Source organism: Canis lupus, chromosome 6, assembly GCF_011100685.1.
Source record: "Canis lupus familiaris isolate Mischka breed German Shepherd chromosome 6, alternate assembly UU_Cfam_GSD_1.0, whole genome shotgun sequence".
Classification (NCBI taxonomy): domain Eukaryota; kingdom Metazoa; phylum Chordata; class Mammalia; order Carnivora; family Canidae; genus Canis; species Canis lupus.
The window spans coordinates 5,404,498-5,642,713 of NC_049227.1; the positions used below are offsets into that span (position 1 = coordinate 5,404,498).

Genomic DNA, 238,216 nt, shown 5'->3' on the forward strand with positions numbered 1-238,216 from the left:
CTGTGCCCACCTTGCTTGCACATTTCTCCAGGACCCAAGCGCTGAACACCCAAACCCCCTCCTTCCCACTCTCTGGCATGTGCCTCGTGCCAAGACTCTAGCAAGTTATTGCTCACCGCTGTACCTGCCCCTTTCTCTCCAATCACCTACCTATGCTACAGTGATGCGATATAATAACATCCACTGGCAGGTGAGGAGCAGGACCCCAATCCTAGGGCTGGGGCAGGGGTGGGGCAAGGATGCAGTGTCTATGAAAGAGTCTTAGCCCTAGAGGAGAGACTGTACTGTCATCTGGGGTTCAATGAGGACATAGCACAGGCAGGCTTGCGGTAGGGATCCTGGGGTGTCTCGGCACTAGGCTTACTCAAGATAGGTATGGCCCAGGGGTGGGACATGGAGAGCATCTCCCACCCTTCCTGCAAAGTGGAGAGAATTGGCTGGGGCAGGAGCCAATGAGAAGCATGAGAGCTCACCTCCACCTGCCTCCTTGCTGGTCACTTACGTGCCACTCTGTCCATACATATACACACATGTCTGTGTGTGCATATTTTTTCACACAACAATGCCACTTATATTGTTCATTTCAGCACCCCGCTTTTCTCACTAAATATATTTGGGGGATTGGCTTCTGTGTGTGCAGAAAGGCTTCCTCATTTTTTTATGGCCATACGTTCCATGGTCTGATGGACCATAATTTATATAATGTCTCCCCTTTGGATGGAGAGTCATTTTCTTTTTTTACTACTACAAGCGGTGCTGCAATAAATATCCTTCTACGTCCTATCATTCCTTACATGTTTCAGGACATCTGTATTCTAAAGCCCTAGAAATTGTGACCCTGGGCCAAGTTGCATATGCATTCTCAGTGCAGGTGGAAGCTGCCAAACTGCCCACCATTCGTACCAATGTACCATGAGAGAGCCTGCATCCCCTTGCCGATGCAGTATGTCAACACGCAGGCCAGTCTTTACAAAAATGCCCCAGATTTTCAGGACATCTCCCATACCTGGGCTCTCCATGAGAGAGAAGCACCTGAACACCACGTCAAACACCCCTTGGGGGTAACCGCCTACACACTGACCCCCGTACTAGCCACCGCCTCCGGCCAACCCTGCCTGTCCACTTGCTCTGCTGTCCCGGACTTCAAAGACTCATACCCCTCGCTTGAGTCCCTGCTCCTGCAGGCTGGAGGAGCCCGGCCCTTCAGCCTTGAAACTGAACAAGAAGAGAGTTCCAACAAAGTGCTTCAATAGTCCAGAGGCAGGACAGAGGGGAGAATGACGTTGAGCACTTAGGATGGGGGGAGGGGGTGTGGAAACCACATACACTTCTAAAACCCTGCTCCAAGAAAACCTGGAAATACTCAGGAATCCATTGGATTATTTCTCAGACATTTACTTTTCATAAATGCTGCCCTTGTAGAGACATAGAGCAGCCCCCAGGGGCCGGGAATATAGTTTGTGAGCCTCATAAGAGTTTTCTGACTGCCTAGAGCAACCCTTCCACCCCGAGGCTTAGAACGATGCCCAAACACCCACTGCCTGCAGACGGCACCCCCAAAGAGGATGTGTTTGACCAGGAGCCCCAGTGAGGACCTGCCAGAGAAGCGGTGTTAGGAATCCCATCCTGGGGATCCCTGGGTGGTTCAGTGGTTTAGCGCCTGCCTTTGGCCCAGGGCGCGATCCTGGAGTCCCGGGATCGAGTCCCATGTCAGGCTCCCGGCATGGAGCCTGCTTCTCCCTCTGCCTGTGTCTCTGCCTCTCTCTCCTCTCTCTATGACTATCGTGAATAAATAATTTTTTAAACATCTTAAAAAAAAAAAAAAAGAAAAAGATAAAAGGAATCCCATCCTCCTCCAGCCAGGAAGTTCTCAGGGCACATGAAGCCCCACTCCTAACTCTTTTTTGTTATTGTTATGTTTAAACAGCTTCATTGGGGGAGCCTGGATGGCTCAGTAGTTGAGTGTATGCCTTTGGCTCAGGTCCTGATCCCGGGGTCCTGGGATCGAGCCCCGTATCAAGCTCCCTGAATGGAGCCTGCTTCTCCCTCTGCCTGTGTCTCCACCTCTCTCTGTGTCTCTCATGAGCAAATACATAAAATCTTGAAAAATTAACAGCTTCATTGAAGTATAGTTGGCAGACCATAAACTACATATATTTAAGGCAGAGGATGTGGCTGGCTTTGACACACATAGACACACGTGAACCCATCACCCCTCAAGACAGTGAATTTATCCCTTATGCCTACATGTTTCTTCATGTCCTTTGCAATCCCACCCTGTCCCTCCTCTCTCTCCATCCCTGTCCCCAGACAACTGTTAATCTGCTTTCTTTTTTTAAGATTTATTTATTTATTTATTTATTTATTTATTTATTTATTTAAGAGAGAGAGAGAGAGCATACTAGCAGGGGGAGGGGCCGAGGGAAAGGGAGAGAATCTCAAGCAGGCTCCGACTCCTCGCTGAGCATGGAGCCTGACGTGGCGCTCAATTCCAGGATCCCAAGATCATGACCTGAGCCAAAATCAAGAGTTGGCCGCTTAAGCGACTAAACCACCCAGGTGCCCCGCTAATCTGCTTTATAATTCTACAGATGCGCTTGCATTTTCTAGAGCTCTATGTAGGTGGACTCCTACTGCTTTGCTCTCCTTCATCTGGCTTCCTTCACTCAGTATAATCATCTCAAGATCCTTCCTATGTCTGGAGCACTGGGGGGGGCCTCAGTTGGTTGAGTGTCTGACTCTTGATCTCAGCTCAGGTCTTGATCTCAGGGTCGTGAGTTTAACTCCCATGTAGGGCTTCACACTGGGGGTGGAGCCTACTTTTAAAAAAGAGGAGGGAGATCCTTCCATGTCATTATATGTATCACTAGTGTATTCCCTCTTACTGATCGGTAGCCTTCCATTGCCCGATGAAACTACAATGTGTTTATCAGTTCACCCACTGAAGACCATCAGAGTTCTTTCTAGTTGTGGGATATTACAAATAAAGCTGCTCTAAGTGTCTGCATATAGTCTTTGCATGGACACTGATTTCTCTTTCTCTTGGGTAAATAAATACCTAGGAGGGGAAAGTTGGAGGGGTATGCTGATGCTTTCAGAAATTAACAGAGCGGTGACATATTTTACACACCCACCTTGCAGTTCTAGTTCCTCCACAACTCAGTACTCGTTTTATTTTACTCACCACCCCCCTCAACCACTCTGCAGCTAGAGGCCTTGTCTATCCCCAAGACAAATCTAGAAATACCTCAGTAGTTTTTCAGAGGCACCAAGGATGAAGCCCCATGGTTGAGAGGCTCTGAAGGGGTGTTTGGAATTTCCAGGATGGGGATGCAGGGGGTTCCTATCTCATGGGCTTTTAAAACTAGTACCACTCACTCCTCCCATCAAGCATGTGCGTTCAAGTACAGCTGAGCTCAGACATGAAAGGTGGTTTATCCAAGAGTCTCCTCCCAGATTCTTCTTCTTCCCTGCTCCAGCTCAGCCCCATGGCCGCCTAGATTGACACATGGCCCACAAATCCACGGTGCCTCCCCCCTTGGACCGTTTGGACTTGATCTCTGCAGACAGACACACACACACGAACACGTATGCACGCACACATGCACACATGCACCCACGCACTTCTCCCCTTCTCTGCCCATCAGATTTTGTCCTTGCTGGAGTCCTAGCTGATCTGTGTCACCCCAAAGACAACCTGTTCTACCTCAGCTACTCTGAACCCCAAGTAGACGCTGGTTCCTTGCCAGTGCCAGCAGGTCCAGCTCTGCTTGCCCAGTGCCCCCTTGATTCGCCTGGAGAAGAGGGAAGGAAAAGGCAAGTGGAAAGGAATTGGAAGCCCATCCCCATCCAGCTCTGAGATGGGCCCAGGAAAAGTCACTTTGGGCTAGAGAGAATCCCATCTGCTCCCACCCTGCCCATTGGCTCTGTGGGGCCTGAAGACTCTGAGAATCTCCAGATCTCGCCAAGACCATCCCATCCAAGGTTTTTCAGGTTCTCGTTTAGCAGTGGGGCCTATTTTTTTCCAAGTGAAATCTTACCCACAACACACAAAACAGTTCATTATGGGGCTACACCAAGTGAGCCCAGAGCCCAGTCTACTCAACCTTACCTCCCCTCCCAACCTTGGGTACACTAACTCATTCCTTGGAGGAGCCCAGTTTGGACAGCACCAAACCAATGCCACCTTCTGAAGTCAGCATAATTCTGAGATGAACCCTGCTATGGGTTGAATTGTGTCCCCCCAAAACATATGTTGAAGTCCCAACTGCCAGTAGCTATGGATGTTACCTTATTTGGATATTAGGTCTTTGTAGATGTAATTAAGACAGGGTTAGGGTGGGCTCTAAATCTTACCTGACTGGTGTCCTCAGAGGAAGAGAAGGGATGCACATACAGTAGAACCCAGGTGACAACAGAAGCAGAGATTGGAACCATGTGTTGACAAGCCAAGGAAAACCAAGGATTGCCAACAACATCAGAAGCTAGAGAGAGGCAAAGGAGTCTTCCTTAGAGCTTTCAGGGACAACGTGGTCCTGCTGGCACCTGGATTTGAACTTCTAGCTATCAGAACTGTGAGAAAATATATTTCTGTTGTTTAAAGCTACCAAGACCATGATAACTTGTTAGAGCAGTCTTAGAAAATGAACACAGTCTCCAAGATACACCAGCCCATGGTGTATGAGCTGTATAATCCCATCTCCCTGACTATCCCAAGGCAATAGTCACCTCGTGATGTTAATGGCTTGGTTGACCTTAAGAGAAAAAAATTCTGGACAGCCCAGGTAACTCAGTGGTTTAGCGCTGCCTTCAGCCAAGGGTGTGATCCTGGAGACCTGGGATCAAGTCCCATGTCAGGCTCCCTGCATGGAGCCTGCTTCTCCCTCTGCCTGTGTCTCTGCCTCTCTCTGTCTCTCTCTGTGTCTCTCATGAATAAATAAATAAAATATTTTTAAAAAAAGAAAAAGAGATTCTCCTTGGTGGGCCTGACCTAATCAGGTGTGGTCATTAATTAGACATCTAGCCAACTTGACTGGATCATGGGATGCCCAGATATCTGGCCACACACTATTTCTGGGTGTGTCTGTGAGGAAGTTTCTGGAAGAGATCAGCATTTGAATTGATAGACTGAGTAAAGCCTATGACCCTCTTCCATGTGGATGGAGACCATCTAGCACATTGAAGGCCCTAAGAGAACAAAAAGGCAGAGGATAGAACAATTCTATTTCTCTCTGCCTGACCACTCAACCTGGGACACTGGCCTTCTCCTGTCCTTGGATGGGGCTTATATCCTCAAGGCTTCTGGTTCTCAGGCCTTTGGACTCAGGCTGGAATTTACACCACTGGCTTTCCTGAGTTTCCAGCTTGTGGATGGCAGATCAGGGCACTTCTCAGCTCCATGATGCAATTAGACAATCCTTATAATAAATCTCTCTCTCTCTCTCGATATATATATAAAATATATATATATATTATACTTTTCTATTCCTCTGGAGAACCCTAAATACTATGTCAGGTAATCCCTTTAAAGGGACAAGACTCTCTTCCTGGCAAGGACCTAAGAGCCACCTCTAAGAACTGACAGCAGTCCCCAGTGGACAGCCAGCAAGACAGCTGGACCCAGTCTTACAACTACAAGGAAGCAAATTCAGCCAACAAACTCAAGGAGCCAGAAGTAGATCTCTCCCCAGTCAAGCCTCCAAATGAAAATGCAGCCCCATTGACAGCCTTGAGCAGAGAACCTAGGTGAACCCTGCTGACTTCTTACCTGCAGAACTATGAGATAGTAGATGAGTGTTGTTTTAAATGCAGCAGGTATGTAGTAATGTATTAAGCATAGTAGAAAACTAATGCACTCCTCACCATCTGGATGGGACAGCCATACACTGGCCACTGTCTTTGCACTATGCCTCCGAATGAAGTTGTTCCAACTCTGTCCAACCTTTGGCAAGTCTCTCCCCTCCTACCCGAGGTCACACAGTTTTAAGGGGGAAGACCAGGATCTGAATCCAGGAAATCTAATATCAATGCCCACATATCTCACACATCCACACCTCACAGTGCTCTCCCAAATGCCTTTTCTCTGCCCCCCTCAGGGAGCACACGATCCCTGTGTCACAAAACTCCCTGTCCCACCCCTTCCACATCCCTTCACTTATTCCGGAAGATATGCCCAGGCCAGGGTTTAGACTTGGCCTCTGAGCTCAAATCAGGACGCTCACTTCACCTGCCTGGAAGTGCAACACTGTCCCTGGATATCAAGGATGAGCAGAAGTTGCTCTGGCACCTTGCCGCTATAAGCCCAAGAACCACAACTTCAGAACATATCAGCATGCTGGTTCTGTATCTGTTTTCAGATTAAGCAAATATCAATTAACTTGAATGCATTTCTGCTTCCCATTTTGTCACGGCTGTCACCAATCCTGTGACTCCTGTGACCTCTCACAGCACAGGACCTTCAGGCAGTGAGATTGATGAGGGGCCTTCAGGGAGAAACAGAAAGCAAACACTGTTTCCTTCTGGAAGTTTCAGCCTGTGACTCACACATGCCCTGTGGTGGCTGCACTCAGGCATTAGAAGAAGAAATGACAGCGGGATCCGAGGTGACAGAGTGGCAGGAAGGTTAAAAGAACAGCTTCTCCTGCAAATCCATGCAGAATCCTGCAAGGAAGGGTGAAAGAGGGGAGGGTGGCTCCAGCTTCATGCACCAAGCAGGGTGAAAGCCTCATCTTCAGAGTTAATGAGTTCAGCCCACGGAGCACCTGGGTGTCTCAGTCAGGTAAGCATCAATTCTTGATTTCAGCTCAGGTCATTATCTCAAGGTCGTGAGATCGAGCCCCATGGCAGGCTCCACGCTTAGTGGGGAATCTGCTTGAGATTTTATTTCCCTCTCCCTTTACCCCTCCCCCTGCTCACATTCTCTTCTCTAAACTAAATAAATTAATTTTAAAAAAAAGTTCTGCCCAAGGCTAGATGCAAAGAAAATCCTTCATTATGAAAACCAAGGACCGGAGCACCTGGGTGGCTCAGTTAGTTAAGCGTCTGACTTCAGCTCAGATCATGATCTCAGGGTCCTGGGATCAAGCCCGGCATCAAGCTCCTGCTTCTCCTGGAGCACCTGCTTCTCCTTCTGCCCCTCTCCCTGCTCATGCTCATGTGCGCGCTCTCTCTCTCTCTCTCTTTCTCTGTTGCTGTGCTCTATCTCAAATAAATAAAATCTTTAAAATATTTATATTAAAAAATAAAAACCAAGGATCCTCTGCTACAAGTGTCCCAAACATTTATTTATATTTATAGAATACATATGCATATATGTATGAATCATGTGTATGTATATATAATATATATGTTGTACGTATATTGTATCCCTATATATATGGATACATACATATATACATATATAGTTTGTATATATAAAATGTATCATATAATGTATGCATAATATATATTACATGTCATATATATAATTGAGATTTTTTTTAGAAGTTGAATTCTTTTTTTTTTAGATTATTTATTTATTTATTTATTCATGAGAGAGAGAGAGGCAGAGACACAGGCAGAGGGAGAAGTAGGCTCCATGCAGGGAGCCCGATGTGGGACTCAATCCCGGGACCCCAGGATCACGCCCCAGGCCAAAAGCAGGCTCTGAACCGCTGAGCCACCCAGGGATCCCAATAAATGAGATTTATTATAAGGAATTGGCTCATGTAATTATGGAGACTGGAAAGTCTGAGGATCTGCCGTCCACAACTTGGAGACCCAGGAAAACCAGTGGTATAAATTCCAGTCCAAGTTGAAAGGCCTGAGAACCAGGAGCCCGGATGGTATAAGTTCCAGTCCAAAGGCAGAAGACCAGGGCCCCGGCTCTACTCAGGTAGAGAACCAATCTTTCCCTCCTCCACCTTTCTATTCTCTTCAGGCCCTCAACAAGCTGGTGGATGCCCATCCACATTGATAAGGACCATCCATCTGCTTTACAGTGTCCACAAATCCAAGTGCTAATCCCATCCAAGAAACACCCACACCACACACACACACAGAAATCATGTTTAATCAGGCATCTGGATGTGCTGTGGCCCAGTAAAACTGACACACAGAATTAACCATCAGAGCTTCCAAACATGGTTGCAAAACAACCTCAAGACAGAGCCCCTCCCTCTTCAGGGTCCCCAGCTCTGCTCTGGCAAGCTGACTCTGCCAGCAGTATGCATGCTTCCCTCTGGCTTCCGTCAGGCTGTCCCATCCACACGCCTGTAGGGGCTTGCATAGGCTGAAGACAACAAGCCAGCAGCAGTGAATGCCCACAGGTGCCCAGCCCACACGGCCCTGCCACTGCAGACAATGGCCTGGAAGTGACCACCTCTGCCCGTGACAATGAGCCATCTGAATGAAACCTGTCACCAGCTGGGTCTGGGACTGGTTGTGGGGAAAGGATAGGAAGAGAAAGCAAACAGCTCGTGAGTGGTTGACAACACAGGGACCTTGTCCAGGAGTAGAAAGCAGACACTGGATGTAGTTCAAATCACAGACCCAGAGCAAATCTGGAAGTCGGGGGACATAGCAAAGATACCAACCAAGAACAGCCAGGTTGTTTTCCAGCCACGAAGGAAAACATCCTCCCCAGTACAGCGGTCTGCGCAGCCAGACTCGGGGATGTCCTGATGGCCGTGCTGTGCCATGACCCTCCCTGTTTTACCTCTGTGACCTCTTCAGGGGCCAGGAATGCCTCTGACCAGTGAGGCCACATGTGTAGACATTGCACCCACGAAAGGAGTGGCTTCCCCAACATGAGGGGAGAGTTCACCAGCGGTCAGCAGAAAATGATGCCCACCAGACCCAGCCCCTCCTCAGGTTCCCAGAGGCTGGTGACCTCAGTGTCTCCCTTGCACATTTCAATCCCAGATTCTGTAAAAGCAACAAAGGCAACCCTGGGAGGGCAGGCAGCTTAAAATCCAAGTGGGTCAAGTCCAGGAACTGTCCCCACAGCTCACCTCATCTGCTGCAGGTGAGCCCGAGTGCCCACCTCTCAGTGCAAGACACAGACTCACAGGTCTCAGAAAAGGTGTCTCCAAATTTCACAACACCAACAAGACACCTGCATCATGCTCCTCTTTACCCTGAGAGCAACTCTGGAAATAATGTAAAATTATGTGTAGATGAGTATAAGTCAAACACCTCCCAATGGCTTTTTTTTCCCCCCTAAGAGTCTTTGGCCAAATTTATTTCAATCTGGACTCAGAATAAAAAGTCCAAAATAGGAAGACCCCTTGGAGATCTTCTCATCCCTGCCCTTCTCATAGAAGAGAAAACTGAGGCCTACAGAGTCCAGGAAATTTGCTGGGGGTTCATCCAATTAGGTGATAGGCTGATAAACATGTAAAATCATGTGTTCTTGATTGCTAGGCAATGTGTATAAGACACCTCTCCTTTTCCATCCACAGCCCTGCCACTCTGTTTATTCCCAAATCTTACCACATTCTGCACCCAGCTCTTGAATTTCACTCCATTCCTAGCCCTCTTCTTCCCTAGCCTGAAGAGCTGGGTTGACCATAGAGTACGACTCAGAGATAGAGTGAGATGCTTGATGGGAACATGTCTTTATTGATGACTTCTCAAGACATAAACATCCATGGGTACAAATGAAACTCCCCTTAGGGCCAAGTACATCAACCTTTCTACCACCAACAGAAGGTACCAGTGGTCATTCTGGGCTTGTGCCTGGATGGATAGGGTCCATCTACCAGAAAGTGCTTCCACACTCAGAAATTTAGAGTTGAATGTTTAAATTCTTAAAATTAAAATAATGCATGCAAAGGAATATATATGTTGTCCGTTTTCTAGGCCACATCAACATGGCTGTATCAAAACCTTCATTAAGACATGACAACTAGGGGCACCTGGGTGGCCCCGTCAGTCAAGCATCTGACCTCTTGATTTCAGCTCAGGTCATAATCTCAGGATTGTGAGATCAAGCCCTGTGTCAGAGTCCACACTGAGTGTGGAAACTACTTAAGATTCTCTCTCTCCCTCTCCCCATACCCCTTCCCCACCCTCTTCCTCTCTGAAGGAAAAAAAAAGACCTGACAACTAAATGCATGTGGGATCTTGGACCAGATAAAAGACATGAGTGGGAACACTGGTAAAATTTGAATGAGATCTATACCCTAGTTCACTGGATCATACCAATGTTAATGCTCTGGTTTTGATCATTAAACCTTGGTTATATAGGATGTTAACATAACCCTAGAGAGGCTAGGTGAGAGGTCTACAGAATCTCTCTGTACTACTTTTGCAACTTTCATATAAGTTGAGAACTATTTTTAAATAAAGGGTTTTTTACACATGAAAAGATGCTCATCATCACTCATCATCAGGGAAATACGAATCAAAACCACAATGAGTGGTTCACACCTGTCAGAGTGGCTGAAATCAAAATCACATAAAACAACAAGTGTTGGGGAGGATGTAGAGAAAAAGGAACCCCCCCCCCATGAATTATTAGTGGGGATGCAAACTGGTGCTGCCCCTGTAGAAGACAGGATGGAGGTTCCTCAAAAGTTAAATATAGAACTACCGTACAACCTAGAATTGTACTGCAATCTAGTAATCACAAAAACACTAAAACCAAGGGGACACGTGCACCCCAATTTTACTGTGGCATTATTAGCAATAGCCAAACTATGGTAGCAGCCCAAGTGTCCATCGACAGATGATTGGATAAAGAAGATGTGGTATAAACAAACAGAAAGATAGATGATGATAGATAGATAGATAGAATATCATTAAGCTGTAAAATAGAATGAGATCTTGCCACCTGCAACAACATGGATAGATCTAGAGAGTATCATGCTGAGCGAAATAAGTCAGAGAAAAACAAATGCCCTACACTTTCTCTCATATGTGGAATTTAAGAAACAAATGAGCAAAGGGAAAAAAGAGAAAGACAAGCCAAGAAACAGACTCTTAACGATAGAGAACACATGGGTGGTTATCAAGGGGAGAAGGGGAAGGATGGGTGAAATAAGTGATGGAGGTTAAGGAGCACACTTGTCATGACGAGCACCAGGTGATGTATGTTAAATCCATTGCACATCCAAATTAACATAACACTATGTCAACTGTACTGGAATTAAAATTTTTTTAAAAATGAATTTCTTTAAGGTTTTTTTTAAGATTTTTTTTTAAGCGCTCTCCAACAGAGGCACCTTGGTGGCTCAGTCAGTTGAGCGCCTGCCTTTGGCTCAGGTCGTGGTCCCAGGATCGAGCCCTCCATCAGGGGTCCCTGCTCAGTGGAGAATCTGTCTGTTCCTCTCCCTCTGCCCCTCCTCTCACCCCCACTTGTGCTCACTCTCTCTTCCTCTCTCAAATAAATAAATAAAATCTTAAAAAAAAAAAAAGGCACTCACAGCATGAGAACTGTATTACCACCCTCATCACCACCCTCATCATCACCACCTGGGAGAGAACTTGTGCGAGAAGCCTTCTATGGAGCTTGGGGTTCACGGGGTTCTGGCCACCTGCTACTGGGAGGGCCTGGAGGGAGCTTTGCTCCAAAGGGCAAATCATTAGCCAAGGCTTCTGAAAATCACAGCTGAAGGTAATCTTGCCAAGAACAAGCCCAAACTTCTGGCCTCAGGGTCAAGGTGGTCAGAACCTTTGACCACAAGCTTTCAGTTAGTCCACAGAGAGTGAGTTCTCCTGAGTCCACAGCACACGATGGGGTGAATGCTGTCCTTGCCTCGGGCACAACCTTTGCAGGGTTGCCAAAACATCCAGGGTGCTGGACTGAATTATGCCCCTGAAGACACCCAAGTTCTAATCTCTGGACCTGTGAATGTTGCCTTAGGTGGTAATATGGATTTTGCAAGTGTGAGTTAAGGATCTGGAAATGGAGAAATTATCCTGCGGCCCTGAATTTAATGGCCAGGGTCCTCATAGAGGAGGTAGGGGGGTGTGGGCTACAGACAGAAGAGAAGTGGCATGAACAGGCATTGGAATGATGAGCCTTGAAGGTGGAGGGAGGGGTCGCAAGCCAAGGGAAACAGGGGACCCCTAGAGGCTGAAACAGACAGGCTCCAACTCTGCCCTAGAGGGGCTGTGGTCCTGCCAACACCTTGATTTCAGTTCAGAGAAACTGAGTGCCAGCTTCTGGCCTCCAGAGCCAGAAGACCATGAAGTCATGTTGCTTTAAGAAACCAAGTTTGCAGGGATCCCTGGGTGGCGCAGCAGTTTGGCGCCTGCCTTTGGCCCAGGGCGCGATCCCGGAGACCCGGGATCGAGTCCCACATCGGGCTCCTGGTGCATGGAGCCTGCTTATGTCTCTGCCTCTCTCTCTCTCTCTCTCTGCGACTATCATAAAAAAAAAAAAAAAAGAAGAAACCAAGCTTGTGACATTTTGTTAGAGCAGCCGAAAGAAGTTCACATGCTGAGTAATCAAGAGAAGTCATATTTAGGGGCACCCAGGTGGCTCAGTGGTTGAGTATCTGCCTTTGGCTCAGGGCGTGATCCCAGGGTCCTGTGGTCGAGTCCTGCATTGGGCTCCCTGCAGGGAGCCTGCTTCTCCCTCTGCCTGTGTCTCTGTCTCTCTCTGTGTGTCTCTCATGAATAAATAGATAAAATCTTTAAAAGAGAGAGATAAGTCATATTTAGTGTTGTATTCTCAAAAATCCAAATTAATGCAAAAAAATCCATAATGGACAAAATATAATTTTAAACAAAGACAGACTCAGTATTACTGACTCTTCCTTTGGCCTCAGGCACAGGACTGTGACTGATGCTGTTAAACCTTCTTGACTGTGGTCCCCAGTCCAGCGCCCAATATCACCAGCAAGGCTCCTGTCACTCTTCCCCTTGGCACCCCCTACCTGGAGCTGCCCAGCCCTGGCTGAGAAAACTGCATGGTGGTTGGTGGCGTCTGTGTGGCATGCCCAGGGCAGCACTGAAATCACCACCCCTAGCAAAGTCTGAAGTGGTCCACACATAGGAATGGGGTTCAGGGGACATCCTGAAATCTAGAGCAGGAACAACCAGCCCAGTGCCTGGTGATGCCAGTAACCCAGACCTCCCTTAAGTCACAGCCCATCCCCACCCACCACATCCCCTTCCCTTGCCTCTGACATAAGACCAAAGAGCCTCAGCCCGTACACCCCCTCCCTGGGGATCATAGCATTGCCACAGGGTCAGCAGATGTTCGCAACTGTGAGCCCTGCGGCTTCCAGGACTTTTGTCCTGCTTTGAGTCCTATCTGGCTGTTTTTGTCTTCATTCCTTTTTTAAAAATAGCTTGACAGGGGGGCACCTGGATGGCTCAGTCGGTTGAGCATCCAATTCTCAGTTTCAGCTCTGGTCATGATCTCAGGGCCGTGAGATCAAGCCCCAAGCGGAGTCCAAGCTGAGCAGGGGGGTCTGCTCAAAGGTTTTCTCCCTCTGGCCCTCCCCCAGCTCTCTAAAATAAATAAATCTTTAAAAATGATAATAAAATGGAGGTTGGGGAGCACCTGGCTGGCTCCATCAGTAGAGTGCTCAACTCTTGATCTCAGGGTTGTGAGTTTAGCTCCACGTTGGCTCAGAGATTACTTTAAAAAATAAATAAATAAAATGAAATCTTTTAAAAAGAGAGCTTGGAATAGCTCTTCTGATACTGTCTGGAAAATGCCAAATCTTCAGTAGCTACAGAGAGATACTTGAGGGCTCAGGAAGCAGACCTCTCCTGAACAAAGTTCCTGGAAGACCTACCATGGCCATAGAAAGCAGAAAATAAAATAAAGAGCTCGAGCATGAGCAGTAAAAAGGAAAAGAAACCAATGGAAACCCTGACCCCGGTAGAACTTGGAGGTAAGTCTAGATGACCTTGTTGATATGGTACTAAGACAATACAAATCTCCAAATCCTTTAATAAAAATTTATACAATGTGAATAATTTAATGGCAATCTTTAAAGCCCTTTATAGATCAACAATAGCTCAGCAATAAGGAGGAGAAAGGAAAGGAAAATCTATTATAAGGGTGCTTCAGTGGCTTAGTTGGTTAAGCATCAGACTCTTGATCTCAGATCAGGTCATGACCTCACAGTCGTGAGTTCAAGCCCCATATGTAGCATGGAGCTTACTTAAAAAATATTTTTAAAAAGCTTAGTATAAATAAAATCTTAAAAAAATAAAAAACAATAAGCTTTAGGGACGCCTGAACAGCTCAGCAGTTAAGTGTCTGCCTTCAACTCAGGTCGTGATCCTGGAGACCCGGAATCAAGTCCCACATCAGGCTCCCTGCAAGGAGCCTGCTTCTCCCTTTGCCTGTGTCCCTGCCTCTCTCTGTGTGTCTCTCATGAATAAATAAATAAAATCTTTAAAAAAAAAAAAAAAAGCTTAGTAAAGTTTTGTTTATACTGAGAAGAATCAACAGATACTGTTTCCTTTATAACTTTGAAGCATAAATAAACAGGGCAATCACTGGTAGAATTCTTGCAGGAAATATGTCTTAGGATGAAAATATAAAAACAAGGAAAGCATAGATTCTATGGAAAGAAAGTAAAGCAAAGAAAATCATGAGAAAGCGTCAACTTCAGGAGCTGATAAAATAAGAAGGGTATAAAAATCTACTCTTCACACATGGCTGAGAAAACAGGCTACAGGACAAAGTTTACAGAGCATTTCGTTAATATTTAAGAGGGATTGTAGTGGGAGAGAAAAACCCAAAAGTATACACCTTAAAACATGAATGTAAACAGTGAGATCTCAGGGCATGTGGTGGCATTACAGGTCACTTTTATCTTCTCATGCATATTTTTTTCTGCTTTGCTACAAGGCCTGGAAATGAACATGAGAATTCTCTGATGAAGGGATGCTGTGGATGGAACGTGTGTGTCCCCCTCTGCCCCCCAAAATTCATATGTTGAAGCCCTAACCCCTAATATAAAGGTATTTAGAGGTGGGACCACTGGGGAGTTAGTAGGGTTAACTGTGGTGGTGAAGTGAGTCTGCGTGGTAGGATCAGTGTCCTTAGAAGAAAAGGCACCAGAGAGCTTGCTTCTCCCTCTGCTCTCTCTCTCCCTCTACAAGCAGAGGGCTACAGGCTGCAGACCAGGAAGCCAGCTCTTATCAGCAACTGAGTCAGCAGGCATGTTGATCTTGGAATTCCAGCCTCCAGAACTGCAAGAAATAAACACCTCTTGCTCCAGTCGCTGGTCTACAGTATTTGTTATAACCACCCAAATGACCAAAGACAAGGAAAAAGCATGGTTTTAAAGATCAATATATACTACTTGGGGAGGGGGGGGGAAGCTGTCAAAACCGCAATCATATGCAAGGACAGACAAGATGAGGTCCTATCCACAAACATCTGCTGTGTGTGCCAGGCTTTCTGCTGGGGTGGCTTTGGGATGGAGGAGACAGAGTCCCCATCAGGTGGCCCTGGTGCTAAAGAGATAGCTATTTGAGAAAGGACAGCACAGCGTGTCGTGTAGAGAACAGGCGAGCATTGCAGGCCCAAGGGAGGGCATGGAGGGCTTCATGGAAGAGGGGACATGTGAGCAGCACCCTGAGATCCCCTCCAAGGGGGACACCCAGGTGGCTCAGTGGTGGAGCGCCTGCCTTCAGCTCAGGGCGTTATCCCGGGGTCCTGGGATCAAATCCCACATCGGGCTCCCTGCATGGAGCCTGCTTCTCCTTCTGCCTGTATGTCTGCCTCTCTCTCTGTGTCTCTCATGAATAAGTAAGTAAAATCTTAAAAAAAAAAAAAAAAAAAAAGATTCCCTCCAAGGCCAAGGAGGAGGCCCAGAAATAAGTGTGTGCAGAGGTGTCCGGGCATCACCAGGAGCCCAGGATGGGACAGAGTCCCTCACATCTGACCTGGGAAACAAGCAGCAGTGACTCTTGCCTCTTGAGTAATGAAATAATTCCGGAAGCACAGGCACCCCAGAGGGTATCAGCAGATCTGATCAGCCCTCCCAGTAGCGTGGAGATGAGGCCACGTGCATCAGCGGCCCTCTAGCACCCACAGTCCCGGTTCAAATCCAGACTCACCTCTTTAGGACGGAGTGAAGCCACTTAACTTCTACATGCCTTAGTTTTCCTGTCTGTAAAATGGGGATAATAATAAGATGTATCTCCCAAGCTTGCTTCAGTGATTAAATAAGACATATCTATAATATCTACTACTTCAAATAAGTGAGATCCAATTAAACTCAATTATATGATTATATATTTGAGTAACAATGCCAATGACCTAGTAAACAAGAGCTCAGTAGAAATGAGCCATCTTTATGGAGCTGGGGACTGTGACGAGCATGGACATGTTTCACCATTATTATTATCCGCACTTCACAGAGGAAACTGAGGCACAGAGAGGTTAAGTGCTCTGCCAACGTCACACAGCTAGCAGGTGGAGGGGAAGGTGTACCTGACTTCCAACCCCACCACTACCCCCTTTATCATGCCACCTGTCACCAAGCACCAGTCAAGATAAGAGAGCCCTGAGTTTGTCCCCCACGACACATGCAGGAGGCCAATACCTCTCCTCCAGGAACCATGATCACTGGACAGACCCAGCTCATAAATTCACCAAGCATCGGAGCCAAGAGGACCTCAGAGAGTATCTACTCTTAAAGCTTTGAGGAGGGGATACCTGGGTGGCTCAGTGTTTGAGCGTCTGCCGTGGGCTCAGGTCATGATCCCAGGGTCCTGGAATCGAGTTCCGCATTGGGTTCCCCATAGGGAGTCTGCTTGTCCCTCTGCCTGTGTCTCTGCCTCTCTCTATGCCTCTCATGAATAAATATATAAAATATTTTTTGAATTTTTTTAAATAAAAAATAAAAGCTTTGAGGAGGAGGGTTGGTGACACTTCTGTTGGGTCTAGATGGATCAGTCAGCATTTCCTGGTCAGACAAGGTGAAGCAACAGTCCAGACAGAGTGAATCCCATGTGCAAAAGTTCAGACATATTGAATCCATCAGGAAGTTGGCTGTGAAGTGCAGAACTCCTGGCGTAAGTGTAAGCACAGGGACAGGATTTAAGACAGCCAGAGGTAGGTGATCAGACAAGAATGAGCTTGATGGCATCAGTGCCCCAGGATCTTTATGTCTGCCCTTCAGTTTGGGGCATTTCATATTTCCCCTCTTGTCCTCATTGTTCCAACGTGGCTGCCACAGCTCCAAACATCATGTTCTCACACAACCCTGTTAGAAGTAGGAGGCAGGTGGCAGTCAGAGCCCAATCGAGCTCTCCTCAAACAGCTTTCTCCTTTATTGGGAAAGAAAATCCTTTTCCAGAAGCCCCAGCAGACTTTCTCTAACATTGGCCAATCCCATATCAAAAGCCCAATCTTGGACAAATCACTGGCAAAGAAGAAGAATGGGATTGCCGTGGCTGATTCAGGTCAACCAAGAATAACTCTTAGAGCTAGTGGAGGGTTCCAAGCTCCCCGAGGACCTGGGGCCCACCCCATATGGGAAGAAGGGATGGCCCAGCCCTCCGGGGAACTACGTGGCTACTGTGTGAACATGAAGCTGGAGGAAGAGCCAGGGCTGGGCGAGCATGATGTGAAGGCCCCCGGGGCCTCCAGACTGGGGGAGTCCTGCACCAGGAGTCTGGGCGGAGTAGGAAAACCTGCCATATTGGAACCTGACCACTCCCCGCCCCCACCGTGGGCCCTTGCAGCTAGACAAAGTAGTTCACCCTGTGTCCTCTGTACACAGGATGATGGGGTCATCCTCGCTCCTTTGCTCACCTCACCCTCTCCCCCAGCCCAAGCCACCTCTCCCCAGTAAGGTCACAACCCCCAGCAACCTCCCCAGATCACCCAATGCCCTCTCATGTGCCTCATCTTGTCTTCCCGACTCTACCCCCTTGAAGGGGAGTCCACATCTGTCACCCATCCTGATGCACAGCTGCCATGCTGGGCCAAGCCTGGTGCTGCCGCTGAGAAAGGGTAGACATGGGTCCTGCCGCTGTGGACCCCAAAGCCTGATGGGAGGGCAACAGGGGCATGAATAACCACAGTGTGAACAGGAAACCGAGAGCATGGAAATATGTGCACAGCACAGAACCCTCTAGCAGCTCAGGATAGGCTTCAGAGAAGAAGGTTTTGCAGTGTTTATAGGAGTTCACCTCAGGGCATCCTGGCTGACCAGAAACTCCTATTTCGTTGTTCAGCAGCCAGTGGTTCCAGGCGCTCCCTGGCCTGTGGCAGCATCTCTCCACTCTCGGTGTCTGTGTGCGCATGGCCTTCTGTTCTCCCCATGACTCTCTCCTCTGGGTGTCCTTCTGTATGCGTCTGGGGACACTTGCCATTGGACTTAAGTCCCACCCAGTTCGTCCAGGATGGCTTCATCTCAAGATCCCTGACTTAATTACATCTGTTTCCAAATAAGATCACATTTACAGGTTCTAGGGGTTAGGATGTGGACAAGCATTTTGGGAACCATCGGGAAAGTCATCACTGTGCCAGTGAGGGAAAATAAAACATGATAAAGAAGGGATCAAGGGTTTTGGGGAGGGACTGGGATTTTAAATGAGCGGTCAAGGTGGACTTCATTGATCAAACTGACAATTGAGCACAGAGTTGATGAGAGAAGAGAGTAAACCGGGCCAATATCTGGGAGGAAAGCATTCAGAGATGCAGGCCAGTGCAAAGGCCCTGAGGCAGAGAGTACCAAGGAACTTTCAGGAACAGAGAAAAAGTCCATAAGACAAGAACAAAGTCAGCGTGGGGCAGAGAAGTAAAGTCAAAGAATGGTGGCCAGGTTGGAGAGAGCTTTGCTTTTAGTCAGAGAAATGGGGAGCCACCAAAGGATCATACCTGACTTCTTCCTCAACCCTCCAAGGTGGGTGACAAGCTACCCGTCTTCCCAACCTGAGTTGCTCACGTGCCTATCACAGGATGCCACCACTTGGAACTCCTAGGACATTCCCTAGGGAGGTTCTACCAATTGAGTCCAGGAAGGCACAATCTTTTAACCCAGTGCATGAATGCCTGCCTCACATTTTGGGCCAGGATGAGCCCATCAGAGCCCTGGAGGCAACTACCAATCCGCCCACCCCGCACTCAGCCCCACGTGTGGGTGAAGGCCTGCTAGGTCCCAGACATTTTCATACACACTATTTAATTCAACCCTGACAACAACTCTTTGGTGAGGTATGATTAGCCCCATTTCATGGACATAGAAACTGAGGCCCAGAGACAGGAAATGACCTTCTTGCCGTGGCTTTAAAACAGGGCCGCAAATGCCCTTGAGTCTGGGGCAATCTTAGTAATAAGACCGGTGCGTGAGTAGGGCAGAAGTGATGCTAGCTCTCTAGAACATTTTCACTGCAGCCCTGAGCTGCCCTGTGAGCAGTCCGACCGCCCTGAGGACACCATACTTTGAGGAAGCCCAAATGCATCCTGTGGATTTGCCCACATGGAGAGACGTCCCGGCCAGCCCCCAAGCTACCCCAGGCCCCTATTCCTGCCCCCTCCCACCCCATCACCCCCACTAGCCCCCAACCTGCCTGAAGCAGCAGGAAAGACCCCCTCACGCCCAGAACCAGCCGGCCAAGCCCTACACTTCCAGAATTCCTGACCCATGGAAATCACAGGCACTAAGTCTGGGGTGACCCAGTTTTCACCACTACATTCTGGGGCTTCTTTGGGGTTTGTAGGAGCAGCAAGAGATCCCAAACACCTGTCAAGGACACACCGTGGCCAAGTTGCAATTTGAAGCTGACTCCACCCTGCCTCCTGGATGCACAAGCAGGGGAGGAGAAATCCCAGTTTAAATCACCAGCAAGAATGTTTAAACCATTGCAGATCACGGGGTCACATGCCCCAGAAAGAGAAAAAGCCCGTGGGGCAAGGAGAGTAGGGAAGTGGCGGGGAGGGAGGGGAGAGTCAGCAGGAGGACACCGAGGCGTGGACGCGGGACGTGCGAGCCCCGGGGGACGAGCTCCTCGGGATGAAACACTACGAACAGCTGCGGGCTGTAGCCTCAAAAGTAGATTAATAAAGCTGATAAATGCGAGGCAGTTCTGAATGCATTGTCCCATGAAGGATGGCGGCTTTAATAGGATAGAGGCTGGGCAGAGGCGGGAGGGAGCCCCGTTGACAGGCCCCGAGCTCTGGGTCAGCGTCAGCCTTTGGAGGGAACCGAGGCAGCGTCGAGGTCTCTGACCCGTGTGTTAATAATCTGTGCCTTCTGTCGGGAGAGGGTCACAGGCTGCCCGGTCAACAGCAGGCGGTGGCAGGCCTAGTGAGGAGGAGCGGGACAGGCCGCGGCCGCAGGCTGGGCCACAACAGAGGGCGCATGGATCACACCGACCACATGGAGAGCCCCATGGGGTTAAAGCCTGCTGATAGCTGAGGAGTTCACAAGATCCCCATTAAGCCAGCCCCATGGAGAGCAAGAGAGGGATGAGGGGGGCCTCATCTCAGCATGCTACAGCCGTCCCCCAGCTCACCCCTGGCCTCGACTTTCTCTTTTTCTTTGGGTCCCAGGCTCAGCCTTCCTGGTGGAGCCTGGGGGCTGCCCAGCTGGAAAGCTGGAATGATGTTCTCTGCGTGCCGAGCCAGCGAAGGCAGCTGCAAATAAGCAAGTACCCATGGAGTCCAGCCCCCCACTCGAGTCTTGGGTTCCCTGCTGGAAAGCTCTCTCTAAGCCCGCTTTAGTGTCTGCAGTAGCTTTTTATTGTTGCTGTAACAAATTACCACAAACCTGGCGACCTATAACAACAGATATTATCACTGAAGACAGATAAATAAATGCTTGATCCCAAACGTTCACTGCAGCACTATTCGCAATAGCCAAAAAGTGGAAACACCCCACGTGGCCAGCAACTGATGAATAGGTCAACAAAATATGGTACATCCGTACAACAGAAATATTATTCAGCCATTAAAAGGAACAAAATATGGTTGACCCTGGATCATACAGGGGTTGGGGGCACTGACCCCCTCACACACACACACCACACACACACACACACACACACACACACACAGACAATCCACATATAACTTTTGACTCCCCAAAAACTTAACTGCTAATAGCCCTTAATAGGAAACCTTCTCCATAAAAGAAACAATTGACACATATTTTGTATGTTATATGTATTAAAGGCTATATTCTTCCAATAAAGGAATCTAGAGAAAAGAAAATGCTATTTTTTAAAGAATTTATTTATTTATTCATGAGAGACACAGAGAGAGAGAGAGGCAGAGACATGGACAGAGGGAGAAGTAGGCTCCCTGCGGGGAACTCGATGTGGGACTTGATCTCAGGACCCTGGGATCATGCCCTGAGCCAAAGGCAGATGCTCAACCACTGAGTCACCTGGGCATCCCATAAAAAAAAAATGCTATTAAGAAAGTCATAAGGTGAGACGCCTGGGTGGCTCAGTCAGTTAAACATCTGCCTTCAGCTCAGGTCATGATCTCAGGGTCCTGGGATCGAGCCCAACGTCTGGCTCCCTGCTCTGCAGAGAACCTACTCCTCCCTCTCCCTCTGCCCTCTGCCTTCTTGTGCTCTCTCTCTATCTCTCAAATAAATAAATAAAATCTTTGGGAGATCCCTGGGTGGCTCAGTGGTTTAGCTCCTGCCTTCACCCCAGGATGTGATCCTGGAGTCCTGGGATCAAGTCCTACATCGGGGCTCTCTGCATGGAGCCTGCTTCTCCCTCCTCCTATGTCTCTGCCTCTTTCTCTCTCTATCATAAATAAATAAATCTTTTTAAAAAAAAAAAGGAAAGAAAATACATTTATAATACCATGCTATAGTTATCAAAAAAAAAAAAATCTGAGGTGCCTGGTGGCTCAGTCAGTTAAATATCTGACTCTTGATCTCAGCTCAGGTTTTGATCTTAAGGTCATGAATTCAAGCCCCGAGCTGGGTTCCAAGCTGGGTGTGCAGCCTGCTCAAAAATAAAAAAATAAAAATAAATTTTAAAAATCCATGTATACATTTGCTTCAATGTGAATGGAACTGGAGGATATTACGCTGAGTGAAATAAGTCAATCGGAGAAGGACAAACATTATATGTTCTCATTCATTTGGGGAATATAAATAATAGTGAAAGGGAATATAAGGGAAGGGAGAAGAAAAGTGTGGGAAAGATCAGAAAGGGAGGCAGAACGTAAAGACTGCTAACTCTGGGAAACGAACTAGGGGGTGGGGGTGGGGGTGAATGGGTGATGGGCACTGAGGCGGACACTTGATGGATGAGCACTGGGTGTTATTCTGTATGTTGGTAAATTGAACACCAATAAAAAATAAATTTATTATTAAACAAAAGGAAATCCTTCAAAATAAAAAGGAAAGAGCTTAAAAACAACAACAACAACAACAAAAATCCGTGTATAAGTGGACCTGCACTTCTCAAACCTATGTTGTTCAAAGGAAACAACACACCACAATGTGGATGACCCTCGAAAATATTATAGTCAGTGAAAGAAGCCAGACATAAAAAGTCACAGATCGTATGGTTCCTCTTGAATGAAGAGCCCCAAATAGGTAAATCCACAGACACAGAAGGCAGATTTGTGGTTGCCAGGGGCAGGGAGGGGAGTAGTGAGGATTTTTCCTTTATGGCTGATGAAAATGTTTTGGAACCAGATAGAGGTGGGTTTTGCACAACAGTGTGAGTGTACTGAGTGCCCCTGAATTATACACTTTAACATAGCTGAATTTATGCTCCATGAATTTTCCTCAATATTAGATAGATTATGATGATGATGATGATGATGATAGAGATAGATAGATGATAGATAGATAGATAGATAGATAGATAGATAGATAGATAGATAGATAGATAGATGATAGATATTTAGATAATAGATAGATTTTATCTTAGAGTTCTGGAAGCCGGAAATCCAAAATCAGTCTCGTTGGGCCACAGTGAAGGTGTTGGCGGGGCTGGTTCCTTCCCAAGGTTCTAGAGGGGGTCTGATTGCTGGTTCTCTTCAGCTTCTAGGTGCCACCTGCATTCCCTGGCAGTGGCCTCCTTCTTCGTCTTCAACTCCAAGAGTCTGGTGATCTCTCTGTCTACATCACATCATCTCTTCTTGACTTTGTCCCTCTGACCTCCCTCTTATAAGGACCTTTGTAACTACATAGGATTCATTTGGGCAATCTCCCATCTCAAGATCTTCAACTTAATCACATCTACAAATCCCTTCTGCCAGGTAAGGCGACATTCACAAACCCCAAGGGTTAAGAAATGGTTTTCTTTAGGGGGCCACTAGCCCCTGATCGAAAACCTCATGGCCAAAGGTATTTTGGGATTCAAAACATTTTGTATTTTAGAAAGATTCATGTATTGGGGCGCCTGGGTGGGTCAGTCAGTTAGGCATCCAATTCTTGATTTTGGTTCAGGTCATGACCTCAGGGTGGTGAGATTGGGACCTGCATCCAGCTCCATGCTCTGTGAGGAATCTGCTTAAGATTCTCTCCGTCTGCCCCTCCTCCCCCAACTTGGGTTTCTCTCTCTCTCTCTCTCTCTCTCTCCCCAAAAAATAAAAACTAGGGGTACCTGGCTCAGTCAGTTAAGTGTCTGACTCTTGATTTCGGCTCAGGTCATGAGCTCAGGGTCCCAGGCTTGAGCCCCACATTGGGCTCCATGCTCAGCAGGGAGTCTGCTGCTCTGCTTTTCTCTCCCTCTGCCCTTCCCCTGGCTCTCTCAAATGAATAAATAAATCTTTAAAAAATAAAAAATAATTAATAAAAAATAGATGATGATAGATGATAGATTACAGAGCACTCCCAAGAGTCTAAAGTGGCACCTTGTAATCTAAAACATTGATAATCCTGCAGCAAAATGGATGAATATCCACATTATGTGGGGTACATAAGGACTACTAAATAGCTTCATATCAGCCCTACTCAGGTTTTAAAGCAAGATGAGTAAGAAGAAAATGTGGTGTTTAAAGAGCTTTCTGAGTTTCAGAAGTAAAAAGTGATCTTAGACCTATAATATATGTTCTGTAGTATCTCTTAGAGATTTAATTTAAAATATCAAGGGGAGTCCAAATAATACTTGCTAGAAGAAGACAAAGAATGCCTCTCTGGGGCATCTGGGTGGCTCAGTGGCTGAGCATCTGCCTTCGGCTCAGGTCGTGATCCCAAGGTCCTGGGATCGAGTCCCACATCGGTTTCCCCTCAGGGAGCCTGCTTCTCCCTCTGCCTGTCTCTCTGCCTCTCTCTGGGTGTCTCTCATGAATAAATAAATAGAATCTTAAAAAAAAAGAAAATAAAAAGAACACCTCTCTGAGCAACTGCTTTGGAAAACATGGAGTTTCCCTAAAAAAAAAAAAAAATTAAAAACAGCAATCCATATGATTCAGAAATTCCACTTCTGGGTATTTGCCCAAAGGAAATGAAAGCAGGGACCAAAGAGACATGTGCACTCCTGTGTTCATCGCACAATTGTTCACGGTCAGTTGCCAAGACATGGAAACAACCCAAGGGCCCACAGTTGGATGACTGGATGGAGAAGATGTGGTGTCTATATACACAATGGAATATCATTCAGCCCTGAGAAAGAAGGAAGTCCTGCCATTTTCGACAACACAGATGGAGCTCAAGGGCACTGTGCTCAGTGAAATAAGCCAGATAGAGACAAATAGGGGTGGCTTCACTTGTATCTGAAGAATCTTTTTAAAAAGGGGAAGGGGGGCGGAATTCACAGAAACAGTAGAAGACTGGTTGCCAGGGGCTGGGGGTGGAGGAAATCAGGAGACATTTGATCAAAGGATACAAACTTTCAGCTGCAAGATGAGCAAGGTCCAAGGATCTAACATATAATGTGGTGACTGCAGTCAACACCATATGTATAAGTGAAATTTGCTAAGAAAGTAGAACCTAAAAAAAAAAAAAAAAAGAAAGTAGAACCTAAATGTTCTCACCAAAGAAGAAAAAGAAAAAGAAAAAACAGAAGGTAAATATGTAAGGTGATGTCTCTGTTAATTGACCAGATGGTCGGAGTCCTGTCACAATGTCTACATGTATCAAATCATCACCATGAGGGCACCTGGGTGGCTCAGTCGGCTAAGCATCTGCCTTCAGCTCAGGTCATGATCTCAGGGTCCTGAGATCGAGCCCCGCATTGGGAATCCCTGCTCAGTGGGGAGTCTGCTTCTCCCTCTCCCTGCTGCTTGTACTCTCTCTCTCTCTCTCTCTCTCAAATAAATAAATAAAACCTTTTAATAAAAAATAAAAAGTTATAGAGGTTGGGAATTTGGGGGAACTATTTTTTAAGGCATGTTTTACATACTTTTTAAAGTTCTGTGGTCCTGGGCAGGTCCTTTTACTTCTCTCACCTCTGTTTGCTAGCCTGTAAAATGGGCGCAGGAGGCTCCCCAACTCCCAGATACAAGCGAGGATTGAATGAACCTGGATATGAAGGACATACTCCACACCCACTGCTGTTTGAACTGTCAGACCCCAAGCAGAGTGACACGGTTCCCAAGGCCCTGAGTGGCCTGGGCAAAGCCGCCCCCCTGCCACCCCTGCCCTGTCACCCCTCTTGTACCTCTCTTTGTTCCAGCCTCACCAGCCTCCTTTGGGGCTCTGAAATTGCTGAGCTCCTCCCTACTTCAAAGCCTTTACATAGATGTAAAGCCTGGTTTCTTCATATCATTCAGGTGTCCACTTAAACGTTCCCCCTTTTCCTGTAAAAGGCAGAATTGTGGAGCACCTGGGTGGCTCAGCAGTTGAGTGTCTGCCTTCCACTCAGGTTGTGATGCTAAGATCCTGGGATCAAGTCCCACATCAGGCTCCCCACAGGGAGCCTGCTTCTCCCTCTGCCTGTGTCTCTGCCTCTCTCTGTGTGTCTCTCATGAATAAATTAATAAAATCTTTTTTAAAACACAAAAATAAAAGGCAGAATTGTAAATCGTTTACATAGGCTTTATGGCCCTATAGTGTCTGTCCCAACTACTCAGCTCTGCTTTTGAAGTACAGAGGCCTCCGCAAACAATACAAGCAAATGAGCTAGTTTATTTACAAAAACAGGCTGTGGGCTCGGCTTGGCCCACGCACCACAGTCTGCCAACCCCGATCTAGATATCAAGGCAAGGAATTAGGTTTTATCCCCAAGTACAGGATTCTCAAGATCCAGGTATGCAGAGAAACAACAGAAAAAGAGGAAGAAAGACAAAAGGAGAAGGGACATACAGAATCGGAAAACTGATGGAAAGATCTAGATGTGCATTACATATACATTAGGTAGCATGTTGCAGGCCTGCTCACAAGCATCTTCACTCCATCTACTGGGCAATTTCTTTTGTGGTAGACTAAATCTTATTTCAGAATTATGTTAGAATTTGATAGGAAGATGTGATTCCATTTACAGAAACTTATTTTACAGTTGACTTTGTTAAGAGCCATCACATCACAGAACTGAATTTTCAAGCACCTTCAAAATCGATCAACACTTAAATCCCTCCTATATAATTCCTTTTTAAAAAAAAAAAATGATTGAAAAAAAAAAGAAAGAGTTCTCTGGTCATTTCATAAAGAAGATCAGCAACATACATTTCCAGATTCCTGTCTAGAAATGACATGAGCTGCCCAGTAAAGCAGTAAACTTAGCATTTCCAGAAGCATTTAAGCAGAGACAAGAGAAGCATCTGTCAGAGGGTGGTGTGCAGGGTAGTGCTATCCTGAGCAAGATATTTGTATTAGTCTGTATTACTTATCTACTACTGTGTAACAAAATATTCCCAAACTTAGTGGTTTCCAACAATAAATATTGGCTTGCTCATAGTTTCTGTAGGATAAGAATTTGGCTTCTAAACAACACGTAAGTCAAAGAGGAAGTTCAAAAGAAATTTTAAAATATTTTGAACCAGGGGAGCCTGGGTGGCTCAGTCAGTTAAGCCTTTGCCTTCAGCTCAGGTCATGATCTCAGGGTCCTAGGATAGGGGCCCCATGGCAGGCTAGTTGCTCAGCAAGGAGTCTCCCTCTCTCTCTACATCTACCTCACCCCCCTGCTTGTGCACATGCTCTCCCTCTCTCAAATAAATGAAATCTTTTAAAAAATAAAAAAATATTTTGAACCAAATGAAAATAAAATAGAAGTAAAACTGTCAAAATTTGTGGAATGCAACAAATGTAGTGCTTAGAAGGGAATTTTTTTAAAGATTTTATTTATTTATTTGACAGAGAGACAGAAAGCACAAGCAGTGGGAACAGCGGGCAGAGGAAGGAAGGGGGAGAAGCAGACTCCCCACTGAGCAGGGAGCCCGATGCCCAAGATCATGACCTGAGCCAAAGGCAGATGTTTAACTGACTGAGCCACCCAGACACCCTGGAAATGTATAGTATTAAATGCATATACTAGAAAAGAAGGAAGATCTAAAATCAATAATCTAAGCTTTCACTTTAGACAACTAGAAAAAGAAGAACAAATTAAACCCAAAGAAAGCAGAAGAACAGCAATCAGAGCAGAAATCTATGAATTTGAAAACATGAAATTAATAGAGAAAATCAGTAAAACCAAAAGTTGGCTCTTTGAAACGATCAATAAGTTTATGAACCTGTAGCCAGGTTAACTAACTGAAAAAGACTGAAGCACAAATTACTAATATCAGAAATGAAAGAGGAGCCATCACTACTGATCCCATAAGCATTAAAAGGATAATAAAGAAATTTTATGAACTCTATGCCCACAAATTTAATATCTTAGATGAAATGAACCAAGGCCTTGAAAGACACAATCTACCAAAACTCACTCAAGAAAAAAGAGGTATTCTGAATAGACCTATATCTGTTACATAAATTGAATCAATAATTAATCGCCTTCTAAAACAGAAAGCACAAGATCCAAAAGGGTTCACTGATTAATTCTCCTGAACATTTAAGGAAGAAATTATGTCAATTCTCTACAATCTCTTCCAGAAAACAAAGCAGAAGGAATACTCTCTAACTCATTCTATGAGACCAGCAAATACCAAAACCAGGCAAAGACATTACAGGAGAGAAAAACTATAGACCAATATTGAACATAAATGCAGAAATCCTCAACAAAATATTAGCAAAGCAAATCCAATAACACATTTTAAAAAGTTATATATCATGACCAAGAATAATTTATTCCCAGTCTGCAAGGCTGGTTCAACATTTGAAAATCAATTATTGTAATTCATCACATTAACAGATGGAAGAAGAAAAATCATATGATCATATCAATAGATGCAAAAAAAAAAGGTATTTGACAAGATCCAATACCCATTCATGATTTAAAAAACTCTCAGGCAACTAGGAATAGGGAAAACTTCATCAACCTGACAAAGAATAACTACAAAAAACCTACAGTTAATGCCCTACTAATGGTAAGAAACTAGACACTTTCCCACGAAGATCAAGAACAAGGAAAAATTGTCTCCTTTTACCACTCCTGTTCAACATTGTACTGAAAGTTCTAGCTAATGTAATAAAACACAAAAAGGAAATAAAAGATAGATTGTGAGGGGAAAAGTAAGACTGTCTTCATTTACAGATGACATGATTGTCTATGTAGAAAATCCCAGAGAACCAACAAAAACCTTCTGGAACTAATAAGTTACTATAGCAAGGTTGCAGAATATTAATATACCAAAATCAATCACTTTCTTTCATATCAGCAATGAACAATGGAATTTAAATTGTTTTAATTGAAATTGAAAATACAATATCAGGATGCCTGGGTGGCTCAGCGGTTGAGCATCTGCCTTTGGCTCAGGGCGTGATCCTGGAGTTCCAGGATCGAGTCCCACATTGGGCTCCCTGCATGGTGCCTGCTTCTCCCTCTGCCTATGTCTCTGCCTCTCTCTGTGTGTCTCTCATGAATAAATAAATAAAATATTTTTTAAAACACCACAATTTCATTTACATTAGTACCATGATAAAGGTACTTAGGTATAAAACTAACAAAATACGTACAAGATCCATATGAGGAAAACTATAAACCTCTAAAAAAAAAAAATCAAAAGGGGCACCTGGGTGACTCAATTGGTTAAGTGTCTGCCTTTAGCTCAGGTCATGATCCCAGGGTCCTGGTATTGAGCCTCACATCAGGCTCCCTGCTCAGCGGGGAGTCTGCTTCTCCCTCTCCCAGTCCCCCTGCTTGGGTGCTCTCTCTCGCTCTTGCTCTCTCTCTCCCTCTCTCTCAATTAAATAAATAAAAATATTTAAATACAATAAAACATAAAAGAAATCAAAGAAGATCTACATAAACAGAGAGATATCCCATGTTCATGAATAGGAAGATGAATATTGACAAGATGTCAGTTCTTTCCAAATGAACTTATAGATTCAATGAAATACCAATCAGAATCCCAGCCAGTTATTTCATGGCAATCAATAAATTGATTCCAAAGTTTACATAAAAAGGGAAATGAGGGACATCTGGGTGGCTCAGTGGTTGAGCATCTGCCTTTGGTTCAGATCGTGATTCCGGGGTCCTGGGATTGAGTCCCACATCGGGCTCCCTGCATGGAGCCTACTTCTCCTCCTTCTACCTGTGTCTCTGCCTCTCTCTCTGTATCTCTCCTGAATAAATTAATAAAATCTTTAGAAAAGAAAAGACATTTTAGATAAAATAAAAATATGATCCAAAAAGAAAAATTGATAAGCTGAACTTCATTAAAATCAAAAACCTCTGCTCTGCAAAAGACATTGTTGAGAGAATCAAAAGGTAAGTCACTGCCTGGGAGAAAATATTATAAAATACATATCTGATAAAGGACTACTATCCAAAATACAAAGAACTCTTAAAATTCAACAATAAAAAATAAATAACCCAATTTTAAAATGTACAAAAGAGGGCAGCCCAGGTGGCTCAGCAGTTTAGCGCTGCCTTCAGCCCAGGGTGTGATCCTGGAGACCTGGGATCGAGTCCCACATCAGGCTCTCTGCATGGAGCCTGCTTCTCCCTCTGGCTGTGTCTCTGCCTCTTTCTCTCTCTCTTTCTCTCTCTCTCTCTGTCACTCTTTCAGTATCTCTCATGAATAAATAAATAAAATCTTTTTAAAAATGTGCAAAAGGTCTGGACAGACATATCGCCAAAATGATATACAGATGGCAAATAAGCATATGAAAAGATGCCCTTCATCATATGTCATTAGGAAGTTGCAAGTGAAAACAGTAATGAGATACTATCACATACCTATTAGAATGGTGAAAATCCAAAACACTGACAGTACCAAATGCTGATGAGGACGTAGAGCAATAGGAACTCTCATTCATTGCTGATGGGAATGCAAAATGGTACAGTCACTTGGAAGACAGTTTGGCACTTTCTTACAAAACTAAATATACTCTTACCATACCATATAATCTAGCCAATCGTACTCCTTGGTATTTACTCAAATTAGTTGAAAACATACGCCTACAAAAAACCTGCACATGGAAGTTTATAGCAGCTTTATTCATTATTGCCAAAACTTGAAAGCAACAAGATACCTTTCAGAAGGTGAATGGATAAACTGTAGTACATCCAGACATTGGACTATTACTCAGCACTAAAAAGAAATGAGCTAGCAAGCCATGAAAAGACGTGGAGGAACTTTAAACCCATATCGCTAAATGAAAGAAGCTAATTTGAAAAGGCTACATACTGTATGATTCCAAGTATATAATTCTGGAAAAGACAAAACTATGGAGACAGTAAAAAGATCAGCGACTTCCAGGGTTAGTGATTCTCACTAGGGAGTGATGAATAAGCAGAGTACAGAGGGTTTTCGGGGCAATGAAACTATCCTATTCAATTTCTCTATAAACCTAAAATTGCTCTAAAAACTAACCTATGTTTCATTTTGTTTTGTTTTTAATGGAACACTGAGTTTGGGCAAGATGGGTTAGGGAAGGAATGTGGAGGATATATGTCATTTGTGGCTGCCCAAAATAGCTTTTTTAAATTTTATTTATTTATTTGAGAAAGAGAAACAGCACAAGCAGGGGAAGAAGGGCAGAGGGCAAGGGACAAGCAGACTCCCGGCTGAGTGGGGAGCCTCCCATGGGGCGTGATCCCAAGACCCTGAGACCACAACCTGGGCCGATGGCAGACATTTAACCAAATGAGCCACCAGGCGCCCCTGCCCAAGATATTCTAAACACCTTCCCCAAGGTTTGAGCACTGCTGTGCCCAGTTCTTATCACTAGAACTACATTCCCCAGCATGCCTTGCTATGGGAGGAGCATGTGACTGGACTCCGCCAATCAGCTGTAAGTATGTGAAACTGAGCAGGCAATGGGTTGGGAGAGTAGCTCCATGGGTCCGGAGGTGTTCCCTCCGCTGACCTGCAGAGGCTGCACGGCTAGAGGCCATTGGCAAGGGCAGCAGATTCCTGGCGGTGGCAGAGGCAGCCTGGCGTGGAGTCCGTAGTAATAGCAGCTCCCTCCTGGGCCAGTCTGCCATTCCGAAACTGGCCGTGAAAAGCCAGTGCAGACCTTATTGTGAATCCCTTCCAAAGATTCTATGAGCCCTGTAGTGCCTTGCAATAAATTCTATCCTGCTTAAAACCAGCTAGGGAGAATTTTGTTGTCTGCAACTAGGAAACCTGACTGATACTATGTAGTTTTGTCTCAAGTTTATTTTGCTACTAAAAGTAATTTAAAATAGAGAAAGACAAATATCCTATAATGTTTTACGTGTAGAATGTTTTAAAAAAAAACCTCATAGATACTGGGAATTGCTTGATGATTGCCAGAGGTGGGGGGGAGGGGAGGATAAGAGAAGTGAGTAAACTGGTTGTTTTAGTTTAAATAAATTGAATAGGGATGCCTGGGTGGCTCAGCCGTTGAGCGTCTGCCTTCAGCTCAGGGCCTGATTCCGGAGTCCTGGGATCAAGTCCCACATTGGGCTCTCTGCATGGAGCCTGCTTCTCCCTCTGTCTCTCTCTGTGTCTCTCATGAATAAATAAATAAAATCTTAAAAAAATAAATAAATAAAAATAAATAAAGAAGTGAATAAATAAATGTAGGAATGAATACATACATACATAGAACATTTTTCTCCCTAAATTTTGCTGGCATTTCTGTTTAGTCCCAGAATTACTATGAACCCTAGGAAATAAGTTATGAAAATCTTTTGGTCTTTGATCCACAATGTCAAATGGCTTTCAAGAGAGTTGAAACCAACTTACAGTCCTGTGAGTGTTGCATGAAGGCCTGTCTCAATCTCACTTCCGCCAGCATAGAATGTTTTCATATTTATAGCACAGGAGTGCAGGGCACTATGGGATTCAGAGTTAGGACAGAGAAGAATCTGTCTTTTCTTTCCTAATACCCTCAGAGAAGGGTCCAACAAGCTCAGACCCTCTGGACTATTGGAATCCAAGGTGACGCCAAGGTCTCTGCTCTGGGCTTGGTCACAATCCAAGCAACGAAGGCCAGATGGCAGATTTGGGGTTGGAGGGGGCTCCTGTCAAGAAACTCCAGGGTTTTGAATTTGGAGGCAGCCAGTTCCTTCTGGCCCCACCTCATGACTGTGGATTTTTCTCCCTTTACTACGATATTTAAATTCCTGGTTTCTGGGGATCCCTGGGTGGCTCAGCGGTTTAGCGCCTGCCTTTGGCACAAGGTGTGATCCTGGAGTCCTGGGATCGAGTCCTACGTCGGGCTCCCGGCATGGAGCCTGCTTCTCCCTCCTCCTGTGTCTCTGCCTCTCTCTCTCTATGTCTATCATTCATAAATAAAATAAATAAATAAATCTTTAAATAAATAAATAAATAAATAAATAAATAAATAAATAAATAACTTCCTGGTTTCACAGAGATCTCTATTCATTCTGCCTCTCTACTTAGAATGTTGCATAAGTTCATGTTTGTTAGAACACAAAAACAAAAATAACCTGGACCTACAGAAAAGAAAAAAAAAAAAAAAAGCAAAAGCCAAATTGTGGAATCAGATGTTTGTGGTTTGTGTTCAAACTCACCGAGAATGGGCTGTGTGATCTTGAGCAAGTCTCTTAACCTCTCTGAACCTCGTTTGCCTCTGCCACAACAGGGGGCAGTTTGGCACTTTCTGGTGGAAGCATCGGGAGCAAGGGTAATCACATCCGCTCAGAAGCTGGCACAGTAAGGTGCATGGAGATTCACGGAAGGTCCACACCTTCTTCTCTCTCTCTCTCTCTCTCTCATCTTCCAAAACAATCTTCCTCCACATAGTCCTGGGCTCACTACCATGGATGACAAGGGTGGTGAATTCTTCTGGACGTCACCTTCCTGGGGGTTACTGGAGGAATGTGGGAGTCTGGGTCCTGGGCTGTACGTGTGTGCTCTGATGGGGGCCTCAGTGTCGCTCTCTGCACAAAATGCCTCGTGTGGACGGTGCACAGCCTGGACCGGGGCATTACCCACGCAGCACACGCGAGATGGCACACAGGTGCAGGCTGTCTAGCTGTCCCAGGCCCCTTGTTCTCCGAACCAATGGGAAGCCCCTCTGGGGGCCTTTGCAGAGAAGCCCTTCTTGTGCATCGCATGGCCTAAAGCCACCTGTAGAAACCCTGAGGAACATGAAGCAGGCTACCCAGCCAGGGCATGGGGGCGGATTCTGAGACTGTTGTTGTTGTTGTTGGAGCCTACTTAACATCAGCTGGGAATTTTGCCTTAATGTAATGTACTCCTATCTTTTAAAAAATTAAGATCCGGGGATCCCTGGGTGGCGCAGCGGTTTAGCACCTGCCTTTGGCCCAGGGCGTGATCCTGGAGTCCCGGGATCGAGCCCACGTCAGGCTCCCCGCATGGGGCCTGCTTCTCCCTCTGCCTGTGTCTCTGCCTCTGTGTGTGTGTGTGTGTGTGTGTGTGTGTGTCTCATGAATAAATACATAAAATCTTTAAAAAATAAAAAATAAATAAAAAATTAAGATCCTTGTAAGTTACAAAAAAAAAAAAAGAAAAGAAAAGAATGTTTCAGAACTTTCCAAAGGGGGCCACAGACCCATTTTGTGTCTGTCTGAGTGGCATCAGCCTGACAGAGAAGGACATCCTGTGTGGAAGGAGGAGGCTGGGCAGAACCTTGACCTCCTTCATGGACCTGTGGTCAGTAGAGTCACGTGACTGCTTGGGATTGGTGGGGCAAACCACAGAGGGTGCAACTGGACCAGGCCAAACCTACTACTTTAACGATAAGTTTTTTGCTTCCAGTAGAGGAACATCCCCTCAGAAGGGCCTAAACAGTCAGGGGTTGTTATTCCCATTAACAAGAAGTTCAAAATCGGGGGGTTTTGAGTTATATCTGTGGCTTAATGATATTATCAGAGATCCAGGTGTTTTTTGTCTTTTCTTGCCATATGTCTGCCCTCATGGTCACCAGATGGCTGCCACTGCCCCAGACCTCACACACAGGCACCACTGTGTCCATTGAAAAGGAGGAAAGGCTTTGCTTCCTGCACTTCTCTTTCCCCCCTCTCCCCATCATTCTGCCCCTCCTCCATCACACCCCTCTTCCTCCCTCTTGGCAATAATCACCATTCTGTCTTTATGATAATGTTTTCCTTGCTTTTCTGTGTAATTTCACTATGTTGTCTATGTACACATTCTTGAATAGTATTTTTTTACCTGTTTTCAACTTCATATGTATGGAACCACGCTTACATATTCTTCGCATCTTACCTCTTATCTCACCATTGTCTGCAGGATTCACACATAGTCCTGCATGCGAGAGTGGTTTGTTCTTTTTCAATCAATGGGAAGAATATACCAGAATGCATTTGCCCACTGTCATGCCGGTAGATGTTTGGATCTTCCTGGGGCCACTATGAGCAACGTTGCTGTGAATGTCCTTCTGATGTGCACATGCATTTCTTTAGCACATGCACTGGGAACCGATTTGCTGGGTCGTAGGGTCCCTGCAGGGTCAGCTCTAGTCCTGATGTCCTGATGTTTGTACAACATCCATTCTCTCCAGCACGGAGGAGAGTCCTTCGCTCCTTATTTCTGCCAACACAATGCTGATGAAACTGATTCTCTGAAACTGTGAACCAGATCGTGTCATTATCTTGCTTCAGGTCCATTTTGCTTAGAATAAGATCCAAACACCAGCTCCCTCTCTGCTCCCACCTGTCGCTGCTAGCAAGGAGCCTACCAGTGACCATGTTCCTGCCACATGGACTTCGTTTCTGTTCCCCCAGATTGCTAGGCTCAAAGCAGCACATGAGTAGGAGTGGGAATAGATGAGGCCAGACAGGAGGGTTGGGGGAGGCTCAGGAGCTATGCCAGGACACCTTCGTGAACTCTCCACTCTGCCTCTCAGGGAATCACAGGCTCCTCGGCTCTTGAGCATATGGACAGAGCCAGTGAAAAGAGGAGAAGGAACCGATGAGGACACTGTGAAAGTAGAATTAGAGCATAACAAACTCCAGCAATTGTTCTTCCAGAGCATGTCAGAATCAATTGCTCAAATCCCAGATTTCCAGGAAATGACATTTGTCAACCCTCTGGGAGGTCCGCGTAGCCTAGGGAGGAAGATGAAGAGCTATCTGTTTTGGTTTGTTTTGTTTTTTTTTAACCAGAGGTGAAGTGACAAATATTAAATTAGGTTACTAAACAATGCTTCATCTTTATCCTAGCCACTAGACCACCAGGGAGTTACAATGCTTCATCTTTATAAGAATCCTGAATTGGAAATAAGAATCCTCTCCACAGGTTTTGTCTGACTAAAAATGGAAGCTATCCTCAAAGTCAACTGAAATGAGTGGAAATCTTAGAGGAGCTTGACCAAATACCCAGCCTGAGGCTGGAAGAGCCAGCAGGAACCAGAAGCTTCTTTGCCTCATGCCCCGATCATGCAGTAGCAGGTGCAGATGAGTTAGGACAGGCCTTAGGCTAGTCTAGGTGTGCATCTCCCAAAGATGGCCATAGAGATGTCTCCCATCCCAAATACCCTTCCTCAATGTGGCTTTGCCACTCCTCCATCAAGAGGGGGCTGTTCAGGTCCCCTCCCCTGAATCTCAGCAGGCTCACGACTGCTTTTACCAAGAGAGTATGGTGGAAGTGATGGACTCTCTAAGGCCTCGTCAGAGAGAGCTGTGCAGCTGCCACCTCTCCTTCTTGGGTTCCTCACCCTGGAGGAAGCCAGCTACTAGGGCAGAAGTCAACCCCCTCCAGAGACTGCCACATGGGAGAGGCCGCTGCCAGTCAGCATCAACTGCCAGCAAGTGAGTGTGCTATCTTGGATGGCCAGCCCAGTCGAGCCTTCAGATGACCCACAGCCCACAGTGACCTCAGCCAAGTGAGAGCTTCCCTACTGAGCCTTTCCTCAATTTCCATTCTACCAAACAGCAAACAACATAAAATAGTTACTTTAAACTGTTTCGTGTGGGGGTCATTTGTTATTCAGCAGTAATGACCCAAACCAGAAGGACAGGAAGAGAAAGTGAAGTTGCAGTGAGGAGACACTGGAGAGAATGTGGGCCATGGCAGCTCAGAGGACTTTGAAGGAGAAGAAGACACAGCTGGAGGTAAAGAAGGTGAAGATAAGGAGGATGGGGAAGAGTGAGAGGAAGGCAGATGGATAAAACACTGATTGAGTCTGACCCTCCTTTTTTGATTGGTTTTGCTAATTCTCTCCCAGCCCTGGCAGCAAGGGGATGGTCTGTTAATTTCTCTTATGTCACCGAGCTCTCCTGAATCTCTTCTGACCTCTTTACAGCTTGATCTACAATCTATTTGGGATGGAGGTGGGGGACGTCTTCTGTCTCCAGTTCCTTTCTATCCCTTCCTTTTTCATCAGACCCTTCCAGAATGCACACACCATTGTGCTTGAGGGTAAAAGACAACCATCCCTCCCCTGGCCCTGGTGGCCAGGAATCTGCCAGGAGGCAGGCAGCAGCCCAGTGATCCTCCTTCTTTCCCTGCATTTGTAGCCACAAGAATATGGACAGCAAGCAAACACCAACACATATATGTCTACTCTCCATATAAAATGAAAACAAAACAAGCAAAAAAAAAAAAAAAAAGCATGATTCAAGAAGGTTGGCAAAGGGTGGGTTGGAGATGCTTGAAAGGGTTAAATGGGCATTTTGACAATATCGCTTCCCCCTGGGTGATGTTTAATGGGTTCTCTCATCGCATAAACTGTCACTGTAAAAATAAATTCCTCTTTTAATAATGACTGGAGCCCTGCCACTTGACAGAGAATCAGCAGAACGTAAAGGAGCTTATTTGGAAACGACATTCTGTATTGTAATTCTCCTTCTGTTTTATTTTTAAATTTTCTTTTTATGACATGTCTTTAAAATATTCCAGCCAAGAAAAAGAGGGGATGGGGAGAACTTGATGATGCAAGATTGGCGACATGGCGACCATGCTTTAAGCTGGGTGATAGGTCCGTGGGGGTTCATTGTACTACTCGCTCTACTTTTTTTGCAAATGCTTCAAATTTTTCCATTATGAAAAGTTCATTGTTTTTCTTTTTTGTCTCACTGGAAAGGAAAAAAGATGTTCCATCTTAAGTGTCAAAATGTGCAAGTTGCCTTGTGACAATGAAAGCATATGTGTACGCAAAGATTTTGTTGTTCTCTCTCTCTCTCTCTCTGAACATATACTTCAGACCTTCTCGGTGTGATTCACCTGATAAATCTACATCAACCTTACTATCTCCAAATCTAGCACAATCTGCCCTATGCTCATTGGAGGGCCATATGGATTGATCTAAATGCATGTCATCACCAGCCATGATGTCGTCATTAACACAACCCCTGGGGAATATTACACTGTTCAACATTTAGTGTTTGATCTTTATATTTAGCTTTTATCTCAATTTCGTTGCTTGAAAAATGGGCCACCACATCCATGGAGATGCTAAAATCGGCCACCAGCAGTTGGATCTTAAGGGTTCTAATGCCCAGTGATAATCAAGGTGTTTGCTGGCATGCCTTCCTCAAGCAATAAAACGTGTCCAAGGAGATGAAGAAGCTCTCAAGAGCAAGAAGTCAGGGCTGGTGGAATTTGGGTAAAGGGTACCCTTTTTTTTATGTGCCAGCCATAAAGCACAAAATAAAGCCAAATGGAACTCATCCCAGTGACCTGGTGGAGGTGACGGCCCCTGCTTGATCTGCTAAAGACGCTACCGAGTGCATGAGCTTTGCAAGCTATAAAATTGAGTAGCAAGGGTTCAAGGCCACTTACATTAGCGATGTGAATTAATGCTGGTAGGCTTAAGACTGCTATGGGCCTGGGTTTATTTTCCCAAAATTTTTATGTTGAAGCCCTAATCCCCAATAGCTCAGAACGTGACTATATTTGGAGACAGGGCTTTACAGAGGTAATTAAGTTCAAAGGAGGTCTTTAGTGTCCTAACTCAATATGACTCGTGTCCTAATAAGGAAAGGGGATTAAGACACAGACGTGCACAGAGACGAGAGCATGTGAGCACACAGGAAGACAGCCATCTACATGCCAAGGAGAGAAGCCTCAGAGGAAACTAACCCCTACCGACACCTTGATCTTGAACTTGTAGCTTCCAGAACTGAGAAAATGCATTTCTGGTGTGTGAGCCGCGCCCCAGCCTGTGGTTTTGGTACAGCTGCCCGAGCAAACTAATACCGAGGCAAAGTCTCTTGATGTATAAAAGTTAATAAACATGGATTGTATCAAATGTTCCTACAGTACTGAAAATATTTTCTCTAGTAATCTGTCCATGTAACAAATTATGTGGATTAACTTCTTGAACCATACTTACATTCCCAGGATAAACATCACATGTTAATAGTGAATTATTTCGGATAAATTGCTAAGTTCTATTTGCCAGTATTTAGAAATTTTGCATCTTGATGTATGTGTGAGATTGGGATGTATTTTTCTTTTTGATACGTTATCGAGTTTTGCTATGTAAATTACCATGACTTCATATAATTAACAGGGGGTACTGTTCATCATTTTCTTGGCCTTGGAATAACCTCAGTAACCATGTCATGTGTTACTTAAATCTTAAAGCTTATTCATGAAGCAAAACAAAAGCAAAAACAAACAAACAAACAAAACAAACTTTAAAAACAGGACCTATTCATCATCAAGAGGCAAAATACTGTAACAGAATCTTCTTACGTGGATAGATGGGACTTCTCTACATTAGTCAAGAATTTCAGACCTAAGGGATGCCTGGGTGGCTCAGCGGTTGAGCATCTGCCTCCAACTCAGGTCATGATCCTGAGGTCCTGGGATTGAGTCCTGCATTGAGATCCCCGCAGGGAGCCTGCTTCTCCTTCTGCCTGTGTCTCTGCCTCTCTCTGTGTCTCTCATGAATAAATAATTAAAATCTTAAAAGAAAAAAGAGTTTCAGAACTAAAAAGATAATTAATTTTAAAAAATAATTTTGGAGATATTGGGAAATTCTGAAAATAAAGGAAAGGAATCTTTTTATTTGACACAGAGAGAGCACAAGCAGGAGGAGCGGCAGGCAGAGGGAGAAGCAGACACCCCACTGAGCAGGGAGCCAATGCGGGGGCTCAATCCCAGGACCCCGAGATCACGACCCAAGCGGAAGGCAGATGTTTGACCGCCTGAGCCACCCAGGCGCCCCAGAGAGGGATCATTTTTTGAATCAAGTTTAAAATTTTAAAAGACAGCAAGTGCAGCCTTCCTTCAGCACTTGATGGCGCTCTGGGTTTGTTCCACATCTCTCACCACTGTCTCAATGACCTTATTTATGTATTTGAACTTTTCTGCCTCCAGGACAGCGAGGATCTTGCCTGTCTGTCCACTGTTGAAGTTCCAGTGCCTAAAAAGGCAGCAAGTTGGCTCTCAATAAATATTTGCTTAGTGAATGAACCAGGCCAGGGGTTAACTCTCTGAGGCAATGCTGTTCTATTTGGTAGGTGCTAGCTCCATGCAGCTATTCACACTTAGATTGATTGAAATTCAATTTAATTTTTTAAAATACTTTATTTATTTATTCATGAGAGACACAGAGAGAGGCAGAGACACAGGCAGAGGAAGAAGTAGGTTCCATGCGGGGAGCCTGAAGTGGGACTTGATCTCAGGACCCCGGGATCATGCCCTGAGCAGAAGGCAGACACTCAACCCCTGAGCCACCTAGGTGGTCCAATTTAATTTTTTTAACTGGCCATACAATTTGAGTGCTCAGAAGGTGTGGGCCACATGTGGATGGGTGGCCAGCATATTGGACATGACAGCCATAGTACATTTCCCTTACTGCAGAAAGTTCTACTGGGTAGCACTTCTCTCAAGGATCCAAATGGGGCGGGGGTGAGGAGGGAGCAGTTGGTCATGGCAGCAGAATCTCTCAGAGTCGCAGAGGAAGCAGGGAGATGGGGAGCACTGTGATTAACACCAGGAACCATCAGTGCCACCTCTCACTGAGCACCTGCTACTTGCTGGGACTGGCTGAGATGTCTTAGCAATACTGTCCCTTCTGACGATTATGCAGAGCAAGTGGTATCACCACTACTAATGGTCTGCTATTCCCAACACTGTAGTATAGGCAAGTGGCCACAAAAAAGAGAATTCTGGCTCAGGGGCCCCAACAAGTTGGCTATATCTTAGGGAGGATCAACAACCCCAGTGGGGAGCTAGAGCATGGGAAGGGAAACTGAGGCAGGAGCTGCACTCTGTTGTTGAGGGTACTTGGCAAGGGAAGAGGACCACACATAAGTGGGTCCATAGGTGCCCAGGGCGCTGCCACCCACTGGATCCAGGCCTGAGGTCATGAGACCCATGCCAGCCTCAGCGCCCGAAGAGCACAAGCCACTGATCCATGCTCTGCCCCGGGGCTAGGACTGGGCTCAGAGTCCCAACCCCACAGGTGACCCTGGCTGCAAAGGGCTAAGGAACACTACAAAATAACAGAATGGGCAAAATGCCAGGGCACCCTAGAGAACCCAGGGTAGCAATGGCTGTGCCCTTCCTGCACCTGCTGCCACACTTCCCGGTTGGTTTGCAAAGTCCTGGAGCAGACAACCTCGTGGAAGCAGAGCAGGGAGGGTACCTGGAGCCAAGGGGTCTCTGCTCTGAAGCAGGGGGCCTCCCTCTGATGGCCTCCAGGCACCTCTCCCTCCCAGCAGGGTGGGTGGCAGGTCAGGAGGCATGCTGCCTGCCCTCAGAGCAGCCCCCTTGCACTGATCCCCACCTCTTCTCTGGGGCCCTGGGGAGCCAGGCAGAGAGGCTGAGGCCCTTTATGTGCCAGACAGGACTGCTGTCAAGGGACTGCAAATCTGCTTGAGGTGTCACATGTCTGTTTTTAGAACAAGAATGTCACATCAGCAGGAACCAGTGGCCAGAGATGGGCGGAGTGTGAGGGGGCAGGTAGTACCAAAGGGAAGATTAGCTAGCGTCTGTCTTAAGAGTTTCGGGGCTGCTGCCCCAGGATCTAGGGCACATTTGCACGGCACAGAGGGCAACCCACCCGCCTCAGCTTTATGAAGGAGGCTTTCTGCATGTGTTAAGTTGCAGCATGCTCACTACAAAGCGACAGGCAGGCATTGTCCCTGCTTGGCAGATGGTGAAACAGGAGCTCCAGCGTTGGGGGTGGGCTGAGAGGCTGCCCCAGGCTCCCCTATTCCAGGGCCCAGGATACAGCATCTGCAGCTCTTTGCCAAGGGATTTCTCTCATCTCTGAGATTGTTCCCCAGTCAGGCAGGGCCAAGGGCCCGGGAGGTGACCCTTCACCGGTGACTGATAGGAGTTGGTACCTAAACCCTTCGGCAACCACACCTCGCAGGAGGGACAGCTCTGAGAGCCCCCACGGGATTCAGCTCGGCTGCCACCATGGCAACTTGCTTGCTAATGTCCTTTGTTGGCTGCCTTCCTGTCCCTGTCTCACTTGCCCTACCTGGGCTTCTGAGACATCTTGTATTTGAATCTTTGTCTCCGGGCCCACTTCCGAGGTTATTCAAGCCAAGCAGAGAAAAGGAGGAGAAAGCTGGCCACTGGGGCCAGTTCACTGAATGGATCCAGGGGTGGGGGACCCAGGCTCAAGCAGGCTGGCCACCACGGTGTGTGGCCCCGCAGCAGAGTCTCTGGGGAGGGAAGCTGCTCACATTGGTTTTGGCACAGGATTCTATTCTGAGTAACCTGTCCAGATTACAGCAGGACCTGGAGACATGGAATCAGGGTCTGGCCCTGGGAAAGGCAACTGGCCAGGCCTGGGTGGCTGGGTCAAAGCTTGAAGACCGAGTTGTGTAGCCACAGTGTTCACCCCAGCTGAGGCAGATGCCCCGAAGGGTTGACTCAAAATACCCAGTGGGGGGCAGCCCCAGTGGCACAGCGGTTTAGCACCGCCTGCAGCCCAGGGTGTGATCCTGGAGACCCAGGATCGAGTCCCACGTTAGGTTCCCTGCATGGAGCCCGCTTCTCCCTCTGCCTGTATCTCTGCCTCTCTCTCTCTCTCTCTCTCTCTCTCTCTCTCTGTGTGTGTGTGTGTGTGTCTGCCTGTGTCTCTGCCTCTCTCTCTCTCTCTCTCTCTCTGTGTGTGTCTCTATGAATAAATAAATAAAATTTAAAAAACTAAACTAAACAAAATACCCAGTGGGTCAGAGGTGAGGCTAATACTGGGTTGAGACAGGATTCTTGGTCTTGGAGCCCACAAGATGACTGACCCACTCGAGACCCCATCCCCAGGAGACAGTGTGCATTAGCTCAGGCAAAGAGCAGGTGAGTTCTGGGCAGAAAGGTCTCACCTGGACAAGGATAAGCAAGGCAAGGGTTTGCACCCCAACCTCTGTGCCCCCCTTACTGCCAGCAGCCTACCCCTGTGCAACCCATCACATCTGGCTTGGGTCCCAAATATGTCTCCCTTCGTCTTCTCTCCCTCCTCTCTCTCCATCCCCACTGCCACCTCTCTGGTCCTGGCCACCACCACTCTCTTGCCTAGTCCGGAGTAGCATCCAGGCTGGTCTCCTCTCTCTTGTCCTTGACCTTCTCCTGTCCTCTGCTCCATAAAGCAGTCAGAAGGAACTGCCAATGGACCGAGTCTTTTCTTGACCTAAAGCCTTTGGTGGCTTCCAATTTCCAGCCCTCCTTTGCATCTTGTGTCCTGTACCTTCTCCTCCCAGGACCCTTCGCAGACCTGGGACGGGTCTCCATTACCCTACATTCCTTTGTCCCTAAATGACATCCTGCCAGGGCCTTCAACATTCATCCAAGAGAAGTTTCCAGGAAAACAAAAGGAAGAAACAATGGAGAAGCAATATCTAATGGGATAATCGATGAAAATTTTCCAGAGCTAAAGGTAGATTTTGATTTGAGATCTCAAATCAAAAATGCACTCCAAGAACAGAAAACATGGATTAGAATAAATCCGTATGTGGCTGTATGATAATTAAACCACAAAAAATCAGGGTGCCTGGGTGGCTGAGTCAGTTAAGTGTCTGCCTTCTGCTCAGGTCATGAACTCCGGGCCTTGGGATGCAGCCCCCACATCGGGCTCTCTGCTCAGTGGGGAGCCTGCTTCTCCCTCTGCCCCTGCCACTGCTTGTGCTCTCTCTCTCTCTCTCACTCTGTCTCAAATAAATAAATAAATAAATAATCATTTTTTAAAAATACAAAAAATCAAGGATAATGAGGAAATCTTAAAAATCATTGAAAATTAAGTGTAGCCATCAAAACAAGAAAGAAATATGAGCTAAACAATCCAAACCAGCAAAGTTCTAAGTATACTTCAGAATATGCATGTACATACGTGTGTGTATATAGGTGTAGCCAGTAGAGGACAGAGAATACAAAAGGGAGAAGGAGAAGAAAGTAAGGTAAAAACATACAATGAGATGGTGTAGAGTCCAAATATATTATTAATCACATGTCACTTAAGCAACACAGTTACATTTAATCAGATGCATACATGTATATGTATATGTATGTTTGTGTGTGTGTATATATATATATATTATAAGGCACTCAATAAATTGGGAATACTTATGATTTTTACATACACACTCACACAAACACAAATCATGTATTAGGTCATGGGGAGAATTTTGACAAATTAAAAAGAATGTATAGACTATGGACCACATCCTCCGACCACAATTCAATTGAAGTGGGACTCAGAATCACAATTCAGCTCAAAACAGATAATAATAAGTGCATGACTTTTTTAGGTCATCAATAATTTTAAGCGTCTATTATAGCACTTGAATTTATATCCTATCCAAATATAAAGCCACAAGCTGGTTCTTTGGAGGAAAATGATAAGATTAGAAAACTACTAGACCATGCAAGAAAAAATATATAAAGGGCACAAATAAAGAAATAAGGATGATAAGGGGCGGGATACCTGTGTGGCTCAGTGGTTGAGCACCTGCCTTCGGCCCAGGGTGTGATCCTAGAGTCCCGAGATCAAGTCCCACATCGGGCTCCTTGCAGGGAGCCTGCTTTGCCCTCTGCCTGTGTTTCTGCCTATCTTTGTGTGTCTCTCGTGAATAAATAAATAAAATATTTTTTAAAAAAAGATGATAAGGGGCTCTCTATTCACACAGTAACTACACTAGTAAATATGCTAAATCAATTCAGAAGTTGGCCTCCAACATCCCAAGCCCACATTAGCTCAGGAGCAGATTTTTCCAATATGCTGAGAACCAGAAAATACATACTTTATACAAAACATCTCAGAGGATAGAAAAAGAATGATAGCTTCCTAATTCATTTTGTGAGGTCAGTATAACCTTGATAGCAAAAGCAGAAAAAGATAATTTTAAAGGAATTATAGATCTATCAATTATACATTTGTGAGCATGTATTTTTAAAAATTTTTTAAAGATTTTGTTTATTTATCCATGAGAGACACACAGAGAGAGAGGCAGAGACATAGGCAGAGGGAGAAGCAGGCTCCATGAAGGGAGCCTGACGTGGGACTCGATCCCGGGTCTCCAGGATCAGGCCCTGGGCTGAAGGTGGTGCTAAACCGCTGGGCCACTGGGGCTGCCCTGATAACACAGTTATTGATGGGGACGTAGAAAAATGAAACTCCTACACACTGGCAGTAAAGTGTCAGTTGGTATAAACTGTTGGAAACCAAAGTGAAGATGTTCATACACCTTGCCCCACCTGTTCCATTTACTATCTTCAGTAGGTATCCTAGAGGGAAATCTCAGCACCTGTCCTCCAGAATACATTTGTTAGAATGTTTATTGCAATATTGTTTAACACAGAAGAAGAAAGCAGACACAAAGTAATATTTACCAAAGGAGAATGCATAAATAAAACAAAGTACAATGGATCGTGGAATATGATATAGTAGTTAACGTGGATGAGCAAGAGCTTCATGTATCATTATACACACAGTGTCAATTTGTATAAATCTCAGAAATTGTTAATGGAGAACAAAAGAATAAGTTGCAGAAGTATACATACAGTATCATACTATGTAACCTAAGATGCTTTTAGGTTCAATATTTTTAGCCTAGTTTACTGAAATACAATTTATATACAGTAAAATTTACTGTACTTAGTGTACATTTCCATAAGTTGTAACACAGGCATAAGGTATGTGATCACCGTCCCGATCAAGATATATAACAGTTCCGTCACCTACTGAAATTCCTAGTTGCTCCTTTGTAGGCACCACATCCTGCTCCCCACCCCCAACCCCTGCAGTCATACTCTGTGTAGCCTTTTGAGCCTGGCTTCATCCGCTTACCACAACGTGTGTGAGATTCATCCATGGTATTGTGTGTAGAGACAGTTTTTATTGCTAAATAGTATTCCATTGTAAGGATGTGCCGATGTATTTATCCATTCACCAGTTACAGCGCAAGTGAATTGTCTCCGATATGAGCAATTGTGAATAACTTGTCTGTAAACATTTCTGGACTAGTTTTTGTGCAAATACAAGTTTTCGTTTCTCCTGGATAAACACCTCGCAGTGGACTTGCTGGATCATCTGGCGAGTGTATATTCAGTTTTATAAGAAGCCATAGAACCATTTTCCGACGTCTCTGCACGATTTTGTATGAGCGTTTTAGAGCATCCTCACCAGCATGTGGTATTGTCAAGTTTGTCTATTTGTTTGTTAAGTCATTCCAACAGGTGTCTAGTGGTAGTTCATTGTGTTTTTAATTGCATTTTTCTATTAGCTGAACATCATTTCGTGTGCTTGTTTACCATCCATTTATCTTCTTGGCTGAGGGTTTGTTCAAATCTTTTGACCATTTTTAATTTGGTGGTTTACTTACAGAGTTTCAAGGAATCTTTATATTTTGGATACAAGTTCTTTATTGCATTTTTTTAAAGATTTTATTTATTTATTAGAGACAGAGAAAGCGAGAGAGAGAGAGAGGCAGAGGAAGAAGCAGGCTCCCTGCAGGGCGCCTGACTTGGGACTCAATCCTGGGTCTCCAGGATGACGCCCTGGGCTGAAGGCAGCGCCAAACCGCTAAGCCACTGAGGTTGCCCTATTGCATGTTTTAAAAATATTTTTCTCCCAGTCTGTAGCTTGTCTTTCCATTTTTATAAGTGTTTTTTGAAAATCAGATGTTTTGGGGGCACCTGCCTGGCTCAGTCAGAAGAGCATGCAATTCTTGATCTTGGAGTCATGAGATTGAGCTCCGCGTTGGGTGTAGAGATTACTAAAAAAAAAATAATAATAATAAACTTAAAAAAAAATCAGGGACACCTGGGTGGCTCAGTCAGTTGTGTCTGACTCTTGATTTCGGCTCAGGTTATGATCTCAGGGTCGTGAGATCGAACCCCTTGTTGGTCTCTCTCTCTCCCTCTGTCCTTCCCTCTACTCATGCTTACTGTCTCTCTCTCAAGTAAATAAGTAAATAAAATATTTTTTAAAAATAAGATGTTTTTAATTTTGATGAAATCTAATTTAGCATCATATTATTATTTAATACCCTGTGGATATAGAAACTATATTTAAGGGGCATCTGACTGGCTCAGTTGATGGAATGTGGGACTCCATCTCAGAGTTGGGGTCTGAGCCCCACATTGGATGCAGACATTACTTAAAAATAAAATAAAAAAAAAAAACCTATATCTCAAAAACTGTGCCAAACCAAAAGTCACAAAGATCTTCTCCTTTGTTTCCTTCTGGGAGTATTTTAATTTTAGGTTTTGCATTTAAGTCTGTGATCCATTTTGAGTTAATAAATGTAAGTTGTAAAAAATAAAAAAGTAAATGTAAGTTGTGAGATATAGGTGATCACAGTTATTTTTATTCCGCCCTATATTTTTTTTTTGTACAGATGTCCAGTTGTGGGATGCCTGAGTGGCTCAGTGGTTGAGCATTTGCCTTCCACTCAGGGTGTGATCCTGGGATCCAAGATCAAGTCCCACATCGGGCTCCTTGTGGGAAGCCTGCTTCTCCCTCTGCCTGTGTCTCTCCCTCTCTCCCTCTCTCCCTCTCTGTGTGTGTCTCTCATGAATAAATAAATAAAATCTTTAAAAAAAAAAAAAAACTTCAGATGTCTAGTTGTTCCAGTATTATTTCTCAAAATGATGACCATTTCTCCTGTGAATTGTTTTTGTTCCTTTGTCAAAAATCAACTGACCATAGTATGTACCTGTCTAGTTCTGGTATACAGAGTTTCAAAATGTGGAAAACAGGATAGGGCTTTACCCGCTGGGGAGAACGAATGAGGAATTTAGACAGATACAATTATGTAATTTTTTCAAAATATTTTAGCCATTCTAGCGGAGCTGTGGTTGTCAGAGGTGAGGTTCCCCAGGAAACAGACTCAGACATGGCGCTCAGCATGCAGAATGTTCATTAACGAGTGCTCTTGAGATCAACATCTCTGGTCAGGAAGGAAGTAGGAGCAAGAGAGGGAGACGGTGTGCCTCCGCTGGTCTCAGAGGGAGCATCAGAGGTGGAATGGCCCATCAGATTTGTCCCCAGTTAGCCAAAATGGCAGATGGGACCACATACAGTGAAGCCAAAATGCTTGCAAGGCAGTCTGAACAACGCACCTTTGCAGGTAATCACAGCCAGGGGTATGCTTGGGGTTTTAACTTGCATCTCTCTGCTAATAATGAGGTTGAGTCCCTTTTCATATGCTTTTTTTTTTTTTAAGATTTATTTATTCATTCATGAGAGATGCACAGAAAGAGGCAGAGACATAGGCAGAGGGAGAAGCAGGTTCCCTATAGGGAGCCTGATGTGGGACTCCATCCCAGGACCCAGGATCAAATCCTGAGCCAAAGGCAGACACTCAACCACTGAGCCACCCAGGTGACCCCCTTTTCATATGCTTATTGGCCATTTTGTATGAACAGTCTGTGAAAAGGTGATGAAGCGGCAGGGGGCCTTACTGAGACATAGAGGGACCCCTCTGGAGCATCAGCCTCTGCACATAGCACAAAGAAGCAGCCTGGAGAGCACTGGAAAATCCAAATCGCAGTCTCCCATTTCCTAGCTTTTCCCACTCATAAAATGACGGGGATTGTGACCAGGAGTGGAGGCTCAGAAGAGAAGAGGAGAAGATGTCCTGGCCTTAATCTAAACCCTGGTCCTCCAGAACAGAAAGATACCTACCTAGTCAATTCCAGAGGACTAGTGAAGTTGCCCCGAGGGGGCTCAGTGAGACAGACCCAAGAGCTTCCCAGGAAGAGATTCCTCCTGCAGGAAGAGAAGTGTCAAACCCAAGTGGATGGAATCAGATCAGTCCCTCAGGGTGACCCTGGGCTCAGCCCCAGGGATCCGGATCTGAGTCCCAGGGAAGGAGAATGGGTGAGAACTCTGGAAGAATTCTGTATCCATTGCAATGAAGCACATCATGCCAAACTCAGGGGCTTCAAACAACAAAACATTTATTTTGCTTACCAACTTGGGTTTGGGCAAGGCTCAGTGGGGACAGCTCACCCCCGCTGCAGGTGGCATCAGCTGGTGGACGTTCCCCTGGACCAGCAGCAAGTATGAATTTCCTTCCAGAACTTTGGGTCTTAAGGGTCCATTTCACTACCCAATAACGACTTCCAATTATCGATCATCTACCAGCACGATCAATAATTGGAAGGTGCTGTCCCTGGTCCTTATCACGCCCCTGCCATGGTGGTGTTAGCATCCCCGTTCTACAGATGATGGAACTGAGGCTTCAGGAGAATGATCTGCTTGTGGATACACACACGGAAGCTGCAAGGTTGGGGCTCACCCGAGGCTGTCCGGGGCTGCATGCCACCTCCCGCCGGAAGCTGAGCAGTTCCAGTGGAGAAGTTCATGATAACACGCCAGGCGCACTGGGCCTCCTGAGCCTTCTGTCTCTGGGGGCCCTGGGGCAGGCAGGATGCCTGACCCGCTCACTCTGTTTGGGAGTTGAACAGTAAATTAAAGGGCTTCATTATCTCATTTGAGAGTGCCATAAAACACTTTGGAAAGGCTGGTGCATTAACTGCAATCAAGTTCTGAAAGGCTCTCGATCCCTGGAAGGAACATCCCCTGATAAATTGCTCTTTTCACTGCGAAGTGGCTAATATGTCACAGGCCACCCCAGCGGTGTCCACTGCAGATTTCTCTGCATCTTCATAAAGGATTTTAAAGAGACCAGAGTTCCTCCCAAGAGAGAAAATCCTCCTTGCAATGTCCTAAAGGATGCCCTGGACACAGCTCCCTCTCCTACAATCTGCTGAGAAGAGTCTCTGGGGCTGCCTTGGGTCTGGGGTCACTCAGGACCCACCAGTTGCCAGTTGTAGTTCATCCAGTCTACAAGCCTTGGATGAACGTCACCGTGAGGAAAGCCACACACTGTCCCAACCCTGCCCTCCCTGACTTTACAATCTCAACTTGGTTGCGTGTGAGTTCCCGGGGACTCGCTGATGATTTTCCCCACAGCCAGCCTGGCCCAGGCAGCCATCCAGAGGCTTGCAATTTACTGATCACGAAATTGAGGCGCAGTTTCCTCAAAATCACTCTGGTGATTTTAAATCATCTTTAGAATCTCAGGCCCTAACTCTTTCTGGAATCGGTTCCCAGGATACCAAGAGCTGGCCTCAGGAGCAGGCAAAATAATCATCATATTTCTAAGTACCTCTAGGAGCTTAGTCCTGGCGTCAGCTCTTGGGAGACCCAAGAAAAGCTATATCCAGAGCTTCCTCTTCTAACCGCCCCTAGCCTCTGCCTTCCTATCTGCAGAATGGGCACATGAATCCCAACCTCTCCGGAAGGTCCAACGTAACAACACACGTTGTTACGAGCACCGAGGACAAGCCCTGGACTCACCCAACCTTTTTCTTCCCTCCTTCACTGAGGGGTGCCATCAGCTGGGGAGGAGTAGAGAGTAGGGTCCACAGAGGGGGTTCAGGCTGCCAAAGGGCTGCTCCCCCATGCATTCATGCATTTATCCATTGGACAAATATTCCCTGAGCATCTCCTGTGTGCCAGGAATAGCACTGGGTATCTTCTTAAAGGCATTCTTTCATTGAATCCCCCACACACATGCACACACCTACACTCTGTAACAGAGGCACTGCTATGCCCATTTTACAGATAAGGAAACCAAGGCAGAAAAAAAAGATGTAACTAGCACAGCACAGAAGAGCCAAAATCCAGCTCAGCCTGGCTCTCTAAGATGCAATACTGGTTGGTGGATTGTTTGATCGTTGGGTTGGTTGTTGGGCTGGTTTTCAGTATCCCATACTCTACCATGCTGGAGCGGAGTCATGCCTGGCATCTAAGTACAGGTTTGCAGCAGAGAGGCTGGCATCTGGTCCCTTGGGCTCCTGGCCCTGGGCGAATCAGGGAAGACTCTGTCCCCAAGATCAGGATAATGGCTGGTGAGTATTAAGCTGTGACTGTTTACATTAATCCAGTCTACTGGGGATCCCTGGGTGGTGCAGCGGTTTGGCGCCTGCCTTTGGCCCAGGGCGCGATCCTGGAGACCCGGGATCGAATCCCACGTCGGGCTCCTGGTGCAATGGAGCCTGCTTCTCCCTCTGCCTGTGTCTCTGCCTCTCTCTCTCTCTGTGACTATCATAAATAAATAAAAATTAAAAAAAAAAATCCAGTCTACTGCCCTTTGGGGACCAGTAATCCTTTGTTGTGGGGGCTCGAGGGAGTGTGTGGAAAAGGCATCTCTAGCAAAGAAACAGAGCAAGCTCTTCTTCCTGCGGCCCTTTGGAAAATATGAGAAAGGGAGGTGGCTGAGGCCTGGCCACCCTCAGAATAGGCCAAGGGGACATCCATTTGATCAGCCTCCTCTTCTGCTCAAGAACCCTCAGTGGTTCCCCATGGCCCTCAGTGTTACTTATCAAATGCAAGGGAGGAGATTCAAGGTCAGCTCACCTAGGGACTAGAGAAGGATCTAGAAAGAGCCTGAGCCCCAGAAAAAGATGCCTCTTGCCCACATAAAGTTCTCTTGACCCTCCTTCTCTTCTTTTTTCCACCTATCCCACTTAGGCAGCTCATAGCCTCCACGCCAGCACTCACCCCTTCCTGGGACCCTGAGTACGTTGCCGGGGGCGGGGGGTGGGGGCGGGATCTCTGGGCTCCAGGGAAAGTCCAAACCTAGGCTTTAAGGAGCCCCCACACTTGGCTCCAGTCCCCAACTTCCCAAATGCAGCCTCCCACCAGAGACCCCCATACAACTCCTGGCCATCTCCCGGCTCATGTGGCATCCTTCCGGCCGTGGGGACTCCCTGCCTCAGAAGGTAGCCAGGCCCCGACCTCTAGGCCCGTGGGTTCGCCCTGCATTCTTCCTGCGGGCTCTTCTTCCAGACCTTTGTGGGGGGTGGAGGGGCTGCGCCTCCCGACCTAAGAGCATGCCATCTGCGTCGTATCATACTGGTGTACCGTCTCCAGAGAGCCTGTGCATCCTTCCTTGTGTCTTGACAGTGACCTCCCCCTCCCAACCAAACCATGTGTCCTACTCATCTGAGAGCCCCCGGCAGGGCCTCGGCCCAGGACTTGGCCTGGACAGCAGCCAGCTTTGTCAGAGGAGCAGACACACCTGAAGAGGGCCTTGTCGATGGGTCACCTCTTGTGTCACTAACCAGGGTGGCCACATGCCTTTGCACTTAGCAGATGCGCACAGGTTACAAGGGCTCCTGCCAGCACCCCTTTCCAGGAATGTCACTCCAGCTCTTTGGGGTGGCACAACTGTCCCCGTCTCAGAGACATGGGAGCTGACGCCCTGGAGGCGCCCCACTGACAAAGAGAACTCTAAAGTCCAAGGGCACAGATTTGCCTCTCTACCACACCAGCAGACGTGCAGAACATTTTGTTGTCTGTTTCACAATCCAAGCCACAGACGGGGAAAAGTCAGAGGCCATTTCCCCCTCTGAGGACAAATCCCCAAAGCTCAGGTCTGCTTTGAGCAATGGCAGCATGGGATCGCAGACCTGAAAGAAGGGCGCAAGATCTTCCAGGCCTCTCCCTTCCATTTACAGATGGAGAAACTGAGACCTGCCCCACCCCCATCAGCAATGCTTCTCCTCACCTCCATTCATTCATGACTTTGTTCATTCAATAAACACTTAGTGGGGCCAGGACCTAGTGTTCTCGGCCCTGGGGACACAGCCCCAAGCCAGGCAGACAAAACCCACATCCCCAGCCCTGAGCCAGGGATGAAGAAATAGGTTGAATGGGTTGATGGGCAATGAAAAGGTCACCTTCTCCTCTCAGGGCTTGGGCACGTGTGAAAGGAAGGGGTGGGTGCAGGGTAGGGACAGGGAGAAGGCAAAGCTGGGTAACCCAGGCAGAGCCCCAGGGCCAGTGACACTGTGTCCCATGTCAGCAGAGCCAGCCCCGGGGGCTCAGGACCTATGCAGTCACTCGCTTGGTGTCAGGCTCTACTCTGGCCATTTTGAAATCTTTTTTTTTTTTTTTTAAGATTTTTTTTATTTATTCATGAGAGACAGAGAGAGGCAGAGACATAGGCAGAGGGAGAAGCAGGCTCCCTGCAGGGAGCCTGATGCAAGACTCAATCCCAGGACCCCAGGATCACTATCTGAGCTGAAGGCAGACGCCCAACCACTGAGCCACCCAGGCGTCCCCTTCAAAATAAAATCTTAAAAACAAAAAAACTAGGAAAGTCTAAATAAAGCATGAGCTTTAGTTAATGGTAGTGTATCAATATTGGTTCATCAGTTTTAACAAATACACTGTACAAACGTAAGATGTTAACAACATCCTGTGTGCAGAGTACACAGGAATCCAAGTGCTATCTTCACAATTCTCCTGTTATTTCAAAACCGTTCTAAAATGAAGAGTATGATTTTAAATTTTAAATGAAGGGGGTCCAAAGGTACAAACTTCTGGTTATAAGACAAATAACTATGAGGGATTTAATGCACAACATGATGTGTACACCACCGCTGTGTGATACATAGGGGAGTTAATAATAAATCCAAAGAGTTCTGATCACAAGGGAAATAACATTCTTTCTCCTTTTCTCTTTTTGTATCTATAGGAGATGCTGCATGTTAACTAAACTTATCGGAGCAATAATTTCACAATATAGGTAAGTTCAATTATTATGCTGTACACCTGAAACATATATACCTCTCTGTACATCAACTCTATCTCAATAAAACTAGGGTAAATGGGCACCTGGGTGGCTCAGTTGGTTGAGCATCCAACTCTTGATCTCAGCTCAGATCTTGATCTGCATTGGGTTTCACACTGGGCGGGAATCCACTTAAAAAATTTTTTTTTCAGGGGAAAAGAGTACATTTGGAAATATTGAATAAATTGCATAGAACTAAACACACACGATTACATGTAAAATTGTGGAAATCTGAACAAGTTGAGTGAATTGTACCAGTGTCAATTTCCTGGGTGTGAAATTGTACTGTTGTTTTTAGAAGATAGGACCATTGGTAGAAACTGGGTGGAGGATACAGGGGACCTCCTCATAATATTTCTTTTTTTCTTTTTAAGATTATGTATTTATTTCAGAGAGAGAAAGAGAGCAGGGAGAGGGGCAGAGGGAGAGAGAATCTCAAGTAGACTCCTCATTGAGCTCAGAGCCCAACCCAAGGCTTGATCTTACAACCTTGAGATCATGACCTGAGCCAAGACCAAGAGTCCTAAGCTTTCCCAACTGAGCCACCCAAGTGCTCCCTCCCCATATGATTTCTTACAACTGCATATGAATTGACAATTCTCTCAAGATAAAAAACTTAATTAAAAAAATTCAGAGCAGGGGCACCTGGCTGGCTTCAACGGAAGAGTCTACAACCCTAATCTTGGGATTGTGAATTCAAGCCCCACATTGAGTGTAGAGATTACTTAAAAATAAAATCTTAAAAACAAACAAAACAAAACGAAACAAAACAAAAAGATTAAGAACAGAATCTTTGAAGGAGCCGGAGAAACAGGGTCTAGCCTGAACTAGCAGACCCTCATCAGTGCCATGGGGCAGGACTCCCACAAGGCACACCTTCTCCTGGGGACCTCACCTTACTCAGTGGCGAGTATTTCCAAAAATGGCTGCATTGGGGTACCTGGGGTGCTCAATTAAGCATCTGACTCTTGAATTCAGCTCAGGTCATGATTTCAGAGTGATGAGGTTGAGCCCAACATCAGGCTGTGCACTCTTCATCTCCCTCAGCCTCTCCCCTGGCTCATCCTCTAAAGGAATGAACAAGTAAGTAAGTAAATAAATAAATAAAATCTTTTTTAAAAAAATGGCTGCACTAATATTCCATCTGACCCGCTCTTCAAGGTGACTTTGTCACCCCTCCATCAAGAGGTGGACCCTATGACCCTTCATCTTGACTCAAGATGGGCTTGTTCCTGTTTTGACCAAGAGGATACCACAAAAGTGATGCCATGTGACATGTGAGGTTAAAAAAAGGTCATATAGGGGGTGCCTGGGTGCCTGGGTGCCTCAGTGGGTTAAGCGTCTGCCTTCAGCTCAGATCATGATCTCAGGGTCCTGGGATCGAGCCCCATGTTGGGCTCCCTACTCAGCACGGAATCTGCTTCTCCCTCCCTCCCTCCCTCTCCCTCTGCCTCTCCCTACCACTCATTCTCTCTCTCACTCTTTCTCAAATAAATAAAATCTTAAAAAAAAAAAAAAAAAGGCATATGGTTTCTACCTCACTCTCGTGGTGCACTGCCCCTGGAGACGCTCCCTCTGGGAGTCTAGCTTCCATGCCCTGAGAGGCCCAGGCCACACAAAGGAGTGATCCAGGTGACCATCCCACCTCAGCCCATCCAGGCACTAGACACGTGAGGGAGCAAACCTCCAGATGATTCCTGTCCCCAGGCCTTCAGGTCCCTCCCAGGATCCAAGTCCTCCAGGTGAAGTCCAGCTAGATACCATGGAGCCAAGCCTAACTGTCCCCACAAGCCCTGTCTGAATTGCCAACCTGCAAAATTTATGAATTCATAAAATAATTGTTGTTTTCCTCTAATAAGGGTGGGCTGTGTGTTACATACCAGTAGTCACCAGGACGAACCCCACTGCCTTCCTGCAGCTGTGCACACATCTGTTGGGTTTCTGGGCCCGAGTCTTACCTGGTCTGATGTGCCGTACCGCGGCCATGAGGGAGGATGTGGAAGCTTCTACTTTGTGAAGACAGGACTCATAACACAGGAAACCATCAAAAGACAGGTTGGGTGGCCACTACGGACAGACGACCACTAGGTCCAGCCGAGGAGGTTAGGCTAAGGGTAGCCAGTGACAGACAAGACCTGACCCCTCCTCCGTAACGTCTACAAAGACTCCAGACCCTGCCATACTGTTCCTGTGCTAACTTCACTCTTCTTTTAAGGGCGTAGCTCTCCAACTTGAGATTATGTCAGCATCTACTGAATGGCTTGTTACCCAGATACCTGAGGGCCCCATCCCCTGGTTTCTGACTGAGCAGGTTCAGGATGGGGTCTGAGAGTTTGCATTTCTTTCTTTTTTTTTTTTTTTAAGATTTTATTTATTTATTCATGAGAGACACGGAAAGAGAGGCAGAGATACAGGCAGAGGGAGAAGCAGGGTCCATGCAGGGAGCCCGATGCAGGACTCGATTCTGGGACCCCAAGGATCACACCCTGAGCCAAAGGCAGAGGCTCAACCACTGAGCCACCCAGGAGTCCCAAGTTTGCATATCTAACAAGTACCCAGGTGCCACTGCTGCTGCTGCTGCTGCTCACATGGAATTTGAGAAGTGGGTGTGGAGGCTTCGGGGTGGTGGTTTTCAACCCTGGCTGCACATTTGTAAACACGGGAACTGGGGAGGGGGGAAAGCCTGATCCCATTCCAGATCAATAGAATCAAAAGCAGCCCAAGTGAGCAAGGGGAAAGGGGCCAGAACCTTCTCTGAAGTGGGTGGACATTATAGGTGTTCATCTTCTGGAGAGGAGGTGGCCTCCTCGAGGTAAATGCCATGCTAGGCCTCAGCCAGGCAGAATGAGAAGTCCTTTCTTGGGTCCAGAGACTCTAGACTTAAGTGGACAAGGGGCTCCTGGCATCCATACTCCTACACCCCACCCCATCACAGAGGGGCGACTGAGGCCTGGGGATCAATAGAGAACAGAGGCCCAGGCTCATCTAAGCAGGAAAAGGCCTGGGCCTGGGTATTTCTACCTCCGGTGATTCTGACACCAACCACAGCTTAATAACTGCTATTCTAGAAAAAGATCGTCCAAGAAAATATAACGTAAGCCATATGGCATTTGGAAGTTTTAAAAAGTAAAAAGAAACAGATGAAATTAATTGTAATAATATATTTTATTTAACCCACTATCTAAAATATTATCATTTTGACATGTAATCAATGTAAAAAATTATGGAGATATTTTGCATTCTTTTTTCTGTACCGAGTCTTTGAAACCCAGGGTGTACTTTACATTTATTGCACATCACCATCCAGATGCTTAACTTTCACCTACAATACTTCATGTGGGTTTTAGATTTCATAGATTTCCATAACGAAGTGGTTTCAAAGTAGTGTGATCAACATGTCCTGGTTTACCCCAGTCCTGGCTTTAAAACCCAAAGCCCCAAGTCCTGAAATCCTCCTCAGTCCCAGAAAAACCAGGACAGTTAATCATGCTGTTCCAAAACACACTTGAATGTCTTTTTTCAATTTTTTAAATGTTTATTTAAGTACTCTCTACATCCAAGGTGGGGTTCAAACTCACAACCCCAAGATCGAGAGTCACACACTCTTCCCACTGAGTCAGCCAGGAGCCCCTTGAACATTTTCGAATAACGGAATCCAGTAGCAGTTTTAAAATTTAAATTAAAATGAAGTGAAATTAAGACTGGTTTCTCATGGTGCTAGCCACATTTCAACTGCTCAATAGCCAGTGGTTAATGGCTACAGTATTGAAAAGCATGCATCTAGAAACCTTCCCTTTTACACATGTGAAGGATCTAAGCTTGGTTTTCTTAAGAGAGCTGTGGTTTCCACCCTGCCTTAAAGGGTGTTAGGCAGAGAAGAACAGTCACAGAGTAGAACAGCTACCCTGGCAACACGAGGTAGACAGAATGGGCACTAGGAGCTCTAGGACAGAGGAGTTATGATCTGATTTGGGATCACGACGGTCAAGGTGGAGAAAGAGGCTGGATTAGAGATATACGGTATATAAAATCATCGAGGACTTGGTGACTGATCAGATAGATAGAGGTATGGGGGGCTGGTGCACCTGGGTGGCTCACCGATTAAGTGTTTAACTCTGGTCATGATCAGGTCATGATCTCAGGGTCATGAGATGGAGCCCCGCATCGGCCGCCCGCGCTGGAGTCTGCTTAAGATTCTCTCTCTCTCCCCCTCTCTGGCCTTCCCCACATTAAAAAATAAGTAAATAAAGATACAGGGTTGGGGGAACAGGAAGCAAGAGGTAGCAATCTAGGATGATTCCCCAATCAACTTCCTCCATCCCCCACCCTCAAGTTGATTCCAGGGTGTTCTAGTTGCCAATTGCTACTTAGCAAACCATCTCAAAATGTAGTGACTTAAAGCAACAATACGTATTTTATTATTACCTCTCAGAGTTCTAGAGGCCGGGCCTAGAAGAGCGGGTCTTGCTTGGGGGTCTCTCATGCATTTGTGTCATACAAAGTCTTCCTCACACATCTGGTAGTGATGCTGGCTGTCAGCTGGAACCTCAGTGAACACTGCTATGGGCCAAATCGTGTCTAGTGTCCCCAGAGCTATTATATGTTGAAGTCCTAACCCCCAGAATCTCAGATTGTGACCATATTGGAGGCAAGCCCTCTAAAGGGGTGGTTAATTTCAAGTGGGATCATTAGGGTGGGCTGTAATCAATATGACGGGTGTCCTCATAAGAAGAGAAGATTAGGATACAGAGATACACATAGAGGCAAGACCATGTGAAGGAAGAAAACAGACATCTATAGATAGCCAAGGAGAGAAGCCTCAGAGGAACCAAACTTGCTGACATCCTCATCTCAGACTTTGAGCCTGAGGTCTGTCAAACAATACATTTTTGCTGGTTAAGCCCCCCAGTCTGCCATAGTTTATTACACGGCCCTAACAGACCAATACAAACGCTTACCTGTGGTCTGTGTGGCCCTTGCTTCCACACAGCAGAATGGTTCCAAGAGAGAGCATCCCAAGAGGACCTGATGCAAACCCTGTCACCTGTTATGACCTTGTTTCAGAAGTCACAGGCCTGCTCAAATTCAAGGGGAGGGAACATACAGACTCACCTCCTAACAGGGTGATTAGCGAATTGCAAGAAGAACATGGAGGATGGAAGATCCTATTGTCACCATCTTGGAAAAACCCAGCATGCCACACCGGGTTGGCAACTTGAGGCAACAGGCATGGTGCGCTTAACCAAGGCAGAGATTCCAGGAGGAAGGGGAGAAGGTCGGAGGTGGGTTAGACAGTGAGGTAAGAAGGTTCAAACAGGTTGGGTTGGCAGAGCCTGTCTACATTTAGATGGAGGTAGCCAGATGCTAGGAAGTTGGATGTGTGAGTCAGAGCCTCGGGAACATGTTCTGACGGGGAACTGTCAATCTGGGGAGCATCGACACATTAGAAACCAGAGACTAAGCACACCCAGAGAGTGAGAGAAGATGAGAGTTACCCATTACTATATAATAAGCCACTCCAAATCTCGGTAGCTAAAAACAACTATTTATGATGTTTTGACAGGTTGGCCGGACAGTTGCTCTACTGGTTTCACCTGGCTCACTCATGTGGCTGCATTCATCTGGATGGTGAGCTGGAAGGGCCAAAGAGGCTGTGACCCTCATGTCGGCAGGCAACAGCTGGAGCAGCTGGAACACTTGGGCCCCTCCTTCCCTGTGGTCTTTCATCCGGGCTTCTCCACAGTGTGGGGGTCTCAGGGAAGCATTCTAAGTGGGCGACTCCCAGTGTACAGGACTTATCAAGCACATCTGCTAATACCTCATTGGCCAAAAATGTCCTATGGCCAAACACAGGAGCCATCCTGTCCTCCTTACCAGGAGGCCCGATGCACTGGCAGCCATTACTGTAAAAATGCACTACAGGAAGGAATACCAAGTGGGCCTCCATGCAGAGAAGAACCACAGATGGCAAGATGGAAGAACCAGAGGAGGACCAGAAAGATACAGTCCCTAAGGAATCAAGGGGGAGGAGTGAATTCCCCTGGGAAAGTACCACGCCAGCATTTGCGTGACCTCCAGAGTGCGTGTCTCACCCTGGCCCCTGCCTGGAACCATCCTCTGGATTGGGCAGCCCACAGGTCAGTCTCTTTAACACCTCAACATTCGTTTCTGTATTAGTTTCACAAAAATCATAATCACCAAATACAGCTCAATGAAAGCAATTCTGCAATACCATCGGCATCTGCAAACTTTATGATGGCCTGGCTCGACTAATAGAAAACCCACAGGGCTGTCAAATGCTTTTGATGGAGACTACAGTAAGAAACACCTTTGCATCAAGATCCAGCGCATGCACATGTATACACACACGCCTGCGGACACACACTGACACGCATGCCAAAATTCAAGCGTCCTGCAACTTAGAACACATAGTAGTAACTTACCCTTGCTACATGCAAAGCTCTGTGCCATGTCTTATTCTTGTTTTGGTTTTAAGATTTTATTCAATGGGGAGCCCAGGTGGCACAGCGGTTTAGCGCTGCCTGCAGCCCAGGGCGTGATCCTGGAGACCCTGGATCAAGTCCCACGACAGGCTCTCTGTGTGATGCCTATGATGAATAAATAAATAAAATCTTAAAAAAAAACTTTTTTACTTATTTATTCATGAGAGACAGAGAGAGGCAGAGACGTAGGCAGAGAGAGAAGCAGGCTCGCTGCAGGGAGCCCGATGTGGGACTCATCCCAGGACGCTAGGATCATGACCTGAGCCAAAGGCAGACGCTCAACCACTGAGCCACCCAGGTGTCCATGTTTTGTTTTGTTTTTAGTGCTAGTCAGCCCTGCTAAACTGATTTCACCATCCGCTCACGGGTCATGGCCCAGATATTAAAAAATACTGAGGCCATTCGGTGCAGAAGTCAGCACGCTGACCGAGCCCTACCCTTAGTCTCGTTTGCTTGGTTTCACCTGTTGGTAGTTTTGTGTTGTTGTGTTTTTTTAATTGAATATGATGCCTTCAAGCAGGCCTCCCTTTTCCTGTTCCACTTTTGACGGTCTGATACCCATTGTGTTCACACATCTCTGTTACTTGCCTGGACCCTGAATGCATTTCTGTTTGGGCCTTCTAGATCCCCGGACTTTAAAAGGATAGGGTTTGCATTTATGCACTCCATGAATATCAAATGCCTGTCTCTCACATGTCACGTTGCAGGCACTGGTAATATAGCAGAAAACAGACAGAAATCACTGCCTTCATGGAGCTCAGATTCTACAGGAGGCAGACAGAGAAAAAAAAAAAAAGTAAATCTATTCTTTATTAGAGGGTGGTTTATTGTTTAGTGAAAACAAAGTGGGAAGGGGTTCGGCCTGCTTGAAGAGCTGCCAGATTGCAGGCTTCACACTCCTTTCTGGAAATAAGGGAGCCTCATATGTTCCTACCTAACACAGGAGGACTCAGAGAGAGAATGTGGGAGGGCAGAGCCGGTTTTCCCCAAGAAGAGCCCTCCCGGACTGCCCCACCAGGTAAACCTGACCTACCCTGCCCCCGGATTACTCTCCCAGAGAGCGACGCACCAGCAACTTTCACCTAGACCTTCAGCCTCGAGGCAGCCACATAGGGGGTCGGTGGCAGGCAGGCAGGCAGGAGGCACGGCCCCCCCGGCTGCGGGGTGGAAAGCCCTTGGGACTATTTCAGACCGTCCCCTAAATCGGCCAGTCGCAGTCCCCGCCACCCTCGCTCGCTCGCTCGCGCGGGCTACGCGGCCACCTCATTGGATCTGCACACATGACCCCTCTCGACCGGACTCCTGGTGATCCGCCTGCCTTATCTCTCGCCTCTCCTCCCTCACATTTTCCGCTCCGGCAAAGCCAAACACAGCACAGTGGGGGCTTTCACGCTTCTGTGCTCCGGACACGCTGTTCCTTCTGCCTGGAAGGCCTCGGGCCTCCAGCCCCGAGCCCCGCCCCCGTCCTCGGCGAGCTCCCATTCATCCTGCAGAACCCGGCCGGGGTGCCCCTTCCCCCAGGAACCGCCCCCCGACGCCCCAGGCCCCGCTGGGTCCCCTGCTCGGCCCGCACCTCGGGCCGCAGCACCCATGCCTCCCTGGCTGCTCTGCGCGGTGCGCACCCATTTCTCCGGATCGCTCCCCTCCCAGACCCGGGCCTCCTCCGGCGCCGCCGCGGACGGGGGGTGGGGGGGAGCCGTGCCGCGGGAGCGCCGGGGCCTGCGGTGGCTAGGCCCGGGCCGGCCCGCCCTCCCCGCCGCCGGCCGCCCCGCCGGCGCCCGCGCTCCCGCCTCGCAGCCCCCGACGGCCCCGGCCGCGCGCGACTACAAGTCCCGGCACGCCCCGCGGCGGCCGCGCATGCCCAGCGGGCCGGCGTTTGAGTGGCAAGTTGTTTGTTACAGCGAACACCAGCTGCTCTCCGCGCCGGGCGCCGCGCGCCGCCGCTCTGCCAGCGCTGCCGCCCTCGCCCTCGCCCTCGCCCTCGCCCTCGCCCTCGCCCGCGCCCGCGCCCGCCGCCGCCCCCCGCCGCCGCCCCCCGCCGCCCCCTCGCGGCTCGGCGGGCCTCCCCTTTGTCCGCCCCGGGCCGCCCGGCGCCCGGCGCCCAGCTCCCGGCCCCGGCCGGCCGCCCGCGGCGCTCGGTGCCGGCTGGGCGCGCAGGGGGCGGGGGCCGCGGCTCGCCCCCCGCCGATGAGCCGCCGCGGCGCGCGGGCGGACGATGGAACTCCACATCCTGGAGCACCGGCTGCAAGTTGCCAGCGTCGCCAAGGAGAGCATCCCGCTCTTCACCTACGGCCTCATCAAACTTGCCTTCCTGTCCTCCAAGACCAGGTGAGCGCGCGGGGACGCGGGCCGGCCGGGGACAGACAAAGAAGCGCACCCGGGCCGCCGTGCTCGCCGCGGCGCCTCGGAAAACAACTTGGAGCCCCGGGGAGCGCCCCCGCCCCCGCCGCCGCCGCCCGCCCGCCGCCGCCGCCCGCCCCGCCGCGGAGCCCCCCGGCCTGCCCTCGGGCACCGTCCTCCCGCGCCCCCGCCCCCCGCCCCCGAGGTACCCCCGCCGCTGCCTCCGCCGCCAGCCCCCGTCTCGGTCCCCTCCCTCCCCGAGACAGATCCGGAGGGCCGGGGAGGCTGCGGTGACGAATCCGTGAATGAATGAGCGAGCGAGCGAACGAATGAATGAAAAACAGGTGTGGGGACGCGACGGGGGAAAACACAAACTAACGCCCCCCATCCCCCAGGCCCTCGGCCGCGCCGGCCCGCGTCGCCGGGGCCCGGCCGGGATTGTGCAGAGCGCGGCCACCCGGCGCGGAAAATCGTAAAATCCTTAGTGGGTGTTGATCCCGAGGTGCCTGCGGGGACCGCCGGGGCGCGGGAGGCCGGGGGAGGGTCCGGGGTCGCGGCGCCGCGTTCTCCTCCCGGCCCGGGAGGGTCGTGGGGGCTGTTGCCGAACCGTGGAAGGGGGAGGAGCAGGCGTGTTTATGGCTCAGCCTCGAGGCTGGGCTTGGATGCTGCAGGGGGAAACATAGTTGAAGGCCTCGGGAGGTTGGGGAAGAAACAACAGCAACAGAAAACCCAAGTTGGATTTTTCCCACCACCAGGTCAAGGTCTGACCCCGCGGGCCCCGGTGGGCGTTCGGATTGGGGCGTGTTTTTTTTTTTTTTCCAAGGAGCCCGAGCCCAGTGGAGTGTGAGCTCGAGCTGGCCGCTGTAACTTAAATGCCTTGTTTGTCCACCATAGTGACTGTTCAAAGCGATGAAGTTGTTGCCGGCTGGGTTTTCAGGGGTTGGGGCGGAGGTCGTTCTCCCTGGCTGCAAAATGAATGAATGCATTGCAGGTCAAGGTTAACGTTGCAAGGACGGCCCCTAAAGCTGCCCCCCTCGGCCCTGAGCTCAGGGAAGCTCTGGGGATGCAGGAAAATAATTCAATCCGAGCTTCTTATCTGCCTGGTAAAGTTCTTGCCTGGAAATCTCACTTTGATGTGTGTGTGTCTGAGCGGGCAGCTCAGTCCCGCCATTGTTTGCGAGATGGAGCGAGATCCGCTGGTGGCATCTTGTTTACTTTCTTCTCCGGCTGCTCTGCTCTGCTCTGCTCTGCTCGGTGGGGGTATGGAGGGTTGAAATCCTCTCCTTCCCCGAGCAGAGGCTCCTTTGATTCCAAAGGTAATTATTAAACAGGTCATTTGAAAACAAAAGCCAACAGCTCCAATTCTAAACCTTTCACCAGCACCACCTCCCCTCCGCCCCCCTCTGGCTGTTGACACCCCCCCCCCCCATCCCTCCTGTACCTACCACCCTCTGTCCGCACCCTCAGCCTGTCTTGAGCTTCCGAGGCTGGAGGTAAAGAGAGACTAGCCTTGTTTTTCCAACCCGTGGCCCTCAGCCCCAGGCAGCCCCCTGGCTGATTTGTAGGCTACCATTCAAACCAGGATGATGACTCAGGCTGCGGCTGAGCGGGGCCTGGGTGGGTGCTGGGAGGAGGGGGCATCTGGGGGCTTCTTAGGAAGGCAGCAAAGAGCCACTCCCTCTGCCCCTCACCCTTTGTGTAGGGACCGGCCCTCTTCCAGCCTCTATCCCGGTCCAGTTTTGAAAATTCACAGGTAATGGGAGGCTCAAGACCCCTGCTGAGCTGTCTGACCATGGAAATCACCCCTCATTGAGTGGCCCTTGCTCTGTCCGCTGCTGGAGGCCGCTGGTCTGTGGCCCAGGTGTCCAGTCCAAGCTCAAGATGACTCAGAGGTCAAAGGTCATATCCTTGTCTCCTGGGTCTGGTGCTAGAAGGTGCTGAGTACAATTGCCAGATAGCTGAAGGCCTGCCTTCCCTTGCACTCGGGGGCTGGGATGCTGGCTTCAGGCTGTGGTCAGCCCCGTGCCCAGGGCAGGGTCCCTTTCCTCCCCCGGGTTCTCACTGTGTCCTCCTGTAATGAAGACACCCCCCACCCCCCATTGTCACAGAGCTGCTGTGTGTGGCATGTAATGATCGTGGATGCCGGCTTTGTCACAAGTAGAATGGGTAGTTGGGTGTGGATATATTCCTGAAGCTATTTCAATAATCAGTCCTCCAGGGCGAACTTTTCTCCCCTTTTGATTCTTCCACCAGCACCTGCCCCCAGTGGTGGCCCACAGCCCTGTCACTTTCCCCACCCCCGACCTAAGTTTAGCTCAAACTAGTGCGGCTGGGCGCGCGCGCATGTGCACACACACACACACACACACACACACACCACAGTGTCGCTGTGCTGCCCAGTCACAAGTTTTCAGCCGCTTCCTATAGGGCCGTATCCTTGGCATGGCATTAGAGGCCCCTGGCATCCAGATCTAGAATCCTCACCTTTAGCCACTCAGGCAGATACTCTGGTGACCGACGATTGACTTACCCTTCCCTTCACACCTCTGTGCTTTCCTACTTCCCATTCGGCCTGCAAACACACCCCTTTCCTGGTAAATTTCTGTTCACCCCTCAACATCTAGTGATCTCACCCTGAACCTTTCTTGAACCACCTCCCCCCTTCCCTTTGCCCCCAGCAGACTTAATCACTTTTTCCCTCTTGTTTCCACCTGGGTGGAACCTTGGAGGAGGACTTGCCATTGGTAGATACTCGCTGAGGGGAGGGGGTACAGCTGCATCTAAGAGTTGTTAAGATACTCTGCTCCTCCTTGTTCCAAGCCTAGAGCCTGATGGAGGGGAAGGAGGACACAATTACAGTCGAGTGGAGTCAGGGAAGGGGATCAGCTGGGGAAGCCGACAGGCCTGGGAGGCTCCCTGTAGGAGGTGGCACTGGATCTTAAGGGTTTGAAATAGGAATTAGCTAGGTGGGAAAGGGGCCCAGGCCCAGATCCTGCACACACCATCGTACAGCTCTGTGAATTGGGTTTTACACCCACTTTGCAAAGGAGTCTGAGGCTCAAAGGTTAAGTGACTTGCTCAAGGTCACACGGTAAATGGTAGAGATGAGATTTTTGAATCTGCATCTTACTGACTTAAGCTCAGAGATTTGCTCTTACAGGTGCAAACAGTACCCGTGTTCAGCTGTTATGTCCAGCTCTTCTGTTAGCAGCACATGGTCCTAAAGGTTTTCGGGGGCACAGAGTGGAAGGTGTAGGCTTCCTGGATCCCTTCTGTCCTGCTTCTGCGGACCTTTCTCTCCTGGACCCATCCTGCCTCACCTACCAACTACATTTTGTACTTCCTCGCTGCCCTGATCAGGTGCTCCCTCCCTAGAACCTTTCATCCCTGCTCCACAGTTGTCCATCACAGCATGCTGTTGGGTTTCTTGTCCCACCCGGATGCTAAACCTTATCCCCAGGAAGCTTTTTGAGTAGTTTCACCTACCCCCGACTCCCAGTCAGTACCAGAGAGAAGAGGGCCAACCATTGATTTCACTCTCCCTTACAAAAAGGTAAAGATGCTGGGTTTGGAGAAGGCAAGTGGCTTGCTCAAGGTCACGCAGCTGGGAAGAGACAGAATTGGGATTTGAACCGGGTCCTTTCTCCACTGTGCTTAGCACACTGCTTTGTCGGCACTTAGTAACTGCCTGTTTGATGGATGTCCGACTCGTGCACAGAGTGACCCAGATTTCAGCCAGTCTCTTATGAGTGCCCTGGGGGCTGGAAGAGGCGAGGCAGGCAGAAGCACACCTGGAGAAGCGAGGCCCAGCGCCCCTGCCCCCTGCCGAGGTTCAGGGCAGCATCTGGGGGTGGCTGGACCGGCGGCGTGCACTTATTCCAGGCGCAAAGAAGGAGAGTGAGACCCTGGGTGAACAAAATCAGAGCCATCCACAGAGCCTCTCCTCCACTCTTGTGATAAACTGAGGTTCTGTAGCCTGGCTGAGGGCCCTCTGCAGCCCACCTACTTCTCTTTCTCCAGCCTCACCTCTGCGGGCTCCCAGCCACACAGACTGTTGCTCCTGCATGCACGCGCGTGTACACACACTATGGCATCTCCAACCTCAGGCCTTTGTTCTTCTGTCTGTCTGGAATGTTACCCTTTGCCCTATTCTTTTTATCTGCATGCTCATTCTTTTGGATCCCATTTTGGCCTCACCTCCTCCAGGAAGCCTTCCCTGAGTGCACAAGCCAAGCTTAAACCCTTCTGGTATGAAGGGCTTATTCTCAAGAAGATGAAATGTGATCAACCACGGGATATCAGCAGGATGCTTTGGGTTGCAAATAACAAAAAGCCTTGACTCAGCTGGCCTAAACAATGATAGGTTTGTGTGATAAGAGTTTGCAAGACCGGCTGCTCCACGGGTGGTAACTTTAAGGCTTGATGATGTCTTGAAGGACCCAGGTCTTCCTGCCTTTGTATTTGGCCATCCTTGGAATGGCTGTAGGCTTTATTGGCAGTCAGGAGGAAACCCAAGGTTGGGAAAGGCTCCTTGCCTCCCGAAAGTCTCAGAAACCTGGAGAGGTTTCTGAGAAACCTCTCCACCCCGCTCTTGCACAGACTTCTTCATCCCATTGAGCAGAACTGGGTCACGTGAACAGGCCTGCACGAATCCCTGGGACAGGGGATGAGACCATCACAGACCAATCAGGATCCGCCGTGACCAGAGGGGCGTGTCTGCTGCGGGTGGCGTGGGGGGCGGGCAGGGGGAGGCCGAAGCTCCTGCAGCTCTTGTGGGATTCAGATTTGCTGTGTGCAAAAAAAAAAAAAAAAAAAAAAAAAAATTTTGCTCTCTACGGACACCTTACGGCAAAACGAGGGTCAACTAATAAGTCTGTAGTAAAAATGTTGACAACTCCAAGTCAGAGTTGTTCCCATTTTACAGATAAGGAAAGCAAGGAGCTTGAGTGCCCCAAGACACGCACAGATGGCAGAGCTGGGGTTTGAACCCAGGGAGTAAGGCGGTAAAACCTGGCCTGATGACCACTCGGCCAAGCCTAAGAGCCCACCAGGTTGGCTGCCCCATGCTCAGGGGCCACTTAGAGGTGTTGCTGAGAGGCCCTAGCCATAAAAGGGGACACGGGCAAGGTCATTATCCTGAAGTGCGTTCATTCAGGTGGCCAGACACTGTGACTTTTTTTTTTTTTGTCCAGTAAAATACCCTCATCTTTAAATTCCACCCAAAGTCCATCTCATTTGATTGGGGGAAGAAAAAAAAAAGCACCTAGGTGAGTATGAGGTAAGCGTGTACCCAGAGACCTGCGCTGGCCACCTGGGCCTGATCCACAGCCTGTAGATCTCTGGTGTGTTTTGGCCTGCATGTGTTCATTCATGTTGCTGCCTGCTGGAAATCTTGCCAACAAGCCCTAGCGAGCGCTCAAGACTTCAGAGGCATTTATAGGAGAAAAGCTCAAAATTGCAAACGGTCCTTCCAAAACCCTCACTGGTTTCCTGAGTGCATTGGGCTGAGGCCACGTCTTGATTGCAGTTTAGGGAAAGACAGGCTGGCAGCGATGTGAGGGCCCAGGAACCCTCGGGCGGAATCCTAGCACTGTGGCTTCCTGGCAGTGCAACCTTGGGCCAGTTGTTTGACTTAGCTGTGCCGTCAGTTTCTTACCCCTGAAATAGGAATAATGATCGAGCTCACTGCCTAGCCTGTTGTGGGGACTTAATGGGACATGACAAGCACTACAGTAGAGCCTGGTCCACTAGAAGCTCCAATAATAGTTAGCTGAGAGGAAGTGCCATGGTTAAGCTGGCCAGTGCCAGGGTGGAGTTTAAAAGGTTAGGAGACTTTTTTTTTTTTTTTTTTTTTGGGGGGGTTAGGAGACTTTATGGCTCTGTGCCTGCATACACTCTGATTCTAGCAAATGGAGATTCTTAGTGCCTTCCAGGAGCCTACCTGGGGACGTATGTCACTTAGGACCTCTGCAAGAGGCAACCAAAATGCCCTGGGACCCCAGGGCTGCAAGCAAGTAAGGCTTCCCAGAGGAGATAGCACCATTTGAGCCGAGTCTGGGCAGAATGGGAAGACATCAGGAGGTGGAAGTGACAAGGATGAAGGAAGACAGGTCAGGCAGGCAGGCAGCAGGAGTGGTGGGCACAGATGGGTCAAGGGAGGGTGTGGGTAGAAAGCACCAAGGTGAGCCCCAGAGCCATTTCACACACCTGCCCGGGGCAGCCATGGCCTGCCACTGCCCCAGAGGAGGGGGCTGGCACCAGGCGGGAGGGCACGGCATCGTCCTTGGCCTGCCCCACATCCAGCAGCTCAGCATGGTCTACCCTTTCCTTGTCCGCGCCCACTGCCTCTGCCATGGCCAATCCCCCTCATCTCTCCCCAGAATTTACCGAACAGCTTCCCCACCAGCCCCTCTGCCTCCAGGGCAGTGCAAGTGATGAGCACTGCCAGAGCATGCTGGGCAGGGGACACAGCACGAGCAAAGGCCCAGAGACTGGAAGGAGAGGAGAGGTGTGCCCAGGTTGCAGGCTCTGGTTTGGGGCCGGCATGACCACAGCTTGGGGTTGGTGCACATTGCTGTTTTGTTCGTGCAGAAACCCTGTGGTGTGCACCTGCTGTGTACAGGGCCCCCCGGGAAACACAAACAGAGCTTCTGTCCAGTGGGAAGAAAAGGTGCATTTTCCGACAAAGATAGAAGGCGGGGGCCCCAAAGACCCAGAGGGAGGGGCCCGCTGGTCATGTGGGGCCGAGCGGAGGCCGTGTGACCCCACTGGAGTTTGGTGCAGGGGCAGATTTCATGGTTCACTCTGCTCAAAACCCTTCTCAGACTATCCTATTTCTCACCTGGTGCTGCGACTGTTCCTTAATCTGCTTTCTTCTGTCCTCCCTGGTTCTGTCCTGTCTCCACGCCACACATGCCGTATTTCAGAAGTGATAGTTGTGAAATATCCCAGATCCCTTGACATCTTTCCCCCCACCTTCAGGTGGGGTCTGGACTAGTGACTTCCAACGAGCAGAAGGTGGCAGAAGCAAGGTGTAAGCCTCAGAACCTGGGCCTAAGTGGATAGCTTCTGTCTGGCTGTACCTCTCTGTCTTCTGTCTCCCTGGCTTTCTCAGATCCCTTGCTCGGTGGGGGCAGCTGCCATGGACATGGCAGCGGCCTTGTGGAGAGGGATCAAGGCCTCCCACCGACAGCCAGCCTGTGCATGAGCCACCTGGAAAACAGATCCTGCCGCCCCAGGCAAGCCTTCCAGTGACCGCAGCCTTAGCCAGCACCTTGACCATGACCTCCTAAGAGATCCTCAGCTCCCAGCACCCAGTGGAGCCGCACCCAAATTCCTAACCAGGAACTGGGAGAGAGAGAAAAGTTTGTTCTTTCAAGCCACTGAGTTTTGGGGCAATTTGTTATGCAATAGGTAACTAACACAGTGACTACGTAATTTATCATTCACATGGGGACACCTCTGATTATCACAGGGAGCGCTAAAGATAATTACCCTGGACAACAGGGCAAACCAGAACATGTGATCGCTACAACTTTAGCCCTGTCTGACAGCCTTCACAGGTGTTCAGACCTAACACGGAGTTCACTTGGAGAGCTGGCTCAAGCATCACCTCCTCTAGGAAGCCACCCTGGGGCTGGGTGAGGGGTTTCCTGGGATCACTTGTATCCCGGGATATAGTTTAGGAGGACTGGTCCCCTCTGTCCTCACTCCACATGCGTGTCTGGGCCTTAGGACCAGTGCTATGTGGTACTGATCTGTCTCCTATCAGGCCAGAGAGGCAGTTGTAAAGGAGTGAACTGGTCTTTCTAGAGACTGCACATGGCTGGCAAGGTCTTTTTTCTTAGCATGACCTCTGGTACAAGGAACCAGCCTCGGATGCACCAGCCCGGTCCTACCGGTGTCTGGGACAGTCAGACTCTGGTTGTCCAGCATCCAGGCAGGCCCACCGAGATATCCAGCAGCTGACAATGCACCAGTTTGTTGGGAGTGTGTTTTTTGGGAGTGTGTTCAATTAAACCTTTAAGGGGGCATGCCCCTCTAGAGGCATCTGTCTTCTACTCATCTTTGCCATAAATAGAATCTGTTGGACACACTCCAATCCCTGAGATCTGTGCTTAAAAGCTTGGGGTCTTGGGATGCCTGAGTGGCTCAGTTGTTCAGCGTCTGCCTTTGGCTCAGGGCATGGTTCAGCGTCTGCCTTCGGCTCAGGGCGTGATCCCAGAGTCCCAGGATCGAGTCCCGCATCAGGCTTCCTGCATGGAGCCTGCTTCTCCCTCTGCCTGTGTCTCTGCCTCTCTCTCTCTCTCTCTCTCTCTCTCTCTCTCTCTGTCTATCATGAATAAATAAATAAAATATTTTACAAAAGAAAAAAAAAAAGCCTGGGGTTTTACCTGTCCACTCATATTTATGGCTATGGTATTCAAAGTAGCCCAAAGGTGAAAGCACCTCTGGGTGTCTCTGTCCAGGGCCAAGCATGGTACATATGTACAGTGAAATATTACTCAACCTTCAAAAGGAAGTACATTTCACCAAGTGGAATAATAAGCCAGTCACAAAAGGACAAATACTTCATGATTCCACTCAGTGAAGTATTTCAAGTAGATTTGTAGACACAGAAAGCAGAATGGTGATTGCCAGGACTGGAGAGAGGGGAACTGAGTGGAGATGTTGTTGTTTAGTGGGTACTGAGTTTCTGTTTTGCAAAATGGGAAGAGTTCTGGAGATCAGCTGCATGACAGAGTATAATACAATTAACACTACGGAACCGTACACTTAGAAATGTTTAAGATGGGAGGCCCTTGGGTGGCTCAGTCAGTTAAGCGCCTGCCTTTGGCTCAGGTCATTATCTCAGGTCCTGGGATCGAGCCCCACATCTATCAGAGGAAGGAGCCTGCGTCTCCCTTCCCCTCTCCGTCTTCCCCGCTATTCGTACTTTCACAGGTTCTATCTCTCTCAAATCTTTTTTGAAAAAAAGAAATGGTTAAGTTGGTACGTTTTATATATGTATGTTTTACAAAAAAAAAAATTAAAAGAAAGGCCCCTATAAACTTAGAGAGCATGTGGAAACCAAAGGGCAATGTGGCAGTGGAAAGGTAGTGAGCCTGGGCAGCCCAATGGCAGATTCAAGCCGAGGGAAAAAGCTGGCACCTAGAGAGATAACCACTCGGAGCAGTTCTATCTTAGCTCACTTGGTCCTCGCCACAGCCCTTACCATGTGTGTGCAGTGACCAGCCCTATTTCACAGAGAGAACGTTGAGGTACTACACTGTTCAGTTCCTTGTCCAAGATCCCAAAAACCCAGTAAGGGAAGAGTAGGGTTTTTTTTTTTTTATGACAGCTTTATTGAGATATAATTCACATACCATACAGTTTGCTGTCTTCAAGTTTGCGCTTCAGAAGCATCTGGTATATTCACAGAGCTGTGCAACCATCACCCGTGTCTACTTCCAGAACATTTTTATCACCCAAAAGAAACCATACACATTAAGCAGTCACCCCCGGGCCCTGGCAACACCAGTCTACCTTCTGTCTGTGGATTTGCCCCTTCTGGACATTTCATTTAAATGCAGTCATACCATATGGTTCTTTGTGACCGGCTTCTTTCACTCAGCATCATGTTTTCAGGGTTCCTCCATACTGTGACATGTGTCCGGACGTCATTCCTTTTTACGACTGAATAATACTCCATTGTGTGGAGTATACTGCCTTTTGTTCATTCATCCACTGATGGTCATTTGGATTGCTTCCACGTTTTAGCTGTCATGAATCATGCTGCCGGGGACATCTGTGCGCAAGTGTTGGCGTGGCTGTATGTTTTCATTTCTCCTGGCTGTGTGTATTCCGAGGAATGGAGTGGGGATCACATGGGGTCACATGGTGACTCTGCACGTAACATTTCAAGGAAGCGCCAGGCTGTGTGCTACACCAGGTGTACCATTTAACCTAGCATTTCACATACCTGAGGTGGAGGGATTTGAACCCGGGGCCACGGGCTGCACTGCTACAGTCTTAAGCTACCACATTAGCTTCGTATGGGGAGGAGCCTGGAAGCCCTTACTGGGTGACCACAGCCTGGGCAGCCGAGCTTCAGGAACACCTTGTTGCTTTGTGGGCAAACAGGATTATGGGGAAACAATGGCCTACATCAGCACATAGCCCAGGGCGGGCCTTTCCCGGAGGACTCCTGGTCCTGAGCTTGTGGGAATTTGGTGCCACCTACGCAGGTACACCTGTGAGGGGAGGCGAGGGTGTCCCCTGTGGGTTCCCATGCCCCCTGGGGCCTTCCGAGATTGCTCCCACATACCTGCTGATTGTCAGGGGTCTTCAGTAGGTGGGTGCTGGAGTGGTAGGCTTCAGGAGGGTACATCGGTACTGAGGCGGCCTCACCTGGAGGCCCTGGTGAGGTGTCCATGGATGAGGCTGGAACTACTGGACCTGAGCAGCCCTGGCAGGGAGGGAGGGAGGGAGGAGGCTGCTGATAGGCCGGCTGTGTCCTGGGCTAGAACTAGGTGCTCCTTTCCTTTCCTTTTTTCTTTTTTCTCTTCTCTTCTCTTCTCTTCTCTTCTCTCCTCTCCTCTCCTCTCCTCTCCTCTCCTCTCTCTCCTCTCCTCTCCTCTCCTCTCCTCTTCTCCTCTTCTCCTCTTCTCCTCTTCTCCTCTCCTCCTCTCCTCCTCTCCTCCTCTCCTCCTCTCCTCCTCTCCTCTTCTCCTTTCTTTTCTTTTCTGAGATTTTATTTATTCATGAGAGAGACAGAGAGAGAGAGGCAGAGAGACACAGGCAGAGGGAGAAGTAGGCTCCCAGTAGGGAGCCCGATGCGGGACTCAATCCCAGGACCCCTCAGGGATCACAACCTGAGCTGAAGGCAGACACTCAACCACTGAGCCACCCGGGTGCCCCAGGTGCTTATTTTCAAGGTAGGGTGAATTTTCCCTCAAAGGCTTGCTCTCCACTGAAACCAGGCCAGGCCTCCTGGACGCTCCCCTGGACTTTCCCCTCCACCCTTAGGGCCTCTGCCTTCCTGCTGATCCCTCCCTACCCCAGGGTTGACTCCCTTTCTCGAATAAGAAAGACAGTAGGTGGAAATTTCTTCTCAAAGTTCAGTCTTTTTCCTTCAGAGCTCAAAAGTCACTGATGCAGTAACCGATAATGGTGAACTTACAGCAGACAAAGCTTAACCTCAAAGTTCTTTCTCAAGAGCCGACTATGCAAGCTTTCCACCATTTACCCTTACCGAGGCTCTGTCGGAAGGAGGGGGTAACTTGCCCTAGGTCACACAGCAGACATGTAGCAAATTGGGGCTCACGCCAGCTCCCCTACTCCCGGCCCTCCTCTACCTGGACCTCAATCCACTCCTTCCCCCCACCCCTTTAACTCCAGATGGAAGACCTTATGTGAATGGCCATTTCTCAGGGGTGTGCCTGTCACGGTCAGTCCAAGCCCACCGCTTACCAGCAGTGTGACCACAAGCAAGCTGTTAGCAACCTGTCCTCCTCTTTAAAATGGGCAGCATGGGCGCAGTGGGTTCAGATCATGATCCCTCTCCCTGTCCCTCCGCCTGCCACTCCACATGCTTGTGTTCTCTTTCTCTCTCTCGTTCTCTAACAAATAAATAAATAAAATTTTAAGAAATATAAAACGGGCAGCATGGTATCAGCCTCTCTGAGTTGTGGTGAAGATCACGGGGAAATGTTATGCCAAGGACTTAGGTGCCCACACAAGGCAAGCCGGGTATTCGAAGGAACCCAATGAATGTTTGTTGAGGACCGAAGAGCCCTGGGCTGGACTGCCAGCGTCAGCAAGTGGGTGGCTGCACAGAAACCTGATCCCTTCCTGCACGTGTGTCGCCTGCCCTGGAGCTGAGTGTGGCCCCCCAGAGGCCCTGGCCTCTGCACTTGGCCTCCAGAGGCCTCCTTGCTGCTTCATTCACGCTGCCTGTCCCCCAGAAGCACCCGGTTCTCCAGGTCCAGGACAACCTCTAGTCTGCCCTGCGTGTTTCTGCCACCTGCCAGCCCCCTGCCTGGCCCTGGGTTCTTCTTCTGAAAGACGGGTCAGTGGTAGCACAAGGCAGTCATGTTCTACATGGCCTAGAAGGGTCAGCCCCAGTGGGGGTGGGGGGTTCGGAAGGCTCTTTGGACTCTACCGCCCTTAACCACCTTGGGTGAGACCAGGGCAAGACACTGGGGGACAGGAGATGCCCCTGGGCCTCCCAGCCAAGAGCTGGGAACTATCTCTGGTGCTTAGCACCAGGCAGGTGCAGCTCTGGGGAGGGGAGGGTATCTCTATGGTGCACTGCCTGGGAGAACTCGTTGGCACCCACCCAGGCTGGACCCAGCCCCATCCCCCCCAACCCCCACTGAGTGATCCTTTGGGGACAGGTCATCATCCATGCGGAGTGTCGCAATTGGGAGTGAGGGGGTTACAAGGGTCACCAGTAAATGACAGGGTGGCCCCCTCAGTTCCTGGAGCCGGCCTCTGAGGGCCCCCAGTGGGTGGCCCAGATGTCGGGAGTACCCGCGCTTGAAGGCGGTGAAACCGTGTTTCTTTTTTTATCTGTTCTTTTCTAAATACTCTTCAGAGTAGAGCTATTCAGAGTGATTCCCCCCGTCAGCGTCCCTCTGGTCACCCCCCCACCCCCCCAGCTCTTCAGTCCAAATGAGTCTGGTTTAACTGCCTCTGGTCCGACTCTGCTGAAAGACCGAGAAGGCGCCAGCACCCACATCCTGGGGCTGTTCGTGGGGCTCCCTGACATCACGCAAGCCAAGGGCTTCCATGGGGCCTGCTCTGAGGCTGGCGCAGTCACGGTCATGGGGCCTAGAGATGGTGGCACTTGTCAGATCCCACTGCATCTGCCTGTGCTGTGGGCCTGCCTTGCACGCCCATAGTGCCACTAGAGAGAACGTCCCGGGCAAGTCAGGTCAGAAAGATGCCTTGTGTTAACACCATGAGGAGCACTTGTCCCCAAAAGCCAGGACCCCTGCGTCCTCCTGTAGAAGGAAGGTTCTTGTGTTACCCCCTCCCCACACACAGCCATCTGTCTGTCCCGAGAGCACAGGTTTCTTCCACAGCCTTGTCCCTTGTCCCTGGAAGGGCAGGGACAGAAGGAGGCCCCATGGGAGTAGCTCGGATGAGCGTGCAGTTGGGGAAGCCTGTTCTCCAGCCTCCCAAAGGCTTGGCTGTCACCCTGAAGGGGCATTGGGCCTTTTGGACAGTGGCCGGGGAAGCCAAAGGCTGCCAGGTGGGGAAGGCTCATTCTGTCTGGAGAATTATTTCACATAAATCTGTGTTTTCTTCTCTGGAAGATGAGGGTGATCTGCTGACCCACCCCATCCCCCGCCCAGGGTTTGAGGAGGATCCCATGTATTGTGTGTCGAGGGCCCAGCAGCCAGCAGGGACTCAGCCAGCATCGACCATCACCAGAGAGGCTTTCTTGAGCCTTTGCCAGACCCCATAACCCTTGGGTGCTCCCCAGAACGTCTGGAGCTTGGGAGGAAGCTTATCCCCCTCCTCCCCATAGGCGGTGTCTCCTGGGGCGTTTCCTACCGGGCCTGGTGCTCTGATCTTGACACAGGGGGCTGAGCACTAGCTAGGCCCCAGAAAGGCTTGTGTGGGCTGTTTGTCTTCACACGCAGTCTAGAGACCTCAGATTTATGGTTTACCCCTGCAGGGCCCAAGCTTACCAAGGAGGGACACCCAGCAACTTCTACTGGGACCCTGGCAGGGAGAGAAAGCAAAAAAGCACCAGGGTCAGCTTTAGGATGACAGGTCACACCTGTTAGGGATGTCTGAGTCCCCCTGACCAGAGAGGGTCATAGATGAGAGAGAGGTGCTGCACCCCAGCCTAGGAGAGGCAGGGAGCCCTATCCGCTCTCTTGGCATCAGCCAATGGCTGGGATGGCCCTGGGCTTTGGGCCGGAAGTGACTGCATCATGGTGTAAGTAAATGGCTGACTCCTGATGCCATGCCCCTAACCCCCACATTCTCCTTCCAGCACCTTCTCAGCACCCCCCACTCTTACTCTCTCCCTTTGCAGTTCGCCGAGTCCCACCTCCTCCTACAGGAAGGCCTCCTGACCTCACTGTTTTGTCATCTTTTCTCACTTTCAATTTTTGAGTGGATAATAAATTCACAATGCTTTAATAATTCCAAAGATACACAAAGGTGCCCAGCGAAAGCTCCCTCCCACCTGTGTTCCTGTCCCCACAGACAAGAGTTGTGTGGATTCTTAGGGAGATTAATGTATGTAAAATTGCATGTTTATTATTAACACCCCCCCCCCTTTTTCTGTTAACATAAATGGGTATTAAACCACACTCGCTGCTTCCCGTTCCACACCGGCCTTTTCAACTGACATTCATCTTAGCATAGATCCTCCCAGAGATTCCTGTCCTTCATTTGAACTGTTGCACCATGAGCCACGGAACAGGTGACTGTCATATCTCTGACCTGTCACCAGCTGGTGCACATTGGTTCCCGGCCCTCTTTTGTTGTTGTTGACAGTTAATGCTGTAACGTTACCATTCGGGGCATAGACCTCACTCTGCAGGCTCTGGGCTACGTTGGCAAGCAGAGGTCTGGAAGCCAGAGCCTGGGTCAGAGCATCTGTGTGCTGGTGAGGTCCTCACAACACAGTCCTTCCAGAGCGGGGTTTGAATTCACGCTGCCACCATGGTGCCCCGGGCCTGCTTCTCCCCGCCTTACTGCCCACCGTGTCATCAGACAGCCTGGCAGGGGCAAGGCCCCCCTTTATGTCACCTCCCATTTTGGGGGTGCCTTTGTGCGTACGCATGTGCGTGCAGGGTCTAGAGTGCTTGGGTACCTCTGTTCATCTTCCCTGTCCAGCCAGCTGGCAGGACCCCAGTGGGCTGCAGGGTCTTAACGTCTCCTGGCCCATCCTCACCCACCCCCCGAGTATCCAGCCTGAGGTCAGCCAGCATAGTTAAAGCCCTGATTTTATTTGCTCCCATGGGTAGGTGCTCACTCATCTACATGGCCACCTCTCCCTCCATCCCCCGACGTGCAGTTATGGGTGCCAGGCCCACACTCAGCCATCCCCAGTGTGCCCAGCCCTCGAAGCTGGGTCCCTCCAGATCCTGAGCTCTCTCCCTGTCACAACTGTTGGAAATCGTCCCAGGTACCAGGACCCCAGCCGTCCCAGCCTCTTGCTCACATCGCTGATTGAGAGGCTCCAGGCTCTGGGACCAGCTGGGCCCTGAGCAGCACCCTCCCCAGAGCCTGCATGGAGTTTACAGCTGTTTCCAGAGGTGACGGCTGCCAGCCCCTATGGAAACACCCTCCCACCCCAGGCCAGTGAGTAGGAAGCTCCTGGCTCCCTTCATCCTCATGGGGCTCACTCTTGCCAAAGAGGATTAGCCCTGGGTCACCCACCTCCTGGCAGGCAGAGAAGGCACTGGCGGCACGGGGTGGGCCAGAGGGTCTACTGACCCCCCTCCCCACTCCTCACGTACCGGTCACACATGGCAGGGCATTGACCTCTCCGAGCCTCGGCTTGCTTCATCTGCAAGATGGGATAACGCTGGCCCGGCCGGCGCCGCAGTTTTTCTGCCATGGTCTGTACTTTCTCTCCTTTTTCCTATCACTACTATCTCCCTCTCTCGTCTGGGTGACTTTGGCAAATTGAACTCAGCCCCAGGGATGTTGGCCATAGCCAACAGCGAGAAGTTTTAATAAAAGCGAAGCCTTTGGCCCAAAGCCCGGGGACAGCCCTCAGGGCCTGGACCTCCTCATGTGGGGCAGGGCCGCCCCAGGCAGCTCGGAGAGGTGATGACAGGCGTAAACCAAGCACAACCAGAGCTGCATCCAGGGGTAGGCGTCATGGTTGTGAGGGGGTGAACTGTGTTGGTTTTAGACTCCAACGTGACCCCATTAGCCAGAGCACAGGGCAGTGGGGCGGCTCGGCTGGGAGTTCTGTAGGCGTGTTTCAGCTGAAACTGGACCCCCCCAGGCCAGGTGCCTGAATGTTCTAGAGGGTTCAGGGGCTGGTGACCCCCGCCCAGGGAGTAAACAGAGCCCTACTCTGACTGGGGCCCCCCGGCCAGGGCAGCCGGAGATCATGCCCATGGGCTGTGTGTGGCGGGGCAAGGAGGTACAGGGCTGGGGCCAGAGGGGTCACGTTCACCCGTCTCCTGTCTCCTCCCCAAGGCCTTGCCCCCGTCATTTGGGTAAGTGCTGCCTTCCTGGTAGAGAAGGATAGCACAGTGAATCCCTCGCTCTTGGCTGCTCTGGGTTGGGCCATCTTGGGTTCAAATTTTATTTCATGGATTTGGGACTGAATCGCAGAAAGAAAGGCCCGGCCGTAGTACACGATGGTGGCACCAATCCCCCAGGGCCAGAGCCTTGCAGATGTGTCCCCTGAGAGATATGAGGATGGATGTCATAGCCAAGATAGCGGGGGGGGGGGGGGGGGGGGAGGGGACAGGGGGCCACAGCCTTGGCTCCCTCTCCCTGTGTGCAGTCATGATTCTCCCAGTTTCACACACTGTGCTGGGCCCTTCCTGGGGACCCCTGCCTTCCCGGTCTGTCCTCCTAGCCCTTCGGGTACAGCACAGAGGCCCCATGGAAGGGGATCCCCTCTGGCAAGCCTCCCCCGCCTTGTATACCGTTGATGTGGCTATTCAGATGGCCTCTCCTTTTCCTGAGCTTGGAAACCGTTCCATACAATTTTTCAGGGGTTTATCCCCATTTCAGCCTTTACCCTTAATCACAGTGCTTCTGTCCGGTTCCTTCACAGACATCTTTTCCCAGTAGCCCACAAGGCCTTTGTGGGTGCTGTGGGCTGGATGCTCCTGTGCTAAAGCCCTAACCCCAAATGGGGACTGTACTTGGAGATCAGGCCGTTAGGAGGCAGTTAAGGTCAAATGAGTTCAGGAGGGTGGGGCTCTGACCCAATAGGCTTACCGTCCCCCTGAGATGTGACACCAGGGAGCTCACGGTGGGCCACGGCAAACCAGGAGAAGCCATCTCTCCAGAAACCCTGCCGGCACCTCGATCTGCCTCCAGAACTATGAGAGGTAAATCTCATGTTTCGAGCTGCTCAGTGGCTGGTGCTTTATTCGGGGACCCTGTGTGCCCCCCACCCACCCCGACCCTCCCAGTCCCCCAGCAGGGAGGACCAGGGGAAAGAGCCCCGACTCTGGGCTTGTTCAGACCCTCTTCCTTCGCTGACAACACTGTGTCCTGAGCCATGGTGTACCCACCTTGGTAATGGGAGAGGGTGAAGAGGGAGCCCGGAAGTCAGGGCTCAGGGGGCTCAGCACACAGTTTTCCTGCCCTTTCTTCCTGGGTCAAGGTTGAGCTCATTAAAAACGCTCAGTGTCGTTCTGTCCCATGAGCTGAACAGACAAAAGGACTTTGGTGGGAACAGTAGTGGTAACGTGAGCATCATACTCCAGACCCCACATCATGCCAGCATCGGGTCCTTTGTTCCTAAGGGCCACACCGAGGATCCCCACATCATGGAGCCAGAGGTGGAATCCGAGCCCAGAATGGTCCCGGGGCCGATGGCGTGAGGGTTAAAACCACCGCAGGCTGGTCCGGGACCCTGCTCCAGGTGGAGGCAGCTTGCATTTGAGCGAGTGAGAGACTGAGAAGTTCTAGAACTATGCCCAGTCCAAATGGGTAGCTTCTAGCCACATGCGGCTATTCAAATTCAAAGTAATTAAAATCAAATCAAATAAAGAACTCTTCAGCTGCACTGGCCGCGTTTCAAAAGGGCTCAGTAGCCACATGCGGCCAGTGGGTATTGAACTGGACAGTGTGGGCACAGAACATTTCCACTATCCCGGAAGCTCTCCCAGGCAGCACAGGTTTAGAAGATGCATTTAGGCAGAGAGAGGGACAGAGAGAGAATGAATGTGAATGCCAGGTTCATTTGGCAGTGGCCGTCCTGATGCAACGTTGGTCTGAGTGGGGTCGCTCCTGGCCATATTCACCATCCCTTGAAGGTAGATGCTGGGGGTACACGCCGTGGGCCTCTAGACAAAACAGTTGTCCGTGGTGTTGGGTGCCGTGGCTGGGCCTTTGCTGGCAGGGCTGGCAGGAATTGGTTCCATTCTGAAACCCCAGCCACTCACAGACTTAGCTTTTCAGCTTCGTGCTCAGGTATCACAGCCTCCAGGAAGTCTTCCCTGAGCCCCAGACACCCCCCTCCACTCCCTGCCACCCCAGCATCCACCAGTTGCCCGTCTCTGCTTATTCCCTGAATCATCCACCACCACCCCCTTATATATAAATACATCATCACATTTGCATCCCCAGCAGACAGCACTGGACCCATGCAGCCGTGGTGGGCAGGCCACATGTTCTGACCTGGGGCATGACAGGGTGCCAGCCGAAAGTGCAGGGAAGCATGGGACATACCCAGGGTCACCCAGCTTGCTGGGGAGTCAGAGCTCATATTCCTTCCTGATGGCCCCTCCAGGAGGTGGCAGGAAAATGAGTCCTGAGATGTGACTGCCTGGGCTCTGGGTTTGGGCAGCAGGGACTTCCAGAGGGAGGCAGGCAAGCTGGGGCAGCAAGCTTAGTGTCCAGAGCCAGTAGGTTGGCACAGGCCACACTGTTTTATCTGGTTTACATTTTGCTTCACCTACTGCTGACCCCACCTCAGCGGCAGCCCCCCGCTCAGTGCTCCAGGCACAGATCCCACAAGCGGTCACTCACGTGGGCACCCCTTGCCATCCGGGAAATTGATTCCCCCTGAACCCCAGACACTTGAGAACTTTCAGGGGTCTGGGAAAGGGAAACGAGGTATTTGGAGGCCAGACGTGTTTTCTTTGGCCCGCCCAGTGCGTTTTTAAAAAAAATTAGACCAACGTTTAAACGTGGAGAGAGATCACAAAGCTCTGGATTTCCCTCTCCTCTGGAAAAAATGGGAAGATCTAATCCTGACCCAGGACTCATAGAGTAACAGTTTAGCAGAGCTGAGTTGCAGCCGACCCCCTTCCAGCAGGGAGGGAGCCTCCCCCGGGGCCCTTCACACTGAGACCAGGTGCTGGGCCCCATTTGTCAACGTGTTATTAGGTGAGTTTCTTGGGTACAGAAAAATATGTCTCAGTTCGTCTTTCCCAAAAGTGCAAGGAGGAAAAACAGAGTGAGAGGACCCCCAGTGTATCTTTGGTTCAAATGAAGCCTGCTCCTGGATGTTTAATATGCAAAGCACATCTTACCCCGGGTTCTCCTCACCTGAGGATCTCAGCTGCCTGTCCCTGTGGGCCTTTGAGCATGTCCTCTGTTCTAGACATTTCTAAGCTCTTCCTTGATTGAGGGCCTCCTCCTATCTTCCTTCCCACTCTTTTGTTTCCTTTCCCTGGAACCCCTGCAGGTACATCTGTGTCTAGCTCCTGATCTTGGGGGGCTTGGGCAGATCCTGCTGACTTGGTCAGGGCAGTGGTGGCTGTCTACAGCTCCTCCTGGCACTCCTGAGCATCCTTCGGGGCTCCCAGCTGGAGGGACACAGGAGCTGGGGGCTGCCTCAGTGCCTGTCTGATGTGGCCAAACTCACAGGCTTCTGTTTCTGGGTCCTGCAACCCAGAATCCCCGAGGGTGCCCACTGTGGACTGTGACAGATGGAGACTGAGCCCAGCTCCCCACCACCTGAGGGAAAATGGGACCCAAAGCAGGAGCAGAGAGGGATGTGCAGAGATTGAACAGGGAGATTGCTGGGGAGATGCAGGAATGGCTGTCCATGCAGCCAGAGTGAGCTACTTAAAACACAGACCCGAGAGGCGCCTGGGTGGCTCAGTAGGTTAAGCGTCTGACTTCGGCTCGGATTCCTAGGATCAAGCCCTGCATCGGGCTCCCTGCTCAGTGGGGAACCTGCTTCTCCCTCTGCCCCTTCCCCCCCATCTCCAGCTTGTGCTCTCTCTTACTCTTTGTTGCTCTCAAATAAAATCTTAAAAAACCCCACCGACCTGATCTGTTGCCACCCACACCCCTTCAACCCTGCCTCAAACATCTCAGAGCTTTTTTTTTTTTTTTCAATGGACCTTGGGTGCACAGAATTTGATTACTCATCATCCTTGGTCTGTTACATACTTATTGCTCCTGCTTTTCCTTTACCTTTGTTTACTGTTTGAAGAACAGTACCCCCCACTGCCGTCTACCGTCTACCCACGCTTATCTTTCCCTTGACTTCTACAAACCCTGTGGTTCGCATGTATCTATCTGAAAAAGCGAATCTTGCTGTGCATCGTCTTCTGTGGCTTGCTTTTTCCCGCTCAACAATGTATTCCAAATGTAGGAGATACTCAGCATTTCCATGGGTGTAGACGGTTCAGCCACACTGTGGTAGACTGTTTCTCTTCCTTGCATTAGGGTCTCTGCTTGCGGGGTCCCTCCATGTGCTGTTTCCCTTGCCTGGATCTTCTTCCAGGCCTCAGCCCATCCCAGGCACCCCATCCAAAGGAGGCCCCGCTGCTCCCTGTCCCTACCCTTCCGTGTCACAACTGCAAGACTCACCCATGGAGAGGGCAGGACTCGGGCAGGATGTGCAGAGGGAGTTCCCTGGGCAAGGTTGAGCTGCTTTTGTGGCATTACAGGACTTTGGGGCATAGGAAGCCAGCCTGGAGACGATGTTGTTGTTGTTGTTATTTTATTTTTTTTTAAGGTTTTATTTTTTAAGATTTTATTTATTGGGATCCCTGGGTGGCGCAGCGGTTTGGCGCCTGCCTTTGGCCCAGGGCGCGATCCTGGAGACCCGGGGTCGAATCCCACGACGGGCTCCCGGTGCATGGAGCCTGCTTCTCCCTCTGCCTGTGTCTCTGCCTCTCTCTCTCTGTGTCTATGAATAAATAAATAAAATCTTTTTTTAAAATTTTTTATTTATTTATGATAGTCACACAGGGAGAGAGAGAGAGGCAGAGACACAGGCAGAGGGAGAAGCAGGCTCGGCTCTATGCAGGGAGCCTGATGTGGGACTCGATCCCGGGTCTCCAGGATCACACCCCAGGCCGCAGGCGGCGCCAAACCGCTGCGCCACCAGGGCTGCCCTGTTGTTGTTTTTAAATAAAGAGGTTCATAGTATCTTTACCTATAATAGCAAAAACCCGGAAACAACCAAATGTCAACAATAAAAAAGACAAATAAAAATATATCATAATACATCGTAGGTATATATAAACATACATATATTTTCGGCAATAAAGATAGTCACATATTCTATCAAGGGAAATGGATTGATCTCAAAATACATTGAACAAAAGGAGGCAGATACAAAATGGTACCCACTGTAGGATTTCACGGCGATGGAGCACACCAAGCACTGACCCGTGCGGGTAGGAGGGACTGACAGGAGAACACAGAACACCCTGCAGCGCTGGGGATATTCGTATGTCGTTTGGGGTGGTGCTTCTGTGGGGGTGTCCGTTTGTCAAAACCCATCCAAGTGTACACCTGAAATCTGTACGTTTCATCACAGTAAATTATGCCATGGTTTTGAAAAAGTTCAGGCTAAAAAGAAAGAAAGAAAGAAAGAAATGATGATCCAAACCCCACTTTGATCTCATTAAAAGTATTTCTTGCCCCAAACAATGAGTGCCATTTGGGAGCTGCCGCTCACCTCGGGGGCAGTGACAGGGACATCACCAGAGGGGTTTTCAGAATGTTTTCTCCTCATCAGCACATCACCTCCTCACTGCCTCTATCCCCTTCAACCCTTTTTTTTCTGGGGGATCCTGGAGGCCCACCCAGGGGTGTGAGCCACTTGGCCACCTCCACACAGGCCACTCAGCACATCTGCTTGATCGTGGCAGGAAGAAGACCCAAGGGAGACCCCAGGAAGAGAGGCAGCTGTGTCTTCTGGCCTCCACCCAGCGCGCCCCCCATGACTGTTCCTCTTTGGTGGCAGCTGCGTGGGGCACCATGAATCAGACACATGTGGCTTCAGTGAATTCCTATAACCTGGCTACCCCTGGGAGCCACCACCCACAAAAGACCCGGCGTTCCAGAAGGGTACCCCCATCACCCCTGCCAGTGACCACGCCCCTGTCCTGCCCACTCACTGTCCCAACTTCTCTTGCCTCTATGTGACTCTGCCTATTTTGGAAGCATTTTTGGTGCCCAAACTGGGACAGTCCCAGGCAAACCAAGAAAGTTGGTTTCCCGAGTCACCTCCCTGCTGACACACTACATGGGCCTTGTGTGTGTCCAGCGTAAACAGGCAGCCCGGGTGGGGCGAACAGAGGCTTCTTGAGTGAACTGTGCTGCCCTGCAGGTAGGCACTCGCCCAGGCTGGGCCACCCGAGCCCCCGGCTGTCTTGACCAGGGAGGTGTTGGCATCTCACAAGGGAGGCCGGGCCCCCCATCTCTCTGGCTTTCCAATTTTGGCCGTATGGCTTCAGCAGGCCCACTGGGTGCCTTTTAGAGCCTGACAGGTGGGTTCCAGTGCTTTCAGCAGTGAAGAGCTGGGGTTTGTGCAACGTTTTTGCCCAGAAGCCCTGTTCCCACTGTGGAAAGAGATGATGGTCCTGCTGGACCCCTTCCCTGACAGTTTTGCAGCTGGAGCAAATGTCCATGGGTCCCTGGAGGGGACGAATTAAGACAAGCTGGGTATCGGTTAACTGGAGGCCACGTTGATAGAGCCTTCTAGAAATAAGCTACCCCAGGATGGAATGAATTGCCTCAAAAAGCAGTGAGTGTCCCCTACCCAGGAGTATGCAAATGGGAGCTGGGCTACCATCTGTACAGATCATTACCGAAAGAGGTGGCACACAGTGGCCTCCCTGGCTTGATTCTGTGCCTCCCTTTGCTCCGCCTCCTTCTTGCCCGGGAGATTTCAGGAGGGTCCCTGCTTTGTGGTTTCAGTGGGGAACCTGTCAAAAACTGTCCCACAAATCGAAGACGCCCTCACAGCTCCCTTCACTGATCTGGTTCCTAGACTGGATCTCTCAGAGCGGGTCTGCTAGACAAGTTTACCTGGAAATCTGGAAATGGCCCTTCCTGGCTGCAACACCCACACACACACACTCCACCCCTGCCTCCTGCTTGAGGTCTGTTGCCGGAACAGGGCTCCGACTGGCCAGGGCTTGCCAGGATGCCTGAGGGGAGGCCCGGGTGAGGGCCTCGCTCTGCCGGGTTAGGAATCCTGAGAGTAAACAGATCAAGTTTCCAGTGTCAGCTGGGCCTTCCATAACAGGCACCACAGCAGTGGAAAATGAGAACGTTCTCTGAGATGACTCAGCCTCCCGGCCCCCAGGTAGGGGCAGCCCCTGGCCTCGGCTCTGCCCTGGTGACCAGCTGTTGGCCGAGCCCAGGGGGACGGCAGAGGGTCTCTGGGGCTGAGGACTGGGGTGCAGTTAGGCCTCGCTGTCAGGATGAGGGCATGTGTGGCCGTCCTGGCTCTCTGAGAGGTGGTTGTCCTCGGTTTTCCCATCTGTGAAATGGGATCAGCAGTTCTCTCCTCAGGGGTGGGTGTGGGACCTGAGTCCAAGGCAGTGTAGGTGGAGAGGTGCACGTTGGACACATGCGGAGGAAGCCTGGAGCACCACACCAGGAACTCTGACAGTGACCGAATCGGGGAACCCCCAGAGGAGCCACTTTCATCAGGGAGGAGAAGAGGGGAAATGAAACGACACGGGCGTCACTGTCAGAGAAGTTGAAGGGGGGCGTGTTGCCGGTTCCAGGGTCCAGGGGAAGGCCTTGGCCCGCTGCATGGGGTGCAGCTGACCTAGGGCAAGGACAGGAGGCCGCCGGGGTGTGGCCGGGGGAGGTCATTGCAGAGCCCAGCAGCGTCCTTCAGAGGGCAGAGGCTAGTGGCAATAGCTGGAGGGTTGGGGTGACCGGCTGGGAGGGGGCGGAGGAGGGGAGGGAGGAAGGTGGTGGCCTGGGGAGGACATGGGGATGAGGGAGACTTTTTTTTTAGGATGTTGGAAACTTGAGCCTGTTTGTAGTTAAGACCAGGAAGCCAAGAAGAGGGGGAGTCCTGAGTGGAGTCCCAAGAGGGAGGGAGGGAGGCACTTGTGGGAATGGGGAGGGAAGCTTACCCTGGGGCTGGTTTTCTCTGGCCAGAGACAGGAGATGAGATGGGTGAGAAAACAGATGTTTTGAGAAGGGGTCCTCCCCAGCTGGCCTGACTGTTAGGAAAATGGGGGTACAGGGTAGGGGCAGACCTTGGTAGGGGGGGAGGCTGGGGGAGGAAGGGCTGAGCTGAGCCTGCAAGGGTGGATGGATGGGAGCCAGGTGGGGGGAGGGGGACCTTCAGGCTGGAGGTCATTGCCGAGAAGGTCGGTGCTAGATAGAGGTCATGTGAAGATGGGGTCAGCTGAGCGGGGGACGCCCAGGACACTCTGCCCCCGAGCCGGCAGTGGATGGCACAGAACCGAGTGGCCACAGGAGCTGAGAGGCAGGGTGACCCGGGAGCCAGCGGTGCTCAGGGAGTTGCCAGGCAACAGGACAACAATCCCAGTTTGGCTCTACAGCCCTGCAGTAGCAAGCCCTCTAGGGACTGTCATTTCCAATTCATAGTGTCCAGGACTTGGGGGGCAGGGGGCGGGGTGGCGAGGACGACTACTATGATTGCTTTAGGGTCCAGTATTCTCACTATTGTCTCCAGCATCCTGACAAAAATCTGGAAGGGTAGGTAGAAGGTTGTGCATGTGCGTCCTCCGCTGCAGTGTGGAGGAACAGGGATCTTGAATAAGCTTCTGGTTGTGTCAGAAAACCCACATAAAGGAAGGGAAAAACCAGTGTGTTCTGAGCAACTATTGCAAACCTGGTGCTTTTATCCAAAAGGGATGCTGACCTCTCACTCTGGTGCCGGCGGCGATTGGGGTGGGACGGTGGGGATGTTGCCCCTCTTGATGAGTGAGGAGACAGGCTCAGGGCCGTGTAAATGTCTTAAGGCCACAGGGCTGGCACCACGACCACGACGAGGACTCAGACCAGGCCCCTCCACTCCAGAGCAGTGCTCTTGGCAAGCGTCAGCAGGTGGCACACAGCACCATCGGAGGGGTCACAGAGACTGTAGGGACCGGGTTGGGGCATGAAGATGCATCCATAAAGACGAAGTGAACCCCCCAAATCACTGACCAGCCAAGGCCACACGGAATGACCAGATTGGGGGAAGTCGTAGCCCTAGGATGGGTCCCCGTCCATTCTTGCCTGATTCTAGCACCGGGCCCCCCCTCTGGCCACCTCCCCTGGATGGCTGTGAGCTGCACTTCCCACATGGCTGCAGATCCATGGCTGGGTCCTCCACACCCTTCTGCCGGATGGGTGGGTTCCGGAGGATGGTGTCTGCCTTCAGGACGTGCCTGCAGCCCCTCACCTTTGCCCTGGCAGACCTCGGCTCATGGGTATCACTCTGACCCCCGTGGGTCCTTGCATGGCCCACTTGTATTCAGTTACCTAACTCCCCTTAGTACTGCCAAGCCAGAGCAAAAGAAGGATCCAGACCTGTGTTTGACCAGAGGTCACCCCTGTCCCATACGCCCGTCCCAGGTAGTCCCGTCTTCTTCATCCCCTTGCTTCCTGTTTATGTAGTTATTTTGCAACTATATGTGGTCTTAAAGGTGGGGTTTTTTGTTTTTGTTTTTTTGTTTTTTTTTTAAGAGCTCCTTTTAACTCTGCCAAAATAGAGAATGCCATGCATAATGTTTGGGGACCGGCTTTTCCATCTACTGTCTTACTGTTGAGACTCATTGATATTTTTGGAAGTCACCGTAGACTGCTCATTTGGAGGACTGGGCAGTGGTCTTCTGTCATCGTCTTCCTCCTTGCCCAGTGAGGGGCATCGGGGTGGTAGCCAGCTTTGTTTCTGAGGACAGGCGGTTATAAATCCTCACATCCGTGTCTCCCGCGACACCCGTGTGAGATGGTGGACACCTCCCAGGGGAAGAGCCGGATCACAGGCAATGTGCTGGCAGCCACACCTGCCTCCCGGCTGCCCCCACCCCAGAAACCACACAGCCTAACAGACCCGAGGCAGTAACTGCCTTAACCTAACTGAGCATCAGTCTTCCTGCCAGTGAAATGGGAATAATTACTTATGCTACACGTCCATTCAGTTAGCGCCGATGATGCAAGACCACGTCACATCATCCTGTGCCAGGAATGGGGGACCTGGGTAAGACTCAGCCCATCTCCCAGGAGCAGATGTGTCGCTAAGCAAAGTCAGATCTGGAAGTGAATAATCTCTGATATTATCATCAGTTGGGAGGTGATAGGCCAGGGCTTTGACCTGCCGGGGGTGCTGTGCTGGCCCCTTGCGACAGACCCTAATATGGTAAGGGTAGGGGCGAAGGCCACAGGAACGGGGAGATCTGGGATTGGGCAGAGATCATTTAACACCAGAGAAGAGCCTCCAAGCAGGAGGCGTTCTCCTGTCTGCAGGGCCTGAGCACTCCCTGGATGGGAATGCTACTGGGGAGGTCCGGTTCCCCCTGGGTCTCCTGGCCAGCTCCTCCCCTGACCACACGCGCTCGGGCAGGATCTTGAGCACTGCCTGCGTGTTCAGTACCTCCTTAAATCCTACACTGCTCTGCCAAACCTCTCTCAGAGATGAGAAAGCTATTCCAGCCTTGTCTGGGGTAGGTGGTAAAGCTGAGATGCACACTTGGACCCTTTCCATCTCAGATCCCCCCACCCTTGAGGGAAGAAGGAGAACCCCCAGTTGGTTCCTGTGCGCAAGTGTAGCAAGAGGCTACACTTCTCCAGACTGTGTTCCTACCCTGGCAGGACCTTTCCCCCTACCACCACCACCTGGGTGCCCCAGGCCATTGGGACATGCACAAGGAAGCAACTCCCAGAGGCTTGTGGCTTTGGCCCTTGGGGCAGGATGAGGCCAGCCCGTTGTCCCAGGTTCCCCACCTTCCCCATGGAGGAAAGAGTAGAGGTGTCAGCAAGGGGGCCAGATTCAGAGGTGAGGACAGTCTGCCTGCTGACTTCCCTCCTGGTGCCTCTGGCCAGAGCGTGGGCTGTGGCAGACCACTGTTCCCCGCTCCTCGTTCCCTGTTCCTCGTTGTTTCTCACTGACCTCATCTCCTCCAGGTGTTGAATCTTATTTCCTGGCCACCCACGGACCCACGCCCACCGCTGCCAGCCTGGTCCAAGCCACCATCGGCTTTTGCCAGCCTCCCTGAAGAATAGCCTCCTGGCTGATCTCAGGGTCCCCACCCACTCCTTACGGAGGCCAGGAGGCATCCTCCCCACCCCCTATGACCTGTCCTGTCACCACGGCCTGTCACTCCCCCTGCCCCACCACTCAGCCACTCTGGCCTCCGTCACTGCTGGCCTATGGCCACCTCATGTGGCCTCCTCGGGACGGCAGCACGCCAGCCCTTCCACCTCCCACAGGTCTGGGGGGACCTTCCCGGTACCTGCCCGATATTCCTTCTTGTGGTGGCCACACAGAACAAAATTGACCGTTTTAACCCATGGGGAGCGCACAGCTCGGTGGCATCTAGTACATTCATGTTGTGCAGCCACCCCCACCATCCCTCTCCAGAACTTTTCCACCATCTCAAACTGAAACCCTATATCCATTCAATTACTGCTGCCCCTCTCCCCCTCCTCGCAGCCTCTGGCAACCACTCCCTGCTCCGCTTGCAATCGCAAACCCCTTCTCCACTTTTCTTACTTGCTCTGCAGCACACAGCACCGTCGGATGTGCCATTTCTCCCACCCCTCCACGTAAATCCTCCTTGTCCAGTTATTTGAGGTGGGTCCCCAGCACCTGCGACAGTGCTCGACACATAGAAGTGATTAACTGTTTGTCGAATGACTGCATGACCCAGCCACTGAATTAGGCTGCTGCCTGAGTCTGGGGGCTTCCCCCTGGTACCCTACCCCCACCCCTTTAGCCATCCCACCTCTGTGTGCCGCCCTAGAACTTGCAAGCACCACGACCCACACTCTGATGGTCCTGGCCACCGCGACAGAAGCAGATTCTTTTCCCCCATCTTAATAGAAGAAACCCCTTTCAGGATCATCCTTCAAGTCACAGAAGCGACACAGGGCCTTTTTTCTAACTAAAACTTGAAACGGCAGCCTCTAGTCGCCAGAGATGGTAGAAATGAAATGTAAATAACACAAGAGATCTATCAAAGACCCAGGAGAAAGAGATTAAAAAGGCCACGCTGGTTGAGAGAACAAAGCCCGGCACTCGCCATCCGCCTGCCTTTCCTTTGGGAAGCAAAGGCCTGGACCAGCGTGGGGCCAGCGCTTCTGTGGCTCATAGCGTGGAAGGTTCCTGTGCCGTCAGCTGGGGCCAGCGTGGCTGGGGCAGGTGGCGGCCAGGAGGAGGCCGGGCCCCCACCCACCCTCCCCCTTCCCCCTCCTCACGGTGACATGCTGCAGGGGGAGTTGGGGCCCAGCCTCCCTGGCTCCAAGCCAAAAGGGCTTCCCTTTGCAAAAAACACTCCAGGCTTCCCCGGGGCTGAAATCCAGAACGGGCCCCTGGGCATTCAGAGACCCTAGTGGAACAAAAGAATGAGAACAGTGTGTCCACAGGTCCCTGGAACATGCTGGATGCCTGTTCTCAGCCGTGTTTGCAGGGCCCATCCAGTGGGTTTGAACACCATGGGCCCCGGCTGGCCTGGCTGTCATCCCACAGTGTCTGCACTTGTTCTGTGATGAGCCAGCAGGTGACCTCAGCAGGGTGTGGCCAACACGGGGCATCATGATCCTGCAGGAAGTGGGCTCCAGTCCCAGGCGGGGTCTGGCTCCCACATCCCCTAGATTCAGGCTCAGGACTCTGCACACAGGCAACCTCTGTTGATCCCTGACTATGTAAAGGGGTGGCGTCTGGAAAACAAGGGGCAGGGAGCGGGGCACAGCCAGCCAGCAGGTAAACACAGAAGACAAGACCGAGGCCCAAAAGGGCCCCAGCACCCTGGCTCCCCCGATCTGGACTGTCTGCCTGCCCAGACACGCCGGATGTCTGTGAAGGTCAGGAAGCTGGGGTGGGGTCCAGGCCTGCAGGTCTGAGTCTGGTCTGGAGTCACTGGGGATTTCAGGCTGAGCTGCTTCCCTCCTAAACCATCATGCTGGCTCCCTGGTGGGGGCTGGGCCACTGGCCCGGTGGATGGAGACGTTTCAGCCAAAGCTTGTTGTGTGGAGGGTCATGTGTGCAAGAGCCGGCCCTGCACGGAGCCTGGGAGGTGGTGCAGCCCGTCCTCCCCATGGAGACCCTATCCCGCCCGAGGCCCACCGCTTCCCCAGCCAGCCCACTGGTCTCTGTAGCCAAGCTGGCTTTAGGGCTGCTCTTTATTGGGAGTACAGGCTGGCCTTCCTGTGGCCTCCCCGACAGCCACCTCTGCCCTCCAAGAAGAATAAATAGCCAACTATTTATGTTGAGTGCTATAGTTACACTGGGTCTTCACTCCCAGTGTTTCTTCAATAACAACCCTGTAAAGTTGGGTTATCATCCCAGTTATACACGTGAGGAGACTGAAGCACAGAGAGGTTAAGTAACTTACCTGAGGTCACACAGCCATAAGCAGCAGCACTGCTTCCATCATGGGGTGCACAGTGACCACAGAGATGTGAGGGTGGTGGCTGGAATCTTCCTCCAGGCCCAAAGGGACACAGCCTAGAGTCCCGTCGGTCCCTCTGGGCATGCCCTGTGTTGGGCCATGAGGCTCTGAACAGACACTGGGTTCCTCGTATGGGCTGCCCACATCAACTACCCCTGTTGTGTTCTAGAGAGCCCAGTGATGCATTGGCACCCCCTGGCGGGAGAAATTAGTGATTCCTTGGGTATGTCCTGAACCACAAGCTCCTGTTCCCCAGTCTCCCACTTGATCTCTCAGGGCTGCAAGACTTTTATGTCTTGTCTACCTACCTGATTGCTCCTGCAGAACCTGCCGGGTGATGGTCTCACACAGTTGCATGGGTTGTGCACTGCCCAACCCTGAGAGCACTCTCCACAGAGACTGTGAGATGAATGAGCCCTGCCCCCAGAGTTGTGATGCACAACTTGCCCAGCTCTCTGGGCAGCGTATCTACCTTGGGTTCTGATCCAAGCTGGTTGGGATTTTGCCTCCCCTTAGAAGGTGTTTTCCGGTGGTTGAGCATCTGCCTTTGGCTCAGGGCATGATCCCGGAGTCCTGGGATCAGTCCCACATCAGGCTTCCCACAGAGAGCCTGTTTCTGCCTCTCTCGTGTGTGTGTCTCATGAATAAATTAAAATCCTTAAAAAAAAAAAGGGTATTTTCCAGACAGACTCCATGGTTCTAGAATCATCTTTCTGTGCCTTCCTGGCCAGGCCCCTTGAGGTCTCCCTGCTGTGGAGCTGGTGGGGTTCCATGTGGCCCAAAGTGGAGCTGGATGGGAACCTGTCCCTCACTATACAGAGGAATGACGTAGCCCAGGGCTCACTGCCCCCAGGTGCCAGGTTGGGATTCCACTCCAGGACCACGGAGTTCATGCTCTTCCCAGGTTGCTTTATTATCCTTGTTGTTCCCTCCTGTTCCTGGGTACCATGAGGGCATCCAAAGGGCACCCCAACCTCCTCTTCCTCCTCTTCTTCCTCCTCGGGTTTCCTAACAGCACTGAGCAGAGGCTAGCCAGTTGCTGGGTTTCAGTCCTCTCTCCCAGTCCTCATCAACAAAGTGCAGAGGCCACAAACACCAGGGACCCTGGCATCTGGAGGGAGGATCTAGCCATGGCTCATTAGAAGGTTGGGACTGGGCAGCCCCAGTGGCCCAGCGGTTTAGCACTGCCTTCGGCCCAGGGTGAGATCCTGGAGATCCAGGATCAAGTCCCACATTGGGCTCCCTGCATGGAGCCTGCTTCTCCGTCTGCCTGTGTCTCTGCCTCACACTCTCTCTGTGTCTCTCATGAATAAATAAATAAAATCTTAAAAAAAAAAAAAAAAAAGGTTGGGACTGGAGACTTTAGTGGCGCCTAAAGGAGGGGTAATTCGAGGCAGTGCCCCACAAGGGGCCAGCAGGGTTTGTCCAATCAGGGCTTCTCTGGCTTGGGGGGTAAAAGTTTGTGGCCATTGTCTGCTTATTTTGTTTGTTAGACAGTGAGTGTTGATTCTGTTGCCAGCCTGTGTCAGGTACTAGGGGTTATGTGCAGAGAACCCACAGTCCTTGCCAGTGAGATCTTATGGTCTGCAGGGGAGTATTATCTGTTAATAGGTTGTGGAAAGCACCTAGGACTGTCATGCATTGTTGCACAGATTGTGCACTGCTCAACTCTAAAGGGCATATTTCACATAAACTGTGAGATGAGTGAGTTGTGACACACCAGCAGCCCAGCTGTCCACAGTGGCCTAATGCCCTCTCATAGACATAGTACAAGGCTGTGGGCTGTCGAGGGAGGACCACACCCCTCTGGTGGGAGGTGAGGGAGATGGGGTGGCCGGTGCCAATCAGAAAAGACTTTACCCCAATGAAGATGCTGAAACTGTGTCTTAGAGGGTGAGCAGCAAGTCTCCAGCCAAAGAAGAGGGAAGGGTGGGCCAGGCAACGGAAGGAGCATTTGTCAGCCTTTGGAGGCATGAGACTGGGAAGGCAGGCCAAGAGTGGGGGGACGAGACGAGGTGGGAGGCTGGTACAGTCATCGGAGCAGGAGTTCACGTGGAGGCGAGTGGTAAACAGAGGAGGAACTTGAGAGCAGCTCTCGGTAGGCAAGGAGGGGTGGGGCTAGAGACGTGGAGCGGAGCGATGGGGAGCAGGAGGGGCCTGGGGCCTGACTCCCCAAGTCTGACCAGAACAGTAGTTGCTGTCCTTCGGGCTGGCTCAGCCTCCCGGAGGCCTGCCTGCACCAAGGCACACACCTGGAGATGGGTGTCCAACAGCAGGCCTCAGAGCACTGGGCCCCGGGGACAGGTCACATCAACAACATGCTTATCCCCCATTTACCCAGAGGCTGCTGCTGCCTTCTGCTGGTGTTTATGCCTTCTGGGGCGATTGCTGTGGTCTATTTCTGGAGCATCCCTCACAGCCAGGAGGGCACAGGAAGCAAGTGCCATTCCTGTGTGCTGCCACAGACAGCTGGGCGGCCGCTCCCCACACCCAGTGAGTACGTGTTGGTGACAATCTGGTGCCTGGGGGGCTCCTAGGGCTCCTTCTGAGTGCACAGGGCTCCCCGAGAAGAAGCCGGGCCAGACCAGTGATTGCCACCTACAAAGGTTATGATCACTTGCTATTGTCCCCAAGCAATCACAGATTTCATTTGTCCAGGGAATACTGCAAACTGGCTGTGGGACAGACAGGGACAGTGATGCGATTTGAAAACCAAGGAGCTGGGATCCCTGGGTGGCTCAGCCATTGAGCATCTGCCTTTGGCCCAGGGCATGATCCTGGAGTCCCAGGGTCAAAGTCCCACATTGGGCTCCCTGCGTGGAGCAAGCTGCTTCTCTTTCTGCCTATGTCTCTGCTTCTCTGTGTGTGTCTCTAATGAATAAATAAATAAAATCTTAAAAAAAAAAAAAGAAGAAGAAAGAAAGGAAAGAAAGAAAGAAAACCAAGGAGCCAGGATCCCTGGGCGGCTCATCCATTGAGCATCTGCCTTTGGCTCAGGGTGTGATTCCAGGGTCCTGGGATCGAATCTCCCTCTGCCTGTGTCTCTGCCTCTCTCTGTGTGTCTCTCATGGATAAATAAATAAAATCTTTAAAAAAAAGAGAGAGAGGGAGAGACAGAAAGGAAGGAAGGAAGGAAGGAAGGAAGGAAGGAAGGAAGGAAGGAAGGAAGGAAGGAAAGAAAGAAAAGAAAGAAAAAGGAAAAGAAAAGAAAAGAAAAGAAAAAACCAAAGAGCCAGAGGGAGATTGAAGAGTGTGTGCTGTTGCTGGAGCCGAGTGTCAGCGGGAGGAGCGTGCCACCTCCTTTACGACTGCAACACTAAACAATTTCTTTAAAGTCAGGTACATCAGTAGAACTCACCCCTTACAAGCGTGTACGATCTCACGACCACCACCACAGTCAAGATACCAAGCACCTCTGTAATCCCAGAACGTCCCCCCGACGCCCTTGTAAAGCCAACCCCGACCCAACCCAGCAACCTACCAATCGGTTCTCTGTCCTTAGCGCTGCGGCTCTCCCAGGATGTCCTATAAACGGAATCAGATAATACGTAACCTTTTGAGTCTGCCTTTAACTTCAGCAAATGCACTGGCGATCCATCCGCACTAACCGCCCGGACCAGTAACTCCTTCCTTTTGACCCCCCGCGGTCTTCCAGGGGCGGATGGGTCGGGGTCCCCGGGCAGAGGTGGGAGGCACCTGCAGGCAGGTCTTTGTGTGGTCCTGGTGCCATCCTCGGGATTGCCCGAGAGTGGGGTTGCTCAGCCGTGTGGTCTGCAGATGTTTAACTTGACAAGAAGCCTGCCGAGCTCCTCCAAACGGCTGCACCGTCTTGCATTCCTCTCGAGTCCAGTTGCTCTGGTTCCTGGGGGAAAATTTCAAGAATAAAGCAAACTAGGCTTTGGTGCCGCAGGGCAGCCGACGGGAGATGCGCCACACCCGTCCCTTGCACCCCCATCCCCCCTGCATATATACACCCCCACCCTCATCCCCTGTACCCCCATCCCCTCTGCACACACACACCCCCACCCTCGTCCCCTGTACCCCATCCCCTGCACACCCCCACTCTCATCCCCTGCACCCCCATCCCGTTGTACACACACACACCCGTTCCCTGCCCCCATCCCCCCTGCACACACACCCCCACCCCCGACCCCTGCACCCCCATCCCCCTGCACACACACACACACACACATCCCCACCCTCGTCTGCTGCAACCCTGCGTCCCCTTCAGGGTTCTTTTCCGTTTGAGTCTGTAGAAGTGCTGTTCCGGCCCTTGCTGGGGTTATTGCTGGACCTCTTGCTGTTAGGCCTTCCCGTGATAGATGGCTTTTACACATCGGGCACGCAGCCCGGGCCGGGCCTGGGCCTCGCGCTCGAGAGCCACGGTGACGCCAGATAAATGACCACAGGCTGTTTCCTGCACGCCACGGCTTGTACATGCCCTCTCCCTGCAGCTGCACCCGGGGCGTCCTGGGGGCCGTTCTAGCTGGAGGAGGGCCAGGGAGACAGGCCTTGAGGGGCAGCCACCCCCGGCCACAGGAAGCCACAGATTCACCCCCACCCCCAGCCCCCTGCACGTCTGCCAGGCGTGGACTCAGCCAAGATACAGAGGGGCAGAGGGATTGCCAGCCCCTGGCCTGGGGAAATTGATGTTCTTGTGTGGGGCACAAATGAGCAACGTACACCCCAGGCTAAGCAGTATGACCAAAGATGACGAGTGACAGTTCGGGGATCCGTGCCCCCCACCCCCCAATGGCACAGACGTCTGCACCCCTTTCTCATGTGAGGACAGAAAGTACCCTGAAGGCCGGGTTGCTGGTTGGGTGACATGGATTAGGTCCTAAATGACCCTGGGAACCCTGTCAAGTTGATAAGGAGAGGGGGTGGGACTGTAGCGGGGGGGGGGGGGCGGGGGGGGCAGCAATGGGGTCCAGAAGGCTGAACTTGGGGGTGCTATAGGTAAGACAGGTGCCCTCTGTGCTCCCTGCCAGAGCTGTGCTTCAGCTGTTCCTTCCCCAGGGAAAAAGTGGGATTGGAGACCCTTGAGCTGTGGGAGCCTAGAGGCGGGCGGGCTCAGAGGTCCCCAAAGATTGGGGGGTGCGGAGAGGACAACCAGGCTCCCTGAGACCTCCCGGGTTGGAGACAGCAGTGGGCAGGGTGGGGCAGCTTCCTGGACACCACCCAGCAGCCTGGGGGCAGAGCTCGGGGCAACCAGTCACCTTCGGCTGGGTCACAGGGTCCTGGCAGGTCCGAGGTGGGACTGACATGCTCTCCTCTGTCTGTCCCTCCGCCATCCAGGTGCAAGTTCTTCAGCCTAACCGAGACGCCGGAGGATTACACCATCATTGTTGATGAGGAGGGGTTCCTAGGTGAGTGCTTCTGTCACCCGGGCTTGGCTGGACTGTGGCCTGCGGTCAGTGCTGACTGCATGCCGCCTTATTTCTGCCCCCCTGCCTGCCGCCTTATTTCTGCCCCTACTCATCTTATTTCTGCCCCCTGCCCACTGCCTTATTTCTTCCCCTACCTACCTCCTTATTTCTGCCCCCTGCCTGCCCGCCGCCTTATTTCCTGCCCCAATCACCTCCTTATTTCTGTCCCCATCCTGCTGCCTTATTTCTGCCCCCCTCTCCTTCCTGCTAGGTTAGAAAGTCAGCAGAATCTGTTTTCTTCTCTCCCTCTGCCCTGGCTGCTCCCCTCCCTTTCTGCTCACAAGACCGCCCAGGGAAAGGCCCCAAAGCTAAAAGGGTCAGTTAGACACAGTGCTTATCCAGTTGGGAACTAAAGGCTACCAAGAAGGAACCCAGGGCTTGTTTTTATTGAGCACCTACTGTCGAGTGAGATGCTTTTTTTTTTTTTTTTAAGATTTTATTTATTTATTAGAGCGCACGCACATCCAGGGGCAGAGGGAGAGGGAGGAGCAGACTCCCCTGATAAGCATGGAGCCCAATGTGGGGCTCAATCCCAGGACCCCGGGATCATGGCCTGAACCAAAGGCAGATATTTAACCGACTGAGCCACACAGGTGTCCCAGAGTGAGATGCTTTAAAACATCCTCAGTCCATTGTTCCCAGGCGTGGTTCCTGTAAGCGGTGATGATCTTCCTTTTACGATGTTCCTTTGCATAAAATCCACCCTTTTAAAGTGTCCGGTCTGGTGGTTTTTGATATGCATGGGGTTGTGCAGCCATCCCCCCCATCTGATTCCAGAGCATGTTCATCACCCCAAAAAGAAACCCAAACCCTGTACCTGTCAGCAGCCCTCCCTGTTGCCCCCCACCCCCACATCCTTTCAGTTTTATTTAGTCAGGGTTGTTGTGTTTGTCCTGGTCTAAAGCACAGCACGGGTTCCTTTGTGCTAAGCGTACCCAGGGGTTCACGAGGAGATGGTGGTATTTACACCCTAGAGCGAGGAGCAGCGAGTGGAGAGGAAGTCACACGCCCAGGCTCACAAGCCATGAAGTTGAGCGCGCGCACACACACACACACACACACACACCCGACCCAGAGCTGGTGTTCCCTCCGAGCCCCTCAGTTCCCTCCTCAAAAGCATACAGAGAATGCAACAAATCCAACATTTTTATAAAAGCCCTCTCCTGCCCCAGTGACAACTCCTGGTCACGTTTCCATCTTTCTCTTTCCAGCATCTACTGTGCATGGGCTGTTTTTAGTGTATGTGTGATAGTGTCCTGGAGGGAAACATTTTCGCCTGATGCTGTAACGTCACGTTTCCTGTGATATCACAGCCTCCTGCGATGAGCGTCGTGGATGGGGCCTGCCCCCTTGCCCCGTCCCCTCTGGTTAGGGTCCATGCGGGTTTCGCTGTTCTCCGGTGATAAATTTATGAGCTCCTGAAACATGTTATCTTTATTCTTACTCAGGCTGATTCCTAAAATGGGGTTGGAGACACAGCATTATGGGGTCAGAAGCCAACTGTTGATGGGGTTCTCAGTACAAGTTGGGGCCACCGTGTGAGATGGGGGAGCGCCCTGGAAGAACAGCTTCACCCCGGCACTCTGTCCTTACACGCCCCCGCCCTGAGCACCTAGCCAGTATGGGGGACCGTCACCTGGCTCCCCACGTCTGAAGAGGCACAGTGTTCCTCCCTGCCTCTAAGGGGACAGGGCAGGCCCTAAGGGAGACCCCTGCCCATCATCAAAGCTGTCAGCTCATTCATTCATTCATTTATTCATTCATTCAGCATGACACTTTCTGAGCCAAGGAGCCACAAACAGAAACCTTGGCCTTAACCACAAAGCAGGTCACATGCTTGGGCAGCCCAAAGCCATTTCCATTTTTGTGCGGGCCCTGCTGAGAAGTGTGGCACCTCAGACAAGAGGGAACGCCCCAGAGCGTCTCTTCCCTGGAACACATATTCTGTCTAAGCCGAACTCTCCGTCTTGAGGCAGCAGATGAGCCAGCTCGGTGCACAGGGAGGGAGGGAGGAGGCTGGCCGCAGGACCCGGGGAGCCGGTGTGGCAGCCCTGGACGCCCACGTCTGTAGGGATCGTCAGTGGGAGGTGTCCGGCAGCTGTGTGGCTGTCTGTTCAGAGCCAGCCCCCCGGGGTGCAGGAGGCACCTCTGACCCCACGAGCCTCGGGGCCTGCCAGCTGTCGACACTGTCAGCTGTTGAGTCTGAGTCGTCATGATTGTGGTTGAGTCACGGCACCCTGCTGTGCAGGCCCCCCCCCTTCCCCCCCAAGGTGGAGCCCTTGAAATAGGAAGTGCCATAGCAGAGCAGATACGTGAGCGCCCTGAATCCGCACACACCGACTTATTCTATGGCCCCGACACAGCTGCTGGCTGCAGACTCTGCGCTCATGAGCCCTGGGAAAGATTCTTATTAACTTCATTTATAGACAAGGAAACTGAAGCACAGAAATGTACGTAACCTGCCCAAGGCCTCAGGGTTGGTGTCCTCTCTGGATGCTTCCATGGCATGGGCCCTCGCCAGGGGAGGTCAGAAGTGCAGGAATCCTGCCTTTGCCCCTAAGGTACTTACGGCTCTGGGAGGACAGAAACTCAGGAACCAGAATTATAGTCTCGAGAGAGTGGCACCCAGCCAGCCGGCAGATGTGCAGTCCAAGAGGACTTCCTGGAGGAGGCAGTGCTTGAGACAAACCCAACTAAATGAGTACAGCGCCTACCTGGTGGAACCTGTGGAATTGGGAGCGGGGAGGCTTCCAGAATGGAGGGTTGCTTGGCACTCCCAGAGAACTGAAGGTGAGAAGACAGAGCAGAAAGAGGTCAGATGAGGGAGGCCAGGAGAGGCGGAGGCAGGGGGAGCCAGTGAAGGGTCTTCCCTGATCTTGAAGGGCTTGCCCGGAGGAGAGAGCCGAGTAAGGAGCCTGGTACTCTGAGGACAGAGCAAGGATCAAGAAAGAGTCAAACTCCGAATTGACCTGGGACTTTTGCTGCAGGAAAAAGGCTGCCCAGCAGGGAGCCTCACACTGTATTTGGGTCTGGAAGACCTGGTGAGCCTTCCTGCATTTCCCTTTCTGGGGAGCTCAGAAGAGGACACTCTTGGGGAGTTTACGTAGTCACAGAAGGCTTCCTGGAGGAGGCGATTTTTGTTGCCCTTAAAGAGGGAGAGAGCATGTTGGGTGGGGACGTATGAGCAAGTACAGAAGCAGAAGCAGAAACCACGTCCAAAAAGCAGATGGAAAGACAGGTTCAGGCAAAATAATGAGAGCGGCAGTACCTGCCCTGACCTCTGGGTGGTGGGCAGAGTCTGAGGTTTGCGACTTAGAGGGGCCCAGTGCTTGTGGGTCTCGTGTCCGGCAGTGTGAGCCCTACCACACGGGGGCAGGGCGCGCTCAGGGGGCATGAGTGTGCAGGAGGTGGAGGGAGGGGTCCTTGAGAAGCCTCACCCCCTGCCCGCCTGGGATGGGAAGACCCAGGTTCGGATCCAGCTCTGCCAATGTCCCTGCTGGTGATTTCTGGGCAAGCTGCTCAGCGTCCCAGGGCCTCATCCCAAACACAGGATCCCCTGTCCCTTCTGTAGGCACACTCGCGACCATGCAGCATGCGCGTGCTTGGCAGGCACTAGGGGTCGCCGTGTGCACTTGGCGTGTCAGCTGGGGCAGAGGGCTGTGCCCACAGAGCTGTGAGCTCCTGCCACCCGCCTTGTGGCTTGTACTTGACCATGTCAGCAAAGCTAGGGGACAGAGCGGTGCCCCCAGCGGGAGGCGCCAGGAGGTCCCAGTCGGCCAGTGCTGACTGTCCCCCTGAAGCCGGTCCTCCCAGGGAGCACTGACAGGAGGTGGTGCCCACTTGTATTTGGACTGTCCCCCGTGCTCTGCCCACACTATGTAAAATAACCTGGAGCTGAGATTGCATTTTGGGGAGGGGAGGGGTGGGCCTTGAGTGCCTCCCCCTGCAGAGTCCTCGCCATTCCCATGACACCCCAGCTCCCCCCTGCCCCGGCCTCCATCGTATTTATCACACCTACGGAATGAGACATTTACTCTGTATCTAACATACGTCCTCCTCTCCTCAGTTAGCCAAAAATTTACTTTATAGCTGGGAACTGTGTTTTTTAAGCAGACGTGTAGAATTCTGTTGTAGATAAACTGTGGTTCATCTGCCTGGCCCCGTCGTTAGATTTTAGGGAGCACCCAGGTAGGTGTTGGTTTTGAATCCCTTTGGGTCACACACTTGCCCGTGAGTCTTGTCTTTGCCCTACGTGTTAACTGCTCCTTTACAGTGAAATTGCGCATTGATAAAACTCCTGATACGTGTTGGCCAACTGTGATGGAGAAGCCAGCAAAAGCACCACCAGCAGCGTACTAACAGAGAGGCTCTGGCATTTGGTGAGCACTTGGACGCCAGGCACTTAGCTAAGCGCTTGATGGGGATTATCTCATTTAATCCTCGAAGCATCTTCTGGAGCTGATCCTGATTTCATCGTTCTGCATTTACAGTTAAGAAACTAAGGGGCGCTGACTTCGCCCAAAGTCGTACAGACAGGATTAAACCCTCCCTGCCTGACCCCAGGACTCTGGACCCTGCTGCGAGCAGGGTAGGAGAAGCCTGAGAAGCACAGGCTGAATGGGGAGCGTGCTTCTGTGTAGTTCAGGGAACCGCGGGGTCCTACAGTCGGAACAGAGGAGGCCTGGCGTGGGGGTACGGAGAGCAGGGCAGCACAGGGGGCAGGAGGGGCGGCTCCACCCCCCACAGAGCCGCCCACCTCTGTGGCTGGAGGTGACAAGACACCGTTAACCTCTACTACCACACAGCGTACGCAGCTCTGAGAGGCTATTTTTAGGGTCTTGTACTATGTGTGGTGACAGAAATAATCCATTTTTGTCTTGGAATGGGTCCACTTTTCCTCTAGGGAAGGGCAGGCTTGCTGCCTCCTGGTCAGGCTTCTGGCAGCTCATCCCCGCGGCCCCAACATGGGGGGGTTGGCGGGGGGGAGGACGGGCCCCACACAGGCCTTCCCTCGCCCCGTGCAGAGTGCCGGAGCAGCGTTTGAGGTCCCCGAAGCAGCAAACGCTGCGGTTTCCAGCGGCCCTGCTCCTCTGACAAAGCGCACCCTCCTGGCAGTGTCAGAGGGTGATCGCTGGTCTGAAGCTGGCCACGGTCGGTGGGTGCTAGCCAGGGCCGAGAGCCAGGAGCCCATCGCGGCCACCGGCTGCCCAGACAGCTGGACTGACCTGAGATCCTGTGTCCCCGCCTCCACCCCCACCACCCCGTCTTCAGCTGGCCTCAGGCCTAGGCTGCTCCCCGCCACCTACTGTCACCTGGAGGGGAGCTGACTGCCCAGAGCTTTCTGTGCGTCCTGCTCCGTCCCCCACGAGTGGGCCGAGTATTCGAAGAGCTTGGCCGTGACTGGGGACAGCCTCTGTGGGAATGGCACTGGCTCCCTGCTGGGGCCTTGGCCAGATCCTGGGCGTCTGGGAGCAAGGGATGATGGTGAAGGCCACCACCCCCTCAGGTCTGGCAGGGTGCCTGAGCCCTGGCCAGGCCGAGCAGAAGGTGGCTGGGTGGGAACAGCGGGGCCTGGACAGAGCAGAGAGCAGGGACCTCTGTCCCTCATCCACTCGTCTCACACCTGTGCGTGCCAGTGCTGAGCATGGCAGAGAGCAAAGCAGACGAGGCCACCGTCCCGTGGAGCTGGCCCACTAGCAGGGCTACTTGTAGATTTGGACTGCCCCGTACGGTGGCCGCTCACCTTGCACAGCCACCAGAAATGAAAGGAATCACAAATCAAACTTACAGTCCTAGGGCAGCCCGGGTGGCGCAGCAGTTTGGCGCAGCGGTTTAGCGCCGCCTTCAGCCCAGGGCCTGATCCTGGAGACCCGGGATCCAGTCCCTCAGGCTCCTTGCCTGTGTCTCTGTCTCTCTCTCTCTCTCTCTCTCTCTCTCTCTGTGTCTCTCATGAATAAATAGATAAAATCTTAAAAAATATATATCTTTGAAAAACTTACAGTCCTGTTTCTTCTGTTGCACTAGCCACGTGTGAGCTGCTAGCATTTTGGGCAAGCGGAGGTGTAGAGCCTCTCCATCCCTGCACAAAGCTCCCACGACAGCGCTCCTTGAGAGCTTTTTGAGAAAGGACTTCGGCTTTTTTTTTTTTTTTAATTTATTCATGAGAGACAGAGAGAGGCAGAGACAGAGGCAGAGGGAGAAGCAGGCTCCTTGAGGGGAGCCCAATGCCGGACTCGATCCCTGGACCCCGGGATCACGCCCTGAGCTGAAGGCAGACGCTCAACCACTGAGCCACCTGGGCGCCCCAGGACTTTGGCTTTTACCCAAGATACGCGGGGAGCCGCTGGGTGGGTTTGGGTTGAAGGAGCCTGGAATGGGGGGCAGAGGGCTGGTTCGCAAAAGCTTGTATGAGCAGACGGCAACATAAGACATACATGACCCTTCCAGAATTTCCCCAAGAAGGCCAAAGGGATCCTGCTCTCATGGAAGGGGCATCTTCTTTTTTTTTTTTTTTTTTTTTTTTTTTTTAAGATTTTATTTATTTATTCATGAGATACAGAGAGAGGCAGAGACACAGGCAGAGGGAGAAGCAGGCTCCATGCAGGGAGCCTGACGTGGGACTCAGTCCTGGGTCTCCAGGATCAGGCCCTGGGCCAAAGGCAGGCGCTAAACCGCCGAGCCACCCAGGGATCCCGGAAGGGGCATTTTCAAGATTTCATCATTAAATATTAAAATGATGGCTGCCCACTGTCAGGATCACAGGAAGTGTTGGGTTGACCATCGCACACAGCTGGCCCATCAGGATCCCCGGCCCTCGGTGGCTCCGGGGGCTGGCTGTGCAGATGATGGCAGGGTTGGGGGGTTCACAGTGCTGCCCCCCCCAGGGCCACGCCCCTCAGGATTTCAGAGCTGGAGCTGTGTGTTCTCCCATAATGCAGGGCTGAGGGAAGCCAGGAGAGAAATCCCAGGCCCCCCTACCCTGTCTCCTGGTTTCTCTTCCACTCCCAACCCGCTGAGAGGTTCCCGGGAACCTCTATGAAAACTGGGGAGTGAGGGGGGTGCACCTGGATGGCTCAGTCAGTTAAGCGTCTGACTCTTGATTTCAGCTCAGGTCATGATCTCAGGGCTGTAGGATCCAGGCTCCTTGCTAAGCGGGGAGTCTGCTTGAGATTCTCTCCTCTTGCCCCTCCTCCCCTGCTGTGCACTCTTTCTCTTTCTTAAATAAGTAAATCTTAAAAAAAAAATAAAATAAAAAGTAAAATGGGTCCTGTTCCACCCATATGAGGGCTGTGGCCGCAGCCCCTGACCGCCAGAAGAGTAATGCAAACTGGAAATAACAAAATCATTACTCACTGCTGACTACCCATCGTTTCACAGCTGAGGCAATAGAAACCCAACACACATAAGCCGCTTGTCATCCAGGCTCCTGCCCTGCCAAGCGGCCTGGCACGTCCAAAGTCCTCTGAGGGCCTTCCCTGCCTGGTCCTCCCAGGATGGGACCTCCGATCCTGTCCTCCTTTGTCAGATGAGGGTGCCGGGGCCCAGGGGCCAGAGCTGGCCAGGGTCCCACAGCTGGCCCGCACCTCTCTCCCCATCCCTGCAGCCTGCCCTGCCCCCTGCCCTGAGGACCCGGGACCCTTCAGTCACAGGCCTGCCTTCTGTGTGTGTCTCCCCCACCCACAGAGCTGCCCTCCTCAGAGCACCTGAGCGTGGCGGACGCCACCTGGCTGGCCCTGAACGTGGTGTCAGGCGGGGGCAGCTTCTCCAGCTCACAGCCCATTGGCGTGACCAAGATTGCCAAGTCGGTCATTGCCCCGCTGGCCGACCAGAACATCTCCGTGTTCATGCTCTCCACCTACCAGACGGACTTCATCCTGGTGAGCTGTGGCCCCCATTGCGCGATCCGCTCAGAGGCCAGGACTACCTTAGGGTCGTGGGTCAAGTGTCAGCATGGCCCAGGCAGGACTGCGGGGCTCTGACCAGCCCCACACACCACCTGCCTTTTGCGGGCCAGGCTTGGTGTGACCCAGAGCTCAGGATGTGAGGGCTGAGAGCACGTGTGGGCAGGGGTGGCCAGAGCGGCTGGTCACAGGGCCCATGGCGGATCCTGGCCACTACGCCGTTCATTCTGTCCTCCCACAGGTGGGGCCACCCTCCAGAGCTTGGGCCTTGGAGGGGTGGGGACAGGTCTAGGCACAGCCCTGCAGGGTGAGAAGGGGCATACCCCCCAGCCCTCTGCAGAGTCCTGTCTCCGCTGCATCATCCCTGCCACCCCCGGGGAGGCCCAAGTACCTGGTTCCAGGTGCCCGTTCCCCCCAGCGTGGGGAAGCTGGTTCTGGGAGCAGAATCCCCCAGTGGCCCGAGGGACACTCACATCCTTGACTCCCTGTCCCCAGGTACGCGAACGGGACCTGCCCTTTGTCACACACACCTTGTCATCAGAGTTCACCATTTTGAGAGTCGTCAATGGCGAGACGGTAGCAGCTGAGAACCTCGGCATCACCAATGGCTTCGTAAAGCCCAAAATGGGTGAGTTGAGGGGGCTCCATGCAGGGGAGAACTCAAGAAGCTACCAGGTCCTACCCCAGAGCAGCCACATCTCAGAGTATCTGTGACGCACCAGACATAACACAGGGTAAGAGTCCTGGTCAGACCCTGCTCTCAAGGTCTAGCAAGGGCAGGGGACATGGACACAGCCGGTGATGGCCAGAAGCCACCCCTCAGCCACCCGAGGTATCAGGATGGGCCTCCCAGAGGCAGCGACTCTCAAACTGAAGCTTGGAGCACAAGTAGGAACTCAGCCAGATGGTAAAGGTTGGAAAGGCCATTCACTCCAGGCAGTCGGCAAGGCATGTGCTAAGGCCCGGGGGTCTGGAGGCTGCAGAAGGAGCAGGGACCAGGTCTCCCGGAGCAGCTGTCAGCTGACCCCACTCCTCTTCCTGGGTCCTCCTCCCGCCCCATGCCTCTCCTCCCAGCCTCAGCACCCGCTCTCTTTGCTCTCGCAGTCCAGAGGCCTGTCATCCACCCTCTGTCCAGCCCAAGCAATAGGTTCTGTGTCACCAGCCTGGACCCTGACACGCTGCCTGCAGTTGCCACGCTCCTCATGGACGTCATGTTCTACTCCAACGGGTACGTCCCCCTTGAACATGAGAGGCCGCAGGGAGCCCCAGTCTGAGTGGGGAGACAGATCTGCCACCTGCCCTGGAAGCTGGTCCGAGGGTGGGGGTGGATCATAGCTCTACCCAAAAGTCACACTCTGTGAGGGGAGACATCATTCCTTGGGAACCCCCGAAACATGGTGAAGCCCCAGGGGCATATGTTTGTGGGATAAACCCCCCATTCACTGTTCCCTGAGCCCCAAGGGCAGGTCCAGTCCATAGAGGAGCCAGGAGGGTTTTCACTCAGCAGACAATAGGCTTTGCATTTTTCCTCAGAGCAAGCAGATTGTAAGTTCAGGCACTAGGTGGGGTGAGACCAGAGGCCCGTGAGCTGGAGTGACCACAGACTGTGCCCTGAGGTGTGGGACAGTGCAGGGACAGTGCACAGAGGGCCGGCTGGGACTGCGACGTGTGGTGCTCACCTCCGTGAACGCTGTGGGCTCATCCGCCCCTCCGATGAGGAGACCGAGGGTGGGCACAGAGGTTCGGGGTCACCCAGCAAGTCATCCAGGGCAGGATCAGGGCCATGTTTCTGGCCATTGCTCTTCTCAGCACCCTGTGCAAAGGCTGACAAGCAGCAGGCAGGCCGGGTGGGGGTCTGGGTACAGCAGGGGTCCCCCGCACCCCTCACCACCCCGCCCCCCGGCCCCCAGGGTGAAGGACCCCATGGCTGCCGGTGAGGACTGTGGCCACATCCGCTTCTTCTCCTTCTCCCTCATCGAGGGCTACATCTCCCTGGTGATGGACGTACAGACCCAGCAGAGGTGAGTTGGGCCTGGGGTGGACTGGGCTCCGTGGGCACACATGCACCCTGTCCACAGTCAGGGCTTGCCTCGTGGCCGAGCTGGCCCCATCTTACAGATGACAGCCACTCAGAGAGATGAAGGCCCGGGTTGTCAGGGCTGTCCCCTCTCTGCAGCTGGTGGTGGGGACAGCGTCCTTTACCAATCAGCAGAGGGGGGCGGTTATTCCCAAGCCCACTCCCAGCCTTGCCTTCCTGTTCCCCCCCAGATGAGGAGGGCTCAGGAGGGGGCCTGGAGCCCCCTGAGCTCCCCACTCTGGCCCAGCACCAGAGCCCTGAGGACAGCCACAGTTCCTACCATGGGATCACAACCCATGTCAGCCTCTGGGGTATTTCTCTCTCTCCTTATTCAGGTTCCCTAGTAATTTGTTGTTCACAAGTGCATCTGGAGAGCTCTGGAAAATGGTGCGGATCGGAGGACAGCCCCTGGGATTCGGTGAGCTCTGGGGGGTGCCACACCGGTTGGGGGGGGGGGGCCTAGCATCGCTGTCTGGGCTCACTCACCCCATGGTACAGATGGGGAGGTGGAGGCTTCAGGAGCCCTGGGCCCTGGACCAGCGAGTGACAGGAGGCTTGGGCCTCCAGAGGATGGGAGGAGCGCCTACAACCAAAACGCTCTTACATCTGTCCCCCTAGAAATTGCATACCTGTTTATTAGTACAGCATCAGGGGTGTGATAAAAATCGAAAAGGAAGGGGTGCCTGGGTGGCTCAGTCAGTAAGCGGCTGACTCTTGATCTCCGCTCAGGTCGTGAAGTTAGGGTTCTGAGTTTGGGCCCTGCTTTTGGGCTCTGTGCTGGACATGGGGTCTACTTTAGAAAAAAAAAAAGTCACTCCTTTGTCCCAGCTGCTCACAGGCAATGGCTGTTGTTCTAAAGAGTGTCCCTCACAGAAATAAATGCAGTTGCAGTCAGACTTAGACCCCCAGCACTCACCCCTACGTACCTCACCTCTTCTGTCCTGGGAAGGGGCAGCTTCTCCTCCATGGTCTGATCCCCCAGGAGGACATCCGCAGAGATTCCCTAAGATTCTTTAGCCTCGGTGTCCATAGCTGCCCAAACAGTGTCTCTGGCAGTGAGGTTTGCCCACGAGTATGTTCCACGGGCCCACGGGGTTCAGAGCCCTCGGTAGTTAGCAGGGCCAAGTGGCAACGATTTGCCCAGAGCTGATGGAGGCTGCTGGTCCCACTGTCAGCGATGCAGCATCAGAAATGATTGGCTTGAGTTAAACCTGTTAGACCCCCGAGCTGGAACCCGGGAGAGGCTCCTGGTCGTCTCCAGGAAGCATCTTCCACAAGCCCTGGTGGGATCGGTGAACCCTGATCTCCCACAGATAGAGTGAAGAATGTTCCAGGTAAAGCTCAGACTGCTCCAGGGACCATGATGTCGGCCCCAGATGCTCCACGCCTGGGACGGGAGATGGAGGTGGCCGGGCATTTTGACCTGAGGCCAAAGGGTCAGTGAGGGAGCCAGCCACAGCCCCCTGCCTATGGATGAGCTTGCAGGGGACAGTAACTAGCAGGACGAGACGAGTGCCCCCAACTCTGCCCACATCACAGCCAAAGCCAGAGCTATCCTGGGGGCAGGACATGGGCTGCTCTGTGAATGCTGAGAAATGTACGCTGAAGGCTCCTGGTAGGACCCTGGGGCCCACCTGCCTCTCGGGGCCTCCTTTGCCACAGACCCCAGTATGTCTCCCACTGACACATGCTGCCTGGTGCAGGGTCGTGGGGACTGAGCGCCAGAGCTCCTCACAAAGGACGCTGTTAGGAACAAGCGTGACCGCAGGCAGGTGCACCTCAGTTCCCTGACTGCCATCCTAATGAGGAGGATGGTAGCTGCCTCCTCCGGGTGGTAAGCACTCGTGTCATATACCAGGTGGCTCGGAGAGGGTCAGGAAGGGTGAGGCTTCCCAGAGAAGGTGACAGGTGGGGAGGGGAGGGCAGTACTAGCAGCAAGAGTATGATGTGGCACCCATGTGGCTCCAGGTGGCTGTGCCCAGGGTGCAGGGTCCAAAGGGTAGAAAGGATAGGACCTAGCCGGGTCACCACAAGCAGCGGGGCAGAGTCCTGATGCCAGACCGAGGGGTCTTCCTGAAGGTGGGGAACCTGGCACAGCTTTGGCTGCCAAGGCGAGCAGCCGAGGCCACCCAGAGACTCGGGCGACAAGCAGTGCCCAGCGGCTTGTCTTTACCCCCAGCTTTGGTTCCGAATTGATCAGAATACACTCTGTAATACAAAAACAAAATGTCCCAATGATGGAGAAATAGAGGGGCTGGCAAGTGGAATTCAGAACGTCGCTCGGTGGGCGGAGGTGTGCACGTTGCTGTTGGGCTGTTCTGCTTGGGGCGGCCCCGTGGGCGGGCGGCCAGGGGAGGGCGCGGACCACAGCCTGCAGCTGCCTCCCCAGGACGTCGCGGAGTTTAAAGCCACCCTTACAGCTGTGAATAGCCCTGCAAGAAAAATAACTTGCCGAGAACCTGAACAAGTTCTAGACCCGCAGGTTCTATATGCTTCTGAGTGTGGTTTGGAGTAAACGTATCTTCCATCCTAACCCGGCCTGCACACGCACACTGCTCAGGCTACGCCTTCACAAGACCGTCCTGGCTCGAGCTCTGCGCTGTGCCATTTGGGCTTCCCTTAGCTGTCATACAATTTTATAAAGTGCTGGTCACCAGCCTTCCAAACTGATGGGACACGTGGGCGCCAGCCCAAGTTAGAGAGAGATCATTCTAGACTCTCATCTCCTATCCCCGTTTTTATCAGAAGAGCTGTGTCCATAGCGAAAGGATTTTAGAAGACGGCCAGTCTCCACCACAGGGTGCCACAGTCACCAGGTGTGCAAACACCAGGCCTGCCCAGCCACCAAAAGGGCCTGCGGGGTCACCACCCAGGTCCAGGTGCAGCTGACAATAGCAGGACCGGGGTGACAGAGTGAAGGAGCAGAGGAGCTGCTGGATGGCAGTGACGCTGGGGCATTGCAGGGGGTGGAACCCGGGTGGATTCCCAGCGTGGTGGCTGGTGAGCCGATCTGGACTCTCCCACCCAGTCAGGGACAGTGTTGGAAAAGTCATCATCGGAAGATTTTGATTTCTGTCAAAATCGGAAGAGTGGCTTTGGGGGAAACAACCTGAAAACTTTGAAGGGGTTGTATTGGTGGCACAGGGTGGTCCTCAGATCCTGGAGGTCTTCCTGGAGGAGGAAGCCCTGAGTAGTGTCTTCAAATCAGGCAGAGAGCTAGGGGTGAGGAGAGGCTGCACCCCTGCTTTGAGGGTCTAGAGGGAAAAAAAAGCCCTGTCCAGGCCCCCAAAAATGCCTGGCACTATTAGGACAAGTCGAGGTCATTAGCCGGCGGGGACTCAGATGAGGGAACAGATGCTCACAGAGAGGAAGTGACTTGACCACAGTCTTCTGGCTAGAAGAGAGTCTAAGGGCAACAGGAATAGGGCCTGAGCCCCCATCCTCCTGTGGGCCCGCAGCCTCCAGCTCTGTCTCAGAGAACACGCGAGATGGCAGGGAAGGAGGCTTGGGAGCCCCGGAGGGCCCGCAAAGCCGGACAGAGCTGGGCCCTGCCGAGGGGAGCGCGACGCCAGCCCGGGGGTCAGAGGAGGCTCCCGGGTGGAGGGGCCCTTGGCGCCAAGCCTTCAGGGCGAGGGGCAGGTGCGCTGGGAAACTGCGGGTGTGTGGCAGGCTCTGTGTGCGGAGGGAGGGGGGCTGGCCGGGGTGCTGAGCGTGGTCCCCCCCTCTGTTCCCAGATGAGTGTGGCATCGTGGCCCAGATCTCCGAGCCCCTGGCCGCCGCGGACATCCCCGCCTACTACATCAGTACTTTCAAGTTCGACCACGCGCTGGTGAGTGTCCCGCACCGGCCCGGGGGGCGAGGGGTGCGGGCCGGGGCTCACGGGTCTTGCCTCCTGCCACCCCCCGCAGGTACCGGAGGAGAACATTAGCGCCGTCATCAGCGCCCTGAAAGTCAGCCAAGCAGAGAAGCATTAGGAGGGCCTCTCCCGCTCCTCCCTTCCTGCCCCCCAGACCCGGGCCCGGCCCCCACCCTGAAGATTCTTCTCGCAGTATTTCTCACAGACTGGAAAATCGGCCCCAGGGTCCCCAAGAAGGGGCCTCCGGGAGACACCCCCAGTTGCTCCCCCTGCCAGGCCTGGGGCCCGAGCTGAGGCCTCCCCGTGCCCTCCTGCCTTCCTGGAGGCCCCAGGCCCTCCAGAAGACCCCAACCTCCTCCTCACCCCACCCCTACTCCAGGAAACGATGTCTGAGGCCCCGGGAGCTGGCGAGCCCGCCCGCCTTCCCATCTGGCCTTGCCCACAGCTGGGGGCAGATGCTGAAGGAAGCAGGTGCCTCCTGCCAGACCGTGGTGTTCTGACTCTCGTGTCATCTCGGGGAACTGGCCGAGCGGGGCTGAGTTCGCGGAGCCCGGGGCGGCCCCCGTGAGGACCTGGGGCTGGACGTGTGGTCGCTGGTCTCTGGTTCCATCAGCTCCGGGCTGGTTCCCGCCGAGTGGAGGCCAGTGGGCGGCCCTCGGGCCACATGCTGGGGAGGCTTTGCCGAGCACGGCGGGAGGGGAGGCCTGAGCTGGGGAGGACCCGCGCCACCCAGAATTTCGCCTGCCATCCACAGGGCCTGCGCCCCGACTCCCAGCAAGACTGCCAAGGGGGCCCTGTCCAGACGCCCCCCGCCGTAAGCACTCACTCCTGGGGGTGGTTCCCAGGAAACCCACCAGCCTGGGGCACAAGCTCCCAACCCCTCTTGCTGTCCCGGGACCCTCCTTGGGCAAGCGGAGCCTTGGTTTCCCCCGGGTGGGGGCATCCTCAGCATTCTGGACCTGGGGTTTCTTGGGTCACCCCCACCCCCAGCAGTTGACTAGACCAGCACAGGGCTCCCCTGTTATCCTGCCCCCCCCCCGCTCCCCTGCCCCACTTGTGGGGGATGTGGAAGGCCTCTGCCCCCGACTCACCTGCCTGCCTGCCCCTCAGCTGGGGCCTGTGGCACTCATGAGTACTTGACCTGGGGGGCAGCTTATCTGAGCCTTAATAGAGAAAACTGTACCGTACGTTTTAGTTTCTTATTTAATATATTTGCGCCCAGGCTGTGGTCGGCGGCAGTTTCAGGGGACGGGGCCTCCTGAGTTCTCTCGGGGGCCCAGAGGCTCAGCATCATTCGGCTGGCACCCTGTGGCTGCAGGGACCAGCAGGAGAATCGGGTGGTGTCGTAGATTCTTGGAGCAGGAAGCTGGCAGCAGAGGTCTGTCACGAGACAGGGGTCCCCCAGGGCACCCCATCCAGAGCCATACAAGCCCCACGGACAAGTGCCCAGGCCGCCGTGGTTCTCTCTGAACATCAGAGGGGATCCGCAGGCCACAGGGCGGTGGGCAGCCAGGCGGCAGGCAGGCTGCGGCAGTCTCGTACCCCTGCAGGCCGAGCAGGGAGCATGGGGTGAAGCCCGCATGTCCTCTGCAGCTGGGGCTGGACCGGGGGGTCCCCAGCGGCTCCTGCCTCCCCTGGTGCTCTTTCTCAGGCTGACTTGCGCTGTTCCTGAGAAGCTCAGAGGAGAAAGGCTGTTCTCCTAGTAGGTGAGGGGCTTGTGTGAGCCCCATGCCCCCCTTCTCCCAGCGTTGTGGGACCAACCCTCCAAGCCCCGGAAGCCCACCAGACGGAAGAGCCGCGGGTCTGGATCCTCACAGACGCTCAGGACCCAAGCACTGATTAGGAACCCACTTTTTTTTTTTTTTTTAAGTTAACTAATTTTGCACAAAACTCCCAAGCAACCAAAACGCGTCCACTGTTTGCTGGCCGAGCGGGCAGGGAAGCGCCGAAGCCCTGAGTCCCCTTCGTCTCCTCGGAAGGCCTGGGTTTTCCGTGGCGTGCCCCTCCAGACTCCTCCCTGTCGGGTCCCCGGTGGTGTCACCTCTCCGCCCTCCCTCCCTGCCGACCCAGCCTGTCGGCCCCATGACCCCAGAGACGTGTGCTACCCAGACCCCCCCAAACGTATCTATTGTACACACTTATAAATACCTGTGTTTTATGTTGATATAGATATATACTGTAAATAGCATATATACTTGAGCAATATATATGTTAATATATACTGTGTGAGCACGCACACGCGTGTGTGCACAGTCCATGGACGCAGACCCCACTGTGTGTGCACGTGTGTGGGCGTGAGGGCCTCCGCCCGCTGGGCCTGCTGTGCACGCAGGCACCATTTGAGCCACCGTATATTTTTAATTCAAGTATATAGGCAATACATTATTAGAGAAGCCCTGACTTGAGAGAAAAAAACCAGCATCCCAAGAGCAGAGCCCCAGGGCCCCCCCAAGCCTCCCCTGGAAGTGGATCCAGCCTCATTTCTGTGGCCAAGGCTCCCGGAACACCCTCGTTTGCCCTGGCGGACAGGGGTACAGAGGGAGGGGCGTAGGAATCCCGTCTTGCTCTGGAGCAGAAAGGCCCTCTTCCCGTTGCCCTGAGCCCAAGGACCTGGGCAGGTGGTCCCCGTCCAGCTCTCCACCCGGAGCCCCCAGAGCCCCACGTGGCTGTTCCTGCATCTTTCTCACCCGCAAGCTTAGAGACCTCAGGTTCTTTTCCCAGGCCTCCTCTTGGAGATCGGCCCCATCCAACCAGGAGGAGAAGGCCCGAAGCCCGTGCCCTCACGTCCAGGAGTGGCTGTGGCTAGGGCTGGGCCTGGGCAGGAGCTGCCACCTGGGTCTTCTGGTCCCCAGCTTCCCCTCCCACTGCGCGTCTGTGACGAATGTAGTCATAGGTTTGGTTCTAGGCAAGATGCCCCCCCTCCACGTTGCTGGGTGCAGGGGGTCTCCAGACCCCCTCCAGAGAGGCCTGAGGAACGTGCCGTCGTGGCCTGCGGTTGTCTTGGCTCTGGCTGGGGAGGCATGTGGCCGGGGCAGAGAAATGGGGTTCCTGAGGGAGGCAGCTGAGGGGTGGGGGTGAGCGGCGGCCCTGGGCCTGCTGCCTGGGCCCTGCGGGTGCATCTTTGCCTCCGTACCGCGTGGGAAGAGCTCACACCCGCTCCTGCGCACTACAGAGGGGATGGCGAGGGGGCGCATGACCACCCCCTCCAACCTCACGCCTGGTTGTTAAGATCTGTGTCCGTGGCTGAGGCCTCCGCATGGGCTCCTCTGGTTCCCGAGAAGCACCTTCCTGTCTCCCTTGGCACCCCTGTCCCGACCCGCAGGGATGGGCAGTGCCCGCTCTGTACCTCCGTCCTCCACGGGGGTCTCCGGGCACATGACTTCCATCCCAGCTGGAGAGCTGTGCGGACCCCCCGGCCCAGGATTCAGGGGGTCCGGAGTCTCCCAAGCACCAGCATTCTCCCCTTGCCAAGGCCTTGGTGACCAGCATGGTGTCCGGAAGAAAACACGTGGTCCAGGGAGGCTTGTGCCCCGTGAGGTGACAGGATGACCCGGAGGTCAGGAGAGGAGGCTCTGGTTGGACGGCAGGGTGCGGCCCCCGGTCCCGAGCCAAGGACACCACTGGCCTGAGAGTCCAAGATGCACCTGCCCGCCCACCGCGAGCGGCCCCTCCTGGCCGCATTTCTCAGGCTGACTGAGGAGGCCCCGGGCCACCTCGCTGGGCCTCTGGACCTGGACGTGGGGACGCCCTGGGCCCTGCCCAGCCAGGGCTAAGAGGGACCCTGTGGGTCTCCCGGGTGACGGCACAGCGCTCCCGTGCTCTGACCCCGGGGTCCCTGGTGCCGTCCTGAGTGAACTCTGAGGGGTGGTCGAGAGAAGCCCCCCAGTGGATCTGTGTGCCCCTGCGAGCCGGGGCCACTGGGAAACGAGGCAGGCATTTGGCTTGGGGAGCAGAGCTCGGGGCGGGGGAGGAGGATGGTGTCCGTCCGTTTCCCCCACAAACGCGAGCGCCGGCTTTTCAGGTTTCCGCAGAGCTGTGCTGAGGGAGGGCTCGGCCTGGAGGGGGCAGGCGCCCTGGCTTCCAGGAGGCGGCGGGAGGCGGCCGGTGGCTGCGGTGCGTCCGGCCGGCGAGCGCGGTGGGCAGCGCGGTGGGCGGCGAGGCCCGGCGGCCCCGGGCGCTGCGCCCTCTGGCTACGTACCTAGTCCGAGTCTCCGAGCTCATCCCAGCTTCTTTCTTCTGTTTTCGAATTAGAGGCAATCAAAGGGCAAGTGTCCTTGTCCCTCCTCCCGTTTCCTTGGACGCTGGGAGGAGGCCACGGGGTGGGCTGTGCGGCCTTCAGCCTTGGCGTCCATGCCGTCCTGGGAGGCCTGCCCTGGGGAGGAGGAGGGCCAGGCGGGGCCGTGCCGAGGCAGGGGGTCGGGGCTGGGGGGCGCTGGGAGTCAGGACGGGGTCGTGCTTGGCTATGAGCCTGTGTACACATACATGTGTGAGTTCAGTATTTTGAGGCCTCGGGAGCATTGTCACCTGTGGGCCACGTGCAGTAGGGTTGACTGTGGGTGGGAGGCCTCGCACGCAGGACCCCCCCACCTCTCCAGAGTTTGTTAAAGCTGCTCTGAAGGGACAGTGGTGTCCCTGGCGGAGTCTCTGCTGTACCACACAGAGGCCTGGCAGCCCCAGGGGGTGAGCCCAGCCGAGCCAACTCTTCAGAAGCATCCAGTCCTGAAGACAGTATTCACGGGGAGAGGTTTCAGGGGCTGGCGCCCTCCCAGCGACTCGTGCTCATCTGCAAAGAGCATGGTGGATGAAAAACGGGGCCCGGTTTGGGTTCCAAGATAAGAGGTCAAGCCCAGTGCGTTTTCCTGTCCTCTGCCTCAGTTTACCTATTCAGAAAATGGCCCAGGAGGAACTAAGCAGGGTTAATTCCAAAACTGGGGGGGGGGGGGGCGGCAAGGGGCTGATGACAAACAGAATCCCAAGTCCTCCTCTTGCTCTATGCCAAACTTATTTCCGTTATCCTGAGATGGGGGTGAGTGGACGTCGGGTGCGTTATGGGGCTCTGAGGGGCCTCTGCCCTGCCCAGGGCCTCGCCTGGGGTCCGGCCCTCACCTGGCATGCCCCAGGTCACCAGCAGTAGCAGCAGTGGCACTTACATCTGTCCCAAGGTATGGGCGAGGGGGAGCACGGGGCCCCCCTGACGCCCCAAGGCCCTCACGCTTCTACCCTCTGTGTTGAAGACACACAAAACCCTCGAGATTCATGTACTGTATGACGGAGAGAAAAAAAGTACCTAATGTTCCCCAAAAAAGACAGTATATTTTGTACTTTGTAAAGTGTTAATTAAAATGGAGACAAAAATGGATGTCGGCTGACTGCTGTCTGATTTGGGGCTGATCGGAATCACGTGTGCGGTCTCTCCCTTCTAGCCGTGCTCAGGGAGCACTGGCCGGGGTGGGGTGGGGCGGTGCTGGGAGGAGGGAGAGCAAACCTTCCAGCCCAACAGCCAGAGTCCGAGCAGAGAAACTCCCTCCAGAGCTGCCAAGGGGCTGTAGTAGTCACTGGGGCTGTGTAACAAGCTGCCCCCAAACTCCACAGCTTTCAAAGTGACTGTGCGTGTGTGTCACGGTTTACGTGGGTGAGGAATTCAGGAGCAATTTGAGCAGCTCTGGCTCGGAGCCCCTCGTGAGGCTGTAATCATCTGAAGTCTTGGCCGAGCCCGGAGGATCTACTTTCAAAAGCGATTTATTCACACAGCTGGCAGGTCGGGCCTGGCTCTTGGCAGGAGGCCTGTTCTGCTCCGCGTGGGTCTCGCCGTGGGGTTGAGTTCCCTCGCCGTGCGGTGCCTGGCTTCCCCAGGGCGAGGGATTTGGGGGCCAAGGGAGGAGCCAAAATGGTTTTGCGTTCCCACGCCTCAGGATTCGCACACCACCGCCCGCCACCCTCCTCTGGCCAGACAGCCTAGCCCTGGTGTGACACAGGAGAGCACTCAAGGTCAAGGTCTCGGGGGCCACGTCCGGGAGCCTGGCTGCTGGCGCCCACGCTTCCTCCCCAGGCCTCTGGCACAGAGCAGGACAGAGCCTCCTCCCCAAGCCCGGAGTCCTGCTGTGGAGCCCACCCCCCAGGAAGGGCTGCTGGTGCTGGAAGCCCGGGAGCCGATGCCTTCAGGGGGACACTGGACGCAGGAGGGCTGGCACCTGCCCAGCGTCCCTCCCACAAGCCTCGCATCTGGCTCCTTGCCCTCAGCAGGTGGGCACTGGGGCTGCCCTGGCGAGAAGTCCCGAAGCTCTCTGGTATTTTCCACAGAAGGCAGGTGTGAGCAGGGCAGGGCTGAGGTGTGCCTGCACCTGGCCTCACCGACCCCCACCCTCACCCCACTTCACCCCTGCCCCTGGAGACAGAAGGGTCTGAGCAGGGGGCTGAAGCACCCTCTTACTGCCCTGAGCCCCAGAAAGGTCTGCTGCTATGAAGGCTTTTCCCTGTGGGGTCTGCAGACTGAGCACCCTCAGGCCTTCAGATGAGGTGCTGGAGCCAGGACATCCCTGAGGACTGAACTGCCCAGTGCCAGGAGGATCCAGGATGAGGGGACAGGAGCTGAGAAGAGACACCAAGGCAGCAGACAAGGGTGGGGAGGGTCTGGAGTGTGGCGACGCACTCCGGCCAAGCAGGGAGACCAAGCTCGATGGGAAGACGCTGGTTTTTAAGACCAACCCAAGGGTGTCCCTTCTGGTACCCTGGTTGCTATGGCCAAGATGGAGATGGTTACTGGATCCGAATCTTGGGTGGGAGGCTGAAACCTCTCCTACGTTCAACAGAGACCCTCCCCAGCACCACTTCCTGCCCCTGAACACCGCTGGGTGGGGAATCCAGGCATGACCTTGATCTTCTGGGGCACTCGCCCTCCATAAATCAGTAGGTGCTTGAAGATGCCGATTGCACTGAGGACAGATTTCTGTTCTTCACCACTGGGGACACATGGTACACGACCCAGGGAGTTTCAGGAAGGAAAATGACAAATCATTTTCAATCTGTCAAGTTTATGGAAAATTTTTGCTGTCAAGCTAAAGAACCGGCTCTGCACAGAGAAGTGGAAGTAGTGTGAGCCCAGAAGGGTCCCAGGGCCTCTCCCCCCAAATGCAACCTGGCTGGTTCCTGTGGCTTCAGGTCACAGCAAGGACTTCTGTTCAGTGACTGGTCTGCTTTTATTTTTATCTGTTTTTACGATTTTATTTATTCAGAGAGAACATGGGTTGGGGGAGAGCAGAGGGGGAGAGAATCCCACGCAGACTTCATGCTCACCGAGGGGCTTGATCCCACGACCCCAAGATCAGGACCTGAGCCAAAAGCAAGATTCAAGACGCTTCGCCAACTGAGCCACCCAGGTGCCCCCTATAGATTTTAAGTAATCCCTGCACCCAATGTGGGACTTGAAACTGCAACCCCAAGATCAAGAGTGGCAACGCCCCAACCGTTGCACTCTAAACTGCAAAGCCCCCACACCGCCAACCCCTTCCTCTTCCCCTGCTTTGTCTCCACAGCCCACGTAACCATGTACCATATTCTCCATTTTGCTTGTGGGTTGTGTTGGAGTAGCTGGCCCGCAGGGGGCAGAGAGTGTTTGTTGAGCGAATGAATAAAAGGATGGGGTGCAGCCAGGGAGGGAGATCTCAGGTGGGTGACCGGATTACCAGTTACTCTTAGACTTCTATCATTTTCTCCCAACTGAACCACGGGAGGAGACTCTGTTCAGAAAAATTGTTGTCAAGCAGGATTGTCTTCTGAAGTATTTGTCACTGGCTTCTAGTTGCCTCTTTATCAAAAGCCTTGTTTTTGCAAGCAAATCTCTAAATGATCAAGTAAGATAAAAAAAAAAAAGTACTCTCGAGTGCTTAAAAATAAAAAGGCAGAAAATAGACTTTATTCCAAAAGAGATTTTTAAAAGATGTTTTTAAATGAAAGGCCAAGTTTATGTTACTACCTCACATGTTTTCCACAATGTTTGAATCCCTCCTCCAAGGCTGGCCCTCCAGCCAAGCTTCCGCGGGGGGTGCTCAGTCACGAGAGGCTGGCCTCGCTCTAACTCCTGCGGGGGCCTGAAGCCTGGCTCCCGCAGCCGCGCCGGGGCTCGCCCCGCTGCCCACGCAGCCCACGCAGCCCACGCAGCCGCCCGCACTCCCACCCTGAGCTCTGCCGTGCTGGGGGCCTACAGACGCCCTCCCGGCCACTCGATTCTGAGGCCACCTTTAAGATCAAACAAAATGGCCAGGCTTCCCTCAGAGTAGCTTCCGGAGTCCGATGGGCCACGGGGAGCCGTCACACGGTCCTGGAAGGGCCGAGACGTGCGGAGGTTCCTCGTTCTGCTGGGGCCACACAGCCCAGGACTCCTGTCACTGCTGCCAGGCCTGACAAGGACAGCCAGCCATCCTGCGATGAAAACGGCGGGTCTCACCCTCGGCTAGAGGGGCCTGAGTCCCCGGACCTGCAGCATCTTCCTGCTCAGGGCATGGCAGAGAGCATCTTGCTTCACCAAGGGCGGGGAGCCCCTGCAGGGGCCTCTGCTGAGCAGCCCCGGTGGTTCTGAGGCCGGGTTCCGGGCTCCCGCGGGCTGGGCGAGGCTTCAGACAAATGACTTGGCCAGAGTCACCATGTGGTCCACACCACACGCCACATCCACAGGCTCCCCAGGCATCGTCACCTGCAAAACGAGACCCAGCACACGGTGAGGGCACACGGTGAGGGCGCACGGCTTGGAGGAGGCCCAGCCCAGGCCTGACCCTGTTCCGCCTCCTGGGAGGGTCAAGTCACCTCGGCTCCCCCCACGGAAACGGGGGTGCTTCCACGTGGCTGGCAGATCTGTTTGGGTGGACCGGGCACTCCAGCGTCCCACCCAGCCAATGGCAGACATCACTGCTAGAACTTGCACGTCCCACAGACGCTACTCCCTGCTGAGCACAACTCTGCCAGAGGTCAACACCTGCTCCCAAGCCAGGGGCAGTGGCCTTTCCTAGGGGTCACCACCATGGCTCCCTGGAACGGCTCACGAACCCCTGCTCCCTGCAACCAGGGCCTGTGGGAACGAGGCCCCGGCCAGCATCTTCAGCTACGGCAGCCATTGGCCTCAGCTCTGGGTCGGCTGCTTCCCAGACACCGTGCTCCCTTGAGGAGGGAGCCCCACTGTCGCTGAGGGGGCCACAGGCCACGCTGGCAGTCCTACCCAGGCTCCCCACCCACGCTGCCACCATTTCACCACAGGAGAGGCCAACCCGCGAGGTGACACGCAGCCCTCAGCCGACGTGGAAGCTCCGGCCCGCCGGCCTTGTAAAGGACTTTCACTGGTGTCCAGGCTGCCCCTGGAAACGGCCACTCCATCCCACTCCGGCTGTGCCAACACTCAAGGATGTCCACGTCCCCAGAGCCAAACCAGTTCTCAGAAGGGAGGCACTTTCCCTTCTTCTTCTAATACTATTATTATCATTACTTTCAGTAGGCAAGACTCTCTCATGGCTACATCATAAAATGACATTCAGCACAAAAGAATTAAAAGGCATTAAATCCCTTTTCTTTTTCCTGATTTTATTCTTAAGTAAGATCTACAGCCAACATGGGGCTCGAACTCACAACCCGAGATCAAGAATCTCATGCTCCGCCGACTGAGAGCCGGCCGAGCTCCCCTATATTAACCTTTAATCCCAGCCTGTCAGCACCTGTCCCCTTATTCCCTCCTTCCCTCTGAACTGGAAACCACTCTTAGCCAGTTTCCACTATCCTTCCAGAGGTGCCCAATGCAAAAGCAGCAAACGTGAGAAGAGTGTTTTTAGGTGGCAACTTGCGAGTCAGGGCTGTTGCGCTGCATGGTCAGCAGACCCCTGCCCGGTGCTGCTGTTCCGCCCCAGCAGGTCTGGGTTCTGCCTCCCTCCCCCGCTCCCCCGGGGGCAGTGCTCTGCTGGGCAGCAGGACAGCTGGAAGGGGGATCTGTGGCAGCCGGTGGAGTTTGCCGAGCTAAGGGGGGGGAGGCCTCATCCAGATGGCCTGGCCTGAAAGCCCCGGACGGCAGCACTGACCCGAGCCTGGGACCTTCGGTGCGGGGAGACGAGTCCATTAAGGGCTCCTGGATGGCAGGCAAATGGATGCTAGTGACCAAGCCATGCGGCCTGCCCCTCCCTCCCTAAACAAACGTCTTTAGCGACACCGATACAGAGATCACTGAACAAACAAGCAGCAGTGCCCCCGCTCATCGTGAAGGTGCAGAAAGCGTTCCAGGCTGACCACAGGAGCAGAAGAGAACACGCTGCCTCCGTGCTGACTGGGCCCAGGTGAGCTCCTAGCAACCTCGCGGGGCCACCAGAGCGCGTTACACTGACCCTCCCCAGGCAGCGCGCCCCGCTCCCCACTCATCCGTACCCACACTGCTGCACTTGAGCTACCTTGTCCTTGTCCCCGGGGGCTCTGCCCATTAGAGCCCCAAGCAGAGTAACCACCTGGCCCTGCTGTGCTTTGCCGTGCTCACAGGGAGGATGGTGGCTGGGGCTGGCCTCTGAGCCCCTGGGGGTGCTCCCCCTGGCAGGCAGGGTCTTCGGCCTCTCACCATCTCTGGAGTCCAAGACAATGTGCTGGATGTGCCCTCGTGGAGGTTAAACGGAGCATTTCTCCTAAACCAATTTACACTATGTTACTGCAAAGAGAAACCATTCCAAAAACTGAACCACGTCTGGCCTGAAGGACTTTTACAAACTCTGACCAGTGTGAGCAGAATTTGTTCAGGGATGTCCCTCCTCATGACAACGCCCATGGCACAAAGGCAGGGGACCCAGAAGGAACGCAGAATCAGTGCCCCTGGCCGCTCCTCGATATGGCCGCATCTGTAGCTTCCTTTGTGGCACCAAGAGACCCATTGCCCCCGATACTTCACCTGGGACCCAGGGCTGTGTGGGAAGAGGCCCGGCAGCCAGAGGGTCTGCAGCCTGGGCACCGCATAGTCTGCACCTGGAGCCGAGAGTTCGGGTCTCAGCCCTGCCCACTGCATGGCCCTGAAACGGTGCAGCCCTTTCCATTTGCGGAGCCACAGGCTGGGGGACGGGGCCTCTGGAGGCTGTCCTGAGGACGAGAGCAAGGCACCCGGCACAGCCGACGGCTCTGCTGACTCCTCAGATGGGTGGAGGTATCTAGAAAGAGCGCATTTCTGAGTGGGTGATGTTCCGGGAAGGCCATGCAAACACTTGCCCCATGCCCGCACCGCAGTGCCACCGGGTAGACCAGAGGGTCCTGTATAAACCTGGGCGGTATGTCCCCGCCTCTCCCCACTGCTGGGGACCTGGTTGTTCAGCTCCGGACCCTCGCAGAGGAGGGTACCACAGTGAGGTCTCAAAGTCAGACACATGTGAGTCTGACTCTGGGCCCTGCTTCTTACTGGGTGAGTGGCCTCGAGGACTCGCTGACCGTCTCTGAGCTCTGAGTGTCAGTGTGCAGCAGGAAAACCTCCAGAAAAGCTTCTAGAAGGACGGGTTTGAGTCCAGTGGCACATGTTCCCTGGGCCTACATACTGTCAGAGCAGCCTGGGCTCTGTGCATCTGAGAATGACAAGTTAGTGCTATTGTAGGAGCTACACATAAGGCTGGTTCCTGCCACTGCCATTCCCCAGAGCCCAGGCTGGAAGGTCCGGGCCCACAGAACGTGGGCAGGGCCAGGCCCCCAGCATCACCCCAGAAGGTGCTCTCCTTCACCAGTCCTCCCAACCCCAGAGGCATGTAGGGCTCAGCAAAAATGTTCCAGGGGGAGGACAGTGGTTTGGCAAGAAAGCAGCCATCAGGGGAACAGCCTGAGGTGTCCCCTCCCAGACAGCAGGGGTGCAGAGAGCAACGTTCCCAGAGGGCTGCTTGGTGAGTAAGAAGTCCATGGAGGAGGGCTCCCGTAAGCTGGCTCTGGCCCCAGTGGCAAGTGGCCTTGGCCTCGGGTGCCTGCTACTTCCAGCCCCACAACGGATACCAATGCCCGGCCATTTCGATGGGACAGTACAATCATGACTGATCTTCACTCTAGTCTGGGGGAAAGGGAGGCAGGTGGGGAGCCCCCCACACCCCTCACAGTGGTCACTCATCCAAAACTTGGCCACTGGGCCGCTTGCTCAGCTTCCCCTCGGCGAGAAGTGAGGGGCTACCACAAAAGTGGGACCTCCACGTTGTCAACGCTCACAGTCCTTGCTCTGCCCCCCAGCATCCACCGAGCAGCTGTTCCTCACCCCTTAAAGGGGACCCCAGGCCCAGGATACAAGCGGACGAGCACCAACCAGCCTACACACAGCTCTGATACACATCTCTTCCAACAAATACAAAGCCTCCATTCTGACCTGTTTTCTTAAGCAGCAGCGCCTCCAGCTCCTCCAAAGGGGTCGGAGCCTGCTGAGGTCACAGGGAACCAAGAGAGTCCGCAGCCAAGGGAAACAGCCCCCAAAACACTGAAGTGCCTCCAAACATTTTGCAGTGGGTTTTTCACAGACAAATCCTTATTTTATTCCAAATAGACGCTGCTTTTGCATGTTCATGTAAGGTTTTTAAAAAATGCTTTACGTAATTTTGAAATATTAAAATACAACCTTCAAGGAAGATACCTAAACATGTGCATATACACATTTGTGCATACACACATGCACGCACCTCTCTACACAGAGACAGTTTCTAGAAGGAAACATAAGAAAGTACCAGTAGGGGCACCTGGGTGGCTCAGTGGTTGAGCGCCTGCCTTCGGCTCAGGGTGTGATCCCGGGGTCCTGGGATCGGGTCTCACATTGGGCTCCCTACAGGGAGCCTGCTTCTCCCTCTGCCTGTATCTCTGCCTCTCATTTTGTGTCTCTCATGAATAAACAAATAAAATTAAAAAAAAAAAAAAAGTATTGGGACACCTGGGTGGCCCATGGGTTGCACCTCTGCCTTTGGCTCAGAGTGTGATCCTAAGCCTGGAGTCCCGAGATCGAGTCCTGCATCAGGCTCCCTGTGAGGCACTTGCTTCTTCCTCTGTCTGTGTCTCTGCCTCTCACACAGTTTGCACTATGTACACATGTGCCGTTTTCAGAAATGTGAGTAGTTCTTTTTTTTCTTTTAGGAGGACTTAGTAAACAACACTAAGATAAACTACAATTTAGGAAAGAACCTTTTCCCCCTTTAATTTTGAAATGAGCCTTTTTTGTATAATTGCATCCTCCCCCTCAGGAAAGCTTTTATTTATTTATTTTTTTTTACTTTGGTGGCTGTGGTATGGCACTCTAAATATTAAACATCCTGCTTGCTTTTAAATTCGCTGTAAAACATTCCTCCACAGGGGCCTCTATAAACAGGTCCTGGCACACCAACTTTGTCATTTCAGATCTCTCTGTCTTGGGGCCTCATGGCCCCCAGCCTGCACTCTGCTCCTCTGAGGTGCTGGCATGCCTCTGTTTTCCTGCTCCACGTGTCCATGGACAGCCTCTGATGAAGCTTCTTCTAGGGCACTGAGGGACTGGGACCCTCGGCCTGGCTGCTCTTTCCTCCAGCAGGCTGCTCACTCATCAGGCCTTGGGACAGAGCTCAGGGCAATGAGCCGTATAGCCTGAGACACTGGTGCCAGGAACTGTCTCTGGCTCCTCAGCATGACAGGACCTCACCTGAAGCTGCGGGGAAGAAGAGGGGGCAGCCGAGACCTGAGAGAGGGAGCTGTTCCCAGGGCCCTGGCACTGGCCCAGCTGCACACTGGGGGAGCCTCAAGCCATGGGTGTGCCCTCATGCCCACCCTGCGCAGGCTTACCCTCCATGGGAAATACTGGTCTTCTAGGCGACCAATGCCAAGGCACCCTCGGATGTTCTTGCCCCACACAAACAGCTCTCCTTTGCCTGCAAAGAAAAGAAAAAGGTAGTTTGGTTGAGGCTAGGCCAAGAGCGAGTCTCCGGGAGGGTCATGAGAACAGGCTTTCTAGAACCAGGGACAAACAGGGCCCAACATAAGTTTCAATTTCTAGGGACACCTGGGTGGCTCAGTGACTGAGCATCTGCCTTCAGCACAGGTGTGATCCCGGGGTCCTGTGATCAAGTCCCACATCAGGCTCCCCACAGGGAGCCTGCTTCTCCCTCTGCCTATGTCTCTGCTTCTTTCTGTGTCTCTCATGAATAAACACATTTTTAAAATCTTAAAAAAAAAAAAGTTTCAATTCCTACCAGGCATTAGTGGTTTCCTTTGAATGGAAAAGTATACCATTCCCATACCAAAACACAGCCAAGCCCAGATGCACGCTGCATCCGTCACACTGGGGACTGGCATATGTGTGGAGCTCTGGGGCCAGGCAGCTCCTGCACACAGCCTGCTCTGCGTACCCCTTATGCACACCCCCTCCTCAAATCCTGAGAGCTGAGCCCCCTTGAACCTGGGTCATGCCCTGACAGAGTGAGACACAGGACGATCCGTCATTCCTTGTCCAGGTTTCCGTATCTCGGGACCATTTGGTCAAGAGACACATGGTGACCAGCACCACTGTGTGCTAGAAGCTGGGACAGGGCAGTGACTGAACATGCACAGTTCCTGTCCTCACAGGGCTGCAGCTAGCCGAAGAGTAAGACCTAAACAAATGAGCAAACCTCACCGTAAAAATGAGTGTTTTCAAATTGTAAAAAGTGCCATGAAGGAGAAAGATAGCCCGGGTGCCGTAGACAACAGCATGACAGAACCTAGGGGGTCCCTGGGAACACCAACCTGCAGGATGGACCCCCCAGCCCTGGCAGGGCACCTCCCACAGCCCAGACTTCACCACAGATTTCCATCCACACCAGCATGGGGCGCTCCTTGGCACAGAGGCCCCATTTCTAGCAGAAGGCTTTAGTCATGGAGAAGAGAAGAAAAGCCAGGAGTACAATAATATGGGCTGTTAATTAAACAAGGAATCCTCTTGTTACAAGCTGTTGAAGTCCTCTGATCTCACAGCCTCTTTGGTCCTCCACCCTCAAATTTTATGTGTTCAACAGAACAATTCAGTCTGGCTCCCCTCAATGTTAGCAGACCACAGGGTAAACCAACCAACACCAACCCCCAGCTGGCCAGATGCAAATGCTAGCCCCACAGATGGGCCAGAAGCCCAAGCTCTGATGCTCCACCTACTAAGGGACAGTGACCGGCATGGGGAGGGTGGCCACTGGGTCTTAGGGAAAATCTAGACAGGGAATTCACTTCAACATGACCCACAACAGCCACACGACCTGACAGCAAACAGAAAACAGTCCACCCTCATTGAACACTCTGCACGGATTTCCAAGCAAATGACTGTGCACATAGTTTAAGCCTGGAGATGTCTTAGAAAACACATCTTTGGCAGCTCGGGTGGCCCAGCGGTTTGGCGCCACCTTCAGTCCAGGACATGATCCTGGAGACCCGGGATCGAGTCCCACGTTGGGCTCCCTGCATGAAGCCTGCTTCTCCCTCTGCCTGTGACTCTGCCTCTCTCTCTCTTTCTCTCTCTCTCTCTGTCTCTCATGAGTAAATACATAAAATCTTTAAAAGAAAATAAAAAAAGAAACAGAAAATACATCTTTGTTACCTCTAGAATCCGGCCACACGGATTCTTCTTGGCTCAAGCAAAGTGGTTTAAAAAGACTCCTGTGACTCTGGACGACCCAAACTCACCATCCCAGGCCAGATGTTTCCTTTCCATAAGACAAAAAGATTTTCTAATCGCAAGGAAACCGCGAATTTACTTGAGGATCACGTGAAATTAATTTAGTGCAGTCTGACTATCCAGGTCAGCTGGAGAGCCAAACTGAACCAATGACACTCACTTGGGGGGTGGTGGGGGTCTGTTTCTCCAAAGCCATGATGGAGAAAAGCACACCAGCTAGAGGTCCACCAAGTCACGGGACATTTTACGACTTTGTAATTTGGCAAACCTTTGCAAAAAGCTCCATCTGGGCCCCACCTCAGATCCCTCTGGAGGACTCAGGCAGACTAGCCTCCATGAAACCACAGGACGGGCTTCCAGACCTGCCTCTAGCCACCACACACATCCACCTCCTGGTTACCCACCGTGGATTCGCCAGACCTCTGCTGGCTTCCGCCAGCCTGCCATGCTTGACGGTCCCCACTCCTACCACCAACTGGCGTCCTCTGGAGAAAACCTCCTTTAATGTTATCCTGACCACGAACCCAATGAACCAAAAACACACAACTCCGGGATGATGAGAAGGCACACATCATCCTACCTCAAGCCAAGCAACTTGTGGCTTAGCCCCACTCTTGAATTATCCACACAGAGAAGGGAGAGCACAGCATGGGGCTGCCAGCTAAGCTCGGCTCAGCTCTGCCAGCCTCCGGAGCTGCACTGGTCACTTACTGGTCAGGGCAGCAAAGTGGCTGAGACCACACCAAATATGAGAAACGTGGACTCCCGGGTTGAACTCCGTCAGGCCAAAGAGAGTGGGTGGGATCACCTCTGGAAATGCAGTTTCCACAAGGTTTGGGCCTTTCCCAAGAATCCCGTAGCCCCAGACGAAAACATGTCCTTCTCCTGCATGACAGCAAACACGGCGGTCAGTGGGTCAAACCCAGTGCAGCCCGCCCTCACTGGAAATCCTGACTGCACCACCAACATGCCTTATCTCCACATAGATGGTTTTTTTGTTGTTGTTTTTTCCCCCTCTTGCTTGGCAAGAACATAGGGACGGAGATCTAAAATAATGTTTCTTCCCTCCTCTTTCCAATTCTTGCTGGTGATGGGTGTCTAGCCAGCTCCCAATCTCAGGACACAAACTTCCCACAGCTGGAGGGTAACCAGGATGGGTCCAGGTCATCATCCCCCAGAGGCCCGGGGAGTACAGGAGAGGCCAGAAGGGAGGTTTTTCCTACACGGATGTTCTTTCTTTCACACTGATCAGGAGAGCCAGTCAAGTACACAACCAGCCTCTGGCAAGATTCCTAAAAGTCTCGGAAACGATTATTTTGGTCATAGAAGGTTTTATGCTCCTCAGCGGTGCCAGACATTTAATCCCAGGGGCAAGGGCCTCAGTATCCAGACCCTACGGCTCTTCTCTCTATATTTTGTTTCCTGGCACAGCCTCCCTGGGGAAGGCAGGGCTGACTCTCTGGTCCAGGCTAAGGGAAACAGAGGAAGGAGCTGGTTCTCCACTCCGGAGGTCTGCTATTATTCAGACGTGAGAATGACCAAGTTCTGTTTATTCGTCTACTTTGGAATCATGGCTAGTATCCTTCTGTCAAGGTCACCCTCACCGTCTATGCAGAGTCCAGTCTAACTAGGTCTTCCCACAGCCACCCTCCCCTTCCCTCCCTCAGGATGGGGTCCCCAGCCATGAGTCCAGGGGACACTGAGCCGGCCCACGTCGGACCCACCTACAGCTTCCCACTCAGATGCCCGCAGGAGGGTCTCACCATTTAACACAGCACAGCCTGTACCGCCACACGCGGCCTGCTTCACCTTCCCCACTCCTGAGAAGGGTAGGCACCGAGGGACATTCACCTGAATCAAAACCAGAGCCGCAGTTAGAAGACAAGCCAGTGAGAAGTCGGAAATGGTCGGTCTTATGTACAAAGCAGATCAAGTCCCAGGTCATTGGTTCAATCTACAAGTACCTCCTGAACGCCCAAGATAGGCTAAACATCTAACCAGGTACTGGGAATACAACAGGGAAGGGTAACCTGATCCCTCTCTTAAGCGGGGTCTAGTGTTAGAGGTAAGGGGCCCGCCAAAATTCACACAAAAGTAATCTGGGCCAAGTGTAATGAAGGAGAGTCCAGGGTCTCTGAGAATGAATGTCGCGCAACCTGGTTTAGTTTGCAGGGAGGAGCGTCAGGGAAAGACCCCGAAGGTTTCATTTTATCCTGGGGCCTGGAGGATAAGCAGGGATAACCAGGCAAGGGGAGAGGGGCCAGTCCAAGGAGCGGAGCTGGCACATACACAGGGAACGGGGCAGGCAGGACACCTTCAGGGGTCTGAACAAGGTCAGAGAGGATGAAGCAGAGGGATGAGGGGGGATACAGAGACCAGACATGCAGGACGTCGTAGGCCAGGAAAAGGAGTCAGTCTTTCCCCTGAGCACAGGTAGTAAGAGAGGAGGGGCATGATTTCCAGAGGTAATGTGATGGCTAGGACACAGTGGAGGACCGAGATGTGGGGGATACACAGGAGCTCACTGCACCCAGAGCCAGTCAAGTGGAAATGCCTGGGGATATAGACGTGCAGACCCTGAACAGTCTGGGTAGAGACCAGGAAGCCCGTACACGGCCTCTGCAGACGGAGGCCACATGGGTTGGGTGTAAGGACGGATGGGAAGGGGCCAGTGGAGAAGGGGACGTTGAGGCTATGGTGAAGAAGGCCCAGCAGATGGAGGAGGGCTTCTGAGGAGGGAGGAGATGTGCCCCAAGGCGCAGGGAGGAGAATCACATCTCTGGGGGACAAGATGACATCCCCATGCTACAATAGGCAGTGGGCCTGGAATGGAGGGTGGAGGACTCCGAGTGGGGAAACTGAGGGCACCCTCATCTGATAGTATATGGACCAGATCTGCTGCCAAGAATGAAAGACCTGAGGTGTCAAGGGTTTGGAGGATGAAGTGTGGCCAACTTAGCCTTCCAGTGGGATTTGGTCTTGGCACCTCTGAGGAGTAACCCTCTGGAAAGGCAGACTTTAAGTGCTTCAGTGACAGCCATGAATCTTTACAGATGCACTTTCAAATGGGGACAGCTGGAGGGTAACAGTCCCTAAGCTGACTTTTAAGGAATAAGGGGGCTCACGGATCCAGAAAACGTATGCCTGGAGGAGGCGAGGCCGTCAGACAGCGTCTTTACCTGACTGTGCTCTGGTCCAACGCCTTCAGCAAGCGCCAAGAAACGCTCTAGCACAGGGCCACTGCAGCCGCCCACAAGACAAGGCCATGTTGGGCTGCTTCTAAGACAGTCCCCATGATCCCCACCTCCCACCAGTCACACCCACATGGAGAATGCCAGTGAAAGCTAGGGGAGGTCACCGCCAAGATTAAATGATAAAAGGCTGGCTGCTGTCCTATGGGCACTTTCTCTTGCTTGCTCTTTGGCTTGCTCTGATGAAGCCAGGTGCCATGTTGGGAGCTGCCACAGGGAGAAGCAGGACCAGGAACCAAGGCAGGCTTGGCCAACAGTGAGGAACTGGGGCCCCGGTCCAACGATCCAGGAGGATCTGTGTCTTGCCAACCACCACCGGGGTGGTCCTGGAAGTGGAGCCTTCGGCTGCTGAACTCTAAGCCTTCAAGGGACCAGGGTCAGAAAACCCGGCGAAGTCACCCCTAGATTCCTGATCCACAGCAACTAAGAGAGAATAAATGTGTGTTGGTTTAAACCACTAAGTTTCGGGTCATTTGTTATGCAGTGGTAACAGTGCCACAAAACTGGATCTGTCCCCCACAGGGAGGCAGTGGGGAGATATTTTTCTCAGGACCTGGGAGCAACAGGAAGAACCACAGTTTTCCCTAACGACTGTGTTATGTTATAGAAACAATGAATCATTTAAATGGGCCTGTTTTCTTCTCTACTTTGGCTACTAGAAAGCTCAGAACCATACCTCTAACAGCTTCTAGCCACTGTGACGGACCACAGGGAATGCTTCTCCTCATCTTTTTCACTGACCTTTTTTCCCCTCAGGGCTGATCTCTTTATTAATACATATTTAGGGCAGCCCAGGTGGCTCAGCGGTTTGGCGCAGCCTTCAGCTTAGGGTGTAATCCTAGAGACCCGGGATCAAGTCCCATGTCAGGCTCCCTGCATGGAGCCTGCTTCTCCCTCTGCCTGTGTCTCTACCTTTCTCTCTCTCTCTCTCTCTCTCTCTCTGTGTGTCTCTCATGAATAAATAAATACAATCTTTAAAAAAAAAAAAACATATTTAAGGGGCGCCTGGGAAGCTCAGTCAGTTAAGCAGCCAACTCTTGGTTTCGGCTCAGGTCATGATCTCAGGGTCCTGGGATGGAGCAAGCCCTGTATTGGACACTAAGCTCAGCAGGGAGTCTGCTTGAGATTCTCTCCCTCTGCCCTTCCAATTCATGCTCTCACTCCCTAAAATGAAGAAATAAATCTTTAAAAAATATATATACATGTATATGTATATGTATGTGTGTATATATGTGTGTGTGTGTGTGTATATATATATTAAATGCTCTGTAAGTTGTCAGAAGTTTGATGGTATTAAGGAATAAAGTGTATTTTTTTAAATAGCCCTTATCTTTTAAAGACACAATATGGAAACTTTAATGGATAAAATATGATAATCTGGGATTTACTACAAAATAACCCAGGGCAGGGGTGCCTGGGTGGCTCAACTGGTTGAGCGTCTGACTCTTGGTTTCAGCTCAGGTCATGATCTCAGGGTTGTGAGATTGAGCCCTGTGTCATGCTCCACATTCAGCACAGAGCCTGCTTAAGATTTTCTCACTCCCTCTTCTTCTGCCCCTCCATGAGCATGCTCTCTCTTAAAAAAAAAAAAATCCAGGAGAGAGAGGTAGATGGCAACAAAAACTGACCGTTAGGGGTAGGGATTGTTTTAGGGAGAGTGGGACATGGGGAGTAAAGAAAATTTTGTGGAATTGAACAGCTCCACAACCTACATAACCTGCATAACTACACTAACAACCACTAAATTCTACACTCAAAAATGGTGGATTATGTCTCTGGTTTATTAGTTGGTAATGGTTGAACACAAGTGAGAGATAGAGATTCATCATGCAGTGAACTCAACTTTTTGTTTTCATTTGCAATTCCCCTTAACTTTAAAATCATGCTGTGCTGTACTGATGGTGGCTCCCTTTGGTGAGAAGGTAGGGGCGGTGACCAGAGAGGCCACATGCAGTGACTTCTGAAGTATTGTGTGTCCTACTGGTTGGGTGGGTAGGTGGGGTACAGGTGTCCTCATGTCACACTGGTGATCTGCATGCTTTACTGGGCATATATGTCACACTGCAATAGAAAGCACATGGTGCCACCATGGGAACTACATAAACTGTCTCATACCTCATACCCCTTCTAGACTGAGACAGGGCACACAGGCACAGCCAGCAGACTGCTCTAAACCAGGACTATCACATCAAAGAGTTGATAATGATGGCTCTGGACCCCAGCTTTCTTTCCTGACTCCCATAAGATGGCCAAGAAGAGGCAGCCTTACAGGTGGTCAGGCCTGAGCAGCACTTCCTACACTACACTTTGCTGAAGAAGCTCTCATACATGCCCATACCACTCTGTATTTCCAAAGCTCCCAGCCCGGGTGGTAAGTGACCTCGTACCTGCGTGGAGTCAGTGACGGAGGCCAGCTGCAGATACTCAGAGTTCCCCCAACCGAAGAGACCACCCTCAGCAGACACGGCCAGGCAGCAGTCACCATAGGTGGCCACCTGCACAACGTTCACTCCAGCCAGGTCTCCGCCCAGCTTGGTGGGCACGCTGGTGATATCGTAGTGACCTAGACCTGACATGGTGGCAAAGCGTTACTCCCAGTTATGGACTCCTGGAATAAATACTTAACACAGACTTACTATGTGCCAAGCACAATTTTCAACCCTTTACCAACATCATCTTGGAAATGCTAATCTAGGAGCAGCCCGGGTGGCTCAGCGGTTTAGCGCCCCCTTCAGCCCAGGGTGTGATCCTGGAGACCCGGGACTGAATCCCACGTTGGGCTCCCTGCATGGAGCCTGCTTCTCCCTCTGCCTGTGTCTCTGCCTCTCTCTCTGTGTCTCTCATGAATAAATAAATAAAATCTTAAAAAAAAAAAATGCTAATCTAGGGACGCCTGGGTGGCTCAGCAGTTAAGTGTCTGCCTTCCACTCAGGTCGTAATCTTGGAGTCCCCGGAATGAGTCCCGCAGCAGGTTCCCTGCATGGAGCCTGCTTCTCCCTCTGCCTATGTCTCTTGCCTCTCTCTCTGTCTCTCTCATGAATAAATAAATAAAATAAAATAAAATAAAAAGAAAGGAAATGCTAATCTGTTTCTCAGCTGCTCTACAACTTCCTTCTCCACCCTCTCTCAGAGGAGGATGAAACGGGAAGAATGATTTATTTGTAAGACCCCTGAGGCTTTCTAAGTCTGATTCAAGTTAGAAACCTATGCCAGATAGAACAGCCCTACAAAATAAGGCCAGTGGATCCTAGGAGAATACACACATAGAACACTGCAACAAGCAATCTCTAAAGCACCGCTGGGCTTACCAGAAAATAAAGGCAATCTCCAAGAGCCCAACCCACCCCAGCCCCCTACATCACCTCCCAAAATAACAGTACACCAAAACTGGCATGCTGGCATGGCAGACGGTGAACAGAGGAAAAGGCAGGACTGGCCAGAGAATATCAGGACAAATGTCACCATTAGCACTGTGATGGAGAGTGAGCCCTAGGCAGCAGACCAAGGCAGAATGCACACCAGAGACTCTCGCTTTACACCGTGCTTCTATAAAGGGACCCAAAGCAACGTCCAACTGGCAGCACCCCTTAGCAACAGGCAGAAGCAAACCCGAATCCTCTCTGGAGGAAAGCGTCTCCAGTTTAGGCCCTTCGAACTTCCACAAGTTGGATTCAATGAAATATGAGCTCATGGTCAAAAGTTACTCAACACGTAAGGAAGGATACCCGTGAGTCAGAGAGTAAACTGAACCAACAAACAACCACTTGACAGTCTCAAGACTTCAGACCCTGATATTAGAATATACAAAACTTTAAAAAAATAACTCTGTAGGCAATGTTTAAAGAGATAAAAGCAGGAATAAGGGACTATTGAAAATGCCCAGGTAAATCTGAAAAGGAAGCAATAAGCAATGAAGAAAACAGTTAAAATTCAAAACTCAAACGGACAAAAGGTCAAGACAAACTCTGGGAGAAAACACATGCGGCACTAGAACTGCAAAGAATACAGGTACAAGGGACGCCTGAGTGGCTCAGTGGTTGAGCATCTGCCTTTGGCTCGGGGCGTGATCCTGGGGTTCTGGGATCAAGTCCCACATCGGACTCCCTGCCTGGAGCCTGCTTCTCCCTTTGCCTATGTCTCTGCCTCTCTCATGAATAAATAAAATCTTAAAAAAAAAATAATAATACAGGTACAAGATAAAAGAATCCTTAAAAATCAATAGGAAAAAAGACAAGTCAGCAAATGGGCAAAGAACAGAGTGTTTCAGAAAACAGAAAACAAGACTGGCCTGTAAATTTATAAAAAGATGGTGGTCACTCTCAAGCAGTTATTAGGAAAATGCAAATTCAAACCTTAGTAAGATACTATTTCCCACTCACGAGACAGGCAAAAGCTTTGAAGTGGACAATAGTAAGCCTTGGCCAGGCTGAGAACACCACCTTGCAGCCAGGGGACACTTGGTTGCAACAGTTTCGGAAAACAACCATTTGAATACAGGAGCATATTCTACAATCTCCTGCCACTCACAGCATCTTCATGAGAGCACTAACATGTTCTAACATGTGAACGGGAGACACAGTTGGCCAGAGAAACACTGCTAGACATATAACAGAAAGTTGTAAACCGTCCAAATATCGATTGATGGGAAACTGAATACATAGAGGTATATTCAGCGGTAGAATGTCGTACAGCTACAAGAATGAATGAACTGCACTCAGCAAAGAAGGATACAAAATCAACACACAAAACGAACTGCATTTCAGGGGCGCCTGGTGGCCCAGTTGGTTGAGCATCCAACTCGTGACTTCAGCTCAGGTTTTGATCTCAGGGTCGTGAGATTGAGCTCCACATTGGGCTCTGCACTCAGCAGCAAGTCTACTTGAGATTTACCTCTGCCTCTGCCTCTCCTTCCATGCTCTCTCGCTCTCTCTCAAATAAATCAATCTTTAAAAATAAAAAATAAATAAAAAACAGATCATAGATGTACAGGTTTACTTCTGGACTCCCCATTCTATTCTAATGGTCTGTCTATCCTGATGCCAGTACCACAATGTTTCAATTAGTTTAGCTTGCTATAAATTTTGAAATCAGAAAGTGCAAGTCCTCCAACTTTGTTTCCAAAATCTTTTGGCTATTTGTGGTCCCTGGCAATTCTATTAGAATTTCAGGATCAGTTTGTCCGTTTCTGCAAATAAGGCAGTTGACATTTTGATCAGGATTGCACTGAATTCGTAGATCAATTTGAAGAGTACTGACAACATATCATCTTTTGTGCATACTGTAATACACGTATAATAAGATTTAAAAAAGAAAAACTCAAACCGTGAAGGATTATGAAAGAAAGGAACAAGATCCTAAGATAGAATCTGCATGGGAGGAAGACAATCGTTTTAGGAAGGATGTCCAGGAAAGACTTCACAGAAGAGATGGCACCCAAGATGAGGCCTAAAGTATGAAAAGGAGAGCAGAGACAGGCATTCCAGGCAAGGATCAGCTTGTGCCAAGGCCCTGTGGCTGCAAGAGGAGGCATGCTCTAGGAACCACTGCAGGGGCCTGTGTGACTGGACACTAAGCCCGACAGGCAAGGGCAGGGAGGTGAGAAGTGTCACCTATGACAGCTCATTTCTGGAATGGCAACAGAAAACTGTTAACCATGGTTTTCTCCATCAAGTGGGACTAGCACTTTTAACCTCATTTCTGTGCTGTCAGGATGCATCTATCAACAATATTCTTATTTTTATAAAAAGCTGATCTTCAAAAATTACCAACAGCACAATTTTAAAAATAAAAAGAAGGGATCCCTGGGTGGCGCCGCGGTTTGGCGCCTGCCTTTGGCCCAGGGCGCGATCCTGGAGACCCGGGATCGAATCCCACATCAGGCTCCCGGTGCATGGAGCCTGCTTCTCCCTCTGCCTGTGTCTCTGCCTCTCTCTCTCTCTCTCTCTCTGTGACTATCATAAATAAATAAAAATTAAAAAAAAAAATAAAAATAAAATAAAAATAAAAATAAAAAGAAGAGTCAGCTTTACAGTACCAAAGAAATGAGCGTGAAAAAAAGTGGTACACTGATGAAATTAGCACACTTAAATTGACCATATTTGCTGCTAGAGAGGTTATGGCTACCATAGTACTTCCATACATTGCTGAGGACAGTACAAACTGATAAAACTCTTAGAAAGCAAGTTAACAATATATTCTGAAAACACAAAAATATTCTAATCTTTTGACCCACTCCTGGACATTTATCCTAGGGCAACAATCCCAAAAAAGAAAAAGTGTACATATATGTGATAAATGTCATAATTTCTTCAATGACCAATGTGTGGTCGCCCTCCCATTCCTCCGCATGGCTCCAAAAAGTATACCTCCTGAGCAATAGGGTAATGATTAAGTAATTATTTGATAAATAATTATTAATTTACCTTATGGTAAATTAGCTTGATGCTGCATCATACAAATATTAAAAACCCAATTGTGAAATCTATACCAACAAAATTTAAAAGAGAAAACAAGCATATAAAATCACACCTATGTTATAATATAAAAGATGTATACATATGAACAAGAACCAGAAGAAAACGCAAAACAGCAAACAAAAGTGATGCACTGTGCTGGCAAGATTATGTAGGATCTACACAAAATTTAATTTTTTTTCAAAATTTTAATCTTAAATTTAAAGGCCTTCCCTTCAGACAAATATCAAAAAACAAAAGGATTAAATAAGCAAGGTTAATAAAGCTTATCCCTCATTTCTCCCACCCTTAATCACATTCTCCTCAAGAGTTAAAATCGAGTTCCCTTTAGATGGCATTTGTGTATCTGTTTGTTGAGGGGTGGCTGTAATCTTCTACCCAACCCTGGACGGGTTGGTGGCCATGGGAGGAGGGGTGAAGGGAATAAGGCGGGACAAACTAACTAGTGTGGTAAGAGAAGGAAGAGTCTAAGGAAGGTGGGGGCTAGTCCGCAGGAGCGCTCCAGCTCACACCTCCCTAGGGCACCAACCCAGGGGTCAAAGGTCCCTCTACCTGTTTGCCCATCAGCACCCCAGCCACAAGAGTAGACTTCTCCTTTGTCCGTCAGGAACAAGCTATGGTCCTGGCCACAAACCACCTGTCAGACAGAGGTGAGGCTGATGAGGAGAAATCCTTGGAAACCCAGTGTCCTGGTCGATGGACCCAAAGCTCACCACATTCCCTACCACTCCCAAGCAGCAAGACAGCTGGGTCTAGGCAGCTGCCCCACATGGCCTCCACATCTTATTCTTGCCCAGTCCCCTCCTCCATCAGGCTTTCTCTTCCCCATTCCCCTCCTCTGCCTCTCTACTGGCAGCCAATCTTTGTCACTAGCTCACCATCTACCCTTCCAAGCTCTCAGGCTGCCCCCTCCTTCAGCCATAAAACCTTTCTGGCCCTGGTCTATCCAATATATGCCTCTGCCACCTCTCCCACGATGCCTTCTCTCCCTCCCATTCCACCCCTGAGAGACTTAACAATTCTCCTGTGCTTTCAGGGCCCTTCCTGTAAGCACCTGCTTATGCATTTAAGTATTTACTGTAAGTACTTCTACGTGCCAGGGTCAGCACCAGGGATGGAAATGAAATAGTGAGCAAGATATAGCCAGCCTGGGACACACACACATAGCTAGTTTACCCGGTCTCTCCCCCTTAGAGTATCATCCCTCAAACCTTATTAAACTCTGTACCACCATAACTTAGTGAGAACCAATACTCTCCTGACCTACAGTAGACAGGCAGTAATTTTTACAAAAATAGTGTATTAATTCAGATAACTGCCCTAACCAATGTGCCCTCACCGCCCCCACCTTTCACTCACCTTTCACTCCTGCAAAAGCACCCCTAGGGGCTGGATGAGTGGGGCTCTCAGCACTCGTCTCTTACCTGGACCACCTGTCCATCGAAGTCCTGCATTCTATTGACTTTGTGACTTTCACTGTGGGGGGGGCGGGGGAGGGGGTTTAGGGCATGGAGTGGAATTTGGGGAGAAGAAAGACATATGGTCATGGTAAGCACTGTGTGGTCCTGCCTCCACATGCACACAGTTACAGTTAGGGAAAGTCTCAAGGTCAAATATAAGGCAGAGGTAAGCCGAGGCAGGAGAGTAAAACAAAACAACTCTTAAAAAAAAAAAAAAAAAAAAAAAAACAAACCTCTTTGGTAATTTTTTTTTTAATAGGCTCCACGCCCAATGTGGGGCTCAAACTCACGACCCCAAGATCAAGAGTCACACGTTTTCCAGACTGGGCCAACCAGGTGCCCCCCACTTTGGTAATTTTAATATGCTGCCAGAGGTGAGAGTGGTATTTAGACCCAATTTGAGGAAGCAGAGGGGAGTTTTTTTAAAGACCAAAATAAATAAGGGGTTCCTAGCTGGCTCAGTGGGTACAGCAGGTGACTCTTGATCTTGGGGCCATGAGTTCAAGCCCCATGTTAAGGGTAGAGATTACTTAAAATCTTGAAGAAAAAAAAAAAAAAAGACTAAATAAGAATAAACAGAGAGGAATTTTTAAAGTTAATCCATTTGGTAAAATAAAAAACTAATTCAAAAGAAGTTCTATGCACCACAAGCAATGCCCGTCTGCCCTCCCTTCCACTGAGCTAATGCTCAGAGCTCAACCTGCAATGAAGCAATACCCTCCACAGCTTTCCAGTGACTTCTCACCACCCCACTCAAACATGGGGAAGCTAGCCACTTCCTGCTCAGTGGGTCTATCACTCAGTAACCACACGGGAAATGTTAAATGCTTAACACGATCTAGGGAAGTCCTTTGGGGAACTCACCTGTAAATTTCATTTTCGACCACATTTCTTCCACATTGCCCGTAAGCGTTGTTTCCCATGCTGAAGACTAAAGAAGAACACAACCAAGGAAATCAGTTCTGCAGGTTCTGGGGATCCCAGAGTGTGAGGACTGCAAGGGGCTCTCGGAAGTGTAAAGACCACTTAGTCCAACCACTCACCCTAAGCACTTCTGATTTCCTTCTCTCATCCCCTCAGCCTTTGCAAGCACACCCGCAGACATGCTGGGGGATCTGGCCGCTTGACTGTCCCTTCTGCCTCTGCCTCTCCCTCCCCCTCCCCTCGCAGGCCCTCATTCCACCTCTCAGGAATTCAGCGCTCAGAGGCAAGCACCTCCTGGGGAGGGCCCCATCACCCCTACTCCCTGGATCTGTCACTAGAGCATGGCCTCCACACCAAACCTGGTCTTCAAAGAGTTCCTGAACACCACCTTTGCCTTTGCCCACAAAGCAAGCTTAGCCAGAAAATGAAATTAGAAACATTTAGTCAAGTTGGCCTTTGCCTAGAAATAATCGCTCCTCTAGAGAGAGTCCGTGTTATCTGGAATCTGGAAGCCCACCAGTTGAAGTGCTGGCAAACAGACTCCTTTTTTAGTACAACAGAAAAAGCTGTCTACACGCACAGCCCAGCTCAGCGACTTCACAGCAAAGCAAGTGGGAGGCCTTGCTAGGGTGGCCCGGTATGCACTGTCACATTTATAAATACTAGAGGTTTTCTAAGAATCACAGAGAGTGGAGAACATCAAAGAGCTGGCAGGATCTGTCCAATACGGTGATCTTGAACCATCCTACCAGTATGGTTCACTTATAACGAAACATATATAACGAGCATTTCCTGCTCGGGAAATGCCGGCATCCTCAACTAATTACATGTGGTTCCATTAAACGAAGCAGTTTAGACCCAAAGGCAAGAAAGTGGTTCCCCTACTCCCCCATGAACCTGGCAGAGGCCAACTCACCTCCTTCGCAGTCTGTCAGGATAAGAGAGTGGGCTCTGCCGCAGGAGACCTGCAGCACCCGTGTCTCCTGGGGTCTGTCTAGAGGCAGTGGGACAGGTGAGGGCTCCAGAACATACTCATAACCCCGGGCTGAAACAAGAGTGAACAGGTTCACAGTGCGTCATGCTGATGGAGAGCCACAGCACTCCTGACATTAGTCAGTTGGTAACTGAAGCTGGCATGCTTTACATAACTCTGTCCATTTCTATGTATGCCTAAACTGCTCCCAATAAAAGCTATAACAGAGGAACCCGGGTGGCTCAGTTTATTAAGCAGCTGCTTTTGGCTCGAGTCATGATCCCAGGGTCCAAGGGTCAAGCCCCACATAGGGCTCTCTGCTCAGTGGGGAGTCTGCTTCTCCCTCTCCCTCTACCCCTCTCACTGCTCACCCTATCAAATAAATAAAATAAAATCTTAAAAAAAAAAAAGTATACAGGACGCCTGGGTGGCTCAGTGGTTTAGCGTCTGCATTCGGCTCAGGGTGTGATCCTGGAGTTAAGGGATCGAGTCCCACATCGGGCTCTCTGTGAGGAGCCTGCTTCTCCCTCTGCCTGTGTCTCTGCCTCTCTCTCTGTGTCTTTCATGAATAAATAAATAATCTTTAAAAAAAAGATAATAAATGCAATGTGGAGTCTTACAACAGACTTTAGTGCTGACTTACAAAAGAATTTAAATATAAAATTAAGTGAAAGAAGGCAGAAAATACACACTGACCAAAACTGTACAAAAATGTATGCACATGAATGAGAGAACAAGAAAAAAAATGAAATGTTTATCCAGACAATACAGCCATCCCCCCTTATCCATGTGGGATACATCCAAGATCCCCGTGGATGCCTGAAACTATGGATAGGACCAAACCCCATATGTACCATGTTTTTTCCTATGCATACATATCAATGATAAAGTTTAATTTATAAATCAGGCAAGGGGCCTGGGTGGCTTGGACCGTTAAGCATCCAACTCTTGATTTTGGGTCCGATCATGACCTCAGAGTCCTGAGATCAAGCCTCACATCGGGCTCCACTATCACTGCAGAGTTTGCTTAGGATTCTCTCTCCCTCCCCCTCTCCCTCTGCACATACTCTCTCTCTTTCTCTTTCAAATAAATAAATAAAAATTTTTTTAAAAATGTATACACCAGGCACAATAACAGGAACACCTTTACTTATCAGTAAAGGCTCTTTTGCCTAAAGATTCAGTGTTATTACCAAAGAAGCTGACAATCTAGTCCAGGGCAGCCCTGGTGGCGCAGCCGTTTAGTCCTGCCTGCAGCCTGGGGTGTGATCCTGGAGACCGGGGATCAAGTCCCACGTTGGGCTCCCTGCATGGAGCCTGCTTCTCCCTCTGTCTGTGTCTCTGCCTCTCTCTCTCTCTCCCTGTGTCTCTCATGAATAAATAAATAAAATCTTTATAAAACAAAAACAAAAACACAACAGTCTAGTCCAGATAGTTTCAAATAACATCCATGTAAGACTCCATCTACTGTGTTGTGCCAGTCTGGTTTATGTCATCAATATTCTTGAAAACAAAAGGGAGCTCTCTCAGACCAATCACAGCACAGAGAAGCCAAGATGAGAACACTCACTTTTATCTTTGTGGCTCCTATGAAATCCAAGCTGGGAATCTTTGTTGAGCCCCATACCCCAAACTTTCGTCACATCTTTAGTTTTAGAAGAGAGCAATGTGAATCCATAGCCACAGGCAGCAGATGAAATCTGAAAAAGAATTCCAATAAAGCATGAACTGATTTGTGATATCAAGTTTTTTCCACAATAAATGACAGGTTGTTTGCTCAAAGAACATATAGTATTATATGTAGCTGTCAATTAACCGTCTGCCCTCAGGTTAGGTCATGATCTCAGAGTCCTGGGATTGAGCCCTGAGTCAGGCACCACACTCAATGGGGTGTTTACTCCTCCCTCTCTCTTTGCCCCTCCCTACCACTTGTGCACTCTCTAATAAAGAAAATCTTAAAAAAAAAAAAAAAAAAAAACTGGACAAAATTGTAAAAAACAAAAACCTTTTCAGGGATCAAGAAATCAAAGGCAAATAAATTGAGAAATGTGGGATGCCTGGGTGGCTTAGCAGTTTAGTCCTGCCTTCGGCCCAGGGTGTCATCCTGGAGTCCCAGATCAAGTCCCACATCAGGCTATCTGCATGGAGCCTGCTTCTCCCTCTGCCTATGTCTCTGCCTCTCTCTGTCTCTGGGTCTCTCATGAATAAATAAATACAATCTTTAAAAAAGAATAATAGTAAAATAATGAATAAACAAATTGAGAAATGTTTATTTGTGAAAGACTGCTAGAACTTCAGGTAATAGGGGGGGTGCCTGGCTGGCTGAGTCAGAAAAGCATGCAACTCTTGATCTTGGTGTCATGAGCTTGCACACTACATTGAGTGTAGAGATTACTTGGAGAAAGAAAAAGAAGAAAGGAAAGAAAGGAAAGAAAGGAAAGAAAGGAAGGAAGGAAGGAAGGAAGGAAGGAAGGAAGGAAGGAAGAAAGAAAGAAAGAAAGAAGAAAGAGAGAGAGAGAAAGAAAGAAAAAGAAAGAAAAGAAAGAAGTAAAGAAAAGAAAAGAAAAGAAAAGAAAAAAAGAAAGAAGAGAGACACATGGGTGGCTCAGCGGTTGAGCATCTGCCTTTGGCCCAGGGCGTGATCCTGGAGTCCCAGGATGGAGTCCCGCATCGGGCTCCCTGCACGGAGCCTGCTTCTCCCTCTGCCTGTGTCTCTGCTTCTTTCTTTCTGTGTCTCTCATGAAAAAATAAAGAAGAAAGAAAAGAAAGAAAGAAAAGAAAAGAGAAAAGAAAGAAAGAAAGAAAGAAAGAAAGAAAGAAAGCCAAAAAGAAAAAAACACGCCAGAAAAGCAAAAAAAAAAACAAAACATGCAAAGGACGGCATTAAGGAAGGAAGGAAGGAAGGAAGGAAGGAAGGAAACGAACTTCAGCAGCATCAAGAACTCCAGGTAACAAAAGAAGGAGGAAGCAGAGGAGGAGGAGGAGAACAACTTCAGGTAACAACAGAAGAAGAGGAGGAGGAAGATGAAAGAACTTCAGGTAACAACAGCAGGAATCTGCAGACTTCCCATCTGGGGTCCTCCGTCTACTCCAGCTCAATCAGCACACTAGTTTTAAAAGGGCAGGGTTGACCATGAAAACCATCAACTTTGTTGCCAGTAAGGACACACTCACTTTGGGGTAGAAAGTGAAAACTCATGCTCAGTAGTGAACCCAGTGAGAAACAAGGAAAATTCACAACTTGGCCATCTGAGGTTACTATCCTGATCAGGGCAAGAGGAGAGGCAGACCAGTCAAAAGTGCAATGGAACGATCTTAGAAGTGAAACTGCCACAGAAGGCTTTCCACACATCCACAGTTGACTGGGAAACTCTGCAAGTAAACGAGGGAAAGCTGAGGATCCAATCCCAAGTAAAGCTGAGGCAGACTTGAGAACAGCCTGATATTTGAATGTGGTCCCTGACCTATACACAGAATCAAAGGTAGAAGGTAGAAACCTTGAAGGCTTAAAGTGTCTGAGCACAATCTCTGCCCAAATCATTGGCTGACCACAAAGGTATACGCTAGGAAGCAACACTCAAGAAGCGAGGCTGAAAAGGAGGGGGCAGAGAGACAAATCAATAACTGGAACAAAGGTATCAGTAGCCATGCACAGCAGGGAAGACTGTATACTTGAAGTCCAAAAAGTTACTGAAAAAATAAATAAATAAAAGGGTGGGGGGTGCTTGGGTGGCTCTGTCACTTAAGTGGCTGCCTTCAGCACAGGTCATGATCCCAGAGTCCCGGGACCCAGCCCCACATAGAGCTCCCTGCTCAGCAAGGAGTCTGCTTCTCCCTCTACCATACCTCCCTGCCCGTGCTCTTTCTCTCCTCCCCTAAAATAAATAAAATCTTAAAAAGGGGGTGCGGGGGCAAAACAAAACCTCAAGGGAAGAATATCAGAATCCAAAGTTATTACAAAACATCACCAAAATGTCCAGTTTTCAACCAAAAAGTAGAAGACATGCAAAGACCTACACTGAAGGGACAAAAGCAGCCAAAAGAAACTGACACTAATGGGACCCGGACATTGGATTTATCAAAGACTTCAATAAACTGTTGTTCAAAGTATACTTTAAAACCATGTTAAAAATAAAATAAAATAAAATAAAATAAAATAAAATAAAATAAAATAAAATAAAATAAAACCCTGTTTAGGGATGCCTGGATGGCTCAGTGGTGAGCATCTGCCTTTGGCTCAGGTCGTGACCCCAGGGTCCTGGGATCAAGTCCCGCATTGGGCTCCTCATAGGGTGCCTGCTTCTCCCTCTGCCTGTGTCTCTGCCTCTCTGTGTCTCTTACGAATAAATAAAAGCTTTAAAAAAATAATAAAGAGCAAGATGGTTGATGTGATCCAACCACATCGATAATTATGTTAAAAGGACATGGACTGGGGACTCCTGGGTGGCTCCGAGATCAAGTCCTGCCCGAATCCGGCTCCCCACAGGGAGCCTGTTTCTGTCTCTGCCTATGTCTTTGCCTCTGCGTCTCTCATGAAAAAATAAAATCTTAAAAATAAAAAAATAAAAGAAATAAAAGGACATGGACTGGCATAAATAAAAAAATAAGAGAAATAAAAGGACATGGCATCAGTGAAAATGGAGCAACAAGCACACTGGAGAACGTCAGAATCCATTTTTTCAGAACCCTGGAAATTAGCCAAAGACTTAAAGCCATCTAGGGAATGTTTACTCAAGAAAAGCGGCTGCAGGAACAGCAAGCTTTGCAGCATCTCAACCTGACCCGTTCTGTCCTGAGAAGCTCGCAACGCGGCGCAAACCCGCAGTCCGGCAGCCCCTGAAGAGGCAGAAAGGGACCGCAGCAACTTCAAAGCTCCATTCCCAGGGCGTTCTCATCTGAGCCGCCTGGTGGGTCCCCGGGAGCCCCCATGCACAAGGCTCTCTTTATCTGAGCTGACCTAGATACCACCCAGTGCAAACAGCCTTTTCCCCCAGGGATGTTTGTCGAAGATCCTCGGCGGCTAATGCGGAACGCTGCGGCTGCCTCCGGTGGACGGTGGACGGTGGACGGTGGCGGAGAGGGGCTGGGGCAGGTAATGGGCCAACAGAAGGAGGCGGCCCAGGCGGCCCAGACGGCCCAGGCGGGAGGCAGCTCACATGCCTCCAGCACACCTGGAGGGCACACTGCCCCGGGCTGGCCGCGAGCCGGCCTCCAAACCAAGCCTCTAGCCTCCGGGGTGGCTCGGCGGTCAGCGCCTGCCCTAGGCCCAGGGCGTGACCCCGGAGACCCGGGATCGAGACCCGCGTCGGGCTCCCGGCACGGAGCCTGCTTCTCCCTCTGCCTGTGTCTGTCGCTCATGAATAAATAAGTAAAATCTTAAAAAAAAAAAAAAAAAAAAAGTCTATTCTGGAACCGCTTAGAAACTAGAGTGCGCCCTAACGCGCTCCCGCCGCGGCCCGCAGCCGCCGCAGGGTCCCCCTCCCCGGCGCCCGGCCACGCGGCGTCGCAGCGGCTCGCAGGGAGCCTCGCCCCGCCTGGGGGGCGGCGGCGGAGGCCGGGGGGCGCCGCGCAGCCCGCACCTTCTGGTCCAGCTCCAGGCGGTAGGGCACCGGCTGGATCCTGCGGGGCGGACGCGAGCCGGCGCGCCGCTCGGGCCCGGCGCGGGGCAGCACGAAGGTGGGCACGCCCAGCGCCCCCGAGAAGCTGAAGCCCCACACGAAGACGCGGTCGGCGCGGGCCGCCCGCTCGCCCACATACTGGAACACGGGCGCGTCCGCCTCGCGCCGGCTCCGCGAGCGCCCGGCCGCCGTCCCGTGCCCTCGCCCCGCTCTCAGCGCTGGGCCGGACCCCGGCCCGCTCAGCAGCCGGCCCAGCCGAGCCCCGGCCTCCAGCGCCGCCACCGCCATGCTGCGCCCCACGCCTCAGCGCCTCCCGGGCGCCGCCATCTTGGTGACCTCTGACCCCACAGCCCGGCGGAAGAGCCCGAGGTCACGTGGACCCCTGGCTGAAGGCAAAGGCGCGGAGGGCCGCCAATGGCTGGGAGGGGGCGGGGCCGGCGGCGGGGGGCGGGGCCGGGGCCGGAGCGCTGCGCCCCGCTGCTCACCCGCTGGTCCCCCGGCCCGGCAGCCGCGCTGCTTACCGAGCGTTTTCCCGGCCCCCGCGGGCACGCGGCGCTGTGGTCGCGAGGGCCCCTTGCCGCCGGGTGGCCCGCTCTGTGGGCGCCCGCGTGGTGCTCCCCGCCCTGGTTCACCGCTCCCGCCACGGCGCCTGGTCATTCCCCGGGGGCCGCGGCGTCTCGGTCGGCTCCGGGAGGCTCAGGGGTGCTGCAGCCGCAGGCCCCGAGCGCAGCTCTTACCGGTGCACCGGCTGCCCGACCCTGCAGGGAGGTCCCGCGCCCCGACCCCAGCCGCGCCCCCGCAGACGGCGGGCGGCCTTCCTTGCCATTCCGCCCCCGGGACCGGCGCAGGCCTCCCTGCTTAGCGCACAGGGCCCCGAACGCCCCCCCGCGGGTGTCTAGCGGACCCCGACTCACACACTTGCTTTGGAATCCTGTGGGGGGAACTGACCGGGAGACCGGGGACCGGGGACCGGGGACTGGGGACTGGTCCTGGCTCTGCGGCTGACTCGGTAGGTGGCTTTGGCGGGTTGTGTCACTTCTCTGGATGGCTCCTCTAAAGTGAAGACGTAAAAAACAGAAAGTGAAATAAATTCTTTTAAAAGATTTTATTTATTTATTTATTTATTTATTTATTATTTATTTATTTATTTATTTATTATTTATTATTTATTTATTTATTTATTTATTTATTTATTTATTTATTTATTTGAGAGAGTTTACAGAGCAGGAGGGAGGAGCGGAGAGAAACAGGCTCCTTGCTGAACAGGGAGCTGCAAGCCAGGCTGGATCCCGGGACCCCAGGATCATGACCTGATCTGAAGGCAGACCCTTAATGGACAGAGTCACCCAGGAGCCCCTGAAATGAATTTTTTTGAATAAATGAGATGTGAGGTATTTGTACTTTATGGATCTCTTTATATGTACTTTACAGGATCTCTTTATATGTACTTTATAAATTTGTACTTTATATGTACTTTATAGGATCTCTTGCAGCCCATATGATGCATAACAGGCTACAAATGCTGAGGACAGAATTCTCTGCCACGAGGCACCCCAGAGGATGGTAGTGTTCCAGAACAGCAGAGCTAAGTGGATGGACTTGACAGGAGAGGCAGCAAGGGCAGGGAGGCAACCGAAGTGCCCTAGCACCAGCGATCTCTGACTTGGCTGTCTGACCACAGTATCCCAAGGGATGAGGCATAAAGGCGGACAGCTACAGTGCCGCCTTGATGTGTGTGACTAGAAGAAAGTCTGACCCAGTTCTCAGACCAGAATCCAGCAATCATATGGGAAGCAGAATCCAGTTGAGGGACCCTGCAGAGCCAGCACAAGTAGAGGCAGTAAATATTCCAATCACTTACCCAACGAATCTGTGATTACTTACCAGAGTTACTATTCACTGGAGAAATGAGAATAAGCAGATCTTCCAAGAACTTGATGGAGGGTGTGAGATGAGAGTGACACCAGGGGACCTGAAACGCTGGCAAGGACCACAGTTAGAGGAGGAGCTTATGGCACCAGCACAGGCATGGCTCTCAGTGGGTCCGTGTGTCCATGGACCAACCCTGTGAAAACATCCCGGATTCCTGAGTACACAATTGAGACAGACATACTTAGGAACTCATATTCGTTCCCTCATTGTGTCTTGACCCAGCCAGTATTCAATCAGAAGACAGAATGCATCTCAGGTGGACTCTCAGACCTGAGTGCACCTTCAGAGATGCAGAGGTTGCAGGGGTGGTAGTTCCCATCATTGTCCCGTTCAGTTCACTTGCTTGGCTCCTGCAAAAATCAGACAGATCATGGTAGATAATAGTAATAAACTAGCCAAGAGTGTAGCCCAATCATAGCTGCTCTGGTGGGAGTAGCGTTTTGCTGGAACAGATGAACACAGTTTTGGAACTTACTATGGCACACTGATCTGACGGATGGGTTCTTTTCAATTCAAATGGAAGAGTCCCAAAGGCAGTTTGCCTGTCTATAGGCAGGAGAGTTTTGTTTTTTTTTTTTTTTAAAGGAAACAACTACAGAAAGCTTTTATTTGTTCAAAGTAACCAGTGCTATAGATGCAAAAAACCCCAACAACTCCCCCAATACTACTTCAAAACAAACATATCAAACTTGATTTTCATTAGAATGTTATTTCTTCACACTAATAAACCAAAAAACAAAGACCCAGATTTTATATTTTATATATATATATATATATATATATATATATATATATATATATATATAAAGCACCGCAAACAATTATTGAGCTTCATCTCCTGGACAAGAATGCCAAGTTAGTCTCTCTTCATAAAATGCAATTACGATCTGAGGACACTTCATATTTGCCTCTTTTGCCAGCACCAAGTCTGCCTCATCTGAATCTTTTCATTTCATGAGAAACATTAATTCTCCACTGCGGTCTGTGCACCAATTATTCGTTCAGGATCAAGACCTCTGGCAAAGCCTCTTGGTTTATCAGCAGCATCTCTTCTTTGATTTGCTATCATCAGATTCACTGTCAGATAAAGATTTTCTTTTTGTACCATCTTTTTCTTTACCAGCTTTTTGAGAATTAAGAAATGCTTCAATTAACTCTGGACAATCTAAATTTTCTTCAGGTTCCCAAGTATTGTCAGCATCTGTAAATCCCTTCCACTTCAGGAAATACTCCACCTTCCCATTCACTACACGGCGGTCCAGTACTTTTTCCACCACAAATTCTTCAGGCTCCGCCTCTTCTACTTTTTTACTCTTTCCATTCTGTTTCTTTCCCATTTTTTGCAATGTAGTTTTATTGGAGGCCATTTTTTATTGCAGACTTGAAGAGCTATTATTCACCGCCTCCGAGCTGCTCCGGGTCCCGGGTCTGCGGCGTCCGGCAGGAGAGTATTATTCATTAACCCTCCCTGACCTTTGGCTCCTGGTACCTCCCAAAGTAAGTATCTGTGCACAAGATCTTCTCTTCAGCTCTGCTTTCATTTATAAATCTGAGGGGCACCGGGGTGGCTCAGCCAGTTAAGCATCAGGCCATAATCTCAGGGTCCTGGGATCCAACCCCACGTCAGGCTCTACAGGGAGTCTGTCTCTCCTTCTCCCCCGGCTCACACTCTCTCTCTGTCTCATAGAAATAAATAAAATCTTTTAAAAATTAATAAATAAGTAAAAAGATTTTAAAAATTGAAGGGCACCTGGCTGGCTCAGTCAGAAGAATGTGCGACTTCATCTCGGGGCTGTGAGTTCAAGTCCCACAACAGGTGTAGAGATTACTTAAATATTTTTTTTTATTTGTAAAGAATTAAAAAATCAGGGGATGTCTGGGTGGCTCAGCAGTTTAGGGTCTGCCTTTGGCTCAAGGCGTGATCCTAGGGTCCTGGGATGAAGTCCCACATCGGGCTCCTCGTAGGGAGCCTGCTTCTCCTCTGTCTGTGTCTCTGCGTCTCTGTGTGTCTCTCATGAATAAATAAAATCTGGACACACACACACACACACACACACACACACACACACACACATTTGACTTTTAATATCCTTAAGACAGAACCTCTATTTGGAGATTTCCGGGACAAAGGGCACAGGAGTGAAATCTGCAGTGTGAACCGCAACCACTAGGTGGCGATGCTTGCCCATCAATTTTGTGTCTCTTGTTTGCCAGGAAACAGGATAAAATAAACCACAAGCCAGTTTTTGGATAATGTAGAGCTGGGTTTGTAATGACAATTGGGCTTTTATCAAAACCTGGTTGTTTCATACACTGCTTGTATACTGGTTAATACTTGCGATTTTGTCCATATTGTTGCTTGGAAAAGATGGTTCCACAGCAAAATACCAGTGCCCTGGAGTATTAAAATATCTGCTAAAGGGGGCACCTGGGTGGCTCAGTGGTTGAGCGTCTCCCTTTGGCTCAGGTCATGATCCCAAGGTCCTGGGATCGACTCCCGCCTGAGGATCCCTGCAGGGAGCTTACTTCTCCCTCTGCCTATGTCTCTGTCTCTTTCTGTATCTCTCGTGAATAAATAAATAAAATATTTTAAAAAATAATAAAATAAAATGTCTGCTAATGTTAACCAGGCTCAATTTTCCCCCACCCATAATGATATTTTCCTGAAGATGTTCTCATTTCTTTGTTACACTAGTATAGCTGAAATTCTATGGTCTGGGAAAGAATGAACTTAACTAGTTTTATTTATTTATTTTTTCTTAACTAGTTTTATATATCTTAATCATTATTATTAAACCTTTAATTATACGATTAATATATGATGAAAAGCCTCTTTAAAAAAAATAACAATTACCTAAGGGTTCTATATGGGTAAAGGCAAAAGCTCCTTTAACCACAACCACACATATATCCATTGCCATAGAAAAAAATATTTTCAGGGTAGCCCAGGTGGCTCAGCAGTTTAGCACTGCATTCCGCCCAGAGCCTGATCCTGGAGACTCGGGATCGAGTCCCGCGTTGGGCTCCCTGCATGGAGCCTGCTTCTCCCTCTGCCTGTGTCTCTACCTCTCTCTGTCTCTCTCTCTGTGTGTCTCTCATGAATAAATAAATCTTTAAAAAAAGAAAAAATATTCTCAGATTTTGTTGGTGTGTTTTTGGTTTTTTTTTTAATTTTTTATTTATTTATGACAGTCACACAGAGAGAGAGAGAGGCAGAGACACAGGCAGAGGGAGAGGGAGAAGCAGGCTCCATGCACCGGGAGCCCGACGCGGGACTCGATCCCGGGTCTCCAGGATCGCGCCCTGGGCCAAAGGCAGGCGCCAAACCGCTGCGCCACCCAGGGATCCCTGTTGGTGTGTTTTTAAAGAAAATAGTATAACATGTACCTCATCCTACAACCTCCTCTTTTCACTCAAAGCTGTCTTGGAGATATTTTCATAGCAATTTGTTGGTGCTTGGCCCATTCTTTTTCACTCTTGCGTATTAGTATAAACAAGTCTTATTTAACCATTCTTCTGATGGACTTCGGGTTGTTTCCATTTTTTTGCTATTACAATATTACAATGTTTTTTTTTTAAGATTTTATTTATTTATTCATGAGAGACACCGAGAGAAGAGAGACACAGGCAGAGGGAGAAGCAGGCTCCTCAAAGGGAGCCTGATGCGGGACTCGATCCGGGGACTGGATCCAGGGACTTCGAGATCACGACCTGAATGGAAGGCAGACACTTAACCACTGAGCCACCCAGGGATCTCCCTGCAATGAGCATTCTTTTTTTTTTTTTTTTTCTTAAAGATTTTATTTATTTTTTCATGAGAGACACAGAGAGAGAGAGAGAGGCAGAGACACAGGCAGAAGGAGGAATAGGCTCCATGCAGGGAGCCCAACATGGGCCTCGACCCTGGGGTCTCCAGGATGAGGCCCTGGGCTGAAGGCGGTGCTAAACCGCTGAGCCTCCCCGGGCTGCTGGAGCATTCTTCTACACATTTCCTTTTGTACCTGTGTGAGGGTATCTCTTGGGTAGATACCGATAAACGGAACTGCTGGATCATAGAAAATGCTCATTTTAATTTTTTTTTAAGTAGGTCCCACACCTGATGTGGGGCTTCAACACATGCCGCGGAGATCAAGAGTCACATAGTCTACCGACTGAGCCAACCAGGAGACCCAAAAATGTTCAATTAGAACTTACTTTATTTATTTATTTATTTATTTATTTATTTATTTTAGAGAGGGAGAGTGGGGGAAGGAGGGGCAGAAAGAGAGAGACAGAGAGGGAGACAGACTCCCAAGCAGGCTCCATCCCCAGCATGGAGGCCATCTCAGGACCCTGAGATCATGACCTGAGCTGAAATCAAGACTCCAGTGCTTAACCAACTGAGCTACCCAGGTGCCCTAATTGGCATTAATCTTATCCAGTAGAGCTTTCTTTTCCTTTCTTGCTTAGTAAGACTCTATAATACAAGATATAAAGGTGTCCTATGATGTTTGTAAAACACTAAGTCTAATGCTGCCCTTTAATTTTTTATATTTAGATATGAAGTTGACTTTTATGAGTGGTATGATTATGCATTTATTAACATTTTATCAGATCTATGATTGTCCCCAAATAATTAACGGGCTGTAACAGACTTTGAAGGTTTTAAAATGTCATTTATAACATGATGCCTTTCGGGATCCCTGGGTGGCGCAGCGGTTTGGCGCCTGCCTTTGGCCCAGGGCGCGATCCTGGAGACCCAGGACGTCGGGCTCCCTGGTGCATGGAGCCTGCTTCTCCCTCTGCCTGTGTCTCTGCCTCTCTCTCTCTCACTGTGTGCCTATCATAAATAAATAAAAAAAAAAAACATGATGCCTTTCTATATACATGGGTCAATTTCTGGAGTCTGTTCCTTCTGATATATTCTTGAATGAAGATACAAGGGTTCAACTGCTACAACTTTATACTATGCTCTGATTTTTATTCAATCAAGTCTTTGTTCTTTTACAAAATTGCCTTTTCTACTCATAACATTTACTTCCATAAATTTTAAGATAATCTTGTCAGTTGCATTAAAGATTCCCACTGGGAGTTTTATTGAAACTGCATTAAATTGATGACCTAGTTGAGATAAATTAATAAATGACATTTTACAATCTTAAGTCTTCCCGTATCACATAAATGTGGTATACTCTAATATTATCATTGGTTGTATTCATCTGCCTGAATGAATTCAGCCTTCTGAGTGTACATAAATCATCTGTCAGTTTCCTGAAAACAGGATCTTCCAAATTTTTAGGGCAATAATCTCCAAGTTATTTTTTTACTATTATTATTTTATTTTTAAAAATATATTTTATTTATTTATTCATGACAGACACAGAGACGGAGAGGCAGAGACACAGGCAGAGGGAGAAGCAGGCTCCATGCAGGGAACCCGATGTGGGACTCGATCCCAGGTCTCCAGGATCACGCCTTGAGCCAAAGGCAGATGCTCAATCACTGAGTCACCCAAGCGTCCCTATTTTTTTTTTATTAAACATTTTGTTTATTTATTCATGAGAGACAGAGAGAGAGGCAGAGAGAGACACAGGCAGAGTTAGAAGCAGGCTCCATGCAGGGAGCCGGATGCGGGACTCGATCCGGGTCTCCAGGAAGGAGCATGCCCTGGGCTGAAGGTGGCGCTAAACTGCTGAGCCACTCGGGCTGCCCTCCAAGTTATTTTTTTTAAGATTTTATTTTATTTATTCATGAGAGACACAGAGAGAGAGGCAGAGACACAGGCAGAGAGAGAAGCAGGCTCCATGCAAGAAGCCCGATATGAGACTCGATCCCAGGACCCTGGGATCACAACCTGAACCAAAGGCAGATACTCAACCGCTGAGCCACCCAGGCATCCCAAGTAAACAATTTTTAAATGAATGTCCTATTTAGTTTTTTAAACCATTGGCTCTTATTAAAAATAGTAATGGTAGGAAAATACCAGTAGTAAGATGATTTTAGCAAGAACAATGTAACTGCATATGCTTAACTTAAACTAATTTTAACGTTTCAAACGTTTTTAATGTTTTTAACCTGAAACAGGTGCCCCTGTATCATGATACAACCACCTGGGTGGCTCAGTCAGTTAATCGTCTGCTTTCGGCTGGGGCCATGATCCTGGAGCCCCTGGATGGAGGCCCATGTCAGGCTCCCTGTTCTGTGGGGAGTCTGCTTCTCCCCCTTCCTCTGCCCCTCCACCCCCCTGCTCGTTCTCTCTCTCTCTCTCTCTCTCTCTCGCTTGCTTACTCTGAAATAATTAAATAAAAATCTTTTTTAAAAATTTGGGATACAGAAATGTGGAGGGCTGACTTTTCAATCGATATGGGGGTATAATTTATGTATAATAAGCTGCATTAATTTAAAATGTACAATTTGGGCAGCCCCATTGGTGCAGCAGTTTATCGCCACCTGCAGCCTGGGGTGTGATCCTGGAGACCCGGGATCGAGTTCCATGTGGGGCTCTCTGCATGGAGCCTGCTTCTCCCTCTGCCTGTGTCTCTGCTTCTCTGTGTGTGTGTGTGTGTGTCTCTATGAATGAATAAATAAAAATCTTTTTTAAAAATTAAAAAAATAAAATGTACAATTTGATGAAGTTTGATAGTTCTATTCACCTGAGTAACCACCACAATGGAGATATGACAGAATTCCATCCCCCTAACAGCATCTTCTTAACCTTGGTAGGCAATCTCTTTTTCCATTGCAGGTACTAGGAAATTGCTGTGTTTCCTGACAGTATGAGATACAGTTCATCTTTGAACAATGGAGGGGTGAGGGGTGTCCCACCCCATTCAGTCTAAAATCTGAGTATAACTTCTGATTCCCCCCAAAACTTACCTACTAATAGCCTACTCTTGACTGGAAACCTCCTGGTAACATAAACAATTATATGTCTTAAACAATTAAGACATATAAAGTACATTGTATGTACTATGTGCTGTAGTCTTACAGTAAAGTAAGCTAGGGAAAAAACTGTCAACAAAATCATTAGGAAAATACATTTACTGTACTATACTGTGTTTATTGAAAAAAAATCCCACATATAAGTGGACCCATGCATTTCAAAGGTTAAACATAGTTTGCACTTTCAAAAAATGTATATAACGGGACGCCCAGGTGGCTAAGTGGTTGAATGTCTGCCTTCGGCTCAGGACGTGATCCCAGGATTCAGGATCAAGTCCCGCATCGGGCTCCCTGTGAGGAGCCTGCTTCTCCCTCTATGTCTCTGTATCTCTCATGAATGAATAGATAAATCTTTTAAAAATTTATGTATATGTATAGTCATAAAATATGAATTCTTTTATGCTTGGCTTCTTTGACTAAGCATGAAGAATTTGGAGATTACATGCACCCATAATTCATTCATTTTTATTTTATTTTATTTTTTAGAGAAAGAGAACAAGCAAGTGGGGGAGGGAGGGTGGTGGGCAGAGGGAGAGGGAGAGGGAGAGAGAGAATCTTAAGTAGGTCCACACCCAGCACAGGGCTGACACCAGGCTTGATCTCACAACCCTGAGATCATGACCTGAGCTAAATCAAGAGTCAGACTCATGATCAACTGAGCCACCCCCGCACCCCTCATTTTAATTTTATTTTATTAGAGTGTTATAACTTCAGGATTTTTTTAAAGATTTTATTTATTTATTCATGAGAGATAGAGAGATTGAGGCAGAGACACAGGCAGAGGGAGAAGCAGGCTCCATGCAGGGAGCTCGATGTGGGACTCGATCCCAGGACTCCAGGTTCCTGCCTTGAGCCAAAGGCAGACGCTCAACTCCTGAGCCAACCAGGCATCCCTAACTTCAGGATGTTAAATGCAATCCTCATGGCAACCACAAAGATAGCTATAGAATATACACAAAAGGAAATGAGAAAGGAATTTAAACATTTCACTATACAAAACAACAAAACACAAAAGAAGACTGTAATGCAGGAAATGAGGGACAAAAAAACTGTAAGGCATATAGAAAAGTAGTATAATGACAGAAGTAAGCCCCTTCCTATAAGTAAGTACTTTATTATTTTTTTTTAAGATTTTATTTATTTGGGATGGCTGGGGGCTCAGCGGTTGAGCATCTGCCTTTGGTGCAGGTCGTGATCCCCGGGTCTTGGGATCGAGTCCCACATCGGGCTCCCCACAGGAAGCCTGCTTCTCCCTCTCCTTGTATCTCTGCCTCTCTCTGTGTGTCTCTTATGAATAAATAAATAAAATATTTTTTAAAAAAGATTTTATTTTTTTGAGAAAGGAGAGAATGAGCGATGGGAAGGGGCAGAGAGGGGGAGAGACAGACTCCCGCTGAGCAGGGAGCTGAATGTGGGGCTCAATCCCAGAACTCTGGGATTGTGACCCGAGTTGAAAGCAGATGCTTAACCAACTGAGCCACCCAGGAGACCCAGTACTTTATTTTTTTGTTTGTTTGTTTTTTTTGGTTTTTTTTAGTACTTTATTTTTTTAAGTAATCTCTACACCCAACAAGGGGCTCAGACTCACAATCCCAAAATCAAAAGTCTTAGGCTCTTCCCACTGAGCCAGGCAGTCACCCCTCCATTAGCATATTTGTTTCAGGTAAGAGAGTGAATCCTATCCTTGTAACTTCATCTTGGCCAGAAGCCTAACTAGGGACCTTTACTTTTCTTCTGAGGTGGAAAGTTATAGGGCAGTTTTGAGCAGAGGAGTAAGGTGAATTACAGAATTTTCCCAGTTGCTTTATTAAGAATAGTCTGAAGAGAAAAAAAAAAAAAAAAAAAAAAAGAATAGTCTGAAGAGGAATGCCTAGGTGGCTCAACAGTTGAGCATCCGCCTTTGACCCAGCACGTGATCCTGGAGTCTCGGGATAGAGTCCCACGTCGGGTTCCCTGCATGGAGCCTGCTTCTCCTTCTGCCTGTGTCTCTGCCTCTTTATCTGTGTCTCTCATGAATAAATAAATAAATTTTATATATATATATAAAAGAATAGTCTGAAGAGGGACCCCTGGGTGGCTCAGTCAGTTGAGCATCTGACTCTTGATTTCAGCTCAGGTCATGATCTCAGGGTCATGAGATCAACCCCCACGTCAGTCTCCACCCTTGGCGTTAATTGAGATGGGAAAGAACTACAGGAGAATCTGAGAGGGTAGGATGTGTCCTGCTTGAGATGCTGCTTCCTCCATCTACATGAAGATGTCCAAGTAGGCAGTTGGTTATACAGAGTCGAGTGGAGGTTAGTGGGCTGGGCTGGAGATACATACTTGAGAGTCATAAGCATATCAAAGGCGTTTAAGTACACTTGACTGGACAAGGTCATTGAAGGAGTGAGCAAAGAGATCCGAGACAGCCCCAAGTTACAGCACTACTCAAAGGGTTGGGGGAAAAGAAGGATCTCCAGCAGACTAAGGAGCAGCGGATGGAAAAGTAGCCAGGGCAGTAGAAGCGTCGCAAGACGACACAGTGAATGGTTATCTCAAGTGCTGACAGATCAAGCAATTCACAAACTGAAAAATGACTGGCAACATAGAGGTCACTTGGGACCTTGGAGAGAACAATTTTAGTGGAGTAGTGGGGGTTAACTGGAGTGGGCTCGTGAGAGAATTAAAGGAGAATAATCAGAGATGCTGTGTGTGCACAACTCTTCTTGATGTCAGCTGTTCTTTCCCAACCAATCACATGTGTATTTTGACATTTTGAACAAATGCCTCAAAACACTGAAACATTTCACATGGAAGTTTTTACAGCAGATTAGAATAATGGTTTCCAGGTTGTCAAGTACAAGTTTTATGCGCTCATCGTTTTTTTTAAAACAAAATAGAGCCAATCCTCATTATTCATCAATTTCATGTTTGTGAATTCACCTACCCACTAAAACTGATAGGTAAACCCAAAACCAGTACAGTGCTATTTCCCAGGTCATTTTTGGACATGCATAGAGTGGCAAAAAACTTACACTGCCTGATGCACACTTCCCAGTTGTGGGACAGTCTTGTCCCTGTTTCAGCCCTCACACTTGTAAAAGTGTCCTTTCCCTGATCTTTTTATTTTTAAAAAAATTTTATTTACTTACTTTTTTAAATTAAAGATTTCACTTATTTACTCACGAGAGACACACACAAAGAGAGGCAGAGACACAGGCAGAGGGAGAAGCAGGCTCCATGCAGGGAGCCTGACGTGGGACTCGATCCTGGGACCTCTGGATCATGACCTGGGCCAAAGGCAGGTGCTCAACCACTGAGCCACCCAGGCGACCCTCCGTGATCCTTTTAATGCTACATTTTTTCACATTTTGTGCTTGTTGATTTTGCTGCTGGGTTCACAAAAACAGCATGACCAGAGGCTGGCAGAAACCTCTGCATTAGCCCTAGGAGTAGTGGTTCAGGCTTGCACATTGTTTACTAAAACTCTATAGAACATAACTCTTTGGAGTAAGAAGAATCAACTATAATATGTTTGAATATTTTCAAACATCTCTTTTAAGAATAATGTCAAAAAAGCAGGTACTTTTATTAAGTATTTTTTTCATTCTAGCATTGTCAACCTACAGTGTTACATTAGTTTCAAGTGTATAATGTAGTGATTCGGTAATTCTTTTTTTTTTTTTTTTTTTTTTTGATTCGGTAATTCTACACACTCCTCAGTGCTTACCATGGTAAATGCACTCTTTAATCCCTCCGCGTATTTCACCCACCCCCCACCCACTTCCCCTCTGGTGACCATCAGGGTGCTCTCCATAGGTAAGTCTGTTTCTTGGTGCTACTTTCTCAAGTAATTGAATTGTTAGCTATACCTTGAAAGGACAGATTTTTTTTTTTTTAACAGCATCTGCTAAGAAGCATATCTTTGATAGCCACTTAGAGAAAAAAGTCTCAGCAAATTTGAGGCACTTTTCTTGCAAAAGAAAATGTGTATTAGGGATGCCTGGGTGGCTCAGTGGTTGAGCATCTGCCTTCAGCTCAGGTCCTGATCCCAGGATGGAGCCTGCTTCTCCCTCTGCCTGTGTGTCTCTGCCCCCGTCTCTCTCTGTGTGCCTCTCATGAATAAATAAATAAAATCTTTAAAAAAATGTGTATTAGAAGATATAAATTTTTTTTAATTTTTTTAAGTTTATGATAGTCACAGAGAGAGAGAGAGAGAGAGGCAGAGACACAGGCAGAGGGAGAAGCAGGCTCCATGCACCGGGAGCCCGACGTGGGATTCGGTCCCGGGTCTCCAGGATCGCGCCCTGGGCCAAAGGCAGGCGCCAAACCGCTGCGCCACCCAGGGATCCCAGAAGATATAAATTTTTTAAAAGATTTTTTATTTATTCAGAGAGAGTGAGAGACACAGGCGGAGGGAGAAGCAGGCTCCACGCCCGGAGCCCGATGTGGGACTCGATCCCGGGTCTCCAGGGTCACGCCCTGGGCCGAAGGCGGCGCTAAACCATTGAGCCACCGGGGCTGCCCAGAAGGTGTAAATTTTAAGATAGTAATTACTTGTAGGGAGGAAAGGAAACGGTGCCTTCAAGTGTGTCTAATATTTCATAAAAATTTCAGATAAATAGGGCGTGCTAGATAAAAACGTGAGCAATAGGTAAACGGTTTCTATCCCGTTCTCCCTTGGGGATAGACATCAAAGTGTTTAGAGGAACTAACGGTATGTTACCAGTGGCCTGTGTGCTGGAGTGCCACGCCATCCGACGGACAGACAGCTCATCGTCGACTGGCCAGGTCACCGACCCTGCCAAAAGGTCACCTGTGCAGTTTCCAACAAATAACTAGACGGCTTTGAAGCACGATCCCCGGTCACTGGAGCTGCGACCTCACAGCTTCCCAGCCGCGAGTTGCAGGGAGGCGCGCACAACCTCGCACGGAGCAGCTGCAGGGCAGGGGGTGGGCGCCCGGGCCGGCGGGGGGTGCGCGGAGGCACGTGCCGGCCACTCGGGGGCGGAGGCGGAGGCGGAGGCGGAGGCAGGGGCGCGCCGGCCCGGCCCGGCCTCCCGTCCCCCCGCCCCTCCCCCCCTCCCCTCCCCCCCTCCCCCCCGCCCCGCCGACCCCGGCCGGCGCTCCGACTCCTCCAGCTCCGACAGCACCGGAAACGGCAACTCCCACTGGGGGCGCTGCGGACACACGAGTGGAGGCCGCCTTCCAGGAAGCCAAAAAAAAAAAAAAAAAAGAAGTGGGGGGGGTAAGAAAGAAAGAGAAAAAGGAGGGATAGCGCGGAGCGGGCCCCGCCGCCGCGCCCACGCCCCGCCCCCGCCGCCGCCGCCCCGGCCGCCGCCCTCGCGCCCCGCCGCTCGCCGGCGGCCCAGCCCTCGGACCCCGCGTCCGCCCGGCGCCGTCCGCCCGCGGGGACCTCAGGTGCGTACCCCGCCCCCGCCCCCGCCGCGGCCGCCATGAGCAGCGGGCGCCTCTCCCGGGACCGTCTCCGCCCGCGGCGCTGGCCCAGGGGAGGCCGGGCTGGGGAGGCGGCGTCCACGCGCACCACGGGAGGCGCCCCGGACGCCGCGCGGCGGCCCCCATCGCCGTCCCCGCGGGCCGGGCCCGCAGTGGGGGTGGGGCGGGGAGGCCCCGCCGCGGGGACAGCGGTCGCGCGCCCGGACGCGCAGCCTGGCCGGCTCTGATTGGCTGGGCGGCGGGGGCGGGGGGCGGGCTCCGCGGGCTCCGGCTCCCTGGGCGCGCGCGCGAGAGGTCACGCTCCTGCGGCGGACGTGCGGCGCTCCTGCGGGGGCGGGGCGGGGCGGGGCGGCCGCTGGGAGGCTGCGGCCCCCGCCAGGCCCCCCACCGCTTCGGAGGAACGGCGCTCTCCGCGCGTCAGACCCGAGCCTCGCCGTTTCATTTTAGTTTTGAATGTTTTATTTGTTTGGGCGCCTGGGTGGCTCAGTGGCTGAGCGGCTGCCTTGGGCCCGGGGCCTGATCCTGCAGTCCCGGGATCGAGCCCCACGTCGGGCTCCCCGCAGGGAGCCTGCTCCGCCCCCTGCCTGGGTCTCTGCCTCTCTCTCTCTCTGTGTCTCTCATGAATGAATTAATGCAATCTTAAAAAACCAAACCAAACCAAACCCCACAGAGCTGGTGCCAGGTCGCAGCAGGGGTCACCTGCCGGGGCGATGGGACGGGCTCAGCCCCTGAAGTCAGCTGCCCCAGCCCTGGGTCTTCTCCTGGACGTTCCCTTCCCTGATCCCAGGCTGCCCAGCTTGGAACGGATGCTCACGTGGTCTTAGGCGCTGCAGCTGCCGAGTCTGTTTCCACGTGCCCTGCACCGTTTCAGGGTTTTCTGGCCCTCGTTTTGCCTTTGTGACCTGCCGTGTCTGTGCAGGGCTGTCTCACTTGGGAGCGGTGGTGGCTTTTACTCACCTTTGTTCCCCGGTGCCTTTCCTGGGAACAGAATATGTTCTCAAATAGCAGGTGCTCAAGACATAGTTTTAAATTTTTATGGGTTTATTTTGACTAAGCTAAAGTTCTAGACGATCTGTTAATCATTTAAATTTAATTTAAAAATTTATGACCTTGAAAATACGAATTATTTCTAGTTCTCTTCCATACTCCTTGATAATTAGGGGATAGATAGCTTGTTGTCTTGACGTTTGCTGTTGTTCTTTTACACTTTTTTCTGGTTTGGGGATGCCTGGGTGGCTCAGTCTGTTAAGCAGCCAATTTTCCTTTCCTTTCCTTCCCTTTCCCTTTCCCTTTCCCTTTCCCTTTCCCTTTCCTTTCCTTTCCTTTCCCTTTTTCTTTTCTTTTCTTTTCTTTTCTTTTCTTTTCTTTTCTTTTCTTTTTTTAATTTTTAAAAATTCGCTGGACCACCAGGGCTGCCCAAGCAGCCAATTCTTAATTTCCACTCAGGTCATGATCTCTGGGCCCTGGGACCCAGCCCTGTATCAGGCTTTGGATTGGGGGGTGAGGGGAGTCTGCTTGAGGATTCTCTCTCCCTCCCTCTCCATCAGCTCTTCCCCCCAGCCTGCCCACTCGCCGTTCTCTTTCTCTAAAATAAATAAATCTTTGGGTGCCTGGGTAGCTCAGTGAGTTAGGCATCTGCCTTCAGCTCAGGTTGTGATCTCAAGGTTCTGGGATCTCTCACCATGTCATCAGGCTCTCTGCTCAGCAGGGTGTCTACTTCTCTGTCCCCCACTGCTTCTCCCCTCCACTCATGCATGCTCGTGCTTTCCCTCCCTCTAATATATAAAAATCTTTAAAAGGATAAATCTTTAAAAACTTTTTTAGGGATCCCTGGGTGGCGCAGCGGTTTGGCGCCTGCCTTTGGCCCAGGGCGTGATCCTGGAGACCCGGGATCGAATCCCACGTCAGGCTCCCGGTGCCTGGAGCCTGCTTCTCCCTGCCTATGTCTCTGCCTCTCTCTCTCTTTGTGACTATCATAAATAAATAAAAATTAAAAAAATAAAAAACAACATTTTTAATTTAAAATTTTTCCTGGTTTTATTGAAATATAATTGACATATAACATTTCATTAGTTTTAGGTATACAACATAGTGATTTTAATATATGTATATATTGCAAAATGATCACACCACTAGTTTAGTCAACATCACCTTGTGTAGTTACAGATTTTTGTTGTTTTGTGATGGGAACTTTTATTTTTAAAAAACTATTTATTTATTTATTCATGAGAGAGACAGAGACACAGGTAGAGGGAGAAGCAGGCTCCATGTAGGGAGCCGGATGTGGGACTCGATCCTGGTACTCCGGGATCACGCCCAGAGCCTAAGGCAGATAGATGCTCAACTGCTGAGCCACCCAGGAGTCCCTGATGAGAACTTTTTAAGATTCATTGATTGAGGGGATCCCTGGGTGGCTCAGCGGTTTGGCACCTGCCTTCAGCTCAGGGCGTGATCCTGGGGTCCCAGGATCGAGTCCCACGTCGGGCTCCCTGTGTGGAGCCTGCTTCTCCCTCTGCCTCTGTCTCTGCCTCTCTCTCTCTCTATCCGTGTCTCTCATGAATAAATAAAATCTTAAAAAAAAGATTGATTGATTGATTGATTTGAGAGTGTGAGCCCATCAGTGGGGGGAGGAGCAGAGGGAGAAGGAGAAGCAGACTCCCCACTGAGCCGGGAGCCCTGCACAGGACTTGATCTCAGCACTCTGGGATCATAACTTGAGCCAAAGGCAGGCACTTAACCAACTGAGCCACCCAGATGTCCCTCTCTTCGCAACTTTTAAACATACGGTATGGTATTGTTAACTATAACTGCCATGCGGTACATTATATCCCTAGGACTGACTGATTTATTGATTGATTTTTAAGATTTTAAACGTTTTTATTTTTTTAAAGATTTTATTTATTTATTCACGAGAGACACACAGAGACAGGCAGAGACATAGACAGAGGGAGAAACAGGCTCCCCATAGGGAGCCTATTGCGACACTGGATCCCCGGATCTGGGATCATCCCCTGAGCTGAAGGCAGATGCTCAAATGCTGAGCCACCCAGGTGTCCCAAGATTAAAAAAAAAAAAAAAAATTTAAAGTAATCTCTACACCCAACGTGGGGCTCAAACTCAAGCCTAAGAATTTCACTCTGGCCAGCCAGGTGCCCCAGGACTTACAGGACTTACATTTTTATGACTGGAAGTTGTACCTTTAACTCCCTCCTCCATACATTTCTGTGGCCCAGACTGTGGAAAAGGTGGCACCTTGGGACTAAATAAAATTAAGGCCTCGCACACCTGAAAAATGCACCTTTGGAAAGGAAAACCTAGGAACAGTTTGAAAAATAAACTGGGCCCCTATCTCAACACGTGAGAAGTTTGATAAATGGAGCCTATTGACATTGCAAATGCTGAACGTTGGACGTGATGGGAATGAACACTAGATCAGGGATGGGCAACCTTTTTCTGTGCAAGGCCGGATAATAAATATTTTTGGTCTAGGGGACATATGGTCTCTGTCACATGCATGCAACCCTGCCTTTACAGGAAAGCAGCCACAGCTGAGATACAAACAAACGAGTGTGGCTGTGTTCCAATAAAACTTCATTGACAAATATATGAGGCAATCTGGATTTGACACACAGGCTGCAGATTGTTGACTCCTGTTCACAACGCAGAGTACTAACCACTATACCATCACGGCCTGTTGACTCCCGTTCAGAATGCTTACTTATCATTAGTAAAATGTTACACTGAAATGGTGAGACAGATAATCCTCAAGGATTGCTGGGGAAACTATTTAAGATTTGAAAGGGTTTTTGTTTTGTTTTGTTTTTAGTTTATATCTCCAATCTTAAAAAGAGCAAAAAGTTGGGGTGCCTGGCTGGTTCAGTGAGAAGAGCATGCTACTCTTGATCTTGGGGTTGTAAATTCAAGCTCCACATTGAGTGTAGAGATTGCTTAAATAAATAAACTTTAAAAAAAGTAATAAAAGGGGATCCCTGGGTGGCGCAGCGGTTTAGCTAGCGCCTGCCTTTGGCCCAGGGCGCGATCCTGGAGACCCAGGATCGAATCCCACATCAGGCTCCCGGTGCATGGAGCCTGCTTCTCCCTCTGCCTATGTCTCTGCCTCTCTCTCTCTCTCTCTCTGTGACTATCATAAATAAATAAAAAAATTAAAAAAAAGAAAAAAAAAGTAATAAAAGAGCAAAAAGTTAAGTGTTGTGTAAATCCTATGATCCAAATGAATGTTGCTTATGTATTAGATTTTAATAGAAAAAGTGAATCACCCTGTAGGCTTTGGGGGATTTTACTCTGGTATAAGCTCTCCCTGTTAAAGATTTTTAGCTTTGCTACAATGCAGTGATTTTTTTTTTCCCTCAGGAAAATATTCTCAGGGTGGGAGACCTCAGGCCATCTTCTAATCATGTTTCATTATTTTGTTTTAAGTAATCTCTATACCCAAGTTTGGGGCTCAAACTTACAACCCCAAGATCAGGAGTTTTACGTTCTACCAACTGGGCCAGGCAGGTGCCCTCATGTTTCATTATTTTTGATGTTCCATTAATGCACAGGGTGTTCTAAGTCATAAAATAGAAAAGACAAGGCTCCTGTCTCCATTTGTTGTTAAAGTAAAGGATGCAACAAAACAATAATTATGCAACACTCATTTTTGTCATTGCTGGTAGCACAGTTGATACCAACTAATAATATATTTTTTAGTTCCACCTAGCTTTATTGTGCATATTACTTATTCTCTGTTATAAACCAGAGTTTTGACATCACAGTCCTCTTAGGGATTACTTTGGTATAATTAACAGACATGATACCTTGTACCTACTGGTGCTAACAGATGTCAGTCAAGCAACTTTTGAGTTTTATTTATTTATTTATTTATTTATTTATTTATTTATTTTTTAACTTTTGAGTTTTAGAGGAAGGCTTTGTTAAAGCTTCTCTATGTGAGGAATTGTGCAAAATAATAGATACAATGGTGCCGCCTTTGGCAGCACATATACTAAAATTGGAACAATACAGAGAAGATTAGCGTGGCCCCTTTGCAAGGACGACACAATAATAGAGATGTTGTACCATACATGCATTTAACTTAGAGTTTAATCATGGTTGAACCGCAAAAAAGAAATGAGAAAAATCACTATTTAAATATCGTAGGGAGTGCTTGGGTGGCTCAAGTTGGGCATCTGACTTTGGCTTAGGTCATGGTTTCAGGGTCCTCAGGTTAAGTCCTGATTGGGCTCCACGCTCAGTGGGGGAGTCTGCTTTGCCCCTTCCCTCTGCTCGCCCCCCTCCAGTCATGCTAGTGAATAGATAAAATCTTTAAATGAATGAATGAATGAAAAAAATTATATATGTATAGGCACTTTCTGTCATTCCAGTGAGGGACATGCAGGAGATGGGAGCCTGGAATATACCAGTGCCTTAAATGGTCTCAGTTCTCTGGGCTTTCTCAATACAAACATTTCAGAACACCCACGTGTGATTCCAGTGTGTTTTTCAGGGTGCCTCGCTGGCTTAGCTAGTAGAGCATACATCTCTTGATGTCTCTTGATCTCAGGGTTGTAAATTCGAGCCCTGTGTTGAGTGTAGAGATTAATTAAAAATAAAATATTTTTTAAAGGATTTTATTTATTTTTTTAAAGATTATTTATTTATTTACTCATGAGAATACACAGAGAGGAGAGAGAGAGAGAGGCAGAGACACAGGTAAAGGGAGAAGCAGGCTCCATGCAGGGAGCCCGACATGGGACTCGATCCTGGGTCTCCAGGATCATGCCCTGGGCTGAAGGCGGCGCTAAACCACTGAGCCACCTGGGCTGCCCTTTTTTAAAGGTTTTATTTATTCATGAGAGACACACACACACACACACAGATTGAGAGAGAGAGGTGCAGAGACACAGGCAGAGGGAGAAGCAGGCCCCTCACAGGGAACCTGATGGGGTACTCCATCCCAGATCCACGACCTGAGCTGAAGGCAGGTGCCCAACTGCTGAGCCACCCAGGCATCTATTTTTTTGTTTTGTTTTGTTTTCTTTTCTTTTCTTTTAGGATTATTTATTTGAGAGAGAGTATGAATGGTGGGGAGGGGCCGAGGTAGAGGAGACAAGCAGATTCCTCACTGAGCGGGGAGTCCAACATAGGGCTGGATCCCATAAGCTTGAGATCATGACCTGAGCCTAAGGCAGAGGCTTAACTGACTGAGCCACCCAGGCACCTCTTTTAAAAGATTTGATTGATTGATTGATTGGGCACCTGGGTGGCTCAGGGGGTTAAGCGTCTGCCTTAGGCTCAGGTCATGATTTCAGGGTCCTGGGATGGAGCCCCCACATCTGTCTCCCTGTTCAGCAGGGAGTCCGCTTCTTCCTCTCTCTCTGCCCCTCCCCACTGCTTGTTCTCTCAAATAAATAAAATCTTTTTTAAAAACCCAAAAAGTGTTTGAGTTAGTTTACTCTGAAGGATGGTGGTCAAGAATCAGGTTTTTTTTTTTTTTTGAAAGATTTTTATTTATTTATTCATGAGAGACACACAGAAATAGGCAGAGAGACAAGGAGAACCAGGCTCCCTGCAGGGAGCCTAATGCTGGACTTGATCCCAGGACCCAGGGATCACGACCCAAGCCAAAGGCAGATGCTCAACCACTGAGCCACCCAGGTGTCCCAAGAGTATCATTTTTTTTTTAAGATTTTATTTATTTATTCATGAGAGACACACAGAGAAGCAGAGACACAGTAGGACAGAGAGGAGACTGCAGAAATCCTGATGCGGGTCTCGATCCCAGGACCCCAGGATCACACCCCAAGCCAAAAGCAGATGCTCAACCAGCATCTGAGCATGCTGAGCCACCCAGGTGTCCCAAGTATCAGTTTCTTTTTTTTTTTTTTTAATTTTTATTTATTTATGATAGTCACAGAGAGAGAGAGAGAGAGAGAGGCAGAGACACAGGCAGAGGGAGAAGCAGGCTCCATGCACTGGGAGCCCCACGTGGGATTCGATCCCGGGTATCCAGGATCACGCCCTGGGCCAAAGGCAGGCGCCAAACCGCTGCGCCACCCAGGGATCCCCCAAGTATCAGTTTCTTAACCATGATTTATTTATTTTTTCTTAAGTAGTCTCCACAGTAACATGGGGCTTGAACTCATGATCTTGAGATCAAGAGTTGCATACTCTACCAGGTGAGCCAGCCAGGAGCCCATCTTAGTAAAATTTTTAAACAATAGCAATAATCTATTAAAGTGTTTTGAGCCCTACTTTACTTTTAAAACAATGCAAATTTACCCATATTGATCCTTTTTAATAACAAATAAATACATTATTGCTTTATCTTAGATAAAAATTGAACACCTGTTCAATATATCTAAAGGTTCATTTTAAAATCTTTGTGAGATTTCTGTAACTTCCAATGGGAAAATAATTCTATTTCAATCAGGTAATGCAGCTGATTTCTGAAAACATAGACAGGACTTTGGAGTGAAAGCTCTAGTTTCAGTACACTTACTTTGCATAAAATAAAAATTGTTTCAAGTCGTGCCCTTCTTATGAAAGAATTTCATCTGAATTCTTTTTTTTTTTTTTAAGATTTTTTATTTACTTCTTAGAGAGAGAGAGAGAGAGGGAAAATGAGCAGGAGAGCGGGAGAGGGAGAAGCAGACCTCTTGCTGAGCAGGGAGCCTGATGCAGGACTCTATCCCAGGACCCCAGGATCACAACCCGAGCCAAAGGCAGACGCTCAACCACTGAGCCATCCAGGCACCCCTAATCTGAATTCTTAATGATGCATTCTAGAGACTGATTTTCCCAAAAAAGAATTACATAGCCCAGTGGATGGACCATACAATTTTTGGAAATAGAAATGTACAAATAATTGATACAGAGTATAGTCAATTTCTAAAAATAATTGTTAAAAATTTGAAACAATTTTGAACTTGCAGGAAAGTTGCCAGTATGGTACAAAGAACTTTATTTTTTCTGAACCATTTGAGAGAAATTATGAACCTGATGTTTTTTTTTTTTTTAATTTTTATTTATTTATGATAGTCACACACAGAGAGAGAGAGAGAGAGAGGTAGAGACACAGGCAGAGGGAGAAGCAGGCTCCATGCACCGGGAGCCCGACGTGGGATTCGATCCTGGGTCTCCAGGATTGTGCCCTGGGCCAAAGGCAGGCGCTAAACCGCTGCGCCACCCAGGGATCCCATGAACCTGGTGTTCTATTATTCCTGAAGTACTTAACAGTGTATATTTCCTATCAACAAAAATAGCCTGCATAGCAGCCGTATTACAATCAAAATAAAGTTAGCCCAGATACATTGTAATCCTAAGACTTCATTAAGTTTTATCAGTCATCCTGGTAATGGGACGGTAAAGGGAAAGTACTTTGCAAACCACATATAAGGGACTTATGTCAAGAACATAGAAAGAACTCTATAAATTCAATAAGAAAAAATAAGCCGGTTTTTAAATGAACAAAAATTTGAACAGGCATTTTCACCAAAAAAGATAAGATATAAGGATGGGAGATAAGCACACGTAAAGCTTCCCAGCATCATTAGTCATTAAGAAAATGCAAATTCAGACCACAGAGTAATATCACCACTTGGGAATTCTCTTGTATTTTCGATAGGAACCCAAAATGGTATAGTCACTTTGGATAGCAGTTTGGTACTTTATTATAAAGTTTAAAATACATACTTCTCATATGACCCAGCAATCTCACTCTTAGGCATTTACCCAAGAGAAATGGAAACAGGTATGTGAATGGTCATAGTGGCTTTGTTCATAATAGTCAAGAACTGCAGACAGCTCAGATGTTCCTCACCTGGCTAAAGGATAAATAACCATTGAATCGCTACAGTGAAATAAATACTCAGAAGTAAAAAGAATAAACAACTAACAGAGCAACAATACAGGGTAGGATTCCATTTATATGACATTCTGGAATAAGCAAAACTAGAGACAGAAACATCGTTATTGCTAGGGTTTGGGATGGGGTTATGGATCGAGTACAAAGGGGCATGGAGGAATTTTGGGGGTGATGGAAATGTTCTATACTTTGATTTTAGTGGTGGCTACTTGACTTCATGTTTATTAAAATGTATAGATCTGTATACTAAAAAGTGAGCTTCCATAAATTATGCCTTGATTTTAAAAATTTAGGGGGTGCCTAGGTGGCTCAGTCGGTTGAATGGCCAGCTCTTGATTTCGGCTCTAGTCATGATCTCAACGTCCCGAGATCAAGCCCCATGATGGGCTCTGTGGCAAAGCTGCTTTGAGGATTCTCTCCCCTGTTCTCTCTATGCCTCCTCCTCACATGCTTTCCCTGAAATAAATAAATCTTAAAAAAATTTTTTTTAATGACATGAACAGGGATTTAAAGAAATGAAATGTAATCCCAGTAAGGATCTGGTTTACAGCAGTTGCAAAGAATTTTTTTTGAGACGGGTGAGCAGGGGCGAGGTGGTATGGTGAAAGGCAGAGGGAGAGAGAGAATCTTAAAAGCAGGCTCCATACCCAGTGTGGAGCCCCACCTGGGCTCAGTCCCAGGACCCTGAGATCATGACCTGAGCTGAAATCAAGAGTTGGATGCTCAACGAGTTGAGCCATTGAGCCATTCACATACCCAGCTAACGAATATTTATAATAAAAACTTCCCTGTACTTTTTTTTTTTTTAACTTCCCTGTACTTAAAAGGAGACAGTGAATGATCATCTTGACCATTTTTCTTCTTGTTGAAAAAAATCTGCAGACATGAACAATGTTTGAGTTCAGGGATGTGTGCCCCACTTTGACTGCTTTTTGGTCTGCTTCATCATGAGGCCTCTTGGAGGTTATTTTAAGGACATAAAAGGCCATGTCCTAGGTTTTTTTTTTCTTTTCATTTTATAAACTACCCCCACATAAGTAGTTTATAATGACAGACTTCTGCTCATTCTCAAATATTGGTATGATAACGAGAGTCAAAGTTTTTATTTTAAGATAATTATCTAAAAGCTTCAAATTGGGGGCACCCACATGGTTCATTCAGTTGAGCTTCCAACTCTTGATCTCACCTCAGGTCATGATCTTGGGGTCATGGGTTCATGCCCAGCATGGAGCCTACTTTAAATAATAATAACAAAAGGGGAAAAAAAACGTTCAAATTGAAGAATGTGTATTTATCTGTTTGTGGCCATGTCATGCTTGCTATGAAGTCCCATTCTCTCACATTCATTTCATAATAGGGAGACCAACTTATAAAATTTTTTAATCAAAGCAATTTGCATTGTAATGACTCTGCTAGGCTATGGTCTTTCTCAGGAAGAGTATAAATCTAATTAAGGCATCCTCAAGTGTTTTCAGAGAATTGAGATAGTGGCATTTTTTTAGACTCTCTTTTCAGGCTGCTCTACTAGCACGTTGGCTAGGGTATGCTGTGGTTTAAAGTACCGCCTGGTGGCGGTGGATTACAGAAGCAAGGATTTATTTCTTGCTTCATTAAAGGACTATTGTGAGCTGGCTGTAGTGTCTATGCCATGGTTTCTTCAACCACAGTTGATGGAACTGTCCCGTAGGGAATAGTGGTGGTGATTTTACAGAGAAACAGGGAGTGTTGCAAAGCCTCTGCCTGAAAGTGATGTCACTCCCTTGATGTCACTGCCCAAGGCAAGGCACATGGCCACATAGCATTCAGGTGGGCAAGGAATCAAAGCACTGAGAGAGAAACATTTGTGAGTCTTTTTTTTTTTTTTTTAAGATTTTATTTATTTTCTCATGGGAGACACAGAGAGAGAGGCAGAGACACAGGCAGAGGGAGAAGCAGGCTCCCTGCCCAGAACCTGACGTGAGACTCGATCCCAGGACCCTGGGATCACGACCTGACTTGAAGGCAGATGCTCAACCGCTAAGCCACCCAGGCACCCCCTTTGTGAATATCTCTGAATAACCTTATACAACCACCATACTTCACTCCCTTAGATCCATCTTTAGGCTTCATCTGAGTATCCGGGTTATCTGTTAATTTTTCTTTTGCTTACAAATATAATTAAGCCAGCCACTTTGGGGCCATGACATAGCTGGCAGCATTTCTTTTGCATTCTCTATTTCTAAAAATCCTTTCTATGGTGCTGGAGAAATTTTTCTAAAGACATTTTGGGATGTTACATTGATTTAGACTTTGGAGGAATTTAGAGTGAGCTTTTATACCAGAGAAATCCTACTGGGAAAAGGAAGTTGGGATTGTCTCTTCTCACCTTTAGCATACTTCTCACTTCTCTCTTTTGTACTTGGGAATTGGAATTTAGTGTCAGGCACTCCTGTGTGGGGTCTGATGGAACATCATCAGATCAGTGTTCCCCTCCTCAACCAGGAGGTGGTTAATTGTGCTTTTCCAGCAAACAACCAGAATTTATTTTATGAGGAGACAATGTCTAGGTTTGATGGAAAACATGCTTCATGAGAATTAGCATTACTTACCAGAGATCTTGGGAAGAGACTTTATCTTTTTTTTTTAATTATTTATTTGAGAGAGAGTGTGTGAGTGAGAGAGAGAGCATGAGCAGAGGGTGGGGCAGAGGGAGAAGCAGACTCCCCACTGAGCAGGGAGCCTGATGTGGGACTTGACCCCTGGGACCCTACAGTCATGACCTGCCTGAGCTGAAGGCAGACACTTAACCAGCTGAACCACCCAGGCACCCCAAACCACTTTATGTCTTTAGTTTCTTTACCTGTAAAGGGAGGTTGGAAGTGGGTTATCAGTGAGGACCTTGCAGCTCTAAACATGTGCTTGGAGGACACTGGATTTCTACCGCTCACTTTCTTATTACTTCTCTTGGACAGGGATCATGGCCCAAGTGGCAGTGTCTGCCCTACCTATGGAAAACGAGGAGTCCTCGGAGAGCAGGATGGTGGTGACATTCCTTGTGTCTGCTCTGGAATCCATGGTGAGGTGGTCTGCAGTTCTATAAAAATGTCCCCTAGTGGGATCACTGTCGAAATAACAGCTGGGCCACACTTCACTGTCCCTGTCTGTGTAACTATATTCTTCTTCATAGAGGTTGCGGGCTCATCAGGTAATCTTTAAAAAAAGGCACTTCTTACGTTATGGATGTAATTATATCAATGTGAGCTTTCCAGATTGGAAAATTTAACAAGGATGTCTCTGTTTCCTTGAGAATGGTTTTGCTGTAAATGCGGAGGTAAGCTAATAGTCCATTTATATGCCTCTATTTAGCTCCACCATGTAAAATGGATCTTGTGGGTGAAAACTTGGTGAGAAATGTACATGACCTCAAGGTATCTGATCACAGAATACTTATTGATTAGAAAGGGAAATCAGAGACATCTGGGTGGCTCAGTGGTTGAGCATCTGCCTTTGGCTCGATGGTGATCCCAGGGTCCTGTGAGTTGAGTCCCACATTGGGCTCCCTGCAGGGAGCCTGCTTTTCCCACTGCCTGTATCTCTGCCTCTCTTTCTGTGTCTCTCATGAATAAATAAATAAAAATCTTAAAAAAAAAAAGAAAGGAAGGGAAGATCAACACCTTTATAAAAGGGACAAGTGTGAGAGACGCCCCCTTAATCAAGTGATCAGAGTGGCCATCAGCAGTAATGGGACAGACCAGTATCATGTGCCTCCTGATGGGATGCTCGGGAAGGGGCTTCGCCCTTGCTGTGACATTCCTGCCAAAAACACCTGACCTGAATCTAATGGGGAAATACCAGACAAAGCCAAATTAAGGGATGTTCTACAAAATAACTGGGGTGGACTTTTTTTTTTTTTTTTAAGATTTTATCTATTTTTTTTAAAGATTTTATTTATTTATTCATGAGAGACAGAGAGAGAGAGACAGAGACAGACAGAGACAGAGATACAGGCAGAGGAAGAAGCAGGCTCCATGCAGGGAGCCATGTGGGACTCGATCCCGGTCTCCAGGATCAGGCCCCTGGGCTGAAGGCGGCACTAAACCACTGAGCCACTCAGGCTGCCCTCTATTTATTATTTTTGAGAGAGAACAAGAGAAAGTGTGAGTGGAGGGGCAGACAGAGGGAGAGGAACAAGCAGACTCCCTGCTGAGCCGAGAGCCGACGTGGGGCTGGATCCCATGAACCTGAGATCATGACCTGCGCCAAAACCAAGAGTCAAAACCTGAGCTCAACGCACTGAGCCACCCAGGCTGCCCCTTGGGCTGAACTTCGAGTAAATGTCAACTGCAGGAGACACAAAAGACTGGAGAACCATTCCAGATGGAAACACAAAAGACTGAAGAGCTCACTCAGGTAGAAACTGTGACCCTGGATTGGATCCTTGACCAGAAAAAATAAACAAATTGATCCATTTTTCTCTTTCTTTAAAGAAGATTATTGGGTTAATTGACCATATACCACACACACATAGCTCCCTCTCACATACATGTGTGTGTATGTACATATGCGCACACAGATACACATGGCCCTACACCCATCATATTTATTTATTTGTTTGTTTGTTTGTTTGTTTATTTAATCTTTACAAAAGATTTTATCCATTTATTTGAGACAGAGAGCAAAGCCAGCGGTGGGGTCACGGAGGGGCAGAGGGAAAAGTAGGCTTCTCACTGAACGGAGAGACCCATGTGAGGCTCGATCCTAGGACCTTGGAATCATCTGAGCCAAAAGCAGACACCCAACTAATTGAGCCACCCAGGTGCCCCTAAACCCATCATATTTAAACCATAGAAAACCAGGGATAATAAAAATAAAACAAAAACAAACAAACAAAAAAAAGAAAACCAGGGATGCCTGGGTGGCTCAGTGGTTAAGTGTCTGCCTTCAGCTCAGGGCATGATCCTGGATTCCCGGGATCAAGCCCTGCATTGGGCTCCTTGCATGGAGCCTGCTTCTCCTCCCTCTGCCTGTGTCTCAACCTCTCTCTGTATGTCTCTCATGAATAAATAAATAAAATCTTAAAAAAAAAAAAAAAGGAAACCAAATGTAAAGAGAAATCTTGAAAGCGTCCCAGGGGTAACTGAATAATGGCCCTTAGAGATGTCCCTATCCTCACCCTGGTACCTGTGAATGTTCTTATTTGGCAAAGGGAACTTTACAGATGTGATTAAGTTAAGAATCTTGAGATATGGAAATTATCAAAGATTATCTGAGAGTAGATAAAACTGTTTTTAAAAAACACCTTGGAGGGCAGACCCAGTGGCGCACAGCGGTTTAGCGCCACCTTCAGCCCAGGACGTGATCCTGGAGACCCGGGATCGAGTTCCGCGTCGGGCTCTCTGCATGGAGCCTGCTTCTCCCTCTGCCTGTGTCTCTGCCTCTCTCACTGTGTGTCTCTATGAATAAAATAAAATAAAAAATTAAAAAAATTTTTAAAAACACCTTGGAATAAATTTTCAAAGAAAATATCAGGATCTATTTGAAGAGAGAACTAGAAACATTTTACCAAAGAATTGACCACATTCCTTCATATGACAGATATTCATGAAGTGCCTTGCATATCTAGATGGGTCTTTAGGCCTTGGGGCCACAAGCCTTGAAAAGACAGATAAGGTCCTGCCCATATGATCTCATGTTCTATCTAGGGAGACAGACAATAAACAAATTCTATGTGGATATGTTCATATCAGTAAATATAATAAGTATTATAAAGAAAAGGAGGGGGGAGCCTGGGTGGCTCAGTTGGTTGAGTGTTTGCCTTCAGCTTGGGTCATGATCCCAGGGTCCTGGGATAGAGCCCTGTGTCGAGCTCTCCGCTCAGCGGGGAGTCTGCTTCTCTGTCTGCTCCTACTCCTATTCATGCTCTCTTTCCCTCTCTCTGTCTCTCTCAGATAAAATTTTTAAAACATAAAGAAAAGAAGGGTCAGGAAACAGATATGGAGCAAGAACAGGTGGTTATGACAGGGTGGTCTAGGAGAGATTCTCTGGGTAGTTGCCTTTTCTGCAAAGATGTGGATGAAGGGAATAAGTAGGCCAGGCCCGTATCCAGGAGCAGAGTATTCAGTGAGAACAGATTGTGCAAAGACCCTGAGGTGGGAACAAGTGTGGTATTTTCTTCCATGTATTTATTTTTAAAGATTTTATTTTAGGGCCAGAGAGAGAGAGCATAGATGGGGAAGAGGGCCAGAGGGAGAAGAAGAGGGAGAGAGAGAGAAGAATCTCAAGCAGACTCCATGCTGAGCATGGAGCCTGGCTCAGGGCTCGATCTCATGCCCCCGAGATCATGACCTGAGCCAAAATCAAGAGTCAGATGCTTAAGCAGCTGAGCCCTCCAGGTGTGGTATTTTCAAGGAGCATCAAAAAGTCCAGTAACGGGATCCCTGGGTGGCTCAGCGATTTAGCGCCTGCCTTCGGCCCAGGGCGTGATCCTGGAGTCCCAGGATCAAGTCCCACGTCAGGCTCCCTGCATGAAGCCTGCCTCTTCCTCTGCCTGTGTCTCTGCCTCTCTCTCTCTGTGTGTCTCTGTCATGAATAAATAAATAAAATCTTAAAAAAAAAAAAAGTTCAGTAACATTGAAGCAGGGGGAGAAAAGGAAAAGGGGGCAGAGGTGAGCTTCAAGAGGTACCAGGTAGCTAAATCACGGAGTGCTCTGGGCCTTTCTCCTCAGTGTGGTGGGAAGCATTTGGAAGGTTCTGAGGGAAGGAGTCATGTGGGGGAGTGGTGCTTGTATGAGCAGTCAGTTAACATGGAATAAGACTGGAATGCCGGGACACCAGTTAGTGGGCTAGTAGGCTGTGGTTCAGACAGGAGAGTTTGGTGGCATGGACTAGGCTGGGAATGGTGGGAAGAAGTGATGCTTCTAGAATGATCTGTAGAGTTGACAGTATTTAGCAACAGATTGGATGTGAGTTGTGAGGTTTTCTTGGGGGAAAATCAAGAGGGTTTTTTTTTTTTTTTTTTTGCGGTAAAATATACAGATACAGATCACAAAATTTACCATTTTAACCACTTTAACCAGTTCAGAGGCATTAACTGCATCCACTTGTCATGCAGCCACCACTACCATCCTTCTCCAGAGCTTTTTCATCCTCTTCAACCGAAAATCTGTACTCCTTGAACAAAATTGTTCCCCTTACGCCCTTCCCCCAACCCCCTGAGAACCAAGAAGTTTTGGTTTTTTATTTTTGTTTTTGTTTTTTTAAGATTTTGTTTTTAAGTAATCTCTACCCTCAATGTGGGACTTGAACTCACAACCCCAAGATCAAGAGCCTCATGCTCCTACCAACTGAGTCAGATAGGTGCCCCTGGTTTTTTATACATTTTTATTTAGGAATACTTTAAGGGGATGCCTGGGTGGCTCAGTGGTTGAGCGTCTGCCTTTGGCTTAGGGCGTGATCCTGGAGTCCTGGGATAGAGTCCCACATCAGGTTCCCTGCATGGAGCCTGTTTTTCTCTCTGCCTATATCTCTGCCTCTCTCTGTGTGTCTCTCGTGAATAAATAAATAAATTTTTTTAAAAAGAATACTTTAAGGATTTACAGAAAAGTTGCAGATTTGCAGGGAGCTCCCATATGCTCCTCACCCATCACTTATGTAAACTACAGCACATTTATCCAAATCAATAGATAGTATTGGTACATCACTACTAGCCAGCTCCAGAATTTCCTCCATTTTCATCAGCAATTTTTAAAAATTTTTGATTTTAAAATTTTTAAAATTTTAAAATAAAAAAATTTGATTTGGGGCTCAAACTCACAGCATGGGGCTCAAACTCACAACCCCAAGATCAAGAGTCACATGCTCCACCAATTGAGCCAGCTGGGTGCCCCAGATTTCATCTGCATTTTGACTGAGATCTTTTCTCTGTCCCCGGAGCCTCTTGTGGCATCACACCACTTTCAATCATCAGGTCTCCTTAGGCACCTCTGGTCTGTGATAGCTTCTTAGTCCTCCCTGGTTTTTTATGACCTTGATGGCCTTGAAGAGTACTGGTAGGTATTTTATCAAATCTGTTAGTTTGGGTTTCACTGAGACTCTGCCTTCTGTTTGGACTGGGGTTTTGGAAAGACCATGGAGGTGAGATGCTCCCATTCATACATTGTATCAGGGGCGCATGACGCCAATGGGACCTGTCACTGATGAGGCCTACCTGGGTGACTGGGTCAGGGTGGTGCCATGGTTAGTCTTATGTGTCAGCTCAACTGGGCCACGGGATGCCCGCACATCTGGTTAAACATTATTTCTGGGGGTGTCTGTGAGGGTATTTCAGGAAGAGATTAGCACTTGAATTGGTGGACAGAGCAAAGAAGACAGCGCTCCCCACTGTAGGTGGGTGTCCCCCAGCCTGTGGAGGGCCAGAATAGAACAGAGTCAGAGGAAAGGTTGAGTCCCCTCTTTGCCCAAGTGCTTGCTGGGGACATCCATCTTCTGCTCTTACACTCCTGATCCTGGGGCCTTCAGACTCAGAGTAGAATCCACACCATCAGTTTTCCTCTCTCAGACTTTTGAACTACACCACTAGCTCTTCTGCAGCCCCAGCTTGCTGACAGCCCATCATGGGACTTGTCAGCCTCCATAATCACATGAGCTAATTCCTCATGAGGAACCTCATATTGGAGAGAAGAGAGAGAGAGAGAGAGAGAGAGAGACTTTTATTAGTTCTGCTTCTCTGGAAAACCCTAACACAAATAGTGGTTGTCATGTTTCTTTGTCATCCAGTTACTATTTTTCCCCTCTATGTCCTGTTCTTGGGAAACCGGTCACAAAGACCAGCCTACAAATAATGATCCTCAGTTTTCATAATGGGAAGGTGACAAGACGTCTCTCACAGTTCTGGTGGGAGTGTGAGCCCCTCTGAAATGCTACTTGTAATATGCTTTAAGAATCTTAAAAGAGGGGATGCCTGCGTGGCTCAGTGGTTGGGCATCTGCCTTCAGCTCAGGGCGTGATCACAGGGTCCTGGGATCAAGTCCCACCTCAGGCTCCTTGCAGCGAGCCTACTTCTCCCTCTGCCTATGTCTCTGCCTCTTTCTGTGTGTCTATCATGAATAATAAACAAAATCTTTAAAAGAAAAAGAAGCTTAAAAAAAGAACCTTTAAAAAGGGATGCTTGGGTGGCTCAGCAGGTGATCCCAGGGTCCTGGGATCGAGCCCCACATTGAGTTCAGCGAGGAATCTGCTTCTCCCTCTCCCTCTGCCCCCTCCACAATTTGTGCTCTCTCTTTCTCTCAAATGAATAAATAAAATCTTAAAAAAAAGTTTAAATAATTTACACCTTTTGACTCAGCTGTATGAATCCATCCTGCAGAAATAATCACACATGGACAGAAATGATTACATTCTTGACATTTATTGTAGTGTGATTTGTAATAGTAAAAAAACTTTTCAGTAGTGTTGTGGTTAAGCTACAGCATATACATAGGAAAGAATATTGTGTATTCATTCAGAAATCATGTTGTTCAGAACTTATCAATGCTCAAAAACAATGAAGAGCAAATAAAGCAGAATGGCATCCTATAGAGAGTAGTGCAATCCAGTTTTGTTTGTAAAAATTATGTGTGTGTGTGTGTATGTGTGTTTCAAAGTGTGACTCATGTGTAATTCTGTGCAGTGGGATTACCAGTTATTTCTTCTGTGTGCTTTTCTGTATCTGCTAAAATTTTTATAATATACATGTATTTTTTAAAGATTTTATTTATTTATTTGAGAGAGAGAGAGAGAGAGAGAGAGAGGCAGAGACACAGGCAGAGGGAGACGCAGGCTCCATGCAGGGAGTCCGATGTGGGACTTGATCCTGGGGTTCCAGGATCACACTCTGGGCTGAAGGCAAGCACCAAACCGTTGAGCCACCCAGGAATCCCCTACATATTTTATTTTTACTTATTCATTTGTAAAGATTTATTTATTTGAAAGACAGAGTGCAGGAGGAAGGGGCAGAGAGAGAGGGAGAGAGAGTCTTCAAGCAGACTCCCCACTGAGTGAGGAGCCCGACGCAGGGCTGGATCCCACGACTCTGAGATCATGAGCTGAGCCGAAACCAAGAGTTAGCCCCTTAACCAACTGACCCTTAACCCAGCTGCCCTTATTTATTTTTCTTAGTCAGCTGCATGTTCAGTGTGGTGGGGCTTGAACTCACAACCTTGAGATTGAGTCCCATGCTCTACCAACTAAGCTCTACCAATATGCACCCCTGTAACACAGATATTTTATAATGAGGAAAAAAACCCGCCTTTGGAAAGATCCTTTCTACCAACAATGACCTAAGTAAGGCTAAACATTAGTGACTTCACCTGATATTTCAGATTCTATAAGGTTCTATACTTCAGATGGATGAGGTGCTGAATTTTTGGTTCGTTTGATAGAAATACAGAGAGATTTGCCATGAAGCTAATGAAGCTTAACCTTCCTTCTCCCCTCTCATGCTGGCCCCTCCCCTAGTCATGGGAAAGCCCCGGCAGTGCGTGTTTGTGCAATTTGCTAAATAAGATATTTTAACCACAATGGTTAAGGTTTCTGCATCCTACTCTTTCTCGCCACCACAGCCCCTGTATCCGTTTGTGATTGACACTATCACAAGTTCCCCAAATGTAGTGCTTTTAAACAACACACACTTACTATAAGACAGTTCTAGAGGTCAAGGGCTGAAATCAAGGTATTACCGGGGCTGCATTCCTTCTGGAGGCTCCCAGGGAGAATCTGTACCTTACTTTTTCCAGCTTCTAGAGGCCACCCACTTTCTTCAACTACCGGCCCCTTCCAGCAAGGGCATCGCTCTGCCCTCTGGTTCTGTTGTCACCCCTCCTCTTTTGCCTCCCTCTGTACCTTGTCAAGACCTTTGGTGATTCCATGGGCCCACTTAATAGTCCAAGAAAATCTGCCACTGTCAAGATACAAAAAATAATCACATCCACAAAGTCCCTTCTGCTACATAAGGTAATATGTTCATTCACAAGCTCTGGAGATTAGGACATGGACACCTTGGTGGGGGGGCGATTATTCTGTCTCCTGTGATCCCCTGTGTCAGGCAGTACTGGAGTGGACACAGGTACCTTTGGGGCTTCAAAGGGGAAGCTCAGTTGGGGATACATTTAGTTTAGTGTTATTATGTGTCTTGCTGTTATTTCTATGTAGGGGTAAGTTATTGCTAGACACCCTAGTGTGAGAATGGTTTCTGGGAATATTCTTATGGTTCATTGTGTCAACTAACCCAGTAATAGGACACAAAGGGATCTGAGGTCACAGTGCTATGAACATGTACTCATCTCCAGAAGTAGGTGGGTAGTCAAGGAGAAACAGGTTTTAAATATACAGAGTCAGGGGCGCCTGGGCGACTCAGTCTGTTGAGCATCTGTCTTCAGCTCAGGTCATGATCCCAGGGTCCTGGGATCGAGTCCTGCATCAGGCTCCCTGCTTCTCCCTTTCCCTCTGCTTGTGCTCTGTCAAATAAATACATAAAATCTCTCTCTCTCTCTTTTTTTTTTAATGTACAGAGCCAGAAACTAGTCTGTGGGAAATTCTTCCAATCAGTAAACAGGTAAATTGTAAATAGAGAACCTGTTTGTCAAAACAGAAGTTCTCTCTGGTCGACTCACCAAAGTAGCATATGCACTTATAAATACACTACACGTTCTTTGAAATCTTTGGAAGGATCTACACAAAGTAAATATCACAGATTTCTTGTCTATCAGGAATTATGCTATATATAACAGGAAGTGTGTCTTATGCATGAATTTTTATTTTATGCATCCTTACATCAATAATAAAAACGTAATCAACCAGATTAGGGGAAACATTAAGTTATCTCTTTGTTCTCACTATAGAAAATATTTTTTTTTCACTATAGAAAATATTTTAAAATTGTTGTCATAGGAAGAGGCAAAGAGTCTGTAGCCAAAAATATAGGGGAAAGGGGCATGTAGAAGAGGCAGGTCAGCTGGTAAAGAAACTGCACCCAATTCTGACAAGCAACAAACAATTTTTTGACACCAACTGGGTGTCCTGCAATTTGACTCAATTCTGACTCTATGCGGAGAGAGATCCCACAGGTTAAGGGCTCAAACCTACAAGGCCTGCCTGCACTTCAGATGCTAATTAACATCAAGTCAAGATTGTCATCTGTGCTTCTGACCTATGGCTATAGGTTGGAAGTTCTAAAGACCCCGCCCTCCTTGGGTTTGATTCATTCACTAGAGCAGCTTGCAGAACTCAGAGAAACATTTTACTTACTGGATCACTTTTTTTTTTTTTTAAGATTTTATTTATTTTATTTATTTATTCAGGATAGACATAGAAAGAGAGAGAGAGAGGGGCAGAAACACAGGCGGAAGGAGAAGCAGGTTCCATGCCGGGAGCCCTCGATCCCGGGGCTCCAAGATCACGCCCTGGGCCAAAGGCAGGCGCCAAGCCACTGAGCCACCCAGGGATCCCCCACTTTTTTTTTTAAAGATTTTATTTATTTATCCATGAGAGAGAGAGAGAGAGAGAGAGGCAGAGACATAGGCAGATGTGGGGCTCGATCCTGGAACCCCGGGATTATGCCCTGAGCCAAAGGCAGGCACTCAACCGCTGAACCACTCAGATGTCCTGATAAAAGACCCCTTTATTGCTCTCTTAGGAAATTCCAAGGGAAAAAAAAAAAAAAGGAAATTCCAAGGCTTTTAGGAGCTCTGTGCCAGGAACAGTGAATGAAGACCACTGTTTTATAAATCACAATATCATAGGTCAGTAAAAATATTAATTTAGTGTTAATAAGTTAATAAAATAGGTTTTTCTCTGGGTTTTATGATGTTTATGGTATTTGCTTGGTGGATTTGTTTTGTTTCTTTTGGGGATTTTTCTCATTCTATTTTTTTTAAAGATTTTATTTATTTATTCATGGGAGACAGAGAGAGAGGCAGAGACACAGGCAGAAGGAGAAGCAGGCTCCATGCAGGGAACCCGACGTGGGACTCTATACCGGGACTCTGGGATCACGCCCTGAGCCAAAGGCAGATGTTCAACCGCTGAGCCACCCAGGTGCCCCTTGTATTTCTTTTAAATTAAGTAATCTCTGTGTCCACCATGGGGCTCGAATTCACAATCACAATATCAAGTCACATGCTCTACTGACTGAGCCAGCCAGCACCCCTGTGTTCTTTTAAAAAAAAAAAATTTATTCATTCATTCATTCATTCATTCATTCATGAGAGACACACAGAGAGAGAGAGAGGCAGAGACACAGGCAGAGAAAGAAGCAGGCTCCATGCAGGGAGCCTAGCATGGGACTCTATTCCGGTCTCCAGGATCAGGCCCTGGGCTGAAGGCAGCGCTAAACCACTGAGTTACTCGGGCTGCCCCCTGTGTTCTTTTCTTAAAACAGACCTCTCAGGCTCTACAAAATCTGGATCTGCCATGGTATATAATACTTTATTCTTTGTTTCTATTTCAGTGTAAAGAGCTGGCCAAGTCCAAGGCAGAAGTGGCCTGCATCGCAATGTATGAGACAGATGTGTTTGTTGTTGGAACCGAGAAAGGACGTGCTTTTGTCAATGCCAGGATGGATTTACAGAAGGATTTTGCAAAATACTGTAGGTGTTAACAGCTTTATCCTTTGTTTTCATACCTCTTAAAATCTTTACAGGGAAGACTTATGTAATATTTTCTAAGGTGTCCTGAGCATTATCTTAAAAATGGCTCTGATACGTCTCTTTTTACTTGACATACCAGTGAATAGCTGCCTAACACTGATGAGTCCAAGAAACAGGGTCAATGTACTTTGTACTGTGTCCTCAGCAGCACCTTGGTTTTGTAAAATAAATTTAAGAAACATAGAGTAAGTTATCTTTCATTCCTTTTATAAACCCACATTTTAAAAAATTCTGGGGCACCTGGGTAGCTCAGTCAGTTGAGCTTGTGACTCTTGGTTTCGGCTGGGGTCTTGATTTCAGGGTTGTGAGATTGTGCACCGATTTGGGCTCCACACATGGGATGGAGTCTGCTCGAGATTCTTCCTCTCTCCCTTCTACCCTCCCCCCCTGCTCTTATGTGCCCACTCACTATCTCAAATAAATAAATAAAATCTTTAAGAAAATTCTTATTTTACTCAATTCCAAAGGAAAGCAAAAAAACTCAGGACTTGTTAGGTATTGCTCTGAGTTAATAACCATTTTCCCTTTTATCACTATGGGATCTTCAGAGCTCTAAATGTGTTATGAGTGGCGAGGAGCACTAGTGAACACATGTGGCCATATGTGATGGAAACTAGTCTAGGGTGTTAAAACCTACACCTTGTATAGTGATGATCTCTACCATGGTAGGTCATCTACTAAATATTGAGTTAGCATCATAGTATTTTCTGGAACCAAGAAAGAGGAAAAGAAACCACAAAGGTTTATCAGAGGATGTAATGTGAATGTGAGTGTGGAAGAAGAGAGGATAGATGTAGATATAGATATTTCCAAGAGTTGTCAGAGGGAATGTGGGCATAAATACATATCTATATATGTCAAAATCATATATGTATGTATGTGTATACACACACACACACACACACACACACATATATATATGTGCAAGGAGAAAGGAATTGATTAATGCAGATTGGTTTCCAAGCCCAAGATTAGGGTCTCCACTCTCAGGAAGATAGATTCAAATATGAAACAATCTTTAAATAGTACAGTGAATGTATAACTGATGAACAGGAAGGGTATTCTCAATTCATTGTCAGCTGCCAATTGGATTTTTCAAAGATTTATTTATTTATTTAAGAGAGAGAGCATGAGCTGGGGGAGGGGTAGAAAGAGAGGGAGAAGCAGACTCCTCACTAATAAGGAGCCTGACACAGGACTCAGTCTCACGACCATTAGATTATGACCTGAGCTGAAACCAAGAGTCAGACATCTAACCAACTGAGCTACCCAGGTGCCCCACCGGTTGAATTTCTAATCATTGACATTTAATTACAGATTTTTTTCAAGTTTCACAGTTGGCATGCTGGTTTTTCAGATATAGGGCTATGTGTACTTTCCATTTCTTCTGGTGCCTATTTCAGTAAACTTCATTTTCAAGTTCATTTTTAACTAGTTGATTTCATTAAGTTGTTGAATTTGGTGGCAAAAAGTGGTTTATAATATTTGCTTTGTAATTTTAATGTCTGTATGTATGTCTCTACTTTTGTTCCATGGTGAAGGTCTTCCCATAACATGACTGTTACTTTCAGACTATAGAGCAAATGATATTTCTGTTATCATTTCCTTTGAGTTACTACTATTCCCTGTGTGTCGAATTATTTATAGTTCTTTATCAGTAGATTCATTTCAGAGGTGATCACTGTTATATATACCAGAAATACATTCTTTGTGCTTTTTTTTTCTTTTGAGAGAGAGAGAGTGCATGCACAGAGGAGCGGAAGAGAAAAGAAGTAGAGGGAAGGGGCAGAGGGAAAGAGAGAGAATCTTGAGCAGTCTCCACACTCAATAAGGAGCTCAGTGAGGGGCTTGATCTTACAACCCTGAGATTGTGACCTAAGCTGAAATGAAGAGTTGAATTCTTAACTGACTGAGCCACCCAGGCACCCCCAATTTTTTTAAGATTTTGTTTTGTAAGTAATCTCTACACCCAATGTGGGACTTGAACTTACAACCCTGAGATTGAGAATTGCATGCTTTACAGACTGAGCCAGCCAAGGGCTCTATCTTTGTGGGTTTTTTAAATTAGAAGATCTTGTTTTAAGGAGCACCTGGATGGCTCAGTTGGAAGAACATATGACAATCTCAAGGCTGTGTGTTCAAACCCCACGTTGGAGGTAGAGATTACTTGAAAAAAAAAATCATGTTTTATGTCTATTCATCCCCTCTCCCCTTTTTATCTTTGCACTACCAGAAGCATAGACATTCAGGGAGTATATGAGACAGGTGTTTGGATACTGACGCTGTGCCTATCACTCATTTACAGGTATTGCTGAGGGGGTGCACGAGGCCAAACCCCCTTGCCCTACAAACAGGATGCAGATCGATTCAGGAGAAACGGAAATACTCAGAAAAGCAGTCGAGGACTATTTCTGCTTTTGTTATGGTAAAGTTCACATCAAGCATTAATTATGAATAATTCACCAAGAATCAGGACAGTGTTACAGATCACCTTATTGGCATGACTACTTAGATGCCTCTTGAAGTTTAAAACTCCACATGCTCCTTAAGTGAAGAGCCAGTTCTTTAGTACGGAGCAAGTCTTACAGAACACATCCTGATCTCATCTGGTCCGTGGAAACCTCTGACTGATCAGACTTCATTCTTCATTCTTTACTCCCATGCTAGGGAACCCCCACTGCAGGGCCAATGTAATTACAGTTGACTCTTGAACAATGCACAGGTTAGGGGCACCGACCCCTGGCACATTGGAAAGTCTGCATCTAACCTTTGGACCCCTTGCCCCCGCCAGAACTTACCTACTAAGAGCCTACTGCTAACTGGAAGCTTTACTGGTAACAGAAATAGTCAACACATATTTTGCATGTTCTGTGTATTATACAATGTATTCCTACAATAAAATAAGCTAGAAAAAAGAAAATGTTATTAAGAAGATAGTAGGGAGGGGCACCTGAATGGCTCAGTCGGTTAAGCATCTGCCTTCAGCTCAGGGCTCTCTGCTCAGTGGGGAGTGTGCTTCTCCCTCTCCTCCCTGCTCATGCTCTCTCACTGGTGCTCTCTCTCTCTCAAATAGATAAATAAAATCTTGAAAAAAAAAAAAGAAAAAAGAAAATCGTAAGGAGGGTGTGCTGGGTAACTCAGTTGGTTAGGCATCTGACTTGAGTTTGGCTCCGGTCATGATCTCAGGGTTATGAGATCAAGCTCTGTATTGGGCTCCATGCTCAATGTGCAATCTGCTTGAGATTCTCCCTCTCCTTCTGTGCCCCCTCTTAAAGCAAATAATAAATAAATAAATAAATAAATAAATAAATAAATATCTGAAAGAAGAAAAAAAAATCACAAGTTTGGGCACCAACGTCACTGGCGTTGGCCTCTCCACCTACTCATGGCTTTCACGGGGATTAAGATAAAGTTTTTTTTATTAATTTATTTTTTTAAAAGATTTTATTTATTCATTCATGAGAGACACAGGAAGAGAGAGAGAGAGGCAGAGACACAGGCAGAGGGAGAAGCAGGCTCCATGCAGGGAGCCCGACATGGGACTCAATCCCGGGACTCCAGGATCACGCTCTGGGCCCAAGGCAGGGCTAAACCGCTGAGCCCCCCAGGGATCCCTAAATTAATTTATTTACTGTAATCTCTACACACCCAATGTGGGGCTCACACTCACTACCCCAAGGTCAAGAGTCGCAGGCTCTTCTGACTGAGCCAGCCAGGTGCCCCAGGATGGGGATTTTTTTAAATACAAACACAGTATTTTATTTTATTTTATTTTATTTATTTTATTTTTAAAAAGAGTTTGTTTATTTATTTATTTATTTATTTATTTATTTATTTATTTGAGAGAGAGAGAGAGAGAGAGAGAGTACAAGCAAGGAGAGGGTAGGCAGAGGGAGAGGGAGAAGCAGGCTCCCCGTTGAGCAGGGAACTGATGCAGGACTCGATCCCACGACCCCGGGATCATAACCTGAGCTGAAGGCAGATGCTCAACCACCAAGCCACCCAGGCACCCTCATCCTACACAGTATTTTAAAAAGCTAGGTAACTGGGATACCTGGGTGGCTCAGTGGTTGAGTGTCTGCCTTCAGCTCAGGTCATGATCCCGGGGTCCTGGGCTTGAGTCCCACATTGGGCTCCCTGGAGGAAGCTTGCTTCTCCCTCTGCCTATGTATCTGCCTCTCTCTCTATGTCTCTCATGAATAAATAAATAAAATATTAAAAAAAAAAAGCTAGGTAACCAAGGAGCACCTGGCTGGCTCAGTCAAAAGAGCCTATGACTCTTGATCTCAGAGTTGTGAGTTCAAGCCCCACATTGGGGGTAAAGATTACTTAAAAATAAAATCTTTGGGGATCCTTGGGTGGCTCAGCGGTTCGGCCTAGGGTGTGATCCTGGAATCCTGGGATCGAGTCCTGCATCAGGCTCCCTGCGGGGAGCCTGCTTGTCTCTCTGCCTGTGTCTCTGCCTCTCTCTTTCTCTTGAATAAATAAATAAATAAATCTTAAAAAAATAAAATAAAATCTTTTTAAAAAAGGGTAGTGACCAAATAACTATACAAGTGTTATACTTAGTTGTGATATCGGTACCTTCCTTTCACATATTTATGGGGCCTGTAGGGCCCTGTGAGCGTTTGACTGGGGAGGACCTCGAACATAGGGGATCTTGAGGTCTCCGGTACACTTCTCGGAGAGAAACAGGCCTCCTTTACCTGGGAGCCGGTCAGCCAATGCGGGAAGGCTGACATGGCCCCAAGATTGCGATGTGAGGCCACATTGACTCTGTAGTTTCTCCACAGGCAAGTTGGCCTGACTTGTGCAGAGTGACACAGGGACGTAAGGACATTAAGCATTGGCTAGGGGTGCTCATCCTCTGCTGACAACGGCCTGAGTAACCATGGGTGCTCTGCAGCCCTGGGTGCACCACCTGCAACAGAATGGAGAAAAAGACCTGTTATTTCCTCTCTCTTATGTGAAGATGTAAAGTAAAATGTTTTATAAGTTTTTCCTCTGGCCCTTTGGGAATTTTATTAACTTGGGTTGTAAGGAATAGGGGGCCCTTCAGCTTTTACTGTTGCTTCAAAGCCAAGTGTCACCACCTGTATTTCTTTTTTTTTTTTTTTTTTAAGATTCTATTTATTTATTCATGAGAGACACACAAAGAGAGGCAGAGACATAGGCAGAGGGAGAAGCAGGATCCCTGTTGGGAGCTGGATGTGGGACTCAATCCCAGGACCCTGGGATCATGCCCTGAACCAAAGGCAGACACTCAACCACTGAGCCACCCAGGTGCCCACCACCTGTGTTTCTTTACTGCACCAAACAAAACCAATTGGTTTTGGCTCATCTTCATTCCACCTGAAGGCATCTCACCTCACCTCTTCTAGGTAAAGCCTTGGGGACGACAGCAATGGTGCCTATTCCGTATGAGAAGATTCTGAGAGACCCAGCAGCTCTGGTTGTGCAGGGACTTCCAGAAGGAGTGGCCTTTCAACACCCTGAGAACTATGGTCTCACCACCCTGAAATGGATCTTGGAGAACAAAGCTGGGATTTCATTCATCATAAACAGGTGGCAGGCTCTATCCCCCTCGTGACGGCTAGTTCTTTTGAGGGAGGATAAACTGACAGCTGAATTTCAATTTGTTAATTAAGTCCCGTTCAGCACTTAGAAGTTGGTTATTCAGATTTTTAATCTGTCTTCCTTGTGTGTTCATGTTGGGTAACAGTATTGGTTTCCTTGCAGACCTTTCCTAGGTCCAGCGAATCAGCTAGGTAAGTGACACTTCTCATACCCAATGCTTGCCCTCAGCTGCTAAGCCAGTTCTGCTTTCCTTCATTAAAATGCAAGTTTGGCACATTCTAGAACTTGTATATTCCTTGCCTTCTCTCCATGGAGGAAGCACCCTCTGACACTCCAGGGTAGAGGGGGTCATGCTGCTTTCATGGGTATGGAACTCAGGGAAGGACGCACCTTAACAAGAGCTGAGACCTGGGTTTTTGCTCCCAGATCTCCATCCTCCCAAGTCCAATGCTCACAGCTTGCTCAAACCAGCAAGCTTCCACAGCCAAACCATGGAGGGGGGTAAGGCCTACCTTCTCCTGGAGTACAGGAGCAAGAGGATGCTGGGTCACTTCGTGGTCTTTGACCAGCAGCCACCAGCCAAGCATTATTGGGATTGGCGGTGGGTGTAGGAAGTATGATCATTCCCGTGCTCATGAGACTCTAGAAGGAATGAGATTGTCCAACAGAGAAGCAGGGGTGACCCATGGTCTTCTCAGAATGGCTGGTGGTAATTGCCTTGGGTCCTGGGAAGGGGTTAGGCCTGTGATCAGAAGAGCTGCTTGGAGGATGAGGCTCTCAGGCTAAGCAGGATATCAACTTGCTGGTTCATGGGAAGCCCCTCCCACGTGCTTAGGCATAAAAAACTGTGGGTGGGTGTTGGAGGCCAGACTTAAGAACTCACACCCCTTCATCATCTCCTTAACTTATGATGAAGGGACCAAAAAATAATAATTCTGCCAAAAGCATTTAGAGATCCACCTCTGCCCACTTCTTATTTTCTCAGATTATTATTCTGGAACATAGTTGGAAATGGTGGGCTGTAGCTATCCTTGAAAGACCAGGTCTAAGAGGGTACTATTGCTGAGACTACATATAGGTACAGAAACAAAATGCCTAGGGGAGGGTTCATAAGGTGCACCACACGCCGGGGTATGCAGAGTGACATGATGTCATCCCGAGCCTGAACTATTCACAAAGCCCATTTCCAGAGCAATTGTGAGTTTCTAGAATTCCCTAGCTCCTGTTAAAGGAGGGACCTGAGGGGCGGCAGGTGAGTAGGTGACCTGTATTTTCATTATAGAACAATACTAACATCTCTCACTGACTCAGTTCTTAGGCTCACCAGGCACCATTCTGAGCACTCTGCATGGATTCATTGATCCTCACCCAACCACCATTTTCAGATGAGGAAACTGAGGCCCAGGAAGGTGTAGTAACTTGCATGGGGTTGCTCTGGCCCCAGTCCATTCTGGCTCTGGCTCAGGCTCATGCACGTGGCCCCAAGACATGAGGGCCGGTTTGAGTTTGGCCTCTGCTCAGTACTATTATGTGTAGGCCTGGAGCTAGAGTTCTGTTCTCTCTACATTTGCTTTCACCTTATGTGCCTCTGAATGTTGTCATTTTCAAGGTGCGGAATGAGGCTAGCATGTGTCTTTTTACTCCTGCACAGGTGAGCCAGTGGTGGTCACAGATGCTAAGAGATCAGTGACATTGCCAAGTGAAAGGTAAGGGAAATAAAAAAAATCTACAGGTAACCCCGAAGTGTCAGTTTTTAGACCATGGAAAGCTTCCCTTGTTTTGTTAGATATTCTTTATTCGAAAGGCTGTCTGGGATTTTAAGACTATGTTCCACTGACACCTTTGATTGTATTAGAAATTACTAAGAAAGGTAATGTCAAATTAACTAGTTAGTTTCACATTCAGCTGGATGGTGGGAAGGGGAGCTAGGATGGCATAGAGATGGGGGGATTTGAGTACACTGTGTCCAGATGCCTGTGGTTTCCTCTCACCCCACCTGGCTTGTCCTAACAAGGGTTCTCTTCTTTCAGCTGTGGCACCATCAGTGTGAAAACTGAACCCATGGAAGATTCAGGTATGTACACTGATGCTTTTAGAATCAAATATTGAGCAGGTTATCACTTGACAACTCCTTTTGTTTTACTTTTAAAAAATAAGACTGTCAGTAAAGTAGGAAGGGGAGGTGCTTCCTCAATTCGATTTAAAAAAATAAAAAAATTAAAAATTAAAAAAAAAAGTCTACAGGGACACCTGGGTGGTCAGCAGTTGAGCCTCTGCCTTCGGCTCAGGGCATGATCCCAGGATCTGGGATCAAGTCCCATATTGGGCTCCCTGCAAGAAGCCTACTTCTCCCTCTGCCTGTGTCTCTGCCTTTCTCTGTGTCTCTCATGAATAAATAAAGAAATCTTTAAAAAAATAATTAATTAATTTAAAAAATTTAAAAATCTACAAAAAGCCATAGCTAACATCACAATTAGTGGTGAGAAACTAGAACCTTTCAGGGGTTCCTAGGTGGCTCAGTTGATTGAGCTTCCAACTTTTGATTTCAGCTCAGGTCATGATCCCAGGGTCATGAGACTGAGCCCTATATCAGGCTCTGTGCTAAGCATGGAGCCTACTTGAGATTCTCTTTCCCTCTGCCCCTCCCCCACTCTCTCTCAATAAATGAGTGAGTAAGTAAGTAAATAAATAAATAAATAAATAAAATCTTAAACCTAGATCCTTTCTCATTGAGATCAGGAATGAGGCAAGGATATCCCCTTCTCCTACTCCCTTCCAGCATCATACTGAAAGTTGTAGCTAATACAATAAGACAAGAAGGGAAAAGGGAAATAAAGGGCACACAAATTGAGAATGATGAACTATAACTGCCTTCATTCACAGATGACAGGATTATCTATATAGAAAAGCCCGAAGAATTGACCACTACAAGAGGTGGTGGTGAGTAGGGCTTTTATCCCAGCCTCTACCCCCTACTCCTTAAAGGAAGGAAAATGGCATTAATTACAAGGAAAATGTTAAAAGGTTAACAAAATATTTTTTTAAGATGCAAATGCTTAATCAAGGGATGGGAAAATATGGAGAGCATTAAAAGTGGAAAGGTCAGGGGGATCCCTGGGTGGCTTAGCAGTGTAGTGCCTGCCTTCGGCTCAGGGTATGATCCTGGAGACACGGGATCGAGTCCCACATCAGGCTCCCTGCATAGAGCCTGCTTCTCCCTCTGCCTGTGTCTCTGCCTCTCTCTCTCTCTTTCTCATGAATAAATAAATAAAATCTTTAAAAAATAAAAAAGTGAAAAGCCTAGAAAACCTAAAATGAGCTAAGTACATAAAACCAAAACTCAAAGTTCAAGTTGATAAAAATGAACACAGACTGGGTCACCCAGCCTGGTTGGTCAGTGGAGCAGGCAACTCTTGATCTCCAGGTTATGAGTTTGAGTCCCACACTGGGTATTGAGTTTACTTAAAAAAGAAGAAGAAAATATATGGAAGAAGGGAAAATAGAGATTTTAGCATCACTAAGGCCATCACAGTGCGGTTCATGCTCAGCTGCCTCTTAAGGCCCTGGGGGGACCCTTGGGACACAGCTCTCCTCCTCTTTCTCATCTGTGGGTGCTCTTGTCCCTCCCATGCACATATAAACACCTGCTTAGCAGAGCTCCATCTTAAATGACAAAGTCTGAAAAATAATGGGGCTCATCCACTGTAGTTATTCTAGGTAAAACCAACACAGGTCCATGAACAGAGAAGCAAGCCACGTGTACAGTTCAGCACAGTTCAGCACAGTTCAGCTCTTAGGACACGTCTTCAGTCCTGCCCAATTTGATCTTAACCTAGGGCACCTGTCAGAGCTCAAATACACTCTGTCTGTGCCTCCAAAGGTCACAGGTTATTTAAACCCCCCAAGCATGGACGGCTATCAGCTCCCCCAGCAGCCCTTTCCAGTCCCACAGTGTCCAGTCTCCTACACCACCTGCTGGGCCAGAGGGGCATTTCCCACCACCTTAAAATAGACCTCTCTCTTTTTTAAGTCCTCTCTATACCCAACATGGGGCTTGAACTCACGACCCCCAGATCAAGTTGGCCAGGCATGCCCAGGGCTCTTTGGCTGAGGCCTCTCTTTAGAGATGTGGTTCAGCTGAAACACAGATAGGCTCCCTATTAGTGTGACTTTCTTTCTTTCTTTCTTTCTTTCTTTCTTTCTTTCTTTCTTTCTTTCTTTCATTCATTCATTCATTCATTCATTCATGATAGGCACACAGTGAGAGGGAGAGAGAGAGGCAGAGACATAGGCAGAGGGAGAAGCAGGCTCCATGCACCAGGAGCCCGACGTGGGATTCAATCCCGGGTCTCCAGGATCGCGCCCTGGGCCAAAGGCAGGCGCTAAACTGCTGCGCCACCCAGGGATCCCTCTTTTTTTTTATATATATATTTTATTTATTTATTCATGAGAGACAGAGACATAGGCAGAGGGAGAAGCAGGCTCCATGCAAGGAGCCCAACGTGGGACTCGATCCTGGGACTCCAGGATCACGCCCGGAGCCGAAGGCAGACACTCAACTGCTGAGCCACCCAGGCGTCCCTAGTATGTACTTTCTACTGCGGATTTCATGCTGCCAATTGAAACGCTTCCAGCTACGTGCAGACTCCTGAGAGCCTTATTTCTTAAGATATTTCTGCAATACTTGCTACATAGAACAAGAGTTGAAATGGTTTTGAGTTTTTCTTTCTTCCTTTCCCATCCTCCCTTTATTAAAAAAGCACCCTGGGGATGCCTGGATAGCTCAGTCAGTTGAGGGTCTGCCTTCAGCTCAGGTCATGATCTCAGGGTCCTGGGATGGAGGCCTTCCCCTCCCTGCTCAGTGGGGAGTCTGCTTCTCCTTCTCCCTCTGCCCCTCCACCCCACTTGTGTTCTCTCATGCTCTCTCTCAATAAATAAATAAAATCTTAAAAAAAAAAAAGGCACCCCCCAAACAAAGCAGCTTCAAACAACAGTTAATCTTTCTCATAATTCCATGTGTTGGCTGGGCTGTCCCTCAGTTCTGGGCCAGCCTTGTTCCTGGGTCTGAGGCTTCTACCTGGAGAGCTAGACCTCTCTCCTCATGGTCTCACATCCTCCAGGAGGCTAGCGCAGGCTCGCTCACATGGCCACCCAATTCCAAAACAGCAGCAAGGCTGCACCAGCATCCCCAGGTCTCGGCTTGCATCCTGTTGACCAGAGTCCCATTAGCCAAAGCGAGCCACGTGACCGGGCCCAGCGTTAAAGGGTGGAGCTATAGCTTCCACTTCTAGAAAAGAATGGGAGAGACATTGCAGACAGGCATGCCCCCTGGGCTGGGAGAAGCTGTGGCTAGTTTTGTAGCTCCCTACACCTCTCCAAGATGAAAGCTTTTGGTTTTACTAACATAGTTCCCCTGGGTTTTAAAATTTTGAAATGCATTTCATTGTTGTGGGTAAATTAAGATTACAGGTGCCACCGGGTGATGTATAAAAGTATTGAATCACTATATTGTACACCAGAAACTAATACTACACTGTGTGTTAACTGGGATTTAAATAAAATTTTTAAAAATTTGTATGTGCCACCTCAGGTCCCATTACAGAAGAATATCTACTGTATTTCACATAAATGCACATGTCTATGCAGCTGTCTTGAAAGGGTACAAGTTCTCAGACTAGGAACTAGACCTTCTTCCCTTCTCTCCCTCCCTGCCTCTTTCTGTTCCTTTTTTCATCCTCTCCCTCTTTCCTTCTTTCCTTTTTTATTGACTTTATTTTGTGTCTGTTACTTATATTTTTATATGGGTAAACTATTTGCTCACAGAGTGTGAGCTCCACCTTGTTTTGTGGACCCACCACGTCACCACATTCATCAAGGCAGACCCTGGAAGTTCCAGCAGTAGCTCATCATTCTCTGCCTGTGGCTGTGGCCTACCTAACGCATGATTTTATCATTTTCATTGCATCCAAAGGCATGGCAGTGAAAGTGGCAGCTGTGTCAGTCAAGAAGGAATCAGAAGATCCTAATTACTATCTATATAATATGCAAGGTAATACTGTTTCTTAATAATTTTCTTCCCCAAAAGTTATTTGTGATGGAAAATTGTAATTAGCCCCCATCTGAAAAACAGGTGGACAGTAAAAAAAAAAAAAAAAAAAAAAAAAAAGCCATGTACCTGGGATCTAGCATAGGGCCATTTGAAGTAAAGCATTTTACAGTCATAAAACAGATCCTGTTTAGCCTAAGTCCACATGCTTTTAGGCAAATGTGAGAGCAAAGGTATTCCAGGGTGTATTTTACTTGAGTCTGTCTGTTAAGTATTCTTTTTTTTTTTTTTTTTTCTGTTAAGTATTCTTATTTTGTGTGTTCTAAAATACTGGCCTGGGTGGCTCAGTCGATTAAGCATCCAACTCTTGATCTTGGCCCAGATCTTGATCTCAGGGTCATGAGTTCGAGCCCTGCATTGGGCTCTGTGCTAAATGTGGAACCTACTTTAAAAACGAACAACCTTCTTCCTAATCTTCTCCTGTCCAGTGTGTCCTCTAAATTACTGGGAAAGTATCAAAAGTTAAGATATGAATATGACAATGAAGACATTCGGGTGCCCGTTCTTAATATATTTGCTTCATTGACATCATACAAGTTAAACGGGGACCAGAAGAGTCTGATTACCAAAGATGCACACTTATCACACGAGGCACAGGTAGGTGGTCTGTGCAGTTGCCTGGCTTGGTCCTCTCCCTGGAGACCAGATTCCCTGGATCCCAGCACAATGCCAGTTTGAGGATGTGGTGTTGTGGCATCCATAGGAGCATTGCCAGCACCTGGATCCTGTTTCATCTTCAACTCCTCTGTGAATGCAGGCGGAGTGGGAGACAATTTGCAATTAATTCCTCAAACATGACCAAGTTTGAAGTGTTTCCTACAAAAATCTTACCTCTGAAATATTCCTGTAGCATTACAGAGCTCCATAACTTCTACTAAAAAACTTTTTCAAAAACTCAAGACTGGGGAAAATGTGTGTTGTCATTGCTCTGTCCTGGGCCTGTCCCCCCACCCCACCCCCACACACAGGTGGCCTGCTGCAGTCTCTTAGGATCCCTTTTCCATCTGCCCTGCGTCCTGTCCCCCAGTCATTTATTCGTTGAGAACAGGGCCTATCACCTCCCTACCCAGCTCACTGTCTGTGCCTCCTCATCACCCATGGAGCTCCTGTGGTGTCCCTGTTCCATCCCCGTTCCCAGCTTCTCTTTCTATTCTGTATGCTTCCCACACCATCACCCTCCCTCAGTTCTTTGGACACACTGCTCAGTCTGATTCCTTATTTTTTTTAAGGTTTTATTTTTTTATTCCTGAGACACAGAGAGAGACAGAGACACAGGCAGAGGGAGAAGCAGGCCCCATGCAGGGAACCCGACTTGGGACTCGATTCCGGGACTCCAGGATTGTGACCTGAGCTGAAGGCAGATGCTCAAACACTGAGCCACCCAGGTGCCCCTCAGTGTGATTCCTTAAACATGCCCTGAATCCTCCTTGCACTGGATTTTTTATAAGCTGATCCCTTCGTGTGATTTCCTTCTGGTTTTGCAGACTTCTGGCAAGTTCCACACTTCTTTCTGGGCACAGTCAGAATCTCTAATAGAACAGGGAGCCCTCAGCTCCTGAATTGCACACAGCATTTAGCGTGGCCTGCTAGTGTCATGTTTCTGCTCTGGCTGCAGGCTGCCCCAGCCAGTGGTGCGCTCCGGGTGGGAAGACACCACGTCTGCCCCCAGCTCAGAGCCCCAGCGCTGTGTATACAGCCGGCAATCGCATGTGCTTGCCGAACTGAGCAGGTCTTCACAAAGAAGCAGTGTGACCTGTTTTGCAGTCACTCCCGTTTGGAAGGAAGTATATATAATTACATCTTGATTCCCAAGAATATGCTTTTCAACTTAAATGATAAAACCTTGAGGTTTATCAAAATGAACACAGTTGGGGGAATCTAGACTATTCACAGAGTCTGCTCCCAAAGGCAGCAGGGAAATAAAAGATTAGATAGATATACCTACAATCATTCTATTTCAGTTTTTCAGACAGAAGCACATTATTCAAAGAGCAACATACAGGTTAAATCTTTAATTTATGATCTTTCTACTGCTTGGCTTGGAAATGACAGTACTATTCAAGACTTCTTAGTACAAAAAATTCCTTAAATTGGCCCCCTTCCTTCTTGACACCCAATGGGTTAAAATTGCCTGACACTATGGACTATATTCCATAGCACTGAATGTTTTTGCAACCATTTAGATAAAATCTTCACATGTTGGAAGTACTGGCATCTTTATAATCCTTTAAGGAAGAAATGTTTAAATCCATAAAGGCAACAAATGCCACCTGCTCAGAATGGCCGTTGGCCTTGGTAGGGGCCCCAGTGATGTCAGTTGGGCTTGCACAAGGTTTATAAGAAAGCCTGATTTCCCATCCCACCCACCCCACCTGGACCTCACCATCCACCTCCAGCACAGACCTCTCAGGAGACCCCTGATGCACATACACACATACATGACTTGGTCAATACACAGAATCCATGGAAGTCCCATAATGTCTTTTACATGTGCAGGGAACCCCTGTCCGGGGCCCCTAGAAGTGTATGCACAGGACAAGCTTTGCTGAGATACACTGTGCCCCAGACTCCCTTGACATGGTGGAGGTGAGAGCATCAACACTATTCAGTTTTTTTCCCCACTGACACTACACGATTTGGGGGAGGAAACTTCCAGGCATAGGGGAAAATGGATGCAAAAACCCAAGATCAAGGAACTAACACTGTCTTTCCCACATCCCATCACTGACACTGACTCCGTGCTTCCCTGCTCCCCCATTTAAATGCCCCTCTGATTATGTTGAGCCTGGATAACATAGGATAATCTCCTTTTCTGAAGGTCAGCTGACGAACAAGCTTAATTCCATCTACAACCTAATTGCCTCTTGTCCTGTAACATACTAGATTCATAGGTTTTGAATATTTGTGCAGGGCCAGTGCCCACCACAAGTACTAAAATTGAATGCCAGCATTAAAGTAACCTAGATGAAACGGACAAGCTACTGAAACTGATCAGAGATAAAACACAGAATTTGAATAGTCATAACCAAGGAAAATGAATCTGTACTCAAGAAACTTCCCACAAACCAAAGCCCAGGACCAGATGACTTCACTTGTGAATTTTACCAAGTGTTTAAAGAAGAATTAGCACCAATTCTTCACATACCCAAAAACTGGGAGAGGAGAGAAAGCTTCCCAGCTCATTCTCTGAGACCAGTATTACCTGATCCCAAAATCAGACAAAAAGCAACACAAAACCGAGAACTATAGACCAATATCCCTTGTTAATATACATACAAAGATCCCCAACAAAAGACTAGTAAATGAATCCAGCAATATATATTAAAATGATCCTACCTCATGATGAAGTGAAATTATCCTAGGAATCCAAGGTTTAGTTCAATATATGGAAATCAAGCAGTAGAGCACAATGTAATGGAATAAACGACAAAACCATACTATTATCCTAATAGATGTAGGAAAAAAGTCATTGGACAAAATTTAACATCCTTTCATAATAAAAACACTCAACAAACTAGGAGTTGAAGGGAACTTCTTTTTTAAAAAAATTTATTTATTCATGAGAGAGACACAGAGACACAGGCAGAGGGAGAAGCAGGCTCCCTGCAGGGAGCCCGATGTGGGCTTTGATCCCGGGTCCCCAGGATCAGGCCCTGAACCAACGGCAGCACTAAACCACTGAGCCACCTGGAACTTCTTAACCTAATAAAGAGCATTAATGAAACCCTACAGCTAACACCCTACTTAATGACGAAAGGTGGAAGGCTTTTGCCCAAAGACCAGGAATGAAACAAGGATGAGTTTTTGCCACTGTTATCAATTGTACTGGAGGTTCTAGGCAAGACAAGTAAAAAAAAGTCATCCAGACTGAAAAGGAAGAGGTTAAAACTATTTCTATTTTTAGATGACATGACTTACATGTTGAAAATTCTAAGGCATACACACATTCACATCTTAGAGCTAATAAATGAGCTAGCAAGATTGCAGGACACAAGATTAATATAAAGAAATGAGTTGTATTTCTATATGTTAAGAATGAACAATCAATCAAAATATGAAATTAAGGGGCACCTGGCTGGCTCAGTCGGTAGAGCACATGACTCTTGAGCTCAGGGTCATGAGTTCAAGCCTCACATTGGGGGCAGAGTTTACTTTTAAAAAATGAAAATAGGGCAGCCCTGGTGGCTCAGCAGTTTAGCGCTGCCTTCGGCCCGGGGCATGATCCTGGGGTCCCGGGATTGAGTTCCCACGTCAGGCTTCCTGCATGGAGCCTGATTCTTCCTCTGCCTGTCTGTCTGTCTGTCTGTCTCTCTCTCTCTGTGTCTCTCTCTCTATCTCTCATGAATAAATAAAATCTAAAAAAGAAAGAAAAGTTATATTTACAATAGCATCAGAAATACTTAATAAAATAAAATACTTAATAAATTTAACCAAAGAATCGCAAGACTCATATACTGAAAACTATAAAACATTGTTTAAAAAGTTAAAGGAGACCTAGAAAATGGAAAGACATTCTGTGTTCATGGATTGGAAGATTTTCTTAAGATTCATGTGGAAATGGAAGGAACCCTGAATAGCCAAAATAACCTTGAAAAGAATACAGAGCATGAACAGGGGAAGGGGCAAAGAAAGAATCCCAAGCGGATAATGAGCTGAGTGTGGAGCCCAACATGGGGCTTGATCTCACAACCCTGAGATCATGCCCTGAGCCGAAATCAAGGATCAGATGCTTAACCGACTGAGCAACAGGTGCCCCTGCATTCCCTGATTTCAAAGCCTATTACAAACCTACAATTATCAACACTCTGTGTTGATAGACATACAAACCAATGGACTAGAATTCCAGAAATAAACCCACATACTTATAGTTAGTTGATTTTCAACAAGAGTGCCAAGACAATTCAATGGAGAAAGAATAGTCTTTTCAGAAAATGGTACTAGAATAACGATACCTGGGGCTCCTGAGTGGCTTGGTCGGTTAAGCACCTGTCTTCAGCTCAGGTCATGATCTCAGGGTCCTGGGGTCGAGCCCAGCATCAGACTACCTACTCAGCAGGGAGTCTGCTTCTCCCTCTCCGTCATTTCTCTCACTTGTTCTCTCTCTCTCTCTTTTTCTCTCTCTCGTTCTGTCAAATGAATAAATAAAATCTTTTTAAAAATTACTGGGTATCTACATGCAGAAAGATCCATTTGAACCCCTGCTTCACACTGTATACAAAAATTAACTCAAAATGAATCAAAGGCTGGAGCACCTGGGTGGCTGAGTCAGCTGAGCATCTGCCTTCGGCTCTGGTCATGATCCCCGAGTCCTGAGATGGAGCCCTGCCTCCGGCTCCCTGCTCAGTAGGGAGTCTGCTTCTCCCTCTGCACCACCACCACCCCCACCCCCGCTTGTGCTCTCTAACTCACTCTCCCTCAAATGAATTTAAAGAAAAAAAATATTTTAAAAAATAGATCAAAGACCTAAATGTAAGACCCAGGAACACACATACACTTTGAAGAACACATAGACATAGATTTTTGTGACCTTGGGTGAGATCATGGTTTCTTAGTTTAAGCAGCCAAAGGAAAAAAAATAAACTTTACCAAAATTAAAAACTCATGTGTTTCAAAGAACTCTATCTAAAAAGTAAAAAGAGGGGTACCTCACCTGGATGGCTTATTCGGTGATCTCAGCTCAGGTCTCAATCATGAGTTCAAGCCCCAGGATCGGCTTCACATTGGACATGGAGACTACTTTAAAAAAAAAAAGTAGGGACACCTGAGTGGCTCAGTGGTTGAGTGCCTGCCTTTGGCTCAGGGCGTGATCCAGGATTCCCGGTTCAAGTCCTGCATCAGGCTCTTTGCATGGACCCTGCTTCTCCCTCTGCCTTTGTCTCTGCCTCTCTCTCTCTCTCTCTCTCTCTCTGTCTTTCATGAATAAATAAATAAAATCTAAAAAAAAAAGAATTGTTAATTTGGGGGAAATTGTGTGGTGAAGATGAAGGACAAGAGTCATTATGTCTTATTTGTACACGCACAGTCTGGGCACCCCAACCCTGCTAGACTTGGGAATTTTTTTCAAGATTTTATTTATTTGAGAAACAGCGAGAGAGAGAGAGAGAGAGAGAGAGAGAGACTGGGAGGAGGGGCAGAGGGAGAGGGAGAAGCAGGCTCTCCCTTGAGCAGGGAGCCCAACTTGGAGCTGGATCCCAGGACCCTGAGATCATGACCTGAGCTGAAGGCAGATACTTAACTGACTCAGCCACCCAGGTGCCCCAGACCTTGGATTTACTTTAATGACCAGTGGCAGTGGCAGGCAGGTGTGCAGAAGTGGGCACAGAAAAACAGAATAGGGAATTGGTGGTGTTGGCACGTGGCGTTATTCCACCATCTCTGCTTTTGTAGGTTTGAAACTTCTCCAAATTATAGATAAAATAACAAAGAAAAAGCATAAAGAAAGGATCATTTGTGTGAATTTTATTTTAAGGACTCGAAGTGTTTCCCATGTACATTCATGTGTGGGTCTTGAACTGTTCGTGTGGTTTTAAATGAATTCTTGTTCTTGTTTACATTTTGTATTTTGGCCTTTTATTTATTTATTTTTTAACTGAGCATTTACTTCCCTTTCAGAAAGCCAGCATCCTTGTGGGAGTAGCGAAGTAATAGAAATGGAATTACCAATGGAAGGTTAGAAAAGCCAGGCATTTTATCCTCCTTTTGATTTTGTTGTTTTAGTTTACAGTATTTTGCAGAGAACACACTCTTTTAAACACTCATGACCTAAGTTTAAAAATAAGGCAGCTTCCTGGCATGTCTTAGAAAACCAGCCAAGTCTTAGCCCTAAAATGTGGCCTTATGAACTCTGTCACTCTTCCTTTTCCTGATCTGTGATTCTCCTTAAAGCACTCGAATTAGAAGTTGCATGGTAAGAAAACTTTACACCTGTGCCATTTGTTGCTTTATTCCCTTTTGTCTTCTTGATGGGCATATTAAAATTCCTTTTATCTCTTGTTTTTTTTTTTTTTTATCTCTTGTTTTTAAATAAACCCTATACCACACATGGGGCTCGAACTCGTGACCCCATGGTCAAGAGTTGCATGCTCCACCGACTAAGGCATCCAGGCACCTCTATTCTTTTGAACAGAGTTGAAAAGTATTTTAGGAAATACTGTTTTTAAAGATTTTATTTATTTATTTGAGAGAGAGCGCGCGCACATTTGCATATGCAAGAGAGAGCGAGAGCAGGAGTGAGGGGATTGGGGCAGAGAGAGGGAGAAGCCGACTCCTTGCTGATCGGAGAGCCCGACGATGTGGGACTCAATCCCTGGACCCCAGGATCACGACCTGAGCCAAAGTCGGACACTTAATCAACTGAGCCACCCAGTTCTTGTTCTCTCTCTCTCTTGCATATGCCCCTAGGAAATTCTTGAATCAGAAGTAGAATTTGATAATATTTCCCTCCATGTGAGTATAAATCTTGAGTATTTATCTAAGTCCTGTACTCTGACAATGGTTCATGCATTCCAGGGTAAAATTAATAAAGGAAATGTCCTCCCCAAACCTAGAGGGATGGAACATCTTTGTCAGTTTACAAGCAGGAAGAGCTTGCTTTTAGGAGTAGGTCTATCTTAGTCCCAAAATAATTTGTATTTTTCTCTTAAGTAAGAGGCATTCTCCAAAGAGCTAATGTGTAATCACTTTGAATAGTTTCTGTGATTTGGAGAGTTCTGGGGTTCTTTCTTTATTGTGGGGGACAGTTCCAATGGCTCCCTGAACATTTGGTTCAATTCTGTGACCTAAAAGAGTTTTGATAAATTTTGCCAGAGAACACACTACGTTAACGGTCCAGTGTTAGAATCATTCACTCACTCCTGGTATGAATCATCTTGAACTTAATTGCTTTAAAACCAGAAGACAAGTCCCCTCTGCCATTATTCAACTTCCATTTATTTTTCTAAATTAACCATTTTTTAAAAAATCGTGGCTAAAAAAACACACCACATAAAATTCACCATCTGAATCATTACCGAGTGTGTAGTTCAATAGTGTTAAGTGTGTGTGTTCTTCACACTGTTGTGCAGCGGGCCTCCCAAACTCTTGCAGATCTGTCCCCATGGAACACGGTGCCCTTCTGGCCCCAACACCCCCAGCCCCCATACCGCCTGCTGTCCCTGTGAGCTGGACCACTCCAGGTCCCTCGTGTGAGTGGAATCACACTATACAATGTCCATCTTCTTGTGACTGGCTTATTTCACCTGGTATGACACTCCCCCTTCCCCCCTGGGGTTCACCCATGTGTGACAGGATTTTGCCATTTCTGACTTTCTGACTTTCCCTGGGTATTGGGGAGGAAGGAGATTTCAAATTCAGTTTAAATCTGTTCCTCCCTTACAACATTTTCTTTCCCTTTGCGGAAGCCCATTGAGACATTGTTCTGTAGGGGCACCTGGCTGGCTCAGTCAGTGGAGTGCAAGACTCTTGATCTCAAGGTCATGAGTTCCAGCCCCACGTTGGGTGTGGAGCCTGCTCAAAATAGATATGAAAATAAATAAAGAATAAAAATTTAAAATAAATAAGAATAAAAATTTAAAACCAAGACATTGCTCTGTCATGGTTTTTTTTAAATGGATAGAACGTATTTAGGAAGGGAAGACCTACATGAGAGTCCCGGTAGAGCTGGTGTGGAGTAGGAGTCGGAAAGATGTCACTGGATGTTGGTCTTGGAAATACCTTGTTTCTGAAGAGATTTTTTTTTTAAGTTTTATTTATTTATTTATTTATTTATTTATTTATTTATTTATTTATTTATAATCTCTTCACCCAATGTGGGGCTTGAATTTATAATCCCAAGATCAAGAGTCACATGCTCTACTGACTGAGCCAGCCAGGCACCCCCAAGAGATTTCTTATAGTATAGCAGGCAGCCCATTTATGAGACAGCTGAATTAGTTTGATTTTTTTTTTTTTTGGTAAATTTTTTATTTTGCAGTAAAGAGTCACAAGAAACTGCAAGAACAGTCAGAGAGGTCTGGTGTGTCTTCACCTATTTCCCCCCAGATATTATATCTCAGGTTCCCATAGTCCGATATCCAATAGCTAATTAGTCTTGAGTCTTTCTTCCTCTACCGACAGTTAATGGGCAGCTTTCTGAGATGAGCCAGAGTCAGGTGAGGGCGTCTAGCCACACTTGTGTCTGTTTGTAGAACTCCGTATCGTGATTCTTGCAAACCAGAAAAATCAGTTGTGCCACCGGTGTCATAACAGACTGAACCCCGGGGGCTGCTGGCAGGGGAACGGCCACCCAGAGCACACGGCTTTCTTTTATCCTAGCGATTTCTGGTGACAGCAAGAAAATGCGATATGATCACAGGAACTCCATCACCTCAGAGAGAAGGGCACAGAAATCTGTGTCCACTAATGTGGGTGACAGGGAACTGCTTCATGATGTGTGAGAGTTTCTTGCCCCCCCTTATCCCCTAAAAGGCTATCCTGTCTTACCCTGTGATCCCTTTTAAAGTTAAAATTACCTTCACCATAGAGATGCCTGGCTGGCTTGGTCAGAAGAGCATGTGGCCCTTGATCTCACAGCCGTGAGTTTGAGGCACACATTGTGTGTAGAGATTACTAAAAAATAAAAACGATAAATAAAAATAAATTTTTTAAAATGGTTTAAAATGTCAGGCTAGGGGCACCTGGGTGGCTCAGTCGATTGGGCATCTACCTTTGGTTCAGGTCATGATTCCGGGGTCCTGGGATCAAGTCCCACATCAGGCTCCTGGCTCAGTGGGGAGCCTGCTTCTCTTTCTCTGTCTCTCTCTCAAATAAATAAAGTCTTAAAAAAAAAAAAAAAGCCAGGCTAAGCTACTGTTTTTGTACAGGAGCAATAAAAGGTTGGAACATGAGAATACATAATAACAAATGTCATTTTAGCAATTTTTTTTTCAAGATTCCACTCAACGTGTCCCTTCAGAAACGAATGAGGACCTTGAAGTCGAAGTGAAAATTGAAGGTTAGTTGTCAAAAGCTTCATCAGAGTGATGCTGCTCAGTGTGGCTTTCATTTCCTCTTAAAGGGTTATTGTGGGGAGAAAAATTAAACTGGCATCAGGGGGTGTGTGTGTCTCTCTGGATATATGGGGGGCCAAGGGGATGTGGGTGTGCGTCTGTATGTATGTAGGGGGTGTGGGTGGGGTGTATAGGTATATACATGTAAGTATGTGTGCCTATGTGTGTGTGTGTTTTAGGTCATGCACATTAGCACTGGCCAGGGACCCGACTCTGCTCCATCCCAAGTGAGGGAAGAAAGAAGAGGGTGCAGGGAGGGGTAGGGCTGCATTCCCTCCGAAGCATATTCCCTCTTCTGCTGGATTATAAAGAGTTCAGGGGCGCCTGGGTGGCTCAGTTAGTTAGGCATCCGACTCTTGATTTTGGTTCAGGTCGTGATCTCAGGGCCATAAAATCGAGCCCTGTGTTGGGCTCTGCCCTTGGCATGGAACCTGCTTAAGGCTCTCTCTCTCTCCCTCTGCCCGTCTGTCCCTACTTCCTCACCCTCTCTCCCTCAAAAAAAAAATTTTTTTTTTTTTTAATAATAGAATAGGGACGCCTGGGTGGCTCAGTGGTTGAACGTCTGCCTTCAGCTCGGGGCGTGAGCCTAGGGTCCTGGAATCAAGTCCCACATGGGGCTCCCTGCATGGAGCCTGCTTCTCCCTCTTTCTGTGTCTCTGCCTCTCTCTGTGTGTCTCTCATGAATAAATAAATGGAATCTTAAAAAAAAAAAAACTTTAAAATAAAAAATAAAAAAATGATAAAATCAAATCTCCAAAGTTCATCCACATTGCAGCATATGATAAAACTTCCTTTCTTTTTAAGGTTGAATAATATTCCACTATGTATATAAATCACAGCTTATCCATTTTTCCATCAATAAATGTTTGGATGGTTGTCTTATTTTTAAGAATATAACATAGTGTAACATAGACAGTTGTCAAATCACTATGTCCTACACCTGAAACTGTTGCAACACTGTATGCCAACTCTACTTCCATTTAAAAAGGAAGAAAAGGAAACAATAGGGGCACCTGGGTGGCTCAGTCGGTTGTGCATCTACCTTTGGCTCAGGTCTTGATCCCAGGGTCCTGGGATGGAGTCCTGCATCAGGCTTCCTGCTCAGCAGGGAGTCTGCTTCTCCCTCTGCCCCCTGCTCATGCTCTCTCTTGCTCACTGTCTCTCAAATAAGTAAAATCTAAAAAAGGAAACAATAAATTTTATTTATTTATTTATTCATGAGAGACACAGAGAGAGGCAGAGTCACAGGCAGAGGGAGAAGCAGGCTCCCTGAGGGATGTGGGACTTGATCCCAGGACCCTAGGATCACACCCTGAGCCAAAGGCAGATGCTTAACAGACTCGAGCCATCCAGGTATCCCTATTTTTTATTTTTTAAAGATTTATTTATTTATTTATTTTTAAATTTTTATTTATTTATGGTAGTCACACAGAGAGAGAGAGAGAGAGAGGCAGAGACACAGGCAGAGGGAGAAGCAGGCTCCATGCCGGGAGCCCGACGTGGGATTCGATCCCGGGTCTCCAGGATCACGCCCTGGGCCAAAGGCAGGCGCCAAACCGCTGCGCCACCCAGGGATCCCAAGATTTATTTATTTTAGAGAGAGAATACGCAGGGCAGAGGGGCAGAAGGAGATGGAGAGAGAGTCTTAAGCAGGGTCTGCCCTGAAAATGGAGCCCAACTCCAGGCTTGATCTCTCAACCCTGAGATCCTGACCTGAGCCAAAATGAAGAGTCAGACTCTTAACCAGCTGAGCCACCCAGGCACCCAACATCCTTTTTTTTTCTTTTTATCTTAAAGATTCTCCTTTGACATCAACACTAAACTGCAGAGACACAAATATAACTAATGCCATGCCACCTGGCAGCTAATTGTTCTCTGAAGCTTTAAAAAATTGGGTCTGTGCTTTTCTGATGAGAATGGCATGTTGACATTTTTAGAGAATTAACCTAATTTTCTTGAAGTTCTAAATTTCATTTTCTGTTTTTAGGAAGCACAAATTCATCCACTATTACAAATTCTGCAGCAGGTGTTGAAGATCTTAACATTGTTCAGGTGACAATTCCAGGTATGGAAGTTTATCTGGCTTTATCATAATTGACTCTCTATCTTTCTGTTATATTTTTGTTCTATTTTAGCCATTTTATGACATGGGTTGGAGCTATTTTATTTTGTTTTGTTTTTTGCTTCATTCAGCCTTTCAACTAAGGAATGACAATTCAAGAACATAAAATACAAAAAAAAAAGAATATAAAATACATTACAGAGGGGATAATTGTCACACACTGAATATCTTGCTTGTATCAGACATTATTAATCGGATATAGACTGCTTCTCACATCCATGCCTTGGCATTACCTGGAAAAAACATCTCAAGGCAGGCAACTCCAAGCACTAGCTACCATTACATAAGAATTGACTACAGAGGTGGAATTTATTTGCTGCCCGTCAAGCAATCTTTTCTGAATATGTATATGTAAAATGTATCTAGAGAGACACAAAAGAATCTAATAACATAATTTCTCCAAGGAAGGAAACAGAGCCAAGAGAGGGATGGGAGAGAGATATTTCACTGTGTGCTGTTCTATGTCTTATGAATTTTGAACCACATAATTGCTTTAGTTATTCAAAGTTAAATACAATAAAAATTTTAAGTATTGAAAAATATTCCCTCCTAATCCTAGTATATCTGATTCCTTTTACTTGTCATATTGCATTGACTAGGATTGCTATTATAATGTTGAAGAGTAGAAGTGAAAGTGGACATCTTTGTCCTGCATAATGTTGAAAAGGTTCCCTAAAGTAGGATGGAGTGTGTTTACATGGATTTATAATTTGGGAAATTCTTTATCATCTCTAATGGCTTCCATTTACACATTTCCAAGAACTAAATGGAATGATAAGCCAGGTAAAGTGCTTCTTTCATGTGCTGTCAGGCACCTCCTCCAACAGCTTTTGTGGAGGCAAATATATCAATAACACTAGTGTGCTTGATTGTCTAATTACTTTTAGATAATGAGAAGGAAAGATTATCCAGCATTGAAAAGATAAAACAACTAAGAGAGCAAGTCAATGACCTCTTTAGCCGAAAATTTGGTAAGTTTTTACATTTTTATATATCCAAAATGTATATATTTGAAATATTTCTTTTTATTGGAATACTTTATTGATATTTCTGGGGGTGCCTGGCTGGCTCAGAAGAATGTGTGACTCTGGATCTTGGGGCCATGAGTTCAAGCCCCATGTTGGGTGTAGAGCTTACTAAAAAAGCTTTAAAAATAGGGACACCTGGGTGGCTCAGTGGTTGAGCATCTGCCTTTGGCTCAGGTCGTGATCCCAGAGTCTTGGGATTGAGTCCTACATCAGGCTCCCCACAGGGAGTCTGCTTCTCCCTCTGCCTATGTCTCTGCCTCTCTCTCTGTCTCTCATGAGTAAATAAATAAAATCTTAAAAAAAATTTTTTTAATAAAATAATTATATATAGAAAAAGAAACTGATCTTTCTGCGAAGGAGCTATAGTCAAAATCAGTGTGTATTTTTCCTGAAGAGCTTTTACATGGATACACTAATCACGATAATAATGTCTATCTTTGATTTACTGAGTTCTTACCATGGCTGAGCATTGCTTTTAGCACTCGAATGTGATTATTTAATCTTCATAAAACCCTTTTACAGGTAGATGCTGGATTGTTTCTCTTTCATGGGGAGAGAATCTGAATCTTTTACTGCCCGTTGCCAATGTCAAAGTCAGTAAGATTGTCTGTGAAGTAATGATGGCCAATGGCCCATGTTGTTACTGGACGGGAAGGACGTTGACATCTTGGCACTAAAGACAAAGCCTGGTCTGGGAAAAGTAAGTGACACACTTACATGGTCTTCTGTTGCCTGTCTCATCACAGGTGAAGCAATCGGGGTGGATTTCCCTGTGAAAGTTCCCTACCGGAAAATCACATTCAACCCTGGCTGTGTGGTCATTGACGGCATGCCCCCGGGGGTGGTCTTCAAAGCCCCTGGTTATCTGGAAATCAGCTCCATGAGAAGGATCTTGGATGCCGCAGAATTTATCAAATTCACAGTCATCCGGTAAGTGAGCCTTCCCTACTTGGTGGTGAGAATGAGTCTGAAGGTAGCCCCTTGCTCTGGGTGGGCAGGTGGCTGCACAAGAATTGTTTTACCCCAGGAGGTGGGCGGCGGGGCTCTGAGGTCAGGTGCTGTGCCAGGCTGCCTCTCATACTCATTTTATCGTATTCCGCTTCTGGGAGCTGTAGGTCCGTGTCCCTGTTTCTTAGTGAGAGCGAGCAGCCTCCTGTTTACCTCCCGCTGCACCTAACATAGAGTTGACACTCCCCAAAGTCTGCTAAGTAGAACTAAACGGACAAGAGAGGGCAAGAGCTTTGTTGCATTCACTGTGTCTCTTTCTCTTCAGACCACTTCCAGGCCTTGAGCTGAGCAACGGTGAGTATTGCAGGTGCGGGTGCGGGTGCAAGATGGTCTTTCTGGCCCCCACTGTGCGGTGCCAAATGTCTCAGCAGGCGCTCACCACGGGCTCCTTGCTTCTAGAGCCTTGAGCCTTAGAGCAAAGCGTGATGCTCTTCAGATGTAGTATACTTTGCCTGCCAGTTATAAAGTCCTTTAATTCTGGTGCTTGACCAGGCATTTCTTCTCATGCGACAGTTCGATGGAGCTCGCTGGCACACTCTCATTCAGGACCCCTTTATGGCAGGGGGGCTAGTAACGTAATACTGAACTAGCCCTTCTGAGGATAGCACCTACCTGCCTGGCCACCTCAGCTCCATCCCCCAGGACCTCCCCCTCAAGATCTCCCCACAGTTCAGAGCCAAAAGGGTTGCCACCTAGCACAGAGGGGGGGTCCCAGGACCCCCTCTGGTCCTGAGGTCAACATCTGTTTGATTGAGTGATGCCCCATCCACTGTGCCTCTTAAATATTCTGAACATGTCCTCTGGAGTCATTGCAAGCGAGTCAACAGCATCCTGTCGAGTGAGTAATGCAGATGTAGAGATCTCAGGAGTCTGAGTCACTAGGGAACCTCCTCAGTTAAAGCTGGAAGAACTAAAATATTCTTTCAAAATGCCCGATTACTATTCCTAAACTTATCTTGTTGCTGGATGGTTTTGTACATTTTTTGTAGCTTTACTGAAGTGTAATTTACATACTGTAAAATTCACTAGCATGAGGTATACACATGTCAGTGATTTTTAGTAAATTTACAGAGTTATGCAACAACTGTCACTATAGTCTAATATTAGAACATTGCTGTCATCCCCAAAAGATTCCTCCTACCCATTTCTCTGTCATTTCCCATTCCCACCCTCAGCCCCAGGCAACCACCAAATTGACTTTCTTTCTTGTCTCTGCCCACATTTTCTTAAAGTGAATTTTTAGACCTGTGTTCTCTCCAAGTAGAGCTCACCTGCATCATGGCCAGATTTCTTTAAATTTAAAACAAGTAAGTTCTGTGCGGTTCCGTGACTACGACCAAGGTCCTTTGTGACTCACGGCAGGTAAATCACGTGCCTTCTGTGGTCATCCCCTTTTGGTTTATTTCAAAGTTCTCTTGAGACTCAAGGGAAAAAAATGGACATTAAACTGTAAACATACTGCATATCATTCTTGCTTAAACCAGGTGTGGCAAACGTACTTGCTGAACCTCAAAAGATGCCGTTCATAGGGCTTATGTACCTTTTAAAAATGGGAATAAGTGGCCAAGGACTAGGACACCTGGGTGGCTCAGTGGTTGAGCATCTGCCTTCAGCTCAGGTCATGATCCTGGGGTCCTGGGATCGAGTCCCGCATCAGGCTCCCCAGAGGGAGCCTGCTTCTCCCTCTGCCTATGTCTCTGCCTCTCTGTGTGTCCCTCATGAATAAATAAAATCTTTTAAAAAGAGAGAAAAGAAAAGCCAGGGACTTTTGTATCAAGAAAAAGAAAAGCCAGGGACTTTTGTATCAAGAAAAAGAAAAGCCAGGGATATTTTCATAAAAGTCAATTTTTGGGAGCCAGGGATGCTTGGCTGGCTCAGTGGGTAGAGCATGCAACTCTTGATCTCAGGGTTGAGAGTTTGAGCCCCACAGATGGCATAGAGTTTACCTTAAAAAAAAATTGGTTTTAAGTTATCTTTCGGAATCGGAAGATCTGGCCACAGGTCCCACACTCCCTCCAGCAGCAATTTACTGGAGCTGAGAGTCAGCCGTCTATCTCCATAGGGGTGGGTTAACCATGCCCCCCCACCAGCCACTTCACCCTGATGTTTGTCATCATGTTTTTGCTGTCATTTTTTCATATAGTAGAGCTAAGAGAAAAAAGTGAAATATTTCTTGTCTCCATGTCTCTGTCAAAAGTGGGAAAAAGAAAGATAGACCAGGAGGGCCGTGTATTTCAAGAGAAGTGGGAGAGAGCGTATTTCTTCGTGGAAGTGCAGAATATCCCTACGTGTTTAATATGCAAACAGAGCATGTCTGTGTCCAAAGAGTACAACCTCAGGCGTCATTATCAAACAAATCACAGTAAGCACTATGACCAGTATACAGAGAAGATGCGAGACGAGAAGCTCCATGAGCTGAAGAAAGGGCTCAGAAGGTACCTCTTGGGATCGTCAGAAATTGTGGGTCCTGAACAGAAACAGGTGTTTGCAGACGTGAGTCCAAATGACAGTGTGGCTGTGCAGCCCGTAGAAGATGTGGCTGGGAGCTTATGGGAGAAGTTACGTGAAAAAATCAAGTCGTTTGTGGCATACTCTATTGCAATTGATGAGATCACGGATATAAATAATACCACCCAGCTGGCCATATTCATCCGTGGTGTGGATGAGAATTTTGACGTGTCAGAAGAGCTTTTGGATACGGTGCCCATGACGGGCACAAAATCTGGCAACGAGATATTTTTGCGTGTGGAGAAAAGTCTTAAGAGGTTTAACATTGATTGGTCCAAACTGGTCAGTGTGGCCTCTACCGGCACCCCCGCAATGGTAGATGCGAATGACGGATTGGTCACAAAACTTAAATCCAAGGTGGCGATGGTTTGCAAGGACTCGGATCTGAAGTCGGTCTGTTGCATCATTCACCCGGAATCTCTTTGTGAGCAAAAGTTGAAGATGGAGCATGTCATGAGTGTGGTGGTGAACTCGGTGAACTGGATATGCTCCCGTGGACTGAACCACAGTGAGTTCACCACTTTGCTCTATGAACTGGACAGTCAGTACGGCAGCCTGCTGTACTACACCGAGATCAAGTGGCTCAGTCGCGGGCTGGTGCTCAAGAGATTTTTTGAATCGTTGGAAGAAATTGATTCCTTCATGTCATCCAGAGGAAAGCCCCTGCCTCAGCTGAGCTCTCAAGATTGGATCAGAGACTTGGCCTTCTTGGTCGATATGACAATGCACCTGAACACTTTGAACATCTCCCTCCAAGGGCACTCCCAGGTCGTGACACAGATGTACGACTTGATCCGGGCGTTCCTAGCCAAACTGTGCCTCTGGGAGACTCACTTGGCCAGGAATAACCTGGCCCACTTCCCCACGCTGAAGTCAGTTTCCAGAAATGAAAGCGACGGCCTGAACTACATTCCCAAGATCGTGGAACTGAAGACTGAATTCCAGAAAAGGTTGTCTGATTTCAAACTCTACGAAAGCGAACTGGCCCTGTTCAGCTCCCCTTTCTCCATGAAGATCGAGAGTGTGCATGAAGCGCTCCAGATGGAGGTCATCGACCTGCAGTGCAACACGGTGCTGAAGGCTAAGTATGACAAGGTCGGGGTCCCCGAGTTCTACAAATACCTGTGGAGCAGCTACCCCAAGTACAGAGTCCACTGCGCGAAGATTCTCTCCATGTTCGGGAGCACCTACATTTGCGAACAGCTGTTTTCCATCATGAAACTGAGCAAAACAAAATACTGCTCCCAGTTAAAGGACTCGCAGTGGGATTCCATGCTCCACATCGCGACGTGACTTAGGACACGTGCCCGGCCATACCCCGAGTCGGGGCACAAGACTAGAATCCTCTGGGCCCAAGGGATGGCACCATGAGAAGACGAGCTATAAAACCTTTCTCTTTTCCAGTGTTTTCCACTTTGACTTGGAAACGTTACTTGCAGTATCCTACCTGTTTGTATGACATTTTATGCCTCACCGTAGTCCAGTAAAGATCAAGACGGTTTTATTGTATTTCTGGTGGTGCCTTTCCTTACAGCTGGCGGGTTTCACTCACCCCTGGCGGCACTGAGTCCAGCACACTGATGTTTTAGATCAGTCAACAGAGGGACGCCTGGGTGGCTCAGTGGTTGAGCATCTGCCTTCGGCTCAGGTGTGATCCTGGGATCCTGGGATCGAGTCCCGCATCAGGCTCCCTGCTCACTGGGGAGTCTGCTTCTCCCTCTCCTGCCACTCCCCCACACCCCTGCTCATGCTGTCTCTCTGAAATAAAATCTTTAAAAATAAATAAGGGCACCTATTTGTGTTTGAGCATCTGCCTTCAGCTCAGGTCGTGATCCCAGGGTCCTGGGATGGAGTCCCACATTGGGCTCCCTGCAGGGAGACTGCTTCTGCCTCTGCCTGTCTTTGCCTCTCTCTGTGTCTTTCATAAATAAATAAATAAAATCTTTAAATAAATAAAAAGATTAAAAAAATCAGTCAACAGAGAAACAGAGATGTGTGCATTTGTGGAGTAGTATAAATGCACACACATCTATCTCCCCACTTTTTGTATGATGACCCTTGTGATCTAACATGTTTGCAAGCTTGGGAACAGTCCCATGGAGACACATTCACATATCATAGTACTCCTGAGTGACCTGTCTACCTCCATGCCGACCCACAAAGGTAGGAGTTAAAAATGGAAAACCTCAGATAACAACACGGCCTTTCAAAGGCCAAGGAAGCTGAGGTTTGCAGGTTGTTTCTTTGTTTTTGTTTGTTGGTAAACTTTATTTTGAGGGGTGCCTGGATGGCTCAATTTGTAGAGCATCCTACTCTTGATCTCTGGGTGGTGAGTTCGAGCCCCACAGTGGGTACAGTGATGACTTAAAAAATAGATAAATTGTATTTTGAAATAATTTCAAGTTTACAAAGAAGTTGCAGAAATGAGAATGGTATGAAGAACACTTACACATCCTCTTGCCAGATTGTCATATTGTTGAAATTTGACCCCTGTGCTTTATCAGTTGTTTGCCTGGGCTCCCTTGCTCACTCACTCTCTTTCTCTCGCACATGTGCGCACGCGTGCGCACGTGTGTGTGTACATTGCCTATAAGTGTGTATACACGAGTGTCTGAGTGTCTATAACGTGTGTATAAATGCATGTGCCTAATGTTTTTCCTGAACCATCTGAAGGGGTTACATACATCATTTACCCCAGAGTACTTAAGGGAATATTTTCCAAGAATAGGGATATGCTATTACCTAACCATGACTTAGTGATTAGCTCCAGTGAATTGAACGGTGATGTGTTGCTTTGATCTCATTGACTGTGGATGGTACCCCTTGTGATCTAACGTGTTTGCAGGCTGGGGACAGTCCTTTGGAGACTGTCCTGATGTCCTTTTTTTTTTTTTTTTTTTTTTTTTTAATTTATGATAGTCACAGAGAGAGAGAGAGAGAGGCAGAGACACAGGCAGAGGGAGAAGCAGGCTCCATGCACCGGGAGCCCGACGTGGGATTCGATCCTGGGTCTCCAAGATCACGCCCTGGGCCAAAGGCAGGCGCCAAACCGCTGCGCCACCCGGGGATCCCTGTCCTTTCCTATATAGCATTTAACCCCGGAGAGTTGGCGTAGAAAGCTCGCATGCGCGCGCGCGCACACACACACACACACACACACACACACACACACACAATGTGTTCTTAATCCCTATTAGGTACTAGAATTAGTGATGCCCCAGTTGTGGCTACTTTCCAGACTAGAGGAATTAATCTTTCCAGGGAACAAACAGGCTAATGATCCCGACCTGGTGATGACCCATTCAGGAAGCAGTGGACAGAGGGATCCCTGGGTGGCTCGGTGGTTTAGCGCCTGCCTTTGGCCCAGGGCATGATATTAGAGTCCCAGGATTGAGTCCCACATCAGGCTCCCTGCATGGAGCCTGCTTCTCCCTCTGCCTGTGTCTCTGCCTCTCTCTCTCTCTCTCTGTCTCTCATGAATAAATAAAAATTTTTTTTAAAGGAAGCAATAGACAAATGGATTAAAATGAAGGGAGGCTGCAGGAGAGAGACCAGCCTCCAGGCCATTTCCTCCAGCCCCCGCCTGGAGCCCAGATGCATGTCCCCAGACTGAGGGAGAATGACCCAACCCCGGCAGTTCCTGTCATTGGGCAGTTAACTGCAGTGCTGCTGGGTCTGGCTAGTTCAGAGGCTCACTTCCTGGGGGGAGGAAGGGGCTGGTTTACAACAGGGTCGGGGGACCCACCCCTGGAGTACCTACCTGAGCAGGTGTCAGGTGGACCCTGCAGGAAAGGGTCAGCCCCCTCATGTTATAAATCAGCAGCTAGGGCTGAGAGTGATTAAGTGACCTGCCAAGGTGACACAGCAGAGAAGTGGTCAGGGTTCAGATTAGGTCTGTGTGACTCCCAAGTTGTTCCATGACAGGTGGCTGTCGTGTGTAGCTTTCCAGTGGTTAGCCCATCTGGTGATGCTGAGGGGACAGCCGGGCTCAGCCTGGGCTGCCTTCTGTGGCTGGACTGGACTGGATTTCCAGCTTTGGGCTGTTGACTACAGGCGGCTGATGCTTCAGCCCCAGCTCATGGGCTGTTCAACGCCTACGACCCCTGGCTTCCTTCTCTACCCTGCATGTGTGTTGGGACCCCAGTGGTGTCACTCATGTGGACTGAGCCAAGCCTAGGAAAACTGACTGAACGAGCAGGTGGTTTTCCGGGGTCGTGGATTGATCGGGTGCCTGCAAATGAGAGCACAGGAGCATGGCGGTGGGGCCCAGCCCAGGAGCCAGGGACTGGATTTGGTGGTCCCCATCAGTTCCTAGGGGCAAAGGGTACAGTGCAACTCTCCTGAGGCCCTGCCTTCCCATTCCAAGGTGGGCAGAGGACACTGGCCACTCCTCCAACACACGCCTGGGGTTGGAGGCTTGGAGTTCTGGAGGCCAGGCCCACGTCACCTCCCTCCTCTGAGTGTCCCTTGGCCACAGCATCTTCCACTAGGACTGAGCCACAAACCAGGAGTTCTGTAGGGTCAGGAGACTATAATGGATCCAGTAAGGCTTTGGAATCAGAAAGAAAAGCCTGACTCCACCTCCCAGCTCTGTCATATTACCCTAAAAAAATTGCTTATGTTTTCTGAGGCTTGGTTTCCTCCTCCATAAACCTACCTGACAGGGTTGTTCTCAGAACCAGAAACAATGAAAGAAAGAGCCCAGCATTATGCCCGGCCTCAAGAAAACTGGCTACAGTGTGTGTGTAACTCAGACGCAGCATTTCCAGAAGCCAATGGAGAGTGCTGGGCGGGCATGCAACAGGGACCAGCACAAGGCCATCTCCAGGGGACCAGAAATACAGAAAAATGTGAAGAAAACATTTGATCAGGACTTTAGCTTGGAAAAAACAATGAAACTAAAAATTAAACAAGATTTTATCTTACACAGTTTTTTATTTTAATTGCAACTGAACAAGCAAAGGGGTTGGGATTCGCAGTGGTTAATTCTCCCACAGCTTTGCATGATAGCACTTGATGGGCTGGACTTTTCCAGCAAACCAAGTCTGCAAAAATGCAAATAAAGGGCCCAGTGACCTTCTCAAGGTCTCTTTCAGTTGTTGTGACCCTCAAGTTGTTCTCTTGAGAAGCATCAGCCCCCCCTCCAAGGGACCAGCCTCTCCCATCCTCTTGTGCCACCTCCCATACAGGAGGGGCAGCTGCCTTCTTGATAAGCGGCTGCTTTTGTAAGATTTGCAGCTCCGGGCTGCACCCTGGTGTCTTTGCATTTTGCAAAAGATCCACCAGCAAAGACTTTGAGGCCAAAGGCTGGCAGCAGTTGCTTGTGGGGGCGATGAGGGTCTGTTCATCAATGAATAATTGCTTTCTGGTACAACCTCCTAACTGGGCAGCCTTTCAGTGAATAAATCAGAGGTGCTCCCTCCGTATACCTAAATTACCAATTTTCTTTGTCACCGAACTAAGGTGCACACCCTGCACACTGTGGCACCCTTCTTTAGGACTCTTCTGCAGTGGTACCAAAGTTTTAGCAGGCAGCTTCTGTCCAAACAGCCAGCAGTGGGGGGGGCAGGGGGGAACGGGTGCACTTGGCCCCGTGCAAACTTAGTCTCGGCCAAGGCCAGGGCAGAGTGCAACCGGACCTTGGTTCTTGCAACTTCCCCCAACCTCCCGCCCCAGCAGAACTCACAGCCTTCAGTTCTTATTTTATAAATATCCCCAAAGGACGTGCCCAGCCCAGCCCGCCCGGCTGCTCTGCAGAGCCTCTGTCCACTCCAAACAGCATTTACTATGAGCGGCCGAGCCGTTAGGTGGGGCGGGGCCGGGGCTGCCAGAGGCATCCAGACCTCCGGATCTATACACGTATATACAGGGATGGGACCCGACAGGGCGGAGGGGCTAGGACGCCATCTAGGGGAGGCGACCCGGCCTCAGACGGAAGACGCCAGCTTCCGCTTGGTGCTCTCGCTGCATCGGTGCAGGATAAGGTCTGCGCTGGGCCGCGGGGGCACCGCGGGCTGTGGCTTCGCGGGCTGGGTCGCTGGCTGCTCCTCTGCGGCGGAAAGCGCGGCCGGGTGAGAGGCCCCGCCCCGTCTTCCAGGCCCCGCCCCAGGCAGCCCCGCCCCCAGGCCGCTGCGGGCTCTCCCCGCGCGGGCTCCCTGGGCTTTGCGGCCAGGACTGCTCCTGGCCCCGCCCCGGCCCCGCCCCACCCAGGCCCCGCCCCACCCAGGCCCCCCCATCCAGGCCCCACCCCCAGGCCGCTGCAGGCTCTCACCGCACGGGCTCCCTGGGCTTTGCTGCCAGGACTGCCCCTGGCCCCGCCCCACCCAGGCCCCGCCCCACCCGGGCCCCGCCCCACCCAGGCCCCGTCCCCAGGCCGCGGCGGGCTCTCACCGCGCGGGCTCCCTGGGCTTTGCGGCCAGGACTGCCCCGGGCCCCGCCCCACCCGGGCCCCGCCCCACCCGGGCCCCGCCCCACCCGGGCCCCGCCCCACCCGGGCCCCGCCCCACCCGGGCCCCGCCCCACCCGGGCCCCGCCCCACCCGGGCCCCGTCCCCAGGCCGCCGCGGGCTCTCACCGCGCGGGCTCCCTGGGCTTTGCTGCCAGGACTGCCCCTGGCCCCGCCCCACCCAGGCCCCGCCCCACCCGGGCCCCGCCCCACCCAGGCCCCGTCCCCAGGCCGCCGCGGGCTCTCACCGCGCGGGCTCCCCGGGCTCCGCGGTCCGGGCCGCGCCTGACGGCGGCGCTGCTGCAGAAAACGGACGCTGTTGCGCCGATAGGTGTCCTGGCTGAGGCGCTTCCGCGATCGCTGGTGGATGCTGTGCGCGTTGCGGATGGACGACCTGGGCCCAGCGGGACGGGGGCGTTGCTCAGCGCCTGGCTATCCCCGCCGCGCCCGTGTCCCCTGCCTGCGGGGACTCGCAAGACCGGCCCTGGGGTCTTGGGGAGCGGGGCAGGCGTGCAGCTGCCCCGCAACAACGCGGACTTCTGCCGGGCGGCAGAGCCCAGGCCCGGGTCCCACGCCCCTCGCCAGGCTGAGCCCGGCCCCTCCCCAGGAAGCCCTCTGACCTGCCGCAGTCGTCACGGCCGCCCCCAAGGCCCCCTCACACCCCTGCGTTCCCTCCGCCCCGCGCCAGCCCCGCCCCCCGCCCCCAGCACTGCCAGTCCAGGGCCTGGGCCCACAGAGGGGCCGTGGTACACCCTCGTGGTACCCTCAGCCCCTTCCAGCCTGGGGACCCTCGCTCACCTGCGGGGCGGGGCCCCTCGGCTCTTGATCTGGCGATGCGCCTGGGCAGCATCCTGCCCGGACTTCTGTAGGTACATGGATGGGAAGTAGCCGGTGATGTCGTCTTTCCTGCAACAGAGGCAGTCCTTGAAGCCCTGGCGGTCACACGGGGAGTAGGGGCCTCAGATGAGGGGGGCTCAGAGATCCCTCTAAACAGTGGGGGTTAAGGCAGCTGGAACTGGGAGACGCCCATAAGCCTGGCTGACACCAGACCCTGTCCCTCTGGGCCTCAGTTCTTCCATCCAAGCAACATAGGCCCCCTCAGCCACGATGTTGGTGGTGCTAGGAAGTTAGCAGGTCCAACTTGACCCTGGGGACATGTGTTTGCAGTAAAACATTTGCAACAGGGTGTTTATCAGGGTTTTTTTTTTTTTCCCTTTACAGCCACTGCTTTCTGTGTCTAAAATACCTTTGCCTACCTCCGGGTCACCAAGTTCCCCTATGCTTTCTTCCGAAAGCTCTTTAGTTTGGGGTTTTGTGCTTGGTCAAATCCATGACACATCCTGAAGAAATATGCATGGTGTGAGGTAGGGGTCTATGAGACTTCCCTCCATGTGGATACCCACTGGTTCCAGTTTCCAGCACCACTTGTTGAAAAGACTTTTCTCTCCATTCTCACTACTCTAATTTGGGAGAAAAAACTTGGCATATTACAAAGCATGCTTGGTAAAACTCTGATTCTTCTTGGCTTGTGGGAAAATCACAGGCAGATTCTCAGGGGTGCAGGATGGGCAGTTAAATCAAGTGAGAGTCAAAAAGGTTGAGAATTCCTGCCTCTGAGCCCCCAGCCCAGAGCCAAGCTGATGGCAGATGTTTTGGCCACAAGCTCACTGGGACTGAGAGGGTGTACAAGGACCGGGGGAGGCCCAGCAGGTCCAAGGAGATGGCTCTAGAAGCCACCAGGGTTCTGCTTTGCCCAAGAGGAACAACCAGATAAGAATCAATTACAACAAAAGATTTAAAAGGAGAAGGGATGACAGTTCTCAAATAGAATAATTAACACAAAAATTAACTGTGTTGTAGAAGGAATAATAGATGGCGAAGTGACCCCAAATCACAAAGGAAAAAGGTACCCACTCAGGCAAGGATACTGAACCCTGAGAGACAGGTTGTGGTGGGATCTGCTGATCTGCTGATCTGCTACCAAAGTAGAAACTGAGTCCAGAGAGAGGTGGTGGTCTACCCAGAGCCACACCCGGGGTCAGCACTGAGCCCAAACACACCATGCCCCAGGCCGGGGCTGACACTCAGGGTGGGAGGGGCACTCTCCTACCTGACGACCCACCAACCATCCAGGAGCTTATGAATGACTTCGATGGCTTCGCCTTCCTGCAGGGACATTTCATCCTCCATCTCGGCAGTATAGGCTTTGATGGTGACATAGGGCTCACCTGGTCGGCCGTGGGGACAGGAGTGTGGTGTGATGGTCCGCCCGGCACTGGCCTGCCTCCCTTCCCCTTCTCTTCTTTCTGAGCCTGAGGCTTCCTCCAGCTAGAGCCCAGGACCACCCTCCTCCCTGCCTGCTCCTTGCTGGCCTCCCTCTGCAGGCTCCTGCCACCCACTCGTGGGGCACCCTGGAGGGAGCCTGAGGCTGTCTGAGGGGCAGAGCCTTGGTTGGGGGCTTGAGGCCGTGGACGCAGGCACAGGGGAGGAAGGTCCCAGCAGGGCAGGGACACTGACCACCCAGGGGAGCCCGCCCATCCCACTCCCACCATCCACACCAGGGTCCAGGCACCTAAACAGGAGGAGTGGCCAGACAAGGGGTTCAGGTGTAGAGCACCCATCCATGTGGCACCTGAGCCACTTGACTGCAGCGTGTGTACACACCGTTTCCAGTTTTTCCAGAGATGCCATAAGCCCGCAGACAATTGTGAAATCTCTCCATTGTAATTTATGGGCAATCAACTCTAATTTATTTCGACCTCCACGTGAGCCCCATCGAGGGGACCTGGGGACTGACTGCCAGTTCTCCGCTTCCAGTCAGCGAGGATTCCTCCGCCTCCAGGCAGTGCTCCTTCCTGAACCTCATACGGCCCGGAGGGACCCCTACGTATCTCAGGCGGACCTCATCGCCCACGCCTCTACTCTACCTCCTGGTTCTCTGTCCTGACCAAGGGCATCACCTGCTACCTGGGCCCCTCAAGCCAGACTATGGAGTCTCTACCCTGACTCCACTGCCCAGCCCACAACCATATCCAACCCCAAAGTGGCCACTTCTCAATATCTCAGGGCCCCTCCAGTCCCTTCCCCCACATCCTATGGCCAAGGAGGGCAAGTGGCACCTTCGTAGTTGGGCTCTGGGTCCTCTGCCTCATCAGGACTGTCCAAGGGCTCCAAGTAGGACGCCGGGACCCAACCTCGCTTTGTCTTCGTTTGGCAGAACCACCAGCCTGGGTGGGGAAGTGGGGGGTGATGCAGTAAGTCTGGGCGGGCCTTGAAGCCTGCGGCAGCCACCAGGGTGGTAAGGACTCCCAGACAAGGACACACAGACATCCACCACTGCGATTCAGAAATGTCACCTTCACACACTCCACGCCAAAATCACATACAGACACACACACAAGGCCCAGGATTTCAGCTCAGAAGCTGCTTCCCACACGTCATGCCCAGAAGCTGGCCTGGCCACTGGGACATAATCCGGAGATGCACAGATGCCCGCAGTCTCCCCGCGGCGGGGGGGGGGGGGGTGCACCAGAATGGGGAGGACAGAAGGGGACCCCCCGAAGGAGCCACAGCCCATAGGGGACGGGGTGGGGAGGGAGCCCGAGGCTGTCTGAGGGGCAGAGCCTTGGCTGGGGGCTTGAGGCCTTGGACGCAGGCACAGGGGAGGAAGGCCCCAGCAGGGCAGGGACACTGACCACTCTCGCTCTTCTCCACGACGTCCACCACGTCACCCGTGGCCAGAGCCATCTGGGAGCTCGAGGTCTTCTCGAAGTCAGCAATGGCACGGTACGTCTGCAGGATGATGGGGCCTGTGATGTCTGGACGGAGGGAGGGCAGGGTCAGTGGACAGTGAGGGGATGGGCTGCCTCCTCCCGGCAGTCCCCCGCTCAGGCTTCCAGACTGGCACTGGGTTCCCATCTCCACCCAGCCAGGCGCACGGGAGGTGGACGCCCCCTGCCAATGAGAAAGCAGCAGAGACAAGCTCGTCTTCACAGCCCTGCATTTATTGAGCACCTAGTGTGTTCCAGACACTAGTCATGCACCTTACACATGCTCCTTCTCACTTGATGAGGTTAGGGAGCAGCCCTCCTGGACCTTAATGTGCACACAAATCATCCAGGGATCCCGCTGGAAGGCAGGTTCTGATTCCAGAGGTCTGCAGTGGGACCTGAGCATCTTCATGTCTAACCAGCCCCCAGGTCATGCAACTGCATGTTATGTACTGAAATACATCTTTTCCCCTCCCCCCAAATTCCCATGTTGAAGCCCTAAGCCCCAGTACCTTAGAATCTGTATTTGGAGTTAGAGCCTTTAAGGAGGTCATAAGGGTGGGGCCCTCACCCCATAGGACTGGTGTCCTCATAGGATGAGGAGGAGACACCAGCAGGAGTACGTGCACAGGGGAAGGCCATGTGTGGGCACAGCAAGGAGGCAGCCGTCTGCACACCACGGAGATGCCTCCACAGAGCCAACCCTGCCTACACCCTGATCACAGACTCCCAGCCTCCAGAACTGTGAGAAAATACATTTCTGCTGTTTAAACCCCCACCCCCAGTCTGTGGTTGTTGTATGGTGGCCCACACAGACTAAGACACTGCTGGTCCCTGGACCACACTGACTGGCCCATGGCACCCGTCCCGGCATCCCACTGACTGGTTGAGATCCTGTTCCACCTTTCATGTCTGTGTGGCCCTTGACCTGAGTTTCTTTTTTCTTTTCTTTTTTTTTAAGATTTTATTTATTTATTCATGAGAGACACACAGAGAGAGTCAGAGACACAGGCAGAGGGAGAAGCAGGCTCCACGCAGGGAGCTTGATGTGGGACTCGATCCTGGGACTCCAGGATCACACCCTGGGCCAAAGGCAGACGCTCAACCGCTGAGCCACCCAGACGTCCCATTGACCTGAGTTTCACCTTAAATCAAGCCTCAGTGTGTCCAGCTGTAAAATGGGGATAATAGCACTCTGGTCCCTACTTCATATTGTTATAGAGATAATTGCATGTGTTAATACATGCAAGACATTAAAATAGTGTCTGGGAGCACCTGGGGGGGCTCAGTAGGTTGAGCATCTGCCTTCAGCTCCGGTCATGATCCTGGGTCCTAGGATAGAGCCCCATGTCAGGCTCCCTGCTCAGTAGGGAGCCTGCTTCTCCCTCTTACCACTGCTCCCTCTGCTTCTCCTCCACACCACTCGTGTTCTCACTTGCTCTGCTCTCTCTCAAATAAATAAATAAAGGAATCTTAAATGAATGAATAAATAAATAAATAAATAAATAGTGCCTGGGACAGAGTAAGTTCTCGATAAATGTCAGGTTGTATTATTAACAATTATCATGCAATACAGATCAGATACTGTCAGGCCTCTGGGTGACCCCTGATGACCACCTTCACCCCCAGACCTGTCTATTCAGTCAGCCAGGACACCCCTGGCTATAGGGAGCTGGGATCATGCTGGGCTCTGCAGCTTCAGACATGAGCTCTGAAAGCTTCACTGTCCAGTGGCCGCCCCCCCCCAGGTCCCCAGGCTTTAGTGCAGCCACTGAGGACCCCCTGCCCTGGCCTTGGCTGCACAGCCTCTGCTCAGGAATCCCGATCAGCTGAGTGAAGTAAGTCAGTCGGAGAAGGACAAACATTATATGTTCTCATTCATTTGGGGAATATAAATAATAGTGAAAGGGAAAATAAGGGAAGGGAGAAGAAATGTGTGGGAAATATCAGAAAGGGAGACAGAACGTAAAGACTGCTAACTCTGGGAAACGAACTAGGGGTGGTAGAAGGGGAGGAGGGCGGGGGGTGGGAGTGAATGGGTGACGGGCACTGGGTGTTATTCTGTATGTTAGTAAATTGAACACCAATAAAAAAAATAAAAAATAAAAAAAATAAAAAAATAAAAAAAATAAAAAAAAAAAGGAATCCCGATCATGTCCCCAGCCCCCACAGGGTGACCTACAGCTAGCTGCCCCCACCTCTCACCCGTGACACTGCTCTTGCCGTCTTTGGGCACCAAGTAGGTCTCTGGCTTTTTCACCCTACGGGAAAGAAGAATCTGGGTGAGGCGCTCAGCTTCCTGCGGGGCGCGCAGAAGCTCCAGGCAGACCTACAGAAGAACTTCCCAGAAGAAAAAGGAACCTGGGATGTGGGGGTCACTGCTGGGGGAAGGGAGCAATGGGACTGACAAAGAAAGCACCCCCCGCCCCAGCCACCTGGGGACCCAAGGAAGGAACCAAGTGCTGAAGAGAACACTCTGGTCTGGGAAAGCCTCCTGTTACTTTGGAGGCTAGCTCCCTTCTGGGGCCTCAGGGGTATGGCCAACGGGAGTGGGCATCCCTGCCACCCAGGCCATGGGAGCCGTGCCACCCGGCACCGGGCCAGGGGTGGGCTCAGGGGCCAGCCCACTCAGGCCGAAGCACTGGTGTCTGTCCGCGGTGGCCTGTCCTCCAGGCCCCACTCGTACTCTGTACTCAGTGAACAGAGAGGGACACAGAGAGGAACCTTCTGCAGCCAGCCTCCAGCAGGACAACACATTCCCCCTGAGACCTCACTCAGCTTCTCAGATGCTTTCCATGCTGGGCCCTGGACCAACGGGCAGGCAGACAATGAGGTGACAAAGCGGAGGTGTGCTGCGCTCAACACCTGCCACCAACACCCCACCCCACCCCGCCAGCCCGGCTGGGGCTCCGCGCTTCACAGTTTGGAAGCACTCTCCACAGCACCCATTACGACATCTGGCCCTTACCACCCGGTACAGGTGGGGAACCTGCTTTCAGAAGGCAGGGTGAGGACAAGGACCTAGGATCTCAGACTCCCAGCCCACAGAGCCTCCCCCGAGGTTCAGGGGCTCCAGGTGGAGACTTGGCAGGGATGCTGTGGAGGGGGTTCCAAGTTACATGGGCCAGAGTCGGAATCCTGCCTCCTTCTCTTTGGGGCTGTGTGACTTTGGGCGAGTCGCCTCCCCTCTGAGCTTTAGTCATCGGTAACACGGGGGACGCCCTGCACCCCCTCCCCAGGCCGAGCTCACCACCCCCTTCCCTCTCCCGCTTCGGGGACAGAATGAGGGGGCCACTCACTGGCTGTCCGTGGGAAGCTTGAGGTCGTCGGGGCGCACTCTAAAGAAGTCGAGGAGTTGGGGGCAGCGGGAGATCTTGACAGGCAGACCCATGAGCGTGTTGTAGTACTCGGTGAGCGTGCCCTGGCGACTCTCGGCCGCCCGCTGCCCATCGAACCACCGCGGGGCTGGCCGGGCCGGGGAGGGACACCGAGAAGCCATGAGCATTGTCCCAGGTCACGACCCAGAGGGGATGGGGGTGGAGGGGCAGCTCGCAGGGCAGGTGAGGGGATCCAGGACGGGCCACCCTGCTCCTCACCTGGCAGGTGCGGGATGATCCTGTTCTCTGGGTTGATGTCCCCTGCCTCGATAGGAAACATTTCCTTTAACATTTTCTAGACACAAAAGAAAGGATTGAGGAAGATCCTTTATTACAACCTCATAAAAGCACAGGGTTGGAAACAACGCTCCTGATCCCTTGGGCTGGTGCCATCCTTGGCTCTCTCTTTCTCTCTCCTCCTACATTCCCGCCAGCAAGTCCTTCTGGTTCCAGTCCTAGAATTTATCCAGAATCTAACTCTTCTCACTACCCACACAGCCCCCACCTCGGGCTGTGCTTCCTCCGAGCCCGGGTTACCACAACAACCTTTCACCTTTGTCTTCAGTCCAGCACCATCTTCACATTCAAATTGGATCCTGTCTCTCCTCTGCTCAGAACCCCTCCCTGCCTCTAAGCTCACTCAGAATGGAAGCCAAAGGCTCCACGTTAGTCTACAAGGCTGTGCAGACCAGACCCATCCTGCCTGCCTCACTCACCTCCTCTGCCACCACCCTCTTCTCGCTTGTTCACTCTGCTCCAATCATCCCCGAATACTCCAGGCCTGCTCCAGCCCCAGGGCCTTTGCACTTGCTCTTCCCATTCTTCCCTATATTTGTTAATAGCACTTCCTCTCTCTTTCTCCTTCTACAAGACTTTGCTGGGATGTCTGGGTGGCTCAGCGGTTGAGCATCTCCCTTTGGCTCAGGGCATGATCCCGGGATCCTGGGATCGAGTCCCACATCGGGCTTTCTTCAAGGAGCCTGTTTCTCCCTCTGCCTGTGTCTCTGCCTCTCTCTATGTGTCATTCATGAATGGTTAAATAAGATCTTTAAAAAAAAAAAAAAAAGACTGTTCAGATATTACCCATCAGTGAAATCTCCGTGACAATTTCCCCTCCTTACTCAGTCCTCCCGTCTACCTCCTCATACTGATTAATTTTTTCCATAGTTCAAATAACTGCCTAACAGACTATATAAGTTACTTACGTTTTATTTGTCTGTTATCCTGACTCCTCTACTAGAATTTAAGATCCACAAGGGAGGGCAAGGACTCGCATCTTTTTTATGCCCTTGTCCCCTTCCGAGCATCTCCCACGCACCAAGTAGAACGCACCTGGCACTTAGTAGGTGCTTGATCAATAGTTGTTGAATGAATGAGTTCACCAATTAGCAAAAGGGGCTAATCCGACAATGGAACAACCCAGAACAGTGTAAAGAGGAGAGATGGAGCCGTGCACATATCAGCATGAACAGGTCTCAAAAACTGACCTAATGACAGTAACAAGGCAGAGAAGGAGGCAGCCAGCATACTGAGGACTTCTAGAAAGGCTGTGGAAAATGCATGCTTAACACGATTGCATCTTGTGCTTGGACTTGTGTGTGTGCGCGTGCATAGGTGTGCATGCAGTGCCCCAGGGCTGGAGCTGACACAATTGCATGGGATAAAGGGAGCTTTCTACTTCCTTTGTAGTGTTTTATTCCTTTATCTTAAAAAAGCCTTTTGGGAGGCCTGGTCGGCTCAGTCAATGAAGCAGGTGACTCTTGATCTCAGGGTTGTGAGTTCAAGCCCCACGTTGGGTGTAGAGCTGACATAAAAACAAAACAAAGGATCCCTGGGTGGCGCAGCGGTTTAGCGCCTGCCTTTGGCCCAGGGCGCGATCCTGGAGACCTGGGATCGAATCCCACATCGGGCTCCCGGTGCATGGAGCCTGCTTCTCCCTCTGCCTATGTCTCTGCCTCTCTCTCTCTCTCTCTGTGTGTGTGTGACTATCATAAATAAATAAAAAATTTTTAAAAATTAAAAAAAAAAACAACTAAACAAAGCCTCCTAGCAAACAGCATAGTGACATCAATTGTGATTCAGAGTCCTAGGTGTGTAGGGCTGCTTATAGTCTTCTTCATGTTTATCTGCATTTTGTTTTTATTTACTCATTTACCTAATTTTTTTTTTTAAGTAGCCCCCACGCCCAGCATGGAACCCAACTCGGGACATGAACTTAAGACCCTGTGATCAAGACCTGAGCTGAGATCGAGTCAGATGCTTAATGAATGGACTGAGCCACCCAGGCTCCTGGCTGGCTCAGTCAGTAGAGCATGAGACTCTCGAAGTTGTGGTTGTGAGTTTGAGCCCCATGTTGGATATAGAGACTACTTAAAAATTTTATGGGAGAAGTGCAGGAAGGCACGCCACTCCAGGACTCACTACCCTGCTTACAGAGGCCTTTGTGGATGGACCCTCCATCCACATTCTGTCTCAGACCAAGACCCACCAAAAGCCACACTCTGCACACTATGCTCCCCAATGACCATCTCTATTGTGTCTGGCCTGGGGAACCCCATGGGGTTTTAGAGCCTGTGGGAATCTCATTCAATCTGGCTGACAGCAGGTGCCCACAAAGCAAGAGAACCTGAATCCTGGGGTGTCAGGATCACCACCCTGCCTTCTCACCTGCCCAGGGTCCTCATTGGGCCAGTGACCATGAGTCAAAGAGCAGGCTCTTGGGATGACAACCTGGTGGTGACACTAACCAGGCTGTCCCCTGCAAGGACAGAGGAGGCACGGCCCTTAACATCCCCTGAAGTTTATCTTGAATGGGGACAGGGTCTCTGTGTGGGAGGATGAAACTATCCTGGAGCTGGAGCATAGTGACGGTTGCAAGACATTGGGAATGTATCTCATGCCACTGAACTGTGTGCTTAAAATGCTAAATTCGTGTTATGTGTATTTTGTCCCATTTAAACATACTTTAAGGAAATCTTACCATATGCAACGATGCAAATGGAACTAAAGGGTATTATGCTAAGTGAAGTAAGTCAGAGAAAGGCAATTGTCATGTGATCTTACTCATGTGTGAATTTAAGAAACAAAACAGTATCATAGGGGGAGGGAGGGAAAAATAAAACAAGATGGAATCAGAGAGGGAGACAAGCCATAAGAGACTCTCAACTCTATGAAACAAATAGGGTCACTGGAGGGGCGGGAGGGGGGCATGGGGTAACCGGGTGATGGGCATTGAGCAGGGCACAGGATGGAATGAGCACTCGGGTGTGATACGCGACTGATGAATCACTGAACTCTACCTCTGAAATTAATAATACACTATGTTAATGAATTGAATTTAAATTAAAAATAAAACGTACTTTAAGGAAAATGTCCTTTTAAGTTGAGAAGTAAATAACGTCCCCTCCCCCTCAGCTGTGGGCTGGAGCGCCCTGGGCTCCCCACCTGCTGGCCAGCACCCGGGCCACCCGCCCTCCAAGGGCACAGCTGGGCCCGCTGCGCAGTGTCCTCCCTGGGCACCCGCCCTCCTGGCCGCGCCCCGCGCCGCCCCGCGCACCCCCCCCCCCCCCAGCACCGCCGGGGCCGGCCCGCACTCGCACCCGCACTCACGTGGAACTCGTAGATCTCGGTGAAGCGCCGGTAGACCACCTTCTCCGACAGGTCGTGCCACTTCACCAGAAACATGTAGACCTGGGGGGCCGGGCGGGGGACCCCGTCAGGGGGAGGGCGCGCCGCGAGGGGCCGCGGCTTCACGGAGCCCAGCGCAGCCCAGCTCCTGCCGCAGCTCCAGCTCCTGCTGCAGCTCGGGACCCAGGGCCCGACGCCCAGCGGCCCCCAAATCGGCTCAAGCTCCCGGTCCGTAAGGGGCGGCGGGAGGCCGGGCTGCGGCTCCCGGGGCTGGAGGGAGAGCGAGGCCGCTCAGCCCGGGGACCAGCTCTGCCGACCCACCGGAGGGCCCGCAGTGGTTGTGCGGGGCCCCGGGGGCTCAGCCGGTGAAGAGCATCGACTCTTGGGTTCGGCGCAGCCCGTGACCCCGGGGTGCTGAGGTCCAGCCCCACGGCCCCCCACACTCAGCAGGGAGTCTGCTTGAGACTCTGTCCCTCTCCCTCTGCCCCTCCTGCTTGTGTGCGCTCTAACAAATCGTTTTTTTAAATATTTTATTCATTTATTTATTCATGAGAGACAGAGAGAGGCAGAGACACAGGCAGAGGGAGGAGCAGGCTCCGTGCAGGGAGCCCGATGTGGGACTCGATCCCAGGATCCCGGGATCACGCCCTGAGCCAAAGGCCCGTGCTCAACCGGGAGCCACCCGGCCGCCCCTCCCTCTAACAAATCTTTAAAAATATGTATTTATTGGTTGTATGTTGGTTGCACGATTCTGATCACTAAAAACCGTTGAATTGTACACTTTATATAGGTGAATTATATCTCAGTGAAGCCATTATTAGAAAGAGAAAAAATACAAACTTGGTAAGGAAAACCAAGATAGAGCCAGGAGAATTCTACTGAGCCACAAAACGGAACAAATCACTGACAGGTGCATCCACACGGATGAAGCTCAAAAGCATTATGCTGAGTGGAAGAAGCCAGATACATGGTAGGATTCCTTTTCTATGACGTTCTAGAGCAAGTGCAACCAAGTAAAGGGGGAAAAATCAGAACAGTGGTAGCCTCTGGGGGTTGGTGGAGGGAGGGGACCTGGGGCAATGGTAATCTACGTCTTGATGAGGGTTATGTAGGGACATGTACCATCGAAATTCAGCAAATGTACCTCTAAGACTTGTGGATTTCATTTTATATTAATTTTACAGTGAAAGAAAAAAATAGGGGCACCTGGCCAGCTCAGGGGAGCATGCAAAAATATATACCACAATATTTAAAACAACAATTGTATACTAGTGGTGTGTGAACAAAAAAACCTCAGTGGAATAGGATACAAAATCTAGAAATATATCCAAGTACACATGGAAATTTAAAATATGATAAAAGTGGTATTTCAAACTACAGGAGTAAAAGTGAGCTTTTAGTTTCTCCTTTTTTAAGATTTTATTTTATTACTTTTAAAAAAGATTTTATTTATTTGTTTGACAGAGCACAAGCAGGGGGAGCAGCAGAGGGAGAAGCAAGCTCCCCCACTGAGCAGGGAGCCCGACGTGGGGCTCCACCCCAGGACCCCAAGATCATGACCTGAGCTGAAGGCAGATACTTAACTGCCCAACCATCCAGGTGCCCCTGAAGTTTTATTTATTTAAGTAGTCTCTATGTCCCATGTGGGACTCAAACTCACAACTCCAAGATCAAGAGTCACATGCTCTACATACTGAACCAGCCAGGCACCCAAGAAAATTATATTTTTCCTTCCTTCCTCCTTCCTTCCTTCCTTCCTTCCTTCCTTCCTTCCTTCCTTCCTTCCTTCCTTCCTTCTTTCTTAAAGATTTTGTTTTTAGGGGCGCCTGGGTGGCTCAGTCAGTTAAGCTTCCAACTCTTGATTTTGGCTCAGGTCATGATCTCAGGGTCGTGAGATGGAGTCCTTATCAGACTCCACACTCAGTATGGAATCTACTTGAGATTCTCTCCCTCTCCCCCTGCCCCCTGATCATGTGCTCTCTCTCTTAAATTAAAAAATAAAAATTAAAATATGTTATTTTTAAGCAATCTCTACACCCAATGTGGGGCTTGAACTCACAACCCCAAGATCAAGAGTCTCATGCTCCATGGACTGAGCCAACCAGGTGGCTCTGTGTACCCTCCCACCCCCCCATCCCCCTGCTGCCCACCTCTCTCTCTATCTTTGCAAAGAGAAATATAGGAAAGATAAACCAAAATGAGTCTTTGAGCATATCTTTTTGTAAAGTTTTGATGTTGGATCATTTCATTTTTTAAAAAGATTTTATTTATTTATTTGTGAGAGACACAGAGAGAGAGGCAGAGACACAGGCAGAGGGAGAAGCCAGCCCCATGCAGGGAGCCCAACGTGGGACTCGATCCCGGGACTCCAGGATGACACCCTGGGCTGAAGGCGGCGCTAAATCGCTGAGCCACCATCAGGGCTGCCTGATGTTGGATCATTTCAAACATGTTAATATATTACATATTTAAAAATAAAATTAGATCAACAAGGATTTTTTTTAAGACTTTAAATTGGAAACAAATGAAAACAAATGAACTTCACTATCGAATGGGTCACAACCATATTAAAGAAAACTGGAAAAGGAAAAAAAAATCCAAGTAACTTTTACAGTATTTCTACCCTCAATCCAAAAGGAGAAAAAGAAAAAAAAAAACCTGCAAAGAAAACTTAGAATTGACTTCATAGGTTTGTAGGCTGATTGTTCATGATGGCGCGGAAGCCGTCATTGTGATAAAACAAGCTCATGTGGTTTGCAGGACCGAGCAAAGGGGTACAGCTGTTAATCTAGTGGGCGCCAGGGTTCTCGTGGAGAGACGGGCTCTGCAAACATAAAGCAGAGTAACGAGAATGAGATGGAATCGCTCTTTCCCCGAGTCTGAAAGGACCTCAGAGGCAATGAGCCACACTCAGCGTTGAGATCTAGGGTTCTGACACCGCCCCCCACTGCAAAGAAACAGAGGTCCTTAGTGCAGTGGTCGAGTCCAGGGCTCGGGCTGGGAAGCAGCAGGTCAGCTGGAGCGTCTCGTTCCAGAAGTTAAGAATGTGCTCAGAGAATGCCAGGCTATGTCCAAAGAGCACAGGGAGCCAGCTTGAAGGGGCTCCCACTGGCCCCTTCCGAGACGATGGGAGCATAAGATGAGGTACGACAGTGACGGACGGTAGCCCATGGAATAAAAGAGAAATCCACACGTCCACATTGACACAAGTCAGTAGGAAGAGGGGAAGAACTTTACCGGTAAAATGTTAGCTACTAAAGGCAGAAGCAACAGTAGAGTTTAAAAATCACTATTTGACGCTCAGTATAGCAATTTGACTCAGGCAAGAGTCATCCACATACTGTGGAAGGAACAGGAGATGCATATAGTTGCGGAGAATCTCCCCGCAGGTTAATTATTCATCACAAATTAGTGATGAAATAGTAACTTTACAGTAGAGACACTTAGTGATCGAAACTAGCATCACCAACACAGGAACCAGCAAAGTCGCCTGCCGCCTGATAGGATCGGCGAGAACACAGTGTCACTTCTGGGGTAGTTCTGCCACCGGCACATGACCCCAATCTAATGAAGAAGGGTTAGACAAAACTTTTTGTAGAAGGGACATCCTACAAAACGACTGGCTCCAGCTCTTCAAAATGTCAAAGTTGAGAAGGACAAAGAAACATTAAGTCTGACCCAAGAGCACCTGGCTGGCTCAGTTGGAGGAGGGTGTGATGCTTGATCTCGGGGTCATGTGTTCGAGCCCCATGTTGGGTATAGAGATGACTTAAATAAATAAAACTTAAACAACAACAACAACAAAAAAACTGACCCAGATTAAGGAAGTCTGAAGAGTCACAATAAGTGAAATGCAGCAGGTGGTCCTGGGTTGGATCCCAAACCTGGAATATTTTTACTACAGAGGACAAGTAGGGGAACAGGTGAAATCTGAGTGAAGTCCGTGGGTTGGATAACAAGTGTTTCATCCACGTTAATTTGCTGATGTTAACATATTTGCATTGTGGTGTAAGAGAATGTCCTTGATTTTAAGAAATACACAGTAGAGAGGCGCCTGGGTGGCTCTCTTGGTTTCTGCTCAGGTCATGATCTCACGGTGGTGAGGTTGAGCCCAGGCACGCAGCGCGGGAGTCTATTTGAGATTCTCTTTGCTTCTCTCTCTCTCTCTCTCTCTCAATCTCTCTCTCTCAAATAAATAGATAAATCTTTAAAAAAATACATACATAGTAGTATTTAGGAGTAAAGAAACACAATGTCTCCCATTTGCTCTGTAATGATTCAGAAAAGTCCCATTCAGAGAGAGAAAGAGTTGGGAGTGGGGGGGAGAAGAGAGAGGGAGGGAGGGAAGAGGGGGACAGGGAAGGGGAGAGACAGGGAGTACAGATGTGGTGGCGGAGGAATGTTGGAGCTATTGGTAGTTTAAGTTCGAAATTACTTCAAAATTAAAAGTGAACAAGAAGAAAAGTCTCGGCATAGGATGCTAAAAGCGCCCTACAAACACCATACGGTTGACCAAGCAGAGTTCCTCCCTGGGCTTCCTCTGGCCTGGGGCACCCTGGGGTGGGGTGGATGTGTCTGGGCAGACACGTCCCAGCCTCCCAGGACGGGGTGGGGTGGCCGCTCGGCAGGGTCATGTAATGTAAGGGACCCCACAGCCCCCGGGGACAGATGGCTGCTCCTGGAGGAGCACTGCCTGGGAGCTGGGATGGGGAGGGCTGCGCGAGGAGCGCCCTGCAGGGGTAGGGCGCCAACAGGGGAGTCCTGGGGGGGGCGGGGGAGCCAGGAGGGCAGCCGACTGGGGCCAGGCCCCTGCCCTCCCGCCAGGGCCGGGGCGCCGGGGTGGCTACTCACGTAGTGCTGGCTGGGGACGAAGCGCTTCTCGAAGCCCAGAAGGGCGATGTGGCGGATGAAGGTGTCCCCCATGGCTGGGCTGCGGGGCCTCCCCTCCTGTGGGGCGCTCCCAGCTGGGCCTTAAATGGGGTGGAAAGAGGAAGTCACTTGGGTCTGGCAGGGCTGGGGGTGGAGGGGCAGGGAGGGCTCTGCTTCTTCTTTCACTTTCTGGGATTCCTCAGACTCCCGGCGCAGGCATGTGGCCGGGAGCCCCGGCTGTCCTCCCCAGGGTCTCTGAGCCCCCAGCGGGGGGGAGGGTGCCCATCCTTCCCTCCCTCCCTGGCCACCTGAGGACCAGCCACATGGGCTCCTCTGCTCCCTTCCTGCCAGGCTCTGCAGCTGGGGTGCCACCTGGACCACCGCCCACGTGTCCCCAACTCCCTCCCTGTCTTGATAACTTCATGCAAAATGGCAAAACTTCATGCCCCCCCAACCCTTTTGTTTGGTCCAGAGCACTGACTATAATTGACGTCCTGCCTATTCGTTGTGTGTGTTTTCACGGCGTCTCTCCTCAGCAGGAGTGAGCCCTGAGAGCCCGGGCCTGGCCTGCCCACTGGCTTGCAGAGGGCGCTGCACACGTACTTGGGTGGTGGCCGCTCGGTCCCTGAGTGAACCAGCGCCTCCGTGGGAGCAGGAGAGCACCAGGTGCATGTCCGCAGGGGGCGTAACTGGGGCCCAGTGGTGGTGGCGACAGGCTTTGAGGGGGACTCGCGTTCAGATGCTGAGCAAATGGACCCTCAGGGCTGACTGCGTTTCCTTGTGAGTGAAATGGGACCATAAGCTCTGCTGAGAGGGGACGTGGGGTGCAGAGGTGAGGGAGCCGCGTGCGAGTGGGTGAGGGGAGGGCGGGGCTGGGGCCTGTCGCTGGCGCCTAGGCCCCAGGTGGAGGCCTGGGAGCTCCGAGGTCGTGGAGCTGGTCCGGAGGTCACGGACCCAGGCAGTCTGGCTGCGGGCTCAGGTCGGCGGGGTCAGCTGGTGGCCCAGATGCACCGACTCCAAGATGGAGAGGCCACCAGCACTCTGAGCCCCGGGTCCCCCTGGACTCCCGGGGGTGAGGTGGCATCCGGCAGAGGAGCCAAAGCCTGGCATCCTGTGACTGTCGCCGTGACCGGTCGGGTTGGTGGTGGTTCTTGGTTTCGTCTATGAGATGCAGGGGTCATGCCCTCTGCTCTGAGAGGGTTGCTCAGCACGTCCCCTGTGGTCACCGGGAGGTCACCAGCGCTGGGTGCGGCCAGCCTTGCGAGGAGCTGCCGGACAGGACAGGAGGGGACAGGAGAGGAGGCGGACGGAGCACCCTTCAGCAGCTGGGACGCCGTGTGGACCACCTGTCCACGGATGAAGGCAGGGCGGCGTCCCCGGCTGGGTGCCCTCCCCGTCAGCAGGTGCTCACTCTGGGGAACGCGGCGGCCCCAGCCTGCGGGGCCACGCGGCCCTTTTCTGTGGGTGCCTTGTACTTGGGTGATGGTTAGAAAATGAGGACGAGACAGGTCGTGGTGGGCGGTTGTGCCTGGTGGCAGGGAGTTGGGGGAGGGGGCCCTGCAGCCACCAAGCGCCCGGAGCGCTGGCGTCTGCCACCCCTGGCCCGTGGTGCCGCCCCAAGTCCCCGCGGGGCCCCCAGCCCGGCTCACCTGGGCGCACGGAGGGCGGGGTGGGGGGGAATGGGGGGGAGGTGCGGCTGCGACTGCGGCCTCGGCATTTCCTTCCCTCTTCAGCGGCCTTTCCACTTTTGCGTAACAATAACAGGCCCGGCAGCCAGCGGCCAGGACAGTCGTGCTGTCACCAGCTGTCAGCTGCCACCTTGCCACTTCCCTGCAGTGGCCTCCCCAGACCGGACCTCCTCCCGGGGCACCCGCAGCCGGGCGCATCCAGGGCGCACTGCGAGCCCAAGAGAAGTCCTGCTGTCGCCGGCAGGGACTTCTGTCGCTCCCCAGGCTCAGAGCCTTTGGGAAGCCGAGAGGGGACTAAGTTTCATTTATGGGTGAGACAAGCTAGTGATCAAAGGGTTGAAAAGAAAAGAGGGGATGAGCAAAGTGAAGGAGAGGATGAACGGAGAAAAGTTTTTTTTTTTTTTTTTTTAAGCTGGGAAGATTCAAACTTTGAAAAAGTTTTAAAACTTTTATTGTGAAATATACTGAAAACAAAAGTGTACAGTTTGGTGATTATCCTAGTCCTAACAAGGAAGCCGGTATCTTGTTCCCCATCAGCAGCATATTAGAGCAGCCCAGAATGCCCCCCACTTCCCCTCATGGCGGGCAGGAGGGGCTTGCCCTGGGTCGGGAGGCCTCTGTGTTTCTGAACATCTTAGCACAAGGAGGCTGTCGGAGAGGTACTATTATTTCCCCCCACTTTGTAGATGGGAAAACTGAGGCACAGAGCGGTCTGCGGGTCGTGGCAGCTAGTAAGGGAAGGGCTGGGACTTGAACCCAGGCCGCCTGGACCCCAGGGCCATGCTCCCGACCCCTGGGCTCCCCTGCTCTGCCCTCGAACATGTGGATGATGAACCGCTGGTGATTCACGAGGGAGGAGTCGGCCCCTAGAGAGACTCTCAAGTGGGCCGCGCGGGGAGGGAGGCAGGGCTTTCCCTCCGGCCTTGTGGGCCCTCACAGCTTTCCTGCCACCGCCGGCCGCACCGCCAGGCCTTCCCCACACGGCCCGGCCGGCTAGTTCCTCCACCAGGAAACCCCCGGGCTGGGCCCTGGACACAGGCTGAGCGGGGTAGGGGTGTGGGTGGACACCGCAGCCTGGGGCCTAGGCGACCCCCCCCCCCCCCCCGCACCGCCCTCGGTCTTGTGGAGGGAGGGAATCTAGAGCTTTCCAGGACGGGGACCGTCAGCCACTGTTGGTTCTCTCCCAAGTGTGACCTAAAGGCCTCCTGCTGCCCCTCCCCGGGTGAGCACAGCCTGGATCGCAGTCCGGGATGTGCCGGGCCAGCCCTGGGCACCGGGTCCTCGAGCGGCCGCCGGCCGTAGGGGCTCCGGCTGGAGGTGGAGGCCGTGACTGCAGCAGGTGTCTGCGGGCAGAAGTCCGGGTGGCTGGAGGGCCGCTTCGGCTTCTCAGAAAACCGGACAAGGATTGGGCTCTGGCTGGGTCCGGGATGAGCCCGGAGGCCCCGTCAGAAGGGATCCGGGCGCCTGCGATGGGGAGGGCTCAGGACACACTCAGGCCCACCCCTGGGCATTTCTTCTCCCCCTGGGCCCTCGCCACCCGCTGCCTGGGCAGTGGACGCACACACACCCCTGCTTTGGACTCGGACTCCACTTCCGGTGTGTGCATGAGGGGCTTGGCCAGTCACCCCCGCCTCGGCGTCTCCACCTGGGAGGTGGCACAGACAACCGCACTTACTCCACGGGCCGTCGTGGGCATCACGTGAGGTTCAAGTGCTCAGCTTGGCAAGTGGCCTTTATCAGGTGCAGACTGGGCCCGGCCCTGAGGTCAGGAGGGCACGGCAGTGGGCCGGGTCCCCCCCCCCCCCCCCCCCCCCCCGCCTGCCTGCGGCAGGGCCCATCCCAGCTGTTGAACCCGGGCTTTGAAGGGATGGGGAGGGATTGGTACATGAACAGCAGCAGGGCCCCCCCCGCCCCCCGCTCCTGGGAGGAGTGAGAGGCTCCGACCCCCTAACCAGCACCCCCCCCCCCCCCCCCCCCCGCCCCGCAGGCTCACGTGCAGGGGCAGGGGCGTCATCTGAGGCTTTCATGACAAGGTCAGGCGCAGGACAGAATCCGAGACCAAGGGCTCCAGCCCCGGGCGGCCCCGCTGCACTGCGGCCCCGGCAGAGCGACCGTCCGATGGCGCCTCCCCCGGCCCACGGCCCGCTGACACTCCTTGCTGACTGGGCCCAGAGGCGTCGGCCACCAAAGCTATCTGAAGCTCATCAACCAACCACAAAGGATAAATCCAGCAGCAAGCTGCTACCACAGGGGATTTTGTGGTGATCTTTGAACTTGAAGCTGACTCCAGTAATGAGGAAATCAGGCCTCCAGATGCAGTCACAGGGCTGGGCTGCCATTTACAGATCTGTCTGGCCCTAGGACAGCCGGCAGGACCATGGAGTCTGTGACTTGCCAAGGGCTCAGTCCCCTGCCAACAGGTGGTGGACAAAGGTGAGAAGCGGCTGCTCCTGCCATCTTGCAGCATCGGTCTTGAATCAAGTGCCAGGCCCACTGGTCCCCTCTGAAGGCCAAGCCAACACCTGCTATGGCTTTTATGACCACACCCCATAGGCTCCTCACTCCAAGCCTGCATTTTTGGAACCCCTCGCCTACTGTACTTTATCAAAGATTTTCCCAAAAAGATCTAGACTGGTCACTCGAAGGGAGAGGAGAATTTTGGTCTGAATTCAATAGATCCTTTCAGGATGTTTCTGGGTCTTCTTAGAGCCCGTGACATCTAAACTTCTGGGATGTGGTCTTGCTTTCTGCCTCTGGTTGCGTCTACCCAATAATGTTTACTGAAATGAGTGGGGACATTCATTTCCCCCATCCAGGTCCCCTTGGGCATTGCCAAGGGCATGGTCCTTGATAAGAGTCATTATTACGGAACTTAAGATTCTAGATGAACAGAGATCACGCAACAAGTTGATGCTGTGAAATGCTTCTCAACCACCTGGTCTTGCTTCTGAGAAGGAAATCCGGCAGGAAACACCTTTACTAACTGGTATTGTATCATAGCTCACTTTCAACTTTACAGACACTTCCTTAAAATAAAACCACAAGGTATGCGTGTCTCGGGGTGGGTGGGGGGAGAAGGGGGAGGAAAAGTGACAAGACCATTGCTGATCAGAGTAATGAAGCTGGGGAAAACCACGAGCCAATCCAACCGCCTGTTATTTAACCCAGTTCCGGGGTTAAATCCAGGGTGAGGAAGCCCCTCTGGAGCAGCCAAGCTAGGTCCACCCACTGTACTTGTCACCAGGCCACCAGACCCTCAGGGACATGGGATTTCTGCAACTAGCTGCAAAAGCTTTCAAACCTGTTCTTAGAGCCAGGAAGACTGGCAGCCGCGGGGTGAGGTCCAGAAAGCCAATCACCCTTACACGTGGAAGGAAGGGTCCACCCTGCAGAGGCTGGGAAAGCAACTTTGGCGGGGGGGGGGGGGGGGGGGGGGGGTATCAATAGAAGGATGAGCAGCCCCGTTTGTGCTCATCTCGCTGGACTGGGAGGTCAAGAAGCAAAGGAAGAGCTGCTGTGCTCAAGAAAGCAGCCTACAGGCCCTCAATTCCTGGAATCCTGTCCCCTTCTTCATCTCCACCCTAGGGAGCCCAAGGCTTCTCTGAGGGAAGACATCACGCAAATACACACCCAGACACTGGGGCTCCCACTTAGGAGACACCCTTCGGTGTGTGACAATCATCTGCCCACTATTGTTAAACCAACCAAGTCCCCTGCATTTAGGACCGGGGTTGGGGTGTTTAGTACAGTCTAAAAAGGTCTGGTGTCAATCCCCTCCCCATCTTTTTCCTCCCAACACATCTTTTCAGTCTTTGGTGGTGGTGACGGTGGCACAGAAACGAGGATGCTCAGAATAACCGACCTTAGAGGGGGAAGCAGCTGCCTGTTGCGGGGAGGAGCACTACCGTGGGCACCCTGAAGGCTACTGACCAGTGCTCAAGCCTTGTCCCAGTCCCTGCCCCGGGAAGACCCCG

General features: G+C 49.7%; 4 protein-coding genes, 1 non-coding gene and 1 pseudogene across 17 annotated transcripts; 3 read left to right on the top strand and 3 right to left on the bottom strand.

Moving 5' to 3' along the window:
* The first annotated feature begins 62,012 nt into the window (after positions 1-62,012).
* On the top strand, positions 62,013-116,291 carry CASTOR2 (cytosolic arginine sensor for mTORC1 subunit 2). Of its 2 annotated transcripts, none has more exons than XM_038539039.1 (9): positions 62,013-62,171; positions 96,968-97,038; positions 104,782-104,975; positions 105,495-105,627; positions 106,074-106,227; positions 106,910-107,020; positions 107,412-107,494; positions 110,811-110,905; positions 110,985-116,291. In XM_038539039.1, exons 1-9 carry the CDS (start codon positions 62,059-62,061, stop codon positions 111,048-111,050), a joined length of 1,020 nt encoding a protein of 339 aa, XP_038394967.1. In that variant the 5' UTR covers positions 62,013-62,058; the 3' UTR covers positions 111,051-116,291. The 2 variants fall into 2 exon arrangements, with proteins under 2 accessions (XP_038394967.1, XP_038394968.1); XM_038539040.1 differs by having other exon boundaries at positions 62,017-62,171; positions 106,104-106,227.
* A 2,521-nt stretch (positions 116,292-118,812) lies between these two features.
* Positions 118,813-145,574, bottom strand: RCC1L (RCC1 like). Of its 4 annotated transcripts, none has more exons than XM_038539051.1 (11): positions 145,215-145,574; positions 141,206-141,335; positions 139,579-139,707; positions 138,603-138,669; positions 137,703-137,754; positions 136,831-136,915; positions 132,193-132,374; positions 128,318-128,405; positions 127,266-127,439; positions 124,700-124,785; positions 119,196-119,621 (listed from the first exon to the last, which is right to left on the bottom strand). In XM_038539051.1, the coding sequence occupies exons 1-11, from the start codon at positions 145,539-145,541 to the stop codon at positions 119,544-119,546; spliced, it is 1,398 nt and encodes a 465-aa protein (XP_038394979.1). In that variant the 5' UTR covers positions 145,542-145,574; the 3' UTR covers positions 119,196-119,543. The 4 variants fall into 4 exon arrangements, with proteins under 4 accessions (XP_038394977.1, XP_038394979.1, XP_038394978.1 ...); XM_038539050.1 differs by lacking the exon at positions 119,196-119,621 and adding an exon at positions 124,080-124,565; XM_038539049.1 differs by lacking the exon at positions 132,193-132,374 and having other exon boundaries at positions 118,813-119,621.
* Positions 145,575-147,974: 2,400 nt separating this feature from the next.
* LOC100682844 lies at positions 147,975-148,628 on the bottom strand (annotated as a pseudogene).
* Positions 148,629-148,663: 35 nt separating this feature from the next.
* On the top strand, positions 148,664-215,392 carry LOC607692 (general transcription factor II-I repeat domain-containing protein 2). 9 transcript variants are annotated; one of them, XR_005360529.1, is made up of 17 exons: positions 159,446-159,509; positions 171,363-171,466; positions 181,874-182,012; positions 184,378-184,497; positions 187,454-187,637; positions 187,812-187,840; positions 189,301-189,355; positions 189,680-189,723; positions 193,621-193,698; positions 200,368-200,424; positions 203,684-203,746; positions 205,789-205,866; positions 206,811-206,894; positions 207,698-207,881; positions 208,225-208,253; positions 209,224-209,321; positions 210,157-210,293. XR_005360529.1 is itself a non-coding variant. In XM_038539042.1 (16 exons), exons 2-16 carry the CDS (start codon positions 171,368-171,370, stop codon positions 211,758-211,760), a joined length of 2,847 nt encoding a protein of 948 aa, XP_038394970.1. In that variant the 5' UTR covers positions 148,664-148,682; positions 171,363-171,367; the 3' UTR covers positions 211,761-211,976. The 9 variants fall into 9 exon arrangements, 8 of the variants coding, with proteins under 8 accessions (XP_038394970.1, XP_038394974.1, XP_038394969.1 ...); XM_038539042.1 differs by lacking the exons at positions 159,446-159,509; positions 209,224-209,321 and adding an exon at positions 148,664-148,682 and having other exon boundaries at positions 210,157-211,976; XM_038539046.1 differs by lacking the exons at positions 209,224-209,321; positions 210,157-210,293 and adding an exon at positions 215,132-215,392.
* Positions 164,527-164,633, top strand: LOC119872393. The gene has a single exon (XR_005361487.1). It is a non-coding gene; the product is annotated as a U6 spliceosomal RNA (small nuclear RNA).
* On the bottom strand, positions 215,383-232,655 carry NCF1 (neutrophil cytosolic factor 1). Its single transcript, XM_038539053.1, has 11 exons — positions 232,537-232,655; positions 227,668-227,748; positions 224,278-224,353; positions 223,981-224,146; positions 222,887-222,942; positions 220,607-220,729; positions 220,031-220,138; positions 219,022-219,139; positions 217,710-217,817; positions 217,160-217,305; positions 215,383-216,516 (listed from the first exon to the last, which is right to left on the bottom strand). The coding sequence occupies exons 1-11, from the start codon at positions 232,606-232,608 to the stop codon at positions 216,395-216,397; spliced, it is 1,176 nt and encodes a 391-aa protein (XP_038394981.1). The 5' UTR covers positions 232,609-232,655; the 3' UTR covers positions 215,383-216,394.
* Positions 232,656-238,216: the final 5,561 nt, after the last annotated feature.

Excerpts from the sequence above, each read along its gene's own strand:
- CASTOR2 (XM_038539039.1), top strand. The coding sequence starts at position 62,059 with ATGGAACTCCACATCCTGGAGCACCGGCTGCAAGTTGCCAGCGTCGCC. Across the intron at positions 62,172-96,967 it reads TTCCTGTCCTCCAAGACCAG|GTGCAAGTTCTTCAGCCTAA; the intron begins GTGAGCGCGCGG and ends TCCGCCATCCAG. Across the intron at positions 97,039-104,781 it reads TGATGAGGAGGGGTTCCTAG|AGCTGCCCTCCTCAGAGCAC; the intron begins GTGAGTGCTTCT and ends CCCCACCCACAG.
- NCF1 (XM_038539053.1), bottom strand. The coding sequence starts at position 232,608 with ATGGGGGACACCTTCATCCGCCACATCGCCCTTCTGGGCTTCGAGAAG. Across the intron at positions 224,147-224,277 it reads GATCATCCCGCACCTGCCAG|CCCCGCGGTGGTTCGATGGG; the intron begins GTGAGGAGCAGG and ends CGGCCCGGCCAG. Across the intron at positions 219,140-220,030 it reads CCCAGAGCCCAACTACGAAG|GTGAGCCCTATGTCACCATC; the intron begins GTGCCACTTGCC and ends ACGGCCGACCAG.
- LOC607692 (XM_038539042.1), top strand. The coding sequence starts at position 171,368 with ATGGCCCAAGTGGCAGTGTCTGCCCTACCTATGGAAAACGAGGAGTCC. Across the intron at positions 193,699-200,367 it reads CTATCTATATAATATGCAAG|AAAGCCAGCATCCTTGTGGG; the intron begins GTAATACTGTTT and ends CTTCCCTTTCAG. Across the intron at positions 205,867-206,810 it reads TGTTCAGGTGACAATTCCAG|ATAATGAGAAGGAAAGATTA; the intron begins GTATGGAAGTTT and ends AATTACTTTTAG.
- RCC1L (XM_038539049.1), bottom strand. The coding sequence starts at position 145,541 with ATGGCGGTGGCGGCGCTGGAGGCCGGGGCTCGGCTGGGCCGGCTGCTG. Across the intron at positions 136,916-137,702 it reads TCGATGGACAGGTGGTCCAG|GTGGTTTGTGGCCAGGACCA; the intron begins GTAAGAGACGAG and ends TCTGTCTGACAG. Across the intron at positions 128,406-136,830 it reads GGGTGCTGATGGGCAAACAG|GTGAATGTCCCTCGGTGCCT; the intron begins GTAGAGGGACCT and ends GTTTTGATTCAG.